This window comes from Mobula birostris, chromosome 10 (assembly GCF_030028105.1).
Source record: "Mobula birostris isolate sMobBir1 chromosome 10, sMobBir1.hap1, whole genome shotgun sequence".
Lineage (NCBI taxonomy): Eukaryota > Metazoa > Chordata > Chondrichthyes > Myliobatiformes > Myliobatidae > Mobula > Mobula birostris.
Window position 1 is genome coordinate 106,920,797 of NC_092379.1, and position 288,358 is coordinate 107,209,154.

Here is a 288,358-nt window from a genome sequence, read left to right on the forward strand (position 1 = left end):
CCTTGTTCTGTAATCTCTAATATATTGGGTATATCAAATATATGGTTGAAAATTCAAAACACCCTAAATACTGGCATTTCATGTTAATGAGGTGTTAATGTACTTTGGGCAAATTTCAGTAGGAGTTGATGCCAAACATTTATAAGGATTTCATTTTGGTGTGTGATTTCCATCTGCCCAAAATCTGTTCCAATGTTTTCTGTGGCCTAAGATGTCAAAAGAAATGTGACAGCTAAAGTTGTTTCTGGGAAGAGTTTTTAGCGTACCAAATGACAGGAAAACAGTTTTTTTTTATATACTGACAGGCTCAAACCACTTCTGAATGCCCTGAATTTCATTTTTGGACTGTATCCGATATCTTGTCTCCCCAAACTCTGTATCTAAAAATAGGCTGAATCTATTTTGTCTATATTTATAAATAAAACAAAACTCCCAAAGCTAGAAGTTTGAAATAAAAACAAAATGCTGGAGACATTCAGCAGGTGTGGTAGCATCTGTAGAAAGAGAGGCAATGTTACATGTGAGCTCAAAATTCCACCAGACAGCTGGAAAGTTAAAAAAAAATTAAGTGGTAGAGAGAGTCAGTGAGGATGGATAGAATAAAGGGAATGTCCCAAACAGGATTTTGTATTTGCACAGATTGTCTTCTTTTGCACATTGGTTGTTCCTGAGTCTTTCTTTGTAGTTTCTATTGATTCTATTGTATTTCTTTGTTCTACCATAAATGCCTGCAAGAAAATGAATCTCATAGTATATGGTGACATATATGTATTTTAATAACACATTTATTTTGAACTTTGAATCTTTTATAAAGTATATTCAATAATTTCAGATAACTTGCCTTTGCTACATCTTTCACAACTGATCAGGTTTCAGCAATGGGTTTGATCTGCACTTTATAGTTTTAAAATGCTCCTTGGTTCTCTCCCTTTCTCCCTCTCTCCCTCTTAGAATACCTTTTTCTCACAATAACCAAGCTTTAGAAAAATAATTGAATTAACTATATGGCTCATAGTGATAATGATGATATTGCAGAGGAGCATTTTGGTTTTTAAGTAATCTCTTCATCTACTTGCTCAGATTGCATTACGAGCTTTGCTTAACTTTTTTCACATAACCTGGAAGAAATGTTAAAACAAAACTGCAAAAGCTTCCTCAAAGAGAAAACAAGAAGACAAAAATGGATGCCGGTCTGCTAGAAGCAGGAACAAGGGAAAAGTCGTAAAATACAGAAATGGTTGAGGCTTTAAACGAATATTTTATATCTGTTTTTACTGTAAAAGACAGAATGAATATCCCAGTAAATAGATTCTAATGACATTGAAGGGAATTAATTAACACCAGAGCAAGGAGTAAAGAAATTTTGGGCAATGCACATAACCTTTCAGCACAGGGTTTTAGCATCTGGCCAGGTACACTATCAGGATCTGATGCCTTGCAAGGCTTCACCAACTTGAATGATGTAGAGGTATCGGCTCTGAGACAGAGGTCACAGGGTGGCCAGATGCTGTGGGGATTCACACAGGTGTATTATTATTCTTCCATTCAAAGTGTGCATTAAAGGCATTGAGCTCATCAAGCAGTGAAGTATCACAGCCATTTATTCTGTTAGATTTTCCCTTATAGGAAGTTAATGACATGCAAACTCTGCCGCAGCTGTCGTGTGTCTGATTCTGTCTTCAGCTTCACTCAGATTTGCTATTTCACACTCACCTTGGCCTTCCATAGGTCGTACCAGAGCTTCTGGTTTGGGAAGATTCAGTACGTCGTTGAAGGCACACACTATCCAGACAGGTCTTGATGAAGTCAATGATGGCCATGGTATATTCATTCAGTTTCAAAGATAAATCCATGAATATTTCCCAGTACACCTGTATTGGAAATGGTCCTCCACCTCCCTTGATCACACCTTTGTAATCCTCACCACTGGTGCTGTGATTCTCAGTAATTGCCTATATGCCAGGAGTGGAAGTACAGCCAGGTGATTGGACCTGCCAAAGTGCAAGTGTGGGATAGCACAATAACCTTTCTTGATGGTAGTGTAACAGTGATTGAGTGTGCTTGCACAGATGGTAATGCTTGTTGGTTGGAGTCTTCTTCATGCTAGCCTGGCTGAAGACCACCACGATGGTCAGGAAGGTATCTGAGTGTGTTGTCCCATGCTGTGGTCCTCCACTGCCAGCCCAGTACTTGCCAGGGATTGAATGTGTACTGCTACCAGAATGACAACAGAGTACTCCCTTTACAGACAGAATGGATGACGCTTGACTATTAGATGTTCCAGGTTAGGGAAACAGGATTGAGACAGAACTGCCATGTCTGTGCACCAAAAAGAAGTCATCATGAAGCAAACAGTGCCATCTCTGCCTTATCTGATGCCATTGTCTAGTCCATGCAGTGAATGGTGACACCTTCAGGTGGGAATGCAGTGTCCATGGACACTAGCCATGTGTCTTTGAAGTACAGTACACAGGCATACCTCAAGAATATGTGTTTATCCCACTGGTCTTCTCTCTCTACACTCATGATTGTATGGCTAAACACAGCTCAGATACTATAGATATATTGGCCAATGACACCACGGTTGTTAGTAGAATCTCAGATAGCAATGAAGAGGTTTAAGGAGTGAAATAGATCTACTGGTTAAATGGTAGAAACATAGAAACATAGAAAACCTACAGCACAGTACAGGCCCTTAGGCCCACAATGCTGTGTCGAATGGTGTCACAATAAAATCACACATTCAAAATCCGGAAGAGCGAAGGAAATACTGTTGACTTCAGGAAGGGCAAATGAGGAGAACACGGATCAGTCCACATTGAGAGATTAGCATTGCAATAGGTGTGCACCTTCAAGTTCCTGGGCATCAGATTGAATGAAAATGGTACCAGCAAACAATACCACTAAAGGCAATTTCCTTCAGATAGCTCACTGAACTACTACTTATTTTACTTCTTCTTTCAAATATAATCCTACTACTAACCTGCGTGCAATTGGAACCTGTGAGTTACATTATGATGGTGTATTTTTGGGCCAATTGAGCAATCTGGCACTTTGCTGTCTCCGAGGGCGTTTGATGAGGTTTGGCATGGAGTGTGAGGCCTGAAGACAGGGCACGATCTCACGATCAAATCCATTTCTCACCGATTAAAGCATTGAGCAAGATTGAAATCAACAAGGACCAGAGGGGAAGACGAGCAGGTGCTCAGCGGCATCTGCCTGTGTTTGACTGGCTCTTTCTCCTTCTCCTTCACTGCTGCCAGAGGGAAGTGCCAGAGGCTTGGATCTTGGGCAAGGTTTGATTGGCACGGTTTGTGGGTTGGACTCATTTTAGAGGACTCTGCAGTTCATGTTATATGTCTTTCTGGTTTCTGGTTTCTCCTTTTTTTATTGCTGTTTTGTGCAATTTTGACCAGAGAGGTCTGGCTTTGTGGCCTGCAGTAAACGAACATCTCAGCGTTAAATTGAACTGTGTTGAACTAAACTGAACATTCCTAGATTGTGTCAAGAACTCTGTGGTTTGATATTTAATATTCTGTGTGTTTCTCGCTCATTTCTTTGGCTGTTTGCGTGATTTGTTCTTTTTTTTTGCATGTTAGGTGTTTAATGATTTCTTTGAACAGGTTCCATGGTGTTTCTCTGTTTCATGGCTGTCCACGGGAAGATGAATCTCAGGGTTGTGTACTGCATAACTACTTTGATAATAAATGAAATTTGAATCTTTAAGTCTTTGAATCAACATCTGAGGATTTATTCTGGGCCCAACACATCAATGCAATCACAAAGAAGCACTCCAATACTTCCTTAGGAGTTTGCTGGTCAGAATTTTCTCCATGATACATCTATAAAAATTTCTAAGTGTATTTGATATGTCACCAAATTGTTATTTGCTACATCACAGCCAGAAACGATGTCTCAAATACACAGGATTTAAACTAATTTGCAAGGGGGATGGGACCCGGAGCGATAGAGCAGTGAAAGAAGTGCATGGAGTAAAGCCAGATCTAACATACAGAGAGGCTTTGAGAAGAGGGAAGCAGAATAAAGGGTGTAAAGGTAGTAAGGTAGAAGGGCTAAAGTGCGTGTACTTCAATGCAAGAAGCATCAGGAACAAAAGTGATGAACTGAGAGCTTGGATACATACACGGAATTATGATGTAGTGACCATTACAGAGACTTGGCTGGCACCAGTGCAGGAACGGATTCTCAATATTCCTGGATTTTGTCACAGTATGTTGACAGGCTGACTAGGGGGAATGCCATACTAGATCTAGTATTAGGTAATGAACCGGGTCAGGTCACAGATCTGTCAGTGGGTGAGCATCTGGGGGACAGTGACCACTGCTCCCTGGCCTTTAGCAATATCATGGAAAAGGATAGAATCAGAAAGGACAGAAAAATTTTTAATTGGAGAAGGGAAAATTATGAGGCTATAAAGCTAGAACTTGCGGGTGTGAATTGGGATGATATTTTTGCAGGGATAGGTACTATGGACATGTGGTCGATGTTTAGGGATCTCTTGCAGGAACTTGGGGATAAATTTGTCCCGGTGAGGAAGATAAAGAATGGTAGGGTGAAGGAACCATGGGTGACAAGTGAGGTGGAAAATCTAGTCAGGTGGAAGAAGGCAGCATACATGAGGTTTAGGAAGCAAGGATCAGATGGGTCTATTGAGGAATATAGGGAAGCAAGAAAGGAGCTTAAGAAGGGGCTGAGAAGAGCAAGAAGGGGGGCATGAGAAGGCCTTGACAAGTAGGGTAAAGGAAAACCCCAAGGCATTCTTCAATTATGTGAAGAACAAAAGGATGACAGGAGTGAAGGTAGGACCGATTAGAGATAAAGGTGGGAAGATGCGCCTGGAGGCTGTGGAAGTGAGCGAGGTCCTCAATGAATACTTTTCCTCGGTATTCACCAATGAGAGAGAACTTGATGACGGTGAGGACAATATGAGTGAGGTTAATGTTCTGGAGCATGTTGATATTAAGGGAGAGGTGTTGGAGTTGTTAAAAGACATTAGGACAGATAAGTCCCTGGGGCCTGATGGAATATTCCCCAGCCTACTCCACGAGGCGAGGGAAGAGATTGCTGAGCCTCTGGTTAGGATCTTTATGTCCTTGTTGTCCACGGGAATGGTACTGGAGGATTGGAGGGAGGCGAATGTTGTCCCTTTGTTCAAAAAAGGTAGTGGGGTAGTCTGGGTAATTATAGACCAGTGAGCCTTACGTCTGTGGTGGGAAAGCTGTTGGAAAAGATTCTTAGAGATAAGATCTATGGGCATTTAGAGAATCATGGTCTGATCAGGGACAGTCAGCATGGCTTTGTGAAGGGCAGATAGTGTCTAACAAGCCTGATAGAATTCTTTGAGGAGGTGACTAGGCATATAGATGAGGGTAATGCAGTGGATGTGATCTATATGGATTTTAGTAAGGCATTTGACAAGGTTCCACACACTAGGTTTATTCAGAAAGTCAGAAGGCATGGGAGCCAGGGAAGTTTGGCCAGGTGGATTCAGAATTGGCTTGCCTACAGAAAGCAGTGGGTCGTGGTGAGGGAGTACATTCAAATTGGAACGTTGTGACTAGTGGTGTCCCACAAGGATCGGTTCTGGGACCTCTACTTTTTGTGATTTTTATTAACGACCTGGATGTGGGGGTAGAAGGGTGGGTTCGCAAGTTTGCAGACAACACAAAGGTTGGTGGTGTTGTAGATAGTGTAGGGGATTGTTGAAGATTGCAGAGAGATATTGATAGTATGCAGAAGTGGGCTGAGAAGTGGCAAATGGAGTTCAACCCAGACAAGTGTGAAGTGGTACACTTTGGAAGGACAAACTCCAAGGCAGAGTACAAAATAAATGGTAGGGTACTTGGTAGTGTGGAGGAGCAGAGGGATCTCAGGGTACATGTCCACAGATCCCTGAAAGTTGCCTCACAGGTAGATAGGGTAGTTAAGTAAGCTTATGGGGTGTTAGCTTTCATAAGTTCATAAGTCGAGGGATAGAGTTTAAGAGTCGCGAGGTAATGATGCAGCTCTATAAAACTCTGGTTAGGCCACACTTGGAGTACTGTGTCCATTTCTGGTCGCCTCACTATAGGAAGGATATGAAAGCATTGGAAAGGGTACAGAGGAGATTTACCAGGATGCTGCCTGGTTTAGAGAGTATGGATTATGATCAGAGATTAAGGGAACTAAGGCTTTACTCTTTGGAGAGAAGGAGGATGAGAGGAGACATGATAGAGGTATACAAGATATTAAGAGGAATAGATAGAGTGGACAGCCAGCGCCTCTTCCCCAGGGCACCACTGCTCAATACAAGAGGACATAGCTTTAGGGTAAGGGGTGAGAAGTTCAAGGGGGATATTAGAGGAAGGTTTTTTACTCAGAGAGTGGTTGGTGCGTGGAATGAACTGCCTGAGTCAGCGGTGGACGCAGATACACTAGTGAAGTTTAAGAGACTACTAGACAGGTATATGAAGGAATTTAAGGTGGGGGGGGTTATATGGGAGGTAAGGTTCGGCAAAACATTGTGGGCCGAAGGGCCTGTACTGTTCTATACTATTCTATATTCTATGTTCTATGACAAAGGTTACAAAAGTCTATAAACTCAGCCAGATCCATCACAAGCACAACCTTCCCCACCATTAAGGACATGTTCATGAGGCAGTGGCTCAAGAAGGCTGCAAATATCATTAAAGAGTCTCACCATCCAGGACACGCTCTCTCCTTGTTACTACCATCAGGAAGGAAGTACAGGAATCATGATTCAAGATACTCGGTTGTTTAATGTCATTTCCTCTACATAAGTGAAAAGGAGAATGAAGTAATTGTTGTTCCAAATTTGATACAGCACAAAAAACACATAAAAGATAAAGAACACAGTAACAATAAAACACAATAAATATAAATGCATAAGATGGCTTATATAATGTAGATTGATTGTACTCTATGTCCATAAAGTGATGCTAACCACAGGAGTGTTTCTACATTAGGTGACAGTCAAGTAATTATAAGGTAGTGGTAGTTGGGGGTGAGATGGTGGAGGGGGTCTGTTAATGGGTGGAGGTGTTGATCAACCTTACTGCTTGGGTAAAGTAATCGTTTTTGAGTCTGCTGCTCTTGTCATGGATGTTACGTAACCTCCTCCTATATTGGAGTGGGACAAACAGTTCATGAGCAGGGTGAGTGGGATCTTTCATGATTTTACTTCCCTTTTTCTGGCACCTTTCTGATTATAAGTCCTTGATGGCAGGTAGGCTGGTACCAGTGATACACAGGGCAGGCTTGACTACCTGTTGTAGAGCCTTCCTGTCCACTGCGGGACAGTTCCTGTACCAGACAATGATGCAGCTTGTTAAAATGCTCTCTACTGCAAGTAGAATGACGCAAGTGTGGAGGTACTTAGTCCTGCTCTCTCAGCCTCCTCAGAAAATAGAGGCGTTGGTGAGATATCCTGTCTGTGTAGGATGTGTTCTGGGACCATGAGAGGTTGTGTGAGATGTGCACGCCCAGGAATTTGAATCTGCTTGCAGTTTTCACTGTTGTGCCTGACAACCCACACTCAATAAGTTCAGAACAGCTTCATCTCCTCCACCATCAGATTTCTGAATGTTCCATGAGCACATGATCACCAGCTTGTTATTCCAGATTTTGCACTATTTATTTGGCGTGCTGCACTGTTGAACCATTGCAATGTGTTGTGAGCTGAACCATAGAACCATAGAACCATAGTACATTACAGCACAGAAACAGGCCTTTTGGCCCTTCTTGGCTGTGCTGAACCATTTTTCTGCCTAGTCCCACTGATCTGCACCTGGACCATATCCCTCCATAGACCTCTCATCCATGTACCCGTCCAAGTTTTTCTTAAATGTTAAAAGTGAGCCCGCATTTATCACTTCATCTGGCAGCTCATTCCACACTCCCACCACTCTCAGTGTGAAGAAGCCCCCCCTAATGTTCCCTTTAAACTTTTCCCCCCTCACCCTTAACCCATGTCCTCTGGTTTTTTTCTCCCCTAGCCTCAGTGCAAAAAGCCTGCTTGCATTCACTCTATCTATACCCATCTTAATTTTATATACCCCTATCAAATCTCCCCTCATTCTTCTACGCTCCAGGGAATAAGGTCCTAACCTATTCAACCTTTCTCTGTAACTGAGTTTCTCAAGTCCCGGCAACATCCTTGTAAACCTTCTCTGCACTCTTTCAACCTTATTTATATCCTTCCTGTAATTTGGTGACCAAAACTGAACACAATACTCCAGAATTGGCCTCACCAATGCCTTATACAACCTCATCATAACATTCCAGCTCTTATACTCAATACTTTGATTAATAGAGGCCAATGTACCAAAAGCTCTCTTTACGACCCTATCTACCTGTGACGCCACTTTTAGGGAATTTTGAATCTGTATTCCCAGATCCCTCTGTTCTACTGCACTCCTCAGTGCCCTACCATTTACCTTGTATGTTCTACTTACAAAGCTGCTTACAAAACTTCTAAGTATACCTCTTTTAAATTTACCACACTCACTGCAATGTGCAGGTTGCACGTTCCCTTTAAACAATGTACTTTTGAACCATCTTAATGAATTAGCGATTTCACAATCTTCTATAGGACGCAGTGGACTTAAATCTCAAGTATGCAGGTACAGCACCTTTAAGAGGACAACGGTACATAGCCCTGGCCAGAAGAGAGGGAGGAGAGGAGAACTTCAAGCCAGACGGAAACACAGAGAAGGGAGACTCCCTCTACCCAGCATCTTGTTAGAAAATGTACAGTTGCTGGAGAACAAGATTGAGGACCTGAGGGCAAGATTTCTCTATCAGAGGAAAATGAAGAATTACTGTGTTTTGTGTTTCACAGAAACATTTTTCACTCCGGACATCCTGGATACATCAATAAGACCAGAAGGCTTCTCAATACACAGGATAGACCAGACTGCTAATTTAAGAGAAGTCACGAAGTGGGGGTCTGTCTTTCATAATAAACTCTGTAACGCTCAAACATCACAGTTTTGTCATACTCTTGTTACTCCACCCTGACACATCTAACGATTAGTGCCGACCATTCTACTTACAATAGGGTTCTCCTCCATAATCCTGACTACAGTTTACATACCATTGAAAGGTGGCATTATTCAGGCACTCAAGATAATGAATACTATCATCACCAAACACGGAACAGTCCACCATGACACATTTCAAGTCATAATCAGGGACTTCATTAAGGTTTGTTTGAAGAAATCTCTGCCCAATTATTATCAACAAATAAACAGAGGTCCCAACACACTAGAGCACTATTCACTATGATTGATAATGCTACCAATCTATGCCTAGATCGCACTTCAGGAAATCTGATCATCCAGTTGTCCTTTCCCTACCTGCTTACAGGCAGAGGCTATAAAGCAAGGCTTCAGAGATAAGGACAACAAAGAGGTTTTAACATGATGCAGAGGAGTGGCAACAGGATTGCCTCGAGTTGGTGGACTGGGCCCTGTACAAGGATTCATCAGACGATCTGAATAAATCCACCATTGTTGTCACAGACTTCATAAAAACAGCGGTAAACAAGTGTGCCCCCACAATATCAGCCTACCCCCACCAGAAGCCCTGTATGAACGATGGCATCCACAATCTGCTGAGGGCCAGACCATTGGTATTCAGGTCTCATGACCGAGTAAGATACAAGAGGTCCATGTACGGTTTCCGAAAGGCCATCTTACAGACAAAGTGGCAATTCTGGACCAAACCTGAATTACTGAAGGAAGCTCGGCGGCTGTGGCAGGGCCTGAATGCTATTATCTCTTACAAAATTAAACCAAGTGACATAGCTGACAACAAGGCTTCACTCCCAGGTGAGCTCAGTGTTTCCTATGCATGTTTTGACCATAAAAACCTGGAAAAGCTTTCATGAACTCCCACATATCTCGGTGATTATATGACGTCAGTCTCTGAGGCCGATGTGAGAGCATCCTTCAGGATGGTGAACCCACGGAAATCATCCAGTCCAGATGGGGTACCGGGCCGAGAACTAAAGACCTGTGCTGATTGACTAGCTGGAATGTTCACCAGTATTTTTAACCTCTTGCTTTGGCAGGCTGAGGTACCCACTTGCTTCAAGCAGGCTTCAAGTATAAGACCATAAGAGAGAGGAGCGGAATTAGGCCATCTGGCCTATTGATCGTGGCTGATCCTTTTTTCTTCTCCTCCTCAACCCCATTTCCCGGTCTTCTCCCTGTACCCTTTGATGCTGTGTCCAATCAAGAACCAATCAATCTCTGCCTCCATAGCTGCATGTGGCAACAAATTCCACAAATTCACCACCCTTTGGCTAAAGAAATTTCTCTGCATCTGTTTTGAAAAGGTGTCCCCTATCCTGAAGCTGTGCCCTCTTATCCTAGACTCTCTCACCATGGGAAACATCCTTTCCACATCTACTCTGTCTAGGCCTTACAACATGCGAAAAGTTTCAATGAGATCCCTCCTCATCCTTCTGAATTCCAGTGAGTACAAACCCAGAGCTATCAAACGTTCCTCGTATGATAACCCTTTCACTCCTGGAATCATCCTTGTGAACCTCCTCTGGACCCCCTCCAATGCCAGCATATCTTTCCTAAGATGAGGGGCCCAAATTTCACAATACTCAAGGTGAGGCCTTATAAAGCCTCAGCATTCCATTCTTGCTATTGTATTCTAGACCTCTTGAAATGAATGCTAAAATGGCATTTGCTTTCCTTACCACCAACTCAACCTGCAAGTTAACCTTTAGGGTGTTCTGCTCAAGGAATCCCAAGGCCCTTTGCATCTCAGATTTTTGGATTTTCTCCCTATTTAGAAAATAGTTTGCACATTTATTTCTACTACCAAAGTACATGACCATGCATTTTTCAACATTGTATTTCATTTGCCACTTCCTTGCTCATTCTCCTAATCTGGCTAAGTCCTTCTGCATCCTACCTGTTTCCTCAACACTGCCCCTCCACTAATCTTCATATGATCTGCAAACTTGGAAACAAAGCCATCTGTTCCAATATCTAAATCCTTTATATACAGCATAAAAAGAAGTGGTCCCAGCACCAACCCTGCCGAACACCACCAGTCACTGGCAGCCAACCAGAGAAGGATCCTTTTATTCCTACTCGCTGCCTCCTACCAATCAGCCAATGCTCTAACCATTATAGCAACTTTCCTGAAATACCATGGGCTCTTAACTTGGTAAGCAGCCTCATGTGTGGCACCTTGTCAAAGGCCTTTTGGAAGTCCAAATGGACAACATCCACTACATCCCCTTTATCTATCCTACTTGTAATCTCCTCAAAGAATTCCAACAGGTTCATCAGGCAGGATTTTCCCTGAAGGAAACTATGCTGACATTGTACTATATTGTCCTGTGTCAAATACTCCATCACCTTATCCTTAACAATTGACTCTAACATCTTCCCAACCACTGAGGTCAGGCTAACTAGTCTATAATTTCCTTTCTGCTGCTTTCTTCCTTTCTTAAAGAGTACAGTGACATTTGCAATTTTCCAGTCCTCTGGCACCATGCCAGAGTCCTATGATTTTTGAAAGATCATTTCTAATGCCACCACATCCTCTAACGCTAGTTCTTTCAGAACCCTAGGGTGCAGTTCATCTGGTCTGGGTGACTTATGTACCTTTAGGTCTTTCAGCTTTTTAAGCACCTTCTGTCTTGTAATAGTAACTGCACCCACTTCTCCTCCTTCATATACGACAACATAAGGCATACTGCTAGTGTCTTCCACAGTGAAGACTGATGCAAAATACTCATTTAGAACCAGGCAACTCCTTGTCCCCTGTTATTATTTCTCCTGCCTCATTTTCTAGTGGTCCTATATCCACTCTCAATTCTCTTTTATTTTTAACATACTTGAAAAAACTTTGACTATCCATTTTGTTATTATTTGCTAGCTTGCTTTCATATTTCATCTTTTCCCCTCTAATGATCTTTTTTGCTGCTCTCTGTAGGTTTTTAAAAACTTCCCAATCCTCTATCTACCCATTAATTTTTGCTTTGTTATATGCCCTTTCTTTGACTTTCACAATAGCTTTTGAATTCCCTTATTGTATACCTGTGCCTAATAACAGCATGGTAGCCTGCCTCAATGACTATCATCCAGTAGCACTTACATCCACAGTGATGAAGTGTTTTGATGATGAAACAGATCAACTCCTGCCTGAGAAGCAACTTGAATCTGCTCCAATTTGCCTTTTGGCACAATAGGTCCACAGCACATACCACTTCATTGGCTCTTTACTCAATCTTAGAATACCTAGACATCAAAGATGCATATATCAGGGCACTCTTTGTCAACTACAGCTCGGCATTTTACACTCATCCCCTCAAAACTAATGAATTAAGCTTCAAGACCTTGGGTTCAATACCTCCTTGTGCAATTTGTTCCTCGATTTCGTCACCTGCAGATCCCCGTCAGTTGGGATTTGCAACAGCATCTCATCCATAATCTCCATCAGCAGAAGTGCACCACAATACTGTATGCTTAGCCCCTGCTCTACTCATTTTCTATTTATGACTCTGATGCTAAGCACAGCTCCAATGCCACATTTAATTTTCTTGAACTGACCAAATCAAAGGTGGTGACTAATTTGTATATAGAATGGAGATTGAAAATCTGGCTGAGTGATGCCACAACAACAACTTCTCACTCAGTGTCAGCCATACCTGGGACAAGCACATAAGTGCAATTATGAATAAAGCACTGTGGTGTCCCTACCTCCTTAGAAGTTTGCGAATATTTGGCATATAAACTTTGACAAACTTCAATAGATATAGAATGGAATGCCTAGTATGGAAACACCAATGCCCTTGAACAGAAAAAGGTAGTGGATACAGCCCAGTCCATCATGGGTAAAGCCCTCCGCCTCATTGAGGGCGTCTACATGGAGCACAGTCGCAGGAAAGCTGCATCCATCATCAAGGATGCCACCAGCCAGGCCAGGCTCTTTTCTCACTGCTGCCATCAGGAAGAAGGTACAGGAGCCTCACAACCCCCACCACCAGGTTCAGGAACAATTACCCCTCAACCATCATTTGAACCATTCTTCACTCGCCCTATCGCTGAACTGTTCCCACAACCTATGGACTCACTTTCAAGGTCTCTTCAAGTCATGTCTCGATATTCATTGCTTATTTATTTATTTATTATTATTATTTCATGTTTTTTCTTTTGTATTTGTATAGTTTGTAATCTGTTGCACATTGATTTTTTTTGCCTGTCCTATTGGGTGCTGTCTTTCATTGACTCTGTTATGTTTTTTTGGATTTACTGAGTATGCCAGCAATAAAACATATTTAGGATTGTATATGGTGACATATATGTGCTTTGATAATAAATTTACGGTAAACTTAAAACTTTGAGCTTTGTTCTTAAAAAAATTCATGTCACAGGTTAGTGATAATACACTTGATTCAATTCTGAACCTGCATATCACGATTCTTGAAGATGTACCGTTTGTAGTTGCAATGATACTGGATGCATCAGTGATGATTTTCCACATATAGCTAGATTTTTAGTCAATTCTAGCAGAGAGTCATGGAAAAATACAACACAGAAACAGGCCCTTCGGCCCATCTAGTCAATGCCAAACCATTTAAGCTGCCTATTCCCATCAACCTGTATCCAAACAGTAGCCCTCCATACCCCTACCATCAATGTACCTATCCAAATGTCTCTTAAACTTTGAAATCAAGCTTGCATGCCCATTTGCGCTGGCAGCTCGTTCCACACGCTCACAACCCTCTGAGTAAAGAAGTTTCCCCTCATTTTTACCTTTCACCCTTAATCCATGATCTCAGTTGTAGTCCCACCCGAGCTCAGGTCCTGAGCTCCTTTAACATCTGCCGGATGATGCTGAGGATGTTCTACAAGTCTGTGGTGGTCAGTGCTATCATGTTTGCTGTTGTGTGCTGGGACAGCAGGCTGAGGGTAGCAGACACCAACAGAATCAACAAACTCATTCGTAAGGCCAGTGATGTTGTGGGGATGGAACTGGACTCTCTGACGGTGGTGGCTGAAAAGAGGGTGCTGTCCAAGTTGTATGCCATCTTGGTCAATGTCTCCCATCCACTACATAATGTACTGGGTGGGCACAGGAGTACATTCAGCCAGAGACTCATTCCACCAAGATGCAGGACAGAGTGTCATAGCAGGTCATTCCTGCCTGTGGCCATCAAACTTTACAACTCCTCCCTTGGAGGGTCAGACACCCTGAGCCAATAGGCTGGTCCTGGACTTATTTCATAATTTACTGGCATAATTTACATATTACTATTTAACTATTTACAGTTTTATTACTATTTATTATTTATGGAGCAACTGTAACGAAAACCAATTTTCCCCGGGATCAATAAAGTATGACTATGACTATGACTCAGTGGACCAAGCCTGCTAGAAGGAAAACCTGTTTGAAGGAAATAGACATAACAACAGTATTCAAGAGCAAAATGGAATGTAGAGACAAATGGATCAAGTTTCTGTCATCAGTTGTTGGAAAACACAAGAAACAAGAATAAAGAATGGGGAGACAGGACACACAGAATATCATAAATGAAATGGTAAAATATGGAAATGTTTGATTAGCAACCATCTAAGAGGAGATGGTAAGACAGACAGAATTACGATTTCAGATCAATGAATTTTCATTCCCTTCATTGAGCCTTGCTACATAGATTCCTGAGGTGGGAAGTTTGTCCTTTGGGAAAGTTGTCCTGTGAGGGAAACCTTAGTAAGAAAATCTACACAAACACGAGGAAATCTGCAGATGCTGGAAATTCAAGCAACACACATCAAAGTTGCTGGTGAACGCAGCAGGCCAGGTGGCGTCTCTAGGAAGCAGTACAGTCGACGTTTCAGGCTGAGATCCTTCGTCAGGACTCTACACTCACTCTAATTTCAAAGAATGAGAGATCATCTCAGTGTGGTTTCTGTAAAAGCTTAATAGGGTGGATATTAAGATGCTTTTTCCATAAGCTGTAGAGTATAGAACTAGGGGTCATATTCTCATGGCATACTTACTCAGAAGTTTGTAAATCTTTTATATTTTCCACCCATAGTCTAATCCTTTGATATTTTAAGGCAGAATTCATTGGAGCTTATTGACTAAAAATAATTGCGGCTTTAGGTTTGGGCAGGAATGAGTGAATAAGGTACAGGATCAGGGCTGGTCTTCCTGAATGTGGATGTACCTTAAGGAGCCAAGTGGCGGCTCCTCCTGCTGACTGTGATGGTTTTGCATTGGCATCCGTCAGGGTTTGAAGCCCACACATGCTTTCAGAAGCCCTATAAATTGATTCATAGTACTGTTTACCAATAAATACTCCAAATATGAATCTTTTTCTTTCCACAAATAAAGTACAGTATGAAATTTGAAGGAAACCAGTGGACTGAAGCAAGATATCCACCCTCCTGTACATCAATTTGAAAAAATCTCCACATGCTCCACTCAAAGATACAGCAATCACGATTCTGGAAATTCATCTGAGCAACACCAGAAATCAAAATATTGAACAGATGAAACCTGTGCTAATACTGTGTTGTCGCATTTATATGAATTTCAGAATCAGATTTAATATGTCATGAAATTTGTTGTTTTGTGGCAGCAATACATAATAATAAAGGAACTTCAAATTACAATAAGAAGTATATATTAAAAATATAAATGAAATCAGTAGCGCAAAAAGAGAGGAAAAAAGTAGTGAGGTAGTGTTCATGGATTCAATGTCCATTCAGGAATCTGATGGTGGAGGCTGTTCCTGAAACACTGGCTGTATATCTTCAGGCTCCTGTACCCACTACTTGATGGTAGCAATGTGAAAAGAGCATGTTCTGGGTGATGGGAGTCCTTACTGATGGACTCCGCCTTTTTGAGGCATCGTGTTTTAAGGTGTCCTCCATGCTAGGGAGGCTAGTGCTCATGATGCAGCTGGCTGAGTTTACAACCTTCTGCAACTTTTTTTGATTGTGTACAGTAGCCACTCCATACTAGATGAAGATGGAACTGGCTAGAATGGTCTCCACTGTACATCTATAGGGATTTGCAAGTTTCTTTGGTGACATACCAAGTCTCCTCAAGCTCCTAGTGAGATATAGCTGCTGTCGTGCCTTCTTTGTAATTGCATCAATATGTTGGGCCCAGGATAGATCTTCAGAGACGTTGACACTCATGAACTTGAAACTGCTCAGCCTTTCCACTACCGTTCCCTCAATGAGGACTGGTGTGTTTTTCTTTGACTTCCCCTTCTTGAAGTCCACAATCAATTCCTTGGTCTTCCTGATGTTGAGTGCAAGATTGTTGTTGTGATACTTCTCAACCAGCTGATATATCTTGCTCCTGCATGCTTCCTCATTAGCATCTGACATTCTGCCAACAGTAGTTGTGACATCTGCAAATTTATAGATGGCGTACATGCTGTGCCTAGCCACACAGTCATGTGTGTAGAAAAAGTAGAGCAGTGGGCTAAGCACACATCCTTGAGGTGTGCCAGTGGTGTTTCCCAGTGAAAAGGAGACGTTATTTCTGATCTGCACAGACTGTGGTCTCCCAGTGAGGAAGTCAAGGATCCATTTGCAGAGGGAGGTACAGAGGCCCAGATTTTGGAGTCTGTTGATTCGAACTGAGAGTATGATTATGTTGAATGCTGAGGTACAATCAATAAACAGTAGCCTACTATCACATATGTATGCTATAGACAACTTTGAGATTCATCTCCTTACAGATAGCCATGATTCTTAGAGTTGCATATTGCTATCTCTGAGAAGATTCCTGGAAGCAAGTTTGAACACCCTCAAGGTGAAGAAACTTTGAAAAGAAGCATGAGCCGATATTCAACTCCATTTTACCATTTAAAGCTTCCATTACTCATTGATCAAAGCATTGAGGAAGATTGAAACATCGCGGTGAATACAGCGGCGAATGAGGGTCCAGCGCTGACTGCCTGCTTCTTGATTGCCAATAGTGTCCCTCTGCTGCCAGAGAAGGAGATTGTGTGGCAGGCCTCTGCGTTCAAGTGGTGTCTCTCTCTTTCGATAATGTCAGAGGATGTTACCAAGGTTCTGTGTTTATGGGTTGGACTATGGACTATTAACTTTTTCAGTCTTATGGTTTTTATATTGTGTTTTTGCCCATTCTTTTTCATTTTTTTTCTGTGGGTGTGGGGAGCTTTGGAGATTGACGTTCTTGTTGCGTTTTGTGCTGGAGGAAGAGGTTTGTGCTTAATGATTGTGTTGCCATTCTTGTTTTGTGCAGGGGGTGCATTGCTGTTTCTTTTTGAATGACTTCCATGGTTTTCTGTTTTGTGGCTATCTGGAGAAGACGAATCTCAGAGTAGTATACTGCATGCATACTTTGATAATGAATTAACCTTGATCCTTTTAGTATACATAATTTGATATGCTGGGAGTAAAACTACAGCCAGGTGATCAGATTTGCCCAAATGTGGGAGAGGGATGGCACAGTAAGTGGTCTTGATGGTGATGTAACAGTGGTCAAGTGTGTTGGCTCCTCTGGTTCCACAGGTGACATGTTGGTGGTAGTGGTTCAAAGACTTCTTCAAGCTGGCCTGGTTGAAATTCCACACAATGATAAGGAAGGTATCAGAGTTGAATGAGTTATTCATAATGTATCTTTTTTTTAACCAAATTTTTGTTTACATTAGCACTGTTTAATAATGCTGTATGCCCAAAGATGGCACTAATCAACAATATTAGTGTAAAAATGGATGCTTAATTGTTGACATAGACATGAAAGACCAAATTGGCTATTTCTATGCTTTATCCCTCTATGACTCTACAAACATAATTTGGAGATCCAGACACATTTCTCCTACAGCTAAAGGTGAAGTGCTACAAAATCGCACTCAAGAGTGAAGATTGATTCAAACCAGGATCCCAATCACCATGTCTGCCGGTGACTTCAAGTGGATGCGCCTCAAATTAAATGGGAAAAGTGCTGGAAGAAGTCCGCAAAAGGAAAAGTGGTTCAAATGAAAAGAACACATGAAAGAAGATCTCCAAAATAGTCAACTTCACAGGGAGCAACTTCTAATCAACACTACCTTCAAAGCTAGGAGTACACAGACTATCTTTCAACACGGTATTCCTTTCTCACATCAATGATATCCTAAAATGCCACCACAATTTCACTGTCAAAACCAGCTTCATTCTCATTCTTAGAAGTCCTGTCTCAGGATAATACTGTTTTACTTGTTAGAGTCATAAAACACTGCAGCACAGAAACAGGCCCTTCAGTCCATCTAGTCTGTGCTGAGCTATTAGTCTGCTTAGTTCCATTGACCTACACCCAGACCATAGCTGTCCATGCCTTATACTTTCAAATCGAACCTGTATCCGCCTCTTCTGCTGGCAGATTGTTCCACACTTTCCCCACCCTCTGAGTGAAGAAGATGCTCCTCATGTTTCTCTTAAATATCTCACCATTAATCCTTAACCCATGACCTCTAATTCTCGTGTCTCTTAACCTCATGGAAAAAGCTAGCTTGCATTTACCCTATCTATACCCATCATAATGATGTGTATACCCTTATCAAAACTCACCTTGTTCTTTTATGCTCCAGTGAATAAAGTCCTAACCTATTTAACCTTTCCTGAGAACTCAGTCCTCAAGTTGTTGCAGCATCCTTGTAAATTTTCTCTGTACTCCTTCAATCTTATTGATAACCTCTCTAGGCAAGTGACTAAAACTGCACACACTACTCTAAACTGCATACAAATTAGTCCTCACTAATGCCTTATACAACTTTAACATAACATCCCAACTCCTGTACTCAATACTTTGATTTATGAAGCCAATTGTGCTAAAAGCTTTCCTTGCAACCCTGATTACCTGTGACACCACTTTCAAATAATTTTCAATTTGTATTCCCAGATCCTCTGCTCTACTACACTCCTCTGTGCCCTACCATTCACAGTGTAGGTCAAACCACTGTTTGTATTGTTAAAGTGCCACACCTCACACTTGCCTGCATTAAATTCCATCTGCCATTTTTCCAGCTGATGCAGGTTCCTATGCAAACCATGATAGACTTCCTTGCTGTCCACTACACCCCCAATATTGGCGTCATCTGCAAATTTGCTGATCCAGTTTACCTCATTATCATCCAGATTACTGATACAGATGACCACCAACAGCAGACCCAACACCAATCCCTGAGACACACCACTAGTCACAGGCCTGTAGTCATAAAGGGAGCCATCTACCACCACTATATAAAAGTTGCTGGTGAATGCAGCAGGCCAGGCAGCATCTATTAAGAGCTAGTAAGAGATTTGAAAGTGGGAGGGGGAGGGGGAGATCCAAAATGATAGGAGAAGACAGGAGGGGGAGGGATGGAGCCAAGAGCTGGACAGTTGATTGGCAAAAGGGATATGTGAGGATCATGGGACAGGAGGCCAAAGGAGAAAGACAAGGGGGTGGGGGGGAAGCCCAGAGGATGGGCAAGCCCTCTGTCTTCCCCTATGAAGCCAATGTCTAATCCAATTTACTACCTCATTTTGAATGCCAAACAACTTAACTTTCTTGACCAACGTCCCATGTGAGATTTTCCCAAAGGCCTTGCTAAGGTCTATGTAGAAAAGGTGTGTCAGAAGTGCAATGTCATGATACCCATTGAAGATTTTAACATGAAAGTAGATCGGGAAAACTAGGCCAATACTGAACATCAATAGACAGAATTAGAAGAATGTCTAAGGGATGGCTTTTTAGAACAGCGTGTTGTTGAACCCCCTAAGAGATCGGCTGTACTGGATTGGGTGTTGTGCAATGATCCGGAGGTGATAAGAGAGCTTAAGGTTAAGGAACCCTTAAAGAACAGTGATCACAATATAATCAAGGAAATTACAATGGCATGAGAGGGGAACTGGCCAAGGTTGACTGGAAAGAAACACAAGCAGGAAGGACAGCAGAGCAGCAATGGCTGGAGTTTCTGAGCAAAATGAGGGAAGTACAAGACAAATATATTCCAAATAAGAAGAAATGTTCGAATGAAAGAAGGACACTACCGTGTCTGACAAGTGAGGTCAGAGCCAAAGTAAAATCAAAAGAAAGGACATACAAGGAAACCAGAGCTAGTGGGAAGATAGAGGATTGGGATGCTTTTAAAAACTTGCAGAAGGAAACTAAGAAGGTCATTAGGAAGGAAAAGCTGAATTATGAAAAGAAGCTGGTGACTAATATCAAAGAAGATACTAAGAGTTTTTTAAGTATATAAAGGGTAAATGAGAGTCGAGGTTAGATATAGGACCAATAGAAAATGATGCTGGAGATATTGTAATGAGAGACACAGAGGTGGCAGAGGAAATGAATGGGTATTTTGCATCACTCTTCACAGTGAAAGAAGTCTGCAGTACACCGGACATTCAAGACTGTCAGGGAGGTGAAGTATGTGCAGCAAAAATTACGACTGAGAAGGTACTCAGGAAGCTTCATGTCTGAGGGTGGATAAATATCCTGGACCTGAAGTAATACACCCTGGGGTTCTGAAGGAAGTAGCTGGAGAGATTGTGGAGGCATTAACAATGATCTTTCAAGAATCAATAGATTCTGGCATTGTACCAGATGACTGGAAAATTGCAAATGTTACTTTGCTATTGAAGAAGGGTGGGAGGCAGCAGAAGGGAAACCATAGACCAGTTAGCCTGACATCAGTGGTTGGGAAGTTGTTGGAATCGATTATTAGGGATGAGATTATGGAGTACCTGGAGGCACATGACAAGAAAGGCCAAAGCCAGCATGGTTTCCTGGAAGGAAAATCCTGTCTGACTAACCTACTGCCATTTTTTGAGGAAATTACAAGCAGGGTAGACAAAGGAGGTGTAGTAGACGTGGTGTATTTGGATTTTTCAGAAATTACAAGCAGGGTAGACAAAGGAGTATCACACAGGCATGGGCATTGGGAGCAAGGGTGGAGCAGGAAATAGCGAACTGGACAAGGACTCAGGACTATGACTAGGCTGGGACCAATGGTCTGGGCTTGGACTCGGAATCAGCTCCCAGAACTAGAGGAGACATGAAGAGGCTAGGGTATGGACTCTGAGCCTGAGACTGGGCAAGGACCCAGTACCTGGGTCTTGCCTCGGGCTCGGACCCCAGAACCAGGCATGGACATGACATGGACTCGGGAGAGGAGGAACATGGGAACACTGAGCCTCGGTCTCGGGTGAGCAGGTACATGGAACCATGGACACATACACAGAACACAGGGTCGGGACCCCTCCTTGGGTACAGGACATAGGGCCAGGACTCACACACAGAACAGAGAGCCTGGACCCCTCCATGGGTACAGGACATCGGGCCGGGACTCATGACCCCCCGCGGGGCAATGGCAAGACGGCCAGACTTACCCCATGGAGGCGAGGACCAGACAAGACAAAACATGACCCCCCACGGAGCAACAGCAAGACGGCCTGACTTATCCCACAGAGTTGAGGACAAGACAAGACCAACATGAATGAACACCAGACAGTACCTATCTAGCTCCGGTGATGGAACTAGACCGAAGTGTAGGCGGGGGCTGCAGACGAGGGCTAGAGGCGAGAGGGGCAGAGAAGGGATTCAGACATGGGGGTAGGACAGGAATCACGGACCGCCAGGGCGAGGACTTGACTTGGTGCTAGAATGCCGCCAGAGCCAGGACTTGACTTGGAACCTCCGGGTAGTGGGAGCTCTTGATTCGGCCCGGGAACAGTAGACAGCGGTTCTTGATTCCCTCCGGCAGGTTAACTGACGGACCTACCTCGGTGAGGAAACTTTGCAGGCTTGTTTTGGCGAGGTAACTGCACAAGGTTGCTCCGGTGAGGAAAAGGCGAATTACCGACACTTGCTTCGGCAGAGACTAGGCTTGCTTCGGCCAGATGACATCGGCACATCGTACCTTAGCTGACTTTGCAGACGCTCCCGCGCCGAACGGCTGAAAGCCGGAGACTATAAACTACCAGTTCAACTGAGAGTAAATTGCCTCCAATCACCAAGACCGAGGGACAAGGGAAAACAGGGAATCAACGGTCCAGGTTGTAACATAAACAAAGTAAATTTAAAGGGACCCCGATCCGGACCATGACAAGGAGATGCAGTAGATGTGGTGTATTTGGATTTTTCAGAAGTCCTTTAACAAGGTGCTGCACATGAGGCTGCCTAGCAACATAAGATCCCATGGAATTACAGGGGAGTTACTAGCATGGGTTGAGCATTGGCTGATCATCAGAAAACAGAGATGGGAATAAGGGGAATCCTATTCTGGCTGGCTGTCGGTTACCAGTGGAGTTCCACAAGGATCGGTTTTGGGACCATTGCTTTTTACGATGTATGTCAATGATTTGGACTATGGCATATAAAGTTAGGTGGAGGAGCAGGTAGTGTAGAGGAAACAGAGCCTGCAGAGGGACTTAGGGGGATGGGCAAAGAAGTGGCCAATGAAATACAATGTTGGAAAATGTATGGTCATACACGTTGGTGGAAGAAATAAACAGGCAGACTATTATTTAGATGGGGAGAGAATTCAAAATGCAGAGATGCAAAGGGACTTGGGCATCCTTGTGCAGGATACCCTAAAGGTTAACCTCCAGGTTGAGTTGGTGGTGAAGAAGGCAAATGCACTGTTGGCATTCACTCCCAGAGGTATAGAATATAAGAGCAGGGATGTGATGTTGAGGCTCTATAAGGCACTCGTGAGACCACACTTAGAGTATTGTGTGCAGTTCTGGGCTCCTTAATTTAGAAAGGATATACTGACATTGAAGAGGGTTCAGAGAAGATTCACAAGAATAATTCCAGGAATGAAAGGGTTACTGTATGAAGAACGTCTGGCAGCTCTTGGACTGTATTCCCTGGAGTTCAGGAGAATGAGGGGGGATCTCATAGAAACATTCCGAATGTTAAAAGGCCTGAACAGATTAGATGTGGCAAAGTTGTTTCCCATGGTAGGGTAGTCCAGGACAAGAGGGCACGACTTCAGGATTTAAGGATGTCCATTTAGAACAGAGATGCAGAGAAATTACTTTAGTCAGAGGGTGGTAAATCTGTCGAATTTGTTGCCACGAGCAGCTGTGGAGGCCAAGTCATTGGGTGCATTTAAGATAGAGATAGATAGGTTCTTGATTAACCAGGGCATCAAAGGGTCTGGGGAGAAGGCAGCAGAGTGGAGATGACTGGAAGAATTGGATCAGCCCATGATTGAATGGTGGAGCAGACTCGATGGGTCGAATGGCCTACCTCTGCTCCTATATCTTATGGTCTTAACATCCACTGCCTTGCCTTCATCACTTTTCCTGGTTTTCTGTGACAAGCTATATAAAACTCTTGTTAGACATGACCTACCAAGCACAAAGCTAAGTTAACTATGCTTAATCAATCCCTATCTAATACTTATGTATCAGTGTCTTAGAATACCTTCTAATAACTTTCCCACTACTGATGTCAAGCTTACTGGCCTATAATTTCCTGCCGCATTCTGAGAGAGGAATACCTTGTCAGGCCCTAAGTATTTATCAAGCCTATTTTGACTCAAGACAGCAAATATCTCCTCCTGTCACCTGTATACGGTCTATGATCTCAATGACTCATTTGCCTAACTTCTATGGACTGTGTCCATCTCCTGAGTAAATACAGATGTAAGATCTCCCCCATTTTTTTCGGCTCCATGCAGAAAGGACCACTCCGATCTCTCGTTCTTATACTCAAGTACCTCATTTGCTCCTTCCTGACTATATCTGCTATGCAACTCCCTTCTTTTAACCAGGACCTCAATATCTCTTGAGAACTGAGGTTCCCTAAACCTGTTATCCTTGCCTTTTATTCTAGCAAGAACATATAAACTCTGTACTCACAAAATTTCACTTTTGAAGACCTCCCACTTACCAAGTACACCTTTGCCAGAAAACAACATGTATCAATACACACTTAACTAGATCTTTTCTGATATGATCAAATTTGGCCTTTCTCCTATTTAGAATGTCAACCCAAGGATCAGACCTATCCTTCACATAATTATCTTGAAACCAATAGCATTATGATTACTAGATGCAGAGTATTCCCCTACACAAACTTTTGTCTTCTGCCCTGTCTCATTCCCTAATAGAAGATCTACTATCACACTCCCTCTAGTTGAAACTTTCCTGAACACATTTGACAAACTCTATCCCATCCATCCCTTTTACACTATGGGAATTCCAGTCAATATGTAGAACATAAAATCACCTACTATCACAACATTATGTTTCTTGCAACAGTTTGTGATCTCTCTACAAATTTGTTCCTCTAACTCCTGTGGACTGTTGAGTGGTCCATAATATAATCCCTTTCTTGTTCCTCAGTTTCACCCATATATCCTCAATAGATGAGCTCACCAGTCTGTCCTGTGTGAGTGCTGCCATGACAGTTTCCCTGATTAGTAATACCTCCCTTCCATCTTTAATCCCTCCCGCTCTATCTCGTCTTATACAATGGAACCCTGGAAGACTGACCTACCAGTCCTGCCTCTCCGGTAACCAAGTCTCACTCATGGTTACAATGTGATAATGTAATGACAGAGCTATGGATGGTGATGAACCCAGGGGCAGAGTAAGGTGTAGAATTAATTTAGACTCAAAATAAACAAGATAACACAAATGAAATCCAATGATGAAATCACAAACAGTAGTACTAGAGATGGAACTCCTATGATTGAGCACTGAGTGCTCAGCACAAGGCCTTTAAGTACAGACTTCACATGAAGGAAGGTAGTAGTCAATAAGTACCAGTCTGAGTCCTAAAGGGACAGCGGCAGCTAACCATACTCTGGGAAATTGGAGTACTGAAACTTGGATGCGTGCCACTATTCAGTCAGGACCATGACAGAACACCCCCATGACCAGGTCCTGAAAGCCCAAGATGATCAGAATGGGGTTGGTGGAAGTCCTCTATCAAAGTAAGGTCAAGGTTCAAAGGTTCAAAAGTTCAAAGGTACATTTAATGTCAGAGAAATGTATACAATATACATCCGGAAATGCATTTTCTTCACAACCATTTACGAAAACAGAGGAGTGCCCCAAAGAATGAATAACAGTTAAATGTTAGAACCCCAGAGTCCCCCCCAACTCCCCTTCCTCCCGCGCGTAAGCGGCAGCGAGCAACAATCCCCCTCCCCCCAACGGCAAAATTAAAGCGCACCCACCGCCAGCACTCAAGCGTGAGCAAAGCAATAGCAAAGACAAGGAACCCAGCAAGGATGAAGGAACCTAGCTTTTTCCTTCTGGGCCACATTCCCTCCCAATCCACGAGGTACTGCCTCGAACAATGTGGGTTTCCAAAAGTTGCCAGATTCTGTAGATGGGTTATCCCTCAATAATTCTGGGAAGCAGACAAGATTTGGAAACTGGAGCTCGGGGAACCAAGGTACCATTACCTGTGACAGCCCCATGTTGCTCTTGGGCTTGGCGCACTATAGAGTCGATGTTCCAGCAGATGGATGCCACCACTCTAGAGCTGGAAATTATAATTGAAGGGTTCTCTTTCCTTTTAGCTGCTTTGAACTGTCAAGAGAGGGCCTCTGTTTTTTTGATCCTGCATGGTAAGTAATAAAGAAGTTGAATGCATTGAAGAATAGAGACCAACATCCCTGTCTGGAATTAAGCCTCTTCGAATCCTAGATGAGGGCTAGGTTTTTGTGGTTGGTCTATACCAACCGGTGCGTCCACTCCCCTAGGGCCAATTAACAGTTCCCAATTCCTGATGTTATAGTTTGCCTCCTCGGGAGAAAAACTTATTGAATAGAAGGCATAGAGATGCAGTTTGTGGTCTGAGGTAGGTCGTTGGGATAACATGACCCCTACTGTCTATGTGTCAACCTCCACCATGAAATGTAAGTCTGGGTCCAGTGGAACTAGGACAGGGGCAAATATGATCCTTTGTTTTATCTCCATGAAAGCCACCGCAGCCTATGGGGGCCAGCAGAGGTGCCAAGTAGTTTTCTTGGTAAGGTTGGTGAATGGCACCGCCACTGAACTGAAATATTGAATTTTGTAAAAGTTGGCAATACCTAGGAAACTGCAAGAGTTGTTTCACAGAGGTGGGTTGCAGCCAACTCCGTACAGCCTCAGTCTTATCGGGGTTCATTTGGAGATTGCCATTAGCTACAACAAACCCAAGGAAGGAGACTATGGACATGAGGGAGTTGCTCTTCTCGAGCTTGACAAATAGTTGATCCTCAAGAAGCCGTTGTAGAACCTGCCAGATGTGTTGAAAGGTTCATAGGTTCATTTTATTGTCAAAGTATGCATGTAGAATATAATACAACTCTGATATCTGTCTTCTCCAGATAGCCATGAAATACAGAAAAACCATGGGGGTCATGGTGTGAGCCACAGTGGCAGGGCCTCTGGCACTGGGTCTGACCCTGTGTTGCAGAAGGGTGGGACGGGGAAGAGGAGAGCTGTTGTCATTGGAGACTCTATAGTCAGGGGGAGCAGACAGGAGATTTTGTGGACGTGAGAAGGACACCCACATGGTTTGTTGCCTCCCAGGTGCCAGGGTCCGGGATGTCTCTGACAGGGTGCACGACATCCTGGTACGAGAGGGAAAGCAACCAGAAGTCGTGATACATGTTGGTACCAACGACATAGGCAGGAAGAGGGATGAGGTCCTGAAGTGTGAGTTTCGGGAACTAGGCAGAAGGCTGAAGAACAGGACCTCAAGGGTGACGTTCTCAGGATTGCTGCCAGTGGCTATGTGACGGTGATGGTAACAATTGGAAGAAATGGCAGTTGAATGTGTGGCTGAGGAGTTGGTGCAGGGAGCAGGGTTTTAGATTTTTGGATCATTGGGATCTCTTCTGGGGAAGGTGGGACCTGTACAGATTGGATAGGTTGCACTTGAACCCGACGGGGAGCAATATCCTTGCAGGTAGGTTTGCTAGCATGGTTCGGGAGGGTTTAAACTAATTTGCAAGGGGGATGGGACCTGGAGCGATAGAGCAGTGAAAGAAGTGCATGGAGTAAAGCCAGATCTAACATACAGAGAGGCTTTGAGGAAAGAGAAGCAGAATAAAGGGTGTAAAGGTAGTAAGGCAGAAGGGCAGAAGTGTGTGTACCTCAATGCAAGAAGCATCAGGAACAAAGGTGATGAACTGAGAGCTTGGATACTTACATGGAATTATGATGTAGTGGCCATTACAGAGACTTGGCTGGTACCACGGCAGGAATGGATTCTCAATATTCCTGGATTTCAGTGCTTTAAAAGGGTTAGAGAGGGGGGCAAAGGGGGAGGAGGGGTGGCATTACTGGTCAGGGATACTATTACAGCTACAGAAAGGATGGGTAATGTAGCAGGATCCTCTTTTGAGTCAGTATGGGTGGAAGTCAGAAACAGGAAGGGAGCAGTTACTCTATTGGGAGTATTCTATAGGCCCCCTGGTAGTGGCAGAGATAAAAAGGAGCAGATTGGGAAGCAGATTTTGGAAAGGTGCAAAAATAACAGGGTTGTTATCATGGGTGACTTTAACTTCCCTAGTATTGATTGGCACCTGATTAGTTCCAAGGTTAGATAGGGCAGAGTTTTTTAAGTGTGTCCAGGATGTATTCCTGTCACAGTATGTGGACAGGCCGACCAGGGGGAATGCCATACTAGATCTAGTACTAGGTAATGAACTGGGTCAGGTCACAGATCTATCAGTGGGTGAGCATCTGGGGGACAGTGACCACCACTCCCTGGCCTTTTGCATTATCATGGAAAAGGATAGAATCAGAGAGGACAGGAAAATTTTTAACTGGGGATGGGAAAATTATGAGGCTATAAGGCTAGAACTTGCGGGTGTGAATTGGGATGATGTTTTTGCAGGGAATCGTACTATGGACATGTGGTCGATGTTTAGAGATCTCTTGCAGGATGTTAGGGATAAGTTTGTCCCGGTGAGGAAGATAAAGAATGGTGGGGTGAAGGAACCATGGGTGACAAGTGAGGTGGAGAATTTAGTCAGGTGGAAGAAGGCAGCATACATGAGGTTTAGGAAGCAAGGATCAGATGGGTCTATTGAGGAATATAGGGAAGCAAGAAAGGAGCTTAAGAAGGGGCTGAGAAGAGCAAGAAGGGTGCATGAGAAGGCCTTGGCGAGTAGGGTAAAGGAAAACCCCAAGACATTCTTCAATTATGTGAAGAACAAAAGAATGACAGGAGTGAAGGTAGGACCGATTAGAGATTAAAGGTGGGAAGATGTGCCTGGAGGCTGTGGAAGTGAGCGAGGTCCTCAATGAATACTTCTCTTCAGTATTCACCAATGAGAGGGAACTTGATGATGGTGAGGACAATGGAGTTGTTAAAATACATTAAGACGGATAAGTCCCCGGGGCCTGAAGGAATATTCCCCAGGCTGCTCCATGAGTTGAGGGAAGAGATTGCTGAGCCCCTGGCTAGGATCTTTATGTCCCCGTTGTCCACGGGAATGGTACTGGAGGATTGGAGGGAGGCGAATGTTGTTCCCTTGTTCAAAAATGTAGTAGGGATAGTCCAAGTAATTATAGACCAGTGAGCCTTACGTCTGTGGTGGGAAAGCTGTTGGAAAAGATTCTTATAGATAGGATCTATGAGCATTTAGAGAATCATGGTCTGATCAGGGACAGTCAGCATGGCTTTGTGAAGGGCAGGTAGTGTCTAACAAGCCTGATAGAGTTCTTTGAGGAGGTGACCAGGCACATAGATGAGGGTAGTGCAGGGGATGTGATCTATATGGATTTTAGTAAGGCATTTGACAAGGTTCCACATGGTAGGCTTATTCAGAAAGTCAGAAGGCATGGGATCCAGGGAAGTTTGGCCAAGTGGATTCAGAATTGACTTGCCTGCAGAAGGCAGAGGGTGGTGGTGGAGGGAGTACATTCAGATTGGAGGATTGTGACTAGAGGTGTCCCACAAGGATGTGTTCTGGAACCTCTACTTTTCGTGATTTTTATTAACGACCTGGACATGGGGGTAGAAGGGTGGGTTGGCAAGTTTGGAGACAACACAAAGGTTGGTGGTGTTGTAGATAGTGTAGAGGATTGTCGAAGATTGCAGAGAGACATTGATAGTTTGCAGAAGTGGGCTGAGAAGTGGCAGATGGAGTTCAACCCGGAGAAGTGTGAGGTGGTACACTTTGGAAGGACAAACTCCAAGGCAGAGTACAAAGTAAATGGCAGGATACTTGGTAGTGTGGAGGAGCAGAGGGATCTGGGGGTACATGTCCACAGATCCCTGAAAGTTGTCTCACAGGTAGATAGGGTAGTTAAGAAAGCTCATGGGGTGTTAGCTTTCATAAGTCGAGGGATAGAGTTTAAAGGTCGCGATGTAATGATGCAGCTCTATAAAACTCTGGTTAGACCACACTTGGAGTACTGTGTCCAGTTCTGGTCACCTCACTATAGGAAGGATGTGGAAGCATTGGAAAGGGTACTGAAGAGATTTACCAGGATGTTGCCTGGTTTAGAGAGTATGGATTATGATCAGCGATTAAGGGACCTAGGGCTTTACTCTTTGGAGAGAAGGAGGATGAGAGGAGACACGATAAAGGTGTACAAGATATTAAGAGGAATAGATAGAGTGGACAGCCAGTGCCTCTTCCCCAGGGCACCACTGCTCAATACAAGAGGACATGGCTTTAAGGTAAGGGGTGGGAAGTTCAAGGGGGATATTAGAGGAAGATTTTTTACTCAGAGAGTGGTTGGTGCGTGGAATGCACTGCCTGAGTCAGTGGTGGAGGCAGATACACTAGCGAAGTTTAAGAGACTACTAGACAGGTATATGGTGGAATTTAAGGGGGGAGTCAGGGTTTGAGGGTCGGCACAACATTGTGGGCCGCAGGGCCTGTAGTGTGCTGTACTATTCTGTGTTCTATGTTCATTGAATGAAAGGACATTAGCCCCCGCCCCTCATGAAAAAGAAAAAACAATCAAAAACTCACTAACCCCAAACCCCCCAACCTCTCACTTGCACAAAAGCTAACGGATTGCGCACCTGGAAAATGGCAGGTAGAACATCAAAACCCCAAATCCACAACAGCAGCAATAACATCAGACCCCAAAGCTCTGCCCCGCAAAAAAAAGAACACCAGACCCCAAAGCCCTTCCCAGCAAAAAAAAACATCAGACCCTAAACCCCTCGACCACTAAAAAGAACTTAAGACCTCAAACCCTTCCCCGCAAGAAAAGAACATCAACTCCAACCCTTCTCATACGCACAAAAAACTAACAGATTGTCCACACTGAAAAAACACCGACAAGGACATCATACCCCAAATATGTGTTCTTGAGTGGTTTGGGAGAAATGGAGTGTATTGTCTAGGTAGACAAAGACGAAGTGGTGTAGTATCTCCCGGAGCATGCCATCGATAAAGGCTTGAAAGACTGCAGCTCCCTGCAGAACCTCAAGGGCCTTGTGCGTGAGAGGGAGAGGGTACCAGTTTTGAACAGAGATCTTATTTTATCCCCCTATAGTCAATGCAGGACCTTGATTCATTATCCTTATTGGTGATGAAGAAAAACCTGGCCCCAGTGGGAAATTAGACAGTTGAATAAAGCCAGATGCCAGAGCTTTTTGAATGTAGTCCTCTTGGCTTTACTCTCTGGACCAATATAGAATAGAGCCTTCCCCAGGAGGACAAATACCCGGTAGCAGATAGATGGTGCGGGCGTAGTTCTGGTGAGGTGGTAGAGTGGTGGTCTTTTCCTTCTTGTAGAACTCCAGCAGGTCTAAATATTCTGTAGACACTCTAGACAAATCAAATGCAGGAAGGTTGTCTTGGAGGCTGTCTCAGAAGGCATCTGGAAAGGTGTTGAAGGCTTTTTTGGAGGCATTTCTTTTTCTGCTGATCTGACTGGCCCAGAATGACGGCAGTAATCTAATTGACTCTCAGGTTGTGGGAAGACAGCCAGGGGTGATCCAGAATGAGTGGTATTTCTGCAGAGCAAATAAGATGGAGCTGAATGGATTCCAACCTTGAGCTTCAGCTGGTATGTTTGGTGGTTGATTTGTCCCGGCACCAAAGGTCTCCCAAACAGGGACATGGCAACAAGCTGCTGGTTAAGACATGAAAAGTAGATTTTCAATCTTCTGGCCAGACGAAGTTTGAAAAACTCCCCACTGAACCGGAGTTAAAGGTGTCGAGGGAATGTTCCTCATGAAAGTGACACAAGGAGTACCACTCCAAAGGGAGATGAACAGGGAACAAGGCTAGCAACTGTCACTAGATGGTCTCGAGAGTTTCCCGGCAGCTTGCGACAAGAGGCCCAGTGACATTTGGCCTCTCCACAGTGAATGCAGCACCTCTCTCTCCTTTGACTCGAAAGAGCCTGATCTGGCCTATTTGTTAGGCTCCACAGAGTCTGGGAACAGCGGTGGTCCAGGAGGAGTCCTAGAGTAGGGGACAGAAGAGGACAGAGAATAGTCAGGGGGAGTCTCTTCAGAATAATTTCCTTCATCTATCCCTTCTCCTTTCCATTATTCTGTTCTCAAGTTGATCGCCAGGTTCATAAGGCTCTCTAGATCATCCATCAGGTCCCAGGCCGCAAAGGCATCCTTTAGCTCATCACTCAATCCCTTATGGAATAGAGTGGTTTGTGCTTCTATATTCCAGCTGCTGCCTGCGACCAAGGTATAAAATTCTGTGGAATAATGAGCCACAGACCAATTCCCCGGTGCAAGTTGAGGAGCTTTATAACTCGTGTCCTCAGGCAGGCTGAGTGAACTAAGTCTCTGAAAAGAAGTCTACACTCGCACAGACATGTAAATCCTCTCTCAGTTCTCCCAGAGCGCAGTGGCCCAGGCAAGGGTTCTTCCAGTAAGGAACGAGATGACACAGGCTACCTTACTGCATTCCAATGGGACCTTGGGTGGCTGTAACACGAAGGCTGAGGAGCTTTGTACCAGGAACTTTCTGCATACTCCATCATACCCCTTGGGAGCTGGTAGTTGCAGTGATCCCTCACGAGTATTGACAGAGTCTCCAGCTTGAACATGCCCGGAGCTGGCAGCTGCTCCGACTGAACCAGATCCTGCTTACCGGAGTCGGAGAATTTCTGGAGCGTGATGATGATCTCCTGAAGCATAAACACAAGGAATTCTGCAGATGCTGGAAATTCAAGCAACACCCATCAAAGTTGCTGGTGAACGCAGCAGACCAGGCAGCATCTCTAGGAAGAGGTACAGTCGACATTTCGGGCCGAGACCCTTCATTAGGACTAACTGAAGGAAGAGCTAGTAAGAGATTTAAAAGTGGGAGGGGGAGGGGGAGATCCAAAATGATAGGAGAAGACAGGAGGGGGAGGGATGGAGCCAAGAGCTGGACAGGTGATTGACAAAAGGGATATGAGAGGATCATGGGACAGGAGGCCCGGGGAGAAAGACGGTGGGGGGGGGGGAGATCCCAGAGGATGGACAAGGGGTATAGTCAGAGGGACAGAGGGAGAAAAAGGAGAGAGAGAGAAAGAATGTGTGTATATAAATAAATAACGGATGGGGTACGAGGGGAAGGTGGGGCATTAGCGGAAGTTAGAGAAGTCAGTGTTCATGCCATCAGGTTGGAGGCTACCCAGACGTATGCCATCAGGTTGGAGGTTCAAGATGAAGCCACACTCAGGTTGGAAGAACAACACCTTATATTCCGTCTGGGTAGCATTATCAGACTTCCCAAAAATACTCAATTGTATTCAACAATACAGAACTCAACGTTATTCCCACTATGTTCAACCTTTTGATTCATGACTTTGTATGGAGGCTTAACATCTTCACCAGGTCCAGCAGCATCTATGGAAATGAATAAACAGTCGATGTTTTGGGCTAAAACTTCGCTTCAGGATTGGGAAAGGAGAAGCAAGATGCCAGAACAAAAAGGTGAGGGAGAGAGGAAGGAGGCCATGGACTAACATGCTGGAACGGGAATTTGAATCGGAATTAAATGGCTGGCCACCAGGAATTTCACCATGGATGTCCAGTCCCCATACACTTCTATCCCCCATCAAGAAGGCCTTAAAGCTCTCAGCTTCTTTCTCAATAAAAGAGCCAACCAGTTCCCTTCATCCACCACTGTCCTTTACCTGACAGAAACGGTCCTCACCCTCAACATGTTTCCTTCCCTCCCACTTTCTATGGACTCGAGGGGCAGCCATGGTCATCCATGTGGGCCCCAGCTATGCCTCCCATTTTGCTGGCAAAATTCAAAGTAAATATTTATTATCAGAGTAATATTTGTCAATGCATACAACCCTGAGATTCCTCTTCCTGTGGGTATGCTCAGTAAATCTATAGAATAGTAACTGTAAACAGGATCAATGAAAGATCAGGTAGAGCAGAGAAGAAATCAAACTGTACAAACACAAATATAAATAATGAGAGCATGAAATAACAAGAGAAAGAGACCTTAAAGTGAACTCATTAGTAGTGGGAACATCTCAATAGAGGAGTGTAGTTATCCCCTTTTGCTCAGGAGTCTGATAGTTGAGGGATAGTAACTGTTCTTGAACATGGTGCTGTGAGTCCTGAGGTTCTTGTACCTCTTGGTGGCAGTGGTGGGAAAAGAGCATGGTCTGGATGGTGAGGATCTTTGATGATGGATGCTGCTTTTGTACAACATTGCTGCATGTAGATGTGCTCAGTGGTTGGGAGGGCTTTACCTGTGATGTTCTGGGCTGAATCCATGACCTTTTTGAAGGATTTTCCATTCAAAGGCACTGGGGTTCCCAAACCAGCCCATGATGCAGCCAGTCAATGCACTCTCCTCTACACATCTATAGAAGTTTGACAAAGTTTTTGATGACATGCCGAATCTCTGCAGACTCCTGAGGAAGTAGAGGCACTGTCATGCTTTCTTTGCAATTATATTTATATGATGGGCCCAGGACAGATTCTCTGAGATAGTACCACCCAGGAATTTAAGGGTACTGACCCTCTCCACCTCTGATCCTGCGATGAGGACTGACTCATGGACCTCTGGTTTCCCTCTCCTGAAGTCTATAATCAATTCCTTGGTCTTGCTGACAATGAGTAAGAACAATGTCACTACTCAGCCAAATTTTCAATCTGCCTCCTATATGTTGATTCATCATCACCTTGATTCGACCCACAACAGTGGTGTCATCAGCAAACTTGAATATGGTGTTAGAGCTGTACTTAGTCACACGGTCATAGGAGTAAAGTGAGTAGAGGAGAAGACTAAGCACACAGCCTTGCTGTGCACCTGTGCTGATGGAGATCATGGAGGAGATGTTTTTGCCAATCTAAACTGACTGGGGTCTGCAAGTGAGGAAATATAGAAGGTATTGAGGCCTAAGTCTTAGAGTTTACTGATTAGTCTTGAGGGGACTAAGATTTGGAGGCAAACTTCATCAACTTTGCCTCCAACTTCCACCCTGCCATTAAGTTCATTTGGGCCATATCTGACACCTCCCTCCCCCTGTTCGATTTCTCTATCTCCATCTCTGAAGACAAATGTCAAATGACATCTTTTATAAACCTACTGACTCTCACAGTTACCTTGACTACATCTCTTCCCACCCAGTCTCCTGTAAAAACTGCTGTTCCCTTTTCTCATTTCCTTCATCTCCACCAAATCTGTTCGCAAGATGTGGCTTTCCATTCCAGGACATCAGAGATGTCCTCTTTTCTCAAAGAATGCAGTTTCACTTCCTCCACCATAGATGCTGCCCACACCCACATCTCCTCCATTTCCCATACACTTACATTCACCCATCTTCCCGCTGCCTTAAGTGTGATAGAATTCCTCTTGTCCTTCCCTACCACTCCATGAGCCTCTGCATCCAACACATAATTTTCGCAACTTCTGTCATCTCCAATGTGATCTTAACACCCAACATATTTTTAACTCCTCTCCCCTGCTTTCAGCAAAAATCGTCCCTCTCCACTAATCTCTCTCCCAGCACTTACTCCTAAAAGAGGCTTAAGTGCAACACCTGCCCAATCACCTCCTCCATCATCTCCATTCAAGACCCAAACTGTCCTTCTAGGTGTGGAAACACTTCATCTGCGAATCTGCTGGGGCCATCTATTGTGTCTGGTGCTTCCAATGTAGCCTCTTTTACATTGGTAAGACCTGTCGTAAATTGGGACACCACTTTGTTGAGCACCTCCACTCCATTTGCCAAAAGTGGAACATCCCAGTGGCCAAACATTTTAATTATGATTCACATTCCCATTTGGACATGTCAAGCCATTGTCTCCTCTTATGCCACAATGAGGTCACCCAGCCTGATGCTATGAATATCAATTTCTCCTTCTAATAAAAATTTTTTCCTCCCTCTCCCTTCTTCTATTCCCTACTTTGGCCTCTTACCTCTTCTCACCTGTCTATCACCTTCACCCAGGTGCCCCCTTCTCCTTCCTTTTCTCCAATGCTCCACTCTCCTCTCCTATCAGATTCCTTCCTCTCCAGCCCTTTAATCTTCCCATCCAACAGGCTTCACCAACAGCCTACTAGCTATCCTCCTTTCCCTTCCCCTACCTTTATATTTCTGCATCTCCCCCCTTCCTATCCAACACTGAAGAAGGGTTCCAGTCCGAAACATCGACTGCTTATTCATTTCCATACATGCTGCCTGACCTGTTGAGTTCCTCCAGTATTTTGAGTGTGTTGCTTTGGATTTCCAGCATCCGCAGAATTTCTTGTGTTTATGATTAACAATATCATTCTCCTCAAACTCTCTACTATCTACTCTGTCACTCTAGATCCCATCCCACCGCAACTCTTATTTAACATCCCCCACCCCATGCCTGTGCTGCGCTAGCACTTCAGAATGCTGTGGACTCAATCAGAGATGTCCTTGACCTTGGCACCTGTGAAGCAACATACTATCTTGGAATCTCATTCTTGTCCATAGACCCTCCTGTCTGTTCCACGAACTAATGAATCCCCCTACCACTACAGCTCACCTCTTCTCCCTCTGAGCCACAGAGCCTACGTCAGTGTGAGTTACATGACCACTGTGGCTTTCCTCTACTGGGTCATCCCCACAACAGTATCTGAAGTGGTATACCTGTTGTTGAGGGAAATGGCCACAGGGATACTTTACAATGGCTGCCTTTCCCCTTTCCCCATCCTGATGGTCATCCAGTTATTTTTGTCCTGCATCTTGTGTGTAACTACCTCCCTTATGTCCTGTTGATCAACCCCTCAACATCCTGACTAATCCAGATTTCATTCAATTCCAGTTTCATTTCCTTAGCATACTCTCAAAGGAGCTGCAGCTTGATACACTTCTTTCAGGCATAGTTAAGAGGGACACTGGAGTTCTCCCTGCTTTCTCACATCCCACAACAGGAGCATTCAATATTGACTGCTGTAATTGTGCCATAAAAAAAGAAAAAATAAACAAAAAATATCTACCTTTGCCTCTCCTCACCAAATCTTCTATGCGCCAAAGCCTGATCCCCACTTTATTACCGGCCCAGTCATACGATGGCCAATCTGCTTAAACCTAGCTTCTTTTTATTGGCCCTTCCCAAATGTCGAATTATGCACAATCCAATATCTCTCGGGAACTGTCGTTAGTTGTTGCAAAGTGGAAGTGAAAGAGATCTCAATTATAAGTGTAAGGACCCTTCAATGGGCTAAATGGACTAACTCGGCTCCTATGCCTTATTGTTTTATGGTCTAATAGTTGCTCAGCTTAAGCGTAAAGGGGCACTTGGCTGCATTGTGGTCACCTATTAGTACAGAAATTTACATAAGAGTTTCTCATGCCTTTACAGGCAGTTTCATTGCAATTTTCTGCAGTGAATGATCTGTGCAAAGAAGCTGTTTTCTCAGCATACTGCTGTTGTGATTTCTCTACCCTTTCCTGCCAGGAGATTTGCATTGGGAAATGTAAGACAAGTTTTAATTCCACATGGCCTATACACAAGAGAATCCACTGTCCAAGTTAGGTTGATAGACCAGATTGTCTCCCTTGGGAATAGGGAACACTCTAAAAGATGGAGCAGCAGGAGAAGAGCGGATCACAGTGAGGGCCTGTGGGTTCAGCATGGATTAGTCAATTCCATTCCCATTAGATTCAGGATGGGAAAGTCTCAAATCTGCTTATATTCTTATTTGAGATTTCGAAACTTTGAACAGTCTTCTTTTTGGGAATTAAATTTTTCCACACAAAGATACAAGAAATTACTAGCAGTAGCGAGTTCTTATTGTGTGATGACATAGAAGAAAAAAAAATCAGCTATCAGATCCAGGCCCTTTCGAATTATTCTTTCTTACATATGCCCAGTACCTTCTTTTTTACTCTTTTTACTATTAATCTACCACAAGGGATAATTTATACTAGCCAATAATCAACCAATGTATCTTTAGGAATTGGGAGGAAAGTCAAGTACCCAGAGGAAGCACAATTGTTCAGAGGGACAATGTGCAAATTATGCACAGATAGCACCGAAGACCAGAATTCAACACTGGTCAGCAGACCAGTGGGACATCAATACTAACGAATTCATCACTATGCCATCTAAATGTTCATGTTGATATTGTTATGGCATATTGTTGATATACCAGTCTTCAAGATCAGTCAGTCATGCAGAAGTAAATTACTTTACAGGTTGTCTTATCTGAAACGATTAGACAAGTTCACAAAATCTGTTTCTAACTATTTATAACAGATGATTAAGGCTGCGATTTGAAGTTTCAGACAGAAATTTGGAAATTCCACAGGCTATGTACAAAGCTTCTAAATATACCTTCTTCGAATTACTCTCACTGCAATATGCAACATGTAATTTCCCTTTAAGGTCCATACTTTTGAATTGATGTGATAAACCACAGATTTCAGGATCTTCTGCAGGACTCAGCGGAACCAAGGTGAAGGGGTGGGAACTGGAGTGAACAGGTGGAAACAGATGGTAAAAAAGCAAAGTTAGCATGAAGTCGGACTGTCAGGAAAGGCAGGAAAGGACAAAATTGCAGCCAGCAGGGTGAGTATCAGAGTATTAAGGATGCAGATTCAGAAAGGGTGGCAAATACAGTTTCTCAAAGTATTAGATCTCAATGCATGGAGTATAAGAAATAAATTGGATGATCTTGTTGCACTATTACAGATTACCAGCTATGAGGCTGTGACCATCACTGAATTGTGGCTGAAAGATGGTTGCAGTTCAGAGCCAAATGTCCAAGGTTACACATTGTATTGGGATAGGAAGGAAGGGAAAGTGGGTGATGTGGCTCGGCTGGAAAAGAATGGCATCAAATCAGCAGAAAGATGTGACATATGATCAGAAGAAGTTGAATCTTTGTGGGTTGAGTAAAGAAACTACAAGTGTAAAAGGACCCTGATGGCAGTTATATACAGGCCTCCCAACAGTAGCTGCAATGTGGACCATAGATTGCAATAAGAAATAGAAATGGTATGTAAAAAGGGCACGGTTATAAGAGTCATGGGATATTTCAATTTGCAGATCAATTGGGAAAATCGGGTTGGTAGTCCTTCTCAAGAGAGTGAGTTTGTTGAAAGCCAATGAGATGGATTTTCAGAGCAGTTTGTCATTGAGCCTACTAGGGGATCAGCTATATTGGATTGGCTGTTATGTTACGAACTGGAGGTAATTAGGGAGTTTAAGGTAAAGGAACCCTTAGGAGTCAGTGATCACAATATGATTGTATTCAACTTGAAATTCGATAACTTTAAAGTAAAGTCTGACATAGCAGATTTCAATGGAGTGAAGGAAATTACAGTGGTATGAGAGAGGAGTTGGCCAAAGCGAATTGGAAGAAGATGCTGGCAGGGATAAAAGTAGAGCAGCAATGGCATGAGTTTTGGGAAAAATGAGGAAGGTGCAAGATAGATGGATTCCAAAAATGGAGAAATACTCAAGTGGCAAAATAGTAGAAGTGTGACTGATGAGGGAAGTCAAAGCTAATGTAAAAGCAAAAGAGAGGGCATACAACAATGCAAAAATTAGCAGGAAGATATTCTGAATTCTGAATTTATTTAAATCTTTTAAATCCCACAAAACAAGGGAGTAAAATTCTTTACATTATGACTCCATCACTATGTCCAGATATGTGAATTTATACTCTAATGGCTTGTAGAAAGGCTTGTAAAGCCAGCCTGTTCGTCCTGGCTTTTATGCTGCCTTACTATTTGCCAAACAGACATAGCTGAAGCAGTATAGAAGAAATCTGCAGATGCTGGAAATTCAAGCAATACACATCAAAGTTGCTGGTGAACACAGCAGGCCAGGCAGCATCTATAGGAAGAGGTACAGTCAACGTTTCGGGCTGAGACCCTTCGTCAGGACTAACTGAAAGAAGAGCTAGTAAGAGATTTGAAAGTGGGAGGGGGAGGGGGAGATCGGAAATGATAGGAGAAGACAGGAGGGGGAGGGATGGAGCCAAGAGCTTGACAGTTGATTGGCAAAAGGGATATGAGAGGATCATGGGACAGGAGGCCCAGGGAGAAAGAAAAGGGGGAGGGGGGGATACCCAGAGGATGGGCAAGGGATATAGTCAGAGGGACAGAGGGAGAAAAAGGAGAGTGAGAGAAAGAATGTGTGTATATAAATAAATAAATAAATAACGGATGGGGTACGAGGGGGAAGTGGGGCATTAGCGGAAGTTTGAGAAGTCAATGTTCATGCCGTCAGGTTGGAGGCTACCCAGACGGAATATAAGGTGTTGTTCCTCCAACCTGAGTGTAGCTTCATCTCTACAGTAGAGGAGGCCGTGGATAGACATATCAGAATCGGAATGGGACGTGGAATTAAAATGTATGGTGTGGTAAACCATATGTTGTAACTAGGTTAACTGGACACGCCCCTCTGTTGACTGCTCCTGTGGCTCCTCCCACAGATCCCTGAATAAAGGCGTTTTCACCCTGCTCCTCCCCCTCAGACCAGGGGCAGACACTCAGCGTGGAGGTTACGTCTTACTGTGAATAAAAGCCTTTCTGTATTTACCCTACTTCAATCTTTTGGAATTATTGAAGGAGCTTCATGTGGCCACTGGGAGATCCTGCTTTCTCTAGCAGACAGAGCGTAGGTGTTCAGCGAAACGATTTCCCAGTCTGCGTCGAGTCTCGCCAATATATAGAAGGCCGCATCGGGAGCACCGGACGCAGTATATCACCCCATCCGACTCACAGTTGAAGTGTCGCCTCACCTGGAAGGACTGTTTGGGGCCCTGAATGGTGGTAAGGGAGGAAGTGTAAGTGCATGTGTAGCACTTGTTCCTCTTCCAAGGATAAGTGCCAGGAGGGAGATCGGTGGGGAGGGATGGGGGGGAACGAATGGACAAGGGAGTCGCGTAGGGAGCGATCTCTGCAGAAAGCAGAGAGGGGGGGAAGGGAAAGATGTGTTTAGTGGTGGGATCCCGTTGGAGGTGGCGGAAGTTATGGAGAATAATATGTTGGACCCGGAGGCTGGTGGGGTGGTAGGTGAAGACCAGGGGAACCCTATTCCTAGTGGCGTGGTGGGAGGATGGAGTGAGAGCAGATGTGCGTGAGATGGGGGAAGTAGGTTTGAGAGCAGAGTTGATGGTGGAGGAAGGGAAGCCCCTTTCTTTAAAAAAGGAGGACATCTCCCTCATCCTGGAATGAAAAGCCTCATCCTGAGAGCAGATGCGGCGGAGACGGAGGAATTGTGAGAAGGGGATGGCATTTTTGTAAGAGACAGGGCGAGAAGGGGAATAGTCCAGATAGCTGTGAGAGTCAGTAGGCTTATAGTAGACATCAGTAGATAAGCTGTCTCCAGAGATAGAGACAGAAAGATCTAGAAAGTGGAGGGAGCTGTCGGAAATGGACCAGGTAAACTTGAGGGCAGGGTGGAAGTTGGAGGCAAAGTTAATGAAGTCAACGAGCTCAGCATGCATGCAGGAAGCAGTTAATGATTGAGGTGACTAGTATTCCCGATGATCTGCCAGGCCTACTTTCTGCACCTGCTCTTTTAAATATCCTCATTGAAGGGAAGTTCACATCCACAGATGCTCTGGGCTGTCCATACCACTCTCTGCAGTGCCCAGCGATCAAGGTTAGTGCAGTTCCCATACCAGGCGGTGATACCACCAGTCAGGATGCTCTCAATGGCCCCTATAGAAAGTCTTGAGGATTTGGGGCTCAGGCCAAATTATTTTCAGTTACCTGAGGTGGAAGAGACACTGTTGTGCTTTTTTTTAACCACACTGCCAGTGTGTACAGTCCAGGTGAGATCTTTGGTGATGTTTATACCAAGTAACTTGAAGCTACTCACCTCAAATGCAGACCCTTTTAAGAACCTACAGAGAACAAATAAGAGAATCATTAGGAGGGAAAAGATGAAACATGAAAGCAAGCTAGCAAAGAATATCAAAGTGGATAGTAAAACCTTTGTTCATGTGTGTAAAAAATAAAAAAGAAGAGATTAGATAAACGCCCATTAGAAGCCGAAGCCGGAGAAATAATAATGGGGGACAAGGAGATAGCAGATGAACAAAATAAATATTTCACATCAGTCTTCATTGTGGAAAATGTTAGCAGTGTTCCAGATGTTGGAGTGAGGGAAGAAAAGAGAGTCCAGTTACTATTATAAGGGAAAAGGTCCTCAAAAGCTGAAAGACCTAAGGGTCCATATGTCACCTGGACCAGATGAACTGGACCCTAGGGTTCTGAAGATTTTCTAACATTTACAATTCTAATAATAGTTGTCAAAACCCAAGCAGAATCTCAAATTATACATAACAGCACAGTTGCCACTTCCTATTTGCAAATATCCAGTACTAATCTGTTTGTATTGATAGGCTGAACACATCCTGCATTTACACTATCTTATTTTGGCCTTATGATTATATTAACAAATGCACATGTAATGCAGTTAGGACTATTGCTCTAATAACACGTTAATCTAAGCTGATACAGTGAAATATTGAGAGAGTTTATGCTAAGAGCATTGCTATTATTTGGAAGAGATTAAGTTCACACTATATGATTTTGAAGAACAGACAAGTTATCCTGAGCAACAAACAGATTGCTGCAGAAACTCAGTGGGTCCTGCAACACGCATAGGAAGAAAGAAATAATCGTTCAAAATTAGGTCAAGTCCCTGCATCAGGACTGGAGTTATCTTTACTGTCCTGGCTAATATTTATTCCTTAATTGACCATCAGAAAAAAATTGTGTTGTTTTCCACTTGCTGTTTATGAGAGCATGGTATTCTTTCTATCAGGAATTTCTATTGGAAAACTGTATACGTATGTCCAAGATCCTTAACCTTGAAAATTATTGATTTTTAAACATCAGGTGGAAGTCACGAGTAATTAGAATTACTTATAGTGTGGACTTCCTTTCCATTATACGCAGAAAATGCTGAAGGGTCTCGATCCAAAAGGTCAACTGTTTACTTTTTTCCACAGATGCTGCCTGGCCTGTTGAGTTCCTCCAGCATTTTGTGTGTGTTGCTTGGATTTCCAGCATCTGCAGATTTTCTTGTGTTCCTTTCATTATTCCTTGTTTTCTTCTTTTTCTTACCCACACCCCCATTTCAGTTCTGGTTCCTTCATTCTCTTTCTCCCTTAGAAGCTACAACCTATGAACTTACTTTAACAGGGACTCTGCATCTCATGTTCTTGATAGTTATTGCTTATTTATTTATTTTTTTTTATTTGCACAGTGTGTTGTCTTTTTCACGCTGGTTGAACGCCCAAGTTGGTATGGTCTTTCATTGATTCTATTATCGATTTACTGAGTATGCACACAAGAAAATGAATCACAGAGTTGTATATGGTGACATATATGTGCTTTGATAATAAATTTACTTCGAACTTTGGGCTTGACTCACTCAAAGGTGAAAGTGAGAAGGCGTTACAATGATTGTATATTTGTTTAATATTCATTGGGATAATGAATGTTCTCTATTTAAGAAGAAGTTCCCCACAGCCGAATAAAATGATAGCAACTTTTGTATAGCACAGATATATATGTGATAGTGCTGGTGTGTGATTGCAATCTCAGAGGAAAATGTCCTTCTAAATGCAATGAGTTCTCAACTATACTTTCACTGGACTGAGTTGTCAGTATTCAGTTCATATCAAGATAACATTATGAACCTTGCAAAATCTGCCACTGACATTTATGTTACAAAGGAACAATGATCTACTAAATCATCAGCTTCTCAGGCACCTGCAGTGATTACTTTCTTCTCAAAGATGATCATATTTGGAAGTAAAATCGGCACAGTTTTGTTTACCTGATTCACACTGAGGAGGTTTGATTTTATGAAGTAAGCACTGAGAAAATGTAAAGGAGCTTCAAGGTGATACTGGCAGATTAAATGAATGGGCAGCCAGGTGGTACATGGAAAATAATGGTAGACACTCTCATTTTAATTACTTTGGTGAGAAGAATAGAAAATCAGAAAATCATTATGAGAAGCAATTAAATATTATTCGGAAGGATTTGTGTCTCCTTGAATGTAAAGGATGGAAAGTTAATTTGAATCAATTAAGAAGGCAAATACCTTACCATTGATTGAGATTTGGAATAAAATGAAGAGCTTAAAAAAACTAGAAAAATCCTGGTTTGGCTACATTTAGTGTATTGCATTAATTTCTGGCCCCATCATTACAGAAAGGTGGCTTTGGTGGTGATGCGGAGGAAGTTTCACAGAATGCTGCCTGGTTTGGAGGACATGTGCTGTGAGAAGATGTTGGAATAGATGGGGCTGTTTTCTCTAAAGCAGCAGAGGCTGAAGGGAGATTTCATAGAAGTTTATACAATTATATAGGGCATAAATAAAGAGCTAGTATCTTCTTCCCAGGTTTGAAATATCTAGTACTAGAGTGCATGTGTTTAAGGTGGGAGGAGAAAAGTATAAAGAAGATATGCAAGGCAATTTTTTTTTTGCACAAAGAATGGCGAGTCCAGAATGTAGAGTCAGGGAAATGGCAGAGGCAGATAGCATGGGGGCAGTTAATGGCTCTTAGATAGACATATGAATCTGCGGAGAAGAGAAGGATGTGGTCAATATGCAGGGAAGCAGGATTAGAGTAATTAGGAGTCATTGGTATATTAGTTTTGCAACAACATCATGGACTGAAGGGCTTGCCCTATGCTGCTCTATGTTCTCTAAGATTGTGCTGCAATCGTACTGGACTTTGGTGAGGCAGCACCCAAAGAATTATGTGAACTTTCCTTCATATCCTCAGTCCCTTCAGGTTGAGGATGGCATGCTTCCATTGCAGTTTGGGGTAGAGTGGTGTAAGGTAGTTGCTGAAGCCAGCGTATGCGCTGCACAGATTCTGCCACTGGTAGAGCAGAAGGTGTTTGGTAGGGCACTGGGACCTCTGGCAAACAAAAGGATGACCCTGAATTAACAACAACAACATAGGCTTCACATTGGTCACACTTCCATGAAGTCCACTGTGAGGAATGTTTTAATGAAGATAACTGGGAATCAGAAGCTAATTAACTGCCAGTGAAAAGGGATCCTGGACTGGAGTCATCACCACACTTCAATGAGGCAGGAACATTTCTACCAGCATCTGAAAACTAAAGCCCAACTAAAAACACATGACATGGAGAACAGATAGTTGGGAGAAAGAGCACAGGAGATTCTGCAACAGATTGATAACTACAACATAAGAGGATACTTCAGTGTTGTTAAAACCATCTACACCTCAAACACATAATAGACTAAAACTTCCTAACTGTACTGCTGATCCCTGTGATTTGGGCTTTGAACCTGCTTAAGCCATGGTCTCCATCAACTATCTAATTTACCTATGTATCAACCTCATGACTATTTCTCTCATTGGAAGTCCAAACCCTATGATCTCCTACACTCATTTAATTAATCAACCTGAATTCACCCCAGCCCTCCCAGGTGAACCAGACTCTCCCATATTTGCTATAACCTCCATCCACAGGGCATCTTCCTAATCCCTAACTTCTCTTGTTAACCTATCAAGTTGATAGATTCATCAATAACTTACCACCTCAGAAACTTTTGCTTCTCTCTAGTAAAGACTGTTTCAACCCTCCCACACTCCTCTGCAACTTAAAGCAAATTTGTTTTCTCTCTTTCCCATAACATTAACTTTTTCCACAGCTTCTGCCTGACTTACTGAATGTTTCAGCGATCCACACTTTTTTGATTCTTGTCCTCCAGCTGTTGGTCCTCCCTTGTCCTGAACCCTTGAACTCTAATGTGATGCCAGGTGACACATTTTCCATTGTAAATATTTGCAATGTGTGTTTAAGTGCAACAATAATTTGCAGTGGAGGCCCCAGCTGAAATTGCTTCTTCACCTACTTAGGTGCTTCAGAATTCCCAGGACTAAATTGTTTGACATCCTTCTTAGAATAAACGATCAGAACTTCATACATCCTGTTTCTTTCCTAAAACTTTCAGCTATTTGACAATTATGAACCTCATATATTTCGATATGTCTCCGGGGCTGACCAAGTGTAATCTAGGGCATTGTGGCAAGCAGATGAAGAAGTAGCAGAAAATATTTCAGTATCTTTGACCACAACAGGTGAAGTACCTGTCTGGCAGCTTATGTTGTTCCTTTACTTAAAGACTGTAAGGACAAGACAGAGAACTACAGGCTGGTGACCCTAACATTAGTGGTGGGAAATTACTGGGTGGGACTTCGAGAGATAGCTCCGTCTGTATCTGGAAAGGCAAGATTTGATTGCGGAAAGTCAGTATGGCTTTGTGAGTGGGAAATCATGTTTCACAAATTTAACTGAGTTTATTGAAGAGATGAAGGATTGATAAGGACAGGACAGTAGACATTATTTGCATGGACTTTAGCAAGGCCTTTGACAAGATCTTACCTGTTAGGCTAGACCTGAAGGCTGGGTCACATAGGATCCAGGGTATGTTTTAATAGATACAAAATTGGTTTGTTAGAAGGTGGTAGGGGACAGTTGCTTTTCAGATGGGAAGACTGTGACCAGTCATATCTGTATGTCTCAGGGCTCAATGTGGGGCCCTTTGTTATCTGTCGTAACTGTATAATTATAATTTGGATGAGACTATAAGTGGCATTATCAGGACAGCAAGTGGTAGAGCCAGTAACAGTACAATGTTTAAAAGATATCCAGGCAGGTATATGGATAGGCAAGTCTTAGAGGGAAATGGACTAAATGCAGGCAATGGGAACTAGCTCAGGTAAGCGCATTAATTATTATGGATGTGTTGGGATGCAGGGGCTCTTTTGGTGCGGTATAATTCTATGAGATTATGAAGAAGCAACATCAGTTCATCTGATTCCATCCAAGCATATTCAAGAAAATAAAAAATCTCTTCCGACACCCAGCAGAGTGAGAGGCCTTTAATTCTCAGATTGCTTTTTCAGGCATCTGGTATTCAATGGCAGTTCCGTTGTTAGTTCAAGGTTTATAAATGTCCCAGGAGGAACAATCGCAAAGCCAGTTATTGTAAAGGGTGGGAGTAGGGGAAGCTCTAGTCGGGGAAGACTGTTTCACTGGGCTGGTTCTTAATTATTAATCTAACAGTTACTCAGCTTGAAATTACTTGAAGGAAACATTAAAAGAAGAAGATCTGAAATCTGCATAACTTAACAGATAGCATTATATTCATAATGACAACAAATGATAATTTCATTTCTACATGATGTTCTCTCACTAAAGATCTCAGATTTTCTTTGTGTTGTGCAATAATTTTAAGACTTATTTTCATGTCGGTTAGAAGTTAACTTATAGCTGCCTACAGTTAAGCTGTAACAGCAGTTACAGACTCAAGTTTGTTTGTTTAGTTAACAATGATGTATGGTTCACATAATTTTGAGAAGTGTAGTGCAATACATCAAAAGATGAATTTGTTGAAAGAAAACATACTGTTATGTGGTCAACATAGTGTTTGACCTTCCATTACCTCAAGCTCTTTATCATAATACAAATGAAAATAATTAGCTCAATTTCAATGCACATCAGTTTTCCGTGAAACAATTCAAATAAATTATTAAACTCTGGAAAAATTGATGTTGAGTCTAACTAAAATGTACTGAAGGATATGTGTCCATTTAAACTAAATGGATAAAATATCTTCCGGTACTTTTCCTGAAGCAGTCAAAATAAAGTTCATGTAATTAAAATTGCCTATACATTTCTCATTTTCTGACCCGGAGCTATTGATGGAGACTTTTTATTGCTGCCTAATAGTCAAGTATATTTGCAGAGCAATGCCCATTATCAAGATAAATACATGATAAATACCAATAAATCAATAGCTTATTATATGTTATAACACATTAATTTACATGAAAATCTTTTGTAAAGAGCAAAACTGCTTACAGTGGAGACAATTTGGAATTTGGTCAATAGTGTAAACAAGTCAATATTTAAGTTCTGCAGCATTAAATTCCCTCTCTTGATTTTCAGTGACTACTAATAACTCTTAGAATTTCCCTGCTAAACTTTCCAAAAGCTTGTCGCACCAGTTTTCTGTCCACATAAATCTGATTATTTGGTGTGCCCATGATGCATTAAGTCCTGAGTCAGAGGAAAGAATGGAGCATTAGTCTGAAAGGGCAGCTAGTACAGCTGGTGCCTCACAACCCAAGTGCTGCAAGTTCAATCCTGCCTCCAGTTCTGTCAGTGTAGAAGTTTGCACGTTCACCCTGCAGGAGTTTCCTCCTACATCCTAAATCTGTGCATTCTGCAGATTTATTAGCTACTGTAAATTGGTGTTAGTGTGTAAACAAGTGCTGGAATCCAGCAGGAGTCAAGGGGAATGTTGGCAGAATAATGTGATGTTGGATTAGGGTCTACATCATTATTTTTCATGTAGTATAACTTTCTTTATGCTTGTCAGAATCGGAATCAATATCACCAGCATATACCATGAAATTTGTTATGTTTACAGCAGTAGTACAATGAAATGCATGATGAGTAAATATAGAGAAAAAACTGAGTTCAATCAAGTACATATATGTCCGAATCGATAGATGTTTCCGGGTGTTTTAGTTGACAAATCAAACCTCTTCAAACTCCTAATGAAATACAGCCGCAGTCTTGCCTTCTTTATAGCTGCATCAATATGTTGGGGCCAGGTTAGATCCTCAGAGACCTTGACACCCAGGAACTTAAAATTGCTCACTCTTCACTTCTGATCCCTCTATGGTGATTAGTCCATGTTCCCTTGTCTTACCCTTCCTAAAGCTATTAAATGGTTACGTTCAAATAAGTTGTGCAAAAAAACAGAGCTACGGTAAAAGAAGTGGTGAGGTGGTGTTCATGGTTTCAGTGTCCATTTGGAAATTGGATGGCAGAGGGGAAGAGGCTGTTCCTGAATCACTGAGTGTGTGCCTTCAGGCTTCTGTAACTCCTTCCCGATAGTAACAGTGTGAAGAGAGCATGTCCTAAGTGAGTGGGATCTTTAATGATGGACACCATCTTCCCAAAGCACCACTTCTTGAATATGTCTCGGATTCTAAGGAGGCTAATACTCATGATAGAGCTGACTAATTTTACAGGTTTCTGCAACTTATTTCGATCTTATGCAGGAGGCACCCTGCCCCCACATACCAGACAATAATGCAGCCAGTCAGAATGCTCTCCACAGTATCATAAGACCATAAGACTATAAGACACCGGAGCAGAATTAGGCCATTCAGCCACTGCTCTGCCATTCTATCATGGCCAATTCCAGGTCCCACTCAAACCTGCATTCTCACCATATCCCTTGATGCTCTGACCAATCAGGAAACTATCAATTTCCGCCTTAAATATATCCATGGACATGACTTCCACAGCAGTCTGTGGTAGAGCATTCCACAGATCCACTACACTCTGACTAAAAAAATTCCTCTTTACCTCTGTTCTAAAATTTTGAAACTGTGCCCTCTAGTTCTGGATACATCCTCTCCACATCCACCCAATCTAGTTCTTTCAAGATTCGGTAGGTTTCAAGGAGATCCCCACACATTCTTCTAAATTCCAGTGAGTACAGGTCCAATCCCGCCAAACATTCCTCAGATGTTAACCCCTTTATTCCCAGAATCATCCTCATGAATCTCCTCCTGACTCTCTCCAATGACAACACATCCTTTCTGAGATACGGGGCCCAAAACTGTTGACAACACTCTAAGTGCAGCCTGACTAGTGTCTTATAAAGACTCGGCACTATCATCTTGCTTTTATATTCTACTCCCCTTGAAATAAATGCCAACATGCATTTGCCTTCTTTACCACAGACTCAACCTGTAAATTAAGCTTCTGGGAGTCTTCCATGAGGACCCCTAAGTCCCTCTCAGCTGCTGATGTTTCAACCTTCTCTCCATTTAGATAATAGTCCACACTTACTTCTTTTACCAAAATGCATTATCATACATTTCTCAACGCTGTGTTCAATCTGCCACTCTTTTGCCCATTCTTCTAATTTGTCTAAGTCCTGCTGAAATTGCAATGCTTCTTCAGCAATATCTACCCTTCCATCTACCTTCAAACTTTCCCACAAAGCCATCAATTCCATTATCCAAATCATTGACAAGCAATGTAAAAAGTAGCGATCCCAATCTGACCCCCAAGGAACACCATTCGTCGCCGGAGCCCCTTTTATACCCACTCACTGCCGCCTGCCTGGCATCCATGCCACTATCAATGCCAATATCTTTCCTGTAAAGCCATAGGATTTTATCTTGTCAAGCAGACTCATGTGTGGCACATTATCAAATGCTTTCTGAAAGTCCAAGCAAATAACATCCACTGACTTCCTTTGTCCACCCTACTTGTTACTTCCTCGAAGAACTCCAACAGATTTGTCAGACAAACTTTCCCTTTACAGAAACCAAGCTGACTTTAAATTACTTCATCATTAATCTCCAGGTATGTTGAAACCTCATCATTAATAATCGACTCTAACACTTTCCCAACCACTGAGGTCAGGCTAACTGGCCTATAACTTCATTCTTAAAGAGTGAGATGAAATTTTCAATTTTCCAGTCCTCCGGGACCATGCCAGATTCAAGTAATTCTTGAAAGATCATGACAAATGCAGCCATTATCTCTTCAGTAACCTCTCTCAGGACTCTGGGATGTAATCCACCTTGTCCAGATGACTTATCCACCTTAAGACCTTTGAGTTTGCCAAGCACTTTTTCCTTTGTAATAGCAATGACACTCACTCCTGCTCCCTGACACACTGGTACACTTCTAGTGTCTTCCACAGTGAAGACAGATGCAAAGTACCCATTAAGTTCATCTGACATTACTTGGTCCCCCATTACTACCTCACCAGCATCATTTTCCAGTGGTCCAATATCAATTCTCACCTCCCTTTTACTCTTTAGATAACCGAAAAAACATTTTGTATTACTAGCTTTATATTATTGGCTAGTTTGCCCTCATATTTCATCCTGTCCCCTCTTATAGCTTTTTTAGCTGCCTTTTATTGGATTTTAAAAGCTTCCCAATCATCCAACTTCCCACTCACTTTTGCTACCTTATATGCCCTTTCCTTGGCTTTTATGCTTTTAACATCCCTTGTCAGCCATGATTGCCTATCTCTGCCATTTGAGAACAGCTTTTTCTGTGGGACATATCTATCCTGTGCCTTGAGAACTATTCCTGGAACCTACAGCCGTCTCTGCTCTGCCACCATCACCGCCAGTATCCTCCTTCAATCCACCTGGGCAAGCTCCTCTCTCATGCCTCTGTTATTCCCTTTATTCCATTGCAATACTGACAAATGTGACATATTTCTCCCTCTCAAATTGCAGTATCTATTCAATCATATTATGATCACTGTCTCCTAACAGCTCCTTTACATTAAGCTCCATAATAAGATCTGGGTTATTACACAACACCCAATCTAAGATAGCCTTTCCCCAAGTAGGCTCAAGCACAAGTTGCTATAAAATACCATTTCGTAGGCATTAAACAAATTCCCTCTCTTGCGGTCCGACACCAACCTGATTTTCTGAATCACCTTACACATTGAAGTCACCCACTATAATTGTGAAATTATCCTTATTTCATGCCTTTTCCAGCTCCTTTTGCAACTGATTGCAACCCGTCCCTTTTGCACAGGTCCCACCTGTCCCAGAAGAGGTATCAATTATCCAGAAATCTGAATTCCTGCCCCTTGCTCCAATTCTTCAGCCATATTTATCTGACACCTTATTCTATTCCTATCCTCAATGTCACGTGGCACAGGCATCTACCCTTGAGGTCCTGCTTCTCAACTTCCATCCTAACTCCCTGTATTCTTTTCTCAGAATCTCCTCCCTTTTTCTACCTAAGTCATTGGTACAAATACGTACTTCTGGCTGTTCACTCTCCCTTTTCAGGATATTGTGGATGCATTCAGAAACATTGCAGACTCTGGCACCCGGGAGCAAACTACCATCCATATTTCCTTTTCACAGTCCACAGAATCGCCTATATTTCCCCCTGACTATAGAGTCCCCTATTACTGCTGCCACCCTCTTCAGTTCCTTACCCTTCTGAGCCACAGGGCCAGACTCAATGCCAGAAGCATGGCACCTGGTGCTTCCCCCAAGTAGGTCTTCCTCACAACAGTAATCAAAATAGAGTACTTGCTGTTGAGGGGATGGCCACAGAGGTGCTCTACACTATCTGATGTTCTCCCTTCCCTATCCTGACAGTCACACTTTTATCTGTCTCTTGTAGCCTTGGGGTGACAACCTCCCTGTAGTTCTGTCTATCATGGCTTCACTCTCCCTAACAAGCCAAAGGTCATCTGGCTGCAGCTGCAGTTCCATAACTCAGTATCTAAGGAGCCGCATTTCGATACACCTGGCGCAGATATGGCCATCAGGGATGCTGGGGTCTCCTGGAAATCCCACATCTGACACCCAGAGCAGAACACTGGCTCTGTAGACATACCCCTATTCTCTCAAGATTTAAATAAGAAATAAGGAACGCACATACCTAGTTACTTTGCCTCCACCTGTTCTCGCAGAAGTCCTGCTGAGCCAAAACTCCGAAGACAACTGCTCCCACAATGACCAATCTGCTAGGTGTTACCTCTCTTTTATAGAAACTGAGTTTTTAAAACTCTTCACCTGACCTGCATAGGAACACTTCTGTTGTGTCTGCGCAGTATTACAAACAGCAACTCTTGATGAAAAACTTCGTACTTTTTAAAGCTCTTCGCTGGACCTGTGCAAGGACGCTTTTGTTGCATCTGTGCAGTACTCCAATCAACATTTGAAAAGTTTTCTCACATTTTTGTTGACAAATCAAATCTCTTCAAACTCCTAATGAAATATAGCTAGTGTCTGTCCTTCTTCATAGCTGCATCAATATGTTGCATACAGGTTAGATATTGTTTATATGTTTGTATAATCACCTGTTTGTAAATACTCAGTGGATTTTCAGTCATTTGTAATGTAGGTAGCTGAATTATACTTCCGTAACTTCTTTATCTGCAAACTTGAGATGACATGACAGTGTAACTCAAAACTTTCCTTGCTCAACACACACAAAATGCTGGAGGAACTGAGCAGGTCGGGCAGTATCTATGGAAATGGATAAACAGTCGATGATTTGAGCCAAGACCTTTCATCGGGATTGGAAAGGAAGGGGGAAAATGCCAGAATAAGAAGGTGGGGGGAAGGGAAGGCAGACAAGCTGGAAGGTGATAGGTGAAGCCAGATGGATGGGGGGGGGGGTGGAAATGAAGCTGGGAGGTGATAGGTGGAAAAGACAAAGGGCTGGGGAAGAAGGAATTTGATAGAAGAGAGTCTCACAGACTGTTCATATCAGAGAAGAGTCCCTTATCTGGCCAGTTTGAACTAGTTTTCAGTTTAAAGAAAGACAAGTTTGTTATTAGAGTGAGTTGTTTACAGTTAGATTTAGTCCACTGCTGTATTACTTGCTCGCAATTCTTTACTGCTACTTCTGTGTATGAAAATCTAATAAACTATTTGTATCCACAAGATTTACACCTTATTCTTGACTTCTAAAGAACCTCTGGACATTATCATCTCCAGATCCAACGGTGGGAACAGTGCAGAGTCTGTGTTACTGACGGATTTTGTCACAGACATTGGACTGAAGGGCCTGTACTAGCTAATTTATAATAGTGGGATGAAATGAGGAGCTGGAATGAAAGAATAAGGGATGGATTTTAAATTCAGTACATTAAAGGATTTCAAATGTATTTGTAAGTATATTGATACACAGGAGGAGAATGTAACTCTGAGGCTCGTCCAGCTCGTGTTCGTCTAGGGGAAACAGCCTTCAGCCTGCCAAACTGGGTAATCACGTTCATGTGGATGCTGTGTAATGTACCCCCAGTTATAAACCCACAATGCAAAGTATCAGACAGTACACCATATGCAATTAAGTGATTGAACTTTCTAAATCTTAATACGGATATAGGGTTATTAACGAAAATTAAAAAAGGGCCCAATTCAAGGAAAAGTCGTAAGTTCGTTGGAGCTCACTCAGTAGTCGTTCTTTCACCATTGATCTCCTCCGAGCTTTGCCGATCTTCAGACCCTCAGATCCCAGTCCACTCCGTCCGGTGGTCTACCAGCTCTCTCCACACGCGTCTTCCCTCTTCATCTCTCCTCGATAAAAGACCGCGAAAATCCCGGCTCCCAGATGCACAAGAAAGAACAACATTTCCTCATTGGCTAACCCCTGCATTCCAAAGCCCCGTTATCTCTAGCCATGACCCAAACATTGCTGCTACAGAGAAACCATTACCTCAGCAGTGAACATTACAGAGAAGCCACTACATTAGCCTTAGCAGTGAAACATTACAAATAAGCCATTACAAGAACATAGTATATATTGGCATCAAGATAGGTACAACATCATGGGCTAAGTGTCCTGTCCAGTGTTGTATTGTTCTACGTTCCAGGTGTAATATTGGATTAATGTTGGCCGGATTTAATCTCAGAATATCTTACAATGATCCTAGGTGCAACATGAAGATGGGTTCCCTTTTCACACCATCACCTATACAAGAAATAATGCTTAAATAGTGGAGAATATTGAATAAAATGACCCACTCTACTCATGAAGTCAGAGGACAGAGCTGAGGTAATAAATGAAGTATTTCCATCAAGGAAAATGCACTGGAGTCTGAGCAAAGGAAGACATGGACGAGACTCTGGATAGCCAAAGAATGAGATACAGATAAATTCCTCAGTGCAAATGGGATGCACCCTTACTTACTGTGGAATGTAAGTAAGGAAACCACTCGGGTGTCTGCATTATCTTCCAAACTTTCCAGATTCAGTTTGATAATATCACAAATGCTCCAGACTTGTGCAAAAAATATTAGGGACTAGAGCATACAAATATAAGAATTCGGAGCAGGATTAAGCCATATATACCTTCCAGTCTGCTCAATCACCATCAAGATCATGGCTGATCTTCATTTTCCTGCACTATCTATAAATACCTTGATTCTCTTAATGCTAGATATCTATTGATCATTTTTATGAAAGATAAACTCAATGATTGAGTATCTACAGCATTACAGAGAAGATCCCATCGTTTTGAATGAAGAAGTTTGGCCTCACCTTAGTTGTAAATGGTCTATTCCTTATTCTGAGATTATGACTTCTGGATCTGAACTCCTCTGCCAGGGTCCACTGAACCAAGCCATGTGTAGATTTCATTGTGATTTAACTCTCGTTCTGAATTCTAGAGAATACAGATTCACTATACTCAATATCGCCTCAAGCAGCATACCGCCCATCCACCATTCCGTTGAATCTTTGTCACAGTCTATTTTTGGTATCAAGATCAAAACTGTATAAAAATTCCATGTACCACCACTATGTTCTATATAATTTTAGTGAGAGACTCTATATAACTTCTTGGATCTTAACTACAGACCTGTCAATTTAATCTTAGTGGTGGAGAAAGTTCCAGAAACAATAATGTGGAACAGCATTATTTGCCACTTGGACACATGTAGGTTTTTGAGAAAAAAGCCAGTCTGGTTTTGTTGAAAGCACATGTGTCTAACTAATTTGATATTTTTTTGATGATAACAGGATGAGACAAATGCAGTTGATGTAATATGTATGGAATTCTAAAAAGGATTTGATCAGGTGACAATAGGCTTGTTGTCAAAACTGGCCACCTTGAAAGCACAAGAGTGCAGTAGCCTGGTGAGCATTTTGGCTCTGTTACAGGGAGCAGCAGAGGTGAAAGGCTATTAATTTGGACTATAGGAAAATTATTGTTGACTTCTCCAAGGATCACTGCCATACTACTGATCTGAATTTGTATGTACAGAGCAGAATTTCTAAATTTCTAGATGACACTAAAGCTGGAAGTACGATGACCTATGAGGAGGATAGTAGAGACGTTGAGGAGATAAAGACAGGTTGGAAGAATAGATGACAGAAGCAATTCAGCGCTGGGAAATGTCAAATGCTAAATTTTGGCAAAGCGAATGAGGAAAGACAATATAACTCAAGGACATAATTCTAAGTGGGCCTCAAGAACTGAGGGATTGGGGTACATCTGCATTGAAAATGGAAGAGCAAATTAAGATAGTGATTTTAAGAAAAAGTAATCTGTGCTTTATAACAAGAGACATTGGGTTCAAGAGTGAAAAAATCAGAAATCAAAGCATTGGCTGAGCTGTGTTGTGTTCATTTATGAGCTTCACAGTTTCAAAGTTCAAAGTACATTTATTATCACAGTATATATACAGAATACAATTCTGAGATTTGTCCTCCAGCTTAAAGCCATGAAACAAGGAAACATCATCGAACCCGTCCCTGGAAAAACATCGAACACCTAAAGCACAATCAAAAGTACAAATTACACAATCCGCAAAAAGCTAGCGAACACATAGAATACCAACGTCAAGTCAGGAGTCCAGGAGTATTCAGTTTAATTTGGTACAGTTCAGCGCCGCTAGCTGACTACAGGCCTCAGAGCAAGATTTCGCCTAAGTGCCCCAGTTAGCACTAGAGTCCCCCAATCAGATCACTCAAAAACAGAAAAAAAAAGCAACTAAAGTCCAGGAACACCTGCAACATGAACCTCAAAGTTCCCCAAAATGAATCCACAGCCACAAGCCTCGCCGATCAATCCTTACTACCTCGAACCCAAGACTTCTGCACTTACCTCTGACAGCAGCTAGCGAGAAAGAGAGAAACACTGGTCAAACGAAGACACACTCTTCCTCTGCTCTCACCTTCGTTAACTTCAACCTTGCTTGATGCCTCATTTGGAGAGAAGCAATTGAATCGATCATAGGCTCGCACCCCACATCTAATCTTCCAGGTGACCAGGATGCACACTCCGCTCCCAAACTCACCATACTCCCTCAGAGACAACAAAGTTCCAGATCACTCAATCAGCCCAAAAACACACCATCAAAGTGCAAATCACAGGTTCCAATCACACGCAGCTTCACATTTTAGGAAAGTTGCAAAAACTGTAGAGGATGTGGAAAAGATTACCTAAATGATTCATGACATGAAGGCTTTTAGCTATTTAGATGAAGCTCTTTAGACTGGAGAAGCCAAGTTTGCTGTCACTGGAGCAGAGGCGGATGCAAGAAGATCTGATAAATGTATTTAAAATTATGAGACATAAGAAATGAGTAAGTGTGAAGAAACGGTTCCCATTGGCAAAGGGGTTAAGCACTAGGGGATATAGGCATAACAAAAACGATCACTGTAGCTGGTTAACGATTGGAATGAAGAACGAGGGTAAGAAGTCAGGGCCAATTGAATTATAGCAGACAACAGGAAGTTGAATAAGTGTCTAAAAGAAAAGAATTTACAGGTCTGCGGTGTGAGGGTGGGTGAGTCAGGTCAGCTGAATTGCTCTCACATGGAGCCAATACAGAATCAGTGGATCAAGTGGGTTCCCTTTATCATATAACTTATCAGTTGTTCTGTGAACTGCAGGTGAGAAATTGCAGCAGAAGTACATTTGTGCAACAGTAAGAATCAGCTGGAGTGAAAGCTGAATCTATCAGGGTCTCACTTTCAGAGCACAGTGCCAATTTCAGCACACGGATACGACTGTTTTATAAAGAAACAGAAGGAACCCATCAGCTGGAACATGATTGGGCCCACATGGCTTTGATTTCATTCTGTGGCTTCCTTCAGTATTTGCTACTTCAACAAAAGATTTTTCTCCCCCTGGAGAAGTCATGCTCTCTGTGATTCAGTGTCGGCTCCTGAGAATGCTGGCTCCAATCTGTGACTGTAGTAAAACCGGATCACTGCTGTCAGTAATGCTGGGGTAGAGCACTGCGCTTTACAATACAAGTTCCCCCATCCCTCTCCCATTACCTGACCACCCACTGCTTAATGTTGGCTACTGATGCTGGAATAACTTCCCTCGAGAGCTGGGCTTGTGCCACACTTGATTAAATAATACATTTTACCATGGGTCTTAAAAAGCTGTCGTTCCAGTGGAAAATGAATCACTTACAGACAATATGCATTCGCTCAAACTGAAGAGCTGGAGACTCGGCTTCACAAGGTGTATCAGGGGTAAAGTGCACCTTGCATTGTACAGATACAATGAGAGCACAAGAATGTTCGAAGTAGAAGCAGAGTAAGTCCCACGAGCCAGCTAGCTCTACAAATCAGTAAGATTACGGCCCATCTTTCACCAAACTACTTCAAAGCCCACTTCCCAAGTCCTCCAAGAGGACAAAAATCCTCCAGCACATAGATTTTAATGACTAATTGTACACGTGCTTCTGTGGTAAAGAAACATCAAGGTTCCCAGCCATTTATGTGAAGAATTTCCTCCTCATTTTCTTTCTTAATTAACCTATCTCCAACCCCTCACCTGAGATTCTCACCCTTGTCCCGATATCCACCCTGGAGAAAATCATTTCGCAGCACATGTGGATCAAGCTCACTTAGAGACACATGGTACTGGATTCTGGAGTAAGCAGTTAGTGCCATCCATGCTCAGTCATGCCAGACTTTATTGCTAACTTTCAAATCCCAGCCTCAACATTCAATAAAATTCCTCATATGACTAAAACAAATACACCCACCCTTATCAATTTCCCCTCTCAGGGCATTCCATTCAATCCAAGAAATAAGCTGTGCAGTTTTATTATACTACTTCCTGGGCATGTACATCCATCCTTTGCTGGCAAGACAAAGTGGCCCACAGTTCTCCTGATGAAGACTCACCAACTTCCAGTAGAATTGCAGCAAGATTTCATAACGTTGAATTGTGTCTCTCAATCAACAGCAAATCATTTCTCTTCTTAATTGCTTCAAATTAGCTTGCCATCCTTCATATTCAAGGAAACATAAATCTTTCTGAATAATATTTAATCATTTCTCACCATTTTTTTCTGTTTTTTCTATTATTCTTGCCAAAGCAATTAAAAATACATTTGTGTTATTTTTCCATCACCAATTGGTTGCCCGTTCATTTAATCTGTCTATCACTTTGCAGCTGCTTTACATTTCCCCAATGCTTAAATCATAAAATCAGAGATCAACAGTATGAATCAAGTCAAAACTGTGCTTATTTCAGGGTGAACCAATTTAGTCCCAATTATGGTCACCTTTGAGAAGAGAGGGATTAGTGCAGATGACTGAGAAGCTAATGGACATAACAGCCCACTATATCAAAAGTATATTGCACATGCCTTGTAGTGGCTTATTTTGCAAGACCTATGTTGTTGTTGTCTTGGATGGAAGCTAGAATGACTAACTCAGTAAGTGAAGGCAGTGAAAATGCATTGTGTTCAGTGAGTCAAATACCGCTTTCATTGATGTCCAAATGAATTCCAGTTAGTAACACCACTAATGTCCCATTACCACCAATGCCAATTTTTATAGTGTTAATTAAGGAATAAGTGTTATCCAAGCCCATTGAAATAACTCCCTTGCTTTTCAAAATCATGCAAGGAACTTGCAAGTTAACCTGAGAGGATAAACAGGGCCAAGTTTTACTGTCTTTTCCAAACACCACCAATATGTGAAGGTATTACTAAACCTGGGACAGGTCAAACTGTGGTTAAAAAGAAAAATCTATATTTGACTTTAGGACCAAAATGCCAAAAGCTGAAACAAATTTTAAAACAGGGGGCAGCATAAGCTAAATACTTTTCAGACTTGTGAAGGAGAAAGAAAAGGAGGATGTATATCATGGCACATCACAGAAACCAGCCTCCCTTCTATGCACTCTGTCTATACCTCTTGATGCCACAGTGAAGCAACCAGCATAATCAGAGATCCCACTTACACTGGACGTTCTCTCCTAACTCCTCTCCCATTGGATAGAAGATGCAAAAGCCTGAAAGCATATACCACCATGCTCAAGGACAGATTCTATCCTACTGCTATCATACTCTTGAAAAGGCCACTTGTACAGTAAGTAGGATTCTTGGCCTCACAATCTACCTCATTGTAATCTTTCACTGTAACGTTCACATGCTCTTTTACACTTTATTCTGCATGGTTATTGTTTTACCTTACTCTACCTCAATACTTTGTGTAATGATTTGATTTGCATGCAAAACGAGCTTTTCCCTGTAGCTTAGTACATGTGACAATAATAAACCAAAACCAATACCAATGTATCATGATAACAGAACCCAGTGAGTATTCTGGCTCCCATCTGTCATGCCGATGAGGATGCTGACACTCAATTTATTTTGCAGTAACTTTATTAATATAATTTTACTAATTTAGTTGCAATTAAAGCCAGCTGAGTCATCAGTGAATTTTGAAACATGAATGTACAAATACACCTCTGAGCAGAAACTTCTCACTGAGCAAGTAGCATATCTGAAATAAACAACCTTGCACAATGTGGAAATGTAAAGTGTAGGGCTAAGAGCCAAAGCTTTGTTTTTTTTATTAATAGAGGGCCATTATTTCTGGATACACATGTTGAAGTATTTTGCTTTAAGGTACCTCTCCCATTTCCTCTTTATCCCAGCTCTTGTGTAGTACAGGAAGAAGTATGATATCAAACCATGTCCCTTAAAACTAAAATTAGCTTCCACAGAACTGTACTGGAAGGTAAGGGAATAGAGCAGAATTCGAGTTCTTGAATGCTGTCCAGAATTTTGCAATGTAGCTATGGATAATGCCCAACCCAGTACTCGTACTGTTGATCTACTTCACATTGCCAAGATTCTCACTGGAAGATCAACCGCTTCAAGAAAGTAGAAAGGAACTATGGGCAAGATGCAGTCTTATATAGGTGAGAAAAAAGAATTCTACAGAAATTATTGCTTGAAATAAGGCTTTCCATGGATTTTTAAGTCATCTATGTAACTTGCTATGGTAATAGCTAACTTCATCGGTATCTCTGGCTTGTTAGGTAACATTCCTATCCAGTTATGTCTTTGTGAAGACAACTCAGATATAGCTCAAGCAAAAGAATATCCGCAGATGCTGTAATTCCAAGCAACACACACAAAATGCAGGAGGAACTCAGAAGGCTTCACAGCATCTAATAAAAAGAGTATAGTTGATGTTTTGGGTCGAGACCCTTCTTCAAGGCTGGAGAAAAAAAGATGAGGAGTCCTCAATAGAAGTTGGGGAGAGGAGAGGAAGAAACACAAAGTAATAGGTGAAACCGGGAAGGAGAGCAGTGAAGCAAAGAGCTAGGAAGTTGATTCGTGAAAGAGATACAGGGCAGAAAAGGGGGAAACTGATAGGAGAGGACAAAAGCCCATGGAAGAAAGAAAAGGGAAAGGAGCACCAGAGGGAGGTGATGGACAGCTAAGGTGATAAGGTGGGAGAGGAAAAAGGGAACGGGGAATGGTGAAGGGAGAAGGAGCATTACCGGAAGTTCAAGAAATCAATGTTCATGCCATCAGATTGGAGGCTACCCAGATGGAATATAAGGTGTTGTTCTTTCAACCTGACTGTGACCTCATTGCAGCAGTAGAGGAGGCCGTGGACTGAGATGTCAGAATGGGAATGGGAAGCGGAATTAAAGTGGGTGGCCAATGGGAGATCCCACTTCTTCTGCTGTACAGAGCATAGGTGCTCAGCAAAGTGGTCTCCCAATCTACGTCGTGTCTCACCGATATACAGGAGGCCACACTGAGAGTAACGGATATGGTAGATGACCCCAACAGACTCATAGATGAAGTGTCACTTCACGTGGAAGGACTGTTTAGGACCCTGATTGGTAATGAGGGAGGAGGTGTAGGGACAGGTGTAGCACTTGTTCTGCTTGCAAGAATAAGTGCCAGGAGGGAGATCATTGGGGAGGGATGAATGGACAAGGGAATTGCGTAGGAAGCAATCCCTGTGGATAGCAGAAAGTGGAGGAGGAGGGAAGTATGTGCTTGGCAGTGGGATCCCGTTGGAGATGGTGGATGTTATAGAGAATTATAAGATATGGAGGCAGGTGGGGCGGTAGGTGAGGATGAGAGGAACCCTGTCCCTGGTAGGATAGTGGAAGGATGGCATGAGTGCAGGCATGCGCAAAATGGAAGGGATTTGGTTGAGGGCAATGTTGACGGTGGAGGAAGGGAAGCCCCTTTCTTTGCAGGAGGAGAACATCTCCTTCGTTTTGGAATGAAAACCCTCATCCTGAGAGCAGGAACAGCAGAGACAGAGGAATTGAGAGAAGGAGATGGCATTTTTACAAGTAACAAGGTGGGAAGAGGTTCAGTCCAGGCAGATGTGAGAGTCAGTGGGTTTATAATAGACATAAGTAGATAAGCTGTCTCCAGAGACAGAGAAAAAGAAATCGAGAAAGGGGAAGGAGGTGTCAGAAATGGACCAGGTAAATTGAAAAGCAGTATGGAAGTTGGAGGCAAATTTGATTAAGTCGACAAGCTTCGCATGGGTGCAGAAAGGAGCACTAATGCAGTCATCAATGTAGCATAGGAAAAGTCGGAGAGTGATACCAGTGTAGGCTTGGAACATAGACTGTTCCACATAGTCGACAAAAAGGCAGACATAGCTGGGATCCTTGTGCGTGGAGGATGTGGGAGGAGTCAAAGGAGAAATTATTTAGAATTTAGAATGATTATTTGTAAAATTATTTAGAATGAGGGTGTTCCACCAGATGGAGAAGAGTGGTGGTGGAGGGTGACCGGTTGGCTCTGGTGTCTAGAAAGAAGCAGAGAGCTTTGAGGGCACCCTGATGGAGGATGGAGGTTGGAGGTGTACAGGGACTGGACATCCTTGGTGAAAATAAGATGCTCGGGGCCAGGGAACTTGAAATCATTGAAAAGATCAAGAGCGTGTGAAGTGTCATGGATGTAGGTAGGAAGGGACTGACCAAGGGGGATAAATTGACTTGAGGTATGCAGTGAGAGTTCAGTGGGGCAGGAGCAAGCAGAAGCAATGGGTCTACCTGGACTGGTAGGTTTGTGGATCTTGGGTAGAAGGTAGAGATGGGAGGTACGGGGCAAGGGTACTGTGAGGTTGGTGGCAGTGGATGGGATATACCCAGAGTTAATAAGATCAGTAATGGTGTGGGAGACAATGGCCTGGTGCTCCATCATGGGGTCCTGTTCAAGGGGTAAGTAAGAGGAGCTGTGTGAGAGGTAGAGGTCAGTCCGCAAGACTACTGCAGCACCTCCCTTATCTGCAGATTTGATCCAGAGCGGACAGAACACCAGAATGGAGTGTCCACCAAGAGGAGGAGGGTTGAAGATGGGAGAAGGGGTCATTGGTGCGAGGTGGAGAGTCCTTGCTAAAGAAGTAGACACGGAGACGGAGGAGGAGGTAGAAGAGCTCAGTGTCATGGCGGGTGCAGACCCCATTGAGGTTTGGGCGCAGGGGGACAAAGGTGAGGCCCTTACCATAGGCAGAACAAACTACATCAGAGAGGAGAACGTCGGAGGGGATGGTGAAGACCCGGCATGGATGAGAGCTGGGATAAGAGGAGGAAAGGGGGTTGGCAGTGTCAGAGGAGAGGGGAGGGTTGGGGGGTTCAGGGAAGGTACGGTGAGAGGAATATGGAGTCTCTGAGGGTCCAAGAGCTGGCGGTGGGACCTGAGAGACAAGGGATTGCAGAGTGTTGGTGGGGAAAGGGGAGATGGGGGTTCCAGCGGCAGGGCGTAAAGACCCAATCTGAAGGTGCTGTCAGTCAAGGCTGACACAGATATCTGATGTTTTACCGTTTCTAATCTTCACATGGTCCACATCAGACTCATTCCATTTCAAGTGATAAGCAGTGTCCACTGCGTTTCTCAGCCACATGGACCACACATCCGCTCAACTTACTTGCAAGAACTCTTCCATTCTTTCAATCTCCACTGTATCTTTGCCGATAATGCCATCTGTCTCTACAGTACCTTCAACAAATCTTCCATTTTCCCTTTAATGGGGATTCCCTTATAACAGGGAAGGTGAAGAGAACCCTGTAATGGATGTGGGAGGAGAAAGGATAGGGACAGAGAAGTGGGAAATATATTGGACAGGATCACAGCCACTGTTATCTGCAATGAAAGGGAATAATCACTAAAGAAGTGGACCATCAAAAGCATTGGTACCTGAAGGCTAAGTGTGACAGTGATGACAGGCTGTGAGAATGGAACTGAGATGTTAAAGCAAACAGAATTTGAAGATCACACACAAAATGCCGGAGGAACTTCAGCAGGCCAGGCAGCATCATGGAAAAGAGTACAGTCGACATTTTGGGCCAAAGCCCTTCAGCAGGAATGGAGAAAAAAAGATGAGGAGTAGACTTAAAAGGTGGAGGGAAGGGGAGAGACACAAGGTGATAGGTGAAACCTGGAATTGTGGGGGAGAATGATGTAAAGAGCTGGGAAGTTGATTGGTGAAAGAGACATAAAGCAAGAAAAGAGGGGGAGGAGCACCAGTGGGAAGCGATCGGTGGGCAAGGAGATAAGGTGAGAAAGGGAAAATGGGATGGGAAATGGTGAATGCAGGGGTGGGGGGGCATTACTAGAAGTTTGAGAAATCGATATTCATGCCATCAGGTTAAAGGCTACCCAAACGGAATACAAGTTGTTGTTCCTGCAACCTAAGTATGGCCTCATCATGACAGTAGAGGAGGCCATGCATGAACATGTACAGGAGGCCACACCGGGAGCACCTAGCACGGTATATGACCCCAACAGACTCACAGGTGAAGTATCGCCTCACCTGGAAGGACCGTTTTGGAACCTAAATGGTACTGAGGGAGGAGGTGTAGGGGCAGGTGTAGCACTTGCTGCCCTCGCGAAGGTAAGGGCCAAGAGGGAGATCAGCAGGGAGGGACGAATGGATGAGGGAGTTGCGTAGGGAGCAATCCCTGTGGAGAGCAGAAAGTGTGGGGAAGGAAAAGATGTGGTGGGATCCTGTTGGAGGTGGCGGAAGTTTCAAAGAATTATGTGCTGGACGCGGAAACTGTTGGGGTGGTAGGTGAGGATAAGGGGAATCCTATCCCTGGTAGGGTGGCGAGAGGATGGGGTAAGAGCAGACATGCGTGAAGTGGAAGAGATGCACTTGAGGGCAGCGTTGATGGTGACGGAAGGAAAGCCCCTTTCTGTGAAAAAGGAAAACACCTCCTTTGTTCTAGGATGAAAAGCCTCATCCTAGGAGCAGTAGAGACGGAGGAATTGAGAGAAGCAGATGGCGCTTTTACAAGTAACAGGGTGGGACAAGGTATAGTCCAGGTAGCTGTGAGAGTCCATGGGTTTATAATAGACATCAGTGGATAAGCTGTCTCTGGAGATAGAGACAGCGAGATCGAGAACGGGGAGGGAGGTATCAGAAATGGACCAGATAAATTTGAGGGCAGGGTGGAAGTTGGAAGTTGGAAGGCTGATTTGTTAATGCATCTGTAGGAGACAATGAATTTATAGAAGATAGTAATGAGCAGATTTTCCTTAGTCATGGAGATAAAGGAATTTAACAATTCTCATCCAATCTCATTCTATTTAAGATTGGAGAAGTACACAAAAATGAACAAGTAAGGACTCCATGTGGAAGATGACAGTTCAGTAAAAGCCAAGTGCAGAGGGGCAGACACAGACATGGAGTGAACAGTTCACTGAGCTTTAATAGAAACTGCTCAGAGGCAAACAATAAACGCTAGGCTAATGGGGCCACTAAGTAAAAACTAACACTGACACTGCAGCTCAAAAGCAGTAACCTGCAACTAAATTAATTCCACTCCTTTAATAGTGTTTATCTAATTCACTAATCTTCTTTCCCGGAACATGGACTAAGGTAAGCAGGGAGCATTGTCATCACTGAACTTCGCTCAAGACTTGACATGCCCGAAACCAAAGGAAATACAATTACAAATAAACCCTAATGCTTGGTGAGTGGATTTATGAAAGTTGCGATGGAAATTACTGATGAAGCACCAATAAAAGTTTGCAAATATCATGAACCACCTCCCTGCTCTGCACCACTCTGTGACTGTCTGAAATTTACTGAACTGTCCCTTTGAACACTGGTAAAGACACAGCCCAAGAATGACACCTGCTCTCACACTTCTCTGGCTTGGCCGAAAGGCTGATCTTGAGGAGTTGTCTGAGAACCGTCTGGACATGCTGGACACGTTCCTGGTGAGAGCAGCATAGATAAGAATGCCATCCAAATACACAAAAACAAAATGATTCAACATCTCCCAGACAAGATCATTGAATATGGCCTTAAAAACAGCAGGGGCATTGGCCGGACCAAGTGGCATCATGAGGCATACATAGTGGCCAGTGGGGACACTGAATGCTGTCTCCTACTCTTCCTCTTCTAGGATGCAAACCAGGTTGTAAACGTCCACAGATTTATCTTAGAGAATATGCTTGCTCCCAGGAGATGTTCAAATGCAGGTACAAGCAAGAGAAGAAGGTAATGGTTTGTTAGTGTGTTTCTGAGGAGCTGATAATCAATGCAGGGATGGAGCTTACCATCTTTCGTGCTCACAAAAAGAAGCCTGCCCCTGCTGGAGAGGTGGAAGGATAGATAAATCCAAAAATCTTGATGTATTCTTCTATGACCACCGTTTCAGCTCCTAAATTAGGAGAGTTGTCCCGGAGACTAGTCTGGCAACAACCTGACAGAATTTTCCCTTAACAGGCAATATGCCAGTTTCCTCCATTATAATCTCTGGGTAAGTCCTGTCCCAGTGGCACGACTGGTATCACTGGGAGGGGTATCGCTGTGTGGCAGGGATTTCTCACTACTGATTGCTGAGCTTCAGAAATCTCATGGTACCAGATCAAACAGGAACAAGGCATCAGCCTCCTGAAATCATTCTCCTGAACAATCAGGGTTCTTTGCTGAGGAAAATGCTTGGAAGAGGCACTAAAAATAGCAGAAGCACATAATGTAGGAGACTTCAATGGCCAACACAAAGGGGCTGGATGACAACTGAGGACACAATCCACTGAGTTTTATGGCAGTACAATTATGTTAAGTTTGATTAACCAGAACAAATCTGGCAGCTCATAACTCAGTATTCACATAGATCTATTGGTGATCATTAGCAGCAACACAAAAATACATCTTTAGCCTCATGCCCAAGCATTTCCCTCACTCCACTATTATTATCCAGGTTGGGTGATTAATCCTGATTCAATGAACAGTGTGTATGTCATGGTCTGGTCCGTGAAGTCCGCATGCCGGTTCATGGTCCGGTCCTTGAACTCCGGACTCTGGGTCTTCTGGCTGTCCCTTGCTTCAGTTGGGCGTAATCATAGGCACCTGATTCTCATCTCGGGGCTGGGAATATAAGTGGCCCTGGTGTTGAGTGTGGGTGCTAGGGCGATGAGAGAGGACCAGTGGAGTGAGTTTGAGATGGAGGATGGTGGGAAAGAGGAATGGAGTGGAAAGAGTAAGAAAAGAATACAGAGGTATGAGATATTGAACTCTGAGGAGTCAGGGGATGATCAAAATAGGATGGCAAAACAATGGAAAGAAGATGAGATTAAAGCAATTATAAAACTGAGCGAAGATGGGGTGTCTTTCGGTGACTGGAACCCGATTCATTTGATAAAGACAATCAACAAACTTATGGGTGAGGTCAAAAGAGCAAAAATTTTATGAAATGGATCACTATTATTGATTTGCCGGGATAGTGCACAGCAAGGCAAAGGGATAAGATTAAATAAAATAGACAGCAAGAAAGTACAAAGCTCCATACCCAACAACCGAAAGTGGACTAGAGGAGTTATTCTGGGAATACCAACAAAGGTTACTATGGACAAGATTAAACATAACATAAAAGGAGCAAAAATTATTGAGGCCAAATGTTTGAAAGCTACAAGAAACGGAAAGAAGTGAGATAGTTTATCGGTTATGATTAACTTTGATGAATAGAGATTGCCGACTAAAGTTTATTTAGGATATATGTGTTATGAGGTCAGAATATATATACCACTGCCTTTAAGATGCCTTAAATGCCAAAAATTTGGCATGTTGCGGCAGTCTGCAGAGGGAAACAAAGATGTGGGAGATGCGCTGGAGAACATGAATATGGGAAATATGAAGCGGGAGCTAGACTGAAATGCTGTAATCGTGGTGAAGATCACAACGCAGCTTACCAAGGGTACATTAATAGTAAGAAAGAAGCTGAGATACAATATGTGAAAGTAACTCAATGAATCAGTTACACGGAGGTAGTGAAAGCATTTGCTGGAAAGGAGAAGGCTATCAAGCAAACAAATACGGGGAATAATAAACCAAAAAGTTCTATTCAACATCTAAACAAGCCTGATGCATCTTGGAAACAAATCCTGTGCACTGAAGAAATTAAAATAGAACTTTTTGGCTGCAATGAGCAAAAGTATGTTTGGAGAAAAAAGGGTGCAGAATTTCATGAAAAGAACTCCTCTCCAACTGTTAAGCACGGGGGTGGATCGATCATGCTTTGGGCTTGTGTTGCAGCCAGTGGCACAGGGAACATTTACTGGTAGAGGGACGAATGAATTCAATTAAATACCAGCAAACTCTGGAAGCAAACATCACACCTTCTGTAAAAAAGCCGAAGATGAAAAGAGGATGGCTTCTATAACAGGATAATGATCCTAAACACACCTCAAAATCCACAATGGACTACCTCAAGAGGCACAAGCTGAATGTTTTGCCATGGCCTTCACGGTCCCCTGACCTAAACGTCATCAAGAATCTGTCGATAGACCTCAAAGGAGCAGTGCATGCAAGACGGCCCAAAAATCTCACAGAACTAGAAGGCTTTTACAAGGAAGAATGGGAGAAAATCCCCCAAACAAGAATTGAAAGACTCTTAGCTGGCTACAAAAAGCGTTTACAAGCTGTGATACTTGCCAAAGGGGGTGTTACTAAGTACTGACCATGCAGGGTGCCCAAACTTTTGCTTTGGGCCCTTTTCCTTTTTTTGTTATTTTGAAACTATAAAAGCTGGAAATAAAGAAGTGTTCTTGCTTAAAATATTAAAGAAATGTGTCATCTTTAACTTTATGCCTTTTGGAAATCAGGCCATTTTTACTCGCTTAGATATTCACAGTAACAGAAATTTTGACTGGGGTGCCCAAACTTTTGCATGCCACTGTATATATTACAAGGGAATGCAAGGAGTCCTATTGCAAATGGTCAAGAATTTACAAAATATGTATTAGAACTTAAGGAAAAACTTCAGATTTTATATATACAAGAAACATGGTTGAAACCCAGGGTAAATGTGCAGAACACCAACAACAAATAGAAGTACTCAAAAAGAACAACTGAGAGTTGGAAAAGAGATTGGATGAAACAGTACTGCATTTAAAGGAGACGGTTTCTGGAAAGGATGCTTGCTGTCAAAAATTCAGTGACTTGGAAAACAGATTAAAAAATGGAGGAAATTATTCCAAAGTTATGAAAGGAAAAAGGAATTGTTGCAAAGTGAATTATTTAGATTCGGATTATTAAACGAAAACATGGAAACAAATTTAAAAGTTAAGCATGCGATAATTAATATTCTTAAATAAGAAGATTTTAGTCTTACAAATGATGCAGATGAAATCAATGTAATTGAGGTGAAGCAATTACTTGAAAACCATGTGATAAAAATTAGGGAGAACAGCAGTTTGCAGAACTGTTCTCTAATGAGCACATACAGCATTTGCGAGAGGTATTGCAATTACAGAGTGAAACAAATAGAGATATGCAGGTTGAACTAGGTTATCTAAAGTAGGTTGGAAAGAGATTGAAAATGGAGGAACTTATTACAAAATTACAAAAGGAAAAGGTATTGTGGTAAAGTGAATTATCTACCTTCAGGTTACAAAATGAAAACATGGAAGCAAATGAAGAAGAACTTCAAGATCTCAGTAAACAACGAGGGAGTATGATTCAAGAAAAGGAAAACTTGGAAATAGCAGATAGACTTGAAAAACAGCAATATTAAATGTTAAGCATGCAAAAATTAATATTCTTAAACAAGAAGCTTTTAGTTTTACAAATAATGCAGATGAAATTAATAATGCAATTACTTGAAAACCATGTGACAAAAATTAGGGAAGGAAAGCAGTCTGCGGCACTGCTATCTAATGAGCGTATACAGCACTCGCAAAAGGAATTGCAATTACAGAGTGATGTAAATAGAGATCTGCAGGCTTAACTAGATTGTTTAAAGCAGAGTACTCCAGGACGTATTTGGTTGAAGACGGAAGCCTAGCAGATGGCGATAATGCACCTTAAAGCTGGTTTGCCAGTCGCCATTAAACAAGAAGATGTATGGGTGCTGGTTTGTTTCGTCAATATCCCCTTGGAGCAACACACTGGTGGAAGGCTAGAGCAGCTATTTGTGAACTCTAGGCCTGGTTCGAGGACCACCGTTTCATGGAGCCTGATTGTCTCTAGTCAGAGCAGTCACCGTGGTATGGATTCGGCCATTTCCAGGGCCAGCTGAGTGGCCGTCTGCCACTCTGAGCTGGATATGGATTTGGCTGTTTCTGTAGCCAACCAAGGTTGCTGGCCACCCCGAATTGAGCTCCCTTCCTGTCCTTGCCTCCGTGGGGTAAGTCAGGCCATTCTTGCCATTACCCTGAGGTTGGATCTGTCCCTTCCCATCTTCACCTCCGTGGAGTAAGTCAGTCCGTCCTTGCCGTACCCTGCGGTTGGATCTATCCCTTCCCGTCCTCGCCTCCGTTGGGTAAGCCAAGCCGTCTTTGCCATTACCCTGAGGCTGGACTGTTCTCTTCCCCTCCCCATCTGAATCCCTGACAATTTCCTCGGCAGTTTACCTCGGCAGTCATCTCGGTCCCGCATCCTAGTAAGCATCCCAGCCCGGAGTCCAAGGAAGGGGCCCAGTCCTGCGAAAGCATCCTAGCCCTGCATCCTAGGAAGGATCCTGGCCCTGCGTTCCAAGAAGGAGTCCCTCGCCCTGCCCAGGAAAGCCTTGAAGAGCCCTAGCCTCGTTACGTCCTCGCCTAGTTCCAGGGTCCGAGCCCGAGTCAAGACCCAGGTTCTGGGTCTTTGTCCAGTCCCTGGCTCAGAGTCCAAGCCCAGGCTCCTAGTTCCCAGTTCCTTGTCCTGGTCCTGCTGTCCTAGCCAAAGTCTTAGCCCAAGTCTGTGTTCCTGTCCCAGCTCCTAGTCTCTGTCCAGTCCCGTCCCTAACTCTAGTCCAGTCCAGTTCCCAGTACTTCAGTGTCTATGTCTTGCATTTGGGTCTGTCTTCAGCACCCCCTTATGACAGTGTAAGGGCAAGCTGTGAGAAGTATTAAAAAATGAAATTGACACACAGCTTCACGTGAATACCGCCCTGTAAAAAAAAAACATGCAACAGACTAACCTTAGTGATCCGGATCAGATCAAAACACTTCAGCTAATAGGAGGAGGAAACTCCAAATGCAAACCTATCCTCAAAGGTGGAACCCAAACTGCAGATGCTTAATATAACACTAAAGCATTTGCAGCCAACTCATTTGGAAAGTGCCAAGTAGATGATCCACTTTGGCTCCCTGCTGAAATACTCATCTTCACAGAAGCTAGACTTCAGCCAATTTAATTCATTTTCCACAAAATCAAGTAACAGCTGAGAGCAGTGGATATTGCAATGTCTATGGAGCCATACTATATCCAATACTTAACATTGAAGACCTGCAACCCAGGACTACCCATCCCTCTACCAAAGCTGTTCTGTAGAGTTAAAATACTGAACACTAGCAAACCACGTGAAAAATAGCCCAAGTATATCTTGTTCAGGAAAGCAGAACTAATCCAGTCTGGGTAATTATTGCCCTATCAGGCTATTCTAAATCATCAGGGAAAGGTTGGAAGTGTTACCAACTGTGCAAACTAGTTGCACTTGATCACCAATGCCAGCCTTGGCTTTTGCCCAGACCACATGAATTTAGACCTTACTATAGCCATAAAAATCAAGCATATTTTTTAAAGGAAAGATTCCTTATAGAATATTATCCAACAGTTATTAACAGAAGGGAAGCTGTGAACTTGAAGCAAGCTGTCATCTGTTTTGATAACTAACTTTTCTAGTTAGGTACATATGCTCTGACATTTTTAGTGCAATATGAACATTTAATTTCTTGAATATGCAAGATGTCTTTCATATTTAATATTTGGGGACACAGATATGTTTTCAAGGAAATTCTTTCCAAGCCAATAGAACTAAAATTATTCAGAGAAAGTGCTAAGAAGATTGAATAGCAAATTTAGCTGTATTAATTGGAGAATATTAAGACAAAAAAATCACTTCATATTTCTCCAGTTCACGATTTTCTTCTCACTGTTGTATCTAATCTGTGGATTAAAAGAAAACTTTTTCTTTATTTTGTTTTCTTGGCAGAATCTGGGATACTTCCCTTCATACTGTTCTTCCTTCTCTACATACAAGCCTTCAGAATGCTCTGCTATTCATCTGTCTTAGGGTAGTTAGGTACAATTTTGTATCCATTTTGTGAATTGCTGAAAAGCAATCCCGCTTATTTTCAGAGTAAATTAGCAGTTCAGACACATAAGGCAATTATAATCTTAAGCAACTGATATGCCCAATAGTTCAGAACATTACTGGCTGTGGGTATATTTGCATTCGATGCTTTTTTTGCAATATGTCACCTTTTTCATATGCATTCTTTGTCTTAACTCGCTGCACAAAGAAATGATCTTTGTGTACAGGGTGGATAAATCAGCAAAAATCTACTGACACTATATGAAATGGCAGCACTTTGCTTGCTGCTAATGCATAGCAATCCAGCCTTTACCCATATGGGATTCATGAAGTGAAACTTACATTGCAGAGTATGCACAGTCTGCTCAGGTGAAGGAAAACTAACAGACAAAGAGCAATATTCCTCCTGCTACTGATTTTTAACCTATTTAGTCAAGAATGCCCTTCCTTCCAGACTCCTGCCAGTATATGTACATACACACACACACACACACATACACACACACACACACACACACACACACACACACACACAGACACACACACACACACACAGAGGAAGAAACTGTGCAAAAGCTTTTTTTATATTCAGTAGTGTAAACTTTTTTATTGAAAGAGAAGAAACAAACAATAAAAGTATGCCACACCTGTGATCCCCTTGGTAACACCCCTCTGTATCCACAGAGTCCAGTGGGATTCAAATTGCAAAGGGAGCTGAACAAGGCAGATAATAAGGGTAATGACACAATTGTAATGGGGGGACTTTAATATACAAGGGGATTGGGAAAATCAGGTTGGTGTCAGATCACAAGGGAGGGACTTTGTTGAATGCCTACGAGAAGGCTTTTTAGAACAGCTTATGCTTGAGCCTACTCAGGGAAAGACTACATTAGATTGGTGTTGTGTAGTAACCCAGATCTTATTAGGGAGTATAATGTAAAGGAACCATTAGGAGGCTGTGATCATAATGGATAATGGATTTTATGGCTTTGTGGCAAAGTTTGCGGATGATATGAAGGTAGGTGGAGGGGTATGTAGTGCTGAGGAAGCAATGAGATTGCAGCAGGACAGACAAATTGAAAAATAGGCAAAAAAGTGACAGATGGAGTACCATTTTGGGAAATGTACAATAATGCATTGTGGTAACAGAAACAACAGTGTGGACTATTATCTAAATGTGGAGAAGGTTCAAATATCTGAGGTGCAGCTCGATTTAGGAGTCCTCATGCAAAATTGCCAGAAGGTCAGTTTACAAATTGAGTCTGTGGTAAAGAAGGCAAATGTAATTTTGGCATTTATTTCAAGGGGAGCAGAATAAAAAGCAAGGAGATAGTGCTGAGCCTTTATGAGACACTAGTCAGGCTGCACTTGGAGTATTGTCAACAGTTTTAGGCCCTATATCTCAGAAAGGATGTGTTGTCATTGGAGAGAGTCCAGAGGAGGTTCACAAGGATGATCCAGTAATGAAGGGGTTAACGTATGAGGAGCATTTGGCAGCTTTGGGCCTGTACTCACTGGAATTTAGAAGAATGCTTGGAGATCTCACTGAAACCTACTAAATGTTGAAAGGACTAGATAAGGTGAACGTGGAGAGGATGTTTCCTATTGTGGAGGTATCCAGAACTAGAGGGCACAGGGTTAAAATTGAGAGGCGATCTTTTAGAACAGAGGTAAGGAGGAATTTTTTTAACCGGATGGTAGTGAATCTGTGGAATGCTCTGCCACAGATTGTGTTGGAGGCCAAGTCCATGGCTATATTTAAGGCGGAAGCTGATCGCTTCCTGATCGGCCAGGGCATCAAAGGATATGGCGAGAAGGCAGGCATATGGGGTTGAGTGGGATATGGGATCAGCCATGATGGAATGGCAGAGCAGACTCCATAGACTGAGTTCAGCTCCTATGTCATATGGTCCCGCAGTATGTGCAGGGTATTTCTGCACTGACCACTGCCCGATGGAATTATGATCAAAGGTGTTTACATGGAAGTACCTAACCACAAATGATAGGTAGCACAGCAATTTCCAGCTGACTGGGACATTGTGCAGTAACAGGGCCAGGCCCATTCTTCACAATAACATAGTGGCACATAATGACCACGTACTTTGGATCCACACACTGACTGATATAGGCCACACATGAAGCTGGCCATCAGGATTACAGAGGCACTGAGTACACTTTTGCCCCTAAACTCAGGGGACATGTGCATGGTGACTCATCAGACTCACTCCATCTTGGACATGCAGATAAACTGAAAGACATCCTGGGTAATTACCAAGGCAGAAGATTGGGATCAAGCCACACCTGTGCAAAGTACAGCAGCCCAGAGAGTTTATTGCACCTGATAACCAAGTTCTTTCCTATTTGATGGAGAATGCCATTTCCACAAACCTGCTTCTTGTTTTACTTTCCTCAGCCGCTGCAGTTAATTCTCATTATGTGCCTGACCTCCTCCAAACCAGATCCCAGCACCTTCTGGTAGTCAGACCTGATGGTGAAAGGGACATTGGATATTTGGGCCATTCAACAAACAACATGGTCTCACTCTTCCTTTGGTTGACTCCAGCTCCCAAAGCCAACTCAAGCTGGTCCCAGATGCTGATCAGTCTACAAACTGACCATGGATCCAAGCAGAAGACGGAAACATCATTCATGTATATGGAGGTTTTGACTTGTGTGTCTCAATTGCCTGGAAACATCACCCCTTTAATGTTGTCCTTCTTCCTGATGGATCCAGCAAAGGGTCTATGCAGCACACAAAGAAGACAAACCCTGCCTGACTTGATGGGGAAATGATCTGAATCCACGCATTAATTTTGACTCCACTACAGACAGCTGGCCTTGGAGGAACTAGCTGGAGCCATCCATTCCCTTGGCAGGAATAAAATTCCTGGAAGTGACAGTTTACTTAGCTCTGCGGGGCTGGATGAGCCCAGAACTTCTGGAAGTGTACAATACTGTGCTTCAGGCAGGCTGCACCACTGTGGAGCTGTTAGATCCATCTCCTGGTTCCCTCCTCAAAACAATTTCGGAGAGGATATCCATTATGTATGTTTGTGATAGCCAGTCAAAATCCTTCTCCTCATCCAAGCTGACCAGACACATTTGCACCCTTCTGTTCTGCAGTTAGGCAAGGCTTGCCTTTCAAACTGTAAATATTTTTCATGCTTGGTAAATCAGAGGCTTGGTCTGGATGAATCACCTGTTCCAAATCAGACTTGACCCAGTTTCAATTGGCCTCAGGTGGGATTTTATAGTCCACATTCAGCAGTGAAATGGATCTCTGATTACTCATGCATAAGGAAGTACACAGTGGTGCAGCCTGCCTGAAGCATAGCATCATACACTTCCAGAAGCTCCCGTCTCATCCAGCCCCACGGAGCTAAGCATAGCTCTGCCAGTAAACCTGCACTTCCAGGAATTTTATTCCTGCCAAGGGAATGGACGGATCCAGCAGCTCCTCCAAGGTCAGTGGCTGAAGAATGGGAGTCAAGCTGCACCTTTCCCTCATCCATTGCTTAGAGATGTAGACATCAAATAGTAGTTTTGCTGCACTTCTCTCCCCCACCTTATCATCATCTGGCATCAGGAATTGCTTGTATAAAAATGTAAAGTTTATGGCAATTAATTATTACTATTGAGAGAAATTACACTGTGTATTTCCTTATGCAAGCAACAAACCTTAACATCTAACCTTTTTGGAAAATTTTAACTCTTTGAGTTATATTCTGTTCTCTTTGGCATGATCACAAAAGGTTGAGGGTTTGTCGGAGCAGTTCTGAAGCAAACAACAAATAGCGGGGAAGCCTCAAACTAAAGTCCACATTTAAATCTGCAGGGCCAGAGAGACCAAGATTCTGACTATAAGGTCACCACTGGCAGCAAACAGCCCGGTGTCTTTAAATTGACCAGTTGTGGGACCACTACAAAACTCTAATGTTTTAGCCTACAGTGTTTCCAAAGGAATTTCCCTAAGGGACAAAGACCTGCTCTCAATTTAAGCCACCTAGGAGAAAAGGACATTTGACTAGTCTCTTATTAATAAAATTTACACCTTACCCACAGAAGAAAAGAAGATTTATTTTGTATCATTTTTTAGTAAGGAATCCTGTAAATAACTTCAGCACCCTCTTTATTCAATCCTCGTTCTAAGCTCCCTTTGCCTGGAACTTATAGCGCTTGGTGCCATATTTTCATGTGCTTTGTCATTTAATTCTAAAAAAATAGTAATGAGAAAGGAGCCCAGACAAGCATAATAGCAATTTATGCCTTGAAGCCACTTCCTTAAATTTTTTATATCCATGTGGTCCTCATCATCCAAGGGCCACTGAGACTGAAACAGGTGTCCACAAAGTTCATGAAACCAACTTTATTTTTACTGAAAGTGAACCTGATTGCGAGCAGGACCCACTCTAGGTTGGGCAACTCCTTCAGGCAAGTCAGCTTTAATTAGCTCATGTTCTTGAACTCTGCCTTGGAATCCCTCATCCCCTCTTCCCCCACCCCCGCCATCCTCCTCTTACTTTAAACCCTTACAGGTAGCAACATACACTCAACAAACCCTATAACCTTTGCCTAAACCCATCTATCAGACTAACACTTCACCCTTCAAATTGTCAACCTGATCGAACACTCATTATGATCCCTGACCGATCCACCACAAAACCAGCCTCTATTCCTTGTGATCCTCCCATACCTTACCCCAATTCCATATTTCATCGTGGAAGGCCCATTATCAGTAAAAAAAAACAATTCTGAAATTCCTAGTGGCAGGCTTTCTGACAAAACAGCACTGGCTGCTTCACAATTAGTTTCAAAACACCTCTTTACTTTCCAGTCTTTGGGTATAGAGTAGCAATTCTGTAACTAAGCTTTTGCAACATAATATTTAACTAATCTATGCAAAGCTATCTTTTATTATTTCAATGCAGAATGCTGCTACATACTTTGTATGCAATGTCCCCTTGAGTGATTCTGACATAACCAAGGAAGACCTCATGGCTCCTCAGCAGTATTGTACCAATTTTGGTGTAATTTTGAACCCATGATTAAGCACAGAAACTTTGCTGACTTTTCCTTTGATCCAGAGATGCTTGTAGGTGTTACAGTGAGATGGTTGATGAATTCAGACCACATGTTTTAAAATAATGCAGTCCTTCCTAGCTTGTTACTAACCAAAATGAATAACAAATGCTACAAGGGCAAAGGAGATGTGTTCAATAAATAGACTCATTGGGGGTATTTTTCCAAATACATGCTGGCACAAGGAAACCTTGTGTTAGCAATTTTCTAATATGCCAATGCATAAAAGGAAAATTTAGACTACAGTTCACTGTTATTGAGCCTGATAGTGTGCGACAACTGGATAAACATCAGTAAAATTACAGCCAGTTACAATAGGGGCTGCCGCTTGTTGCAAGAGGAAGGCTTTGTACAATAAGCACCTTTCCACATAGTATTTATTAAGCTAAATAAAGTGAGAATTGCCTCTATAAGATCCTATTAAAAATTAGCTGCCCCCAGAAGATACTTGTGCTATTCAAGGAGTTCTTGGGGAAAAGAAGGCAATCACCCAAAATAATGAAATATGATCTGGGTGTAGCACTGATACTAGTCAGAAGCACGACTGGGATTTAGCATGTACAACCTTTGTAAAATTAGTTATAAATTAAATATTGTAAAATTAGTCAGCTCCACCTTGGGTACTAGACTCTGTAGTATCCAAGACATCTTCAAGGAGCAGTACCTCAGAAAGGCAACATCCATTATTAAGGATGGCCATCACCCAGGGCATGCCCTCTTCTCATCATTACCATCAGAAAAGAAGAACAGAAGCCTGAAGGCACACATTCAGCAAACCAGGAACAGCTTCTTCCCCTTTGCCATATGGTTCCCAAATGGGCATTGAACCCATGAACACTACCTCACTTTTTTAATATATATTATTTCTTTTTTTTACACTATTTTAACCTATTTAATACACATATATATACTTTAGGCATCCGTTAGTCTCGTGAGACCATGGATTTGCAGCTTGGAAGGTTTCCAGGGCGCAGGCCTGGGGAAGGTTGTATGGAAGACCGGCAGTTGTCCATGCTGCAAGTCTCCCCTCTCCATGTCACCGACATTGTCCAAGGGAAGGGCATTAGGACCCATACAGCTTAAACCAGTGTTGCAGGGCAATGTGTGGTTAAGTGCCTTGCTCAAGGACACAACACGTTGCCTCAGCCAAGGCTCGAATTAGCGACCTTCAGATCACTAGACGAACACCTTAACCACTTGGCCACCAGTACTTACTGTAATTGATTTTTTTTTAATTCTTTCTTTCTGTATTACCATGTATTGCATTGAACTGCTGCTGCTAAGTTAACAAATTTCACAACATTTGCCAGTGTTAATAAACCAGATTCTGATTCAGATTCTCTGGCACTTTCCTTGCTCTTCAATCCAACCACCCATTGAACCGAAGATTGATAGAAGCTTGTTCAAAACCAAATAATTTCACAACACAACATCCATCTCACCATTTTGCACCTGCTCTTCACAGATGTTGCTGTATTTGTCTCTGGGTTATCCAATGATTTGCCAATCATAATGGAAGCGTTTTCTGACTAAATTAACATATGTGACATTTGGACGTAAGAAAACAGTTGTCAGGTCTTGGGTAACCAATGTCAGTAATGAAGCTCTGGATCACTTCTACAATCTTGGTGCCATTTTTACCAGCTCAGTTAACCTTGAATGTTGTAAAATGCCTCTTAACACTTTGATAAACTTGCTACACATTTTTGGGTATACCTGATATGCTGATCTCACAAACAAAGAGTGCATGTCCTCAAAAGCATTGAAACCTTGGCCATACACTTAAGATAGGGAGGTTGAGTATTGTCCAATTTCACTATGTCAGAAAAATCTTTTATTTACTAACAATGTGATAACTGACAGCTTATGGAAAGCACACTGAACACATAGAATGCATTCTCCCTTAGAAAATCTTTTCAGGCAACTCAGGAACCACCCTTGACACACAGAGAAAGCCCAAAGCTCCAATACAGCAAAAAGTTTACAAAATGTGGTGAATACAGCCCAATCCATCAGTGGCAAAGCCCTCCCCACCATTGAGCACATTTACAAAGAGCGATGCCACAAGAAAACAGCACCCATCATCTAGAACCCCTGCCATCAAGACAATGCCCTCTTCTCACTGCTGCCGCACAGCCTCAGGTCCTGCACCCTTGCACCACCAGGCACAAGAACAGTTATCACCCTGTAATCATCAGGGTCTTGAGGCAGAGTGGATAACTTCACTCACCACAACTCTGAGCTCAGTCCACACCTATGGACTCACTTTCAAAGACTCTACAACTCTTGCTCTCAGTATTGTTTACTGTATTTACTATTTGTTTATTTTTTTCTCAGCTCAAGCTGGTAAAACCTAAGATATGTGCATAACCAAGCATACACATTTCTCAATTGCTAGGAGCTTTCAGGCTATTCTAGTGGTGTTTAATTTTGGGGAGATTTATATATATAGCTGTTTAGGCCTAGTCATTTAATGCTATTGTGCAATGACTTTGGGATGATAGCTGGTGTAGACATTACCACTGGGACAATATATTCCTTGTTCATGTTCTATAGTCTTTCAATTCCCTCTATGGTATAGTGTTTCCATAATGGACACCACAGACTGGCATGGATACACCAATGCCCTTGAACAGGAAATCCTACAAAAATTAGTGGATGCGGCCTAGTCCATCGCAAGTAAAGCTTTCGCCACCATTGAGCACATCTACAGGAAATGCTGTCACAGCGTCCATCATCAGGGACTCCCACCACCCAGGATATGGTCTCTCTTTGCTGCTGCCTCAGGATTCACACCACCAGGTTCAGGAACAGTTACTACACCTTAGCCATGAGGCTCTTGAACCAAAGGGGATAACCTTACTCAAATTCACTTGCCTCATCAGTGAAATGTTCCCACAATCAATGGACTCACTTTCAAGGACTTTTCACCTCATGTTCACAATGTTTGCTTATTTATTTATTATTTTCATTTCTTTCTTTTTGTACTTGCTCAGTTTGTTGTCTTCTGCACTCTGGTTGAACACCCAAGTTGGGTAGTCTTTCATTGATTCTGTTATGGTTATTATTCAAAAGATTTATTGGGTATGACCACAAAAAATGAACCTTAGTGTTGTATATGGTCACATATATGTACAGTACTTTGATAATAAATTTACTTTGAATTTTGAACTTAGAACTTAATTCAGCGTATTTCTGGTGTTTTCCACTTATTTATTTATGTCTGTTATATGTGTTGGAATGGCTATATCTATTAAGTAAGTTGTTCTTTTTGTTTATCCTATATTATTATATCTAAATGGTTATTATGGATTTCCTATCTGTAATAACGTATTGGTCATAATATCATTTCTGGGATCCTAACTTTAAAACTGGATCATACCTTTATAGTAAGATATGGTTTCTTTCATGAGTTTGCAATTTAAAGTAAGATATTGGTGAATGATATTTGCCACTTCTTTTTGCCTGTGCAAGTAATTAGATTGAGCTAAACTGCTGCAGGATCCTGTAATTTGTTGTATTGTTTCTGGTTTCTCGTGGCATTTTTCTCATTCATCGCCTTGAATTTGTTGGTCATTTTTTATGTATTTTTGATCATTTTTGTGTTAACCACCTGGTCCTGTATTGCCACAAGGAACCTCTCTGTTACAGGGAGAGGTCTCCAATTTTAAGCCAGGTGTCTAACGCTCCTTGTCAACATCAGGTCTTCTCAAATCATTGGGATGTCTTTCATGGAGGGTCACGCTCTTCCATGGGTTAACTTTTTCTTCTGTAGTGATAATTTCTTCATTTTTCTGAGTTGTGCTTCTATTTAAGTTTTGTGGAGTGTACTACTTATCAGAATTGGATATGTTCACATGGAGTGCTGAAACCTGTTTTTGTTGATGAAATATATCCTTGGAAGTTTTATCTGACCATTGTGTAATTTTTTTTATGTCTGTTATTCCTCTTTCTCCTTCTGTCCTCGGTAGTGTTAATCTAAGTACGTTCAAGTGTACCTAGTCTTTTCTAAAATTTCTCACTTTGGTTCTTATTTTTCTTTGTTTCAGACTAAGATATTATACCAAAAGAATACGTTAATGTGGGTATAGCAAAAGTGTGTATTGCCTTTATTATAATTTTACTATTGAGCTCTGTTTGGTAGATTTTCTTAAGCCTTGAAGTAAATCCTGTTAAAAGTTTATGGCACTACAGCCTATTTTCTTTGCTTGTTGATATCCCACATACTTGTATGTTTCATATTCATCCATCTGTTGTATTGAATCCTGCTGCTCTGTTTTATATTCTACTAACTGTATTGTCCCTTTCTTTATGCTTAATATTCTCCACTTATCTAATCCAAGATTCATGTTTATGTCTTTAGGAAATAGTGCTACTATTCGAATTAATTGCTTTAGCTTTACTGATGACAGAGAATATAATTTCAACTCATCCATGTATAGAAGGCATGTCATGGTATCATTTGTTTGGTTGTCTGTGAATTTGAGACCCTATTTTCATTCGATTCAGTAAATTAGGGAGTGGGATTAAAGTTAGACAAAACTACAGGACGCTTAAAGAGTCACCCTGGAAAATGCTTCAGGTTATTTTGATAATGGTGATTATTCTTTTTGGTTGTTAATAGATAGCGTGATTATAGTACGCCAATGCTTTATCTGATGTTCTAGGAATTTCACAAGTATTCGGTGTAATTTATATATATTAAGAGCTATTATTAACCATATGTGTTGGACAAAATCAAATGCTTTTTGGTAGTCAATATAACAACATGAAAGATGTCTGCTTTCCCTCTGGGTTTGATTTAGAATTACAAAATCTATTGACATTTCTTCTTCATGTCCTTTCAAACCCTTACGGCATCCTTTCTGCTCTTCTGAGAGTATATTGTGGTTATCGAAGTGAGTGGTGATTACGTGATGTTACAATATTATATATAGTTTGTAAACAAGTAATAGGACAATATTTTGATGAATCATTTGTGATTTGTCCTTTAGGTTACAGACATGATTTAAATTCTGTCAAAAATTCAGACACTTTCTTCAGGACTTATAAGTAAATTGTTGGTATGTATTAACAGGTACAGCTGAAGGCAAGTAAATGTATTATTATTGTTATTATTATTAGTAGTATTATTATTGTTGTATTTGCACAATTTGTCTTCTTTTGCACACAGTGAATGATTGTCAGTAGTAGTGAGGTTGGAGATGGTATTAAACAGGAAATTAGAAATGTGTGCAATAAAGGAACAGAAGTTATAATGGGAGACTTCAATCTACATATAGATTGGGTGAACCAAATTGGTAAGGGTGCTGAGGGAGAGGATTTCTTGGAAGGTATGCAGGATGGTTTTCTGAACCAACATGTCGAGGAACCAACTAGAGAGCAGGCCATTCTAGACTGGGTATTGAGCAATAAGGAAGGGTTAGTTAGCAATCTTGTCGTGCGAGGCCCCTTGGGTATGAGTGACCATAATATGGTGGAATTCTTCATTAAGATGGAGAGTGACATAGTTAATTCAGAAACAAAGGTTCTGAACTTAAAGAAGGGTAACTTTGAAGGTATGAGACGTGAATTAGCTAAGATAGACTGGCAAATAATACTTAAAGGGTTGACGGTGGATTTGCAATAGCAAGCATTTAGAGATCGCATGGATGAACTACAACAATTGCTCATCCCAGTTTGGCAAAAGAATAAACCAGGGAAGGTAGTGCACCCGTGGCTGACAAGGGAAATTAGGGATAGTATCAATTCCAAAGAAGAAACATACCAATTAGCCAGAAAAAGCAGCATACCTGAGGACTGGGAGAAATTCAGAGTCCAGCAGAGGAGGACCAAAGGCTTAATTAGGAAAGGGAAAAAAGATTACGAGAGGAAACTGGCAGGGAACATAAAAACTGACTGTAAAAGCCTTTATAGATATGTGAAAAGAAAAAGATTGGTTAAGACAAATGTAGGTCCCTTACAGTCAGAAACAGGTGAATTGATCATGGGGAACAAGGTCGTGGCAGACCAATTGAATAACTACTTTGGTTCTGTCTTCACTAAGGAGGACATAAGTAACCTTCCAGAAATAATAGGGGACCGAGGGTCTAGTGAGATGGAGGAACTGAGGGAAATACATGTTAGTAGGGAAGTGGTGTTAGGTAAATTGAAGGGATTAAAGGCTGATAAATCCCCAGGGTCAGATGGTCTGCATCCAAGAGTGCTTAAGGAAGTAGCCCAAGAAATAGTGGATGCATTAGTGATAATTTTTCAAAACGCTCTAGATTCTGGATTAGTTCCTGAGGATTGGAGGGTGGCTAATGTAACCCCACTTTTTAAAAAAGGAGTGAGAGAGAAACTGGGGAATTATAAACGGTTACCCTGACATCGGTGGTGGGGAAAATGCTAGAGTCAGTTATCAAAGATGTGATAACAGCACATTTGGAAAGCAGTGAAATCATCAGACAAAGTCAGCATGGATTTGTGAAAGGAAAATCATGCCTGACAAATCTCATAGAATTTTTTGAGGATGTAACTAGTAGAGTGGATAGGGGAGAACCAGTGGATGTGGTATATTTGGATATTCAAAAGGCTTTTGACAAGGTCCCACACAGGAGATTAGTGTGCAAACTTAAAGCACATGGTATTGGGGGTAAGGTATTGATGTGGATAGAGAATTGGTTGGCAGACAGGAAGCAAAGAGTGGGAATAAATGGGACCTTTTCAGAATGGCAGGCAGTGAATAGTGGGGTACCGCAAGGCCCAGTGCTGGGACCCCAGTTGTTTACAATATATATTAATGACTTAGATGAATGAATTAAATGCAGCATCTCCAAGTTTGCGGATGACACGAAGCTGGGTGGCAGTGTTAACTGTGAGGAGGATGCTAAGAGGGTGCAGGGTGACTTGGATAGGTTAGGTGAGTGGGCAAATTCATGGCAGATGCAATTTAATGTGGATAAATGTGAGGTTTGGTGGCAAGAACAGGAAAACAGATTATTATCTGAATGGTGGCCAATCTATGGAATTGAGAGAATCAAGTAGTGAGACCATGGAAACCGTACAGATTGAAAAGGAGGAGGTGCTTGCTGTCTTGAGGAAAATTAAAGTGGATAGATTCCCGGGATCTGACAGAGTGTTCCCTCGGACCTTGAAGGAGACTAGTGTTGAAATTGCGGGGGCCCTGGCAGAAATATTTAAAATGTCGCTGTGTACGGGTGAAGTGCCGGAGGATTGGAGAGTGGCTCATGTTGTTCCGTTGTTTAAAAAAGGATCGAAAAGTAATCCGGGAAGTTATAGGCCAGTGAGTTTAACGTCAGTAGTAGGTAAGTTATTGGAGGGAGTACTAAGAGACAGAATCTACAAGCATTTGGATAGACAGGGGCTTATTAGGGAGAGTCAACATGGCTTGGTGCGTGGTAGGTCATGTTTGACCAATCTGTTGGAGTTTTTCGAGGAGGTTACCAGAAAAGTGGATGAAGGGAAGGCAGTGGATATTGTCTACATGGACTTCAGTAAGGCCTTTGACAAGGGCCCGCATGGGAGGTTAGTTAGGAAAATTCAGTGGCTAGGTATACATGGAGAGGTGGTAAATTGGATTAGACATTGGCTCGATGGAAGAAGCCAGAGAGTGGTGGTAGAGAATTGCTTCTCTGAGTGGAGGCCTGTGACTAGTGGTGTGCCACAGGGATCAGTGCTGGGCCCATTGTTATTTGTCATCTATATCAATGATCTGGATGATAATGTGGTAAATTGGATCAGCAAATTTGCTGATGATGCAAAGATTGGAGGTGTAGTAGACAGTGAGGAAGGTTTTCAGAGCCTGCAGAGGGACTTGGACCAGCTGGAAAAATGGACTGAAAAATGGCAGATGGAGTTTAATACTGACAAGTGTGAGGTATTGCACGTTGGAAGGACAAACCAACGTAGAACATATAGGGTTAATAGTAAGGCACTGAGGAGTGCAGTGGAACAGAGGGATCTGGGAATACAGATACAAAATTCCCTAAAAGTGTCGTCACAGGTAGATAGGGTCGTAAAGAGAGCTTTTGGTACATTGGCCTTTATTAATCTAAGTATTGAGTATAAGAGCTGGAATGTTATGATGAGGTTGTATAAGGCATTGGTGAGGCGGAATCTGGAGTATTGTGTTCAGTTTTGGTCACCAAATTACAGGAAGGATATAAATAAGGTTGAAAGAGTGCAGAGAAGGTTTACAAGGATGTTGCCGGGACTTGAGAAACTCAGTTACAGAGAAAGGTTGAATAGGTTAGGACTTTATTCCCTGGAGCGTAGAAGAATGAGGGGAGATTTGATAGAGGTATATAAAATTATGATGGGTATAGATAGAGTGAATGCAAGCAGGCTTTTTCCACTGAGGCAAGGGGAGAAAAAAACCAAAGGACATGGGTTAAGGGTGAGGGGGGAAAAGTTTAAAGGGAACATTAGGAGGGGCTTCTTCACACAGAGAGTGGTGGGGGTATGGAATGAGCTGCCAGACGAGGTGGTAAATGCGGGATCTTTTTTAACATTTAAGAATAAATTGGATAGATACATGGATGGGAGGTGTATGGAGGGATGTGGTCCGTGTGCAGGTCAGTGGGACTAGGCAGAAAATGGTTCGGCACAGCCAAGAAGGGCCAAAAGGCCTGTTTCTGTGCTGTAGTTTCTATGGTTCTAATTAGGAAAAGAGGAGATGTAACGAGACCTGGGTGTCATTGTACAACAGTCATTGAAAGTGGGCATGCAGGTACAGCAGGCGGTGAAAAAGGCGAATGGTATGCTGGCATTCATAGCAAGAGGATTCGAGTATAGGAGCAGGGAGGTACTACTGCAGCAGTACAATGTCTTGGTGAGACCACACCTGGAGTATTGTATGCAGTTTTGGTCCCCTAATCTGAGGAAAGACATTCTTGCCATAGAGGGAGTACAAAGAAGGTTCACCAGATTGATTCTTGGAATGGCAGGACTTTCATATGATGAAAGGCTTGATCGACTAGGCTTATACTCGTTGGAATTTAGAAGATTGAGGGGGGATCTTATTGAAACGTATAAAATTCTAAAGGAATTGAACAGGCTAGATGCAGGAAGATTGTTCCCGATGTTGGGGAAGTCCAGAATGGCGGGTCACAGTTTAAGGATAAACGGGAAGCCTTTTTGGACCGAGATGAGGAAAAACTTCTTCACACAGAGAGTGGTGAATCTGTGGAATTCTCTGCCACAGGAAACAGTTGAGGCCAGTTCATTGGCTATAATTAAGAGGGAGTTAGATATGGCCCTTGTGGCTAAAGGGATCAGGGGCTATGGAGGGAAGGCAGGTACAGGGTTCTGAGTTGGATGATCAGCCATAATCATACTGAATGGCGGTGCAGGCTCGAAGGGCCGAATGGCCTACTCCTGCAGCTATTTTCTATGTTTCTATGTCAGACTTTCTGTGTAGTTTTCTATTGTTTCTATTATATTTCATTGTTGTAGTGTGAATATCTACAACAAAATGAATCTCAAGTTAGAATATGGTTATATATTCATACTTCGATAATAAATTTACTTTGAACTTTAAAGGTGGGTTTCTTATTTAATGATACGATGAGGATGTTGCTGGCAAGGCCAGAGCTGATTGTCCATGCCTGACTGCCTTTGGGAAGTTCGTGGAAATTGCCTTCTTGAACAATTATAGACTGCATAACAAGAATGTTCCCACATTTCTAACAAATCAAGTTCAAGGTCACCTGACTGACTGCAGAGTCTTAGGCACATACACTTAGCTAGGGTGCGTAAGGCTTTTGCACAGTGCTGTATTTGTCAACATGGAGTGGAGCGTGAGTTTGTAAATCTGTCAGAAGCATTGGCAAGGATGGAGCACCGTGGGAGAGGCATGGGACAGGACCGCCAGGGGTAGAGGGTGACGCAGTGCAGACACATCAAGCCCTGAAACACCAGGCAAGGTCACTTGTGTCCAAACAACTAGTTTATCAATCATTACCAAATGTCTCTCTGGTGCTTCCTGCTCCCTCCCCTCACCCTTCCCCTTTCCGCCTCTGTCTACAATAGGGACCCAATTCAGAATCAGGTTTAAAAATCATTCACATATGTCATTTTTTTTTTGCAGTAGCGCAATACATAAAATAACCATGCAAAAAGAGGCGAGGAGAAGATGGCGGCACGACGCAGTGCACGCGGCTGCTCTGAATTGATATCGTATTTGTTAAATAGGGGCCGTGCACAATCCTGACTTGATGGAGACGGTCGTGAGAAGCACAGAGGAACATCTGGAGAAACTTCTGAAATGCCTGCTTTGCTGCCGTTGCTACTGTGTGATCCGAAATCTCCGGAGGGGAAGGCCCCAGATCCTCGGCTTTGCCTATTGCCTGTAGCCGGGTCCAGGGTCAAAGCGCTCGGCAGAGATGGTGCTCGGTGCTCGGTGTCGAAGGGCTAGACGGAGGCTCAAAGTTTTCGGACAGATTCAGAGTTGGACTGTGGTCGGGTGCTTCCAGGACGCTGCATTGGGAAGTTTGCGGTGCTGGAAGCTCATGGAAGGGAGTTTCTCCCTTCAACCATCTGCGTGAGATGATGGGACTTTCGAGAGACTTTGAGACTATTTTTTTACCGTGCCCATGGTCTGTTCTTCATCAAATTACAGTATTGCTTTGCACTGTTGTAACTATATGTTATAAATATGTGTTTTTTGTCAGTTTTTTTTTAGTCTTGGTTTGTCTTGTGTTTCTCTGATATCATTCTGGAGGAACAAATTGTATCATTTCTTAATGCATGCATTACTAAATGACAATGAAAGAGGACTGCATGTCCTCATAATCTAATCTAATCTAATCTAAAGTTTTAGGCTCCTGAGCTGTATATGTGTGCCTAAGACTTTTGCACTGTACTGTATATATAACCAAACAAAACAATATTCCTCCAGACCACGGTGCACCCACACAACATATATCATACACAGCACATAAACCAAAATATTATACTATAAATGAGTTAATAAAATATAATTGCAAATACATGTAGTAAAATGCAGCACAAAAAAACAGTAAACAGCTTGTTATCCTAGTGACAAGACCTCGGTGGTGGCAGGGTATACATTAGTCTCACAGCCTGAGAGAAGAAGCTGTAAACTAGTCTGGCAGTCCTCGTCCAGATGCTTCTGTAACTCCTTCCTGATTGTCGTGGGTGAAAGAGATTGTGGGATGAGCTGTAGGAATCCTCAACAATGCTTCAGGGCTTTCATCTGGAACACTCCAGGCAAATGTCACAGATAAGGAGGAGGGAGACCCCAGTGATCATCTCGGAGGTTTTTTACTGTCCTCGGTTGAGTTTTGCGGTCCAGTGCCTTGCAGCTTCCGTATCACACAATGATGCAGTCAAATAAGAGAGATGGTGTTCCTGTAGAAAGTTGCTAGAGTGGGTACAGGGAGCATTCCACGCCTGAATCTCCTGAGAAAGTATGGAGGCTGCTGTGCCTTCTTGACTAGTGTGGAGTTGTTGTGGGTCCAGGTTAGATCGCCTGTTATGTGCACACCAAGGAACTTTGTGCTCTTCACTCTCTCCATGCCAGAACCATTGATGTGCAATGGAGAGTGGTTAATCTGTGCCTTCCTGAAGCCCAAAATCATCTCTTTTGCCTTGTCCAAGCTGAGCCTTAGGTTAATGTTCTTGACCATTTGACAAGCTTCTCTGTCCCTCTTTGTATGCCAACACATCATTGTTGCTGTGAACTACAGCAAACTTCATGCTGTGGTTTGACCTGAATCTGGCAGAGCAGTCATGAGTTTGCAGCATCCGAGGGTTGTGAGCTCAGCACTGGTGCTCAGGGTGATGGAGCTTGAGGTGCTGCTGCCAAGCCAGACTGACTGGAGCCTTTCCCTCAAGGAGTCCAAGATCCTAACACAGAGAGGGGTATTGAGATCCCAACAGGGACAGTTTACCCGCTGGCCTCTGAGGGATGATTGTGTTAAATGCCAAACTGAAGTCGATGAACGATCATCCCGGCATACGAGGCATCATTTTCTGGGTGGGATAGGACGGAGTGAAGGGCTGAGGCTATGGCATTATCAGTGGTAAAGGAAAGGGTTCAATTTAGCTGGATGGAGGAATTTTATGCAATCCCTTACCAGAACTTCCTGATTGTTGAAGCCAGTGACACTGGGTGGGTGGTGATCATAGATCAGTTACCATTGTTCTCCTGGTTATTGGAATGAAGCCTGCCCAGACAGTGGACTGTTTCATAGAGAAATTAAAGATGTCTGTTAGGGCCTCTGTTAGCTGGACTTCACAGTCCCTCAGCACCTGACCAGGAATGTTGTCTGGTCCTGTAGCTTTGCAAGGGTTTACCCTTGCTAGGGTCCTCCTCACTTCAGCTGAAGTCAGACAGGGTGCCTCTTCCTCAGGAAGAGGGGGAGCTTTCCTCGATGTCACACTATGGAATTGGTCAATTCATGCACACAAAGCACTCAGCCTATCAAGAAAGGAGACATCACTGTCATTGTCACAGTGGGTGGATTTGTAATGATTATGGTTTGTATATCTTGCCACATGCACTGCATGTTCCTGGTGTCACAAAGGTGTCAGTGCATACTCGTGCTTTGCCTTCCTGATGCCATGGGAAACCTTAGAATTATTCACTCCCCATATCTGAAGGCAGCATTCCAATCCTTAAACAGTGCACGAACCTCTGTAACACACACAAAACACTGGAGAAACTCAGCAGATCAGGCTGAGAAGGAGGGGAGAAGATGCCAGAATGAAAAGGTGGGGGGAGGGGGGAAAGGCTAGCTGGAAGGTAATAGGTAGAGCCAGGTGAGGGCTTGAGAAGAAATTATCTAGGAGGAGAGGAGAGTGGACCACAGGAGAAAGGGAAGGAGGAGGGACCCAGGGCGAAGTAATAGGCAGGGGAGAAGAAATAAAAGGTCAGAGTGGGGAATAGAAGAGGGGGTTGGGGTAGAATTTGTTTAATTGAAGGAGAAACCAATATTCATACCATCAGGTTGGAGGTTACCCAAATGGAATATAATGTGTTGCTCCTCCACCCTGAAGGTAGCCTCATTTTATCACAAGGGGAGGCCATGGATCAACAGGTTGGAATGGGAATGGGAATGGGAATCAAAATTAAAACGTTTGGTCACCGGGAAGTCCCATTTGTGGCAGATGGTGTGGAGATGTTCGATGAAGGAGCCCCCCTATTTACAACAGGTCTCACCAATTTGGAGGAGGCCGCATTGGGAGCACCAGACATAATAGACCACCCCAGCAGGTTGACAGGTGAAGTGCTGCCTCATCTGGAAGGATTGTTTGGGGCCCTGAATGAAGGTGAGGGAGGAGGTGGATGGGCAGGTGTAGAACTTAGGCCACTTGAAAGGATAAGTGCCTGGAGGAAAGTTACTGGAGAGGGATGAATGGATAAGGGAATCTCGGAGAGAGTGGTCCCTGCAGAAAGCTGGGGGGCTGCGTGGGGAGGCGAAGTAAAGATGTGTTTGCTGGTAGGATCACTTTGGATATGGTGGAAGTTGCGGAGCATAACGTGTTTGATGCAGAGGCTCATGGAGTGGTAGGTAAGGACAAGTGGAACTCTATCATTATTCAGGCGGCAGGAAGGTGACAACAGTGCAGATGTTTGGGAAAAGCAGGAGATACAGATGAGGGCAGCATCAATAGTGAAGGGAGGGAAACCCCGTTCTTTAAAGAGAAGGAATGGAAAGCCACATCCTGGGAACAGATGCAGTGGAGGTGAAGGAACTGAGAAAAGGGAATAGCATTTTTACAGGAGATAGGGTGGGAAGAGGTATAGTCGAGATAACCATCGGAATCTCTAAGTTTGCAAAAGATGTCAGTTGACAGTTTTTCTCCAGAGATGGAGACAGAGAAATTGAGAAAGGGGAGGGAGGTGTCAGAGACCTCTGTAGTCAGTCAAAATGCTGAGTTCCTCCAGCATTCTGTGGGTGTTGCTTTGATTTGCAGCATCTGCAGATTTTCTCTTGTTCATGGTTTCTGGTTTGCCCTGCAGTGTAGTGTATAATCATGATGACGTCCTCAATACACTTTACTATGTAGCCGGTCGCTGATTCCACATATTCATCAATGTGGATATAATAACCATATGGTCACCTCCCTGAATATGCTCCAGTCCATGCTTTTGAATCAGTCCTGCAGCACTGGGGTGGCACCTTCTGGCCAGTTCCTGACCTCCCTGTAAATTGGTTTGATGTGTTTAAGACAGGGGTGCGTATGCACTGATTAGCAAATCGGTACGCGTGGTCTGAACATCCAAGATGAAAACGGGGATAGCCTTCCTCACCTTGGATACTCAAACCACAAACCAATTTGCGCCAGAAACATTGGTATAAACTAGGTCCAATATATTCTTCCCTCGGTTGCAAAGTTGACATGCTGATGGAACTTTGGCAGGAGTATTTTTAAGTTGGCATGATTGAAGTCGCCAGCAACAATGAAGACCTTTGGAGGTGAGTGGCTACAAGGTTGCAGATTGCACGGTAGAGCTGCTGAACAGTTCCCAGCACCAGCACGGAGGTTGGGGGATGTAAACAGCAATAATCACAACGGGAGTGAACTCCCTCAATAAGTAAGAAGGCCTGCATTTCACCATTAAAAACTCGAACTGCAGTGAGCAGCGGGAATTCCTTCCTCAATACCTCAATGCACTTCCACAACAGAGATGGTGATCAAGTAATACTAAGAGAACAGTAATATATTCCCAGTCAGATTAGCGTGTGAGTTGGGAAGGCGATCAATCTTGGTGAGTTACCCATTGTCCTAACGCTGTTGTCTTTCTGGCAGAGTGGCACAGCTCCCGCACAGTTCCAACACGTGGGTTCAGTACTGACTTTGGATCCTATTTGTGTGGAGTTTGCTCAATCTCCTTGTGATTGTGTAGTTGATTCGATGCCAATAGTATTGGATTAGCCTGGTTACAGGCACTGCTAATACTGGACCAAAATACTTAGCAATGGAGCTTAGATGTGTTCTGTGTGTGTTGTCTGCTTCCGTTTTTGCTGTTTGCACATTAGGTGTCTGATGTTTTCTCGAACTGCTCCATGGTGCCTTTTCTCGTTTTGTGGCTGCATGCACAACGACAAATCTCAGAGTTGTATTCTGTATACATACTTTGATCATAAATGTACTTTGAATTTTTGATTCCTTGAATGTAGTCAAGGTGAATGTTTCAGCTATTTCTTGATATCACAGGGAATAAACTGAGTAAGCTAAGTCAGTCTTTTGGGACAGAGACAACAAGAACTTTATTTGCCAGAAGAATTATAAATCTTTGAAATCCTTGAGCTTGAAGTACTGTGGATGTTCAGCCATTGATTCAACTGAAGGCAAAGTTTGATTATCTTTTGGATACTAGAAAATGTAGTGATTATGCAAGAATGTAATCTAGACATACTGCATCAGCTGTGGTCCTACTGAATGTCAGAGTAAGCTCAAAGGCCCAAGTAGCCTGATCCTGTTATTTCTTAGGAGAGCATACAATTGCCATCTCCAGTCAGCGCTTAGGTAAAAATTGAGTCATCAGCCTAGTTTTGTTCTTATAGTTTCTTGTACCCGTTTTGATATAACTAAACCACTTGTTTATCTATTTCAAAGAATAGTTTTTAGGGCGTGTGAGAAGAATTTCATGCAGGCCAGACTGAGAAAAGAGAGGCAGACTTCCTTCCCAAAGGGCATTGCTGAGCCAGATGGGCTTTTATAACAATCTGCTGTTTCATGGTCAGCATTACTGTTACTAGCTTTTTAATTCCAGATTTATTTAATTAGTGAACTGAATTTAAATTCCACAGCTGTCATGGTGGGAGTTGAACTCATGTCTCCAGATTATTTGCCCAGGCCTTTAGATTACTAATGCAGTGACATAACCACTAACCATAACCCTGAGTCAGCCACAGCACTGATAGGCACATCTGTTTCTTTGTAAAAATAGCAATTCCAGTAGGATCTGTAATTCACCATCCTTGCAGTCTACTCCAAATGAGAGGCCACTGTCTGTGACTGGAATGATTAAGGTACAATTTCCACAAGAGTTCTCTTGATCATCCACATTTATCTAGTTGTTCTGTTGAAATCATTGTGAGAGATTGTGAAATCCCCTCATCACCATGTCAAAATGTTCAAAAAGACTATTAGAGAATCTTTCAATTATTTCCCCATTCTCTTCTAGAGGTGCTGACACATATGAAGTGGCATTTCTCTGGTTTGTACATAATCATTTCAATATATATTAATAAAAAACAAGCAGGAACATTCAAAATGGAATAGATGAGGCTAGTCCAAATACTATCGATTTCCACAAAACCATCATTAAAATTAAATATTTGGAGACTATTATTTCCTCATCTCAACCAAAAAAGTTCATTCAATATAGGATTTGATTCAATGAGGATCAACAATGCCGTTCTTTGCAGCTGAGTGAGTGTTGGTGACTATTCCACAACAGAGGTATCACAAGTTGTCTCAGTCTTGTTCTTGACCAATGTTTACACATTCCAGAAGAGATCATTGATCAGAATGATACTGAATGGTTTAGATCAAGGGTTCCCAGCCTGGGGTCCACAGACCCCTTGGTTAATGGTAGGGCCCATGGCATAAAAAAACTTGGGAACCCCTGATTTAGGGGGATTTCTCCTCTCCGAAGCATGCAGTTGAGACAGATAGCCACACTTAGCCTGGCTTCTCCAAACTGTCTCAGTGAAAGTCACTTCCTTCTTAAAGCACCAAACTGATGCTCCTGATGAAAGCAACACATTCAATATTCGCTGGAAAATATAGTATTATCGAATTGTTATGATTTGTCCCCACCGTGTTTCTCTAGATTTTGGTGGAGCAAACAGTTAATTTCCATTCTCCACTCTTTGCCCATAACTCTGCAAATTATTTAACTTCAGTGCCTATTCTATTTCCTTTTGACACCCTTGATTAACTCTGATTCCACCACTCTTAAAGGCAGCGAGTTACAAATCCTCACCATTGTGTGTAATCAGGTTTATCCATATAATCTCTTGTATCCTTTAACTAACATGTTAAATCTGTGTTCCTTAGCCCTTGAAGCACCTGTTAATAGGCACGGTTTCCCGTTATTTACTCTATCTAACCTGGTCATGATCTTTTACACCTCTGTCAAATCTCTCTCAACTCCACGGAGAAATACAAATTCTCCGGTCTAACCGTGCAGTTGAAATCTCTGAAATCTGGAACAAATCAATTAAAACTTTTCTACACCTTCTCTGGGATCCTCACATCCTCCCTGAAGAGATGTGACCAAGAATGAATGCAATATCTCAGATGTGGTCTAACCAGTGCTGTATAAAACTTCAACATAATTTCCCTTTTATACTCTTTAGCTGTTTTTCTCCTTCAGTCCTTCCACCTATCATCTCACTGCCTCACACTTCATCCCCAGTCCCCCCACTCACTCTCCTTCCATCTCACTTAGCTTCACTTATCAGCTACCCCTTCCACTCCCCCACATCCTCTTATTCTGCCTCTTCTCCCTTCCTTTCCAGTCCTGACAAAGGATCTCAGCTTAAAGTATCATAAGGATACTACTTGACTTGCTGAGTTCCTTCAGCACTTTTTGTGTGTCGCTGAAGATTTCCATTATTTTCAGAAACTCTTGTGTTTATGATTGCCTGTGCTTATTAATCCCTGAATTCAATGCAGCTTACTAATCATCGTGCCCTGTCGCTTTCACTGATTTATGTACATATCCCTCTGTTGCTCCTAACCATTTACAATGGTGCCATTTTGTCTATATCATCTCTTGCTCTTTCTGCCAAACTTTATCAAACTAGCAATTAAGTCTGGAACTTCCCGGAGTGTATCACTTGGCAGCTTAAGGAATGATGTATTTCCCAGCTAAAACACTGAGGCATTCTCCTAATCCGCTCCCAAATGAGCTCATCACACACTGCATTGAGGAAGCTGCAGAGCATATTATTAAATGGAAAGAGGGATTGCATACACATCCCAGAGTGAAGAACAAAGCCAATATCCTTCCAGTGTGCATAAAGAAAATTCCATCTCTGCATTTGAAATAGCAGGGAGGAGCTTATAAGAAACTTGGCACCACATTTTGAGAGGGAAATTAAGTTATTTCCAATCCTAAGAGTTTTAATTATTGTTCCATAAAGTATACAAATTAACCTACATGTTTTATTTATGTTCATATTTTATTTATTAAAATTCAATTCCAATCCAGTTACAGTTGTGCAGAGATGAAAGAGGCATCATGGTATTTATTCAACAACTAAAACCAGCTGCTGAGGAGTGACTCGACTCAATGCAAGTGGGGGAGGGAGGGTTGAGGAGATTTATGTCCTTTAATCTTTGGAGTTCTGCTTACTTCTTCCAAGAATAGAAAATGGCATAAAGACTGAGTGTTAGGGAAAGCCTGGTCACAGAGAGATTAGAAAGAAGAATTATGATGCTTGCAAATCCAAAGGAAAACAAGATGTTGAAAATAATGCAGCTGTAATGAAGGGTCATTTTGTACCTGCTTTTAGTTCTCCTGCAAAATGAAGGAGATGATGAGATGGAATTTTGTCCCATTTATGTTCTGAAGATGAAAGCAGATGGATCATAAAAGAGCAGCAAATTGAATTAAGATCAGTTGAACTTTATTTCCACCAACTGTGCACACTATTGAATTTTCCAATAGGTCTGGGTGAGCAATGGAAGCTCTTGTCCCAACCATGTGGTGCTTTCATTCATATATGATAATACAAGATGAATTGCATCATTTTGGTTGATTAAATTCTGCATTGCTTCCACTCAGCAGTTCACATTTTCCTGTATCATGTGGAATTTGTCTGCTTTTTTGAGTGGAGTTGCTATTACTGATACTAGGAAATTGGGCAACCCAGCATTTTGTTACTGAAAATGTTTTATAAATGAAGCTGGGGAATTGTTGAAAGGGCTTTTTGATGCAGCTACCTGTACTGTCTCCTATAGGCCCACAAAAAGATGAAAGATGCTATTCAAGTACATGAATTTAAAAGATGTCCGACCCTTAACCTCCCCGTCAAGCACGCTGGTCAAGACGAGTTATTGCATATTTAATCGAAGGTGGTCAATATGCTGCAGTAGTCGAGGGAGCCACAGGAATTACTTAACTAAACTACTCACTAGCAGTCTAGACAACTGACTTAAAACTATGAGCTTGAATTCCATCATAGAAACCTGCAAAGTTAAATTCTGCTTTAGGATTTAAATATGAAAATGTAAAGCAGGTGTCAGTAATGGTGATTCTGTCAGAGTGTGGTAAAAATCTTTCTGCTACACCAAAGTCATACCAGGAAGGTTAGCCGGAAAAAAACAGAAAATGTTGGAAGCACTCAGCAGGTCAATCAATATTTTGGTTTAAGATGGCGCCAGTAAACCTCAGAGACTTCTGGCTGGTGGCTAATGAGACAAGTAAAACAACTAAATACTTTGTTAATCACGCTCTTTTTGGCAAACAATAATCACAAGTAATAGTCTGTAACATCCCTTTAGATGTGAAGGCAATTTGACGTGGCAGAATCAAGGCAAGGCAAGGAGGCGAGGAAGACCCAAGGCTTGGATGTCGATTTAGGCACCGGGCCAGATTGAAAAGGTGAGGTTGTCAGGGCGGGAGGCAGGGGATGGGCTGGTTCAGGTCACTGCTCCATGATTCGGCTCTCTGTTGAACTATGCTAAACTATGCTGGCACCTCCTGACTGCAAGGGGGATAGATGGGGCTGAATTTGTCAGGTGTGTTCAAGGATTCCTGACACAATATGTGGACTGGCCGATGAGAGGAGAGGCCATACTGGATCTAGTTCTGGGTAATGAACCTGGTCAGGTGGCAAACCTCTTGGTGGGGGAGCATTTTGGTGAGAGTGACCGCAGCTCCCTTAGCTTCAGCATAGCTATGGAAAAGGATAAAAATAGACAAAATGGGAAAGTGCTTAACTGGGGAAGGGCTAACTATGAAGGGATGAGGCAGGAACTAGTGAGAGTAAATTGGAAGCAGATGTTCAAGGGTGAAAGCACAGAAGTAATGTGGAGGAAGTGTAGGGACTACTTGTGCTGGGTTCAGGACAGGTTTGTCCCACTTAGGCAAGGAAAAAATGATAAGAAAAGGGAACCGTGGCTGACGAAACACGTGAGGCAACTCGTCAAGAGAAAGAAGGAAGCATATATTAGATATAAGAAGCAGCAAGCAGGAGGGGCTCATGAGAAATATAGGGTAGCCAGGAAGGAGCTTAAGAAAGGACTTAGGAGAGCTTGAAGGGGGCATGAGAAGGCCTAGGCATGTAGGATTAAGGGGATCCCCAAGGCGTTTTATGCGTATGTGAAGAACAGGAGGATGACAAGTGTGAATGTAGGGCCGCTAAAGGATAAAGAAGGCAACATGTGCCTGGAGGCGAGGAGGTTGGGGAGGTCCTAAATGAATACTTTGCTTCAGTGTTCACAAGTGAAAAGGACCTTGATCAGGATGAGGTCGAAATAGAACAGGCCTGTGTGCTGGATAATGTGGAGATTAAGGAAGAAGAAGAGTTGGATCCTCTTAAAAACATCAAGATTGATAAGTCCCCAGGGCCGGACATGATATAACCCAAGTTGCAGTGGAAAGTGAGAGAAGAGATTGCTGGAGCAGTAGCTATGATCTTTGAATCCTCTTTGGCTGCAGGGGAGATGCCGGAGGATTGGAGAATGGCAAATATAGTTCCCTTGTTTAAAAAAGGTAATAGGGAGAATCTTGGGACTATAGACTGGTGAGTCTTACTTTGGTGGTCTGCAAACTATTGGAAAGGATTCTTAAGGATAGGATCTATGAGCATTTGGAGAAGTACAGTCTACTCAAGGATAGCCAGCATGGCTTTGTGAAGGGAAGGTCATGCCCCATGAGCCTAACTGAGTTTTTTGAAGAGGTAACAAAAGAAATTGATGAGGGTAGGGTGGTAGATGTGGTCTATATGGATTTTAGCAAGGCATTTGACAAGGTCCCCCATGAGAGGCTCATCCAGAAAGTCATGAGGCATGGGATCAGTGGAACCTTGGCTGTTTGGCTAAAAAATTGGATTACAGGAAGAAAGCAGAGGGTAGTAGTGGAAGGAAAGTATTCTGCCTGGAGGTAGGTGACTAGTGGAGTGCCGTAAGGATCTGTCCTGGGACCCCTGCTCTTTGTGATTTTTATAGATGACCTGGATGAAGAGGCGGAAGGATGAGTGAGTAAGTTTGCGGATGATACGAAGATTGGAGGAGCTGCGGATGGAGCTGTAGGTTGCCGAAGGTTACAAGAGGGTATCGACAGGATGCAGAGTTGGGCAGAAAAGTGGCAGATGGAGTTCAATCCGGATAAGTGTGAGGTGATGCATTTTGGAAGGACAAACCAGAAGGCTGAGTACAGGGTTAATGGTCGATTACTTAAGAGTGTGGATGAACAGAGGGACCTTGGGGTTCAAATCCATACATCCCTCAAGATCGCTGCACAGGTTGATAGGATAGTTAAGAAGACCTATGGGATGCTAAGCTTCATTAATAGGGGGATTGAATTCAAGAGTAGAAAGGTCATGTAAATGGGACCTTTTCAGAATGGCAGGCAGTGAATAGTGGGGTACCGCAAGGCTCAGTGCTGGAACCCCAGTTGTTTACAATATATATTAATGACTTGGATGAGGGAATTAAATGCAGCATCTCCAAGTTTGCGGATGACACGAAGCTGGGCGGCAGTGTTAGCGGTGAGGAGGATGCTAAGGGGATGCAGGGTGACTTGGATAGGTTGGGTGAGTGGGCAAATTCATGGCAGATGCAATTTAATGTGGATAAATGTGAAGTTATCCACTTTGGTGGCAAAAATAGGAAAACAGATTATCTGAATGGTGGCCAATTAGGAAAAGGGGAGGTGCAATGAGACCTGGGTGTCATTATACACCAGTCATTGAAAGTGGGCATGCAGGTACAGCAGGTGGTGAAAAAGGCGAATGGTATGCTGGCATTCATAGCGAGAGGATTCGAGTACAGGAGCAGGGAGGTACTACTGCAGTTGTACAAGGCATTGGTGAGACCACACCTGGAGTATTGTGTGCAGTTTTTGTCCCCTAATCTGAGGAAAGACATCCTTGCCATAGAGGGAGTACAAAGAATGTTCACCAGGTTGATTCCTGGGATGGCAGGACTTTCATATGAAGAAAGACTGGATGAACTAGGCTTGTACTCGTTGGAATTTAGAAGATTGAGGGGGGATCTGATTGAAACATATAAAATCCTAAAGGGATTGGACAGGCTAAATGCAGGGGGATTGTTCCCGATGTTGGGGAAGTCCAGAACAAGGGGTCACAGGTTGAGGATAAGGGGGAAACCTTTTAGGACTGAGATTAGGAAAAACTTCTTCACACAGAGAGTGGTGAATCTGTGGAATTCTCTGCCACAGGAAACAGTTGAGGCCAGTTCATTGGCTATATTTAAGAGGGAGTTAGATATGGCCCTTGTGGCTACGGGGATCAGGGGGTATGGAGAGAAGGCTGGTGCAGGGTTCTGAGTTGGATGATCAGCCATGATCATAATAAATGGCGGTGCAGGCTCAAAGGGCTGAATGGCCTATTCCTGCACCTATTTTCTATGTTTCTATGTTGCAACTCTACAAATCTTTGGTGAGAGCACACTTGGAGTGTTGTGTTCATTTCTGGTCATCTCATTATAGGAAGGATATGGAAGCTATGGAGAGGATGCAGAGGAGATTTACCAGGATGTTGCCTGGATTGGAAAACAAGTCTTTTGAGGCAAGGTTAGCAGAGCTGGGACTTTCCTCTTTGGAGCATAGGAGGATGAGAGGGGACTTGATAGAGGTCTACATGATTATGAGAGGCAAAGATAGGGTGGATAGCCAGTACCTGTTTCCCAGGGCACGAATAGCAAACACCAGAGGACATACGTACAGAGTTAAGGGAGGGAAGTTTAGAAGAAACATCAGGGGTAAGTTTGTTTGTTGTTTTTTTGTTTTTTACACAGAGGGTTGTGGTGGCCTGGAATGACTTGCCAGGGGTGGTGGTGGAGGGGTAAAACATTAGGGGTATTTAAGAGCCTCTTGGACAGGCACATGCATGAAAGAAAAATAAAGCATTACAGGGTAGTGTGGGTTTAGTACTTTTTTTCTAAGGAATATATGGGTCAGCACAACATTGAGGGCCAAAGGGCTTATATCGTGCTGTAGTATTCTAGTGTCTAGTGTCTAGTATGGGACTCTCTTTGCGGACTTCAGTTAAGAATGCTATTTGCTTGTGGTTATTGTCCACATGATGTGTTTGTTTTTTCTCCCTGCACATTCGGTGTTCGATGGTCTTTTTTTCAATGTGTTCTTTTATCTTTTTTATTGTTTTTTGTGGGATTGATAATTTTTTTCCCTCTTTGCGCATTGGGTGTTCAACTGTCTTTTTTTATATAGAGGTCCTTCTGGGTTTCTTTTGTTTTGTGGCTCCCTGTTAGAAGATGAACCTCAAGGTTCATCTGCATACTGTACATACTTTAAAAATGTACTTTTAAATTTGAACTTTGAACTCTGATCATTTGTGGCAAGAAAAGGAGACTAATGTTTTAAGCTGAGGTTTCTCTTTCCACTGTTGCACAGAGAACGGGTGAACCCAAACGCAGGACACTGACACGGAGGTAGCGTAATCAGAAGAGTGTTTATTAATAGTTGCAGGGAAGGTCGGGGAGCAAGGATTAGGCAGAGGAAAGCCGAGGAGTGAGCGAGGCTGAACCGGGGATTGAATCCGGGTCACTACAATGAGAACATGGTGTTTAACCACTGAGCCAGCGGAGAGTGTAGACGGACGGCAGGACAAGGCGGAGCAGAGATGTGGACAAGGGAATGAGCGTGGCTGGGGGAGAACAACAGGCGGTATGCCATGCTCCTGTTAACACGGAGAGACAGAGTTAACACAGGCAAACAACAGCGCGGAAACAAAACTTAGAATACACAATTCTAAGCGGCCAAGAGTCAGGGCTAACACATGCAAACAGTGCAGAAACAGAACTTAGAATACATAATTCTAAGCAGCCAAGAGACAGGGTTAACACAGGCAAACAGCGTGGATGAACAGAAGAGCAGGAGGCAGGCAAAACTTTTCTTGACACAGGGTGTTGCTGCAGCTGAACGGCAAACAGGAGACAGGCGGCAGGCAACAAAGGATTGTAAGGGATAAAATTGGTCCTCTTGAAGATCAGAGTGGTCGCCTATGTGCGGAACCAAAGGAAATGGGGGAGATCTTAAATAGGTTTTTTGCGTCTGTATTTACTAAGGAAACTGGCATGAAGTTTATGGAATTAGGGGAAACAAGTAGTGAGATCATGAAAACTGTACAGATCAAAAAGGAGGAGGTCCTTGTTGTCTTGAGGAAAATTAAAGTGGATAAATCCCCGGGACCTGACAGGGTGTTCCCTCGGACCTTGAAGGAGACTGGTGTTGAAATTGCAGGGGCCCTGACAGAAATATTTAAAATGTCGCTGTCTACACGTGAGGTGCCGGAGGATTGGAGAGTGGCTCATGTTGTTCCGTTGTTTAAAAAGGGATCGAAAGGTAATCCGGGAAATTATAGGCTGGTAAGTTTAACGTCGGTAGTAGGTAAGTTATTGGAGGGAGTACTAAGAGACAGAATCTACAAGCATTTGGATAGACAGGGACTTATTAGGGAGAGTCAACATGGCTTTGTGCATGGTAGGTCATGTTTGACCAATCTATTGGAGTTTTTCAAGGAGGTTACCAGGAAAGTGGATGAAGGGAAGGCAGTGGATATTGTCCACATGGACTTTAGTAAGGCCTTTGACAAGGTCCCGCATGGGAGATTAGTTAGGAAAATTCTGTCGCTAGGTCTATATGGAGAGGTGGTAAATTGGATCAGACCTTGGCTCAATGGAAGAAGCCAAACAGTGGTAGTAGAGAATTGTTTCTCCGAGTGGAGGCCTGTGACTAGTGGTGTGCCACAGGGATCAGTGCTGGGCCCATTGTTATTTGTCATCTATATCAATGATCTGGATGATAATGTGGTAAATTGGATCAGCAAATTTGCTGATGATACAAAGATTGGAGATGTAGTAGACAGCGAGGAAGGTTTTCAGAGCCTGCAGAGGGACTTGGACCAGCTAGAAAAATGGGCTGAAAAATGGCAGATGGAGTTTAATACTGACAAGTGTGAGGTATTGCACGTTGGAAGGACAAACCAAGGTAGAACATACAGGGTTAATGGTAAGGCACTGAGGAGCACAGTGGAACAGAGGGATCTGGGAATACAGATACAAAATTCCCTAAAAGTGGCGTCACAGGTAGATAGGGTCGTAAAGAGAGCTTTTGGTACATTGGCCTTTATTAATCGAAGTATTGAGTATAAGAGCTGGAATGTTATGATGAGGTTGTATACGGCATTGATGAGGCCGAATCTGGAGTATTGTGTTCAGTTTTGGTCACCAAATTACAGGAAGGATATAAATAAGGTTGAAAGAGTGCAGAGAAGGTTTACAAGGTTGTTGCCGGGACTTGAGAAATTCAGTTACAGAGAAAGGTTGAATAGGTTAGGACTTTATTCCCTGGAGCGTAGAAGAATGAGGGGAGATTTGATAGAGGTATATAAAATTATGATGGGTATAGATAGAGTGAATGCAAGCAGGCTTTTTCCACTGAGGCAAGGGGAGAAAAAAACCAGAGGACATGGGTTAAGGGTGAGGGGGGAAAAGTTTAAAGGGAACATTAGGAGGGGCTTCTTCACACAGAGAGTGGCGGGAGTATGGAATGAGCTGCCAGACAAGGTGGTAAATGCGGGATCTTTTTTAACATTTAAGAATAAATTGGACAGATACATGGATGGGAGGTGTATGGAGGGATATGGTCCGTGTGCAGGTCAGTGGGACTAGGCAGAAAATGGTTCGGCACAGCCAAGAAGGGCCAAAAGGCCTGTTCCTGTGCTGTAGTTTCTATGATTCTATGGTAACACAGAGCGTTAATGGAAAGGCAAACGGCAGGCAATCCTTATCTTGACACAGAGAGACAGAGTTACACAGGTAAACCCCGGTACTGAAGTAAAACTTAGGATACACCATTCTAAGTGACCGGGAACGTGAATTACCACACTGACTGAAGCAACGATCTGGCAATGAGTGGATGCAAAGCTTGGGTTTTTATGCTGCAGGTTTAGATGAGAATTAGGTGTGCCACAATCAAAGGGAATTAGGAGGATATAGGGAATTAACAGTGGGGACTGTGATCATACCACCCCCCTCCTTTAACAGGAGCCTCCAGACAATCACCAGGCTTGTCCGGATTGTTGATGACCCGGACAGGTGGAGGGGGTTTGGCTGGAGGGCACAGCGGGCTGACAGACACAGGTTTCAATTGGGAGATGTGGAACGTGGGATGAATGCGCCTGAATCTGGGTAGCTTGAGTTAAATGTTTTCCTCTCTTGTGTTCTGGACTTGCTTCTCTTTTACGCTTTTTTTTTTAATTCACAGGAGATGGTTGATTTCTTGATCGTGTAACTGATACTGATGCTGGAGCTTTTCCCAGCTTCAAATCAGTTGTTGGTTTCTCTTTCGTGGAAGTCAGTGAACGCTTCTCTTGCTCAGTTACAGACAAGTGCTCGGGACTGCTTACTTTCTTAGCTGCACGAGTGGTTGGTTTGTTCTGGTTACTTACATCACTGGTCAGGTTTCTTGCTTTATCTTCAACTTCGTAGTCTTTTGTCGTGTTTGTGTTCGACTTCCCTCCTCTTGTGCTTGAACTGGTATGGCTTCAATATGCTTAAATACCACCATCACTTGATTAAGTGTCTTCAAGCTCAGCTTCTTCAGGATTCTTGGAGCCTTTTCTTCAGTACAGAGTCACAGTATCGTGCTAACAATTCTGAAGATTTGCTTGATGACTGAGCCATATTTTTGTGACTGCATTATTATTTAAGAAACAACCACAAGCCTTAACTAAAGCAGACACAAAACCAGCATCATTGTTGAAAGCTGACAACACTAATGCATTACACTTCTTATGACATCCAGAATTGTCTGTACATACATCTTGGGATCATTCAGAGCAGCTTCTCCACACTCCTCAATGGCAGCCAAGCCCTGGTTATGGATATGTGTTTCTAGAAGTTTCTTCAGCTCCCCAAGGCCATCTTGGATTCGAGACACCAAGTTACACTTTTATCCAAGTCCTCATTTCTATCAGCATCTAATAAGTCCTGGAGTTCTGTATGAAAAATTCCTAGATGTTTCTCAATAAGTACTTGTTCACATTTATGAGCCAGCTCATCCTGGGTACTTACATCACATTCACGGCGGACCCAATGTCGATTGAGGTAGGCACAGATTCCATTCAACACTTCTACTAGAAAACCTGTAATCTTCCCACAGCTGGGTATAAAATTTCAAAACATTTTCATCCGTCAAATCTTCACCATCCTTAAGAAGGTTTGTCAATTCTCTGGTTTCAATAGCACGTTTTACCAATCATTGTACAACAGGGAATATGTGTATGAAGTCCAGACCCTGAATTTGATGTGGTTCCAAATGGTGCAGGCTCTTCATGTTTGGCAACACAGACAATTTTCTCAGTCATGGCTATTTTCTGACCAATTGTAGAATTTTCTTGAAAAAGCAAATTAACATCAATATCAAAGTTGCATGTTGTAATACACCATGTCATACCACCCGCTACCTTGTCAAATCGCAACAGTCCCTTAATCCTTGCTCTGAAGTATGATTCAGTTCATGACAAGACATTGGCTTTTTCTAATTGTCTTTGTAATTGTACAATTTTCTCATTTGATACCTGGAAGCTCTGAGTCACTTTCTTCAAGTTGCTCTCAGGGCGGGATTTCAGTAGGGAACTCTGGCTGGCAAGGGCTTGTAGGATAGTGTTTGTGCCCACTGGGTCCAATTTGGCCAGATCGTTCTGTCACGGAGAGAACGGATGAACCCAAATGCAGGACACTGACATGGAGGTAGCATAATCAGAAGAGTGTTTATTAATGGTTGCAGGGAAGGTCGGAGAGCGAGGATTAGGCAGGGGAAAGCCGAGGAGTGAGCAAGAATGAACCGGGGATCGAATCCGGGTCACTACGGTGAGAATGTGGCATTTAACCACTGAGCCAGCGGAGAGAGTAGGCGGACGGCAGGACGAGGCAGAACAGGGATGCGGACAAGGGGATGAGCGTGGCTGGGGGAAAACGACGGGCAGCATGCCATGCTCCTGTTAACACAGAGAGACAGAGTTAACACAGGCAAACAACAGCACAGAAACAAAACTTAGAATACACAATTCTAAGCGGCTGAGAGACAGGGTTAACAGGCAAACAGCGGGGAAACAGAACTTAGAATACACAATTCTAAGCAGTTGAGGGACAGAGTTAACACAGACAAACAGCGCGGATGAACGGAAGAGCAGGAGGCAGGCAAAACCTTTCTTGACATGGAGCGTTTCATGGAAAGGCAAACGGCAGACAATACTTGTCTTGACACAGGGCGCTGCTGGAGCTGAACGGCAAACAGGAGACAGGTGGCAGGCCACACTTAACACGGAACGTTAAATAGAAAGGCAAATGGCAGGCAATCCTTATTTTGACACGCAGCGTTAAATGGAAAGGCAAACGGCAGGCAGTACTTATCTTGACATGGAGCGGCAAATGGAAAGACCAACGACAGGCAACACTTATCCTGACACGGAGAGACAGAGTTACACAGGTAAACCCCGGTACTGAAGTAAAACTTAGAATACACCGTTCTAAGTGACCGGGAACGTGAATTACCACACTGGGTGAAGCAACAGTCTGGCAACAAGTGGATGCAAAGCCGGGGTTTTTATGCTGCAGGTTTAAATGGGAATCAGTTGTGCCGCAATCAAAGGGAATTAGGACAATATGGGGAATTAACGGTTGGGACCGTGACATCCACAGATGATGTCTGAACTGTTGAGTACTTCCAGTATTTTCTGCTTTTATTTTAGATTTCAAACATCTCTAGTTTTTTTTTAATTTTTATTGACTAGGGAATCTGCCATCCTTACTTATTCTAGCCCCACCAAGCCACTCAATTCGAAAGAAAGTTTGAATAAGAAATCAATTTAGGTTCTTCTAATTCACATTCACATCTTATGTATTAATCAGAAAAAAATACATTGGGCAATGATGGAAGAGTACACATTATTGAATCCAATGAGCATTAAATTCCATCACTGGAATTTGGTATGGAAACTGCACTGTGACAAACAGGATGGCTCTACAAGAGGTAGTCAAAACTGTCCAACGTATCACCGGCAGCAGTCTACCCACCATCAAGGAGATAAGTACAGTATATACAGAAAAGTGCCAGAAAAGGGCACATCATGAAGGATCCCACTCACAGACTTTGTCCTACTCCCATGAAGGAGGAGGCAAAGTAGCACCCATGCCAGGACCACCACACTCTAAAACATTTATTTTCCCCAAGTAGTAAGGCTGATCAACACATCCACCCACTAACACTGCCACTAATTTATTTCCCATCAGTCACCTTATGTAGAGCCTAGAATAACTTTATAAACATCCAATCAATCTATGTATACAGTATAAGCTATCATGTACTTATAGATATTGTGTTTTTTCATTATTGTGTTCTTTGTCTTTTGTGTTTTTTCTGTGTTGCATCAGATCCGGAATAACAATTATTTCATTCTCCTTTACATTTGCATACAGGAAATGACATCAAACAATCCTGAATCTTGAACAATGGATGCTGCTCTGAAGTCCTCTTTGTAAATGTGCTCAATGGTGGGGGATGGGGGGCTTTGCCTGTGATGGACTGGACTGGTAAACACCACTTTTTCTTGACAGGATTTTCTACGATGCTAGGACATAGAATATAGAGCAGAAGCTAGCACTTCAGCCCACAATGTTGTACCAAGTCAATTAAATTAGTAATGAAGTGGCTAACTAAACTAATCTCTTCTGCATACACAATGTCCATATCCTTCAAAAACCATCACATGAATGTGCCTGTCTAAATGTCTCTAATTTTTCTGCCCCTACCACCACACCAGGCTGTACATCCCAAGCACCCATCACTCTCTATGTAAAAAAACCTGCCCCTTACATCTCTTTTGAAATGATGCCCTCTCATCTTAAATGCATGCCCTCTTGAATTAGACATTTCAACCCAAAGAAGAAGATATAGTCTGTCTGCTCTATCTATACCTCTCATAATCTTACCATCCTCTATCAGGTTTCTGCTCAGCCTCCATCACTCCAGAGAAAACAACCCAAGTTTGACAAACTTCTCATTATAGCTCATGCCCTCTGATCCAGTGAACACCCTGGTCAACCTCTTCTGCACTCTCTCCAAAGCCTCAACATCCTTCCTATAATGAGATAACTAGAACTGTCTGCAATACTCCACATTCAGCCAAATCTAGAGTATTATAAAGCTGCAGTATAACCACCTCCTGACTTTTGAACTCAATGTCTCAACTAATAAAGACAAGCATGGCATATTCCTTCTTAAGCACCATATCAACCTATGTAGCGACTTTCAGAAAGCTGTATGAACTTGCTCACCAAAATCCTTCTGCCCTTAACAGTGTACTGTCTCTTCATATTTTTGTTCCTTTCCATGCCTTGTTTCAATAGGTAATTTTAATGCCAGAGAAATGTAAACTATATACATCCTGAAATTCTTTTTCTTTGCAAACATCCACAAAAACAGAGGAGTGCCCCAAAGCAAGCCCACTACTTCTGATCTTCCTTGTTCTCCCACGACGTGTCAGTCGGCAGCACCAGACTTGAATCAGCCCGCCTCCAGAGCCACGAAAATCCAGCACCCTGAAGGCACACTAGTCTTCCAGGCCGTGTCTTGGCTTATCGAAAAGTGGCCGGTCGTGAGGCCCTGAGAGAGGGTCCCATTCCCGCAAAGTACCAAAGTCAGAGTGTAACTCCAGGTCAGGGTCCTCAAAAGAACCTTGAAAGGGAAACCTTGTGGCACATCGGGCAGCAACCTTGCCATCTCTATATCATGTTTGTCTGTTTTTTTTTACGAGGCTGAGATGGTAGCTCAACACCCAACCCAGCACAGATGGAAAGGGTGCATGCAGCCAGCCGGATTAGAACCCGGAACAACTTATCTCTAAGTCCAGTGAAGATGCCACTACACTACTGGCCAGCCAATTTCTTTACATTGGACCAAGCAAGATGTAACACTTCACATATTTGGGTGGGTTAAACTCCACCTGCCATTTCTCTGCCCATATCTGCAAATGACTCTTTGCCAGTCTGCTATGCTACCTACAACACCACCAATCTTCATATCATCTGCAGACTTACTAATCCACCCATCTATGTTTTCATCCACCTCATTTACTATATATACATCACAGCAGCAGAGATTACTGTAGAGATCCCTGCAGAACAAACTCTAATTACAGGTGTCCAGCTTCAAAAAGTCCTTTCAACCACTACCTGCTGTCTTCTATGGGCAAGCCAATTATGAATCCAAACTGCCAATTCACCATGGATCACAGGCATCTTTATCTTCTGGATGAGCATCCTCTGAGGAACCTGTCAAACGCCTTACTAAAGTCAATGTAGACAATATCGACAGCTCACCTTCATTAATCATCCTCGTCACTGTCAAAAAACTCAGTCAAGTTAGTTAGACATGACTTGCCCCACTCAAAGCCATGCTGGCGCTCCCTAAGTAGGCCATGGTTTTCCAAATACTGCTAAATTCTATCCCAAAGAATTCTCTCCATTAACTTCCCTACTATTGATGTGAGGCTCACCAGTCTATAGTTTCCAGGATTACCCTGGTTCCCTTCTTGAATAATAGAACAACATTAGCTGGTTGCCGGTCCTATGAGACCTTGCTTGTGGCTTGAGAGAACATAAAGGTATTGGTCAAGGCCCCAGAAATCTCTTCTCTTCCCTCTTTCAATAACTGGGGATATATCTCATCAGGCCCTGTGGACTTATCCACTTCAATGGTCTTTGAGAGACCCAACCCTAAAAGCTCCATTACCTTGAAATGCCCTAGCATATCAATACTCTAGGCACTGATCTCCCTCTCCTCCATGTTCTTCTCTTTGGTAAAGTACTCATTAAGGACATCACCCACATCCAGGCAAATGTCCCTACCTTTATCCCTGAGTGGTGATAGCCTCTCCCTAGTTATCCTCTTCCTCTTGATGTATGTATAGACTCCTACTTGTCAAGGACTTTTCATAGCCCCTCCTGGCTTTCCTAATTCCCTTATTTAGTTCTTTTCTGGCTTCTTTATACTCCTCATGTGCTTCATTTGATCCTAAATTTTGACATTTTACTTATTTTCCTTTTTCTTCTTGACTAAATTCATTACCTCCCTCAACATCCAGGGTTATCTTACCTTGCCATCCTTGTCCTTCCTTCTGACTGGACCACACCCATCCTGTACCCTGTGCAGTTGGTCTTTAAACACCCTCCACATGTCAGATGTGGATTTGCCCAAAAACATCTGTTCCCAATTAACTCTCCCTAGTTCTTGCCTAATGCTCTTGTAATTTGCCTTGCTCCAGTTTAATACTTTCCTGCAAAGTCCATACTTATCCTTGTCTATAGCTATCTTAAAATTTAAGGAGCTGTGATCACTGTTCACCCACCAAAAGTTGGTCATCTGCCCAGGCTCATTACCAGACACCAGGTCCAGTTCAGCCGCTTTTCTTGTTACACTATCTACAAATTGTTTTAAGAAACCGTCCGGGATACACCTAACACATTCTGTCCCATGTATACCTCTTGTACTCAGAAGGTCCCAGTTTATATTAGGGAAGTTGAAGTCCCCTTGTTGTGTTTACACTTTTCCTTAATCTGCCTGCATTCCCGATGCTGTTTCCAGAAAATCCAGTATGCTGTTAGTTGCTATTTCCTTCTGCTCCAACGTCTATAATAAAACATTTTATATAAATCTCAGAATCCCCATACAATCAATATGCAACTAATCTATGACATGGAGCACAGCAGCTGCTGTGAGGAGTTTAAATGGAGAGATTAAGTTGAGGCCCCAATTTGATATGCAGGGTGTCTAGTTAATCGGTAGCATTAAGTTCTGAACAGCAGGAAGGAAATGAGTGGCAGGAACACATAAAGGGTTGGCAGCAGCACCATTGAGGGTGTCAACAGCTGCAGGTTGTATCAGCAAATGAGTTCATGGGACATGATGATGATTGAAAGAAGTTAATGCTGGGAATGAGCAACCGGAAGAGAGGATGGACAGCCTTGGGGAACATTGAATTGTTAGAAAAGAATCACAGATGGAGCAGTTCACTGTGTAACAAAAACAACTTGAGAATACTCAAGTAAATAGTTTTAATGGAAAGCCATATACCTTGCACACCTAATTCTGACAGGCCAAGTCTTTTTTCTGATAGCAGCAGAGCATGCCTAACCTTAATTAAATCGTAATGAATTGACACAGTCTGAGCAAACTGTTTGTTCTCTTTACTAACTATACAGAATAGTCTTTACACGATCATAGAAAATTGACAGCAGAGAAAACCTTTCAGCTCATCGTACCTGTACCTATTAAAAACAAGATACCCACGTATGAACAATGACTTTTCCAATTTAAGGTAACGCACATCCCCTGTGTTGATTTCTTTCTCCTTTTGATTCACCGAGTTTCTCTCACTTGTCCTCCCTCCCCACACACACACCCCTTCTCTCCAACTCCCGAGGATCCCCATTACCCAATTTCTTTTCCTTCCCTCACATGGTACCTCCTACCCTGCAAACTTAACCCGAAGTGCCCCCAGTCCCCTGCCTGACTGGTTCCATCAGCCTATCACCCCTTCCTTATCTGGTTCCACCTACCACCTTGCCTACTTATCGCATTCCAGAACATCAGCCTTTTGCTTTCTTTACTTATCAGAAACTGAATTAGAATTGGGGCACAGAATCACTGGCATACATTGTTTTGTGGCAGCAGTACAAAGCAAACATAAAAAACTATAAATTACATTCAGAAATATGATGAAGGAAGGGAAGGTGCTGTTCCTAAGATATTGAATGTGTATTTTCAGGCTCCTGTACCTCCTTTCCGATGGTAGCAACGAGAGTCTTGGGTTGATGGGGTTCCTTAATGATGGATTAGCCTCTGTCACTACCTCCACTATCCCTTCCCCCCACTGTGCTTTATCGGTACATCATTCCCCTCCATAACAGGTTCTTCCCTCTATACCGTCAGTCTTGATGCAGGGTCTCAATCCAAAAATGTCACCTATCCCTCTGCCTCTATAGATGCTGCTTGACCTGCTGAGTTTTTTCAGCTGTTAGTTATTTTGCTGCTGATAACCAGAACTGTAGTCACTTGTGTCCCTGTAACTGAACGTATCTAAATTCTGCAGCACCAGACCCAAAACCCAACAGGACACTGATCTTCAATCACCTTCATGCTTCATGCAAACTCTTTTTTATTTCATCCCAACCTACCTTGTTTGTAATTTGACAGGAACAAAGATAAACCCCCACAGGCGTTTACAAACCATTCTTTAGAGGAGCATACACAAAATATTGAAGAAACTCAGCACAACAGGCAATATCTAATTAACATTTCAGGCTGAGATCCTTCATCAGGACTCAATTAAGTGTTGACGCTTATTCCCCTCCATAGCTGCTGCCTGAGTTTCTCTGGCAATTTGTGTGTGTTGCTTAAGATTTCCAGCATTTGCTGAAACTTTTGTGTTTATTCTGTAGAGGCAAAACTCTCTGAAAATGATTATCTGGGAATCAACAGAACATCTCCCAGAAATGAACTCTTTCATTCTATTGTTCTACTAATTGTCCTAAAGTCCTGCCCTGTGCATCTCCCATCCACTACTCTCATCCTTATAATTTAGGGTAATGCTATGCATCTTGACCTGGAATTTCTCCCATATAACCTCAGTGCAAAAAAATATATTATCAGATTCTTGGCCATAAACACAATGAAGTGCTTGGTATGCCAGTAACCGTTTTCAGGAATGTTGACCTGGATCCTTCGTGCATTAGCGCTCATGGGCACAAAGGTCAGCAGTCATACAGGGCAATGTCAAACTCATTCAATAGACATTTTGATGACAATGAGGTCTATCAATGCCACAGGCATTGTATACCCGACTGACTTAATTATAGGATCCAGTCTAACCTGAGCCGATGTAAGGGAATTTGAGGTATTTATCCCTTTCCGGACTGGTTCTTCTTTAAGCGATTTTCTTAGCAATGGCTCCCACCTCCTTCCATCTTCTGCACTGAACACTACCAATATCCATTTTCTAACCAAATCCACTCCTCTAGATAATCTCTTTTTAATCCCAATGTTCTCCTTCTCTTCTGCAATCCTATCCTTCTGCTATCCTTTCTCCATGTCACTTCTCCGCAAGCTTCTTCCCCAAACTGCTGCCTGAGTAATTTCTTCTACGGGTTTCAGTCTTTACAGTGGAGAAAGCAAAATCAGAGACCAAAGACCTTTGGTGTGGAAGGTTCAGCTTTTAAAGTGCTTCTTCTCTCTTAATCTCAATTTGAGCCTCTTATGGGATATAATATTGCTAACAGAAGGCAGAATATGTATAACAGCAGCTAATGTATTTTTTCGAAAGCTTTACAATTTCTGGGCCATTTATTTCTAAGTGATTTTAGTGAATGGCTGGACACTAATTTTCAAATGCAAAATTATTGCTATCAGTATGTTATGAAATTGATCTATAATTTCACAGGTTACTAAGCATAGTGTAGGGTAATATTCTGAAACTACAACATACAAACCAGCAGTGGAATACAGGTCACAGCCACAATTTTACCCAAGTTGAAATTTTCAATCAAACCATACAGTTAACACAGAACAATGAATATATAAAAGTAAGGGAAGGAAAAAAAACATTTAACCTATATTGCAACCTTATAGATGCCCAGAAGCAGGTTTAATTCTCCAAACTACAAAGTCCCAAAATGAAAGGAAATTTTCAAAATCAGAAATAAAAATAGAGATACTGCAAAACTCAACACTTCAGATGGAGCTAACATTTCAATAGAAACTAACATCAAATCCCTCACAGAGGCACTTGCAATTGCTATTGGAAAGCATTTAGACTAGTTGGCAATGGGATGGATATCTGATGGGAGAATCCAGAGGGAGAAAAACAAAACTAGAATTGAAAAACAAACTAAATAGTTAGGGTGTACATAGTCAGGCAACAAACAGAGTCAGAGTACGGAAACATTTTGAACGACCAAGTGTGTAGGATGAATTAAGGGCACAGTTGGTCAAAGTTTGGTATGATGGAATTGCCAAACAGAAATGTAGCTGTAAATTGACAGAAAAGAAACTGAATATTCCACAGACACTCAGGAAAGGCAGGCAAAAAGAGAAAAGGTTGAGAGGTTCTGTAACACATTTAATTAACAGTAACAGTATAGCAGTCGGGAAAGATCTAGGCTCAGCAGATTTTAATACAGAAATAGAATAGTCTTGCAGAGCAAAGGAACAAAAAGGGAAAGAAAACATTGATAAGAATAGTTTATATATCTTCATTTAGTACTGAATTGGGACATAGTATAAATGAGGAAATTAGAGGTCCAGGTAAGAAGGATAACATAATAATCATCAAGGAACTTAATCTACATCCAGACTTGGCAAATTAAATTAGTATTTGCAATGTAGAAGATGAATTTCCGGAGTCAATACATAGTGAAATGCCAGATCAATAGCTTAACAATTTGTATTAGAAGACAGGCCATCTTAGATCTTGTCCATCCAATTTGATAGGGTAAACATATCCCAGAAACCAGTGGCCATATATGATAGAATTTTCTATTAACTTCAAAACTAATGTAGTTTATCCTGAATCCAGGATTTAAATCTTAAAAAAGAAAACAGTGAAAACAAATACTGCAGAGACTGTAGATGCTGGAATCTTGAGCCAAACAAAAACGCTGGAAGAACTGTGTGTCAGTCTGCAACTATGCAAGGCAAGGGGATGGGTGACATTTTGTGTCAAGGCCCTGAAAAAGGATTCAGAGAACTATGAATCCTTTATGAGGATGAGGAAGGGTTGGCTAAGAAATACATTAAAAGATATGACAGTGGGAATAGCCAATGGCTAGCATTAACATGATGTGCAACAGATATTTATTTCTCCAAACTACAAAGACCCAAAATGAAAAGAGGCCCAATTTTGAATTCCAGGTGAAATTAAAAATGCTATTAAATCTAGTAAAAATGTTATAAAGTTTCCAGAAAAAGCTGTTATGGAATTCAACAAAGAATGACCAAGAAATTGATAAAGACAAGAAAAATAGACTATGAAAGTAAACTAGCAAGAAACATAAAAACAGATGGTAAGTGCTTCAATAGGTATGTAAAATGAAAATAATGGCAAGGGGAAATATGGTTCCATTACAGTTGGAGCAGAAAAAATTTGAAATGACGAAAAGGGAAATGGCAGAACAATTAAATAAATACTTTGCATCTGCTTTCATGGAAGAAGACATAAACAGCGTTCCAGAAACACTAGAGAACCAGGGGTTCGGTAGAATTGAGGAAGCAAAATTAGTATTGGTAAAATAATACTGGAGAAGATAGGAACTTGAAGGCTAACAAATCCCTAGGACCAGATGGTCCACATCCCAGAGTTTTTAATGTGATGGTTATAGATGCTCTGTTTATCATCTTCCTAAATTCCATAGATTCTGGAATGGTTTCTGTAGATTAAAAGGATATTGAGATGTTGTTGGATTTTCAGAAGGCTTTCAATAAGGTCCCACACAGAAGGTTGTTGAACGTGGTAATGAGAGCAATAATCTAACATGAGTTAACGGTTGGTTGATTGATTGGAAAGAAAAAGTAGGAATACTGTAAATGCACCCCTTCAGGGTTGGCAGGCTGTGACGAGTAGGGTACCATATGTGTCACTGCTTCCACAAATCTTATTAATGATCTAGTTGAGGAACCAAGTGTAACATTTCCAGTTTTACTGATAGCTTAAAAGTATTTAATAATGTAAATAACAATAGGGATGCAAACTGACCTCAAAAGAATATAAACAAGCTGAGTGAATAGACAAGAACATGTCATATGGAGAACAGTGTAAAAAGATGTCAGACTATCCACTTCAGTGGAGAAAAAAAACAAAAACACTAAGCGATAAATAATGGCTTCATTGGAAATTGCAAGGGGATTTAATATGGTAGATATAAGAATATTTTTTTCCTTGGTTGAAGAATCAAGAAGTAGGGATTAAAGTCTCAAAATAAGGGATAATCCCCCTTGGAATGAATTTTCTTCACCTAAACTTTGGAATTCTCTGTCCTGAAAAGCTGTGGAGGCTCAGTCATTGATTCCTTTCAAAATATTAAACAAAAGTATTAGTTTCTAAACCAACATAAATGAGTTCAGCTTCATGGCACATTTACTTCAATCATCTTCCACAACTTCCACTATCTTCAATGGGTACATCAATCTCCTCAACCTTCGCCATATTCAGTGGGATCCTACCAACAAACACATCTTTTCCTTCCCCTACGCTGCATCTCTGCAGTTCTGCAGGGATCATTCCCTTTGGGATGTCCTTGTCCATTCATTCTTCCCCACTAATCTCCCACCTGCCGCATAGTCCAGCAAGTGACAACCTCACCTCCATTCTATGCCCTCCCATTCACCACCTCCCTCACGTCCTCCCTCTCCTCCATTCACGGCCTCAAATAGTCCTTCCAGGTGAGGAAATACTTCACCTGCAAATCTGCTGAGGTCATCTATTGCATACAGTGCTCCTGATGTGGCTCCTCTACATTGGCGAGATCTGACATAGATTAGGGGCTATCTCCGCTCCCCAGAGTTTCCCGGTGGCCTACCATTTTAATTCCTATCCCCAATCCTGTTCTGACATGCTGATCCATGGCCTCCTTATTTGCCATGATGAAGCCACGCTCAGGGTGGAGGAGCAACACCTCATATTCTGTCTAGGAAACCTCTAAACTGATGACATGAACATCGATTTCTCTTTCAGGCAATTTTTTTTCCCTTCTCCTTCCCTCTTCATTTGTTCACCAATCTGGCCTCGTACCTATTCTCCTCATTTGCCTTTCACCTCCCATTGCTGCCTCTCCTTCTTCCCTTTCTCCCATGGTCCACTCTCCTCTCCTATCAGATTCATTTTTCCCTGGCCTTTCCCCATCCACCCACCTGTCTTCACCTATCACCTTAGCTAGTCCTTCTTCCCCTTCTTCTACCTTCTAATTCTGGTGTCTTCCCCCTTCCTTTCCACTCCTGAAGAAAGGTCTTGGCCCAAAACATCACCTATTTATTCATTTCCATAGATGCTGCCTGGTGTGCCATGTTCCTCCAGCACTTTGTGTATGTTACTATAAATCACAAAATGAATAAATGGTGCAAACAAAAAGGAATAATGAAATAGTGTTGAAGGGTCGTAGACAATACGGAAATTTGATGGTGGAGGGGAAGAAGTTGTTCCTAAATCTCTGAGTATGGGTCATTAGGCTTCTGTGGCCCAACACCAATGGTAGTAATAACAGGAGGGCATGTCCCATATGGTGAGGGTCTTTAGTGATGGATATTACCTTCTAGAGCCACCATCCCTTGACATCTTTGATGAGGGGAGGGTTTTGCCTGAGATGGAACTGGCTGAGTCGACAACTTTCTGCAGCCTCTTTTGATTTTGTGCTTTGGAGCCTCAATACCATAGTGTGATGCAACCATTCAAACATCAACATTTTGTTTACAAAAAAATTGATGAAGGTAGAGAGGTGAATGTGGTGTATATGGATTTTAGTAAGGCATTTGACAAGGTTCACTATGGAAGACTCATTCAGAAAGTCATGTGTCATGGATCCATGGAAACCTGACAATGGATTCAGAACTGGCTAGTTCCCAGAGCACCAAGGGTGGTGGTAGAAGGGGCATATTCTGCCCGCAGGTCCATGACTTGTGAAATCTGTTCTGGAACCACTGCTTTTTATGATTTTTATATGAATTAGGTGAGGAATTAGAAGGATGGGTAAGCAAATTTGCAACTGACATACAGGTTGGTGGAGTTGGGATAGGCCAGCAGTTTGTCAAAGGTGGCAATGGGATATAGACAGAATGCAGAGCTGGGCTGAGAAGTGGCAGGTGGAATTCAATCTGAAAAGAGTGAAGTCATACACTTTGGAAGGTCAAACTTGAAGGCAGAATACAAGGTTAATGGCAGGATTCTTAGCAGTGTAGAGGAATATAGGGATTTGGGATCCACGTCCATAGATTCCTCAAAGTTTCCATGCAAGCTTATAGTACAATTAAGAGTGCACATGATGTGTTGGCTTTCATTAGGCTGGAAATTAGAGATATTAAGGAGAGTTTAAACTAATTTCACAGGGGATTGGGTATCGGAGTGATATGGCTGAGGATGGGGCAGTTGTTATACAAATTGATGTAGTGTGTAGTGGGATTGTGAGGAAGGACAGGGATGATAGGGCAATATTGCAGTTAATTGGATGAGTTGAGATGTAAAATGGGTGCAATATCAAAAAGGGTGATGAATATAGGACTGAAGGAATTATATTCGAATGCACGCAGTATACAGAATAAGGTAGATGAATTTATAGTGCAATTAGAGATTGGCAGGTAGGACATTGCAGGCAGCACTGAGTTGTGGCTGAAAGAAGATCATATCGGAGCTTAACATCTAAGGATACACATTGTATTGAAAGGACAGACAGGCAGGCAGAAGGTGTGGGGTCGTTTTATTGGTAAAATTTAAAAGAAATCCTTAGAAATAGGTGACATCAGATCAGAAGATGTAGAATAATTGTAGGTAGAGTTAAGAAACTGCAAGGGTAAGAAGACTCTAATGGGAGCTATGTACAGGTACCCAAACAGTACTCAGGATGTGAGATATAATTTTCAACAGGAAATAGAAAAGGCATTAAATAAGGGCAATGTTACGATAGTCATGGAGAATTTCAAATGCAAGTAGAAATCAGGTTGGAGCTGGATCCAAGAGACGAAATTTGTAGAATGCCCATGAGGTGGCTTTTTAGAGCAACTTGTGGTTGAGCTTACTAGTGGAAAGGCAGTTCTGGAATGGGTGTTGTATAATGAACCACATTTGATTAGGGACCTTAAGGTAAAGGAAACCTTAAGAGGCAGTGATCATAATATTATAGAGTTTATCCTGTGGTTTGAGAGGGAGAACCTAAAGTCAGATGTATCAATATTACAGTGGGGTAAAGAAATTACAAAGCCATGAGAGAAGAGATGGCCAAAGTTGATTAGAAGGGATGACGGCAGCACAGCAATGGTTAGAGTTTCTGGGGGCAACTTAGAAGGTGCAGAATAGATACATCCCAAAGATGAAAAAATATTCTAAAAGGAGGATGAGTTAACCATAGCTGACAAGGGAAGTCAAAGACAGCATAAAAGCAAAAGAGAGGTTATATAATAGAGCAAAAATTAGTTGACTGGGAAGCTCTTAAAAGCCAACGGAAAGCAACTGAAATAACCGTTAGGAGAGAAAAGATTAAATGTGAAGGGAAGCTAGCCAATGATATCAAAAGGGATACCAGAAGTTTTCTTTTCAGATATACAGAGTAAAAGAAAGATGAGAGTGGTTATTAGACTACTGGAAAATGACACTGGAGAGGTAGTAATGGGGGACAAAGAAATGACAGATTAATTAATAAATATTTTGCATCAGTCCTCACTGTGGAAGACACTAACAGTATGCTAGAACTTCAAGAGTGTCGGGGGCAGAGTGAGTGCAGTTGCTATTACTAAGGAGAAGGTGCTTGGGAAGCTGAAAGGTCTGAAGGTAGATAAGTCAACTGGGCCATATGGACTACACCCCAGGGTTTTAAAAAATGTAGTTAAAGGAGGCATTAGTAATGGTCTTTCATGAATCACAAGATTCTAGAATGTTTCCAGAGGAATGGAAAATTGTCAATGTCACTCCACTGTTTAAGATGGGAGGGAGGCAAGAAAAAAGGAAATTATAAGCCAGTTAGACTGATTTGTTGGTTGGAAATATGCTGAAATCCATTATTAAGGGTGAGGTTTTGGGATACTTGGAGGTGCACAATAAAGTAGGGCAAAGTTAGCATCGTTTTCTTAAGGGGAAATCTTGCCTGACAAATCTGTTAGAATTCTTTGAGAAAGTAAGAAGCAAGATAGGCAAAGGAAAGTCATTGAATGCTGTTTATTTGGATTTTCAGAAGGTCTTTAGGCGGCACCGCCATTGAGGCTGCTTAACAAGATGGTATTACATAAAAGATACTAGCATGGACAAAAGTTTGGCTGACTGGCAGGAGGAAAAGAGTGGGAATAAAGGGGGCCTATTCTAGTTGCTTACTGGAGACTAGTGGGATTAGTGGTATTCTGCAAGGGTGGGTATTGCGACCATTTCTTTTCATGTTATATGTCAACAACTTTGATCATTCAATAGATGGCTTTGTGGTCAGGTTTTCAGATGATATGAAGATAGGTGAAGGGGCAGGTAGTGTTGAGGAAGCAGGCAGTCTTCAGAAGGACTTGGACAGATTGGGAAAAAAGGACAAAGAAATTGCAGATGGGATGTAGTGTAGGGAAGTGCATGGTCATGTACTTTGGTAGAAGGAATAAAGGCAAAGACTATTTTCTGTACATTAAGGAAATTCAAAAATCAGAGATTCAAGGGGACTTGGGAGGACTTGTATAGAATTCCATAGACGTTAACTCTCAATATTAGCATTCATTTCGAGAGGACAAGAATCCAAAAGCAAGAATGTAATGCTGAGTCTTTACAAGGCAATGGACAGTCTACTGTAACACTCGCTTCGCCAAGCAGCTTAATATAGGGGGTGATAACCCCCTGCCCAGCCAAACGTAAGAAATCTCGTTTGGGTGGACGCTGAGCGATGTGTCCCCTGTTACAAATCAGTACCTCGAAATAACAAACAGTACACAATACATGATTAAACGATTCTTTATAACTCTTACTTTGATTATATGGTTAGTACAGAAACAAAATATAAAAGAAAAAGGGCCCAAATCATAAGATTTAATAATAAACAGCCTGTGCACAAAGTTGGAGCTCACGCAGTTCAGCAGTCCTTCTTCCATCATCCGTCTCCTCCGAGCATCGCTGACCTTTGGACCCCCATCTCCAAGTCCACCCCGTCCGGCAGTCGACCAAATCTGTCCATTTGCATCTTCTCTCGTAATCTCTCTCTCTCTCTCTCCCCCTCTGGCAAAAGCCTCCAAAATCAACTGCTTCCAGAATCACAAGACACAGCAACAATCTCTTATTGGCTAACATGCATCCTGTTATCTCTAGCCATAGCCCAAATATTGCTGCTACAGAGGAACAATTACCTCAGCAGTGAACATTACAAAGAAGCCATTACATTAGCAGTGAAACCGTACAGTGCGTTACACTCCCCTCTCACCAAACTTAGTCATGTCCTCATGATGTTGAGATAATTCGCCAGCTCTTCCTGCAAAACACAAAGCCCAATCCAGCTGCAAAAGGCAGTGACGTAGCTGCCCAAAACAGTAGAGATCACGCCCTGCTCCCCAGGCGCTACATAGGCCAACCTATCCGGTGGTCTCCTAATTCTCTGAGACCTCCGTACCTCCTCACCTAACTCTTTAAGCTCAGACGCTACTGGGGATACTTCAGGTCTACTTGGCAAGTCCTCCCTTGATCTATCACTCGAGCCCTCCTGCAACTTGAGGCCCTCAGTCCCGTGTCCAGGCCCCGCTTCCTCTCCTTCAGGGTCCTGCTGTAACCCAGGCTGCCCACAGATAGCCCCCTCCACCTCACCTGACTCAGTGGGAGAAGGGCCAGGAGTCTCTTTCTCAAGCAAGGGGGAGTTAACGAAAGGCAGCATGTACCACACATTCAGATCATCATCCTCCGAATCAGCAGCCCTCTCATGGGTGGGGCCTGGCCCAGCCTCTCCCGCTGTGGGCCCTGCAGTCGCCCCACGTTTCCGCAGAGTCCTTTTACTAGGTGTAGGCTCCAAGTTGGGCTCCGGGTCTACCTGCACCTCTTGTCCCAGGGGCAACAGGTGGTTCCAATGGAGAATCTTGACAGGCCCATTCCCCTCCTCTGGTTTCACCCAGGAAACTGGTAGGTTTGGCATCTGACTTTCCACCACATAGGGTGTGGCCGCCCAGCACTCAGCCAACTTGTGCTTTCCAGGTAGCCCCAAATTCCTTATGAGGAGTTGGGAGAACCTCACTTTCTGATCATACCTCCTCTTACTTCCTCAATTCTTCTTGGCGGCCGCGACCCCAGCCAATTCATAAACCTTTTTCAGCTCTATTCTCATATCAGACACATACTTCAGAGAAGGCTTCGGTGGTAAGTCACCCTCTTCAGTCCCAAAACATAGGTCAATGGCCAAATACCGGATAATATGGCGAGTACCCAGTAACTTCATTTCATGTACAGTTGTAACAGTGAACCAGATGCCCAACATGTTGACTCCAGCTGCTCCTCTTGCTGATCTCCAGGGTCCAGAGCATGTCTAGCAAGGTCCGATTAAACCTCTCAGGCCGGGGATCACCCTGCGGGTGATAGGGCGTGGTCCTCAACTTCTCAACTCCAAGCATGCCCGGTAACTCACAGATGAGTCTGCTCTCAAAGTCCCATCCCTGGTCACCATGTATCCACCTGGGAAGGCCATAATAAACAAAATACTTCTCCCATAACACTTCTGCCACAGTAGACGCCCTCTGGTCCTTGGTAGGAAAAGCCTGAGCATATCTGGCGTAGTGGTCCGTGATGGCTAAGACATTCGCTGTGTCGCTGGCATCGGGTTCTATGGACAGGAAATCCATACACACCAGGTCCAGTGGCCCTGCACTCTGCAAGTGGGACAAAGGAGCTGCCCACGTAGGCAGTGTCTCCCACTGTATGCAGCGAATGCTTGACTTGCAGTATTCTTCAACCTCCGACTTCATTTGGGGCCAGTAAAACTGGTCTCTGAGCAATCCACGGGTCTTTTCCACCCCCAAATGTCCAGAATCATCATGAAGTGACTTCAATGCAATCCTCCGATACTTCTCGGGCAGAACCAGCTGGTAACGCCGAGGTCGGTCCGGCATGACATGACCCGGTATAAGGTCTGGTTCTTCAACTCCAACCAAGGCCATTCTTTCAGTAATGGAAGCACCGAAGCGAGTTTCGTCTTCTCCGCCTGAGCCATGACTCCCTTTTCAACCACGAACCAAATAGTGCTAATGCCCGGATCACCTCGCTGAACAGCTGCCACTTCCCCAGAACTCAATTCCGGCAGCTGATTTGTCTTCAGAGCAGTCAGGTTACAGTAAACTTGTAGTATGGCGTCATCAGAAGTCCCCAATTGATCTACTGCTCAATCTTGCTTCTCCTTTTCCTCTGCCTTCACAGTGATGGCAAACTGACACATGGCCTTGACCACAGGCAGGAACACTCTCCCACTCCTCGTCCCTGTCCAGTACCTCATGCACCCATCGGAACAAAGCATCAGCATCAATGTTCTGGCTCCCTGGCCGGTACTTCAGGCTGAAATCATAGGCAGACAACGCTGCCAACCACCAGTGGCCTGTGGTATCTAGTTTCGCTGAGGTCAGGATATAAGTTAGGGGGTTGTTGTCTGTCTTCACCTCAAAATTGGCCATTTAGAGATAGTCACTCAGCTTATCCACCACTGCCCATTTTAACGCCAGGAATTCCAACTTGTGCATGGGATAGTTTCTCTCGGAGGGCGACAAACTCCAGCTGACAAATGCCACAGGCCTCAACCCGGTGCCCTGATCCTGATACAGGACGCCCACTAAGCCCTCTTGGCTGGCATCTGTGTGCAGTATATACAGCAATCAGGGGTCCGCAAAAGCCAGCAGCTCCTTCAGCGACTGAAAAGCCTCCTCACATTTTACATCCCACCTCTGTCCAAAGGGCTCCAATGGGTTTAGATATTCTCCACCCTCCTGTCCTTTTCCCCCTCCCTTTCTTCCCCAAGGGAGGGTAACCACACAGAAGCTGATTCAAGGGGTGACTCACTTTGGCGTAGCCCTTCACGAATCTCCGATAATAACCACAGAACTCAAGGAATGAGCGCAGAGCACTCACAGTCTGGGGCCTTGTCCAAATGGTCACCATTTCTATCTTAGCCGGGTCACCACTTCTATCTACTCCATTTCAAGATATTATGTGTCCGACATAGCTAACAGATGTTTTGCAGAACTGGCACTTGTCCAAGGAAAGTTTTTACCCTCATCTTTCAGGAGGCTGAGCACTTTCAGCAGCCTCGCTTCATGTTCTTCCAAGGTGGATCCAAATTCTATGAGGTCATCCAAATACACCAACACCTCAAACAAGTTCATTTCCCCCACTGTCTTCTCCATGACCCGCTGGAAGGTCTCAGGGGCTCCCGATATGCCCCGGGGGCATCCTTTCGAACTGGAAGAATCCCGAGGGGCATATAAATGCCATCTTCTCTTTGTTGGCCTCATTCATCTGGATCTGGTAATATCCACTCCTCAAATCCAGCATACTAAACCACTTCGCTGACAGTACCCAGTATGGGCTCCTATTCAGGGTTATGAATCCCACTGCCTTGTAGGTATCTTCGGGAGAAGAGAAGGCTGAGGAGTAAACCCTACACAAATCCGGAGTGGAGCCCCTAAGGCGGTTGGGTGACATATCACATCACCTCCCGGCAGCTCCTGTAGCCAAGCTGATGCCAAATGTACCGCTTCACATTCCTTTGGACCACATCTGCCAGGCTGAGAGGGGGATCTTGATGTCTGGGCAGCCCAGGATCTCCGTTTTCATCACCCAGGTCTGCGCCCCAGACGGGTGCATCCATTGTCTACTTAGACAGACAGAGCCATTACATTACATAAACCACTTCGCACCACTCAGACAGGCCAGCACATCTTCAACCCTCGGGACTGTATACTGGTCAGGGCCTGTTCAGAGTCCTATAGTCCACACACATCTGTACCTTCCAGTTCTTCTTCTGGGCCACTACTATTGGGGATGCATAGGGGCTTCAGGAATCAGTGATGATCCCAGCTTCCTTCAACTTGCACAAATGCTGCCACACGTCTTCCACGTCTGCAGGGGCCAGTCGCCGCGACCTCTCTCTAAATGGGGTGTCCTCGGTCACCCAGATAGTGTGACGAGTGCTCTTGGAACAACCCACATCAAACTTGCCAATGGAAAAGACACCTTCCAGCTTCAACATCTTCTCTACCAGCCTCCTTTTCCAACCCAGCGGCACTGGGGAGTCTCCGAAGTTGAATGACTCAGCGATCAACTTTCCCCGTTTCTAATAGTTTCTCCCTGGCGTGCCTCACAGGGGCACTAGCCATTACCATCACCGGGAATAAATGCACCAGTGCATCCCCCGCTTGAAGGTGACCTCCCTCTTCGTAGTGTTCCTGACGGTCACTGCCATCCTCCTCACCTGTACAACCGAGGGCTTCTGCAATTTGGGCCTCACCAGTAGCCCAGCAGGAAATCCTGACTCCTCCTCGTGGTCCTCCAGAGCGTCCACTAAGAGGGTTTCGCCCTCAGGCACTCCGGGAAATTTGGGGGTCCCCATCACTCTCGCTACTTCCCCGGGCCATACCACCATTGACTTCGACTGGGTGAACCACACAGTCCCTTGTCTAAGTTCGGTATCCAGCCCAATGCTGCAATGCACTTCCTTAAAAGCAGCTCGAAGCACTGGGTGCACGGACAATGTCACCAAAAAGCTCTCCCCCACCTTCTCCTTGCAGGCCCCCATGAGCCTCCTCACAAGAGGGGTGTTGGTCCCCATCAGAATTGAGACACTGCCCATTTCAACAGGGTCCGGACAAACCAGCACCACTGTATCAAGAACCTCAGACACTCCCACATCAGCCTCCGAGAACTCCAGTTTTACTGACAAATAACCATCGTATGGATAATCACCAGCAATGAGATCCCAAATTTCCAGTGCATTGAATGGTGTCAAGGGTAAATGCTTCAGATTGTAATGGTTGTAAAACAAACGGTACAGTAAAGTGACCTGCAACCTGCTTTAGGGTATGCCTTTAGTAAATACCCTCTATCCGTAGCAATACGCTGGAGCATGGTCCCACTAAGCCTTCAGCAATAGTGTCTTTTGCTTTTGGGAGTTCCATGGTACATTGCTGGGACCGTGTTCCCCCAAAGACACCAGGCCGTTCCCTCACTGGGTCTCCTCTAAGTTTTCCCAACGACTCTCCCTGCTGAGGTACCCGGAGGCACACTCTCCTTCTGGCGTGACACCTGCTGTCAGCAGCCCTCCGCATTGTTTGTCCCCTTGGGGAATCCGCCACCCCCCCAACAGCTCCATCATATGGGGGGGGGCCCACTTGCTGGTAACAGCCAACGCGTCTCCGTTCTCAACTCTGCCACAATCTCCTCTGCTGCTCCCCAGGGTAGGCTATCTGTGGTCACTTCACCGCAGGGGACCACTACCAAGGACTGTACCCTGCAGATGGAGGCCTCCCGTGCCTCCGGTACGTTCTCCTCTTCCCGCTCCTCGCTGATCAGTTCAACAAAAGATGGAGGGGAGTGTGTCTTACAAGACTGTCAGAGACCCCAAGAAATCAGGTCATGGGACTGGGTGCCCCTGGTTATCTGGTCCATTCTTAACTGATCCACTTCAGACGCATGAATGACCCCTCTGCGCTGCAAGAAATTAAGCTGCCTCTCTAGCCAAAAAATAAAAGCGGAAAGCTTCTCCCCCTCTCCTGACACATGTTCTGAAACCCCACCAGGAGCTCTGTTGGGTTTCCAGTCGTACCAAAGGCATTGTCCAGTGCTTCTAGATAATTGACGGCTGTCGCTACAGGATAATTTAACCTGACAATTCTGACGTCAGAGGCCCGCCCATTCAAACTTTCAACCAATCCCTGTCACCTTTCATCATCCGAGCACTGCCAGTCATCTAACAACTGAGAGGTCGGCTCCGCCCACCTCTCATACTTCTTCTCCCCTTTAGGGGAGGGCGTTATTCCAGAGAATAGGCGGAGCCTGCCATAGCTGGGACTTTGAATCTGATTTTTCCATTTATTCGCCAGAGAAGTAAGGGCGGATGCTAACTCAGAATTCTTACTCTTCACCGGGGGATGTGGACTAATTCAACATTCCAAATCCAACCATTCTTTCCCCTCACTCCTCAGAAACAGAGAACCCGGTCTTTGAAATCTATGCCCCCGGCTACCTCAGCGCTGGTCTGCATTAAAACAAGAGCTGCGCCCGCCATTTTATCAAACCTCCGCTCACAATCGCAACTTTAACAACACTTAACAGTGGAATTAACAATTCATCCGGAGTACAAATATCTACACCACTGGTTCATTGCTCAGGGTAATCACACAGCATCCAATGGAATCAATCCCGAATGTAGCCCCCACAATTGTAACACTCGCTTCGCCTTGCGGCTTAATATAGGGTGTGATAGCCCCTTGCCCGACCAAACTTAAGAAATCTCATTTGGGTGGATGCTGCGCGATGTGTCCCTTGTTACAAATCAGTACCCTGAAATAACAAACAGTACACAATATGTGATCAAATTATTAAGCTTTATAACTCTTACTTTGACTATATGGTTAGTACAGAAACAAAATATAAAAGAAAAAGGGCCCAAATCATAAGATTTAATAATAAACAGTCTGTGCACAAAGTTGGAGCTCCCTCAGTTGTCCTTCCTCCACCGTTGGTATCCTCCAAGTATCGCCGACCTTCGGACCCCCATGTCCAAGTTCACCCCGTCCAGCGGTCTACCAAATCTCTCCATTCGCATCTTCTCTCTTCATCTCCCTCTCTCCCTCTGGCAGAAGCCCGCAAGATCAACTGCTTCCAGAATCACAAGATACAGCAACAATGTCTTATTGGCTAACATGCATCCTGTTATCTCTAGCCATAACCCAAACATTGCTGCTACAGAGGAACCGTTGCTTCAGCAGTGAACATTACAAAGAAGCCATTACATTAGCAGTGAAACCATACAGCGCATTACATACATTTGGAGTATTGTAGCAGTTCTGGGCCCCTTATCTATGAAACAATGTGCTGGCATTGGAGAGGGTTCAGAAAAAGTTCATAAGAATGATTCCAGGAATAAAAGGGATGGCGTATGAGGAGCATTTGATGACTTTGGACCTCTAATCGTGGGAGTTTAGAAGAATGATGAGAGGATCTCATTAAAACCTATTGAATATTGAAAGGCCTAGATGAAGTGGATGTTTCCTGTAATGGGGGAGTCTAGGACTAGAGGGCACAGCCTCAGAATAGAGGAACATCCACTTGGAACATAGATGAGAAAGAATTTCTTTAGCCAGATGGTGGTGTATCTGTGTAATTCTTTGCTACAAACTTCTGTGGAGGCCAAATCATTAGGTATATTTAAAGCAAAGGTTGATAGATTCTTGGTTAGTCAGAGTATCAAAGATTACGGAGAGAAGGCAGGAGAATGGGCTTGAAAGAGATAATAAATCTGCCATAATGGAAAGGCAGACCAGACCCAATGGGGCCAAGTTCAATGAGTTTGTAGTGGCCAGTGTGTTCATGTTTGCTGTTGTGTGCTGGGGCAGCAGGCTGAGGGTAGCAGACACCAACAGAATCAACAAACTCACTCATAAGGCCAGTGATGTTGTGGGGATGGAACTGGACTCTCTCACAGTGGTGTCTGAAAAGAGGATGCTGTCCAAGTTGCATGCCATCTTGGACAATGTCTCCCATCCACTACATAATGGACTGGGTGGGCACAGGAGTACATTCAGCCAGAGACTCATTCCACCGAGATGCAAGACAGAGCATCATAGGAAGTCATTCCTGCCTGTGGCCATCAAACTTTACAACTCCTCCCTTGGAGGGTCAGACACCCTGAGCCAATAGGCTGTTCCTAGACTTATTTCCTGGTATAATTTACATATTACTATTTAACTGTTTATGGTTTATTACTATTTAATTATTTATGGTGCAACTGTAACGAAAACCAATTTCCCATGGGATCAATAAAGTATGACTACGACTATGACTTTGGCCTAATTCTGCTCTTATATCTTGTGGTCTTTTGGTCTTATGGATTAAGTTCAAGAGCCACAAGGTAATGTTGTAGCTCCATAAAATTTTGCTTAGTCTACACTTGTAGTATTGTGTTCAGTTCTGGTCGCCTCACTATAAGAAGGATGTGGAAGCTTTAGAACAAGTGCAGAGGTGATTTACCTGGATGCTGCCTGGATTAGAGAACATGTCTTTTGAGGATAAGATGAGCAAGCTGATGTTTTTCTCTTTAAAGCAAAGGAAGATGATAAGTAGATTGATAGAGCTGTATAAGATAAGGGACATAGATAATGTGGATAGCTAGCACCATTTTCCCAGGGCTGCAATGACCACTACTACTACTACTACTACTACTACTACTACTACTATGTCAACCCAGGCCTAGGGGACCGGTGTCAGGTACGATGACAGACTCTCCACTTCTCCCTCTCCCTCATCAGTGTGTTCAGTTCATCTACATTAGCCGCACCGCTGTCTTCTAGGAGCGTGTTGACCATAGTCTTGGGAGGGCGCCCAGGGTTCATCCTCCTGTGCTTGGGCTCCCATATGATGACTAGGCTGGCAGGGAGCTCAGGGTGGCGTAGACAGTGCCCCGCTAGTTGCAGTCTTCTCACCTCGGTTTTAGTGGTGAGCATTGGTAGGTTGTTATTGTTAGACCAATACCAGAGGACGTCATTTTAAGGTAATTGGAGGAACATATAGGGGAGATGTCTGAGGTAGGTTTTTTCACATAGAGATAAGTGCCTAGAATACACCACAAGGGGTGGTGGTAGTCACTGATCATTAGGATCACTTAAGAGACCCTTAGACAGTCGTATCAACGAAAGGTAACTGGAGGGTCTAGTCTATGTAAGAGGGAAAGATTAGATTGATTGTGGAGTAGGTGGAAAGGTTGGCACAAAATTATGGGCTGAAGAGCCTGCACTGAGTAGTACTGTTCTATGCTCTCTGCTCTATGTTCAGTCAGAAGGCTCTCCATCGTACATCAATAGAAAATTGCAAAGATCTTTGGTGATGACCCACATCTTCTCATACTTCTAATGAAGTAGGCCTACTGGCATGCCTTCTTCATGATTGCATCAATGTGTTAGATCCAGGATAAATCCTCTGATGAGCTGCTCACACTTTCCACCATACTAACCCCTCAATGAGAACTGATGCGTGTTCTCCCAACTTCCACTTCCTGAAGCCCACAATCAATTCCTTGGTCTTTCTGACATTGCTGTTGTTGTTGTGTTTCCACTCAACCAGCCGATCTATCTCACTCCTGTACGCTGCTTTGTGGCCATTAGCACTTTAGTTTACTCTTCAAAACTTACCTCACATGTCAAGCAATGTAAAGTTACAGAATACAGTGGAACCTAGAACAATGAACTGTGAGTTGTTGCACAGGAAGCACTTTGAGGAGGCCAATTGGACTTAATCTACCATCACTTCCTCACTGTAAGATGATTTTCCTCTGGAGGGAATACATTTTGGCTGCACTACAGCTCGAACCAAGGTCCCATCTTTTCATTGCTGGACTCAGACAGAAATGGTTTTGTATCTTTAGGTTCTGGAAAGGAAGCCTTTATCATGAAGGATATAGAGAGGGAGTCGATGGTATTATGACTTTTTCAACTTTTGTCAAAAGCTGTGACACTCAAAACATGAGTCCAGGATGCAAGTTATCTGTCCATTGGACTCACAAATGCCCTTGAAGGAAAAATCCTACAAAAACTAGTGGATATGGCCCAGCCTATCATGTCTAGAGCCCTCCCCACCATTGAGCTACATAGAGAGCAGTCGCAGGAAAGCAGCATCCATCATCCAGGACACATACCACCCAGGCTATACTCTGTTCTCACTGTTTCCATCAGGAAGGACGTACAGGAGCATTAGAACTCACACCAACAGGTTCAGGAACAGTTATTACCCCTCAACCATCAGGCTCTTGAACCAAAGGGGATAACTTCACTCAACTTCATTCACCTCATCACTGAACTGTTCCCACAATCTATGAACTCACTTTCAAGGACTCTTCACCTCATGTTCTTGATATTTATTTGTTGTTTTTTCTTTTGTATTTGCAGTTTGTTGTCTTGTGCACATTGGTTCTTTGTCCACCTTGCTGAGCGCAGTCTTTCATTGACTCTGTTATGTTTCTTGGACTTACTGAGTTGCCCCCAGGGAAACAATTCTCAGGGCTGTACATGGTGACATACAGTATACATACTTCGATAATAAATTTACTTGGAACTTTTTTCCTGTCAGACCAGTCACTCACAAATCTCGTACAGCACAACAACCTTACTGCAATAAATTTATCACAGGATGCTCTGGAAGATCATGATCAGTCAAAATTTGACACTGAGCCACATAAACAAATGTTAGGAAATGAGCAGGTTTGTTGAAGGGGAAAGGTTTCATTATGTTACTTCATCGCACAGCTTCATATCAACTTCAGTAAATCAGATGCAGAATAAATCTCTTTCAACACTGTCCAGGCAAGGACCTAATTCTATGGAGTTTCCATTGCCCACATCTGTCACCTGGAATCATTTCCGATTTGGTTGTAACTTCTTGTTTAAATAAATTAAAATTGGAATTGCTCTATCTCATTGTTAAACATAGGTCCAGTACAGTAAACAGAATGAAGAGATTTACATAAAAAGAGAAAATGGTGGAAACACTCAGCAAGTTTGGGTAGCATCAAGTTTCAATGGCAGGATCCTTCGTCAGGACTGAGAAGGACAAATGTGTTAAGCTGCAGAGCTGGTAGCAGATGGAATAGATTACACTAAGGGAATACCTGTAATATGGTGAGACCTGCCCAAACGGGTAAGTATCGCAGTTAGGGAGTGATAGTGCTTGTTTGTCTGTCTTTGGTGTTGATATCATTCATCTCAGTTTTTCTCCCTTCATTAGCACAGCCTGACATGCCTCGCTGCTCAGGCTGTGCTGAGGGAGACAGGAAAACTGAGCCAAGATCACTGAAGACTTACAACAGATATGGCATGTTTTTGATACAAACAGAAAGAGTGAGTTACCTAAGTTGGAGGATTCAGTATCGAGTCTAGAAAACTGCAATGTATCCAGACAAAAAAAAAATGTTATTTTTTTCCTCAGCTTTGTACTGGGCCACATTGTAGTGGTGCAGAAGCTCACAGACAGATGGGTTAGAGTGAAAGTGAGATGGAGCATTAGAGCAGCAGGCAACCAAAAGCTCAGACTGAATGCAGGGGGCACACAAAGTTATCGCTTCTGCTTTTGATTTTCCCAATGTAGAGAAGACCACATTGTGAACACTGAATACATTTTGCTAGACTGGAAGAAGTGCAAGTAAATTATTCTTCACTTGGATAGACTGTTTGGGCTCCTGAATAGCAGGAAGTGAAGAGGTTAAAGGAGAGGTAGAGCATCTCCTGTAGTTGCATGGGAAAGCACTGTCAGGTGGCAAGTACTGAAAGGGAGGGAAGGGAAATATGCTTCAGTGGTGGAATCTTGTTGAAGCTGGATGTTGGAAATCTATAAGAATTTAAGTAGGTCTTGCCTTCATAAACATGTTGAATATCAATTAAAATAATTCCTCTTATCTGCATCACTGAATTGCTGCATCAAACCAGTAAAGATGAAGCTAAAAAATAGGCCAGGTTTTTCTTGTGTTGAAGGAATAAAAAAACAAACACATTCCTGAAGTGGTTTAATACTCTGGCTAGTGATCAGCTTTAGAGCAGTAATTACAGCCCCTGGAAGTGAGTAGTTACCTATCTGTGATAGTCATAGAAGTGAAGATAAAAGGAAAGATAAGTACTGCATTTATTAGCTCATGTGCATTCAGGAGTGTTGTTGATATAATTGGCTTTGCTCTCCTTAGTGTATATCCAATTCTAAAATCTTCCTCATAGCTAAAGCTGCCTCCAAAATTGATTTCATTTCGTGCCAAACATTGCTTTTCCTTTTAAAATTGTTAATTTTCCAGAAAGCCCATCTGTTCAAGACATGAATGTTTCTCAGGGAAGAATAACCAACACTTCTCCCACTTTCCTGTACAGGATACAAGAAAAAGCTTGCACTGAAAAAGTGATTACTTTCACCTCTAATTCCTACCATATTTCTCTTCATTATTCTCTGTTATACTGATATAACTTCCAGAACTTACTTACATTTTCTCCTTAACTCCCAAGATTGAATGCAGCCTACACTTCTCATTCTTAGTATCCTCAGTTTTTGAACTAAAGGTTATAACCTTTGCCTCCTTTGTCATTCTCAATGCTGCAAGATTCCACTTTGCAATAAGCCTTTGCTTTCATCCTCAATCTAATGGCATCTATAGATAAAGTTTTGTATCAGTCCTCCTGCTGCTTTCCAACTTTCAAAGGTTCACAATGAGGCTTTAAAATATGGAGCACATCTAATGTCTTGTGAGATACCTCACAGTGAAAGCAGACAGTTATAAAATTCACCACTACCTTCAATATGCTAGCATAGATTTTAGTCAACTACAAGAAAGGATAATTGAAGAATCAGAATCAGCAGTAAATCTTTTTACCCAATGTATCTCTGAGACCTGGACTACTGCAGCAGACACTTCTGGGCATTAGAGAGTAATTTCAATGTTGTCTATTCAAGTTGTTCCATATTCACATAAAGGATGTAAAACAATGTTAGGTCCTCTTCCAGGAAAGTTTCTCCAGCACTGAAGAAATAACTACCCTGAGTCGGCTCCATTGTGCAGGCTATGTTATATCTATGGCCAACACCAGACTCCCAATGTGGGCATTCTTGTTTTCATGCTCATTCATGCAAAGAGATCACCAGAGACAGACCAAGGAAAATAATTAAAAATATACTGAAAGCCTCCTTGAAAAAATTGCCAGGTATTAAGAAGCGAAGTCCATGTTTCAGAAGTGCTGTGTAAACGACAGAGAGTGCACATTATCTCACATGCTACCCACCTGCCTGTCCTATCAGGAACCTTTTGTTCCAACCACAGCAGTTCCCACATTGGCTTACCTTATCAGACACCTCAGAATCCACAAAACTGATCCATCTGATGATGATCATCTAATGTTCAACCGATCATTAGCTAAAATATTGCCTATGATCTATAGTAGCATAGCTTTGTGAGGGGCAGGTCATGCCTCACAACCCTGATTGAATGCTTTGAGGAAGGGACAAAACAAATTGAAGAAGGCAGACCAGTGGATGTGGTGTATATGGATTTTAGTAAGATTTTTGACAAGTTGCCCCAAAGTAAGCTCATTCAGAAAGTCAGGGTGCTTGGGATTCAGGGACACATAGGACTCAGAACTGGCTTGCCCACAGAAGCCAAAGTAGTAGATAAAGTGTATTTTCCCTGGAGGTTGGTTACCAATTTTGTTCCAAAAGGGTCTGTTCTGTGACCCCAGCTCTTTGTGATCTTTATAAGTGACATGGACAAGGAAGTGGCAGGGCAGGTTAATAACTTTGTAGATGACATAAAGGTTGCATAGAGTAGAAGGTTGTCATAAGTTACAAGGGGACATTGATAGGATGCAGAACTGGGCTGAGAAGTGGAAGATACGTAATCCGGAAAAGTGTGAAATGATATAATTTAGAAGAATGAACTTGAAGGCAGGATACAAAGGTCATGGCAGGATTCTTAGCAGTATGGAGGAACAGAATGATCCTGCAATCTGCCACCATAGTGGATGGTCAAGTTCAGAGAGTGGTTAATGTTGCTGCTCAAACTCAGAGAGTGGTTAAGAATGCATACAGTGTGTTAGCCTTTAGCAGTTGGAGGATTAAATTGAAGAACAGTGAGATAATATTGAAGCACTATAAAACTGGTTAGATTACACCTGTAATATTGTGTTCAGTTCTGATCGCCTTACTATAGGAAGACTGTGGAAGTTTTAGAGAGGGTGCAGAGGAGATTTACCAGGATGCTACCTGGATTAGAGAGCATGTTTTATGAGGATAGGTTTAGCGAAATAGAATTTTTCTCTTTGGAGCAAAAGAGGAGAAGGGACTTGATAGAGATCTACAAGATGATAAGAAGTGTAGTCAGAGTGGACAGCCAGAGACTTTGTCCAAAGATACCATGGCTAGTACATGGAGGCGTAATTTTAAGGTGATTGGAGAGCAGTATAGAGGGGATGTCGAAGATGGGTCTTACACAGAGAGTGATAGGAACGTGGAACATGCTGTCTTGAGTAGAGGTAGAGGCAAATACATTCAGGACATTTAAAAGAGTCAGCGAGGCACATGGCTGAAAGAAAAATGGAGGGTTATGTGGGAGTGAAGGGTTAGATTGAACTTGGAGTAGGTTAAAAGGTCAGTACAACATCATGGGCCGAAGGGTGTGTACTGTTCTGTGTTCTATGTTAAAATCTTGCTCTTAGTTCACTGTTTTGTGTGAGTTGATTTGTTTGATCCCATGCTATCTAAGTCAATAATCTGAAAATCAGTTGTTTGAACAACAAATCCAGTAAGACAGGACATGTCAAAATTGATTCCAAATTTCTGAATTTGAAAGAAGAATTGAGAGGGGCATCAACTCGTGAGATAAAATATGTCATGAGAAATAATAAGTACTTTCATATGGCAATTTTTCAGTCATAAATTGATCCAATGAGTTAGTAATACAAACGTGAAGCCAGATGTCACGCAGCGAGATACCAGAAAAGGCACCTCAGCTTTGCCAGCTCTAAAACAATATCATCCAACAGATTACCCATCAGACTATTGAAGCCTGCTAAAGAGCCCAGTCTTATCTAGGCTGCTGCCAGCAGTCCATAAGACATCGCAGGAGAATTAGGCCATTCAGTCCATCGAGGCTGTGCCGCCATTCCATCATGGCTGATTTATTATCCCTCCATTACGTCATAGGATTCTAGGGAAGTTATCTTGGTTTCTTAAAATTTCCAATGTTACCATCATCCCTCCCCACTTCAACCAGCTGAGCATCCTCCAATTGCCAATAAATCACTTAACCCTTTTTTTAGTCCAGTGCTCTGCTTTACTCTATGCTCATGACTGTGTGGCTAAGCACAGTTCAATTGCCATTAGGCAATGACAGCACAGTTGCTGGCAGAATCTCGGATGGTGATGTGGAGGCGTACTGAAGGGAAATAGATTGGCTGGTCATGTGGTATCGCAACAGCAACCTTGATAGCACCTCACACCTGATGACAAGGTTTTTCCAGTTATTGAGAGGGAACATCTTCCCCAGAGTCCCAATTTCTGCTTTATTTTCCCAATACACTCCAGCATCCCAGGTCACCAACTGCATAATCTCACTGTGAAGATTCTCTCAACTCACATTTCAGTCATTATCTCCACTCTGTATGTTCCAAGAATTCATGGAGGAAGGGCCTATCTTAATGTTTCGGCCATCGCAGCATTACAAAATCTGGAATACCACAATTTTCCTTTCAGGAATTCTCCCCATCTACTCTTGGTGTGTGCCAGTCCTGGCTGGGGCATGATCGTTCATTCTCTAGGTACATCAGCGAAATGAGACAGTTACATAAAGTTCAGGTTTCATGTTGCTTCATCTTCACTAATAGAAACAGTGTTACTAACTATTTTACTTTCTGTGTGTGTGTGTATATATATATTTGTGTAAGGAGGGTGGGTCTGTGTATGTGAATGTGTATGTATCTTCATGCCTCTCTGTGTGATCATGTGTGCATTTGCATGTGTGTCTGTGTTCAGAGCTGTGGTCTCATAGCATCAGACATCCATGTTCAGTTCTAACTAAAAAGTGCTGTCTTTATACTGTCTGTATATTTTTCCTTTGACCATATGGTTTCATCCCACATCCTAAAGCTGTGTAGCTTTACAGGTTAATTAGCCACAGTGAATTATCCCCACTGATCAGCTGAGGGGTAGATTTGAGAGCATGTGGGAGAATAAAGGAATGGGATTAATGTATGATTAGTGTCAATGAATGGTTGATGCTCATCACAGACTCAGTAGGGTGAATGACCCATTTCCATGATGTATGTGTCTATGACTCACTGTATGTCTGTGTGCCTGCTTACATTTCCAGAACGTGCGTGTGTGTGTGTCTGATTTTATTCTCTCCTAGTTTTTGCTTCTGTTTCAAGCTTTTATTTTGCCTTCCTTTTCGAGTGTGCTGGACATTATTCTTGATCTGTTAACCTATCCATTTTCAGCATTGATATTGATGGCCTGCCAAGCAATTTCTTGTTCCATTTGAAATTTAAGACCCACTATTAAGATTGTCATGTCTATTAGAAAACTATCTCACTTTTTTCTGCCATGAATGGATTACTAATGGTGACTTCTAGATGAAATGTTAAGAAATACAGTCTACATTATACATTATCACAAAGGGGATACAACAGAGCTAAAATCATCAATTCATAAGACACTGAGCAATGCTGGAGGAATAAACTATTTGTAAAAACACACTTCCAAAAGATTCAGAGGCATAAGTTACATAAAATCTGGAACAAAAATGCTTGAATAGACAGTACATCAAGTACCAAAACAACTATAAAACTGCAAACACTGAAATGTTTTTAACAAGCTAAATGCAATAACCACACATTAACAAACCAACTAACCGGATCTGCAAGCAACTCTAATGTAGAAATTTGAAGAAGAATAGGTAGCATGACATGATTATAGCTTCATTTTACGTGAAGAATGCATAAAAGATATTTCTAGTTGATCTGTACCAGCAGAAATGTGACAATGCACTTCTGACAGTATCTTGCACTTATGGAAGCAATATGTTTCCACCACTAGATGCGCTTCCAATGACATTCTGAAATGCACCTGTTGTTCATCAGTCAAAGACCAAGCATTCATTCATAACCCAGTTTGTTCTGCAGCTGTGCCATATAAAGGGACATTCACACTCTCACTTACAACCTCTGTGCTTCATTCCACAGCACTCTGAAAAATGATTGCTCATATAAAGCCCGCTCCAGATCAGCAGAGCTGATTCTACAGGTCTCCAATATCATTTGCACATCAAGAAATGGATCTCCTGGAAGATTTCGACAGGCTTCAAGGGGCCACAGGTATGCTTGGGACCCCGGTGGGAATAGTTAGGGAAGTGCACACAACAGAAAAATACCTCCCAGAGTCTTACAGAGGCTGGCACTGAATAAATTCAATAGAAGGTTTGCATCATTTAGAGGACTGGACTGTAATAAAAAGTCATCAGGGAACAAGCATAAAATAACCCATCCGTCCACACTCCATAAAGCAACCCAGACTGCCAGCTACTGCAAGAATAGAGAGTTCATCCATAAGGCCATAAGACATAGGAGCAAAATTAGGCCATTCAGCCCATCGAATTTCTCTGGCATTCCATCACGGCTTATTTATTATCCCTTTCAACCGAATTCTCCTACCTTCTCCCCATAATCTTTGATGCCCCGACTAATCAATATCTATCAAACTCTGCTTTAAATAAACCCAATGACTTCCACCTCCACAGCCATCTGTGGCAATGAATTCTCCAGGCTAAAGAAATGTCTCCTCAACTCTGTTCTAAAGTGATGTCCTTGTATTCTGAGGCAGTACCATCTGGTCAGTGTATGGAAATTACTGGAGAGAATTCTTAGGATACGATTTATAAGCATTTGGAAAACCATGAGCTAATTAGGGAGAGCCGGCATGACTTTGTGAGGGGCAAGTCATATCTCACTAACTTGATTGAGTTTTCTGATGAGGTGACCAGGGTGGTTGATTAAAGTAGAACTGTGGATGTTATTTACCTGTATTTTAGTAATGTGCTTGACAAGGTGTCTCATGGGAGGCTCATTCAGAAGACTGGAATCCACTGTGAACTATTTGTTTTGATTCAGAGCTGGCTTGACCATAGAAGACAGTGGGTAGTGGTTGAAGGGACTTATTGTAGCTGGAGGTCATTGATTAGTGGTTTTCCACAGGGATCTGCACTGGGACCTCTGCGGTTTGTGATGTATATTAATGACCTGGATGAAAATGTAGTTTGGTGGGTTTATAAGTATGCAGATGATATGAAGCGTGGTGAGTTTGTGGATAGCATAAGAAGATGGGCAAAGAGTACACAGGGATATAGATCAGTTGCAGAATTGATGGCGATGGAGATAGGGGCAGATGAAGTTTAACCAGACCAATGTAAAGTGTTGCACGTTGGTAGATCAATTAGTAAGGAGACAGTACATTGTTAAGAGCAAGACCCTTAACACTGTTGATGAGCAGAGGGATCTTGGGGGCCAAGTTCATACCTTCCTGAAAGTGACTAAAGATTGATAGGGTGGTTAAGAAAGCATATAGCATGCTTGCTTTTATTAATTGAGCCAATGAGTTCAAGAGCCAGGAAGTTATGTTGCAATTTCATAAAACTCTAGTTAGGGTGCCTCTGAAGTATTATAGACAGTTCTGTTTGCCCATTATAGGAAGGATGGTGAGGCTTTAGTGAGAGTATAGGAGAGGTTTATCAGGATGCTGTCTAGATTAGATGCCATGTACTATAACCAGACATTGGACAAACATGTGTTGTTTTCTCTAGAGCCGCTGAGGTTGAAGGTGTTGTGTATAATGACATTATAAGTGCGTGCCTCACTAAAGTAGGAATGAAACTTAAAAGAGTTATTCCCCATACCCCAGTGTTTTTCTTTTGATTAATTTTGGAGTTACACAACGTAACAGTGGCAACGAGCTAGTTTTAAAATGAACCTGAGACAGCTATCTACTCGTTGAAGTGCAGCGAGTTGTTCAAGCTTTGAAAAAGTGCAGCTCTCTTTCCTTGCAAGGGGACAGCAACAGTCGAGTTTAAAAAAGGCAGAAAACGGACAGTTCACAGTTTCATAAACAAGGAGTACCAGGTGTATTGCCCTCAGTGAGGTGTTGTGGCATCAAGTAGACCGTCCGCCAAACTCTAATCAAAAATGATATGACAGTCAGGATGTAGTGTCCTAGCCCCTTGGGTTTAATGCAGACTTAATGGCATGACATAGTGAATAAGGAGTGAAAATGAAAAACAACCAAATACAGTGTAATCACCACGTTGTTCCATTCACTAGCAAATATACACAGGTAAGAAAGAACTTTGTTAGGTTTCCTGCAGGTAAATGTTATAAGATACCAACAAGTAAATACTACATGTAAATAGTATGTGTAAACCATTAGCACATTAGTTAGTGTCTCATAAACTTTAAAAAATCACATTCAATTTCAGCAAAATTTTATTTATACCTTTAGATTCACTTCTAAACAACATCAACTTACAAGCAATGCTTCTGCTGGGGAAACAAAAGGATGGCTTTCAATAGAAACTTTTTTTTACTCCTGACATAAACCTCTACCCTTCTCACAGCCAATGTGCTTTCCTACTTACTATTTCCTGACTGAACAGGAAGTGGCCTAATACAGATCTGCAACAGCTCATTTCAAAATAAAAGCTGAATGTGCTTATTCACATAGTAAAAACATAAATCAGTTGCCCAGAGTGCAGAACACTCCCCGCATATCCTTTGTGAGGCCACTACTAAATACCTTGCCATGATGTTTAACATCTGTCTTCTTTGGGAAATGGAAACAATAAGGTTCAGCACAAAAAGTGGCTTCCTAAAGAAAGTGATTGAGTTGCTGAGGGAGAGTCTTGAAAGATGATACAGTCACAGATTAATGACCTTCAGTGAAAACAAACAAGGCTGCCTAGGTTCAAAATGTAACATGGTACACAATTCTTTTCCTGCTATATTTGTAAACACACATGGTTAAGAAAGATTATCAGCCTCGTTTTACTGAATGGGAATGTGCTTAATCACATAGTAAAAAGATAAATTAATTATCTGGAGGGCAGAACACCTGATGATAATAATAAATTTTTAAAAACAGAAATGGCTAGCTACATTGGAAAGATAAACGCATTCAATTGCACAACAGGTAACTGACTGATGTATACTGAGTGAACTGAGCAGTACTTCAGAGCAAATGAAATAGCCAAGGAGAAACGAGTGCCAGTTTTGCTGAGTGCATTGGGTTCATAAAGTTTGCTTAGAGGTTTAACTGCTCCAACCAAACCAGCTGTAATGAGCTTTGCTGATATTGTAAAAGTAATTTAGGAACCTTTAGACCAATACATATTTATATCCCTCACACAAAGGTAATTCTATAAAATCCATCTGTAAGTGCACGAATGGTCCATCAGAGGGTGGTGTATGAGATCCTTCCACCTTCACTAGTTTCCCTGAATTTTGTAAAATACATATCATACATTGTTCATAATCTTGATTTACAGCTTGCGATAAACCAGGGGTGTATCATGTTTGATTTATATGATCTATCAATTCCCTCTTCGACCTCCAGGGAAAGAGGGTACTGTGCCCTGCGGGACAGTGGAGTGTTTGGGTTGATGATCACCTTATGTGGTTCAGCTGTGAGCTTCTTACCCATTTCATTTGGCTGAAGGACCCAAGGTTACAGTGGAACTTTGGCGAGTCAAGGCTCCATGCCAGCACTGAACAACAACCTTCCTACAACTTCCTGCTCAAAGGTTGCCTCTACTCCTAATGTACTAAAAAGCAATAAAAGAAAACCCTTAACTCCTTCTAATCACCACAAACTCCATCCAGTCATTTTCAGGATCGCAGACCATTGACCATTGGTCCAAAGCCCTTTGTTGCCTTACCTTTGAAAACTGCTAGAGTTAAGTGGGGCTCCCGGTACTCCTGATCTTGAATTATCCACTGAACTTTATGGAGGAGTCATGCAGCCACGACGATACCAGAAGTGTGTAGAACAATTTCCTTACCGATAAAGAGGTCCAATTTCTGATGCTTTAAGTGGTTCTTTCCAGCTGAGTCATAATAAGCTGTACAGTGAAAGTAAGTGCTACTTAGAGCTGTAGGTCGAAACAGGATCTAGAGAAATCTCCGGAGGCTTTCAAGGCACTCTCGTAAAAATGTTCCAAATCTCTTGATAAGTGGTAGTGAGTACCTGCCACTTATACAAAATAGGTTGACTACTACTGAAATAGTCTAGTTCACAATGGTTCTCTGAAATAGGCACAGTAAGTCCCTCAGGAGTGCAGGTAATAGTAGCTTGCATTTTACCAAATAAGTCCACATAAGTTTACAGGCACAGGATGCTGGTCTGATTTCAGGACACTAGTAAGTTGTCCTCTGTTTGGGAAGGCCAGAATACAATTTGGGCCAAAGACCATTTGCAGTAATACTAATTGTGTGTCCCATGGCCCGTTCATTCCTCAATCTTCTGTATATACTGGTATATCGGTACTATCTTCTGTATATATTGCTGTACAGACTCACCTCTCTACCTTGTTGTGTCTCCGTAATCTTAGACCAATTTGCCTTTTTAGGCATATGTAATGCATCATATATATTTTTATAAAAGTCTTCATTTGGAATGGTGGCAGGTGTTCTTGAAAACCCTAAAAATGCAACCTCAAAATTCAAATCTGGAGCCTAATAATGCCCTCATTAAGGTTTCCAAATCCATACTACTAGGTTTGTGATACAAAACAATAGTTTTTAAGTTTCTGAATAGCTTTTTTCAAACCTGTCTCTGGGTCAGGCAGTTCTTCTATCATGGTCCATAATTTTCCTGCTGTCTAAGGTCAATGTACTCCCCTTGGTGCCTCATCCATAATTCATCCACAAATTCCTTCCTATAATTATTAAACTTAAACCATACTGATGTCCCTTTGCTTGTGACAGGGAAGGACCCCCCTTGTCCCATTATTACCAATTTCTAGTCTCTCTTCCTCACACTGCTTACTGTACCTTCTCTTTCTTTTGTTCACTAGAGCATCATATAGGGATTAAACTTATGAGCTCAATTTCCACAAATCATACCCTTACTTACTCTTTTTACCGGTGTGTCCCTGATGCCAGAGGTGTCCCTGACACTCTTACCGTATGGATTCGGTGCATCTCTGATGCCACGGGCGTCCCTGACACTCATACCAGTCAAATCTAATCATTGATACTGATATGTTTCCGGTCGCCATGTTGAAAGTGTCAGAATCATCGAGCGAGAAACTGATCCACTCAATAGGCAGTTGCTCAGATCACAACGTATAGAACAGGAGCAGGGCAGAGCCCTGTATTTGCTAGTCACCTGGAAAGGCCCTACAGAGCAAAACGCAAACTTACTTTTTGATCACTTTTCCGCCGGAGTTTCCTCAGTAACAAGCAGTCACCAGAATCCCCCTTCGTCCGCTCCCACGCCTAAACATGCGATCTCAGTGGGACCATCAAGTTCTGTTAGCATCTTTTCTCTATGTCTTGTAACGGAGCAACAATTAACTCGGAGTGGATCAATCATATGTGCATTTATTTTACTTGCATCAAAGAAAGACTAACACTGCACAAGAGTGGGTGATAGCTTAAAAAAAAGCATAGTCACTCCTTTATACACAAGTGTTAGCTACTGCATGTCAGTGCAAGAACATGGTGCATTCTGGCATCTGTTTAATCAGTTTACTTGGCATTCTTCCAGTCACGCATCTGCTTGTCTTTCTGCAGTTTGTCATAAGTTCAAGGTCCATCGGCATAATCTTGCACAACCTGTTCTAGCAAAGCAATCTGGTACAATACAGGTTCCATTTTGTTGAAGACAAATTGCCATTTTGATACTACAGGTAAAGTACATTTCCACACTGGGAAAAGCCTGCATTACCTGGCAGAGGATTCATGTGGATTTTGCCAGATCATTTTATGGGCACAAATTTCTTGGCAGTGGTGGATGCTGCTATAAAGTGGCCAGAAGAGTTCCCAATAGCCTCCACTACAGCCTTACACATTGTTGATGTGTTGAGAAGCCTCTTCTCAAAGACTGGAGTTCCAGAAAACTTCGTCAGTGATATTGAACCACATTTTGTTGTGGAGCAATTTCAGTCATTCCTGAAAACGAATGACAGCAATTCTACTTCCTTAGGAGTCTGCAGAGATTCTGTATGACATCTAAACTTTTGACAAACTTCTATAGATGTGTAGTGGTGTAGTGGTGACTGTGTTGACTGGCTGCATCACAGCCTGATACGGAAACACCAATGCCTTTGAATGGAAAACCCTATGAAAGTTAGTGGATTCGGCCCAGTACATCATGGATAAAGCTCTCCCAACTATTGAGCACATCTGCATGAAACACTCATAGGAATTCAGCACCCATCATCAGAGATCCCCACCACCTAGGCCATACTCACTGTTGCCATCAGGTAGAAGGTACAAGAGCTCAGTGCTCACACCACCAGGTTCAAGTATAGTTAGTACCCCACAATCATCAGGCTCTTGAACAAAATGGGACAACTACATTCACTTGCCCATTCATTGAGATGTTTCCAAAACCAGTTATCTCACTTTAAGGACTCTTTATCTTGTTATTTCAAGTTCTTGGTATTTATTGCTATTTATCTGTATTTGTATTTGTACAGTTTGTTGTCTTCTGCATTCTGGTTGATCTTTTATTGATCTTGTTATAGTTACTATGGATTTGCTGAGAATGCCAACAGGAAAATGAATCTCAGGGCATATACTACTTTGATAATAAAATTTACTTTGAACTTTTGAACTTTGATTAAGCATTCTTTGATTTTACATAATTCTTTAGAGGTTATATGTAAAAGTACATGAACGGCATATGTTATTACGCCACCATATCTTAAGTGCGCACCTCACTAAAATAAAAACTAAATGAATTACACATTACCTCCAACTGTTGTGCCATGTTTTCCTTTTGATTAATATCTGAAACATAACAGAAGTTTATAAGGTTATGAGAGCCATAGGCAGAGTAGATGGACAGTGCTCTATTATTCCCAGGGTTGAAATGTCTAATATCAGAAGGCATGCATTTCAGGTGTGAGGGAGTAAGTTCTAAGATGATGAGAGGGGAAAGTGTTTTTACACAGAGAGGATGTATGCCTGGAATGGATTGCCTGTGGTGGTGGTGGTGGTAGAGGCAGATACATTAGGGACTTTTAGGAGACATTTAGATAGGCAAATGAGTGCAAGGAAAATGGAAGATATGGACTTTGTGTAAGCAGAAGATGTTAGTTAAGTTGGCATTTGATTATTAATTTAATTGAGTTGGCACAACATTGTTGACCTAAGGGCTTGATGCTGTGCTATGTTCTATGGTCCTAGACCATATAGGAAAAAATCCACTATCGGAAAAATTCCTCTCCACATCCACTCTATCTAAGTCTTTTGATAGGTCTTAATGAAGCCTGCCCTCATTCTTCTAAGCTCCAGCAAATACAGCCCCAGAGCCATCAAACAGTCCTCATACATTAACCCTTTCATTTCAGGGATCATTCTCGATAACCTCCTCTGGACCCTCTCCAATACCAGCACATCTTTTCTTGGATAAGTGTCTCAAAACTGCTCACAATACTCTAAATGCAGTCTGACCAATGTCTTATAAAGCCTTAGCGTCACATCCTTGGTTTTTTATCCTAGTCCTCTCAACCTAGCTGAGCTCCGGTCTAGATGGTTTGTCCACATGGGCTCCATTATCAGGAGCTTGGAAAGGAGGGGCAGAGGACCCCAACAAATCTGAGCAATATTCTTGCTTTCTCAGCCCCATGAAAATAAATGAAATCTCGTTCTCCATGCTCCTCTATTGATATGATCATGGGATGGGTGAGTAGAGAAGAAAGTCAGTGGATTGAGGTTAATAGAGTATCTCAGAAAAAGCTCAGATTCAATTTGCATTGTGCTTTGGCCTGGCAACCCCACTTCAGCAACAATTTTTGAAGTCACAAAGCATAAATTCAAAAGTTCACCCTGTCATACACAGCTACAAAAAAAAATCATTTAATACTGGACAAAGAAGAAAAGGAAGGCATTTATCTCTGCACAAGATTTGGATGGCCCTTCAACTCTCACAGAGGGTTAAGGAGAAGCAAGAAAGGTACAGGCACAAAAGACAAAGGGAATCCTTTGACCTGTTCAGGCTTGATTGCATGGAGGTTCCAGAGAAGAGAGCACTGCTATAGACCAGCAACAATCACTTTCTCAGTCACTTCTCCACATTAAACAAAGTCCATTAGCTAAGATTGAGGTTGGTTAATGAAAAGCTGTCAAATCTTTCAATATAATGAACCTTGACTTTAATGCTGACATACAATGATAGCGCTTTGCAACATTTATAACACTGCTTTCAATCCCCATTTTCTAATCTGAGCAATGTGCGAATGATATCATACCAAATATTCGGTTGTAAAGCTGAGGTCATTAAAATTTGGGCTGGAAGACAGAAGGTAAATTGAAAGAAGCACAGGGATGGAACTTGTTGCCAGCAGCAGCTGCCCATGCTCTCACCTGGCTGATGTGATAAGTACTTACCTACCTGATGTGAGTCTGTCAGTACCTGGCGGTGAATATAATCCAAATTATAAATTGTGAAGCCTTACATGCTGAAATGTCATCATGGGACACAGATGGTGTGGGGAGTCATTTGCAGAGGCAGTAGAAAGCCTACCCAGCAAACAGCTTATGAAAGCAATTTGCAGCTGGTTAAACCTCACACCTTGGATAAGCATACTGTCATAGGTGACACTTAACCAAGGTTATTAAGACAATGAGACAATTAAAAAGTTAAATACATAGCTGTTTTGAACATGTACAAATTGCAACATATAAGCAATTAAAACACTTAACTAAATTCAATAGATTTAAAAATTGCAAATGGATTGTACTCTCTTGTGTCCTGGCATCCATTTCATTTGATTAAACTGAATGTATTTGTTGTTCCTGTGCCAATATCAAACGGACAAAGGTTTAAGAAGGATATCTTCTGTTGGAAAAATGTATCATCTGGATGTTCCATTGCTAGGTTCTGTAGAAAGTCAGAATTCAGTCAGAAAATCGCAATGGAAGAGCTGCCTGCGCAAATTTGGGACTTCTACATTATGCAGGAATCCTGAGTTCAGTGTCTAGCAGTATGCTGATAGTTCCTGGCACTTCCCAGCAAGTTCTGGCCCAAAGGTGAAATATAGCTAAAGAGAGAAAAATAAAATAAAGGATTATAAAGCATAAGCAGACTAAAATGAAAGAGGCAAGCAGCAGACATATAAGAGAGAAGGCCAGAAAACAAGCATGATAGAAAGAGTAAAAGAAAGAATAAGAGCAGGAATTACTTAAAGAAGAGAGAAACCATAGAAACCATAGAAAAACTACAGCACAAAAACAGGCCTTTTGGCCCTTCTTGGCTGTGCCAAACCATTTTCTGCCTCGTCCCACTGACCTGCACACGGACCATATCCCTCCATACACCTCCCATCCACGTATCTGTCCAATTTATTCTTAAATGTTAAAAAACAATCCGCATTTACCACCTCGTCTGGCAGCTCATTCCATACTCCCACCACTCTCTGTGTGAAGAAGCCTCCGCTAATGTTCCCTTTAAACATTTCCCCCCTCACACTTAACCCATGTCCTCTGGTTTTTTTCTCCCCTTGCCTCAGTGGAAAAAGCCTGCTTGCATTCACTCTATCTACACCCATCATAATTTTATATACCTCTATCAAATCTCCCCTCATTCTTCTACGCTCCAGGGAATAAAGTCCTAACCTATTCAACCTTTCTCTGTAACTGAGTTTCTCAAGTCCCGGCAACATCCTTGTAAACCTTCTCTGCACTCTTTCAACCTTATTTATATCCTTCCTGTAATTTGGTGACCAAAAATGAACACAATATTCCAGATTCGGCCTCACCAATGCCTTATACAACCTCATCATAACATTCCAGCTCTTATACTCAATACTTAGATTAATAAAGGCCAGTGTACCAAAAGCTCTCTTTACGACCCTATCTACTTGCGACGCCACTTTTAGGGAATTTTGTATCTGTATTCCCAGATCCCTCTGTTCTACTGCACTCCTCAGTGCCTTACCATTAACCCTGTATGTTCTACCTTGGTTTGTCCTTCCAACATGCAATACCTCACACTTGTCTGTATTAAACTCCATCTGCCATTTTTCAGCCCATTTTTCTAGCTGGTCCAAGTCCCTCTGCAGGCTCTGAAAACCTTCCTCACTGTCTACTACACCTCCAATCTTTGTATCATCAGCAAATTTGCTGATCCAATTTATCACATTATCATCCAGATCATTGATATAGATGACAAATAACAATGGACCCAGCACTGATCCCTGTGGCACACGACTAGTCACAGGCCTCCACTCGGAGAAGCAATTCTCTACTACCACACTTTGGCTTCTTCCATTGAGCGAATGTCTGATCGAATTTACCACCTCTCCATGTATACCTAGTGACTGAATTTTCCTAACTAACCTCCCATGCGGGACCTTGTCAAAGGCCTTACTGAAGTCCATGTAGACAATATCCACTGCCTTCCCTTCATCCACTTTCCTGGTAACCTCCTCGAAAAACTCCAACAGATTGGTCAAACATGACCTACCACGCACAAAGCCATGTTGACTCTCCCTAATAAGTCTCTGTCTATCCAAATGCTTGTAGATTCTGTCTCTTAGTACTCCCTCCAATAACTTACCTACTACTGACGTTAAACTTACCGGCCTATAATTTCCCGGATTACTTTTCGATCCTTTTTTAAACAACGGAACAACATGAGCCACTCTCCAATCCTCTGGCACCTCATCTGTAGACAGCGACATTTTAAATATTTCTGCCAGGGCCCCTGCAATTTCAACACTAGTCTTCTTCGAGGTGCAAGGGAACACCCTGTCAGGTCCCGGGGATTTATACACTTTAATTTTCCTCAAGACAGCAAGCACCTCCTCCTTTTCAATCTGCACAGTTTCCATGATCTCACTACTTGTTTCCCTTAATTCCATAGACTTCATGCCAGTTTCCTTAGTAAATACAGACGCAAAAAACCTATTTAAGATCTCCTCCATTTCCTTTGGTTCCGCACATAGTCGACCACTCTGATCGTCAAGAGGACCAATTTTATCCCTTACAATCCTTTTGCTCTTAATATACCTGTAAAAGCTCTTTGGATTATCCTTCACTTTGACTGCCAAGGCAACCTCATGTCTTCTTTTAGCCCTCCTGGTTTCTTTCTTAAGTATTTTCTTGCACTTCTTATACTCTTCAAGCATCTTATTTACTCCCTGTTTCCTATACGTGTCATACAACTCCCTCTTGTTTTTTATCAGAGTTGCAATATCCCTTGAGAACCAAGGTTCCTTGTTCCTATTCACTTTGCCTTTAATCCTGACAGAAACATACAAATTCTGCACTTTCAAAATTTCTCCTTTGAAGGCTTCCCACCTACTGATCACATCTTTGCCAGAGAACAACCTGTCCCAATCCACGCTTTTTAGATCCTTTCTCATTTCTTCAAATTTGGCCTTCTTCCAGTTCAGAACCTCAACCCTAGGTATGAGGCCAGGTATGTGCAGGAGATGAATTCCCACATAAATTATGTTTCATGAACATAAATCCTTAAGACTAGGTCTCCAATTTACTTTTAGTTTCAGTTTCAGATTTATTTATTGCACATTCATGGAAAGAAACAATGAAATGTATCATTTGTGTTAATAACCAACACACCAAGGAATGGGCTGGGGGCAGCCTGCATGGGTAACTTTGCTCAGCAGAACAACAGCGTTTACGTCAGCCATGAAAAGAGCTTGTAATATGGATGATATAATTTTAAAAATACCAATAATTTCTGCACACTTCAATGAATACTTATTATTCCTGAATCAAGACTTGCACTCCATTTTATCAATAAGAGAATGAAGAAGATCTTTTTTAAGTAAAAAACAAGAAATTTTGGAGAACCAAGTGTTTAAGTGATGAAACAGAATGAAAATGTCTTAAAGTTTTGATCCCATCAGTTGCATTGCCAACGTTGCTTATATCAGCGGTCCCCAACCACCGGGCCGCGGACCGGTACCAGGCCACAAAGCATCTGCTACCGGGCCGTGAGGAAACGTTATGAGTCAGCTGCACCTTTCTTCATTCCCTGTCACGCACTGTCGAACTTGAACATAGGGTTGCCAACTGTCCCGTATTTGCCGGGACATCCTGTGTATTGGGCTAAATTGGTTTGACTCGTATTTCCCCCGCTAAGTGCGTTCCATGAAACCCTTGGTGCCGAAATGGCGTGAAGCGAAGAAGCAATTACTGTACCATTAATTTATATGGGAAAAATTTTTGAGCGTTCCAAGACCCAAAAAATAACCTAATAAATCACACCAAATAACCGAAAATAAATAACACTAACATATAGTAAAAGCAGGAATGATATGATATACACAGCCTATATAAAATAATATATGTACAGTGTAGTCGGGAAGATGAAGGCAATATCGATTTGTGGGGGGAGAAATCAGCACGTACACGCATGTGCACATCACATGCGCACACAGGTGCCCGCGCGAGGCTTCATGGTCATGGTAGTCTTTCCTGGGGTAAAGTGCCATGGGATTTGACTGCTACTTTTGTCCCTTATTTGGCAGTGAGAAAGTTGGCAACCCTAACTGTAAAAGGCATGTTGAGCTGAGTTTAACCCTACTTGGACACACACCCCGTCCCGGTCAGCCGGTCCGCAAGAATATTGTCAATATTAAACCGGTCTGCAGTGCAAAAAAGGTTGGGGGCCTCTGGCTTATATAACCCATTGCTACTGAACCTATCGGCCATATAATAACACCCCAAAACTACCTTACTTTCACCTCTGGGCAAGTAAGTGAAATCAGATGTGGCACCTTTTGATGTCTGCTGTGAGCACAGACAATAAAACTATATACCTTCAAATGGTAGCTCATCATCCATTAAACTTAACAGATGAAATACTGTAGATTGAGCATGTTGAACTGTATGATCCTATCAAGTAGATTTGATTGTTTGTTTGATCAGGGTTGTAAACCGAGTTAGCACAACTTACATAGATTCAGCATGTCATCTAAAACCTTGACAAACTTCTATAGATGCATAATGGAGAGTATCCTGTCTTGTTGTGTTACATGCCCAAGAATGGAAAATCTACAAAAGTACTAGATACAGCCCAGTCCACCACAGCAAAAGCCTTCCTTTCCACTGAGCACATCTATAAGGAGCACTGTCACAGGAAAGCAGCATCCATCATCAGGAACCTCCGTCATCCCGGCCATGCTCTCTTCTTGCCGCTACCATCAGGAAGGAGGTACAGGAGCTTTAGGTCCCACACCACCAGGTTTAGAAACAGCTATTGCACTTCAATCATCAGGCTCCTGAACCAAAGTGGGTAACTTCCTCTCTCATCAACACAGAACTGAATCCACAACCTATGGACTTATGTTCTCAATATTGACAGAGGATGAGAGGTGACCTGATAGCGATGTATAAGATGATGAGAGGCATTGATCATGTGGATAGTCAGAGGCTTTTTCCCAGGGCTGAAATGGTTTGCACGAGAGGGCATAGTTTTAAGGTGCTTGGAAGTAGGTACAGAGGAGATATCAGGGGTAAGTTCTTTACGCAGAGAGTGGTGAGTGCGTGGAATGGGCTACCGGCGACGGTGGTGGAGGTGGATACGATAGGGTCTTTAAAGAGACTCCTGGATAAGTACATGGAGCTCAGAAAAATAGAGGGCTATGGGTAACCCTAGGCAATTTCTAAGGTAAGGACATGTTCGGCACAGCTTTGTGGGTCGAAGGGCCTGTATTGTGCTGTAGGTTTTCTCTGTTTCTATTTATTAATTTATTTGTTGATACTTTTGTATGTGCACAGTTTGTGTTTGTGTGAAGTTTTTCATTGATTCTGTTGCATTCCTTTATTTTAATATGCATGCCTGCAAGCAAGTGAATCTCAGGGTAGGATGTGATAACATAAACGTACTTCGATAATAAATTTACTTTGAACTTTGAATAAATATGACTGCATCAGATTATCATTCTCACAATTGTTCCACAAATTCCAGTTGTCTATGCTTCAGATAATAAAGTTTCAATCCAGATTCTGAAAGCTTAACTAAAGAAAGGCACATAACACATTCACAAATCTCACTTTTTACACGACTCAGAATGAGCCACTTTATAGTATTGCACCCAATGGAAATACTGTATCCCATGTGTTCTCTATCTTCGTGTTGCTAATTCATATACAATTCAAACATGCCTTTCTGTGACCTGTAAGTAATATATTCTTAAAGTTGTGTGTGGTTTCTTCAGTGTTGATCAGTTGCTCGACTTTCTGATTTCCATTTGTGTATTTTTATAGCAACATAAAACAAAATGCTGAAGGAACTCAGCAGGTCAGGCAGGGAGGGAAATGAAGATTCGGAATTTTGGGCCAAGACCCTTCGTCAGGAATATGAGATGTTTCCCCTCCAATCTGCATCTGGCCTCAATATGGCTGTGGAGGAGGCTGTCAACAGACATGTCAGTGTGGGAATGGGAAGTGTAATTAAAATGGTTGGCCACCGGGAGATCCTGGCTGTTATGGCAGATGGAGCAAAGGTGTTCGATGAAGTGAATCCCCAGTCTGTGTTGGGTCTTACCGATGCAGAGGAGGCCAAACTGGGAGCACCCAGTGGAAGAAATATGCCTGATGGATTCACATGTGAAATGTTGCCTCACCTGGAAGGATTGTATTCAGGCCAGCATGAGCACCATTGTTAGGCAGGGAAGATAGGTACTGCCTACTGGGAAAAAATTTCATTTGGGATCAGTTGGTGTTCAACCTCTCCCTTTGCCCATGCACAGCATCCGTGAGCTGACTGCAGATGGAAAATTGAGAGCTACATGTGTCAGTTTCCTGGTACATACAGACAGAGAAGATTCATATTTACAGAAGAGCGTAGAAAGATGCTCGATGACATTTCATCATGTCAGAGAAAAATATGCCCACTCCATAAAGAAGGATTTGGGTAGGAATACTGAAACAGTGAAAGAGATAAATTTTAAGGAGAGTGTTAAAGATGAAAGGGAGGTGACGAGGTGACTGGGGTCAGGGAAATATTTCCAGTCTGTACCTTCAAGGCAGCTATAGAAGTGTCATCAATGAGATGACAAAGGATAACTGCAAAATATAGCCACCAGAGTCAATGTAATATTGCTCTGTGGAACTGCAGGACTTTAATGATTAATCCTGTCTCAGTTTATAGCCAAATAAGATGTAATGCAACCAGGCTGGACCAACTTGAAGTAACTGCCAGGATGCTAATTAAAAAGCAAGGTTATAGAGTTTGTGATTCCGGTTGACAATGAAGATTTGAACCTTCCTAAAGTTCAGCTAATGAAAATTATGACTCAACCAGGTTTATGAGACAGAGAAAGCAGTAAGGTCACACATAAAGTGATAAAAAGGAGAAGTCATGCATAGATCCAGCTGAATGGTAGGAAGAGGAACCAAAAATACAGATACTCTGCTTGTAACAATAATGAAAAGTGCATCACACCTCGGTCAAATATGACATTCGTGGGAATTAGCAAGGTTAATGCAAGATTTTTATTTTCCAGGCACCTGAAAACACTATTACACACCTAGTAAAATGTAAATAATGTGATCCAGAAGCAGTAACTATTTCATACTTTGTTATTGCTTTATAGAGCAGGGAATGTATTTGTCACATCGTAGAATTGCTTGACCATTTTGCAACAGGAGGGGCTTGGGGAAATTTAACTTAAGTGCTTTAAAGCAGGATTTTTCCTTCATAGTTTAGGAAACAGCCCTGTGATGATGGATGATTAAAATTCTGGTAAACCACCTGAGAAAACTGTTTCCCAAAGCCATAAACCAGCAGGATTTATTAGCATCTCTGGAGGACTCAATGTCTGGGCATTTTGCAGGTGACATTTGGGATGTACCCTAGCCTTAGGCTGTGAATTCCAAGAGATAAAAGATAGACTAGATAAGATATTCTAAGTCAAGAATTAAATAGAACCATTTATAACTGTTACTTGGTGCCTTTTACTGCTGTGATATATAGCGATTTAATAATTATCCTACAAAATGCACTTTACCTCAAAAAACTGTAGAGTCACTGGGTGGATACAAAGATCTGATTCAAATCATGAGGAACACTGTTTAGTCATATATCATGTAATTGCATATAAGGCAATGAAAATTAATGCAACTCAGCCAGAGGTTTTACTTCGACCAGTGGATGCCATTCAGTTAATTAAATCACTTCTTCCATTCTTTTTAAAGTTTTTGAAAATGAAGCAAACAAATTATGAATTTCAGATTTTCCAATCTTAACGTTAAGATTTGAATTTCAAAACAGTGCATCTCCTAGCTCAGCATTTTATTTCTGGTACCTAAAAATTTCTGAGTTGGATTAATACATGAGAGTATCATCCAGAATGTTTCTGATTTGCTCAATCCAGCAAGATCGAAGTACCTAATCTACCAACACACTTGTGGAAAGGCTTAAGGGATTGCCTTAGATTGACTTGGTCAATTTGTGACCTGTTCTGATTTAATTGATTTAAGCTGGAGTGCTGATACTTATTCTGTAATTCATTTTAAAGATATGAACTGAGGAAGTCAGTTCTGAGCTTCAAGTCATTACCCAACTGGAAAGCACATGCCAAAGTTGTCTGCAATGACCATGGCTAGCACTAGTGCCTTTCTTCAAGCCAATGCCCTGCATCTCAATCTGGACATCTGGGGAATATCTCATAGAGGTAGGAGAGTGGTTAGAAGACACTGTGAATAACTATTGTACAATGTTAATCTGGAATTATGCATCTTTGCATCAGTAATGTTGCTTCTGGAGATACTTGATTTGTTCTAGTGACCCTGCCAGAGTGCATGACACTCACTCTATCATAACATTGCACCTGGGATAACACCTGTGTTCCAATTTTTGACAGGAGACCAAAGTTCAAAGTAAATTTATTATCAAAGTTCATAAATGTCACTATATTGAGATTCATTTTCTTGCAGGCATTTACAGGAAAATAAAGAAATACAATAGAATTTGTGAAAAACTATACATAAACAAAGACTGACAAACAACCAATGTACAAAAGAAAGCAAAGAATAATAAAATAAGTAAATAAATCATACTAAGAACATGGTGTAGAGTCCTTGAAAGTAAGTTTATACGCTGTGGAGTCAGTTCAGAGTTAAGTTGAATGAAGTTATCCACACTGGTTCAGGAGCCAGATGGTTACAGGGCTAATAACTGTTCCTGAAAAATATTCTTTCGAAGGCCTGTGCGTGCACACATCTTTAGCTACTAGCACACAAAGGAATTTAAGCTGTGCACAAAAGGTTGTCACCCTCTACCTCTTTAGCATGTTAAGTATATTTCGTGATCGTACACAATCCCATTTCTTTTTCCGGTTTCTGTTGTGGACAGTACTGACAATGTGGAGTTTGCGATGATTTCTCTGCAGATTTTAGATCTAGCTTATTTATACTGTTTATACTGAAGAAATTATTGATTCACTATGTCGAATTCCAAAGATGCAAAGAGTATGAAGTGCAAAAGAACTGTTAGTTCATAACTCCATACATTCAGTTCAACACATTAATGCACATATGGAAAAGTATGTTCAAACCCTGGATGGCTGGAGAAGCAAAAATCATGCTTGAACTTCTTGATGTTATCATCAGTTTTCTTCATAAAGACATGTTTGAAGAAATAGCATCAGCAGATTTTCACACTTTAACAGTGGATGAATCCGCTGATATATCTGTCCTTAGAATAGCTTCAGGTTTACTTCCAGTTAAAAATTCAGGGCACACATGTTGTTGTTGTCACTGGGCAAAAAAAATTGCACAGCCAAATATTTCTGCGCATGCTGGTCATACAAATTAGAAGGATCAGTGTTCCTGAACCTGGTGGCATGTGACCTAACTTCCTGCTCAGTAGTGGCGGCAAGAGACAATGTGAGCCCTTGTTGATGGATGTTGCCTTCTTGTGACAGCGCTCCTTGTAATTCTGCATATATAGAAGATTGTAAAGGTTTTTGGTATCATGATGAATTTATGCAAATTTCTAAGAACGTAGAGGCATTATCATGCTGGTCCCTGGACAGATCCTCTGAAACGGTAACGCCAAGGAATTTAAAGTTACTGACCCGCCTCCACCTCCAATTCCCGAATGAGGACTGGCTGAAGGACCTCGGGTTTCTTTTTCCTGTGTTCACTGATTGGGCAGGAGAACATTAGCTTTGAGTACCCAAGCTTAAAAATATCTTCCCGGACATTTGGTATCAAAGATAGAAGTGAGCTGATAACTGATAGATCAGGAAATATAGCACAGACTGGCATGATGAAATGGTATGTTATTAACTGCCAGTTGGATGTTCAGTAAATAAAATCCCTCCCTGTTCAAGTCGGGTGGTAGTTCTACACATAAAGCTACAGCATGCGTACACAGACAGTGAGGCCCTGCATTCGCTGAGGTCTGTGATCCTGCCCAAGTCCCAAGACTTGTGGCCCATGGGAAATCACGGACTTTAGTGCAGTGTATCTGTTAGCTGACAAGTAAAAGCCTGCACAACTGATTGGTTGCTGGGGTTGGTTGTTGCATGCCATAATTACCTTGAGGCATTCAAGTTCAGGGCTCAGGGCAATTTTGCCTGCTACAAGCAAGAATGTATGTGACATCTTGACCTCCAGCAGATGGTGTAGAGCCTAAGAACATGTGACAGTGTTTCTGTTCATGCCACACACACACACACACACACACACACGCACGCACACACACACGCACACACACACACACACACACACACACACAGTTAGTAAGAGGCTCTGGAGCCGCATGTTCCTCTGGCGTTTTCCAGCTGAAGCCCCCTGTTCTCCAGCACGTCTTCCATGGGGCTCAATGGCCTGGTGAAAAAGAAGGAGGTTGCCTGGATGTCCTGCGTATTTCTGCTGACTTGCCATATTACCTTCAGAAATAACTCACATTCAGCAGCCAAGCCTCAAGACAGTTAAAGTCAACACCTTAGCACTTCAAGTAAACCAACTCGTTAAGTTGAGAACATCCAAGGTCTTTTTTAAATAATGATGGTAAAGTCAATTTTCCCACAAAAGCCACCTTATTCATACTTTGTGAAATTTACTTAGAATTAATGAACAGAGCACCCAAACAATTGTAAGGGACTTATAGGTCCTAAAGCAAGCACTGGACTCTAATTACTGTGCATAAATATGTAGTTCACCTTTCAGAGAAGAATGTTGAATGCCTAAGTAAAGGTCTAAATCGAAACATTGACAGACACATTCTGTGCTTGAACTGGGCATCCAAAATTTCAGTGCTTTAATTCTTATTTTTTTAATGTAGAAACGCCTTCGCTTTATTTAAATAGAGAGTGTAGTAGAAGAAAACATCCTAGTTACTACACGGTCACAATTTGAAGCTAGCAGAAATTAGGTTATTGTCCCATGTAAGGTTAATCCTCTGCACCACTCGGCACTTGTAAAATTTAACTTGGCAGGAAGCTTGATTAATACTCGTGTGACACCAGTGACGGAAGAGTGTGGCGCAGGTAGGAGTATGCAGCACTGTGGAGAATCCGACATTCAATCATACTGTTTAAAAGCATGTGACACTATTTGCACTTTTATATTCTTTGCCAAGGGCAGAATTGTCAGGACCAGCATTTATTGCCCAAAGCAAAGGCCTTGAGAAGATGATGATAGTCAAATGTCTTCTTGACCCCTGTTTCCATCCAGGGGGTCAGTGTGGACATGGTGGAGGATTACAAATACCTGGGGATACGAATTGACAATAAACTGGACTGGTCAAAGAACACTGAGGCTGTCTACAAGAAAGGTCAGAGCCGTCTCTATTTCCTGAGGGGACTGAGATCCTTTAACATCTGCCGGATGGTGCTGAGGATGTTCTACGGGTCTGTGGTGGCCAGTGCTATCATGTTTGCTGTTGTGTGCTGGGGCAGCAGGCTGAGGGTAGCAGACACCAATAGAATCAACAAACTCATTCGTAAGGCCAGTGATGTTGTGGGGATGGAACTGGACTCTCTCACAGTGGTGTCTGAAAAGAGGATGCTGTCCAAGTTGCATGCCATCTTGGTCAATGTCTCCCATCCACTACATAATGTACTGGGTGGGCACAGGAGTACATTCAGCCAGAGACTCATTCCACCGAGATGCAGCACAGAGCGTCATAGGAAGTCATTCCTGCCTGTGTCCATCAAACTTTACAACTCCTCCCTTGGAGGGTCAGAGACCCTGAGCCAATAGGCTAGTCCTGGACTTATTTCCTGGCATAATTTACATATTGCTATTTAACTATTTATGGTTTTATTACTATTTATTATTTATGGTGCTACTGTAACGAAAACCAATTTCCCCTGGGATCAATAAAGTATGACTATGACTATGACTATAACTGCTGGAGGCTGCCTGTAAATACACAGACTTAGCACCAAGGAGGGAACGGTGATATATTTCCAAATCAGCTTTGTGTGTGACAGAAGGAAACTTACTCTTGACGGTTTGACGTGCTCGTCGCTCTGAGCACATCCCTCCCCCCCCCACCACCCCCAATGAAGGCAGAGGCACGTATTTAGCAGGTGCTGTCAGAATTGTCATGGAGAGCCGCTGCACTTTTCTTTTGTAGTTGTTAAGCAGTTTTGCGATGGTACTCGGAGGAGTGTTTAAGATAGCTGAACTGTACCAATCAAATTGACCTGTTTGTTATGGATGATGTTCAGCTTCTTAAATGAAGCTGCACTCATTCAAGGATGTGCACAGTACTCCATCACACCATAAGATTTCCTGTAGATCATCAGAAGGCTACGACGGTCAGGCCGGGAACCACTGCAACAGATACATTTACGGTTAATACCGATTCTCCCAGCTCCCCATCACCAGATGATACTGGTGGAAGACTCAGCAATAGTTATGCACCTGAGTTTCAAAGGTAGCTGCGCAGACTCTCTTTTTGTGCTTGTTCTGTTCTTGCTACTTAACAGACCCCGTTGCTGAATATTGTCCAAGTCTTGTTGCATGTCGGTTCAGGCATGACCATGGGCTGTTTCATTTGCTGAGGAGTTTCAAATCAAATTGAACACTGCTCAACTGGATATTATCTTAGTTGCCAGTCAATTCTATACAGATTTTGCACCATTTTTAACTGATTTTTAGTGCAGATGTCAGTTTTAGGAATAACATCAGCACAGTGGGAAAAAAAGGGCTTGTTCTCCTCAATTTAAAAATCCTTATGCAACTTAATGGAAATGAGCAAACTCAAGAAGGCAGAAAATATCCCTACTTTTGAAGTTACGATGGAAGGATCGTCGATGAAGCAGATGAAAATTATTTGTTCTACGATATTGCCCTGAGCAACTCTGCAATGGAGAAATACTGAATTGGAGATTACACACAATCATTTTCCTTTGTGAAACTTTGACTCCAGCCAGGACGGCCTCTGCCATCCACTCCCGCTACACAGTTTTATCAGGGCTCCTTGAAATCAGATGTCCAAACTCTGCCTTGACGTCAAGGTCAATGGCTTTCACCTCAGCTCTTTTGTCCATGTTAGATGATGTCTGGAGTCAAATAATCCTGGTGAAATCCAAACTGAACGTGAGCGAGAACCTTTAAATTGAAAGCATCACCAAGCACTTCACAGCAGCCTTATCAAAAAAACATTTACAAATTGATTTTAAAATTGCTGCTGTAATTTCCTTCTTCTGACAGCATTAAAATCTGCTCAAATATATGTGTCAGTTTCACATCTTAGAGAACCAATCTTCCTGTGTAAGTCCAGACTCCAGGCATAAACAAGAATACATAACTTTGAAGTGTGACAGAGCTGATCCTGATTCAAACCTCACAGGATGTCCAGGGCCACACATCTCCCAGCAGGGCTCATCGATATCAGTCATAAATAAAAACACAGATTGATTTCTTTTCCCCTGTAGTATCAGCAAATATGAGTCAAATGGAGTGCCTCAACTACCACTCTAAGATAAAAGATAGAACTCATAGCCCCAGCAGGGGTGCATTTACTTCCTGGTTCAAACATGATGTACAGATTTATTCTTTGAAATAAAAAATAGTTTAATATTCTAGTTGTCTGAGAATTGTCTTGCAAGTCAACTATGATTAACTGGTGCAGAATGATGTCTAGAATCTCTTGCTTGTCAGTTTGTATGTAGCCATGATTGTGATACACCATTGTAATATTATTCAAAGAAAATTTATTATCAAAGTACATATATGTCACCGTATACTACCGTGAGATTCATTTCTTACAGTATTCACAGTAGATACTAAGAAATACAACAAAATGAATAATAAATTACACACCAAGACAATCAATGTGCTGAAGAAGATAAACTGTGCTAATACAAAAATTAATAATAATGAATAAAGAAGTAATAAATAATACAGGGAACATGAGCTGCAGAATACTTGAAAGCGAGTCCATAGACTCTGGAATCAGTTCAGTGTTGAGGAGAGTGAAGTTATCCACGCTGGTTCAGGAGCCTGACGGTCGAAGGGTATTAACTGAACCTGACGGTGTGGGACCTAGGGCTCCTGTCCCTCCTTTCTGATGGCAGCAGCGAGAAGAGAGCATGACCAGGCTGGTGGGGGTCCTTGATGATGGTTGCTGCTTTCTTGTGGCAGTGCTCCTTGCAGATTTTACCACTTGCAGTCACTGAGAAGTGTGGTGAAAATAAAATAAACTTTAATCCAATGTTGTTAACTCCTCCAGATTTTCCTAGAATCCCTAGAAATTCAAGATTACTTTTCCAAGCACCAATATGAACAATGCTAGAAATTATTTTCACTTTCTTTAAAGTATTTGGTATTCAAAACATGTTGAGGATGTAATATAATGGCTGTTCAATTAGAGTGCAGCAATTGGAGGAAAGACCTCATCAGATGAAATCTGCCAGAAACTATTCATTGGCAAGTCTTTTATACATCAAGGTTTAGTTAAGAATTATCTTTGCGACACGTTGTTGTCTGTTGAACTATCTCTCTGGGGACTTGACCATATGTACCTGTATCTTCATTGATACTTTGGAGGTGCCCTGAGCAAGCGCCACACTGTTCGGTGTGTTACTCCTTGCATTAAACGTTAAGGCCACACCTGTCCAACTGTGCACTTGTCAACAAATCACTATTTTGAAGAAGACCCCTGGGAATTATCTGGGTGTCTGGCCCAATATGTCTAAATAAATGCTGTTTGAGGGATATTATTGCAAGATAATTAGTTTTTGTGTTTTAACCGCAGTTCAGAAGTGCTAAACTGGCTGGAAAACCTGAAGATCTGAAAAGTTCTGAATGAATGCAAATCCTCCTTTACAAAGTGGAAATGAACTGAGATTAAACAATATTCAGTTTCCTTTATAGATTCAAATGAAACTTGTCTCACATAAAAGAGGGAATGCATTTCAACGGTCTTCCCAAGAGCCACTCTGTCGAGGTCAACAATGTTAATCTTTGTTCGACTCTGGCTGCCAACTTGTGCTTGAGCATTCTTCATGACTAGACCTGTACACAAACATTAGCAACCCATTCAACCACAAGGAATACCATAGATAACCCAGAACTGGCCTTCGCCAAAAGTTTATTGTTGCATATTTTCCAACAAAGTGCACTGGAGGAGCCACAGGATCCCTCAGAGAATTTTCTTTTCGTCACTCAAGGGTAATAAGACTAAATACAACATTCTCGAACTGATTTTTTGCTGAGATCAGTAAGTCATCACAGAATTGGGAATGAACCAGGCATCTTCCAGCCTGTACAGCTCCTCATAACAGATGCATCTTTACCCACTGAGCCACAGGGAGAGTATTTCATTGAATGGTTTTAAAGAAATGAGCTCTTTCGTCAATATTAAAATTATATTAAGAGTTTGCCATGCTCTGTGTGAGTTCACTGAGAAGATGAAAGGTATCAATTTATTGGTGCATCTATTACATATGTAAATCAAGTGATGTTTCAGCTGGTTGTGCTTATCTTCAATTTGAGTTATTTGCTAAAATTGCATTAATGACTAGCTGCAAAATAAACGGAATGTCAGAATCCCAGCTGAACCATTCAGAGGAGGACATTTTAAATTACTGTGGGAAATCTTCTGTTAAGAGGAATTATAATTTGCAAAAGCGGTACATTACCAAGCACCATAATACCCTCCGTACCAGAGGAACCGGTTCAAAGAAGGCAAATATACAGTGAAAGAGTCTGAGAGAATTACGGGAATTCTTGCGTACATTCACAGAGAAGCACAAAACATTGAACGAATAAATGAGAGTGAACCATAACATAAGACAGAATGGAAGGAAGAACATATAGAGACATCAGAATTAGGATCAGGCTTAATATCACCAGCATGTGGAGTGGCAAGACAAAAACGATGGCACACGCGGTCTGGGGGAATGGGAAACAGAGCAGAGCAAGAATGAACGAAAGCTGTGAAAGACATCTACTGGGACCATATAGGATAAGTTCCAACAACAAATGTGACCTAAAGAGCAAAAAGTGGTTGTAAAAAGCACAAGATATTCAGCTACTCACTGATAACACTCAGTGCTGTCAAGATCATTTATGGTCTGAGCACCAAAGGTTTTACCTGGCTGAGGCCCGCAGAGGAGAGATTATTAAGGAGGAAAAGGTGATCAAAATTGCTGAAAGGAGCACTTCAATGATTTCTGCAACTGAGAGTCTGCCTTTGTCCATTCACATTGCACAACCTGCAACTATCTTCAACCTCCATTTGCCCAATCAGCCATTGTAGTGGCCATCTGAAAGCTGACAAACAAGGTCTCGAGAATGAATGGAATCTCTCCTGGTACAAGAAAGAAAATCTGTCATGAGTTTGTAACCACATTTGGGAAAGTACATACACCTTTTTACAACTTCAGAAAAATTTCAGCTCCATCAACTGTGAGGTATTGTAGAGGATTCAGAGAAAATTTGTTTCTCCTCTAGTTAATTACCTATTTGCATCTGCAGCAAAAATGTATAAAGGCCATGATTCAAATAATGCATCCATGACAAACCCAGACCCTGCACAGACACAATAAAATAAGGGTGTATTATCACTTCGACATTCTTATATTAATCTGCCTTGCTGCAAAACTACATCTCAGTTCCTACATTCTTCCATCTACATGAAGTTAATGTATAATCAAGTGGAACACTGTTCAGAATTCATCAACTCCCTGCAGAATCAAGATGACCACTCTCAGTCCCGGTTTTACTGTACTGAAATGATGGCTCTATGTGCCTATATCCAGAGGCCAGGATCCATGTTATCATTGATTCCTTCCAAAAAAAATGACATGAGATTAGGACTTACTCAAAACTCAGGAACGAGAGACCCTTTATCATTCTCTTCATGCCACATAACAGCATCCCCAACAATCAAAATGGATGATAACCCCCGGAAATACAGATCACTTTTTGTATCTTGAGGCCAGCTCTCAGTGAAGTTGGACAACCACCTCAAGAAATATATGGTCAAGAGACAAACTCAGCACAATGGGCATTGTTTAGCAAATACTAGCAACTTACATATTTTCCTGTCGTGAGCAATCTAGAGCAGGCATCTGCAGCACATAATAAGTACAGCCAATGAAGTTTTTGCAAAGTCTTTTAAATAAATTATCAGAATAGGGTAAACTGAGTTGGACATAAATATAGAGAATCGCTCACATACAGAGAGATGTGCGGACCATCAATAGGACATAGAATGGGAGGCAGGAAAAATACATGGATATGCACAGAGAAACTTCAAGTTTGAGACAACAAAAGTAATGAGAGGAAAGCATTCTGAGATGGAAATAGACAAGTAAAAACAAAAGGTGATAAAAATTTAAAGTTTAAGAGATCCATAAGAAGTGAGAGAGGTGTACAAAAGGAATGAGAAATAATGAGAAACAGGTTGAGAAAGACAGAAGTGGAAAGACAGCGTAAACAGGCACTCAAAAACAAAGATAAGAGACAAATAAAAATTGAGTGTTGAACAAAACTGCAGAGATGTATATGGAAAGAATCAGGAAGATAAATACACAGAAATATTATAAACATACAGAAAGACAAAATCTACAATAGAGAGGCACAGAAACATGTTAAAGTGGCTTAGCCAAGAGAAATTACAAAAGGCACCCATAGATGTTTTTTACTGTGATTAGCATATTTTGTAAAGCAGGAAAAGATCCATTCCCCATTTCCAGATGAAACTGGTCATCATCCCTCCCACATTCGGCCAATATTACAATAGAACCCCAGAGATAATGTCAAACTGTGCAATTGTACCACAAGCTTTCATTATTTTCATAACGCAATCTGCAGCTTGTAGGCATTACAATTATTAAACACTGATTGTCATGGAACTCATTTTATAAAAGAGCTTTTGTTGTTAAGAATCACAAGCAAGAAATCTTATTTTTGAAAAATGTAACTAAAATTAAAAAAAAGTTGAATCTTACATAGTGAGCATGATTAGATCAAGCAGGCCCTCAGAACTACTCTGCCATTCAAAAATATTGTGCTGAATTTGCATATCCACTCTGATTTTCTAACTTACCCATCTAGTTTCCAAAATTTAAGCCTTCTGGAACAGAGATGTCAAAAAGATAACAGCTCTCTGCCTTGTAATTATTTAACTTCAGGCTATCCTTAATTCTGGACCGTTCTTTAAAAACAATTTATTTGCCTATTCCTATTTTACCTTGGTATTAAAATTGGATTTTCATGGAGCAATATCTGATTCAGGGAGCTGATCCAACTTTTTTCTGGCAGTGGAGATGGATATGCTTGCAATGCTGATTTTCTTTCAAGTTTCCAGTACTTGCAAATATATTTTCATTATTTTCCACTTTTTCCTGGCTGTTATTTGTCCCCATTTTATGTTGCCAGCATTAACTTTGAATCTGGAACATTGTATCATCCAGTATGTAGACCACATAAACAGCTTCCAGCTTTTCAATTTTAGAGTATTTTATTGAGGGTTGGCAGCTACATTTTTACCCCAAGTTGGATTTGCAAAGGTTGCTATCTACACCAACCTAGCTGACCAGCTCCTCTAATTTCCCTCTAAGAATTAAAATTGTCATCCCTAGCTAAAACTGACAACTATCAATCAACTTGACACCTGATAATTTTCTCACAAAATTCAGCAGAAGGTTCAGGATCACCATCTCATTTGTTCTGAACACTCGTGTTAGAAAATTCAGGCCATACCCATCAGTCTACTTTGTGAGTAAGAGCTGGAGTCAAACAGAAGCTCTGCTTGTTTCTCAGGAGACAGGCTGATGCGGAGCTGTTGATGGGGGTGTGATTGCAATTTTAGAGTGGGTCTCCTTTTCTCCAGTGTGCCAATGGATCTGTAATGTATTTCTGTGTTTATTTCATCTTCCTGCACTTAAAATTCTCTTTTTAATACATTGCTCACATTTGTGCCGGCTGTGTTTGGCTCCATTGTGAAAAGGGAGGGCTGCCTTTAAGTGCCATAAGGCCCCCCAGATTTCCTGCCCTCGCACATGGTGAACCATCTATTACCAGTGCTGTTAGCAGTGGCAGCTCAATTATTCTATTTAAATTAGGCCTGACCACTAAAATTGATTAGGCCTCCTGCCAAAGTCATCAGGAGGACAAAATTGCTATAAAGTTGGGAAATGACTTGTGCCTGTTGCCTAAATATTTGCCTCATCACTTTAATCATTATTAACTCACTACTAAGCCTTTTAATTCTGACAAGAAAAGCCAATCTCCTCCCCCCCAACCACCACTGTAGATTTAGTAGGGGTTGAACAGTCAGGCGCCGGATGCTTGGAGAGATTCGGCAGAGGGCGGGTGCCCGGCGCTCGGCCGGGGGCCGTGGTTGGGTGGTTGGCGACTTGGGCCGGCTCCCCCACCGGACTTAGTCTGGTGAGGAGGACGTGAGGACACCCAGCAGGACTGAAAAACAAGACCCGACAAAGGGTGGATGAGTGCCTTGTGAGCCAACGGCCATTTTCCGTGGAAGAGATTAAAGCCTCACCACGTATCTACGAATCGTACGCTATGCACCTAGTTAGAAGAGACATGATGAACATGGGCGCTGCACCGTGTGCCTGGACCTGCTCAAGGCCTCCGCCTAAGGAAGAGCCGAGCTCGAAGAAGGGGCCACGGCTGGAGGCCGACACAGGCGGTGCCAAGGCGAGAACAAACTGGAGGAGAGGCTGTACTCGGTGCTGTCGCAAGATTGAAGAAGATGGAGGTGCATAGCCACCAACCCTGGATTAGGGACGGCACCCACTGACTGACAACAGAAACTATGCATACACACACAACTGGATACTCTTGGCAAAATTACCTCAGCAAATCCCAAGGTAGATGAATGCCATGGCCACAGATGATTTTACTGTAATCTTCCAAAATGTTTATACTTTCTTGATTAGTAGGAGCCTTTAGATAGAATATTTAGCTCCATTAAACTTTGATTCATGTTTATCTGCAGCTGACCCAGAATAAACCCATGAAATTCAACAAAGGTAACCTCAAGAGACAATCAATATTAAGCTTGTGTCTTAGAGATGGATACTGGCATGAAGATAAAAATTGTTTTAAGCATCCATCTGAATCAGCATCTAACTTTAACAATTCAACTGTAAGAAATCGCCCACAATCATCACTTGCTCTGCTTGTGAGGCAGCTTCCAGGCACAGTGGTGGAGAAACTGGAGCTGCTACCTCACAACTCCAATGTTCTGGGTTCCATCCTGACCTCTAGTGCTCTCTGTGTGGAGTTGGTATGTTCTCCCTTCCCCATGGGTGCTCTGGTATCCACCCACATCCAAAACCCATGCAGGTTCGTGGGCTAATTGGACACTATAAATTGCCCTGAGTTTCTAGGTGAGATGTTGGGATAGTGGCGATAATAAAACAAGATTCATGTGAATGGGTGTATGATGATTGGCTTGAACTCGATTAGCCAAAGGGCCTGTTACTGTGTTGTATGACTCTTAAACAATGTCTAAAATCACATATGGCTTTGAGCCCAGAGCTTTCTGCTCTAAAGTTCTAAATGCAACTGACTGAAGTGACCCTGTCCAATTAATGCAGGTTTATGCAATAGTAATACTTTCCGAAGTGAGGAGGGAATAGGAACAGAAAGGTAAGTAATTATTTACACCCCCCGTCGCATCCCATTATAAAAAAAACAGGTATTAGTGCTTAACCAACTCTACAATCATTCACCTTCTGCTTCCCAAATTGCCTCATTTATCGACCATCGTAAAAATACCCCATAAACACCAGCAGGAGTTTGTCTTGCAGCTTCCAATTTCTTTCCCAATTAGCCAGGCCCAAAACACGGCCAACTGTTACACCCACAGTGGGGTTTTCCCTGCACTTACACAAACAGAAGCTCAATGCTTTTGGTAGTTCAGCATTGCCTTACCTCTTTTATCCCTCTGCACAAATCCCCTGGAGGCTAATTCCACACCTGGAATATCAGAACATCAGTATGTAACAACAGATACTGCATTAGGTTGAAAAAAATAAAAGCAACTGGCACGCTTCACTGAGCTCTCTAAAAAGGGCCTTTCACTTGCCTGACTCTGTGTACTTCCGCTCTCCTCTTCTGTGTGTGATTTGTGTAAATAGTAATAGTGCCAGTTTACATTCCTCACAAGCCTTGCTCATTTAGTGCAGTGTGTGTGAAAGAGAGTAGGGGAACAGAGAGAGAGAGAAAGAAAGAGAGAGATTTTAACCCATTAAGCTTTGATCCTTGCTGTTGTTCACATTACGTCTTCTCTTGCTCCAGTCTTGCTTCCAACTCCTCACTTCTTCGAAGCAATTGGCTTACATTGAGATATATGTCCTAACTAAGTGGTTATGACCTCACTGCACATACTGGCAGGCTATTTGACTGCTGAGGGCATTATTAATGCCATCAATTACAATGGAATTGTTCACATTATATTGGAACAGGAATTTATTTCCCTTCATAGCCCACAGTCAAATGAGACTAATGTAAGTTCAGGTCAAAAAATGAACCCATCATTTTCATGGCTTAATACCATGAGAGACATGTAAATGGTTGAGCCTTCCCGCATTAACATAGATAGTATGCTGCTTGATAAAGATATGTGAAGAAGCATGAGAGATTTCATGAAGTACTAGAGATGGAAGGAGAAACATGTCAATGACTTTTTTTTAAATGATCAGAATTTGCACGAATCTTATTCTTCTTCCCCGTTTCTTTGGCAACCAGTTTTCTGCTTGCCAAAGACTGGACATGAACTTTTCACCACCAATTTTATGGTTTCCATCTCTACTAACAGCTCCTCCAGTAAGGAAGCAACATAGATCAGAACTCTAATATACAGGCCTGGCTGAGGAATGGCTGGTGATGGTCATAAGTTCCACACTGTGACCAACTTGAACAAGAGACAGTTTAACCAAGTTACCATAGACTTTTGATGGCAGAGCTTTGCTGAGTTTTCTCACATTAACATTTTGGGAGGTACCAGCTGATTAACTGTACCACCAATGCCAACACCATTCAGAAAGAGACCGCAATGACGGGTCATCACTTGTCCCTTCAAAGTCAATTCAATACCTACTACAGTTGAGTCAGGGATATGATGCATTACTCATCACACTAATGAGTACCTACAATGCCATTCTCCAGATTAATTCCTTATAGTGTTCTTGAAACTCCAATCCAAACACTCATATATATGTAGCCATCTGCACTTAAAAAGACATTCACTTTGGCTGCCTGGATGTTATTCAGGGATAATGGTGGAAACTCGTGCTTTCTCCACTCCTGTTGTCAGAGTCTTGTGTGAACCCCTGCATTTCCCACTGCTGTTCTAGGAACCTGGTGTGAGCCTCTGTCCTCCTCACTGCTGTTCCGGGCTCTTGGCTTTCCACTGGCATTCTCCCAGAGGCTGCCTGTAAGGACTTAAGTTAGACAGACTGGGTGAGCATTGCAGCTCACAATGATAAGAGATTTGCTCAGAGATGCACCCTAGTTTACAAAGTCTAGACTCTTGCTGGAACAGGACCAGCTCCTGTCGATGGACCTTCCTGATCTTATAACTGAGACAAAAGAGACTCTATGTGTTGTAACCTGGAGCAAAAAAAAAAGTCAATCTGCTTGAGGATCTTAGTGGATCAGGCAGCAAGCATGTGAGAAGGTAGAGGAATAGACATAGCTTCAGAGTCCTAAAACGTTGAGTAGACCTCTGAGTCCACAAATGCTGTTTGACCTGTTGAGTTCCTCCAGCATTGTTTTGTAGCAATTGTGATCTCTCTCTTGCTTTCCTGTTAGAAAGTGCTGTCCCTTACCACACTCCTTCCACTTTGCCTGCCTGCTCAACCCTGCTCTCCCCAAAATTAGCAAATCGGCAAGCAGCCCCTCCACATGAGAGGCAGGACAGAGTGATTCCTGGCTTGAATTAGACGAGGCACGCCACACTTGGTTCTCAGCACAGCAGTGCAGAACTTGTTCCTATGACAGCAACAATCAAAAATGCATCACTCTATATATAATGTTCTAAAAATAATTTATAGCACTGATTTCACTTACATTACTGTTCCAGGGAGGCATCCTGCTTATACACTTATCCGGATGCAGCCAAGTTCAGTTACGCCTTTTCCATCTAAACAAACATAGACAACACACACACAAACAAACAAACACTGGACCTTCAAATTAATATCCCAAGGCATTGTACTATGCTGCACTCTCCATTTAAACATTGTGAGTATGGGTGTTTATGAAAATCTGAAGGCAGTGTATTTACTTTGTGTTTGGTTGCTATTGGGAAAATCACTAAGAAGTTCTTAATGGGTTTGTGGTGTGTTCGGAAATTGCTGATAAAGTGCGACTGTGGGTTCTAAGATTACTAATGTGTTATGAGCAGAAGCAGATTCAGATTCAGATTTATTTATCACATGGACGTCAAAACATGCAGTGAAATGTGTGATTTGCGTTAATAACCTGCACGCCCAAGAATAGGCTGGGAGATGTCTGCAAGTGTTCCCAGCCATTCCAGTGCCAACACAGTAGGCCCACAATGCTCCACCGAAAAACACAAGCAGCAGCAGTAAAAGCAAAGCAAGCCCTTTTATCCTCCCCTCCCACCCACCCAGACAGGCCTCCAAATCAAGGACAGACGGAGTATTTAATTTGAATCAGATAAGTAAATGCTCTCTTGATTGTAACCTGTGTTTGCCTGGACGTTGATCATAGGGTCTGAGTGGTGTCCCGACACATGGAGCAGGTACTGTCAATCTCCAGCCATCACGCCTTAACATTGAGGAGGTGTGTAAGATTCAACAACAGCCCTGGAAATCCCATTCCATCCAGGAGGCAAACAAGCTGAAAATTAAAAACAAAAACGGAAAAGAACTGGAAACACTGTGCAGGTCAAAACATTTTGGAAGTATTATTACTGTCACAATTTCTTTCTCATGATAGTTTGGGAATTTCAGGCATCTTTTATCATTAAATGTGAAAGCCAAAAAAGATGGAAGCAAAACTGAAACGAAGTGAGGGTCAAGGGTCACTCCACAATCGCCTTCACTGGCAACAAGATCCATTCAATGCAAAATGGGAACTTTAGCAATACTTGTCCAAAACTTGTGTATAAAACAAGCAAATACGTTCTGCTACAGAAAGATCACTTCAGAATGTTCCTGAAAAAGCATCATGAATCAGAATACTGAGTAAATACAAAGGATTTTCAATTATCCAATTTCAATCTATTCAGGAAGGCACTGCAGTGTTACAGTGAAACTGAAATTAAGAGAAATGTGGTTGAGGTGAAGGATAAAGAAGTGACAATGGACCCCGCAGGACTGTAGCTCATGGTAATCTTTCTACTGACTCAGCTGGTGAAAATATGTTCAGTGAGAAGTTCCGGCTGAGTCACAGGTGGCGCTGAGTCAGCATACAGATATAGAACACCTGATTGAGTGGTGTCATAACAGCCCCTCACTGTTAAAAAAAACAGGAAATAATCATTGGCCTCAAAAATGGGAAGTCAGGAAACCATTGATTGGTGGGTAAGCGGTAGACAGTGATAGCAGTTTCAAGTTCCCGGACGTTAATATCTCAGCTGACCTGCCCTGTGCCCAGCACAGCAGATATAATCATGAAGAAGGCACACAGTGCTTCAACTTGCTTGGAACCTTAAACAGGTTCAACATGTCATTGAATATTCCAACAAGCTTCTACAGATGCACTGCAGAAAGTATCCTGTCTGGTTGCATCATGGACTGCTACAACAGTTCCAATGCAGAAGAATACAAGAAGCTGCAGAGAGCACTGGACACCACCTAGTCCATCATTGGCACAGCCCTCTGCAATATCATAAGCATTCACACAAGACACTGCCTCATAAAGTCGACATCCATAAGTCCATAAGACATAGGAGCAGAATTAGGCCATTCAGCCCATCGAGTCCACTCTGCCATTCCATCATGGCCGATCCCGGATCCCACTCAACCCCATACACCCACCTTTTTGCCATATCCTGTGATGCCCTGACTGATCAGGAAACTATCAACTTCTGCCCCAAATATACTCATGGACTTGGCCTCCAACGCAGTCTGTGGCAGAACATTCCACAGGTTCAACACTCCTGGCTAAAAAAAAAATCCTCCTTACCTCCGCTCTAAAATTGCCCCTCAGTTTTGAGACTGTGCCTCCTAGTTCTGGATACCCCCACCAGAGGAAACATCCTTTCAACTTCTACCCTATCTAGTCCTTTCAACATTCGGTAGGCTTCAACGAGATGCTACCGCATTCTTCTATATTCCAGTGAGTATAGGTCCAAAGCTGCCAAATGCTCTTCATCTGTTAACCCCTTCATTCCCGGAATCATCCTCTTGAATATGCTCTGGACTCTTTCCAATGACAACACATCCTTTCAGAGATAAGGGGCCCAAAACTGCTGACAATGCCCAGTGCAGCCTGACTAGTGACTTATAAGGGCTCAGCATTATCTCCTTGCTTTTATATTCTATTCCCCTTGAAATAAATGCCAACACTGCATTTGCTTTTTTTTACCACAGGCTCAACTTGTAAATTAACATTCTGGGAGTCTTGCACGAGGACTCCTAAGTCCCTCTGCACCTCTGATCTTCGAACCTTCTCCCCATTTAGATAATAGTCCGCACTATTGTTCCTTTTATCAAAATGCATTATCATACATTTCCCAAGACTCTATTCCATATGCCACTTTCTTGTCCATTCTTTCAATTTGTCTAAGTCCTGCTGTAATCGCATTGCTTCCTCAGCCTTACCTCCCTGAGCCAGATGGCCTAATCCTCACCCTATTTCTTATGTAACCCTCCACCTATCTTCATATCATCTGCAAACTTTGCCCCAAAGCCATCAATTCCATTATCCAAATCATTGCCAAACATTGTGAAAAGTAGCAGTCCCAATACTGCGCCCCTGAGCAACACCACTAGTCACTTGGAGCCAAATAGAAAGGGCCCTCTATTATTCCCACTCGCTGCCTCCTGCCTGTCAGCCATTCCTCTATCCTGGCCAGTATCTTTCCCTGTAACCCCATAGGATTTTATCTTATGAAGTAGCTGCATATGTGGCACCTTGTCAAATGCCTGCTGAAAATCTAAGTAAATGATACCCACTGCCTCTCCTGTGTCTACCCTGCTTGTTACTTCCTCAAAGAGCTCTATCAGATTTGTCAGATTTCCCTTCACAGAAACCATGCTGACTGACTTATTTTATCATTAATCTCCAAGTACCCCGAAACCTCATCATTCATAATAGAATTCAACACTTTCCCAACACTGCAGTTAAGCTAACTGGCCTATGATTTCCCTTCTTTTGTCTTCTTCCTTCTTAAAGAGTGGACTGACATTCGCAATCTTCCAGTCCTCCAGGACCGTGCTAGATTCAAGTGATTCTTGAAAGATCATGACTAATGCATTTGTTATCTCTTCAGCAACCTCTCTCAGGACTCTGGGATGTAGTCCATCTGGTCCAGGTGACTTATCCACCTTTGAGTTTGCCTAGCACGTCTTCCTTTGTAATAGCAATGGCACTTACTCCTACTCCCTGACACTCATGGACCTCTGGCATACAGTTAGTGTCTTCCACAGTGAATAAGACCGATGCAAAGTACTTATTAACTTCATCTGACATTACTTTGTCCCCCATTACTAGCTCACCAGCATCATTTTTCAGTGATCCAATATCAACTCTCACCTCCCTTTTACTCTCTATATTACTGGAAAAACTTTTAGCATACTGCTTTATATTATTGGCTAGTTTGCCGTCATATTTCATCTTTTCCCTTCTTACAGCTTTCTTAGTTGCCTTTTGTTGAATTTTAAAAGCATCCCAATCATCCAACTTCCCACTCACTTTTGCTACCTTGTATGCCCTTTCCTTGGCTTTTAGGCAGTCCTTAACTTCCTTTGTCAGTCACCATTGCCTATCCCTGCCATTTGAGAACTACTTCTTCTTCCGTGGGACATATCTATCTTGCATCTTGTGAACTAGTCCCAGAAACTTCAGCCATCTCTGCTCTGCTGTCATCCCTGCCAGTATCTTCCTCTAACCCACCTGAGCAAGCTCCTCTCTCATGCCTCTGTAATTCCATTTATTCCATTGTGATACTGATACCTGTGACCTATGCTTCTTCTGAAATTGCAGTATGAATTTAATCATATTATGATTACTGCCTTCTGAGAGTTCCTTTACATTAAGCTCCCTAATAAGATCTGGGTTATTACACAACACCCAATCTAAGATAGCCTTTCCCCGAGCAGGCTCAAGCACAAGCTGCTCTAAAAAGCCATCTCGTAGGCATTCAACAAATGCCCTCTCCTATGATCCAACACCAATCTGATTTCCCCAATCCCCTTGCATATTGAAGTCCTCAATTACAATTGTGACATTACCCTTATTACATGTCTTTTCCAGCTTCCTTTGTAATCTCAACCCCCCCATCTTGGATACTATTTGGAGGCTCTTTATATGATCACATGATATCTGTGTGTGACTGAATTGCATATATGAATGTGTGGTAGATGAATTGGTTTAGGGAGCATGACATCAGGCTCTTGGATCTTTGGAACCTTTTCTGGAGATGAGTGACCTATGCCAGAGAAATAGGTTGTACCTTAACCGAAGGGGAACCAATATTCTGGCTGGGAGGTTTACTAGTGCTATTCCATTTAAACTAGTTTGGCAGGAGGTTGGGAACCAGAGAACCAGGTTAGAACATGGAGGGACTCAGATAAGAGTAGATGTCAGAACCATGAAGAACAGGCAGGAGCAAGGTAATAGGTACAATGGGAAGGACAAATTGAAGTGTGTATTTTAATAAAAGGAATATTATGGGTAAGGATGATCAACTAAGAGCATGGATTTATGATGTGGAGATAACAAAGACATTGTTAAGAGAGGGACAAGAATGGATGCCTGATGTTCCAGGGTTTTGGGGGAGTTGTGCTACTAATCAGAGTAATATCACATTTGCTGTCAGAGGGGACATACTAGAGGGTTCATCTAGTAAGCAGTCTGCTCACTCAGCATCAGGAAAACCAGAGACAGGAGAAAGAAGACAGAGGTCATTAAGGGATCAAGGTGGAGAGATTGAGTAGCTTTAAATTGCTTGGTGTTAACATATCAGAGGTATGACAATGCCTCTACTTTCTTAGAAGTTTGCATAAATTCAGCATGCTACCAAAATGCTTGACAAACCTCTATAGATGCACACTTGAGAAATTCGTCACTGGCTGCATCATAGTCTGGCATGGAAACACCAATGCCCAGGAAAGGAAAAGACTATAGAAAGTGATGAACATAGCACAGTCCATCGCAGGTAAAGCCCTCTCCACCACTGAACATACTTACATGGATTGCTGCCACAAGAAAGCGGTATTCATCATCAAAGACCCCCACTATCTATGCTCAGCTCTCTTCCTGCTCCTACTATGAGGTAGGAGATGCAGAAGTCTTATATCCCACGCCACCAGATTCAGGAACAGTCATTACCCTATAATCATCAGACTCCTGAACCAGTGTGGATAACTTCAATTACCACTACTCCGAACTGATTCTACGATCTACAGATTCACTTTCAATGACTCTTTATAACTCATCTTTTCAGTATTTTTTATTTTCGCCCTTTGTCTTCTTTTGCAAGTTGGTTATTCATCAGACTTTGTCTCTTTATTATAGTGTTACTTTGTAAATTCTATTGTATTCTATAAGAAGGGAAGTAAAGATGATCCTGGAAATTATAACCCAGTGAGTCGTGCATCAGTGATAGAAAGGGAATTTACAGAAAAGGATGTTTTGTGATGGGAGATGTGAGCACTTGGAAAACCTTGGCCTAATTAGGGACAAACAGCATGAATTTCTGCAGGGCAAGTCATGACTTACTAACTTGATTGAGTTTTTCAAAGATGTGACAAAGCTGATTGATGGAGCTAGTGATCCGGATGTTGCCTTTATGGATTTTGGCAAGACGTTTGAAAGATCTCCTATGAGACTCTCATCCAGAACACTAAGATGAATAAAGGTGATTGCGCCATTACTCCTCCTCCTCAGTCCAGGGCAGATACTCAGCATGATGTAGGTCACATTTTACTGCTAATAAAAGCCTTTCAGTATTTACTCTACTTCCAGTCTTTTGGAGTTATTGATGGTGCATCATGCATGGAATCCATAGTAAATTGCCAATTTGGCTTCAAAATTCTGTACAGCCTGTACAGCGGTCCCCAACCACCGGGCCGTGGACTGGTATCGGGCCACAAAGCATGTGCTACTGGGCCGTGGGGAAACGATATGAGTCAGCTGCACCTTTCCACATTCCCTCTCATGCACTGTTGAACTTGAACAGAGGGTTGCCAACCGTCCCGTATTTGCCGGGACATCCCGTATACAGTATTGGGCTAAATTGGTTTGTCCTGTATTTCCCCCGCTAAGGTAGAGTGTTCCTATTAAACCTTTCATGCCGAAATGGCGTGAAGCGAAGAAACAATTACCATTAATTTATATGGGAAGAATTTTTGAGCGTGCCCAGACCCAAAAAATAACCTAACAAATCATACCAAATAACACATAAAACCGAAAATAAATAACACTAACATATAGTAAAAGCAAGAATGATATGATAAATACACAGCATATATAAAGTAGAAATAATGTATGTACAGTATAGTCAGGAAGATGAAGGCAAAACTGATTTGTGGGGAAAAAGTCGACACCTACGCGCCTGCGTACATCACATGCTGACGTCACGCATGCGCACACAGGTGCCCATGCAAGGCTTCATGGTCATGGTAGTCTTTCCTGAGGTAAAGTGTCCCGGGATTTGACTGCTACTTTTGTCCCTTATTTGGGAGTGAGAAAGTTGGCAACCCTAACTGTAAAAGACATGTTGAGGTGAGTTTAACCCTACTTGGACACCCCCACCCCCCACACCAACCAGTCGGCTGGTCCGCAAGAATATTGTCAATATTAAACCGGTCCACAGTGCAAAAAAGGTTGGGGACCCCTGCTGTAGAAGAGATAAGGTAGTAATTGATGGGAATTATTCTGGCTCGAGGACAGAATAATTGCTCCACAGGGATCCGTGTTGGGACCTCTGTTGTTTGTGATATATATAAATGACTTGGAAGAAAATGTTGATAGTTGGGTTAACAAGTTTGCAGATGATATAAAGATTGGTGGTCCAATGGATTGTATAGAAGACTGGCAAGGGATACAGCATGATGTAGATCAATTGCAAATATGGGTGGAGAAATGGCCGGTAGCATTTAATCTGGCTAAGTGTCAAGTGTTGCACTTTGGCAGATCAAATATAAAGGGCTAAAACATAATAATTGCAAGACCATTAACCGTCTTGATGTGAAGAAGGATTTTGTGGTCGAACTCCATAGCTCCCAGAAAATAATGACACAGGTTAATGGGGTAGTAAAGATGACAAATGGCACACTTGTTTTTATTAGTCATAAAACCAAGTTCAAGATTCAGGAAGTTATGTTGCAGCTTTACAAAACTCAAGTTAGGCCACATCTGGAGTATGACATTCAGTTTTGGTTGCCCTATTATAGAAAGGAAGTTGTGCTTTCGCAGAGGGTGCAGAAAAGGCTTACCAAAATGGTCCCACACCATCACTGATCTTACTAGCTCTGAGGATCTTCCATCCACCGCCACCAACCTCATAGTTCCTGCACCCCGCATCCCCCGTTTCTACCTCCTACCCAAGATCCACAAACCCACTTGTCCAGGTAGACCCATTGTTTCAGCTTGTTCCTGCCCCACTGAACTCATGTCTGCATACCTTGACTCTGCTTTATCCCCCCTAGTTCAGTCCCTTCCTACCTACATCTGTGATGCTTCACACGCTCTGGATCCAAGTTCCCTGGCCCCCCTCATCTTATTTTCACTATGGATGTCCAGTCCTTATCACCTCCATCACCCACCCGGAAAGCCTCAAAGTTTCTTTCAGGACATCAGACCCAACCAGTTCCCCTCCACTACCACTCTGCTCCATCTAGAAGAACTTGCCCTCCCTCTCAATAATTTCTCCTTTGGCTCTTCCCACTTCCTTCAAACAAAAGTTGTAGCCATAGGTACTCACAGGGATCTCAGCTATGCCTGCCTTTTTGTCAGTCAACAGTCTATGTTCCAAACCTACACTGATAACATTCCCCCACTTTTCCTTCACTACATTGGCAACTGTATTGGTGCTGCTTCCTGCTCATCGACTTCATCCACTTTGCCTCCAACTTCCACCCAGCCCTCAAATTTACCTGGTCCATTTCTAACAACTACCTCCCCTTTCTCAATCTCTCTGTCTCTATCCCTAGAGACAACTTATCTGCTGATGTCTATTATAAACCCATGGACACTCACAGCTACCTGGAATATACTTCTTCCCATCCTGTTACTTGTAAAAATGCCACCCCCCTCTCTCAAATCCTCCATCTCCACTGCATCTGCTCTCAGGACGAGGCTTTTCATTCCAGAACAAAGGAGGTGCCCTCCTTCTTCAAAGAAAGGACTTCCCTTCCTCCAACATCAACGCTGCCCTCAACTACATTTCTTCCATTTCACATATGTTTGCTCTCACCCCATCCTCCCACCACCCTACCAGGGATAGGGTACCTCTTGTCCTTACCTACCACCCAAACAGCCTTCGCGTCCAGCACATAATGCTCCACAACTTCCTTCATCTCCAACGGGATCTTTCCTTACCTCCCCCCCCCACCCCCTACCACTTTCTGCTTTCCAAGGGATTGCTCCCTATGGGACTTCCTTATCTATTCGTCCCTCTGCTCTAATCTCTGTCCTGGCATTTATCCTTGCAAGCAGAACAAGTGCTACACCTGCTCCATACCTCCTCCCTTACGGCCATTCAGGGCCCCAAACGGTCCTTCCAGGTGAGGTGACACTTCACTTGTGAGTCTGTTGGGGTCATATTCTCTGTCCAGTATTCCAGGTGTGGCCTCCTATATATCGGTGAGATCCAACATAGTCTGGGAGACCACTTTGCCGAGCAACTATGCTCTGTCCGCCAGAAAAGGTGGGATCTATCAGTAGCCACCCATTTTAACTCTACTTCTATTCCCATTCTGAAATGTCTGTTCATTGCCTCTTCTATTGTTGCGATGAGGCCACATTCAGGTTGGAGGAACAACACCTTATATTCTGTCTGGGGAGCCTCTAACCTGATGGCATCAACATCGATTTCTTGAACTTCCAGTAATGCCACGCCCCCTTCACATCTCCATCCCCTTTTCCCTCTCTCACCTTATCTTCTTCCCTGCCCACCATCTCCTTCTGGTGTTCCTCCCCCTTTTTCTTTCTTCCATAGCCTTCTATCCTCTCCTTTTAGAGTCCCCCATCTCCATCCCTGTATCTCTTTCACTAATCAACTTCTCCACTCTTTACTTCACCCCTCCCCCTCCCAGTGTCACCTATCAGCTTGTGTTTCTCCCTCCCCTCCCCCCATCTTTTTAACTCTACTCCTCATGTTCTGTCTCCAGTCCTCTTGAAGGTCTCAGCCCGAAACATCGACTGTACTTTTTTTCCATTGAGGCTGCCTTGCCCGCTGAATCCCTCCAGCATTTTGTGTGTGTTACTAGGATGCTGCCTGGAATAGAGGGCATGTGTTATAATGAGGGGTTGGACAAAATTAGGTTATTTTCTCTGGAGAGGCAGTGTTGAGTGGAGATTTGATAGAAGTTCATAAAATTTTGAGAGGCCTAGAATGAGTAGACATATCTAGGGTTGAAGTGTCTAATAACAAACAGCATGAATTTAAGGTGAGGGGGATAAGTTCGAAGGAGGTTTGTAGAGCAAATATTTTACTCAGAGCATAGCGCATGGCTAGAATGTGCTCCCTGAGGTGGTGGTGGAGATGAATACGAAACTGCTATTCAAGAGGCTCTTAGGTAGGCACATGAATGTCCAGGAATGGAATAATAGCCAGAAGGGATTAATTTAGTTGGGGGGTTGATGACTAATTTAAATAGTTTGGCACAACATTTGGCCAAAGGGCCTGTTCCTGTATTGAACTTTTCTATGTTCTATCATTGATGATCCCCACCATCCAGACCATGCTCTTTTCTTGCTACTACCATCTGGAAGGAGGTTAAGTCTGAAGATCCACACCACCTGATTCACAAACAGCCACTTGTCTTCAACCAGCACATTCTTGAGCCCTAATCTTACAACAATGGAACTCTATAGACCACCAAATGCACCTCATTTTGTACCATTATTTTTATTATGTTTTTGAACTATTGCTTTGCTTTGCACAGTCTTTACCTTCACTGCCTTGTACACTTATAAAATTTACTGTATGTTCTGTGTATTATCTGAATCGACCTGTGATTTCATTATACCGGTATCTCGTTATACTTGTGCATACGATAATAAACTTTCTTTGACAGACAGGGATTTTAGAAACTCTTAAATTTTGGCAAAATAAGGATGGAAAATGTAGAATCCCTTTAATATCATCTACATTCAACTGCACTTAACAAAATGGTAGCAGAGAATTCAAGGGGGAAAAGGCCTACAGCATTGGGAAGGGACACATGGGAGGCTGCACAGTGCCAGCTGACCTCCAATGCTATCCATGTGTAGTAGGCATATTCTGCCTGTAACCAGGAGTTCTCCCAGCTCCACGCTCTATTACCTCCCATGTCCCAAACTACACCCAGTGTGGATGGGAGGGGCCAGGTCAGAGGGCAATTGATATGGTTGTGAGAGGGAATTGGTTGTGGAGGTAAATAGGGGGATGAGTGTGATGGTAATTCTTTGAATGCTGAGAGATTCTTTGGCCCATGTGCGTTCGTCTTTGTTTTATGAAAATATGCATCTATAGCTTTGATCATAAAATTCAGGCTAAACTGGAATAAAGGCCATAATTTCAAAGAGGAAAATGGAAAGCAAGATCTTTATAATGGATTACAACAAAAGTGGTAACTAGGAGCTCAAGATGAATTCTAATGAAGAAGTGGCCAGTTGGCATCAAAAGGAAACATATCTGAGACTTTGGTCTTACCAACACTGAGGGCACTAAAGAGGGCAACGAAAATGAGGGCTGATTAAATTGTTCATGTATCAAATATTCCCATACCTTGTTTTCAAAAAGGAAACAGTATATTGGCTGTTAAATAGTTTGAAATTTGTTACTTGTTTAAGTGTAAAGTCATATGATCAAATGGAGACATAAGAAGCTGTAGGTCATACAAATTTTCTGTGGAGGCTTGCTGAATCAGCTTGGAGAAGACGTTTGAATAAATGCTCCACAGACTTTAGTCCTTACGTTGGTGAAGTAAACCTGATGGAGAAATGTACTGGATTTAATGAATGATACACAATCAGTGGCCACTTTATTAGGCATAGGTGTAGACGTCTGCTGCTGTAGCCCATCCACTTCAAGGTTTGATGGGTTGTGCATTCAGAGATGCTCTTCTGAACACCACTGTTGTAACGCATGGTTATTGGAATTTCTGTCACCTTCCTATCAGCTTGAACCAGTCTGGCCATTCTCCGCTGAGGATATAATGGTGTTGAATGCTGAGCTGTAATCAAAACTCATCAGCCCAATGTAGGTATTGCTATTGCCCAGGTATTATATGTTCGTGATGTTCCGCTGACGTAATCCATCCATTTCATGGTTTGAAGTGTTATGCATTCAGAGATGCTCTCCTGCACAACACTGCTGTAATATGTGGTTATTTGAGTTATTGTCACCTTCCTGTCAGTTTAAGCCAATGTGATCATTCTCCTCTGACCTCTCTCATCAACAAGCCATTTTCACCCACAGAACTGCCACTTACTAGATTTTTTTTTGTATTTCTCACCATTCTCTGTAAACTCTAGAGACTGTTGTGCATGTAAATCCCGGAGATTAGCATATTCTGAGATACTTCAACCACCCATATGACACCAACAATTATTCCAAGATCAAAGTCACTTAGATCACATTTCTTCTCCATTCTGATATTCAGTCTGAACAACCATGTCTGCATGCATTTATGCATTGAGTTGCTGCTACATGATTGGCTGATTAGTTATTGTATTAATGACTAGGTGTACATGTGTACCTAATGAAATGGCCACTGGGTGTGTATTGGAACTACGGGAAAGGGGAAAGATCAATGTTAAATCTAATGTGAGGGACACCAATCAAGGAAACGGGTGATTAGTCTCAGATAGTAATGAACTGCAGTAAACCTTTGATTAACCAGCAAATGATTAATCAGCTTGTTAATTTACCGTACAATGTTTCAAAGACCAGTGTTTCAAACGCTTGTACGTCCAAATTTTAAAATCTGCCTCCAGAGAACCTCTAAACATTACAATAGGAGTATAACCGGAGTATATTAAATATAATAGTTTATTAACCACAGTTAGTGGAGAATAAGTGTGCACTAAATCTGTTTAAACATTTCAAGCTTATTGAAGGTTATTTATCTGGCAGGCTGTATCCTTGAGAGTTATGTTGTCAGATATGTCTGTAAATGGAAACATGTGGTTTGGCCAGTGAGGAAGATACTGGAATACTTCAGTAGCTGGAAAAAAGATACCACTGTAAAGATCGTCTCAAACAAACAAATTTTCTTAAACAATAAAGAATGCACCATTCAATTTGCTTCATGCCTTTTAATAAATTTTACATGATCTTTTGCAGATTTGCACTTCGATAGATAGACTCCCTTTTAATATCCAGGATTATTGAGATTTTGGATAAACTATCAGTCAGAAAGAGGGAGTATCAACCAGTCTTATTGCTCCCAACCACAGCAGAATAACTCCTGCAGAGAAGTGTGCATGTACTTGTGACAACTGTATACATTTCTGAGTTCAGTTATGACCACACACACACACACATGACAAGAGCAACTGAAATTAGTCTGTTCCATTTTTCTACACTGGTTTAGTCACAATTCAGGTAGTGTGTTCTGCTCCTGCTACAGAATGCCACACTTTAAAAAATATTTAACAACTTTAAAAAAACGAAGGGGGTGGGAACCGAAGAGAAGAGGCAGAGGATAGGGAGGTTGGAGCACAAGTCGAGGCAACTTGTAGGGAGTTTGTGAGGAAGGTTAGGCAGATGTTAGAGCAAAGATGCACTCAGCCTGATGTTTTGAGATGTGTCTATTTTAATGCAAGGATGAGCTTAGAGCGTGGATCAATACGTGGAACTATGTCATTGTGGCCATTACAGAGACTTGGATGTCTCAGGAGCTGGAATAGCTGCTGAGTGTGCCAGACTTTAGATTTTTCAAAAAGAACAGAGGGAGTCAAAAGAGGTGGGGGTGTGGCATTGCTAATTAGCGATAGTGTCACGGCTGCAGAAGAGGAGGAAGCCATGGGGGGGATGGTCTACTGAGTCAGTGTGGGTGGAAGTCAGAAACAGGAAAAGGGCAATAACTCTAGTGGGTGTTTTTATAGACCCCCCCCCCAATAGTAACAGTGATATCAAGGAACAGATAGGGAGGCAGATTCTTGAACAGTGCAATAATAATAGGGTTTTTGCGATGGGAGATTTTAACTTTCCTAATATTGATTTGCATATCCCTAGCGCAAGGGGTTTAGATGGGTGGAGTTTGTTAGGTGTGTTCAGGAAAGTATCATGACACAATTATGTAAATAAGCCAACTAGAGGAGAGGCTGTACATGATCTGGTATTGGGAAATGAACCTTGTCAGGTGTCAGATGTCTCAGTGGGAGAGCATTTAGGAGGTAGTGACCACAACTCTATCTCTTTCACCATAGCACGGGAGAGGGATAAGAGTAGACAACTTGGGAAATCACTTTAATTGGGGTAATGGGAAATATGAAGCTATTAGGCAGGAACTTGAGAGCATAAACTGGGAGAAGATATTCTCAGGGAAATGCACGGCAGAAATGTGGCACATGTTCAGGGAACATTTGCATGGAGTTCTGCATAGGTATGTTCCATTGAGGCAGGGAAAAGATGCTAGGCTTAAAGAGCCACAATGTACAAAGGATATAGAAAATCTAGTTAAGAAGAAACAAAAGCTTGCAAAAGGTTCAAGAAACTAGGTACTGACAGAGTTCTGGAAAATCACAAGGTTGCTAGGAAGGAGCTTAAAGATGGAATTAGGAGAGACAGAAGGAGCCGTGAGAATGCCTTGGCAAGCAGGATTAAGGAAAATCCCAAGGCATTCTACAAGTATGTGAAGAGCAAGAGGATGAGCCATGTGAGAATAGGACCAACCAGGTGCGGTATTGAAAACATGTGCATGGAGTCGGAGGAGATAGCGGAGGTACTTAATGAATACTTTGCTTCAGTATTCACCAGGGAAAAAGACCTTGGCAATTGTGAGGAATGACTTACAGTGGACTGAAATGCTTGCGCATATAGACATTAAGAAAGAGGATGTACTGGAGCTTTTGAAAAGCATTAAGTTATATAAGTCACTGGGACCGGATGAGATATACTCCAGGCTACTGTGGGCAGCAAGGGAGAAGATTGCTGAGCCTCTGACGATGATCTTTGCATCATCAATAGGGACAGGAGAAGTACCAGAAGATTGGAGGGTTGCAAATTTTGTTCCCTTGTTCAAGAAAAGGAGTAGAGAAAACCCAGGAAATTATAGACTAGTGAATCTGACTTCAGTGGTGGGCAAGTTATTGAAGAAGTTCCTGAGAGGCAGAATTTATGAGCATTTGGAGAGATATGATCGGATTAGGGATAGTCAGCATGGCTTTGTCAAGGGCAGGGCATGTCTTACGAGCCTGATTGAATTCTTTAAGGAAGCAACAAAACACATTGATGAAGGTAGAGCAGTGGATGTAGTGTATATGGATTTCAGTAAGGCATTTGATAAGGTTCCCCATGCAAGGCTCCTTCAGAAGGTAAAGAGGCATGGGATCCAAGGAGACCTTGCTTTGTGGATCCAGAATTGGCTTGACCACAGAAGGCAAAGGGTGGTTGTAGATTATTCGTATTCTGCATGGAGGTCGGTGACCAGTGGTGTTCCACAGGGATCTGCTCTGGGACCCCTCCTGTTTGTGATTTTTATAAGTGACCTGGATGAAGAAGTAGAAGGGTCGGTCAGTAAATTTGCTGAAAGGTTGGGGGTGTTGTGTTGTGGATAGTCTGGAGGGTTGTCAGAGGTTACAGCGGGACATCGGTAGGATGCAGGACTGGGCTGAAAAGTGGTAGATGGACGTCTACCCAGATAAGTGTGAAGTGGTTCATTTTGGTAGATCAGATCTGAGAATGGAATATAATATTAATGGTAAGACTCTTCACAGTGTGTAAGGATCTGAGAGACCTTGAGGTCCGTGTCCACAGGACACTCAAAGCTTCTGTGCAGATTGACAGTGTTGTTAAGAAGGCATATGGTGTGTTGGCATTCATCAACTGTGGGATTGAGTTCAAGAGCCGTGCGGTAATGTTACAGCTATGTAAGACCTTCATCAGACCCCACTGTGTTCCGTTCTGGTCACTTCACTACAGGAAGGATGTGGAAGCCACAGAAAAGGTGCAGAGGAGATTTACAAGGATGTTGCCTGGATTGGAGGGCGTGCCTTATGAGAATAGATTGAGTGAACTTGACCTTTTCTCCTTGGAGTGACGGAGGATAACAGGTGACCTGATAGAGGTGTATAAGATGATGAGGGGCATCGATCGTCTGGATAGCCAGAGGCTTTTTTCAAGGGCTAAAATGGCTAACAAGAGGGGGCATAGTTTTAAGGTGCTTGGAAATAGGTACCAAGGGGATGTCTGGGGGTAAGTTTTTCACACAGAATGGTGGGTGCTTGGAATGCACTGCCAGCGGCAGTAGTGGAAGCGGATACAATAGGGTCTTTTAAGAGCCTCTTAGGTAGGTATATTGAGCTTAGAAAAATAAAGGGCTATGCGCTAAAGAAATTCTAGGCAGTTTCTAGAATAGGTTACATAGTCGGCACAACTTTGTGGGGCAAACGGTTGTAATGTGCTGTAGATTTCTATGTTCTATGTTCTAAAAAACTTACAGAGGACTTGAAAAGCTGATCAATGAAAGAGCTATTGACCTGAAACATTAGTTTTATCTTTCATGCCACATATGCTGCCTATCCCGCTGAGTATTTTTCCTACTTTTATTTCAGGGAAGCTGAGATTGTTTTCCTTGCAGCAGAGGAGCCAGCAAAAGGATCAGATAAAGGTCACTAACATCATGAAGGGTATGATAAAAATTAGAGAGTGAGCCTTTGCTCTCATAGTGGTCATGAACCAAAGTTCAAAGTAAATTTGTTATCAAAGTACATAGATGTCAGCATATTCAAACCTGAGATATATTTTCTTGTGGGCATTCACAGTCAATACACAAACACAACAGAATCAATGAAAGACCACACCAACAAGGAGGACAAACAACCAATGTGCAAAAGGCAACAGACAGTGCAAATACAAAAATAAATAATAATAATAATAAATAAGCAATAATTATCGAGAACATGAGATGAAGAGTCCTTGCAAGTGAGTTCATAGGTTGTGGGTATGTGGTTCGGTGATGGGATGAGTGAAGTTATCCCCTCTGGTTCAAGAGACTGACAGCTGAGGGATAATAACTGTTTCTGAACCTGGTGGTATAGCTCTTGAGGCCCCCGTACCTTTTCCCGTGGGGGTGTATAAGGTGTCAGGGAGGGGTAGCACCACTGGTGGGGGAACATGTCACGTCCTTTTCAAGGCAGTTAGTCCACCTTTGGTCCCCACCTGGCACTCAGCTCTCACCTGTGGCTCCCCGTAGCTGTTTGCATGCGACAGCGGCCACACCCCAGGCAAATGCTTCGACAAGCCGGCTAAACCAGGTAAGGGTAGCCGACAGGTCTCAAACCCTCGCTGAGATAGGGAGTTGTCTATCCCAGCATGTGAAGACACACTCCGGCAGGTTGAGCGGACGAGACCAATGGAAGGTCCAACGGTCAAGAAGGCGGTCTCTGCAAGCGTTGTGGAACGTGTAGAGCTGGACAAGACACAGAAGACGTCCGGTCATCCATTGCGCTTAGTCCCATCTCCAGCCGTCTCGACTCTTGTCTTGCCACTGGATCCAGATGGGAATTGGGAAGAGAGAGTGAGGCTGACACTGTGCAACTCTCCCTCACTTAAATCCAAATCACACACTAGTCTCGACACCATCATAATGGTGTCAAGGTCCTCACCGACGTTGACAATGGATGAACAGACTTTTCCTGATGGCAGCAGTGAGAAGAGATCATGGCCTGGATAGTGGGAGTCCTGGATGATGGATGCTGCTTTCCTGTGAAAGCACTCCAAGTAGATGTGTTCAATGGTGGGGAGGGCTATACCCAAGAGGAACTGGACTGTTTCCACTACTTTTTGCCATCTTTTTCATGCAAGCATATTACTGTTTCCATATCAAGCTATGATGCAACCAGTCAATTCTCCACCACACATCTATAGAAGTTTGTCTAAGTTTTTGATGGCATGCCAAATCTTTGCAAGACCACTGTGTCCAAGCACCAGAAAGTGTTTATCGTGAAACACAGAACCTCATCTTTTGCCTTCTCCGAATCAGTAGCCCAGTCCATTTGGAGAATTGAGAAGCCCTCGGGTCCTAGGGCCAAGATAATTGGCAATGGAATGAAAAGTGACATGAGAGGAAAAGGATTTTATGCAGTGAGAGGCTAGGGAGTAGTGAAGACAGATTCAATTGTAGCATTCAGAAGGAAGTTGAATAAATACCTGAAAGGAAATATTTTTTTCAGGACTGTGGGGATGTGGACTTCTTTTATGTAGATTCATTTCTAAGATACGTGACAAATGGTTATTCACATGCATATACGAGAAGATTTTTCCCGCCCCAAAAATCAATAAATCTGACAGAAGGAAAGAAAGGAGAAAAGTTTATTTGAAATCCAAAATGCCTTTCTCAGCATCTGACTTAAATATCACCTTCCTACTCCCAATCTGCTCTGATCACAGAATACTTGTTCACCCAATCTCACCACAGAAGTTGTTATGATTTCCCTTTCATCTCTGAGCCACGGAACTAATTCCAACCCAGACTGCTGAGAGGAAAACAAAATGTCATTGCAAACTACATAAAAACATAAAAATCTTGAGACCAGCGTAAATGGGAAAGTGGAAGGATCTTATTAGTGGAGCAGACAGATCCAAAGCACACAGTGCTGAAGCTTGTGAGACAAGGCTAGCTAGTCAATATTGGATGGTGGGCCTTTGCAGCTCGGGTCTGGGAAGCTGATAGTGAGGAGCTAGAGAAGTGATGAGGAGAGTCATCATTAGAAGACAGAGATATGAGAATTGAAATGGTCAATTGTTATGACTCCCAAGCCTTTTAGCTCACTCCTTAAGTCAAGATAAAGTCTTTCAACATGAAACCTATCACTTCACATAGACTTTTTAACGGCTTTAAAGAAAGCCTTTGTTGAATCATAACACCATCTGGTGGACAACAATCAGCAACTAATCTCCAGGTAATGGATGTTTTGAAAGGTTGTGTGTGTGTGTTCAGCTCCAAAATGGTAACATTTAGGCCAAATCAGCATCATACTCCAATTGACATTGTGATCACCTACTGTGCATGCCCCACAATTCCCTTTCTAATATGATGACTGGATTGTTTTCCTTCCTAAATCTACATGAGATATATTCAAGCATATTCAAGCATGTAAAGAATCTGGCAATTGGCAGTTGATATCTTCAACTGTGAAAATTTCATGGAGAAAAGAGGAATAAAAAAGAAAAATTTTATCTATGAATTAGATGACAAAAATGGCCTCTTACAACTGCATCATACAAGAGACGGAGAATTTAGACAGATCTCCTAAAAGGACATACTGTTCGGTAAAATTTAAGGATCATTCTTTGACTCCTTTTACGCATCCTTGAAACCAGGTCATAGTGAATCATTCAATCAACTTTTTAACTGTAGATCAAGGGGAGATGGAACATTAATGTGAGCTGAATCAATATGGCAACAACAATAATTTTCATTTATAAGGTGTTATTAAATGGCAGTTGCTTTATAAAGAGGACAATGAAGCAAAGCCATCAGAAAGTGAGAGAAGAATTAGAAATGACTAATTTTAGGATTAATCGATTAGACAGCGAGGTAGCTTCTGATGGTAATTAGAAACGTAACAAGTTTTGGAGGGGAATTCCAAAGTGCAAAGTCATATTGTTAAAGCTTCGAGTGCAGAGGTGAAGCAGGAGAAAGACAAGACAAGGACAGAAAGAACAGGAGATTTTCTTGTAATGGTTGACAATTAGGCTGAATGTTCCCTTTGAGACCAGGGTTCTAATGATCTCCTCTCCTTCCTGCCTCTGCCACTCCAGTGGTCCTGTCAGGGGACTGTTAATAGCCTCAGCACGATACCACAAGCAACCATTGTGTATTTGTATGCTTGCCATCTAAAGCTCCTAATTACAATGTGTAAAGAATTCAGCGTTGCTCTCAACAGATCCTTGTGCTAATAGTGTTTGTTCAATATGCTTTAAATAAACAGTAACAATTACACAGCCTCAAAGGAAGGCTGATGTAACCTCAGGAAATCACCAGAGTGAGAGAAGATTTAGTGGCATGTGTGTCACTAAATCTCTCTTCACAGGGGCCAGTGATGCCTTCTCCATTCTGGAGAGTCTATTAATCAGGACAGGATTAATTTATCAGCCTTGACACCAACCTTTTAGGAAGAAGATATTAGCTACATTTAGTTTTTCTAGATTTTCTGCCCTGTATTTCTCATGGGATGATGTCTCACTGGTAATAGTTCTAATGTTGTCTACGTCTTCCTTGCACAATGTGCAGATAGATGTCATTCACATGAGAACTCGAATGATCATTGTCAGCGGAGTGTTATCATGATGGACCCCACTGACAATCTCAAATCAGCTCTCAGGTAATGTCTTTGAATAGCAATGGGAATAATTTCTGCCACTTAATTTCTGCAACTTCACTCAGCATGGAACAAACAATTTCCACCTAACCTCTCAGATTAAGTTGTCTCAGAGTCAAACCTGTAATTTTACTGAAATTAATGACTCAGCAGGAGATGTTTTTACCTAGTGAGACATCAATAAGGACTAACTAATAAAAATGTTTCAAATGTTTTTATTATGAAGCAACCACAACCAATAATGTCCTAAAGTACAATGCTTCTTTTTTTTCTTTTCTTTCTTATAACAACATAATGAAAATCAAATGAATTTATGTATAGTAAACAAGCAAAAAGCAAAGGAACCCTATCAACTGATAAAAATGGACTTAAAGTGCAGATCTCAAAAAGTAATCTGATCCATATTGCATTATGATCTGTTACATTGTGTGACTGAGATCGATACTGTTCTTGAATCAATCAGCTTCTGCTTACTTTCTGAGTCCAGATAATTTGCAAACCTTGAGCATACTCAGACAAAAATGTTATCCTCTAATTCACTGCACACCCATTGGAGAGGAATTCACTTTGCAAGCTGCAGGCTTATTGGCTTTTAGAGTATCACATTCATCCTGACTTCATGCAATAAAATCTATGCCTTTTTTTGGATATACAACAGAAGCAACCAGCAAATACTTAAAATCAATGCACTACTGCTAATGTGTTTTTGTTACATTGGATATTTATCAACTCTTCACATTCAAATGAGAATTGAACAAAATTAATTTGTCAATGGAGCTCCAAGTATTTTGTGCTGTTCAGAAAACAAGACTGGAAAACCTAAAGTGAATCATTGTTGGCATATTTTGATGCCAATTCTATACAGTCTTACACTGAACTTCTCACAAAGCAAATCAAATCCTCATGCCAGATCTTATTAGGGACTAACCCCAAATTTTGAGCAAAGATCTGGATTCATTCGCTTTAGGGAATACTTTGACAAATTTCTGTAGGTGTGTGGGGGAGAGTATATTGACTGGCTGCATTACAGCCTTGTATGGAAACACCAATACCTTTGAACAGAAGATCCCACAAAAAGTACTGGATATGGCCCAGACCATCAGGGGTAAAGCCCTCACACTCCTGAGCACATCCACACAGAGTGTTGTCTCAGGAAAACAGCATCCATCATCAGGGACCCCCACAACCCAGATCATGCTCTCTTCTGACAGATACCCTCAGGAAGAAGGTACAGAAGCCCCAGAACTCACACCATCAGGTTCATGAACTGTTACTACCCCTCAACCATCAGGCTCCTGAACTAAAGGGGATAACTTCACTCAATTTCACTTGCTCTATCACTGAACTATTACCACAACCTATGGCCTCACTTTCAAGGACTCTTCATCTCATGTTCTCGCTATGTATTACTTATTTATTACTATTATTTCTTTCTATTTCTTTCTTTTTGTATTTGCAGAGTTTGTAGTCTTCTGCACACTGATTGTCCACTCTGTTGGTGCAGTCTTTCATTGATCCTATTGTGATTATTGGATTTATTGTGCTTACCTGCAAGAAAATGAATCTCAGGTTTGTATATTATGACATATATGTACTTTTATAACAGATTTACTTTGAACTTTGAACATTGTATGACATTATCTGCAGCTGCAAAAGTTTTCTCTAACTAGGATGATCTTAATTTTACATTGGTCAGATAAAGTTCAGTCCAGGAAATGTTAATGGCAAAGTCACAAGAGTAGATCACATCTAATGTCATTACTCAGAATATCCAGTGTTTAGTTTTATCTTGAACATGGTACCTACACCAGTACTGCGCTGAGTTGCCAGTTTTGTACAATAAATCAAAAACAGCAGAGATGACAGTGACCACTCTCGCTGTCAAAGCATTAAGGAACTTTGTTAAAACTGAAGTCAAGGAGCTTGAGAGGAATAATATTATAATTCTTGGAATGATACTTTGTACATTGCATAGTGGTTGTGATTGTTAAACGTCAATCATCTCAGCCCCCAGATACCACTGCAAGAGTTCTTCAAAGTAGTAAATCAGAAACAATATTTACGTCATAAAAATGCCAATACATTAATGAGAGACTTAATGGCGCTACTATCGCAAAGTACTCCACCACTAACTTCCTGAAGGTCATTATTGATCAAAAATTCATCTAAGATAACCACAAAAATACAATGACCAGTGTAGGAAATTGAAAACTAGCAAATAGCTCATCTTAAACACAAAAGATTCTGCAGATGCTGGAAATCTAGAGAAACACATGCAAAATGAAGGAGTAACTCAGCAAGTCAGGCAGCATCAGTGGATATGAATAAACAGTCAACACCTTGGGCCGACAGTCTTCTTCAGGACTGGAAGACGCCAGAATAAAAAGGTGGAGGAAGGGAAGGAGGACCAGCTAGAAGGTGACATGTGAAGCCAGGGGGGTGGGAAAGGTAAAGGGGCTGAGAAGAAGGATTCTGATAGGAGAAGAGAGTGGACCATGGAAAAGGAGGAGGGACACCAGAGAGAAATGATAGGCCGGCGAGGGTAAGAGGTAAAAAGTCAGAGTGGGGAATAGAAGGAGAAGGAAGAGGAAGGGAAAAATTTACCAGCAGGAGAAATCTATGTTCATGCCATCAGGTTGCTGACTCTCAAAGCCCTTCTACTATCAAAAAGCCACAACGCAGCAAGGAGGTGTAATATTCTCCATTTGTTTGAAAGAGTGCAGCACCAACAAGACTTAAGAAGCTTCCACATAATCCTCTCGATTGCTATTACTTGTGGCTGAAATTCCTTAAACACCAGCATTTTAGGAGTATTCTGAAAATGTGAACAAATTAATTAGGAGCAGTAGGCCATTCAGCCCCTCAGCCCACTCTATCATTTGATTAGATGATGACTGATTCCATTATTACCTCATTGCTGCATTCCTTCCTACACCAATTACCTGCACCCCTTGCTTATCCAATATCTATCCACATCTGCCTTAAAGAAATTCAAAGACACAGTTTCCATTGCCGTTTGAGGATTACCTCTTTTCCCAAGAGAAAAAATAAGATTTTACATCTCCTCTTTCTGTAATTGGCAACTTCTGATTTTTAGGCGTTGATGTCCCATAAGAGGAAAAATCCTCTCCACATATATCCTGTCAGGATCCCTGAGGAGTCACCATCAAATCACCAAAATCTTATCTAAACTACTTCCAATATATTAGCATCTTTCTTTAAGTAAGGAAACCAATATTGTAGACAGTACTGTACAAAGAAGCATAATCTTCCTACATTTGCATTAAATTACTCTAGAAATAAACAATAACATTTCACTACCTGTGATTGATAATTGGTTGTTAATTGTAACATATACAGAGATACAGTCAAAAGTACTGTTTTGCAAGCCATCCAAATAGATCACACTAAACATAAATTCATCAAGGACAAAAGAAAAAGCAATATCACAATGCGGTTGGAAATTAAGGTGTGACCAGCATGACAAGGTAGATTGAGAGATCAAGAGTTCATCTTTATTGTATAAGAGGTCCATTCAGCCATTTTAAAACTATGGGCTTCAAGTATACATTTTGTATCTTCTGCCTGATGGAAGGGAGGAGAAGGGAGCTTGACTGAGAGACTATTCTAACCACTTTACCAAAGCAGCGAGAAGTATACACAGAGTCTATGGAAGAGAGGTTGGTTTCCATGATATTCTGAGCTGTGTCCACAACACTCCACAGCTTTTGGAAGACCAGTTGCTATACTAAGCTGTGATATATCCAAATAAGATGTTTTACAATAGTGCATCTATAAAAATTGGTGAGGGTTATTGGTGCCATGCCAGATGTTCTTGGCCTTCTAGGAAGTAGAGATGCAGTGTGTTTTCCTGGCCATGGTATCTACATGGTTTGACAAGAACATTCTACTGGTGAGACTTACATTTAGAAACTTGAAGCTCTCAAACATCTTTACATCAATACAGGCAGGGACATGCACTCCTCCGAGGTCAACTGCCAGTTCCTTTGTTTTCTTTTACTTTGCAGACATAGCAAGCAAGATTATTACCTTGACACCATAATACTAGATTCTCTGTCTCCTTCCAGTGCTTTATCTCATTGTTGTTTAACATCTGGCCCATTATGGTGGTGTCAGAATCTGGCCATGAGTATATGGGGACTAAAATAGGGGACCAAGGACGCAGCCGTGTGGTGCACTGGTGTTGCGAATAATCATATTGTGAGTGTTCAGTCATATCATTCATACTCTCTCCATAATGGCCATTGTAGATCATGCACTTGTACACACAAACCCTTTTACATTTCAGAGCATTTATTGAATATGATACATTTTAATCTTTCCTGTCTAAATAGACTACTTCATATATTTCCACATTGTATTCAATTTGAAAGATATGTGCCCACGTGGTTAATTTCCTTTGTGGCCTCCGTATATCTTTGCCACGACTTATTTTTTTTGCTATTCTTTGTGCTCTCAGCAAATTTAATAAAGTTACATTTAGAGCCTTTATCCAGCTCATTTATATAAACTGTATATATTGTCATTCCTTCTTCAATAGAAGGACAGCGGCTTTGTAAGATGGTGACTCACACCATCTTGTCAGTGACGTTGAGAAATAAAGGCTCAGCGTGCCATAAAGCCAAAGTCCTTTAACGTAACTAAAAATAAAAGTGTAATAAAGTGTAAGAAACTGACATTAAATAAAAGGCTGTTTTATCCACTTATTTACATGCAATAATTTATGGGTATTATTTGTTGCCACTATCCTGTCTTCCAGTAAAACATAAGACAGAACTCAAACCGTATGTCTCTTCCAGCAATACATGTTCTTGACCTGCAGAAATGATAACATTTCCAGTTCTAAGGAAAATCACTTTGGCTCAGTAACTGTCCTCAAAATAGTGCACAGTGGATATGATTTTACTCAAAAATCCAGAATTTCTAGAAGATTTTCATTACATTTCTAGAATTCCAGCAATGGAATGTGTACAGTTCAGTTTCCCAGAATAATTGGGCTGATCTATCAATATTTTTCTACTCTGAAGAGCTGGAGTTTGCAGCAGTGCATTCAGGCACATTTGTCCATATCTAATTCTTAATAAACTTCTATGTTTTAATGTATTGGTCAGGAATGTGTTTATACTTAACCTTGGATTGCAACTTAAAACAGTACCTTCTTCCTTTGCCATTTCAGCTCTGCAGGAAACATCCTGTTTATAATTTCAGCACTGACCACCCTTGAATTAAAACTTTACAAACACTATCAAAGAGAGGATCCTCCAAAAGCCAAATACTCCAGCTGTTCATGCTTCAAGTATCATGGGCGAGAAGGGATGATTAGTACAAGGGAGCAGGTGAAGGTGAAAGGGGCTACTGAAGGAGGAAGACCCCCACTCTCTTGAGAGATACATGCACACCAAGGAGCTTTTGTTTTCTCAGCTTAATAACATTCATCAAATGAAACCTCAAGCTTAACAGAAAAGCCACTTAGATTTGCTGCGGTCAAGCTTAATTGTGAAAATTATATCTTAATCGATCCTACTCAAGAAGATATCATGGCAGCAAGTTTCTTCATTTATTAGCTAGTTTTTAGCCACATACCTTCCTAAAGATAATTCCACTTCTTGTTCACATTACAGCATAATTAGCCAGCTGACTCCTTGCTTAGGATATTTTGCATGAGTTGACAGGCATTTCCTTGCAAGGTGAATTCACACAGAGATGAGTCGGCTGAGGAGCAGCACGGCTTCAGAATGTGATCATTTACAAAAACAACAGTATTACTGATTCAGTTTTTCAGGTAATTTGCATGGATCTGTGCCCAGCATGTGCAACTAATATCCATGTAATTCCTTGGCAATGATTGACTCTTATCCCAAATTATGCTGAATTATTTTTCTGCCCAATTTTCTCCTCTCGACTGACAGCAATGTGATTTTGCAATTGTCTGCTAACCTTCATCTGGAATCCATTCTGCACCTGCAGCCTGGTGGCCAAGTGCCAGTGAGGCCAATCCCCAAAATGGATCATGGGTCCCACTGAGACCACCTCTACCTGTTTTATCCATGCACATTACTGGCTGGTTAACCAAGGGGAACATCCAGTCCACACTTTTCTTCACCACACTCCTCTTCAAAAAGTTCATCAAGGCAGCCATCAATCCCAGGGGATCATGGGTTTGTGCCTCTGGTGGACTGTGTCCTCTCCAGGGCGTAAGCCTGAGCAGGAAGATTTGAAGAACCGTCTGTTGCCCAGGCAGCGGGATCACCCTCTCCACATCACTGATATAGTCCAGGGGAAGAGCAAGCGCCGATACAGCCTGGCACCAGTGTCGTCTCAGAGGTTGCCAGAGTGAAGTTGTAAACAAGATCAAATTGCCTTAGGGACCCTGGCTCTGGATTTCTTCCTCAGGGTTTACTCCCGAAGCCTTTCCTATGGCTGGGTATAGCCACAAGGCAGCAGAGGTTTAAAATCAGAGCTTTTCTTCTCCTAGACAGGCTGCCATCCAAGGCTGATGAGCCCCACCTGCCTGAAGCAACTGGTTAACTGGTTTTGAGGTACCAGTGGTCTGCCTTTACTCCTTCTCCTGTCAGTAGAAACAGTTCCGCTAGGCCTAGTAGCTAAACGACACGTGAAGGCCAAGAGTTGGACTTGGTTGTCAGAGGCTGTTAGAGTTGCACGTCATTTAGAACACTTTATAGGTAGTGGGAGCTTATCCCCACTATCACCCTCAGCTATGACAACCTTAGGAACCTTAAAATGATCTACACTTCCCATCTGTTTACAGGCCTTCCCTATACTAGATCCAATGTGAATCTGAATTTTACACTCAGTTTCATAGCTGAGCTCAGCAAGGTTTTGGGCCGTGGGAAGGGAAGTGGAGATCAGTGGAGTATCCACTGGACCATCTGCAGAAATGAATTAAGGAACACACATATACAGCTGTTCTTCCAGAACTACAGAACAAGAAGGACGTTGCTGCCAGGATGGGCCTTACTGCAGATAGTGATAAAAGTAGAACAGTGAGAAGGAACATAATTGATCACATTCTCACAAATTCAGCTGAAGTTGATTTGAAGTCATTGGCATGACAGATTCTGGCACAGTTAAGGTGCAGACAAAGTCCTGCCTTCATAAGTACTCACCATCAGGGCAGATCCAGCAGCGCTAGCATGATCAACGTGGGGCACCGTCATCCAGATCTGTATTAAGATTGTACTATAACACAACTGGTAAAGTCGTCAATTTATCAATAGACTCAAGTCAGAAGCTCAAGCAGCTTCAAGAAGGAGTATAGAAGGATGTGTGCAGAGAACCGCCAGGATTGAATGGTTTGTCATATGAATCTCAAAATCTAAGAAAATGTATCTCAGGGTTGTATATGGTGGCATAAATGTACCTTGATAATAAATTTACATTAAAGTTTGAACTTTTTTGAAGTAGAGGAGGAAATTCCATCCCAGTCCTCAAAAATAAGGAACTCATTACAGTGTGGCAAAATATTTAAAATTATTTTAACCAAAATTACCGACTAAATGATCCTCCTGGTCCACTCCTGAGAAAAACAATCTGTAGATAACTTGACATGAAGAAATAATTCAATAAACTGGATAGATGATTCAGGGATACTACTAGATACTTGAACTTCTAGTCGCCCTGTCAATAACAGTTAAAAAAAAACACAAAGAACTAACCACCATTTCAACCAACAACTAACCAAACAAGAACTAGACACTCCTCCAACCAATAGTTAACCAAACATGAACAGCTACTTATGCAATGAATAGTTAACCAAACCAAGAACTACCCATCTCTCCAGCAAACAGTTAAACAATTCAAAAACTAGCCAACCTTCCAAACAATAGTTAACCAGGCTAAGATCTAATCATGGATCCAACTAAACTCTTCCATTGCAAGTATAACAAATCCAATATTAGTATGTTCTTCTCTCACTGTCACTAGAAAACAATTTAAAACTCAGTACCTGACAGCACCATAGAAAAAATATCAGCACAAAGATTTCAGTCATCAGAAAGACAACCCACTTCAACCCTCATGGTGGTAATCAGGTGTGGATAAATTTAATGGCTTTCCCAATGACATTCATATTGCATGAAACAGTACCCGCCATCCTAGTTGCTTATCAGTGAGATGCACAGAGATTATTATTCTGACAAATCTTAATGTTATAAACACTTATTTTTGAATATTTTATCATTTACATTTCTTCTGTCACCTGGCTAGTCTATAAACTTGTATTTTACATTCATATTAGAAATGTGTGGGTGGTCAACATCTGCATTAAAGCTGCTCTGACCTATAATTGCCTGCAGTGTGTAAAATAGAGATCACATTTTTATTTGATACTGTACAAGTCATTTGTGACTCACTGTCAGTAAATGTACACATGGAATATTCCTTGAGTGAGAATGATTGTTTCAATTCTATCAATTAGTCTTTAACTTGTGTCTTCTGTTACTCATGGTTCTATACATATACAGAAAAGGCTTCAAGAGAGAATTATTTACTCCTTCAAAATTTCTCAAGTTCAAGTTTATTTTCACTCAACAGCATGTAGGTATATCACTAAACGAAACAATGTTCCTCCAAGGTGCACAACACAGTACATATAACTCACACACACACAATACATAAAGTAATATTACCACAAATAAATTAACAAATAATAAGGTGAATTTACAACACAAGATAAAAAATGAATGGTGTAACAACTACTGGTACTTCATATGTGGCGGCAGAGAGTTCTGTAGTCTCATGGCCTGGGGGGGAAGAGTAGAAGCTGTTTCCCATCCTAACAGTCCTTGTCCTAATGCTACGGTACCTCCTGCCTGATGGTTGGGGATCAAAGAGATGGTTGGATGGATGGGAGGGGTTGTTGACAGTGTTAATGGCCCTGAGTACGCAGCACTCCAGACAAATGTTGCTGATGGATGGAAAAGAGACCCCAATGATTATCTCAGCAGAATATGCAATCATTTCTACGGCCCTCCAGTCAGATTCCATGCAATCCCCACATCAAACAGTGATGCAGCTGGTTAGGGCACTCTCAATGGTGACCCTAGAAAAATTGGTTAGATTGGGAGGTGTGGGGGAGCCTCACTTGCCTCAGGAACTGGATACACAGCTGTGCTTTCTTGACTACAGAGGTGGTGTTGAGGGACCAGGTGAGATTATCTGTTATGCGCACTCCCAGAAACCTAATGCTCCTAATTTTCTCCACGGAGGAGCCATTTATGTGCAATGAGGGGTAGTCAGCCTGCACCTTCCTAAAGTCCACAATCTTCTCTTTAGTCTTGTTCACATTGAGACTCAAGTTGTTGTGCTTGCACCGTTCAAACAGCCATTCTCTGTCCTCTCTGCACACCATCTTGCAGTCATTCTTGATGAGGCCAACGGTTGTTGTATCATCAGCGAGTTTGATGATTCGGTTTGGACTGGACCTAGCAGTACAGTCCTGCATCAGCAACACAAACAGCAGTGCGATGAGCACAGAGTCCTGGGAGGTACTGATGCTCAGCATGATAGAGCTAGACCAACTGACTGTCGTCTTACTGCCAAGAAGTCCAAGAACCAGTTACTGAGAAAGGTGCTGAGACCCAAGAGGACAATTTATCAACTGGCTTCTGAGGGATAATTCATCAAAAATTTCTTGAAAATTACAAGTGAAGCCATGTTGCTAGTTGCACGAATGCCTTAGTACTGGAGATATCAATTCTCAGCCTTGCTTCTATATTCCTTTATTCCTTTATAATCTTAAGTAACAACTGGAAGCTTTATTTCCTTTTCAAATGATGTTACACTCTCTGATTCTGCCTCAGTCAGTGTGAAAATGCTATGTGTCTGTTCATGTGGTTTCAATTCAACGATTAATGGAAACAATTTGGGTTGAGCTTTAGCAAGATTTTTCTATCTTCTATAGTGATTTCTGCAGGAGATCTTAATACACCAGGTAAAAGTGGCTACTAAGTCACTTCGGACACTTCACCTGCAATTATCTTGATTTCTAGTTGTGTAACCTCCACAGTGATTCAAAGTAAACTTTGGACTAATTATCTTCATAAAAATTTCAAAACATCTTAAATATTTTTTTAATATTCCCTAGTCAAATAAAAGAATCCATTCACTCAGACAATTCTTCAAAGCTATAGTGACTAATTCCAAGAATTTTTGTTGCATTCCTTCCACAGCTCTAACATCTTCCTTGTACATTCAGCAGCACATGGGATAAGTAGGGTAATCTTAGACCTGTTCAACGAGTTTACTCACCCATCAGCGAATGACCCAGTGCAAGACTGCTGCAGCATACCCCCATGGCCACTTTATTAGGTACCTCTGTACACATGCCCGTTAATGCAAATATCTAACCAGCCAATCATGTGGCAGCAGCTCAGTGCATAAAAGCATGCAGACATGGCCAAGAGGTTCAGTTGTTGATTAGACAATAGATCAGAATGGGGAGGAAATGTGATCTAAGTGACTTTGACCATGGAAAGATTGTTGGTGCCAGATGGGGTGGTTTGAACATCTCAGAAACTGCTGATCCCCTGGGATTTTCATGCACAACAGTCTCTAGAGTTTACAGAAAAGGTACAAAAAACAAAGAAGCATCCAGTTAGCAATGGTTCTGTGGAAGAAAACACATTGTTAATGAGAGAAGTCAGGGGAGAAGGCCAGACTGATTCAAGCTGGCAGGAAGGTGACAGTAACACAAATAACCACAAGCTACAATAGTGCTATGCAGAAGAACCTCCCTGAATGCATAACACTTCGAACCATAAAGTGGATGGGTTCCAGCAGCAGAACACCACAAACATACAATACCTGGACAATAACAATACCTACGACAGACTAATGTTTATTGATTACAGCTCATCATTCAACACCATCGTACCCTCAGTACAAACAAACAAGCTTCAAAACCTGGGCCTTTGTATCTCCCTCTGTAACTGGATCCTTGATCTCCTCATCGGGAGACCATGGTCAGTACAGGTCAGAAATAACACCTCCTCATTCCTGACAAGAAACACGCGCACACCTCAAAGGGGTGTGCTTAGCCCACTGCTCTACTCTCCCCACACACATGACTATGTGGCTTGGTTAGGCATGGATCAAGTGGTATCTATAAATTTGCCAATGACACAATCATTATTGGCAGGATTTCAGATGGTGATGAGGAGGCAAAATAGATCAACTGGTTAAGAGGTGTTGCAACAACAATCTTGCTCTCAATATCACTAAGATCAAGGAGTTGACTGTGGACTTCAGGAAGGGGAAGTTGCGGGAACACACACCAGTCCTCATCAAGGAATCTTTAGTGGAAAAGATGAGCAGTTTCAAGTTCCTGGGCGTCAACATAAAGGTATGAGACAACGAGACATAGGAGCAGAATTAGGCCATTCGCCCATTGCTTCTGCTCTACCATTCCATCATGGCTGATTTATCATCCTTCTCTACACCATTTTCCTGCCTTCTCACCATAACCTTGGATGCCCTGATTATTCAAGAATTTATCAACTTCAACCTTAAATAGACCCAATAAATTGGCCTGCACAGCCATCTTTGACAAATAATTCGACAGATTCTCCACCCTCTGGCTAAGGAAATGTTCCTCATCTCTGTTCTACATGGACATCCCTCACTTCTGCAGTTGTGCCCTCTGGTCCTAGACTCCCCTACTTCAGAAAACATCCTCTCCACGTTCACTCTATGCAGACCTTTCAATATTCAATATGCTTCAGTGAGATTCCCCCTCATTCTTCTATACTCCAGTGAGAACAGGCCCAGAGCCATCAAACACCCCTTATACGTTAACCCTTTCATTCCTGAGATCATTCTTGTGAACGTCCTCTGAACTCTCTCCAGTACCAGCACATCCTTTCTTAGATAAGGGGCCGAAAAATGCTCACAATACTCCAAGTGCTGTCTCACCAGTGCCTTGCTTTTGTACTCTGGTCCTCTCAAAATGAATGCTAACATTGCATTTGCCTTACCACCAACTCAACCTGCAAGTTAACCTTCATGGAATCCTGCATGAAGACTCCCAAGTCCCTTTGAAACTCTGACTTTTAAATTTTCTCCCTATTTACAAAATAGTTCACGCCTTTATTCTTTCTGCCAAAGTGCATGACCATGCTTTTCTCTATATCAATTTCCATCTGTCACCTCTTTGCCCATTCCCCCATCCTCCCTAAATCTTTCTGCAGATTCCCTGCTTCCTCAACACTACCTGCCTTTCCATCTATCTTCCTATTTTCTGCAAACTTGGCCACAAATCCATCAACTCCTTCATCCTTGACATACAAAGAGAAAAGGAATGGTTCCAACATTGACCCCAGCAGCACACCACTTCACTAGCAGCCAACCAGACAATGCCCCCTTTATTCCCACCCTTTGACTCCTGCCAGTCAAACAATCTTTTATCCATTCTAGTACCTTTCCCATAATACCATGGGCTCTTATTTGTTAAGCAGACTCATGTGTGGCACCTTGTCAAAGGCTTCTGAAAATCCAGATAGACTCTCCTTTGTCTATCCTGCCTGTTATTTCCTCAAAAAATTCCAACAGATTTGTCAGACAAGATTTCCCCTTCAGAAAACCATGCTGACTACAGTCTTTTTTATCATCTGCCTCCAAGTGCCACAAAACCTCATCCTTAATAATAGACTCCACATCTTTCCAAACACTGAAGTCAGGCTAACTGACCTATAATTTCCTTTCTTCTGCTTCCCTCCCTTGTCCTTTGGTACCCTGTGACAAAATTACCAATGTTACAGTGCTACAGCGTTCATTACCAATCCTTCCACAATCTCTTCAGCTACCTCCATCAAAGCCCTGGGCTGTAGTCCATCTGGTCCAGGTGACTTATCCACCTTTAGACCTTTCAGCTTCCCAAGCACCTTCTCCTTAGTAATAGCAATGACTCTCACTTCTGACCTTGACACTCCTGCATTTCTGCCATTCTGCTCTTGTCTTCCACAGTGAAGACTAATGCAAAATCTTTATTACTTTTCTCCACTATTTCTTCCTTCCGCCATTACCGCCTCTGCAGCATTATTTTCCACTGGTCCAATATCCACTCTTGTCTCTCTTTTGCTACTTAAATATTTGGAAAAACTTTTGGTATCTTCTTTTATATTATTGGCTAGCATTCCTTCATATTTCATCTTTTCTCTCTTTATGACTTTTTAGTTGACATCTGTTGATTTTTTAAGAGCTTCCCAATCCTCTACCTGCATTACTTTTTGCTATATTAAATGTTCTCTCTTTTTGCTTTTATGCTGTCTTTGACTTTCCTTGTCAGCCACCATTGCCTCATCCTCCTTTTAGAATAGTTCTTCAGCTTTGGAATGTTTGTTTCCTGCGCCTCTGTACTTCCTCCAGAAACACTAGCCATTGCTGTCCTCTATCATCCCTGCTAGTATCCCCTTCCAATCAACTTTGGCCAGCTCCTCTCTCATGACTCTGTAATTCTCTTTATTCTTCTGTAATACTGATATAGCAGTTTTAGCTTTCCTTCTCAAACTGCAGGGTGAATTCTATTATATTATGGTCACTGCCTTCTAGGTGCTCCTTTACCTTAATCTTCCCAATCAAATCTGAGTCATTACATTAATCTAGAATTGCCTTTCCCCTTGTGGGCTCAACCACAAGCTGCTCTAAAATGCCTTCTCGTAGGCATTGTACAAAATTCCCTCTCTTGGGGTCCAGCACCAAATGGATTTTCACAATCTCGCTGTATATTAAAATCTCCCATGATTATCGCAACATTGCCCTTCTTCTATTTCCCATTGTAATTTGTAGCCCACACCCTGGCTACTGTCAGAGGCCTGTATGTAACTCCCATCAGGGTCTTTTAACCCTTGCTATTTATTAGCTCTATCCACAAGGATTCTACATCTTCCAATCCTTTAGTCACTTCTTTCCAAGGGTTTGATTTCATTTTTTTTTTTACCAACAGAACCATCCTATTCCCTCTGCCTACCTGCCTGTTCTTATGATGCTATGTGTATCCTTGGATGCTAAGCTCCCAACTAGGATCTTCTTTCAGCTATGACTCAGTGATGCCCTCATCATTCTTGCCAATACCTAAACATGCTACAAGATTATCTACCTTATTCCATGTACTGCATGCTTTCAAATATAACACCTTTAGCCCTTTGTTCATCTTCCTTTTTGATTTTTGGCCCCTGTTACACTTTCACTCATCCCACTGACTGCCTGTCCTTCGCAGTCTCACTACACACTGCACCGACTTGTATACCAACTACCCCATCCTCAGCTCTATCACTTCTGTTCCCATCCCCTTGCCAAATTAGTTCAAACTCTCCCCCAAAAGCTCCTGAAAACCTGTCTAAAAGGATATTCATCTGCTCCTTTTTCAGGTGTAACCCATCCTTTTTGTAAATGTCATACCTTTCCTAGAAGAGATCCCAATGATCCAGAAATCTGAAGCCCTGCCCCCTGCACCAATTCTTCAGCCACAAATTCATCTGCCAAATCATCCCATTCTTATCCTCACTGGCTCATGGCATGGGCAACAATCCAGAGTTTACTACCCTGGAAGTCCTGCTTTTCAGCTTTCTGCCAAGCTCCATATATTCTCTCTTCAGGACCCTCCTCCCTTCACCTAACTATGTCGTTGGTACCAAAATGAACCATGACTCCTGGCTGTTCACACTCCCCCTGTCGAATGCCGTGCACTCGATCTGAGACATCCCTGACCATGTCACCTGGGAGGCAACATACCATCTGGGTGTCTCTTTCACGTCCACAGAATCTGCATTGTACTCCCCTAAATATGGAATCCCCTATCACTCCTGCACTCCTCTTCTCCCCATTTCCCATCTAATCCACAGAGACAGACACAGTGCTAGAGATCTTGTTGTTGCACCTTCCCACTGGTAAGTCATCACACTATCAATATCCAAAGCAGTATAGTTATTATTGAGAGGAATGGCACCGGGGTACTCTGCACTGGCTGCCTATTCCCTTTCTCTCTCCTGACAGTCACCCTGGAACCTGCCTCCTGCAACTTAAGGGTGACCACCTCACTGTCACTCCTATTTATCACCTCCTCATTCTCCATATAGTGGCGGTAATGCAATGTTAAGCCGGGTGCCAACCGCCGTAAAACAAGACAAAGAAGAAGCGCAAACACGAGGAAATCTGCAGATGCTGGAAATTCAAGCAACACACATCAAAGTTGCTGGTGAATGCAGCAGGCCAGGCAGCATCTCTAGGAAGAGGTACGGTTGACGTTTCAGGCCGAGCCCCTTCGTCAGGACTAACTGAAAGAAAAGCTGGTAAGAGATTTGAAAGTAGGAGGGGGAGGGGGAGGGGGAGATCTGAAATTATAGGAGAAGACGGGGGGGGGTGAGGGATGGAGCCAAGAGCTGGACAGTTGATTGGCAAAAGGCATATGAGAAGATCATGGGACGGGAGGCCTAGGGAGAAAGAAAGGGGGAGGGAGGAAGCCCAGAGGATGGGCAAGGGGTATAGTGAGAAGGACAGAGGGAGAAAAAGGAGAAAGAGAAAAAGAATGTGTGTATAAATAATGGATGGGGTATGAGGGGGAGGTGGGGGCATTAGCGGAAGTTTGAGAAGTCAATGTTCATGCCATCAGGTTGGAGGATACCCAGACGGAATATAAGGTGCTGTTCCTCCAACCCGAGTGTGGCTTCATCTTTACAGTAGAGGAGGCCGTGGATAGACATATCAGAATGGGAATGGAACGTGGAATTAAAATGTGTGGCCACTGGGAGATCCTGCTTTCTCTGGTGGACAGAGCGTAGGTGTTCAGTGAAACGATCTCCCGGTCTGCGTCGGGTCTCGCCAATGTACAGAAGGCCGCATCGGGAGCACCAGACGCAGTATATCACCCCATCCGACTCACAGGTGAAGTGTCGCCTCAACTGGAAGGACTGTCTGGGGCCCTGAATGGTGGTGAGGGATGAAGTGTAAGGGCATGTGTAGCACTTGTTCCACTTACAAGGATAAGTGCCAGAAGGGAGATCGGTTGGGAGGGATGGGGGGGACTAATGGACATGGGAGTCGCGTAGGGAGCGATCCCTGCGGAAAGCAGAGGAGGCGGAGGGAAAGATGTGCTTAGTGATGGGATCTTGTTGGAGATGGCGGAAGTTATGGAGGATAATATGTTGGACCCGGAGGCTGGTGGGGTGGTAGGTGAAGACAAGGGGAACCCTATTCCTAGTGGGGTGGCGGGAGGATGGAGTGAGAGCAGATGTGCGTGAAATGAGGGAGATGCGTTTGAGAGCAGAGTTGATGGTGGAGGAAGGGAAGCTCATTTCTGTAAAAAAGGAGGACATCTCCTTTGCCCTGGAATGAAAAGCCTCATCCTGAGAGCAGATGCGGCTGAGACAGAGGAATTGCGAGAAGGGGATGGCATTTTTGCAAGAGACAGGATGAGAAGAGGAATAGTTGAGATAGCTGTGACAGTCCGTAGGCTTATAGTAGACATCAGTAGATAAGGTGTTTCCAGAGATAGAGATAGAAAGATCTAGAAAGGGGAGGGAGGTGTCAGAAATGGACCAGGTAAACTTGAGGGCAGGGTGAAAGTTGGAGGCAAAGTTAATGAAGTCAATGAGCTCAGCATGCATGCAGAAAACAGCACCAATGCAGTCGTTGATGTAGTGAAGGAAAAGTGGAGGACAGATACCAGAATAGGTTTGGAACATAGATTGTTCCACAAAGCCAACAAAAAGGCAGGCATAGCTGGGACCCATATGGGTGCCCTTGGCTACACCTTTAGTTTGGTGGAAGTGGGAGGAGCCAAAGGAGAAATTATTAAGAGTAAGGACTAATTCCGCTAGACGGAGCAGAGTGGTGGGAACTGGTTAGGTCTGGAATCCAGAAAGAAGCAGAGAGCTTTGAGACCTTCCTGGTGGGGGATGGAAGCATATAGGGACTGGACATCTATGATGAAAATAATGCGGTGGGGGCCAGGGAACTTAAAATCATCAAAAAGTTTCAGAGCGTGAGAAGTGTCACGAACATAGGTAGGAAGGGATTGAATAAGGAGGGATAAAACAGTGTCGAGGTATGCAGAAATGAGTTTGGTAGGGCAGGAGCAAGCTGAGACAATGGGTCTATCTGGACAGGCAGGTTTGTAGATCTTGGGTAGGTGGTAAAAACGGGATGTGCGGGGTGTGGGAACTATAAGGTTGGTAGCAGTGGATGGGAGATCCCCTGAGCTGATAAAGTCGGTGATGGTGTGGGAAACAATGGCCTGGTGCTCCTTAGTGGGGTCATGAACGAGGGGTAAATAAGAGGAGGTATCCGTCAGTTGTCGCTGTGCCTCGGCAAGGTAGATGTGTCAGTATGCCAGACTACAACAGCACCCCCCTTATCGGCGGGTTTTATAGTAAGGTTAGGATTAGTGCGGAGGGAGTGGAGAGCAGAACGTTCGGAAGGAGTAAGGTTGGAATGGGAACAAGGTGCGGTGAAGTTGAGATGGTTGATGTCCCTTCGGCAGTTAGCAATAAAGAGATCCAGGGCAGGCAGAAGACCAGAGCGGGGTGTCCAGGAAGAGGAGGAGGGTTGAAGTTGGGAGAAGGGGTCATCGGTGGGGGTGGGAGAGTCCTTGCCGAAGAAATAGGCTCGAAGATGGAACCAGCGGAAGAAGAGTTCCGTGTCATGGCGAACATGGAACTCGCTGAGGTATGGGCGAAGGGGGACAAAGGTGAGGCCCTTACTGAGGACAGAGCGTTCTTCCGGGTCTTTATGTGTACTCCAGCCTTGAACTCCAGGCCGGGTCTTTATGTGCTGCTATTGTGACTCCCGCCTGCCCTTCCCCCACCACCACTCTGCAACCCTGTCTCCCTCACATCCCTTCATCTACTCCTGGGCCCTCGGAGGCTCCTTCTTCCTCTCACCCCAACCCTCCCCTCTCCACTGACACTACCAGCCTCCTTCCCCCTCCCCCTTCTGATCCCACTTCTCATCCTTGCTGGATCTTTACCATCCCCTCTGACCTTCAACTGTCTGAGGCAGAACGCTTTGTCCTCAGTAAGGGCCTCACCTTTGTCCCCCTTCTCCCACACCTCAGCGAGTTCCGCGTTCGCCATGACACTGAACTCTTCTTCCGCTGGCTCCATCTTCGAGCCTACTTCTCCCACCCCCACCGATGACCCCTTCTCCCGTCTTCAACCCTCCTCCTCTTCATGGACACCCCGCTCTGGTCTTCTGCCTGCTCTGGATCTCTTTATCGCTAACTGCCGACGGGACATCAACCGTCTTGACTTCACCGCACCTTGTCCCCATTCCAACCTCACTCATTCCGAACGCACTGCTCTCCACTCCCTCCGCACTAATCCTAACCTTACTATAAAACCCGCCAATAAGGGGAGAGCTGTTGTAGTCTGCCGTACTGACCTCTACCTTGCCGAGGCAGAGCGACAACTCATGGATACCTCCTCTTATTTACCCATCGATCATGACGCCACTAAGGAGCACCAGGCCATTGTCTCCCACAGCATCACCAACTTTATCAGCTCAGGGGATCTCCCATCCACTACTACCAACCTTATAGTTCCCACACCCCGCACTTCCCGTTTCTACCTCCTACCCAAGATCCACAAATCTGCCTGCCTAGGTAGACCCATTGTGTCAGCTTACTCCTGCCCTACCAAACTCATTTCTGCACACCTCAACACTGTTTTATCCCCACTTGTTCAATCCCTTCCTACCTATGTCCGTGACACTTCTCACGCTCTGAACTTTTCGATGATTTTAAGTTCCCTGTCCCCCACTGCTTTATTTTCACCATGGATGTCCAGTCCCTATATACTTCCATCCCCCATCAGGAAGGTCTCAAAGCTCTCTGCTTCTTTCTGGATTCCAGACCTAACCAGTTCCCCTCTACCACCACTCTGCTCCGTCGAGCGGTATTAATCCTTACTCTCAATAATTTCTCCTTTAGCTCCTCCCACTTCCTCCAAACTAAAGGTGTAGCTATGGGCACCTGTATGGGTCCTAGCCATGTCTGCCTTTTTGTTGGCTTTGTGGAACAATCTATGTTCCAAACCTATTCTGATATCTGTCCCCCACTTTTCCTTCGCTACATCGATGACTGCATTGGCACTGCTTCCTGCACGCATGCTGAGTTCATTGACTTCATTAACTTTGCCTCCAACTTTCACCCTGCCCTCAAGTTTACCTGGTCCATTTCCAACACCTCTCTCCACTTTCTAGATCTTTCTGTCTCTATCTCTGGAAACAGCGTATCTACTGATGTCTACTATAAGCCTACGGACTCTCACAGCTATCTCAACTATTCCTCTTCTCACCCTGTCTCTTGCAAAAATGCCATCCCCTTCTCGCAATTCGTCCATCTCTGCCGCATCTGCTCTCAGGATGAGGCTTTTCATTTCAGGATGAAGGAGATGTCCTCCTTTTTTAAAGTAATGAGCTTCCCTTCCTCCACCATCAACTCTGCTCTCAAATGCATCTCTCCTATTTCACGCACATCTGCTCTCACTCCATCCTCCCGCCACCCCACTAGGAATAGGGTTCCCCTTGTCCTCACCTACCACCCCACCAGCCTCCGGGTCCAACATATTATTCTCCGTAACTTCCGCCACCTCCAACGGGATCCCACCACTAAGCACATCTTTTCCTCCCCCCCACCTCTGCTTTCCGCAGAGATCGCTCCCTACGCAACTCCCTTGTCCATTTGTCCCCCCCATCCCTCCTCACTGATCTCCCTCCTGGCACTAATCCTTGTAAGCAGAACAAGTGCTACACATGCCCTTACACTTCCTCCCTCACCACCATTCAGGGCCCCAGACAGTCCTTCCAGGTGAGGCGACACTTCACCTGTGAGTCGGCTGGGGTGATATATTGCGTCCGGTGCTCCCGATGCAGCCTTCTATATATTGGCGAGACCCGATGCAGACTGGGAGATCGTTTCGCTGAACACCTATGCTCTGTCCACCAGAGAAAGCAGGATCTCCCAATGGCCACACATTTTAATTCCACGTCCCATTCCCATTCTGATATGTCTATCTACGGCCTCCTCTGCTGTAAAGATGAAGCCACACTCAGGTTGGAGGAACAACACCTTATATTCCATCTGGGTAGCATCCAACCTGATGGCATGAACATTGACTTCTCAAACTTCTGCTAATGCCCCGCCTCCCCCTCGTACCCCATCCGTTATTTATTTATTTATGTATATACACACATTCTTTTTCTCTCTCTCCTTTTTCTCACTCTGTCCCTCTCACTATACCCCTTGCCCATCCTCTGGGTCCCCCCTCCCTCTTTCTTCCTTCCCGGACTTCCTGTCCCATCATCCTCTCGTATCCCTTTTGCCAATCACCTGTCCAGCTCTTGGCTCCACCCCTCCCCCTCCTGTCTTCTCCTATCATTTTGGATCTCCCCCTCCTCCTCCCACTTTCAAATCTCTTACTAGCTCTTCCTTCAGTTAGTCCTGACGAAGGGTCTCGGCCCGAAACATCGACTGTACCTCTTCCTAGAGATGCTGCCTGGCCTGCTGTGTTCACCAGCAACTTTGATGTGTGTTGACGGAGAAGAAGAGTTATTTTCCATATTAGCCAAAGGTCCAGTTTCTTAACATGATCTCTAAAGAGCTGCAGCTTGATGCAATTTGTGCAAATGTAGTTATCACAGAGACTGGAGGTCTCCCAAATTCCACACAACTCACTCAAAAAACATACTACCATCTCTGGATCCATTTTCAGTGCACTAGCTATGTACTAACAGAAAAAAAAACTTACAAGAAATGTTCTTACTTATTTACTTAGAACCTGTGCTTGTCCAGCCCTTATTGTTGCCGAAGCCTGTTGAGCAAAAGTAAGACCGTTCTGAAGGTCTAATCAGGGCACAACATATTGATGCACTTATAAAGAAGGCACAACAGCAGCTATAGTTCATTAGGGGTTTCAGGGCATTTGATATGTCAACAAAAGCATTCACAAATTTCTACAGATTTACTATGCAGAGCATTCTAACTGGTTGCATCACCATCCGACTTGCAGGATCCACTGCACAGGATTAGAAGAAACTACAGGAAGTTGCAAACTCATCCTGCTTCATCGAGGCTACTCACCTCCCTAGCATCGAGAACATTTTCAAAAGGTAATGCCAGAAAACCGACATCCATCTTTAAGGACACCATTCACCCAGGACATGCTCTCTTCTCTTTGCTACCATTTAGGTGTCTGAGTGCCTGAATACACACACTCACTATTTTAGGAACAGCTTCTTCCCCTCGGCCATCAGATTGCTGAATGAGCAATTAATTCTTGTACACTAGCTCACTGTTTTTTCTTTCTTTTTGTGCTACTTATTTAATTTAACTTTTATATATATTTCTTATTGTAATTTATAATTTTTATTAGGTATTGCACTGTGCTGCTGCTGCAAAACAACATATTTCAAAACATATGCCGGTGATATTAAACCTGATCCTGACAGACACCCAATGGCCACTTTATTAGGTACAGGAGGTATGTAATAAAGCGTCCACTAAGAGGACAGTGAGATACTATTACCACACATGGTGTCATCAGTAAAAATTCCAGTGATCATCTACCGTCCAAACCACAGAGGCTGGAGAAATACCACAGACAGCCAAATAAGCACAAATATTATCAATAAATTTGTTTTTTTTTTAATTCAGTTTGATATTTACAATGAAATTTGGGCCAAATGTCTGAGTCTGCAGCGCAGTAAAACGATTTGATGCTGCTTGGTGAGATAGCCGAACGCAGATCAAGAGGGATTGGGACTATCAGGCATTCTTCAGTCATCTGGACTCTGCAGGATTAATAATTGTCATCAAATTCTTACCTTTTGTCTCCTACCACTCATCCCCTTGTACATGATGCTATCAAAAATAATAACCTTATTTCCCTCATGATTCCAAAACTATAGAACAGGCAAAGAGAAGTCTGAATATCTACTTAGCATTGTAAAAAGAGGTTCTTCAAAAGCTGCAGCTAGTTTTGGTATGACATGAGCATGCTAATTGTTGTCTTGGTAATGTTACCAAGCCTGGCTCTCATCTTTGCTTTGATTTGTCACACAAGAGCCAGCTAATGTGGAAACTTGGGTGAAATATAGGAGTTAAAGTGGACTGGTACCGGGAGAAAAACATCATCACCTGTTACAGGGTCCCAAATAATAATTTAAGATTTTTTTTTATCTCAAGCTAGTCCATCCACAGTTCCTTGTTTTCTCTCTTTCTTTTTCTTGGATAGGAGTTCTTCACATGCTACTTGGTACTTGGTAAACAAAGCCTCTGTTCTGAAATCTAGGCAACGTTGAAAATCGCTGATGTTGAAATGTGATTGCAAACCATATCTTTCAGCTCCAAATTTCAGTTCTACAATTTTTTTCCCTTGAAAGTAGCATTACTGAGGATATTTCTGTGAACATTCTTTGGGATACTTTTAAAGCTTATATTTGTGGTCAGATTATCTCGTATTCTGCTGCTTTGAGGAAGAAGCTGAAGCAGGAGGAGTTGGTAATTGTGGACAAGATTAAGGAAATTGATAAGAAATATGTTATAACTCCTTCTGAGGAGTTATATAAACAAAGAACTGAACTTCAAATGGAACACAGTTTATTACTTTCGTCCTCGATTGTAAACCAATTAAAGAAAACAAGAAGTGAATTTTATGTACACAGTGATAAAATTGGCAAACTGTTGGCTAATCAACTGAAGTCTAATTATGCTAAATCTCAAATTAATCAGATTTATAACCAAAACGATCGACTGATACTTGATCATGTGGGGATTAATCAAACTTCCTGTGATTTTTATTCTTCCTTATATCAATCAGAGTCTCCTCAAGATTCTAAATATATGAATGATTTTTTAGATAATCTAGACTTCCCTGAGATTTCACAGGATATGTCTTCTATGTTAGATACTCCCATTACCACGGATGAGATTAAGAATGTTATTTTCTCTATGAATTTGTGGAAAGCTCCTGGCCCTGATGGGTTTACCGTAGAATTTTATAAATGTTTCGCACCTTCATTAATCCCTTGGCTCTGTAGGGTTTTTGAGGCTTCATTAAAACTTGGTAAACTTCCTGAATCTTTCAATAGAGAGTCAATCTCTCTAATATTAAAGAAGGATAAAGATCCTGCTCAATGTGCATCTTATAGACCAATATCTTTATTAAATGTTGATTCTAAAGTTTTTTCTAAGTTATTAGCAAATAGATTAGAAAAAGTGCTTCCTTTTATTATTTTGGAAGACCAAACGGGTTTTATTAAAGGTCGTTATTCTTTTTATAACATTCGCACACTGTTAAATATTGTTTATACTCCCTCACAAAATGTTCCTGGGTGTGTTATCTCTTTAGATGCTGAGAAAGCTTTTGATAGAGTAGAATGGCCTTATTTATTTAAGGTGCTTGAAATGTTTAATTTTAGCTCGAAATTTATATTCTGGATTAAATTGTTATATCATTCTCCTGTGGCCTCGGTCCGTACTAACTCTCCAAGCTCACCTTTTTTCCCTCTTTTTCGAGGTACTCGACAAGGTTGTCCTCTTAGTCCTTTATTATTTGATATTGCATTAGAACCTCTTGCAATTGCCATTCGAGAATCTCCAAATATTACTGGGATAACTCGGGGCTTAAAGTCCCATAAAATATCACTCTATGCTGATGACTTACTTTTATATATTTCTAATCCCCAAAAATCCATCCCTGCTGTTTTAGAGCTATTAGCACAATTTGGTCTTTTTTCTGGTTATAAATTAAATCTTAGTAAGAGTGAACTTTTCCCAATTAATAAACAACTTCCCTTATATCATAACTTTCCATTTAAATTGATTAATAATTATTTTTCATATCTTGGGATTAAAATTACTTGTAAATACAAAGATTTATTTAAGATTAACTTTTTACCCTTAATTGACCATATTATTCAACTTTCATCTAAATGGTTTCCTTTATATTTAACTTTGATTGGTCGTATTAATGCAGTTAAGATTTTTTTTTGCCAAAATTTTTATATATATTTCAGGCATTACCAATTTTTGTTCCAAAATCTTTTTTTGATAAAGTTGACTCCAAAACTTCTTCATTTATTTGGCAAAATAAAAACTCGAGACTAGGTAAAATACATTTACAGAAAGCTAAAAGAGATGGAGGCTTAGCATTACCTAACTTTAGATTTTATTATTGGGCAATTAATATTCGACATATGAAATTTTGGTTACTTGACCAGGATATACTATCCATTCCTAAATGGGTAGCATTGGAATTACAATCTGTTCAGGGCTATACACTTGGCTCTATTTTAGGTTCCTCTCTTCCTTTTGATTTGAAACACCTTAAACAGGTGTCTAACCCAATAGTTAAATATACCTTACGTATTTGGTTTCAATTCAGAAAATTTTTTGATCTTAACCAATTTGGGTTAGCGATTCCTATTTTAGGTAACATATTTTTTTCTCCCTCTTTTACGGATCGTGCTTTTCAAATTTGGAAGACTAAGGGTATTTCACGGTTTTTGGATTTATTTTTAGATGGTTCCCTTATGTCTTTTGAACAATTATCTAATTAATATAATTTATCAAGAATACATTTTTTTAGATATCTACAAGTTAGAAATTTCCTAAGTACTATACTTTCTTCCTTTCCAATGCTTCCTCCTACATACATTTTTGATACTATAATTAACCTTAATCCATGTCAGAAAGGTGCATCGGCTATTATTTATAATATTATTATGAAACTTAGGAAAGCTCCATTTGATAAGATTAGGTCAGATTGGGAACAAGAATTGGGTTCTATTATTTCCGTGGATGACTGGGGGCAGATTTTACAATTAGTCAATACTTCCTCTATCTGTGCTAAACATTCCCTAATTCAATTTAAAGTTGTTCATAGAGCACATATGTCCAAAGATAAATTAGCTCGCTTTTATTCTCATATTAATCCTTTTTGTGATAGATGTCCGGGGCAGATAGCCTCTTTAACTCATATCTTATGGTCTTGTCCTACTCTGGAAACTTTTTGGAGAGATATTTTTAATATTATCTCCAAGGTATTGAATATAGATATCTCTCCTCACCCGATTACTGCTATCTTTGGACTACCTAAAATTTCCAGTAATCTTTCTCCTTCAGAATGATTGCATTTCTTACTTTAATGGCAAAAAGATGTATCTTACAACATTGGAAAGAGCTTAACGCTCCAACCACCTTTTTTTGGTTTTCTCAGACGATATTATGCTTGAATTTGGAGAAAATTAGAAGCAATCTTTATGACTCCTCATTTAAATTTGAACAGACCTGGAGATCTTTTATTCAATATTTTCATTTAATGTAATATATATCCTTCTTGTTTTTTTTTACTGTTTTTAATGGAGGTTGGGATTGAGGATGTGATTTTAAGTTTTTTAACTCTGTTTGGTTTCAAGTTAGCCCATTGCTTTGCTTTGCTTTTAGTTTAGTTGCACGGTGGGTTTTTTTGGGGGTTTTTTTTTTCCTTTTCTCTATTGATATATATAGAAAAATTAGTATACTATTATGTTACCTTGGTACGTTATGTTTAATTACATTGTTTGTATCATTTTTTTTGTACTAATATCTCCTGTAATTTTATTATATTCTAATAGTGTATTAGTGCCTATATAGCTTACCTTTTTGTATACTTATTCAATAAAAAGATTTAAAAAGAAAAAGTAGCATTACAGATTGACTGGCTGGCATGCTGGCCTTCATCATTCAGGACACTGAATATAGAAGTTGAGATATTATGTCGCAATTGTAGAAGTCAATGAATGAGGCCACATTTGGTATATTGTGTGTAGTTTTCATCACACTGCTCTTGGAAAGATGCATTTAAGTAGGAAAGAGTGCAGAGCAGATTGATGAGTATGTTGCTGAGACTTGAAGGACTGAGTTATGGAGGGAGGCGGAGTAGTTTGGGACTTCGAACATTGGAGCATTGGAGAATGAGGGGTGATCAAATAGAGGTGTGTAAAATAATGATTGGTTGAATGTGCACAGTCTTTCATCCAGGTTTGGGGAACCAAGAGCTAAAGGACAGAGGAATAAGATCAGGAGGGACAGGAGCGACTTTTTCACCCTGGGGATGAGCTGTATATCGAATGTGCTGCAAGACAAAATAGTTGAGGCAGCTGATAGAGGTGTACAAGATGATGAGATGCATTGATCGTGTCGATAGGCAGAGGATTTTTCCCAGGGCTGAAATGGCTAACACGAGAGGGCACAGTTTTAAGATGCTTAGAAGTAGGTACGTGTCAGGGGTAAGCTTTTTACACCACAGAGAGTGGTGAGTGCATGGAATGGGCTGCTGGCAACGGTGGTGGAGGCAGGTACAATAGGGTCTTTTAAGAGACTCCTGGATAGGTACATGGAGCTTAGAATAATAGAGGGCTACGGGTAACCTTAGGTAATTTCGAAAGTAAGTGAATGTTCAGCACAGCATTGTGGACTGAAGGGCATGTATTGTGCTGTAAGTTTTCTATGTTTCTATGCATTAACAATATTTAAAAGGTACTTGGACAGATACATGGACAGGGAAAAGTTTACATAAAACATAAAAGTTTACAGCACATTACAGGCCCTTCAGCCCACAATGTTGTGCCGACTATGTAACCTCCTCTAGAGACTGCCTAGAATTTCTCTAGTGCATAGCCCTCTATTTTTCTAAGCCTCATGTACCTATCTAAGAGGCTCTTAAAAGACCCTATTTTATCTGCTTCCACCACAGCTACCGGCGGTGCATTCCACGCACCCACCACTCACTGTGTGAAAAACTTACCCCTGGCATCCCCTCGGTACCTATTTCCAGGCACCTTAAAATTATGTCCCCTCATGTTAGCCATTTCAGCCCTGGGAAAAAGCCTCTGGCTACCCACACAATCGATGCCTCTCATCATCTTATACACCTCTAAAAGCTCACCTCTCATCCTCCATCGCTCCAAGGAGAAAAGGCCAAGTTTAGTAGGTTATGGGCCAAACACAGGCAAATGGAACTAGCTTAAATGAGATTCTTGGTCAGCATGGCCTGTTTTGGCCAAAGAATCTGTTTCAATGCTGTATAACTTTTGGTCTCATTATTTTCACTTTATTAGCATAATGTCTCTTACCATTATTAGGTCATTGCTTTCCTGCATTTCTTTACTACAAAGAAAGTTCAAAATAATTTTTATTATCAAAGTAAGTATATGTCACCAAGCACTATCCTGAGATTCATTTTCTTGCAGGCATTCACAGTAGAACATAGAAGGAGAATAGATTCAATTAAAAACCCCAAACATAAACTGACAAATTGTGCACATACAAAAAGAAACAAGTCATAATAATAATTATTATTATTATAGAACTATTTTTTCACGAGATATAGACATGAACTTTGGACTGGATAAATGCAGAACATTAAACATTAACAAATCATGCAATAGAGCTAATTGACTACAAAACAGAGCAGCAGGGTACAATACAACTGATGGATGAATATAAAACCTATGAGTATCTGGGATATCAACAAGCAAAGAAAATAGATCGTAGCATGATAAAAGAAAAACTTTTGACAGAATTTACTTCAAGGCTTCAGAAAATCTGCCAAACAGAGCTCAATAATAAAGATATAACTAAGGCAATAAACACTTTTGCTACAGCTACATTGATGTATTCTTTTAGCCTAATATCTTGATCTGAAGCTGATCTGGAAAATTTACAAAGAAAACTAAGAACTGAAATGACAAATTTCAGAAAACATTATGTAAACACAAACGGACTTAGATTTACGCTACCGAGGACAGAAGGGGGAAGAAGAATAACAGACATTAAAAATATACACAACAGTCAAATAAAATTTCTAAGGATATATCTTCACCAACGAAAACTGGAATCAGCACTCCCCACAAACATATGCAATTCTGATTAGACGTATACACCACTGAAGCTAAATGAGAGCACAACCCAGAAAAATAAGAAATTATCACTATTGAAGAAAAAGATAACCATGGAAGACATCCCCATGATCTGAGCAGTCTAGTTTTGACAAGGAAACATAAAACGCCGGGCTCAGAGTTGGAGACCACTTCCCAGAAACAGAAGGGTTCCTTGTGGCAATACAGGACCAGGTGGCTCACACAAAAAACTTATCAAAAATACATAATAAAAGACCAACAAATTCAAGATGATAAATGTAGAAAATGCCAAGAGAAACCAGAAATAATACAACACATTAGAGGATCCTGTAGCAGTTTAACACAATCTGATTACTTATACAGGCACAATCAAGTGACAAACACCATTCACCAAATCTTGCTTTAAAATACAAATCATAAAAGAAATCATACCTTACTATAAATACAAGCCACATAATAACCATCCAGACAAAATATTACAGGATAAACAAACAGGATCAACTTACTTAATAGATATAGCCATTCCAAACACACACAGCATACAGAAATCAATAAGTGAAAAACACCAGAAATAAGCTGAATTAAAAGAGGAATATGAAAGACTTTGGAAAATGAACAGGGTATACATTGTCCCAATAGTAATATCTACAACTGATATCACCCCAAACACACTACACAACAGCATTAAGCAATTAGGGCTACACAGCAATATCTATGTAAATCTTCAGAGAGCCACAATACTGAACACCACAAGAATAGTCTGCAAGTTCCTAGCGATTGAGAAATGAATGTGTTTGGCTATGTCTGTACCTCAGGGTTTACCAGCTCGAGCTGGGAAAAAATAAATTTCTATAATAAAAATAATAAGGCAAGATGGCACCAGGAAAAAATGCAAGCAATGGTGACATCCTGTAGACAGCTCACAAAACTACTTTTTTTTTTACTTCCTTTTCTTTCAACTATGAACCTTCTATCAAATGGAACCTGTAACTTGCATTGTGATGGTGTGCTTTTGGATTGATTGAGCAATCTCACACTTTGCTGTCTCCGAGGAAGTTCAGTGAGGTTGGGCGCGGGATGTGTGGCCTGGAGGCCTGGAGACAGGGGGTGAGCATGATCAACTCCAATGCTTCTATCCAACAGAGGTGTTGAGCAAGATTGAAGTCAATGAGGACAGGTGGGTGTTCGGCGCCATGGTGTCTCTTTCCTGGATGAATCTTAGAGGTGTATTCTGTATACATTCTGTACTTTGATAATAAATATACTTTGAATCTTTGGATTAAATAATACCATGAGCATGAGTTGTAGAGTCTTTGAAAGTGAGTCCACAGGTTGTGTTCAATGATTGTGGAGAGTGAAGATGTACATGGTAGTTAGGAGACTGAGGGTTGAAGGGTAATACCTGTTTCTGAACCCGGGGTATTGGACTCTAATACCTCCTTCCTGTTGGTAGCTGCAAGAAGGGAGCATGGCCTAGGCGGGGGTACTTGATGCTGGATGCTGCTTGCTTGTGGCAGTACTCTATGCAAATGTGCTCACTGGTGGGAGGGGACTTTTCTCTCTTGAACTGGGCATATCCACCAATTTTTGTTGTCTTTTCTGTTCTTCGACTTTGGTGCGTCCAGACCGGACGGTAATGCAACCAATCAGGATACTCTCCACTGGGCATCTATAGAAGTTTGTCAGAGTTTTAGATGATATGCCAAAATCTGCACAATCTCCTAAGAAAGTAGAGGTTTAGCCATGCTTTATTTGAAATGGCATTTACATGCTGGTCCCAGGGCAGATCATCTGATATGCTAACACCCAGGAATTTAAAGTTTAAAGTACAGAAGTATTGTTGAAGATGGCAGAAATGCTCAGTTAGAGGGGGCAGGCATTCCAATATAGCTTGACCATATAACAACTGTGTGGTAAACCATATATATATGTTGTAACTGGGTTACCTGTCTGGACACGCCCCTCTGCTGACTGCTCCTGTGGTTCCTCCCACAGACCCCTGAATAAAGGTGATTGCGCCATTGCTCCTCCTCTCAGTCCAGGGCAGATACTCAGCATGATGGAGGTCACATTTTACTGCTAATAAATGCCTTTCAGTATTTACTCTACTTCCTGTCTTTTGGAGTTATTGATAGTGCATCAAATTCACCCCTCCATTTTTTTTTAAAAAGAGTCCCGCGGGGTGAAGTGACTGACAATATTTAAAACAAGTATATTTACAGGTCAAGTCTATCAGGCGGTCGAGTCCGTCGCTGTGACCTACGTAGCACCGGTGGTAACTGCACTGGCGACGGTGGTTGTGCTGGCTCCGGCCTGACTTGAGGTGTCAGCACGTTACACGTCGGTAATCCCTCGTGCGTGTGTGTCGCGCCCGGTATAGGAGTGTCGTGTGGTGTCTGTGTAGGGCTTGGAGTGCGCGGTGTCTGGTGGGTATATATATCGGTGAATATGGGGTTAATAGTCACCATGGAGAGTTCAGGGTAGGGGCCTGGTTCTCCTGCGGGTGCCAGGTCGCAGATGGAGACCATGTCCTCCCGCCCATCAGGTAAAACCACATAGGCATACTGGGGGTTCGCATGAAGTAAGTGAACCCTCTCGACCATCGGGGAGTATTTATTGCTCCTCGCATGTTTCTGGAGCAGCACTGGCCCCGTGGACGTCAGCCAAGTTGGTAGGGTGGTTCCAGTGGTCGACTTTCTGGGAAAAGAAAAGAGCCGCTCATGAGGGGTGGCATTGGTGGCTGTGCATAACGGAGCGGATGGAGTGGAGTGCCTCGGCAAGGACCTTCTGCCAACGGGAGACCGGCAGTCCCTTTGATCTGAGGGCTAAGAGTGTGGCCTTCCTCACCATGGCATTCTCCTTCTCCACCTGTCCATTCCCCCGGGGACTATAACTTGTGGTCCTACTAGTTGCAATTCCCCTAGCCAGTAGATATTGGTGCAGCTCGTCACTCATAAACGAGGACCCTCTGTCACTGTGGATATAGCATGGGTATCCGAACAGAGCGAAGAGCTTGCGCAGGGCTTTTATAACTGTTGTGGTAGTGGTATCAGGGCAGGGGATGGGGAATGGGAACCGCGAGTACTCGTCGATAACATTAAGAAAGTACACATTGCGGTCGGTGGAGGGAAGTGGGCCCTTAAAGTCAACACTCAGTCGCTCAAAGGGGCGGGTAGCCTTGATTAGTTGTGCCTTTTCGGGTCGGTAGAAGTGCGGTTTGCACTCTGCGCAGATTTGGCAGTCCTTGGTCATCGTCCTGATCTCCTCAAGGGAGTAAGGCAGGTTCCGGGCTTTCACAAAGTGGAAAAGCCGTGTGACTCCCGGGTGGCAAAGACCTACATGTAGGGCGTGTAGCCAGTCGATCTACGCGCTGGCGCACGTTCCCCAGGATAGGGCATCGGAGGGCTCGTTGGGCTTCCCAGGCCTGTACATGATGTCATAGTTGAAGGTGGAGAGTTCGATTCTCCACCTCAGAATTTTATCGTTTTTGATTTTGCCCTGCTGTTGGTTACTAAACATGAATGCAACTGAGCGCTGGTCAGTCAGCAGGGTGATCTTTTTGCCGGCGAGATAGTGCCTTCAGTGCCTAATAGCTTCTACTATGGCCTGGGCCTCTACCTCCACTGTGGAATGCCGAATTTCAGGGCCTTGAAGGGTACAGGAGAAGAACGCCACCGGTCTTCCCGCCTGGTTGAGGGTAGCAGCCAGCGCGAAGTCGGAGGCGTCACTCTCTACTTGGAAGGGAACGTCCTCGTCCACCGCATGCATTGCTGCTTTGGCAATGTCCCCTTTAATGCAGCTGAAGGCTGTGCGGGCCTCGGCTGAGAGGGGAAATGTGGTGGACTTGACAGCGGGGCGGGCCCTGTCTGCGTAGTTAGAGACCCATTGGGCGTAATATGAAAAGAAGCCCAGGCACCTTTTGAGGGCTCTGAGGGTGTTGGGAAGAGGGAGTTCCAACAGGGGGCACATACGGTCAGGGTCAGTGCCAATGATTCCGTTCTCCACGACACACTCAAGGATAGCAAGTCGGGTGGTTCCAAGCACACACTTGTCCTTGTTATAGGTGAGATTGAAAGCTTTGGCTGCTTGGAGAAATTTTCGGAGGTTGTTGTCGTGATCCTGCCGGTCGTGACCGCAGATGGTGATGTTATCCAGATATGGGAATATGGCCTTCAGTTGGCACTGGTCCACCATCTGGTCCATTTCCCTCTGGAAGACAGACACACCATTCATGACAACGAAGGGGACGCGCAGGAAGTGATAAAGCCTGTCGTCTGCCTTAAAAGCGGTGTAAGGGCGATCCTCCCGACGTATGGGGAGCTGATGGTAAGCGGATTTTAAGTCTATGGTCAAGTACACCTTGTACTGTGCTATGATTGACCATATCCACGATGCGGGATAGAGGGTACGCGTCGAGCTGCGTGAACCTATTGATGGTCTGGCTATAGTCCATGACCCTCATTCTTGTCCCCATTCTGAACAACGACCACTTGTACCTTCCAAGGACTTGTGCTTGCCTCAATGACCCCCTCCCCCAGCAGCTGCTGCACCTCCAACTTAATGAAGGCGAAGGTCCCCCACGCTGTACCTCCTGCTTTTAGTTGCCACTGGTTTACAGTCAGGGGTCAGGTTGGTGAACAGCAGTGGGGGAGGGATCTTGAGGGTGGAGAGGCCGCAAGTGGTGTCGGTAGTGCGGCTGTTGGCATGGTGTTGGGTGGGATGTGCGGGTCGGTGTGTGGGGGTGGTCAGTAGCAGGGTATGTGACGTATTCCTACAAAACTGGGGATTTACGACAGTAATTGGTGGGAGGGGCCCATCATACTCCATCGTCAACGCTTTTCAGGTGGCTCTGGAAGTCGAGCCCCAATAGCACAGGGGCACACAGTTGAGGCATGACCAGTAATGTACAGTCTCAATATTCTGTGCCCTTCACCACTAGCGTCGCTACACAACCCCGCCCTCCCCCCCCCCTGGATATCTGTTGTATGCGACCCGGAAGCCACGGCGACCATCTGACTTACCGGTCGTATCGTGAGTCCGCAATGCTGCACCGTGTCCGGGTGGATAAAATTCTCCATGCTGCCCGTGTCAAACAGGCAGCTTGTCCTGCGCCCCTCCACCAGGATGCCCATCATTAACCTTGCAAGCTGGTGGGGAGCGCTTTGGTCAAGGGTCACGGAGGCCAGAGTTGAGTCGCTGTCTTGTTCTGGCGCAGTGGGGTGCCCTGTGTACCCGTGGGTCATAGGCGGCGCCAACCAAGATGGCCGCCCCCATGTCTCGCACATGGTGGCAGCATGCAGGCAAGATGGCGGCAGACAAGATGGCGACCCCCATGCTTCGCACGCAGCACTGCTCAATCCACTTGCGGTTTGGACTTACAGGCCTTGGCGAAGTGGCCCTTCTTTCCGCAGCTGGAGCAGGTAGCTTCTCGGGCTGGACAGTGTTTCTGGGGGTGCTTCTCGAGTCCGCATAAGTAGTATTTCGCAGACTCGCGAGTGGCAGCAACCGTGGTCAATTCGCCGGCAGTTTGCGGGGTCTGCAGTGTCCACGGGGCCATCGGGGGATCGCGTGCCTGGAGAGCCTCAGAATTGTGCAGAGCAGCCTCCAGCGTGTCAGCCAGCTCAATTGCTGAACGTAAGGTAAGATCAGCTTGTTCCAGCAGCCGCTGGTGCACAGACACCGACCTGGTCCCCGTGACGAAGGCGTCTCTCACTAGGAGCTCCGCATGCTGTTCAGCCATCAGTTCACGGCAGTTGCAGGTCCGTACGAGTGTCTGTAGTGCCCGGACAAACTCAGCGCTCGACTCCCCGGGCCACTGCTGCCGTGTCACTAAGCGACGTCTCGCATAGACGGTGTTTATCGGCCACAGGTATTGTCTTTTGAGGGCGCTCATTGCACCTTCGTAGCTCGGCTGGTCTCTAATCATTGAGTAGACCCATGGACTGACCCTGGAGAGGAGAACTCTGCGCTTCGCTGTGGACTCGGTCACTTCAATCTCCTCTAGGTATGAATCGAAGCAGGCCAGCCAGAGTTTGAAAGCGTTTCCAGCTTCAGGTGTTTGCGGGTCGAGGTCTAACTTGTTGGGTCTCAGGACGTGTTCCATGCTTTAAAGTTACTGTTAATAAAATTGATGCACTATTAATAACTCCAAAAGACTGGAAGTAGAGTAAATACTGAAAGGCTTTTATTAGCAGTAAAATGTGACCTCCACCATGCTGAGTATCTGCCCTGGACTGAGAGGAGGAGCAATGGCGCAATCGTCTTTATTCAGGGGTCTGTGGGAGGAGCCACAGGAGCAGTCAGCAGAGGGGCGTGTCCAGACAGGTAACCCAGTTACAACATATATATATGGTTTACCACAAACTGGTACCCAGAAGAAATTGTCATGCAAGGAAAAAAATTACTTTCTCCATAGGGAAGTTGTTGTTTAGAATTCTTCAGCAGCTCAGTAATAATCTCCCCATGAAATATCCTGGCATGAAATTAGCCTCTGCTTTAAATGTTTAGGGCCACAGTGTCTTATTGGACATGGGCAGTTTTGCCAATGCATTGCATTTGGATTGGGTCTGTGACTGCGGCAGGCGAGATAGCTCAGAGAGAGCATCCTTGATTAAACAAAGATGCCGAATATATTGTTCCTCAGTGGATTAAGGAATATGAAGAGTTCTTTGAACACCTGCTGAGGATATGCCTCTTGTTCTGTGACCTCTTCAATCTTTGCTCTTTTGGAAGTTTCCACTACTCTATGGTGCCTTTCTGACTTTACCCCCACCTGCCACAACATCCGATTATCAGAGCAGCAACTACATGAGACCACCCACATCTGCAGCCAAGGAATAACTCAGCAAGAACAGAAAAACCTTTCTCTGTGCAGGCAAACTGAATCTTCTAGAGAGAGATTCAGTATAACAAAAAAAGCACCCAGACAAGCAGCAATTTGAAATGATAATCTTCATATATTAGTTGCTGGTTTATGAAATCCCTTTAACTAGACCCTCCGCAGGCCTTCTTTCAGATGGCCACATATTCCTTTGCAAATGGTGGGTGAAAAGCTGAACCATCAATCAGACGTTTGTTCTAAAAGAAGCATGAAATGCTAATTTGTATAAATATTTGTGGGCTTTAAACATTACCCAAGTATATGCCTGTAACCAGCACATCAATCTTGACCAATACAGCAGGCATAGGGAATTGTAGACTGGAAATGTGCATGAGTTCTTCAGCCATCAAGATAAATTTTGCAAAAGCATAATCTGAATTTCTAGACCTTTCCACCAAAGTAAGAAATTTTTCCCACAATATAACCTTTCATATGATCACCCACAAGCAAAAAGCCTCTGTTGAGGTTGCATTGTTGATTTCGTTGTTTTTTAGGTTGTAGGGATGCTTTATGGACAGAGGAGAGTTGGGGGTCTGGTTAGGGTTTAGGGACAGGGATGTGGGGGAATTGGTGCTTAGATGTAGAACTGGCAGACCCCCTCCCCCACCACCCAGGGTCAGTGGGTTCTAGAGTTAGAGTTCCATGTAGGCAGAACAAATGAAGTCCCATGACTCTCTAGATTCACAAATCAGATAGACCAGAGCCTTGGACCTAGTATTCAGGGTCTTGTCATCAGTGAGTCCGAAGCTCAAGCTGGACGCTAGTGTTGATGCCAAGGATCAAGGCCAGAGGGTCGAATTGAAAGTCTGAAAGTCAAGGCCCCTTGGCTGGGGCCCTAAGCCTGTGAATCTCTACAAGTCTACTGGGAAGTTGAAGCCCAAAACCTGAAAGCCTGAGTCCAAGTCCACCGGAGGCTGGAGGCTGGAGGCTGAAGAAGATGCCCTGCCTTGGGTTAAAGGACTGTGGGTTGGTGGAAGGGATGGGGCTTATTTTGCTGCTTTAGTGTTATGCTTTGTCGTGTTCAGCTCTGTTCTGATGTATGTTGTGGCCATGCTACATTGGCACCAGATTGTGTGGCAACACTTGCAGGCTGCCCCTAGCACACCCTCTGGTGTGTTGGTTGTTAACACAAATGACGCACTCCATTGTAAACATGATAAATAAACTTAAATCTCAGATCTTAAATCTGCACCCTTTGAGCAAAGTCAACATTTCACTTCATCATTCTCTCATCGGCTCCTGATTAAAACTGCTACAATTGTGCTAGGATTTTCTCTGGTGAGATCAACATCACAGGATGTGGAAACTCACACAAAGGTCCATGTTGTGTTGCAAGCTCAACTGCGCTGACACCCGGGGAAGAACATCATAGGGTAAATTACAGATGAGCCAGATGTTGAAGTTTGGAAGCTGGAACAACTCTGCAAGGCATCAGAAGATTTCAAGCTGAGAAGCATTCCGAATAGGATCCTGACAAGCAGCAAGTCAAGTGTTCTCAAAACAGTCCTTAATGTCGAAGAAAGCATGAATCCCTTTACAAACTGCTGACTACTAAGTAAACATCAACTCACATAACATCTTCAAAAGAGGAAAAGGGCCCAAGGGTGTTCATAGAAATGCAATCAGCCTAAAATAGGTACAGAACAAAAGGTCTTCGGAGAGAAACCTTGATCAGACGTGAGCATTGTGGTAGTGCTTAAAAGTGAAGGAACATGGATAGATAAGGAAAGAATTCCTGAATGTGAGGCCCTGACAGTGAAACAGTTAATTGCAATAATGACAAAACTTCCAGTATTCATGGTATTGTTTGTAAAACTAACAATAACTTCATGCGAAGTAGACATCCATCATCGAATGAAGAAATACTCTGCTCCCTTAGGATATATCAGTTTAGACCTCACTAAGCCAATCAAAATAGTTTCTGTGACTTGATGCAAAATTCAGTTTTATATGTAATATTCTGGCTTCAAATGTACATTGAAAATGTATGATAAAGCAAAGTGTAAGCATTTGTAATGTTGTGCTAGTCAATTGAAAATGCTAAGATTTATACCTATCATAGAACTGAACTTTTAATAGGATACTACGTCATATTTACTGTGGAAATATCGCTCAGCATCACTTTCTATGTGTGGAGGTTTATTTGGTATAACTACTTTAAAATTCCTTGGAGTAGAAATTAATCATCATTTTGAACAACACGAATATAATAGTTGCCCCATTTGTACTTTACATCTGTATTTTGATTCCACAATATACAGTGTCTGTAAAAAGTATTCACCATTCACCCCCCTTGGACGTTTTCATGTTTTATTGTTTTACAACATTGAATCACAGTGGATTTACTTCGGCTTTTTTGACTCTGATCAACAGAAAAAGACTCTTTAATACCAAAATGAAAACAAATCTTTACAAAGTGATCTAAATTAATTACAGATATAAAACTCAAAGTAATTGATTGCATAAGATTTCACCCACCCCTATAATGTGACACATCAATTCATCAATGGTACAGCCAATTGGTTGCAGAAATCACATAATTATTTAAATGGAGATCTGTTTTTGGAGACCTGTATGCAGTCAAGGTGTTTCAATTAATTGTAGTAAAAATACACCTGTATCTGGAAGGTCCAACTATGGTGAGTTAGTATCTTGGCAAAAACTACACCATGAAGACAAAAGAACCCTCCAAGCAACTCTGCAAAAAGGTTATTGAAAAGCACAAGACAGTTGATAGATACAAGTAAATTTCTAAGTCACTAAATATTCCTTGGAGTACAGTTGGGTCAATCATCAAGAAATGGAAGGAATAAGGCACAGCTGTAAATCTGCCAATACCAGACCATCCTCAAAAACTGTATGGCCATGTAAGAAGGGGACGAGTGATGGAGGCCACTAAGAGACCTATGACAACTCCGGAGGAGTTACAAGCTTCCGTGGCTGAGATAGGAGACTGCGCATATAACACTGTTGCCCGGGTGCTTTACCAATCGCAGCCTTATGGGAGAGTGGCAAAGAGAAAGCCACTGTTAGAAAAAAACTCACATAAAATCTCAGCTAGAGTTTGCCAGAAGGCATATGGGAGGATCTGAAGTCAGCTAAAAGAAGGTTCTATGGTTTGATGAAATTAAAATTGAGCTTTTTGGCCACCAGACTGAATGTTATGTTTGGTGTAAGCCAAACACCGCACATTATCAAAAACACACCATCCCTACAGTGAAGCATGGTGGTGGCAGCTTCATGCTGTGGGGATGCTTCACTGCAGCTGGCCCTGGAAGGATTGTGATGGTAGAGGGCAAAATGAATGCAGAGAAATCCTGGAGGAAAGCCTGATGCAGTCTGCAAGAGAACTGCTACTTGGGAGATTTGTTTTCCAGCAAAACAATGGTCCCAAACATAAGTTCAAAGCTACACAGGAATGGCTTAAAAACAACAAAGTTAATGTACTGGAGTGGCCAAAGTCAGAGTCCAGACCTCAATCCAATTGAGAATTTGTGGCTGGACTTGAAAAGCGCTGTTCACTTACAATTCCCATACAATCTGACAGAGCTTGAGCAGTTTTGTAAAGAAGAATGGAGAAAATTGCAGTGTTCAGATGCGTAAAGCTGATAGAGATCTATCCACACAGACTCAAGGCTGTAGTTGCTGCCAAATGTGCATCCACTAAATACTGACTTGAAGAATATGAATACTTAACGCCATCAATTATTTTGTGTCTTATATTTGTAATTAGATCACTTTGTAGAGATCAGCTTTCACTTTGACACTAAAGCCTTTTTTCTGCTGATCAGTATCAAAAAAAAGCCAAATTAAGTCTACTTTGATTCAATGTAATAAAACAACAAAACATGAACACTTCCGGGGGGCAGGGGGGTGAGGGTGAACACTTTTTATAGGTGCTGTATGTTCCTACTATGTGTCACTTAATAATATGCGACTAATGATTACTATCTACTTAGTGGATCAGTTTAATTAATTTTTTTTTGTTTTTATGAAGTAGTTTGTAATATATTAGCTTCTCAATAATAATCTCTATTTGTCTATCTGCAAAATCATGAAGACATTTGAGGTTCTTGCTTCCTGGTTTGCTATCTCTCAGAATCAGTCAAATTGCATGGATGCTCAGCCAACTTGAGCTCACAGGGTTATTTAAAAAGCGAGGTTCTCAAATGTTGATAGGGGACATCAACCCACATCAGAACAATGAGAAATCCACAGTACAGAACATGGTGGTGTTTATTGTTTTTTTTAAAATTTTAAGTCAGTAGTGAACTTAATCACTTTGCTGTTACTTGGAATATCAAGGCTTTAGATATAAATAATTGGTGAAGGAAGTGTAGGATCACAGGGACAAAAATGAAGAATCTAGGGAGGACAGGAAGGGTGCTGAATAGGAGGCTGCATGACTGGAAGAGGTACAGAAATAAGAAGGAGCATGATCTCAAAAGGAAGGAACTTTAAACAACAGGGACAGAACCAGTAACCAGTGTACATCAATAAGAAGTGAAGTGATGCCTGCTCAGCACAAGGTGCAAATTATGCTAAACATAAGTGAGACATTTGGATGCCACTAGCATAAATGTGAGCACAATCAGGAATTTAAATGCTGAATGAATAAATGCTTTGCTGTCAGTTTGATTGAATTATAGCATTAGATATTGTCTGGGGATTGTTATTATAATGTATCTACATAACTTTGGCAATATTTAGCCACTGTCCATACCTGATCCAGACTATGTGTTCATGATGAGCAAAAAGACCTTTATCATTCAGTGCATCAAAGCTACGATTTACTTAGAAGTGTGCAATGCTAACATAAAGCATTCAGAATGGAGTGCCCCAAGCTTTAGCACTAAAATCTTTCACCTCAGAGAATGCAAATTCCAACGAAATAATTTTAAAAGAACTCATGCAGGGTTTAGAAGAATACTGAAAATTTTGATTTATTAATTTTGAAAGATAATCCCTTGAGCTGAGAATTCCATAGTTGAAAGAAGGATTAAAATTAATTTTCTCTCTTTTGAAAAGGGAGATATTTTTGATTTTTCATTCCACAACTGTGAGCCATTTGGTTTCAAATGAATTGAGACTGTTATGATGAATACAGCATGGAACAATGGACACTACATGCATAGCATTTTATTAGCAGATCTTTTGTATGGGTATGAAAGAACTTCAAATTAATATGTGCACTGTACATTTAATATTCCAGTAATTAAGTACAAGATTATTGCTTGATCAGAGCTGCAGAATCATGCTATGATGTTCATACTCTTATGTAAAATCCTAAATTAGTATGAAGTGAGCCCATGGTTTACATCTCATTCTCATAAACGATATTTTTAAAATATGATTTCATGCTTCAAATTATAAGCTTGCAGCTCCATAAACAGCAACAGAGACAGGTCATTATGTTTGAGGGTTTAATTTCCCAATTCTCAAACTCCCCTACTCTGCCACAATAAAATAGCCCATATTTATTTGGCAAGATTTTGTCCAACTCTTCTAAACCGCAAAGTCCCTTTATCTGTAACCTTGACTCCATGGGTGAGTCTAGACAGAGTAAATTGCCAGCTTAATCAGCCATGCAAGGGATCATCATCATGATATACACATATAGAAGTTTCTAACAAAGGCAACTGGATACTTATCAACAGCCGAAGCAGTGGATTCGGGAATGTTGAGTCCACCTCAGCACTCTGACCAAGATCAATTAACATTGGTGTAACTGGTAATTAAACATAGCACCTCCCTATTTTACATGACTCAGTTACCATTCTGGGAATGCACTGAGCAAGCAGCAATTATCACTATTTATACCTTATTAAGAATTAAGCTCTACATTCTTCATTTCTCGAGTTCACTGTACCATAAGGAACCCTTTACCGGGAGAATGTATTTACAACTGTCGCTGCACAGTGGTTATGTTCAGACAGGGTCATTGATTCACAATTGGTACTGAAGCTCCTTTGTTTAAGCCCGTTACTTGCACTAATTCAGGCCTCTGAGAGATACGCTAGACTGTATTTTTCACCAGCTACTGCCAACTGCTCAGCAGGCCCCGAGGCTCTAAAGGGAAGATGCCAAGGTGGGATGGGAACCACAGGTACCACATTCCCATCTAGTGAAGAGACGCAAATAAAGCAAAAGGACAACCTTAATGTTAACATTGAAAGAGTTCACCACGCATTCAGAGATCTTTTCAGCTACCTTCCTCCATTGGAACTGACACCAGTATGATGTCAGCTCTGTGACGCTGGGGATATCCTATAAACATCCAGACTGCTTTTCAATGGGAAGATAAAACCTCAAGAGACATCATACACAAGATATTCGCACAATTTGTAGCAATAGTTAGGATGTTTCTCGTGACTCTGAAAGGAGAAATCCAATAAAAGTAACATCTTAAATATGAGTTTTCTGTAATCTTCCAAAAACCCAAACAGCCACTTTTCTCAATGGACTTGCTGCTACATACACAGCCCACCCAGACCCAAATCTGACAGACCAGGAGGGTCCCAGGTCTGACTCCCGATCTGATCTACAGAAAATTACCTGATCTCAGCAGGCCTGGTCTAAGCACCACAACAATTGTCGTCAATTTTCTCAAATGCTAATGTGAGCAATGAACCCGTATAACCAACACAGTAAAGTACAAATTTGTCACCAAAGCATCATTCTTTCAAAGACCTACCAATCATATTTGCTGGCTGAAAACTATCTAATGCGAGAAATGTTAAAATTGAGGAGAAGGAAACAGATATCCTGCTGGACATGAAGAGTACATTATGGTGTGTGTTTATTCCAGGAGAGCACTTGATTGGACTCCAGTCAATAACACTGTGCAGGAAATCAGCAGCAGATCTCCTGTGCATGGGAACCAGCAGTTGAGTGGGAGGCTGTTATATACCACACATGTGGTCTGGGAATCGCGCAGTATGCTTTCATCTAAGCAATGTCCATAAAATAAATCTATTAAATATTTATGTATATATTTTGGCATATGATATAAACAGAACACATTGCATGTCGTAGCGATTTAAGGTAAATATTTCTTCAGAGGAGATTGACTGTAAACCGTTATCTTTGTGAATTAAGTTTGCAGCTTTTTTCTATAAACAGACAACGAGTTGGGTATGTGCATCATGATGAAATGTCTAATGCTACAGAGCTCCAAGAGTGCATGGGGCATGGGCTCACTGCACAAAGTGATCTCTAATCTGATGTAGCTTGGAAATCTCGGTTTAGAGACTAGATAGCATGGCACAGAGGGACGTGAATAACCATCAGTCCGTCAACTGACAGCTCTCTTCTAAAGCAGGATCTATCATCAAATGATCGCATGGAAAAGCACTCAGCAACTATGGAGGACACTACGACTCACACAAATCCTTTAAGCAAAGACATTGGTCAGAAAATATGGTCCCTTCATGTTACAAGCAAGTTGTGGGAAAGATGATGTTCAAAAAGTAAATAATGGAATCTGCTCCGGCTATGAACTGGTTCACTTTAGAACAAAAGTATGACTATTAATGATTCCTTACTTGGTATTATGGGACAGTACCTACTTACGTTGTTCCTGTTGCACATTTTAAAAATACACCAAAAAATGCCAATTAATAATGGGATCATCAGTGTTAAATTTCTCAGACATTGATTCCTTTATAACTTTGTGGGCTCAAACATTTAGATGAATTTATTAATCACACATACATTGAAACATACAGTGAAATGCAACAGTTTCGTTAATAGACTAACAGACATTGGACCTCTGACCCTGATAAATTAGATAATCATTTAACATCATGTTTAGGGACAGAACACATCATCGCCTATCTGTATGATGCCATACAAAACAAGTGTCATACAACAATGGATAATATTAAAAAGGTGTTGGGTACAGAGATAGAGGAGGTTATATGGAATGAAGCTTTGGAGTATGTTAACTTCTGTTCCATCAATGTCAGGCATTGTTTAATACAATTTAAAATCCTACATGGACTACATTACTCAAAAGTAAGGATTCATAAAATATTCCCAGAGATGTCCCCAATGTGTGAGAAATGCAAGTCCTCAAAGGCAAATTTGTTACTTAGTTATGCTTTATGTCCCAGGATACAAGAGTACTGGAAGCAAATATTTGAGGTCCTATTGAAGGTACTAAAGTTTCAGATAATACCAGTCCCCATTTAATAATTTTTGGAACTTCTGCAAGGCCAAATAAATTCCAGGCTACCCAGCAACAACTCTTGACCTATGGCATACTTAATGGAAAGAAACTCATACTGATGTTCTGGGAAAAGGAGGAAACTCCATCACTCAGACAATGGCTGGTTGCATTAATGGATACTCTGCATCTAGAGGGGATAAGATACATTATCAAGGACAGACTCAAGGAATTTGAAAAAACCTGGCAACTATTACTGTTGTATTTAGAAGAGACCGACAGCTGAACTAAGTGTGGGGGGCGGTAGCACCTAAACAGCACATACGGGAGGGGGGGGGAGGGCTGGGAAGGGGAATGGAGATGGAGTGGTAGGGTTTCCTTTGCTTTTTGCTTGTTTACTATACATACATTCATTTGACTTTCATTATGTTATTATAAGAAAGAAAAGAAAAAAGAAGCATTGCACTTTAGGACATTGTTGGTTGTGGTTAAGCTGATGTTGCTTCACAACAAAAACATCTGAAAACAAGATATTGGGCCTCTGACCACCAGACTCGTCGACCTCACAACTTTGACCTCTGGTCTTCAGGTATCCATCAGCTTGATTTACTTTTATTGGAAAAAGAAATGCCCTAAATATATATTAGACTATTTAGATTATGAAGACAGGAAGTCCCCTTTTATTGTCATTTAGTAATGCATGCATTAAGAAATGATACAATATTTCCTCTGGTGTGATATCACAAAATACAGGACAAACCAAGACTGAAAAAACTGACAAAACCACATAATGATACATATAGTTACAACAGTGCACAATACCATAACTTGATGAAGAAAGTCAGTGAGCACAGTAAAGTACAAAGTTTCTCAAATGTTCCACATCTCACGCAGACGGGAGAAGGAAGAAAAACTCGCCCTGCCATGCCAACCACAGTCCGACTCTGAGTCATCCAAAAACTTTGAGCTCTGATCAGCTCTCTGACACCAAGTACCGAGCAGCATCTCTGCCGAAAGATTCGACCCCCTTTTCGGTCACCAAAAGCAGGCAAGGCCAGGGATTTTGAGGCCTACCCTCCGAAAGATTCCCGACCACACAGTAACAACAGCAGCGAACGGGCGTTTCAGAAAGTTCTCCAGGTGTTCCTCTGTGCTTTCACATCCATTCTCCAACAAATCAGAATTGTCCACGGCCCCTAATTAACAGATACAACATCATTTTTCACCGGAGAGCTGCGCACGCAAGGTGCACTGCCATCTTCTCCTCCCGCTGAGTTCTTATTTAATATAACTATCCAAATTAGAGGTGTAATACTTATAGTAGTGACCTGTTAATCTAAGTTTGAATGGTGACAAGATCTTGTTGAATTTAGGACTGGGATGCCATCCTGTGCCTGTAGCAGGTGAAAGAAGATTCTCAAGACAAACACAGGGTTATGATAAGCTCAAGAGATTCTGCAGATGTTGAAAATCTTGAGTAAAACACACAAAATGTTGGACAAAGTCAGCAGGTCAGAAAATATCTATGGTGGGCAATAAACTGAAGCATGAGGTCACAGTGTCAAAAGTAGTGTCGCGTTGGACGGAGGAAACGGATGAGGTCCTCCGTGACTGCTTTGAATCGGTGGACTGGTTAGTATTCAAGGACTCGGCAGCTAACCTCGATGAGTATGCCTCAGCTGTCACGGACTTTATTTGGAAATGCACGGAGGACTGTGTGTCTCACAAGACGATCCGGGTATTCCCTAACCGGAAACCTTGGATGAATTATGAGGTCAAGACCCTTTTAAAGGCTAGAGCTGTGGCTTTTAGGTCCGGGGATACCAGTTGCTACACGGAATCCAGGCGTGAACACCGGAAAGCCATTATGGACACCAAGAGGCAATATCAAGCCAAGTTGGAAGCCCAGGCTAACCAAAGGGATGCCAGTACACTATGGCAAGGTCTAACTGAGATCACTGGATGCAAAGAAAAGGCTTGGAATATCAATAACCATGGCGCTTCTCTTCCTGACGAACTTAACGTATTCTACGCAAGATTCGAACAGAAGAGGAGCGTCCCACTCCCTCTGGATGAACCGGACCTGGTGGCATCGAGATTCATCGTCACCGAGGAGGACGTTAGAAGGGCCTTCCTGAAGATAAATCCAAGGAAGGCGACGGGCCCAGATGGCATCCCAGGACGGGTTCTCCTGCTCTGTGCAAGGGAGCTAGCTGGAGTGTTTGCTGACATCTTCAACTGCTCCTTGCTTCAGTCTAAGATCCACTCGTGTTTTAAGAAGGCAACGATAATCCCAGTGCCGAAGAAGAGCAAGGTGGCATGCCTGAATGACTATCAACCTGTGGCTCTGACATCAATTGCTATGAATTGCTTTGAGAGATTGGTTATGGCACACATCAACCACAGCCTACCGGTCAACCTCGACACTTTGCAGTTCGCCTACCGGAGCAACAGGTCAACGGCAGATGCCCTCTCTCTGGCCCTACATTCCTCCTTAGAACACCTGGAGAGTAAAGGCGTATACGTAAGGCTCCTTTTCATTGACTACAGCTCTGCCTTTAATACCATCGTTCCAAATAAACTGATTCCTAAGTTCCGGAACCTGGGCCTTAGCACTCAGATCTGCAGCTGGATCTTCAACTTCCTCACAGACAGGACCCAGGCTGTAAAAATAGGGGACAAGCTCTCTGCTACAATCACTCTGAGCACTGGTGCCCCACAAGGCTGTGTACTCAGCCCCCTGCTGTACTCACCGTACACCCATGATTGTGTAGCCAAGTTTCCATCAAACTCAATATATAAGTTTGCTGATGACACCACAATTGTAGGTCATATCTCGGGTAATGATGAGATTGAGTACAGAGAGGAAATTAAGAACCTGGTGGCATGGTGCGAAGACAATAACCTATCCCTCAACGTCAGCAGACGAAGGAATTGGTTGTTAACCTCAGAAGGAGTAGCAGACTGCACGACCCAATTTACAACGGTGGTGCGCAAGTGGAACAGGTCAAAAGCTTTAAGTTCCTCAGGGTCAATATCACAAATGACCTGACTTGGTCCAGCCAAGCAGAGTTCACTGCCAAGAAGGCCCACCAGCGCCTTTACTTCCTGAGAAAACTAAAGAAATTTGGCCTATCCCCTAAAACCCTCACTAATTTTTATAGATGCACTGTAGAAAGCATTCTTCTAGGGTGCATCACAACCTGATATGGAAGTTGTCCTGTCCAAGACCAAAAGAAGCTGCAGAAGATCGTGAACACGGCGCAGCACATCACACAAACCAATCTTCCGTCCTTGGACTCACTTACACCGCACGCTGTCGGAGCAGTGCTGCCAGGATAATCAAGGACATGACCCACCCAGCCAACACACTTTTCATCCCTCTTCCCTCCGGAAGAAGGCTCAGGAGCTTGAAGACTCATACGGCCAGATTTGGGAACAGCTTCTTTCCAACTATGATAAGACTGCTGAACGGATCCTGACCCGGATCTGGGCCGTACCCTCCAAATATCCGGACCTGCCTCTCGGCTTTTTTTGCACTACCTTACTTTCCATTTTTCTATTTTCTATTTATGATTTATAATTTAAATTTTTATTATTTACTAATCTTTACTATTTTTAATATTTAATATTTGTAATCCAGGGAATGGGAAGCGCAGAATCAAATATCGTTGTGATGATTGTACGTTCTAGTACCAATTGTTTGGTGACAAAAAAGTATAAAGTATAACAGTTAACCTTTCAGGTCAAAGCCCATTATCAGGAATGGAAGTGAGGTTAAGGGGGCAGAAGACAAAATAAAGATGTGGGAGGAGGAGAAGGAAGGTCTCACCTAATACCTGTGAGTTTGTGCTCCCTCCGCTCCCCCCACCTCCTCATTTGGGCTTCTGCCCACTTCCTTTCCTTTCACAATAGTGTAACAGTTAGCGTGATTGGAGTTCAGGGTTCAATCCCAGTGTCCTCCTTCCTGCGCACTGCATTGGTTTTCTCCAGGTTCTCAGGTTTCCTTCTGTGGCCTAGATGTACCGGTATGGGGTTTTCTTCTTTCATGTTACTTGCTAAGGCTAATGAAATGGCTTCTCCGTAGTGTATAATGAAATGTTAATGTTAACTGTAATGTTAACTGATGAGGTAATGTTCTCTATAGCAGCATGTTTGGGTTATAATTAGTGACAATGGGACTTATATTCATTTGCTAACCAATTGGGATAGATGTTATTCTTTCCGTCTGTGTGAAAGCTGTTAGTTTGCGCAGGCTTGGGGGAGAAGGCGCGAGGAGGATGAAGAGAGAAGACGTGGCTTGAGGAGACGGTTGCGGATCAGCAAAAGGGAATCCATGAGCCCTTACGTTTGCACACTGGATATGTTTATGAGATTATTGGCGCCTCTTATCCGTTTTCCTTTTCTTTTGTTTCTCGATTAACACCATACTTAAATATAAAATCTCAATCGTTTAACCGCACATTGTGGACTGAATGTTATTTCGGGGTTCTGATGTTACACAGGGAACACAACACGCAGCATCCACCCAAACAAAAGTGCTAAAGTTTGGCCGGGTAGGCGGTGCCACCCCTGAGATCATGTCACTAGGCAAAGCGAGTCTTACAGTACGTTAATTGGTCATTGTAAATTGTCCCGTGATTAGGTTAAGGTTAAATTGGGTGTTGTTGTGGTTGCTGGGCAGCACGACTTGAAGGGCCAGAAGGGCCTCTTCTGCACTGTATCTCCAAATAAATAAAAGATAAAATCAAATTCCTGATGAAGACGACTGTTTATGCTCCTTCATAGATGCTGCCTGACTTGCTGAGTTCCTCCAGCATTGTGTGTGTGTGTGTGTGTGTTGCACAGGGCTTATGAGCTGTATGCAGAAGTGTGGACCCAACAGGATCTCTTATAACAATCTACTACCTTCAGCTTTCTCCCTGTCTTTTTTTGAAGATACTGCACATCACTGGCAAGGGCAAGGTTCACTGCCAATCTTTTGGTTGCAAGGAACTTCCTTGAACCACTATACTCTATCTTGTAAAGTTCCCCCAAAATACTTCTGGATGTTCCTGCAAGGACAAAGGAACAACATTATATTTTCTAGTCAGCACATGTAACTTGGAGATGAGAGCTTGCAAAGAAGGTGTGAGGTGTATGGGATGTCTGGGGGCGGGGGGGGAGGTAGCACCTTTGACAGGCAGGCTAAACCAGGTGAAGGTAGCTGGTTTGTCTCAAGCACTGGTGAGATAAGGATGTGCCACTGGTGATAGCATACAAAGCATACAAAGTATGTTTTTTTTTTGTATTCCTAGCATACAAAGTCAGTTCCAGTGGACTGGGCAGATGAGATCACCAGTGGGATCCAACGGCCAGGAAGGTGGTTCTGCAGCACTCCATGGAGAGGGAATTAGACTCGATGGGCCAAATGGCCTAATTCTGCTCCTACATCTTATGTCGTATGGAAGGACATGGTGAGGCACAGACGATATTGTGGCCAGCCACTACAGCCAAGGAGGTCTCCAGTTGCGGCGATCACTCGTACCACTGGAATAGGGTTTCTGAGGTCAAGAGAGTGGAACTGCCCCAGTGCAATGCCTTTCCCACTTTAAAAGCTTTCCCACACGGGTTCCTTTCTGCAGCTCATCATTGTTCAAACCTACCAAGCCCTGCAGTGATGGGGGGAGGGGGCGAAGCGACAGGCGGAGGTAACCACTGGCAGTCGGATTTCGAAACCTGCACATAGGCCGCCTGCAGAATCAGATCATTCAGCTCCGACCCCGAGACAGCAGAGGACTTCGACTCATCAGCACTGCTAACCCTCGGACAAGGGAGAGGATTAGAAAAGGTGTCCTAAACACTACTCTTCCCAAAATAACTGGTCTGCCTGCTGCGGTGGGCCATTTTACCTTTACAGCTATCGAAAATTCATGAAAACAAAAATGATTTTTGGAGCTTGGAACATACGAAATCTGTTCAACAATGATAACAGTGATAGGCCTGAGTGAAGAGCGGCCCTCATAGCATGAGAGTTGGCATGTTACAACATCAACATCACCACATTGAGCAAGATCAGACTTGCAAACAAAGATTCTACTTATGAGCCAAAGGGCAATTACACCTTCTCCTGGAAAAGCAAACCAGAAAACGAAGATCAAATTCCAGTAGGATTAGCTATCAAGACTTTGCTCATGGCCCAGCAACCAACACTGCCAAATTGCATCAATGAACGACTAATCACATTTCGGTTTCCACTCAACTACTCTCAATGCATCACGGTTATTAGGGCTTACTATGACATACTTATTGAATGTTGAAAGGCCTTGATAGAGTGGATGTGGCAAAGATGTTTCGTATGGTGGGAAAAAAAATATGACATAAAAATCTTCGTGATTTTTATAAATTACCTGGATGAGGAATTTGAGGGGATGGGTTAGTAAATTTGCTGATGACACAAAGGTTGGGGGTGTTGTGGATAGTGTGGAGGCCTGTCAGAGGTTACAGTGGGACATTGATAGGATGCAAAACTGGGCTGAGAAGCGGCAGATTGAGTTCAACCCAGATAAGTGTGAGGTGGTTCATTTTGGTAGGTCAAGTATGATGGCAGAGTATAGCATCAATGGCAAGACTCTTGGCAGTGTGGAGGATCAGAGGGATCTTGGGGTCTGAGTCCATAGGACACTCAAAGCTGCTACGCAGGTTGACTCAGTGGTTAAGAAGGCATACAGAGCATTGGCCTTCATCAACCATGGGATTGAGTTTAAGAGCTGAGAGGTAATGTTGCAGCTATATAGGACCCTGGTCAGACCCCACTTGGAGTACTGTGCTCAGTTCTGGTCGCCTCACTACAGGAAAGACATGGAAACCATAGAAAGGATGCAGAGGAGACTTACAAGGATGTTGCCTGGATTGGGGAGCATGCCTTGTGAGAATACGTTGAGTGAACTCAGCCTTATCTCCTTGGAGCGACGAGGATGAGAGGTGGCCTGATAGAGGTGTACAAGATAATTAGAGGCATTGATCGTGTGGATAGTCAGAGGCTTTTTCCCAGGGCTGAAATGGCTAACATGAGAGGGCATAGTTTTAAGGTGCTTGGAAGTAGGTATGGAGGAGATGTCAAGGGTAAGTGTTTTTTACACAGAGAGTGGTGAGTGCGTGGAATGGGCCGCCAGTGGTGGTGGTGGTGGAGGCGGAAACAATAGGGTCGTTTAAGAGACTCCTGAATAGGTACATGGAGCTTAGAAAAATAGAGGGCTATGGGTAAGCCTAGGTAGTTCTAGGACATGTTCACCACAGTTTTGTGGGCCAAAGGGCCTGTATTGTGCTGTAGGTTTTCTATGTTTTTCTATGTTTCTACAGCCCCAGAATAGAGGGAACTCCTTTTCGATTGGAGATGAGGAGGAATTTCTTGAGCCAGAGAGGTGAATCTGTGGAATTCGTTGCCACAGGCGGCTGAGGAGGCCAAGTCATTGTGTATATTTAAGGCAGATTAGGGATATTTAAGGTTGATAGATTCTTGATTAGTCAGGGCATGAAGGGATAGAGGGAGAAAGCAGGAGATTGGGGCTGAGAGGGAAATGGATCGACCATGATGAGATGGTGGAGCAGACTTGATAGGCCAAATGGCCTAATTCTGTTCTTATTTCTTACGGCCTTATGTAGTGATGAAATTAAAGAGAGCTTTTATATTGATCTTGGTTGATTTATGAACACAATATGTTGGATTAACTCTTCCTGATGTGCAATGACCCCAACAACTGGAAAGGGGCACGAGGATATCGCAGTGAACTCAACACCAATAGCTTACTGCTGCTCATCTTCTGCGCCAAGAATGACTTGGCTATCACCAGCACCCTCTTTAGACAGGCCGATAAATACAAAACAACGTGGATGCACCCCAGGTTCAAGCAATGGCACTTGATTGATTGCATCATCTGTTATGGACGGGACACTCATGGTTTCAAGATCACTAGAGCAATACGCGGAGTGGAGTGCTAGTCTGATCATTTCCTGTTTAGATCAATGAACATCATCCAACTGCACCGAAAGAAACCAAAAGTGATCCAACAACCTCTTGATATTGGCAAGGTGCAGTACCATAAACATCAAGAGCAAAATGCAGTTTGATGGCGCATTGGTGTCCTATAGGTCCCTGAAGAGAAGCGTAGCACAGAAGTGTGAGCATCGAAAGAGGAAATCAGAAAAGACAGCCCTCAGACCGAAAAAGAGAGTGCATCAGGATTGGTTTGCTGAAAATGATGAAAATATCACCAGGATACTGGAAGAGATGCAGAAGACATTTCTCACATGGCAGAACCACAATTCTTCCATGCCGAAATGGCATCACTTCATACATCTTCAGGGGCCAGCCCAGACTGTGCTACGCAGAATGTGAACTGAACAGCGGGAGAGAAAGGTGGAGGAAATGCAGTGCTATGCTGACATCAAAAACTTTAAGATGTCCTTCAGCGCCATCAAAGCAATCTATGGATCACACAAGGCATGCTCCACACCCCTTCTGACAGCAGATGGCACGGTCCTGCTCAGAGAGAAAAGGAGCATTAACAACAGGTAGACAGAGCAACTCAGCAACTTTTTTCAACAGACCTTCTACCAGAGACCAGCCTGCACTTAATCAGATCCCCCAAATACCCACTGTCAATAGCCTTACCCTCCCTCCTACAATGGTTGAGGTCAAACAAGCTATCACTTGCTTAAATTCCGGAAAAGCCTCTGGGAAGGACAGAATCCCTGCTGAGATCTTCAAGTCAATGAGTCCATTTGCACTAAGGGCCTTCCATGACATTCTGACGAGCATCTGGGATGACGATGACATGTCCAGGGAATTCCGAGACTCCTTGATCATACTGCTTTTCAAGAACAAAGGCAGCAAAGTTGACTGTGGCAACTACCACAGCATCTTGCTGCTGTCGATCACCGGGAAGATCCCAGCCACCATCATTTTCAACCACCTACACTACCATATCAGAGACGAACTTGCCCAAGACACAGTGTGGGTTCCGCCTGGGAAGAAGCACCATTTATATGATGCTTGCTGTCCATCAGGTGCAAGAAAAATATCTCGAGTTGAACCTGGATCTCGATATTGCCTTCATAGATTTAACTAAGGCATTACCCAAAGTGTTCTGGACACTCTTGTCAAAGTTGGGATGCCCACGTAAATTTGTCCATCTTACTCACCGCCTCCACGGTGATATAACTGGCCTTGTCCTCTCAAATGAGGAAGCCTCAGAGCCGTTCGAAAATCACATGCAGTAAGGGCGTGTGCTGTTCAATCTCTTTTTCATATGCATACTCAACCACACGGTCAGAAACCTTGAACATAGGGTGTACTTACAATACAAACTTGATGGATAATTGTTTGATCTTTATTGCCTAAAATCTAAATCTAAGCTAGTTAAGAGAACCATCCTTGAAGCACTCTATGAAAATGACTGCATTCTAATGGCCCACGCTGAATCTGATCTGCAACTGGTTATTGAGAGGTTCGCAGCTACCTCACGTCTGTTTGTCTTCACCATCAGTTTGGACAAAATAAAGGCCTTATTTCAGCCTGCTCCTGAATCCACTGCTCTGCGACATTCCATCACCATCAAAGGCACAACACTGAAAGTAGTAAAGGAATTTAAATACCTCAATAGTGCCATCTCCAATGATGGGTCCTTGGATAAAGAAATCAACAGCAGGATTTCATGGCTAGTCAGAGCCTGGACCATGTGTTAAGCCAGCAGAATACCCGGATGTCCACTAAGATCAACTTGTACAAGGCTGTTGTCTTCACGAGCTTCCTGTATGGTTGTGAAACATGGACCGTATACAAAAGGCAATTCAATTGAGGGAGCTCTTCCACATGCACAGCTTGAAATCCATTATAGTGTCCACTAACAGGACCATATCACAAGCCAGTAAGTCCTCAATAGGGCAAAGACTACCAGTATTGAAGCCATGATCCTGAAAGCACAACTTCATTGGACCAGACATGTTATAAACATACTCCCTAAGTAATAGCACTATGGCTAGTTATCACAGGAAAGCAGAAACTGTGGTAGACCTCATAAGACTCTGTGAAAGCCATCATTGCTTATAGTGGGCTTGCTCCCCGGTGTTTGGAACACAGGGCACGAGACAGAACTGGTTGGCATGCCTTGATTAAACTTGTTCACACCAACTTAGAAGATAGGCATCGTGTGGACCTGGAGATTGCCCAGCAGAAGAGGAAAGCAGCAGCAACAGCTGTGCCTACAAAATTAGGACAACTCCCTTGTCTCCTCTGTGAACACCTATGCCGTTGAAGGATTGGCCTCTAAAGTCACCTCCAAACACACATCAGATAAATTGCACAAACACAATCGTCACCGTTGAAATCGATAGACAACCAACATGTATGGCATGTTTGCTCTTATGAGTTAAGCCATTCAGCTTAAGAGTCAGAAAGTTATGTTGCAGCTTTATAAAACTCTAGTTGGGCCACATCTGGAGTGTGGCATTCAATTATAGTTGCTCCGTCATAGGAAGAATGTTGAGATTTTAGAGAGGGTGCAGAAAAGACTTATCAAGATTCTATCTGGATTAGAGGGCAGGTACTATAAGGAAAGGATAGAAAAAATAGGGTTATTTTCCCTGAAAAAGCAGAAGACAAGGGGAGACTTGGCATATGAATATACAGAGAATAGAGATATATGGACTATTTGCAGGGAGAAGTGATTGGTTCCATTAGATGTCACTACCTTAATTCGTTCAGTACAACACCACGGGCAAAACGGTCTATTCCTGCACTGTGCTGTTTTGTATGTTCTGCGTTCTAAAATGTAGTTGGTGTAACCTGAGCAAGTAAATGTAGTCATGTTATAGATAACCCTCACAGCTGCCACGGTGCACTAATAATGGAAGGAATGAATGTTGTGGATAGTGGATAAGGTTTGTTCTGTATGGTGTTGAGCATTAACAAGTCTGTACTCATCTGATATCCTTGAGGTGTTAGAAGGTATGTTACCCAGCTCCTGGCCTGTAATTATACAATGGCTAAAACGTTGAAGTGAACAGTGAGCTTCAGCTCGATAAGCCAGGAGTATGTACATGTGCTTTGAACTCTGCCCAACAGAAGCTCTCTGCCATCTGTGTTGGAAAACTTCTGCCTCCAGATGCATTGCTCATTGTACATTTGGAGACAGGAGAAACACTCCCAGGAACCAAAGGGCAATCGCCCTCCCTGCAGACCCTTTCTCCCATTTATTCTTCAGGCTCCTCTGGGGGAGGGGCTCTCTCCTATCGCTTTTGATTTCCAGCCGGGAGCTCAGCCACAATAAACAACAATAAAAGTTACCATGACCTCAGCACAAGCTCAGAGTTGCAGTACATTTCAACCTACATTCTTCAGCTGAGTAAAATATAACACGGTCCCCAGCAAAACTGCAAGTAATTGATGATGCCTTTCAATGGTGCAGATGCAAGGCTTGATTCTGTTGTTCAAAGCTGGTTTCCTTGTGCGGTTCACACAGGGTGGCAATTGCATATTGGTCAATCAATTTAATGGGAAAGCCACTAATTGACCTTTGCACTTGGATTGGCATCATCCGTGCGTGCTCCATGTATTTTGCGCATGGGCACGCACTCACACTCACCTGTGCAATCTTGTAATGCAATTTGTCCGCTTTAAGATCACAATATTCCATTATTGATTTTACATTAGAAATTATTTGCCTACTGCATAAAGAACATACACTTTATTACTGAATTTCTCAGCCAGTATATATTCATTCAAAGCTAAATCTCCATTGGCATACCGTTGAGCTAATTAAAAGTGTAAGACTTCAGTATGCGAATATGTATTTAATATAACGTGAAGTGCAATCATAGCACCACAGACTGATGAATAAGCTGCTCTGAAAAAAGGTGCAATGTTCACACTAGATTTTAACTTCACACTCTGAAGCTCCCAGCCAAATCAGCAAGTCTAAACAGCTGTTTACACTCAGTAATTTACACTTGAATCAGGTCCAAATGCTCTTGGAAACAAAGAAGTACTGTAGGTAACTTTTGTTCAGTGAGAAGCACCTCCCTTGTGCCGTAGCATGAATCCACAGGGCGTGCTGTGCCTGAATCAAATTACTGAAGGAAGAGTTTTATTCTCGTGTAAAAAGCCTCCATCATACCTTGTAAAGGGTAGGCCCCATTCCCTTCCTCCCTAATCCTCCGCAAAGTAGATACGACCAAAATTGAAATAGCTGAATGATTGTACTCCAAGATTCAATGGTGAATTGGTCTGAATCCAGTCAAATTAATAACTCCAAAATAGTTTGCTGTGGGTATTCTGACCTCGGATTGAAGTAATTCACATTTGCTAACTCCTACAGTTCATTCAAGAGACACTTGTCATCATTTTGGGTCCTTGATGGATGGGAGAGAACAGCTGAGGCAACTCATTTGGTACTGTCTTGTTAATATTCAGCATATTATCATTGTACAAAACCAAAGGGAACTTGGTTCTAGTCTCAGAATTGCATTCGAAGGGTGTGGGAAGATCACAGTCTTGTGATGAAAATGAAATTAATTTCCTGATCTCAACACTATGACAGGCGAATATGAATACAAAGCAATTGTTCCAGTTCCACTGCCTACTTTCACAAAATTAAGAGCAGACATTTCCAGAGGGAGGAAAACAATAACCTATTGTGAATACTGCTCATAATGAAAGATAGCATCAACTCCAAAGATCATACTTGAAATCAACATGTTGATCATTGCAGTTAGTTTCTGCAGTTCCCAAACTTGAAGTTGGAGCTCTCTCTCTTCACTTGTAATCAAATCTTCTTGCATTAGTTTAATCCCATTGGTATGGCTAAGAATTTGACAGGAAAATTTCAGTTTTGCACTGATCATTTTTTTTATTTTGTTTAAATAAAACTGGCTGTAGCATTTGTTGTTCTGAAAAATAGACTTCCCAAATGGGTTGCTTAAACCTTCAGATAGAAATTTGATAGTTCTTGGGTGAGATACTAGACAAAACAAGCACCTGAGGTCTATCACCTTTGTAGAAATTATATGACCCTTGCCCAGTATTAAAAAGGATTATAATGGTTTTTTTTTGTATACAGCACATCTGTCCTCACTTACAAATTATTCCATGACCTGCCTCCACTCTGCCTCTGCCCCTGCCTGACTCAAACTCTCTGCTCTTGCTCTGGGCTATTCTGAAATTCCCCACTCCAAAGTTAGATGTAGTTGTTTATCCTTCAAATTATCACAGGCTTAAATTGTCTTTAAACTATATATTGCTGCATCTCCCCATTACTTCAAAAACACCTTGTCATCTTTACATTCCTGCATTATCATTTCCCCCTGTTCTGATAATTCCTATTTCAGTTGAAGTCCACCTCAAAATGCTAAGGTAGGCCTTTCAACCCCTCAAAATTATACTGCTATGTAGCAATAAAATATTTGATCTTTGCCTCAGCAGCACTTTCCTGCCTTACATCCATATACTGTACTTAGATTCCTTTCTTTAATATCCAAAAGTATGTAATCTATTTCTTGAATATAGTTAGCAACTAAGCCTCCATAATTGTCATGAGCATAGAATTCCAGAAACTCATCACCCTCTTAGTGAAAAAAAATTTCTTATCTCAACTGATCCCTAATTTTGACCAATAGGTCTAGTCACTATAGCCAGGGGAATCATTAATTAAACATCCACACTGCCAAGCCTCATGTGTCACTCTTCAAAACTCAAGGAAGCTCGTGCCCAGGGTGCTTAATCTTTGTGTCATCCCTTCAGCACAAGTATCTCCTTCTTCAGTGGGGGCAATAAACCAGTACACAGAATTTCAGGCACAAGATCATCAGGCACTTACAAAATTGCAGTAAGAGTCTTTACACTTGTAATCAAGTTGTCTTAAAATTAAGGCCAGTATACTATTTACCTTCCAAATTACTAGCTGCACTTGTACATCAGCTTTTGATGATTCATTTAAAGGAGCAACCAAATGCCTCTGAGCATAAACACTATTCAGTCTCTCTCTAATTAAAAAATATTTTTCTCCATCAAAGTGGATAGCTTTATATTACATTCTATCCAATTTGTCCTCATCCATTCATTTAGCCTTTTTCGCATCTCCCTGAAACCTCCCTGCTCTGTCCTCAGAAACTTAATCAACCTTGTATCTTTAGCAAATTTGCATATACAGTGGCACGCAAAGGTTTGGACACCCCACTCAAAATTTCTGTTACCGTGAATAGCTAAGCGAGTAAATGATGAACTGATTTCCAAAAGGCATAAAGTTAAAGATGACACTTTTCTTTAATATTTTAAGCAAGAACACTTTTTTATTTCCATCTTTTACAGTTTCAAAATAACAAAAAGGAAAAGGGCCCGAAGCAAAAGTTTGGGCACCCTGCATGGCAGTACTTAGTAACACCCCCTTTTGGCAAGTATCACAGCTTGTAAATGCTTTTTGTAGCCAGCTAAGAGTCTTTGAATTCTTGTTTGAAGGATTTTCCCCCATTCTTCCTTGCAAAAGCCTTCTAGTTCTGTGAGATTCTTGGGCCGTCTTGCATGCACTGCTCTTTTGAGGTCTGGCCACAGATTCTCAATGATATTTAGGTCAGGGCACTGTGAGGGCCATGGCAAAACCTTCAGCTTGCGCCTCTTGAGGTAGTCCATTGTGGATTTTGAGGTGTGTTTAGGTTCATTATCCTGTTGTAGAAGCCGTTTTCTTTTCATCTTTGGCTTTTTTACAGACTGTGTGATGTTTGCTTCCAGAGTTTGCTGGTAGTTAATTGAATTCATTCTTCCCTCTACCAGCAAATGTTCCTCGTGCCACTGTCTGCAACACAAACCCAAAGCATGATTGTTCCATCCCCATGCTTAACTGTTGGAGAGGGGTTCTTTTCATGAAATTCTGCACCCTTTTTTCTCCAAACATACCTTTGCTCATTGCGGCCAAAAAGTTCTACCTTAACTTCATCAGTCCACAGGACTTGTTTCCAAAATGCATCAGGCTTGTTTAGATGTTCCTTTGAAACTTTTGAATAGAACTTTTTGACAATGAGCAAAGGTATGTTTGGAGAAAAAAGGGTGCAGAATTTCATGAAAAGAACTCCTCTCTAACTGTTAAGCACGGGGGTGGATCAATCATGCTTTGGGCTTGTATTGCAGCCACCGGCACGGGTAACATTTACTGGTAGAAGGAAGAATTAATTCAATTAAATACCAGCAAACTCTGGAAACAAACATCACACCATCTGTAAAAAAGCCAAAGGTGAAAAGAGAATGGCTTCTACAACAGGATAATGAACCTAAGCCCACCTCAGAATCCACAATGGACTACCTCAAGAGGTGCAAGCTGAAGGTTTTGCCATGGTCCTCACAATCCCCTGACCTAAACATCATCGAAAATCTGTGGATAGACCTCAAAAGAGCAGTGCATGCAAGATGGCCCCAGAATCTCACAGAACTAGAAGGCTTTTGCAAGGAAAAATGGGCAAAAATCCCCCAAACAAGAATTGAAAGACTCTTAGCTGCTACAAAAAGCGTTTACAAGCTGTGATCCTTGCCAAAGGGGGTGTTACTAAGTACTGACCATGCAGGGTGCCCAAACTTTTGCTTCGGGCCCTTTTCCTTTTTTGTTATATTGAAACTGTAAAAGATGGAAATAAAAAAGTGTTCTTGTTAAAATATTAAAGAAATGTGTTATCTTTAACTTTATGCTTTTTGGAAATCAATTCATTTTTTACTCATTTAGCTATTCACAGCAACACAAATTTTGACCAGGGTGCCCAAACTTTTGCATGCCACTGTACTGATGTCAGTCCCCTCAACCACATCATATAGATTGATATAGATTGTGAGCAGGTGGGACCCATGCTGATCCCTTACAGCGCTTGACACAAAAAAAAATGGGCTGTTTCTACCTATTCTATGCTTTAGTATATCCAGTAACCTCAGTCCATGTCAGTATATCATCCCTCATTGTATGTACTCTAATTTTGGTTAATGAGCTTCTGTATTGAAGGCCTTCTGAAAATCCATAAGCATCACAATCACTGATTCTTCCTTTCCAACTTTGCTATTTACAGACTTGAAAATCCCTAACAGATTTGTCAAACATGATTTCCCTTTCATACATCTATGTTAACATGACTCAAAAAGTATTTACTAAGTGCACCAATACGAGTTCCTTCGTAATAGATTCCAGCATTTTTCCTGACATTTCAAACTGCTTTAGTGCATTCAGAAATCACAAGTTAATAATGGTCTTCAATCCAAAATCAGTGTTGTGATACTAATCCTGCCATTGTGTTGATTTGACTGTGTTGTGGTCTCAAAGCATAATTGTCTTCAAGAAGCAATATTTGCTGGACATTTTGGTTTGATGACAGCATAAACACAACAATCTGTGCATTGCGTCCAAATGTATTAATGCTATACAAGTACATGACATGCCAATGATAGATTATTGTTGTGAAACCACAGCTGTGAGAACCCCTGCAGCACCCAATGACCCTGTGATCTCTGATTCCAAGGCCGACGTTGGGCTGGCTTTCAAGAAGGTGAATGCACACAAGGTGACTGTGGCCAGTTGGAGTATCCCATAAGGCTCTGCAAACCCTGTGCTAACCAGCTGGCGGGGGTATTCAAAGACATCTTCAACCTCTCATTGCTTATGGGCGGAAATTCCCAATTATACCATTGCCCAAGAGGAGCAGTGCGAGCTGCCTTAATGACTACCATCCAGTAGCATTCACGTCTACGGTGATGAAAGGCTTTGAGAGGTTGGTCATGGCTAGAATCAGCAGATTCTCAGAAAGGTCCTGGAGCCTCTGCAATCTGCATATTGCCACAAAAGGTTTACTGCAGTCATGATCGCAATGGCTCGCCACTCAGGGGTCTTGGATCTCTTAGACAATACAAATACCTATGTCAGGAAGCTGTTTATTGACTATAGCTCAGCATTTAATACCATTATTTCTACAGTCCTGATCTGAAAGCTACAGAACCTAGTCCTCTGTACCTCCCTCTTCAACTGAATCCTCGACTTCTTAACTGGAAGACTACAGTCTGTGTGCATTGGAAATAGCATCTCCACCTAGCTGGCAATCAAAACTGGTACACCGCAGAGGAGTGTGCTCTACTCTCTCTATACCCACGACTGTGCAGCTAAGCACAGCTCAAACGCCATTTATAAACTTGCTGATGATACAACCATTGTTGGCAGAATTTCAGGTGGTGTTGAAAGGGTGTACAGGACTGAAACATACCAGTTAGTTGAGTGATGTCACAGCAACAATGTCAGCAAGACCAAGGAGCTAATTGTGGACTTCAGAAAGAGTAAGACAAGGGATCACAAACCAATCCTCATAGAGGGATCAGAATTGGAGGCAGTGAGCAATTTCAAGTTCCTGGGTGTCAATATCTCTGTGGACCTAACCTGATGCACAGTATTGATGCAGCTATAAAAAAGGCAAGACAGCGGCTATATTACGTTCAGAGTTTGAAGAGATCTGGTTTTCAACTAAAGCATTCAAAAACTTCTACACATGTATCATGGAGGGCATTCTGACTGGCTGCATCACTGTCTGGTATGAGGGGCAGCAAGTGCACAAGATCGAAGCAAGCTGCAGAAGCTTGTAAAATTAGTCAGCTATTTCATGGGTACTAGCCTCCACAGTATCCAAGACATCTACAAGGAGTGGAGCCTTAGGAAGGCAGCATCCATGATTAAGGACCCCCAACTCCCAGGACATGCCCTCTTTTCATTGGTACCGCCGGGAAGGAAATACTGAAGCCTGAAGGGCCAAACTCAGTGATTCAGGAACAGCTTTTTCCCCACTGCCACCTAATTTCTAAATGAACCCATGAACACTACCTCCCTACTGATATTATTTTTTTCCCGCTACTTAATTTTTTTTTACTTAACTATTTAATAGATATAAGACCATAAGACATAGGAGCAGAATTAGGCCATTCATTCCATCGAGTATGCTCTGCCATTCCATCATGGCTGATCCCGGATCCCACTCAACCTGCCTTCTCACCATATCCTTTGATGCCCTGACCGATAAGGAAACGATCAACTTCTGCCTTAAATGTACCCTTAGACTTAACCTCCACCACAGTCTGTGGCAGAGCATTCCAAAAATACACTACTCTCTGGCTAAAAAAATTACTCTTTACCTCTGTTCTAAAAGCTCGCCCTTCAATTCTGAGGCTGTGCCCTCTAGTTCCGGATAACCCCACCCGAGGACACATCCTCTCCATATCTAATCGTTTCAACATTCAGTAGGTTTCAATGAGATCTCCACGCATTCTTCCAAATTCCAGTGAGTACAAGTCTAAAGCTGCCAAACACTCCTCATTCCGGAATCATCCTTGTGAACCTCCTCTGAACTCTCTTCAATGACAGACAACACATCCTTTCTGAGATATGGGACCCAAAACTGTTGACAATACTCCAAGTGCAGCCTGACTAGTGTCTTATAAAGCCTTAGCATTATCTCCTTCTTTTTATATTCTATCCCCCTTCAAATAAATGCCAACATTGCATTTGCTTTCTTTACCACAGACTCAACCTGTAAATTAACCTTCTGAGAGTCTTGCACGAGGAATCCCAAGTCCCTCAGCACTTATGATGTTTGAACTTACTTTCTATTTAAATAATAGTCTGCACTATTGTTCCTTTTACCAAAATGTATTATCATACATTTTCCAACACTGTATTCCATCTGCCACTTTTTTTGCCTATTCTTCCAATTGTCTAAGTCCTGCTAAAATCACACAGTTTCGTCATTATCACCTACCCCTCCACCTTATCTTTGTATCATCTGCAAAATTTGCCATAAAGCCATCAATTCATTTTCCAAATCATTGACAAACAATGTGAAAAGTAGCAGTCCCAATACTTGTAATATTGATGTGAATCGGATATCGCTGTAGATTGAACAACCACGTTTAGTCACCAGACTTCCATTTTGACTTCTCTGCGTCCTGACGTCATACACACTCTGATGCTACGAATACTCACACAATAGATTACATCCCCTTTCTCAAGATTTATTTTTCTTTTTACAACACTGTGAATTACCAAAACAATGCCTCTAGGTATGCCCTTCTTACAGTGCAACAACCATGACATAAACTAAAAAGATCTTACCTTCTTGTACTGTATTCTGCATTGTATCTTACAATATTAACAGCAGAGTATTTCTTTTACTAACATAGACTAATAAACCTTTTATTTCACACCTTGGAACTTATGACATGTGTGACTTTGCCTCAAACTGTATGTCTAGTCTCTGTATCTAGCTGGAAGTTTGACCTGTCTCCCAGACCGGTGTGATACAACTGTGACTGTGCTTGACCTTCATCAGTGTCAGTCTCTCGAGTGACCTCTGTGTGTTTGCGGTCTGCATCACTCTTGGTATCGTTTGTTTCCATGTCTGTATACGTGGAAATGTCCTGTGCATCTGTACGTGGAAACTCCCTCTCGCCTGTCTTCAGCAGATGCTTCCTGTTCCTCCTGTAGACTCTTCCATCCGGCGTGCAAACTATGAAGGATCTTGGTTGCTGATGTCTGTTCACAACCACAGCTGGTTGCCAAGTGTCTCCTCTCTGTATTCTGACATTTTCACCTGTATGTAGATCTGGCAACTGTCTTGTATGTCTGTCATAGTAGCTCTTTTGCTTTATTTGCTTGTACTTTTGCTTGTCATATACTTAAGCATTACCTTCAGGAGTCAGTAGAGTTGCGGATGTTGGCAGTTTGGACTTCAGACGACGTCCCATCAACAGCTGCGCAGGAGAGAACCCCACACCCTCGATCGGTGTGTTGTGGTATTCAAGCAGAGCAACGAAAGGGTCATCGTTGCTGCTATGTGCCTTCTTGAACATGTTCTTGACAGTTTGTACAGTTCTCTCAGCTTGTCCATTAGACTGAGCGTGCCCTGGACTGGAAGTAACATGTTGAAGTTCCCAGCTTTCTGAGAACCCTCTGAACTCACCACTGGCATATTGTGGACCATTGTCACTAACGACAATATCTGGAATACCATGTCTTGCAAATGTCAACTTCATCGTGGTTATGACACCTCGACTGGACTTGTCACTTAACTTGGTGATCTCCGGATATTTTGAATAGTAGTCCACGCAAAGCAGATATTCTGCACCATTGTAGTGAAAGGGATCTGTGCCAATCTTCTCCCATAGTCTTCCTGGTAGTGGGTGGGGAAGCAGAGGCTCTCTTGGATTGCTGTTTTTGTTTTCATTACAGACAGCACACTGAGACACAATGTCCTCTATCTGAGTTGACATGCCTGGCCAATAGAGAATGTCCCTTGCTCTTTCTTTACATTTCACTATCCCCAGGTGTGACTCATGAATTCTGTTGAGCATTTCCTGTCTCATTCGGTTTGGTACGATGAGTTTTGCTGTTTTGAACGTTAGTCCTGATGCACAGCTGATTTCCTCTTTAAATGTCCAGTATTTCTGCCTTTCCTTTGGAACATCTTTTCTTTCTGTTGGCCATCCATTCATTGTAATGTCCATTAGCATTTGCATTTCAGGATCATCTGCAGTCGCTTTCCTGAACATGTTCAACTTCTCCTCAGAGATGGGTAGCTGAGGTGTAACCCAGTTGACCTCCAGCTCTCTTCCTAGCAACTCTTGCTTTTGCTCTTTGAGGTAAGCACGGCTCAAAGCATCAGCGATGTACTGTTCTTTTCCTGGCTTATGGGTGACTGAGAGAGCGTACCTCTGTAGCCTGAGACGCATCCTTTGCAGCCTCATAGGAGCTTGGTGGAGTGGCTTTTTGAAGATGCTCTCCAGTGGTTTGTGATCACTCTCAACCTGGATTTCTTTGCCATATACATATTGGTGGAACTTCTCGCACCCATACTATGGCGAGTAATTCCTTCTCGATTTGAGCATGTCGGCATTGACAGTCCATAAGTGCTTGTGATCCATATGCCACAGGCCTCCCATCCTGCAGTATAACAGCTCCTATTCCCTCCGAACTGGCATCCACAGACATCGTCACTGGTTTATTGACATCATAGAACTTGAGTACTAGTGCATTGGTAACCAGCTGCTTCAATGTGTCAAAACTTCTCTTTTGTTTGTCTTCCCAATGCCATTCAGTATTTCTCTCTAGTAGCTATCGGAGTGGAGCGCTGACCTCTGATAAGTTGGGAATGAATTTGGCAAGATACTCTATCATGCCCATGAACCTCAATAGTTCTTGCCTGTCTTTGGGTGGTGGTAGCTGTACCACAGCTCTGAACTTTTCAAAATCATCTGGTTTTAGCCCATCAGCGCTGAGTACATGACCTATGTATTTGATCTCTGTAGTTCTGATCTTATATTTTTGTTCAGTTTTAGGTTGTACTCACGTGCTCTCTCCAGGGGCTTCCTCAGTCTCTGATCACTTTCCTCAATTGTGTCACCCCATATCAGCAAATCATCAATGATGTTGCCCACCCTGCCCAGGCCTTCAATCATTTGTGCCACGGATCTCTGGAATACCTCTGATGCAGAAGAAATCCCAAAGGGTAGACGCAGGAAACGATATCTCCCTATGGGTGTGTTGAAAGTGCATAATTTGGAACTTTCTTCATCCGGCTTGATCTGCCAAAAGCCTTGATTTGCATCTAATACTGAAAAGTATTTTGCATTAGGTATGCAGGGGACAACCTCTTCAACCGTGAGCAGCGGATAGTGCTCCCTTTTGATGGCTTGGTTGAGATCTTGTGGATCCATGAAAATCCTTGTCTTTTTTTCTGTGACCACGGTCACCATACTATTCACCCAGTCGGTCGGTTCTATTTGTCTTGTTATGACTCCCATCTGTTCCATTCGGTGTAGCTCCTCCACTACTCGATCCCTGAGAGCTACTGGAATCTTTCTCGGGACATGTACGACTGGTGCAATAGTTGGATCAATCTGGATATGGTGTTTCCCTGGTAAACATCCTAATCCAGAAAACAAGTCATCAAAGTCTTTGAGAATGTCATTCTCTTTTTCAACACCATAGATTCGCTTCACCAGGCCTAGCTTTGTGCATGTTGCTTTGCCCAGTATTGCTGGAACATGTTGCTGCACTATTTCAAACTCGATCTTGTATTTTTGACCTTTGTATACACAGGTGAGTGCTTTTTTTACCCAGTGGCGCCATCTTGTGGCCCAAATATGCAACAAGCTTGCAGGTGGATTTTTCCAGTCTTCCTCTGATGTCCAGTGAGTTGAATGTTTCTGCCAACATTACATTGCACTTTGCCCCAGTGTCAAGCTTAAATGTCACTTTCCTCCTGTTTATTATCAGATCTTGGGTCCAATCATCTTCATCCTCCATCTCTGCATTGTCAATATTCTTGATGCATACCTCCTGTTCCACTTCAACTGTGCCAATGAACATGTCACTGTTGCCCTCACTCTGTTCCACAGCATGCATTTTCCTTGCGTGCTCCTTCAATTTGCACATCTTTGCAAAGTGATTTCTTTTCTGGCATAACTTGCATGTCTGACCAAAGACTGGACATTTTCTGTATCCATGTTTATAACCACACCTGTTGCAATTAACTTCCTTTTGATCATCCTGTGGAGCTGGCTTTGTCCTACTCTTGTTAGTTTTCACAGTTTTTATTTTGTGCACTTCAATCTCTTCATTGAGCACTTTAACCTGACTTGACGTGATCTCGCTGGCACGGCAAACTTCAATCACCTTTTCTAATGTAAGATTCGCCTCTCTCAGTAGCCTGCCTCTCACTCGATCATCTCGTATGCCACATACAATCCTGTCACGTATTAAAGAATCATGCAGTTGTCCAAACTCACAGTCTTTTGCCTTGCTCTTTAAATCTGTTACGTAGGCGTCTATGGTCTCCGTTGGTCCTTGAGCCCTCGTGAAAAACCGGTGTCGGATGCACGGTAAGTTTTTTCTTGGTTCGCAGTAATCTTGAAACTTTTTTTTCAACACTTCAATTTTTTCTTGCTCATCGTCTTAGATGACAAACGTGTTGCAAACCTTTATTGCCTCTTCTCCCGCTACGTGCAGAAACGTAGCACATTGCACTTTCTCCGTCTTTTCAGCTAGGCCACCAGTGGTGCAAAACAGCTCTAACTTCTGGATCCATATTTTCCATTTCTCAGCAAGATTACCTTGTAGGCTTAAACTTGACAGTGGCTGTAACTGTGATATCTTTTACGTGTCTTCTCTTCCTTTTTATTCACAATTTCTTCTGACATCATGTAATATTGATGTGACTCAGACACCGCTGCAGATTGAACAGCACGTTTATTCACCAGACTTCCATTTTTACTTCTCTATGTCCTGACATCATACGCACCCTGACACTACGAATACTCACACAATACATTACAATACTGATCCCTGAGGAACACCACTAGTCATTGGCAGCCAACCAGAAAAAAAAACACTTTATTCCCACTTGTTGCCTCCTGCCTGTCAGCCATTCCTCTATCCATGGTAACATCTTTTCTGTAATGCCATAGGATTTTATCTTGTTAATCAGCCTCTTGTGTGCCACCTTATCAAGTGCCTTCTGAAAATCCAAGTAAATGACATCCACTACCGCTCCTTTGTTCACCCTGCTGGTTACTTCCTTGAAGAACTTCGATTTGTCAGGCAAGATTTCCCTTTACGGAAACCATGCTGATTTTGACATATTTTATCATTATTCTCTAAGTACCCCAAATCACATCCTTAATAATAGACTCCAAAACTTTCCCAGCCACTGAAATCAGCTAACTAGCCTATAATTTCCATTCTTATGTCTTCCTCCCTCCTTAAAGAGTAAAGTGACATTTGCAATCTTCCAGTCTTCTGGGACCAAGCCAGAATCAGGTGATTCTGGAAAGGTCATGAGCAATGCATCCACTATCTCTTCAGCAACCTCTCTCAGGACTCTGGGATGCAGTCAATCTGATCCAGGTGAGTTATCCACCTTAAGATCTTTGAGTTTACCTAGCACTTTTTCCTTTGTAATAGCAATGGCACTCACTTCTGCTCCCTGACACTCACGGACCTCTGGCATACTGCTAATGTCTTTCACAGCGAAGACAGATGCAAAGTACCCATTAAGTTCATCTGACATTTCTTTGTCCCCCAATACTACCTCACCAGCATAATTTTCCACTGGTCCAACATCAGCTCTCACCTCCCTTTTACTGTTTATATAACTTTTGGTATCCTGCCTTATATTATTGGCTAGTTAGCCCTCATATTTCATCTTTTCCCTCCTTATAGCTTTTGTAATTGCCATTTGTTGGATTTTAAAAGCTTCCCAATCATGCAACTTCCCACTCATTTTTGCTACCTTATATGACCTTTCCTTGAGTCTTATGCAGTCCTTAACTTCCCTTGTCAGACATAGTTGCCTACCCCTGCCATTTGAGAACTACTTCTTCTGTGGGACATATCTATCCTGCACCTTGTGAATTATTCCCAGAAACTTCAGCCATCTCTCCTCTACCGTCACCCTGCCAGTATCCTTCTCCAATCCACCTGGGCAATCTCTTCTCTCATGCCTCTATAATTCCTTTTATTCCATTGCAATACTGATACATGTGACTTATGCTTCTCCCTCTCAAATTGCAATATGAATTCAACCATATTACGATCACTGCTTCCTAATAGTTACTTTATGTTAAGCTCCCTAATAAGTTCTTGGTTATTACACAACACCCAATCTAAGATAGCCATTCTCCAAAAAGGCTCATGCACAGGCTGCTCTAAAAGCCATCTTGTAGGCATTCAACAAATTCCCTCACTTGTGATCTGACATCAATCTGATTTTCCCAATCCCCTTGCATATTGAAGTCCTCCATTACAATTGTGACATTACCCAGATCCCTTTGCAATCTCAACCCCACATCTTGGCTACTATTTGGAGGCCCATATATTATTCCCATAATGTTTTAATTTCACCCTTGAGCTTCTTAACTCCACCCACAAAAATTCAAGATTCTGTAATATATAATTATATAATGAATATTGTAATTTATTTATCATGTATTTCATTGTACTGCTGCCATAAAGTTAACAAATTTCATGGCATATGCCAGTGATATTAAACCTGATTCTGAATCTTCCTGCCCTCGTCCAATAACAAATATAATTCCAAAAATATGTGTATAGAGTCAATCTTGCACTAAATTTTGTAGAGTTCCCAGAAAATGTAAGACTGTAAATTGGATTTCAAGGACTCTGCACAATCAAAAGTCTTCACTACAAAAATACTACTTAATCAGCAATGAATTTGGCACCTTGACCACCTTCAGTTCATTTTTCAAACATTCTTTTACCTGATCACTGAATTGTCTGTGGTTCTGGCTGCACTTCATCCACGAAGAAGCTCTTGAAAAGATGAGGAAGACGAGAGGAAAACAGAAACAAAATGAGAGCACCCTGAAATGGAAACACTTGCAGTATTGCTAGAATTATAAAGCTCTTCACATCTTGGTAAGTTAAAACAGAGCTACAATACACACACTAATATCTTTGCTATCATTTGACTTTTAGCTGGAGGAAACAAGTGTTTAAGAAGAATTAAAACCCTTTATTCAGAGGTACTGACTAAGGAGATGTCATGGTGCTGACATCTAGTTATTATGTGGAAAAGAAACAAAGAAAATAGAGAGAAGGCTATTCAACCCTTCAAATGGCTCCACCTTTCTGTAGTTATATCTCTATTTCTGTACTATATTCCCTTTCTTTTAAACACTTATGAATACTGGTCTTACTCTCTGCGTATATAGTCCTGTTATTCCAGGTATCAGACTAGCCAACATTTGCTGCATTCGCTCTACTTCAAGTAGATTCATCCTTATGTGAGGAGACCAACCATACTCCAGGTGCAGTCTCATGACACTTAGTCTAATTAGCAGCAGTTCTGTGGGTGAAAACACCTTGCTAATGAGAGAGGGCAGAGGAGAAAGGCCAGACTGGTTCAAGCTGACTGGAAGGTGACAGTAACTCAAATACCACCTGTTACAACAGTGGTGAGTGGAAGAGCATCTCTGATTGCACAACACATCAAGTCCTGCAGTGGATGGGCTACAGCAGCAGGAGACCACGAGCATACTGTACATTCAGTGGCCACTTTATTATGTACGGAAGGTACCTAATAAGGTGGCCACTGAGCATATGATTGTGAATGGTAGGGCCACCAGTACTGCACCTCAGGTTCCACGTGGCAACACCCATTTATTTGCACTTGTTATTTCCTGTCAATCAGTAAATTTCAGTGCATACATTACACTACCTACAAACCCAACCCAAGTGCTGTAATTTTGTACTCAACCTTTTAAGTGAGCCTTCTAAAAGTTTATAATGCCATTCAGTTAGCCAGAAAGATCAGGAGTGAAAATAAAAAAAACATGTATAGTGAAAAATCGAAGAAAAAAAGCTGCAGAATCTGGAAATCTTAAATTAGAATACAAGTTGCTGGAAATACTCAGCAGGTCAGGCAACATATGTGGGAAGAAAACCAGAATCAACATTTCATGTCAGAAACCCTCATTAGAACTAAAACAGAAGACAAAGGAAGCTTATATAGCTGTAAGGAGAGTGGAGGAAGCAGATGTCTCGGATAGAGGAAAAATGGAGTGACCATTGGGATAAGCGGTAAACAATATTATCTGGTCAATGGGTAAATGGAAACAGTCGGAGAATGGGAACTTAGATTTTTAAAAAATTGTTTCTTATGAAATATGGAGCAGGAGGACATGCAAGCAGGTCAGACTGTCAGAGTATGAGAGGCCATGGACTGATAAGTTAGAGTGGTTTGTGATGAAGATTTATAGTCACATGCAGCAGGAAGCGCAGGGTTATGCCTGCGGTCTATGTGAAGTGGTTCCACAAAACGATGACTCAAAATGCATATTGTTGTACTATCTTCTTGGCAACAGGAAAGTCCAGGATCAATGTAGATTGTTTGAAAAACTGATTTCCTCTGAGAGCTGCTTCAGCTGCAAATTTGCAAAATAATAAAGATTTCCATCACTGTAACATAGTTAAACCCTGCCTATGTAACAGTGCTTTTATTATTTCTTGCCTTAACTTTTCTAAAGCAGTCCTGACCAAAATCTTATCTTTTATTCAATGTAAAGTTAACCTCACACAAGATTATTTTGTTCATACCTCAGCGATTCAGGAACAGCTTCTTCCCCTCTGCCATCCGATTCCTAAATGGACATTGAATCCTTGGACACTACTTCATTTTTTTTAATATACAGTATTTCTGTTCTTTTGTACTTTTTTTAATCTATTCAATATACATAGAAACATTGAAAACCTACAGCACAATACAGGCCCTTCGGCCCACAAAGCTGTGCCGAACACGTCCCTACCTTAGAACTACCTAGGTTTTACCCATAGCCCTCTATTTTTCTAAGCTCCATGTATCCATCCAGGAGTCTCTTAAAAGACCCTATCGTTTCTGCCTCCATCACCGCCACCGGCAGCCCATTCCACGCTCTCACCACTCTCTGTGTAAAAAAACTTACCCCTGACATCTCCTCTGTACCTACTTCCAAGCACCTTAAAACTATGCGCTCTTGTGCTAGCCATTTCAGCCCTGGGGGAACCCCCCCTGACTATCCACACAATCAATGCCTCTCATTATCTTGTACACCTCTGTCAGGTCACCTCTCATCTTCCGTCGCTCCAAGGAGAAAAGGCCAAGTTTACTCAACCTATTTTCATAAGCTATTCTCCCCAATCCAGGCAACATCCTTGTAAATCTCCTCTGCACCCTTTCTATGGTTTCCACGTCCTTCCTGTAGTGGGGCGACCAGAATTGAGCACAGTACTCCAAATGGGGTCTGATCATGGCCCTATATAGCTGCATATGTATGTATATACATAGACATACATACATAAACACGAGGAAATCTGCAGATGCTGGAATTTCAAGCAACACACATAAAAGTTGCTTTTATGTTGACTCTTGGCCCGAATCGTCGACTGTACCTCTTCCTAGAGATGCTGCCTGGCCTGCTGCATTCACCAGCAACTTTGATGTGTGTTGTAGGACATACATATGTATACTTCTCATCTAGATTATGTATTGCATTGAACTGTGGCTGCTAAATTAACAAATGTCACATCACATGCCAGTGATAATAAACCTGATTCTGATTCTGATCCTGCATGAAGTCCACTTTGTCCATCAACAAAGCTTACTAACTTAATTGGGTCCAAGATAAACAATGCCTCCATTAAAATTCTCATCCTCATTTGCAAATTCTTTGATTCTTTGCCTTCCGCTAATCTGGAACTTTCTTCAACCTCACAACCCTCAACAATTTTTGCAATCCTTCATTTCAGATCCCTTGCCTTTGCCAACTTTATTCCATGATCAACAGCTATGCCTTCAGCATCTAAATTCTGAAATTTCTTCTCTAAACATGTCCATGTCTCTAACACAATGAAGGTGCACTTTAAGAGTTAGCTCTTTGAGCAACACATGCAAAACGCTGGAGAAACTCAGCAGGTCAGGCACTATCTATGGAAAAGAGTAAACAGTTGATGTTTTGGACTAAGATCCTTCATTAGGACTGGAAAGAAAGACGAGAAGTCAGAGCAAGAAGGTAGGGGAAGGGGAGGAAGAAGCACAAGGTAGGAGGCAATAAGAAGATGGGGAGCAGTGAAGTAAAGAGCTGGGCAGTTGACTGGTGAAAGAAATAAAGGGCTGGAGAAGGGGGAAGCAGATAGGAGAGGACAGAAGACACTGGAAGAAAGGGAAGGGGAAGGAGCACCAGAGGGAGGCGATAGACATGTAAGAAGATAAGGTGAGAGAGAGAAACGGGAATGAGGAGATGATTAAGAGGAGCAATTAATGGTTTAAGCATACTACTTATCTGTAGTAATTGTTTGTTGGAATCCGACCATACTTACTTGTAGGAAACTTAACTATAAGTTCTTACTTGCCTGTGTATATTTACTAGGGTGAATGGAACAATGTGGTGACTGCACTGCATTTGGTTATTTTTCAGTTTCACTCCTTATTCACTACGTCATGCCATTAAACCCAAGGAGTTAGGACACCACATCCTAACTCTCATATCATTTTTGACTGGAGTTTGGTTGACTGTCCATTTGATGTTACAGCTGGTGTTTCAACAACTGTGACTACAGGTAAAATCTCCTTACTTCTAAAAACTATATCATGGAACAAAAATAAGGCAATAATGCTTCCATATCCAGGAGCATTACGCCATGTCAGAAATCATTGAGAAGTCTCTATTTAAGAAGTTAGCTAATTTTCCTAGAATCTCAGCCACTGACGATGTCAAGTTAATGGAACTGGGAGATCTTCTCATGGAACTTCAGTGTTTTGAGGATGAGGGGTACTTGCCCGAATCTGACCTACCTGGACACTGCCTGTGGTATCAGACTCACAGTGGAAAAACTCCCCCATGGACTCCAGAAAAATTGATATACATCTCCTCCATTCAATTCCTTTGCCAGGTTCATCTGACATGAGACACACAAAAGAAAAGACCCCAGCTTCACTGTTCCAAGTAGCAGCAGTGCATCTGGAAAATCAGACAGTCCTTTAAAAAAAAAGGACCGAGTGCTTTCCCAGTGTATATGATTAATAAACTTTTCTCAGGCTTCCAGCCGGGTACAAATACTGATTTTAACTGATGTTTCAATGACAAACTCTGTCATCTTCATCAGGATTGATGCCTGGGCATGTCTGGTCTGGTGATATTTATACCCCCATCATTTGTTCTTCCTGATTGGCTGAGAACTAACCAATCAGGTTCCACTGTCCCACCTTGTTTACAATCAGATTTCTGTTCTTACCTACAGCAAGAGCAGGTTAAAATACTAAGGCAAAGGTCTCACTCAAGTAAGAACTGGAATTTGATTGTACATAAGGTGAGACAGTGGAAACCTGATTGGATGAGGACTAACTAATCAAGAGGGACAGACGATGGGATATAAATACACCGGACTAGACATGTCCAGGCATCATTCTTGATGAAGATGGCAGAGTTTGTCAATAAAATGTCTGTTAAAATCGATACCTGTACCCAGCTGAAGCCTGAGAAGTGTTTATTTGTCAGACAGATCTACTTTCAAGGATTGCAGCACAAAGAGGTCCATATCTGTCCACAAGATGGAGATCTCTTCAGCTGGGGATGTGCATGTAGATGCTGTAAAAGAGCGACAGGCCAGGGAAGAGCTGTCCCATGCATAACAAGCCACACCCACTCAGGAAATGCAGGGCTTTAGAGCAAAGACTCTCATTTCTTTCACTGAAAGGCCTTTCTCAAAGAGAATGGAATGTGCTTTAAGTGCTGCGCATCAGTGACTCACTTGGCAAAGGACTGCAAAGCTACTATGAAGTGAGCCGAGTGTGATAGCACTCACCATAACACAGACCTGGCACCTCAAGCCCTCAAGACTTCTATGTCCTCATCAGACAATGGTGGGGAGGAGGAAGAAAAACCTCCAACTAAGGCTGCTGCTAACTCCAGCACAGGTCATTAGGTCTTTGCTCAAAGATCTGCCTCGTTAGAGCATACCCTTAAGGCCAGCATGAAAGAGCTGTCCCCATGACGACCATAGTAACCGCCCGTGAGCCAGATCACACTACTTTGAGCTGTTTGATGTTAAAACAGCAGGAGGAGAAGATAGCAGCGCAACGCAGTGCGCGCAGCTCTCCAGTGAAATGATATCGTATCTGTTAAATAGGGACTGTGGACAATTCTGATTTGATGAAGACAGACGTGATATGCAAAGGAACATCTGGAGAAATTTCTGAAATGCCTAGTTTGCTGCTGTTGTGCGATCGAGAGTCTCTGGAGGGAAGGCCCCAAAATCCCCGGCTTTGCCTGCTGCTGGTGACCGAGGCTGAGGTCGAAGCATTCAGATAGAGATGGTGCTCAGTACTTGGTGTCGAAGGGCCGATCAGAGCTCAAAGTTTTCGGACAACTCAGAGTCGGACTGTGGTCGGGCATGGCAGGGAGAGTTTTCTTCCTTCTCCCGTCGGTGTGAGATGTGGGACTTTCGAGAAAGTTTGAACTTTTTTACTGTGCCATGGACTGTTCTTCATCAAGTTATGGTATTGTTGCACTGTTGTAACTATATGTTATAATTATGTGGTTTTGTTAGCTTTTTCAGTCTTGGTCTGTCCTGTGTTTCTGTGATATCACACCAGAAGAATATTGTATCATTTCTTAATGCATGCATTACTAAATGACAATAAAAGAGGAATGTGTGTCCTCATAATTTAAAAAAAATCTAAAAGCCACTCATCTGCATGCTCACTCAGAACCTGCGCTGGTACGATCAAGACATCCAGGAGGAAGGCAGAAGGCTTCCCCATTTGAATCACTTGATGGTAAGGGCAGTTTTTCTCTCTCACCACTAATTGAGTGCAACAAGATACTCAATAATTACTCTGAAATACCAACGCCAGATGCAGCTTTTCCCCATCCACATCTGAAAAGTGTGGCAGCATACATCCCAGCATGTGACAGTCCATCCAATCTTAGCAGGATAACGGAGGAGACACTTGGTCAAACCACGTTCAACCGGACAAATTCTGACAACAAACCTGCCCCATCCACTGAGAACACAATCTTCCTGAAAACAATGGAGAAGGAAGCCTACAGGATGAGACAAACAATGTTGTTACTCCTCTCCCTTTTAGAGCCCCCTGGAAACACTTACCCGAAAATTGCAAACAGGCCCTTACCAATCTCACCTCCCTACAGAGAACTCTTACAAGAAAGCCAGAGATTGGGAGAGCATTATGAGCAAGATTTTTGGGAATGACTATGCTGAGGTGGCACTATTGCTGTAAGAAAATGAGGAATGTTGGTACTACCAACTTTGGGATTCTATCACCTTCAAAACCCTGTTCAGATCAGAGGGGTATTTGACTCCAGCACTCAGCATCCCAGCATATTTCTCAACGACAGGCTCCTCACAGGCCCAGGCCTCAGTAACTCCCTTCTGGGGGTTTGATCTGCTTTTGGAAGGAACAGGTTGCTATCTTTGTGGACAGACAGCAAATGTTCCAGTGTTTTCTTGGCCAAGGTGAACACAGGAATTAAATAGATATTTTATTGATCCCAATGAAATTACAGTGTCACAGTAGCATTACAAGTGCATAGATATAAATATTAGAAGAGAAGTAGAAAGAATTAAAAAAAGTTACCACAAACAGTCTAACAGGAGGAGGTCATCACTTCCCTGGCTATAGGTTGACTCATTATAGAGCCTAATGGCCGAGGGTAAGAATGACCTCATTTAGCGCTCCTTGGAGCAGCGCAGTTGTCTCAATCTGTTACTAAGAGTGCTCCTCTGTTCGGCCAAGGTGGCTTACAGATCGTGAGAAATATTGTATAGAATTGCCACGGTTTTTTGTTTTACCACAGCCTCCAGTGTGTCCAGTTTGACTCCTATAACAGAGCCCACCTTTCTATTCAGTTAATTGAGCCTGTTGGCATCACTCATGTTGATGCCATTGCCCAAGCACACCACCACGTAGAAGATTGTAATGGCGACACAGACTGGTAGACCATGTGAAGGAGAAACCTAAATACTCCAAAGGACCTCAGGTTTCTGTGAAACAGGGACAATGATGTGACCAAGAATGTCATCAACTATGGAATTAAAGTCCATATTTTTAGCCACAGCCCCTCTCCAGCCATCGCCGGTGAAGAGCCACCCGAGAGGGAGCTGGTGAACATGGAGCCAGCACCTTTGACTTCGTGGAGCATCACTTCTATGTTGACGTCGGGCTTGCGTCAGTACCTGCAGATGCTGAAGCTATCAAAGTCCTGCAGAGGACCCAAGCATCTCTCAGTGAGTCACATCTGTGGCTGCATAAGTTTGCTTCAAACAGTGAAAGGGTTCTGAAGGTGTCTCCATTGAGGACCGTGTAGCAGTTGTTAGGGACCTGGACCTCAGTGGAGTAGCTGCGCCTATGCAGCACAGTTTGGGACTCTTGTGAGAGAGAGTCCCTTCACCTTTGGAGTGTTGTCCACAGTGAACAATGTGTTTAACCCCTTGGGTTTGGTGGCTCCTGTCTATCCAGAGCAGAGCTCTCCTTAGGAAACTTGCTGTGGAGATATGTGACCGGGATACACCCTTCCCCCCAGGGGAGAAATTCCATAAGTGGGAAGCCAGGAGGGACTCACTGTAAATTTCAGCAGCTGCACATTCTTCTAACCTACACAACAACCTCTCCCTCTCCAAGGCAGTACAACTAGTACTTGTTGCTTTGTCATTGTAGTAACTTTGAAAATAGATGAAGCATTTGTATTAAATCAGATTTCCGTAAGTCGGGTCTTTTGTAACCTCAGGAGCTCTTATATGTGTAAAATTCAGTTGGATGGGAAGTTACCCTTTTTGGTCTTGGCCACCTGGCTCCCACTGGCAACCCTGCGCTACTCTGAAATGAGGGAGAAAAGTAGCACTTTTGAACATGCACCCAAGCCATTCTCATATTTGGTACATTTTTACCTCTAGCTCAAAATGTTGCAAAATGCTCAGGAAAAGAGGAGCTGATGACCTTGCTTAGCCATACTTGTTTAAAAATATAGCAGGAAAGGCACTGTGTGCCATGTTACATTTTGTGCCTGGGCAGCCTTGTTTGCTTTCACTGAATGTCTTTCATCCGTGACTGTATCATCGTTCTGAGACTCCCCCTCAGCAACTCAGTCACCTTATCTAGGAAGTCACTTTCTGTGCTGAACCTCATTACTTTCCATTTCCCAGAGATGACTGATATTAAACAGCATATCAAGGGATTTAGTCATGACCTCACAAAGGTCAGGCAGAGACTGTTCTGCTCTTCAGGCAATTGATTTATGTTTCTACTATGTGATTAAGCATACTCAGCTTTTATCTTGAAACCAGAGGTGTCAATCTGTATTAGGTCACTTCCTGTGCCGCCAGGAAATAGTAAGTGGGAAAGCACATTGGCTGGCAGAAGGCCAGGGGTTTATGTTGGGAGCTAAAGAAGTTCCTATCTAAAATCACCCTGTTGTTTCCCCAGTAGAAGCATTGCTTGTAAGCTGATGTTACTTTGTTTAGAAGTTAATCAAAAACTATCATTAAGATTTTGCTGAAATAAAATGTTATTTTTTTAAAAATTAGACACTAACCTAGATGCTAATGGTTTACACATACTATTTGCCTGTAGTTATTTATTTGTCAGAATCCAGTAATATTTACCTGCAGGAAACTTAACTAAGTTCTTACTTCCCTATGTGTATTTACTAGTGAATGGAACAATGTGGCGATGGCACTGTATTTGGCTGTTTTTCAATTTCACTCCTTATTCATTATGTAATGCCATTGAGTCTGCAATAAATCCAAGTAGCTAGGACACTATATCCTGACTTTCGTGTCATTTTTGAATCAAGTTGGGTTGACTGTCCATGTGATGTTACAACACCTCAGCAAAGACTGTACACTTGTCGTAAATTGAAGACCACATTTTGCCAAACTTGGCGATCAACCAAACTTCCAAATGAAGACCATATTTTTACTACTGTTTGGAGGTATGTATACAGTTGAGGTCAGAAGTTTACATACACCTTAGCCAAAACATTTAAACTCAGTTTTTCACAATTCCTGACATTTAATCCTAGAAAATATTCCCTTTCTTAGGTCAGTTAGGATCACTACTTTATTTTAAGAATGTGAAATGTCGGAATAATAGTAGAGAGAATGATTTATTTCAGCTTTTATTTCTTCATCTTTCCCAGTGGGTCAGAAGTTTACATACACTTTATTAGTATTTGGTAGCATTGCCTTTAAATTGTTTAACTTGGGTCAAACATTTTGGGTAGCCTTCCACAAGCCTCTCACAGTAAGTTGCTGGAATTTTGTTCCATTCCTCCTGACAGAACTGGTGTAACTGAGTCAGGTTTGTAGGCCTCCTTGCTCGCACATACTTTTTCAGTTCTGCCCACAAATTTTCTATCGGATTGAGGTCAGGGCTGTGTAATGGCCACGCCAATACCTTGACTTTGTTGTCCTTAAGCAATTTTGCCACAACTTTGGAGGTATGCTTGGGGTCATTGTCCATTTGGAAGACCCACTTGCGACCGAGTTTTAACTTCCTGGCTGATGTCTTGAGATGTTGCTTCAATATATCCACATAATTTTCCTTCCTCATGATGCCATGTATTTTGTGAAGTGCACCAGTCCCTCCGGCAGCAAAGCACCCCCACAACATGATGCTGCCACCCCCATGCTTCACAGTTGGGCTTGTGTTCTTCGGCTTGCAAGCCTCACCCTTTTTCCTCCAAACATAACGATGGTCACTATGGCCAAACAGTTCAATTTTTGTTTCATCAGACCAGAGGGCATTTCTCCAAAATTAAAGATCTTTGTCCCCATCTGCATTTGCAAACAGTAGTCTGGCTTTTTAATGGCGGTTTTGGAGCGATGGCTTCTTCCTTGCTGAGCAGCCTTTCAGGTTATGTCAATATAGGACTCATTTTACTGTGGATATAGATACTTGTCTACCTGTTTCCTCCAGCATCTTCACAAGGTCCTTTGCTGTGGTTCTGGGATTGATTTGCACTTTTCACACAAAAGTACATTCATCTCAAGGAGACAGAATGCGTCTCCTTCCTGAGTGGTATGACGGCTGCGTGGCCCCATGGTGCTTGTACTTGCGTACTATTGTTTGTACAGATGAACGCGGTACCTTTGGGTGTTTGGAAATTGCTCGCAAGGATGAACCAGACTTGACATCATTTTTGGACCTCAATCCGATAGAAAATTTGTGGGCAGAACTGAAAAAGCATGTGTGAGCAAGAAGGCCTACAAACCTGACTCAGTTATACCAGTTCTGTCTGGAGGAATGGAACAAAATTCCAGCAGCTTATTGTGAGAAATACTGAGGTCAGACTAACTGGATTTTAGTTTCCTTTCTTCTGCCTCTCTCCCTTCTTGAAGAGTGGAGTGACATTTACAATTTTCCAATCTTCTGGAACCATTCTAGAATTTACTGATTCTTGAAAGAACTGGGCAGAAATGAAAAAGCGTGTGCGAGCAAGGAGGCCTACAAACCTGACTCAGTTACACCAGTTCTGTCTGGAGGAATGGAACAAAATTCCAGCAACTTACTGTGAGAGGCTTGTGGAAGGCTACCCAAAATGTTTGACCCAAGTTAAACAATTTAAAGGCAATGCTACCAAATACTAACAAAGTGTATGTAAACTTCTGACCCACTGGGAAAGTGATGAAAGAAATAAAAGCTGAAATAAATCATTCTCCCTACTATTATTCGGACATTTCACATTCTTAAAATAAAGTAGTCGTCCTAACTGACCTAATACAGGGAATGTTTTCTAGGATTAAGTGTCAGGAATTATGAAAAACTGAGTTTAAATGTATTTGGCTAAGGCAGTGGTCCCCAACCACCGGGCCGCAAAGCATGTGCTGCCAGGCCGCGAGGAAACAATATGATTTGGTGATAGGAATCAGCTGCACCTTTCCTCATTCCCTGTCACACCCGCTGTGGAGCTTGAACGCACGCGAGGTCATTACGCGTGCATCATCCATGTCAGCGCGGGAAGGAGATCAACTCCTCGAGCAAATGACAGTGGGCTGAAAAGTATGTTTGACATAACATCTCCGCCAGCACTCTGGATCAAAGTCAAGGCTGAATATTCTGAGATAGCCACGAAAGCACTGAAAACATCGCTTCCATTTCTAACATATCTCTGCGATGAACATAATGAAAACTAAATTGCGGAATAGACTGGACATAAGGAACCCCCTTCCAGTATCACTGGCTCCCATCACCCCTTGATGTCGTTGCAGGGAAACAAGTATTTAGCCCAGGGCTCCCACTGATTCAGCGATATTGGTGCGTTGCAGTGATTTTACATGTTCATATGGGGAAGTATGCACTGTGTGTTTAATATCCAAACGTTACTTAACATGTGATGATGCTATTGACTTATTTGACTTATATAACCATATATAACAATTATAGCACGGAAACAGACCATCTCTGCCCTTCTAGTCTGTGCCGAACGCTACTCTCACCTAGTCCCACCGACCTGCACCCTGCATTACTTTCCTGTCCATATACCTACCCAGTTTTTCTTTAAATGATAATATTGAACCTGCTTCTGCCACTTCTACTGGAAGTTCGTTCAACACTTACTTCAAGCTCCCCTGTCCTTCCCTAATAATTGACTTATCACTATATTCATGCAAGGAAAATACGCGCTGTGTGTTTAACATTAAATTCATAAGAGAAAGCCTTTTAGAAACGAAATTGAGTGTATTAGCCACTTGTCACCTATATTCCAGTCGTGATTAACACCTCCCCCAAACAGAATCGCCAAAAACGATTTGCAGCAAAAAAAATGGCACGTACACGCATGCGCACTGGTGCCCGCGTAAGGCCTCATGGTCATTGTAGTCTTTCTCGGAATAAACACAACGTATTTGACTGCTACTCTTGTCCGTTGGCAACCCTACCCACCCTACCCACCCCACCCACCGCCAGTCGGCCGGTCCGCAAGAATATTGTCAATATTAAACTGGTCCGCAGTGCAAAAAAGGTTGGGGACCCTGGGCTAAGGTGTATGTAAACTTCTGACTTCAGCTGTATCTCCCATCAGGATTTTTTTTTACCTTTGTAGCTTCTTACCTCTCCCATCTATGATTCTACACCTTCCAATCCTATGTCAGCTCTTTCTATTGATTCGATTTCATTTTATTACTAAGAGTCACCCAAACCCCTCTGCCTACCTGACTTTCCTTTCAATACAATGTGTATCCTTGGACGTTAAGTTCCCAGTTTTAATCTTCATTCAGTCACGATTCAGTGATGCCTACAATGTCATATATGCCTATGTATAACCGTGCTACAATTTCATCTACCTTATTCTGTATACTGCATGTATTCAAATATTACACCTTCAGTACTATATTCATCACCCTTTTTGATTTTGTCCCCATTTTACACTGCAACTCATACCATTGACTGCAGTTTTGCCCTGTCATCAGCTTTTCCTTGCTAGCAGTCTCACTACACACTGCCTCTGTTTGTAAACCAACTACTCCATCCTCAACCCTATCATTCTGGGTCCCATCCCCTTGCCAAGTTAGTTTAAACCCTCCCAAACAGCCTCTAGCGAACCTGCCAGCAAGGATATATTGGTCCCCCTCTGGTTCACGTGTAAGCCATCTGTTTTCTACAGGTCATACCTTCCTCAGAAGAGATCCAAAATGATCTATCCACGCATTTATCTGCCATGTACTCCTACTATTACACTCACTGGCACATGGCGCAGGTGGCAATTCAGAGATTACTACGGCAAGGCACCTGAATGAATGAATGATGACTGCTTTTCAGCTTTCTACGTAACTCCTTAAAATCTCTCTTCAGGATCTCCTCACCTTCCCTACCTATGTCATTGGTGCCAGTATGTATGAAGATTTCACCCTCTCCGTTTAGAATATCGTGGACCCGATCTAAGACATCCCTGATCCTAGCATCTGGGAGGCAGCATACACCTCTATCACGTCCACAGCATCTCATCTCTATTCCTACAACTATTGAACCTCCAATCACTACTGAAGTCCTCTTCACCTCTCTTCTCTTCTGAACTTGAACTACAGAACCAGACTCAGTGCAAAGACCCATTCCCTGTGGCTCCCCCTTTAGGTCATCCCTCTAATAAGGTATACTTATTATTGAGGGGAATGGCCACTGGACGGCTCTGTACAGGCTGCCGATTTCCCTTTCTTCTCCTGACAGTCACGCAGTTACCTCCCTCTTGTAACTTTGGGTTGATGATCTCCCTGTAGCCCCTATATAACACTTCCTTTGTCTCCTGTATAAGCCGAAGGTCATCGAGCTGTAGCTCCAGTTCTTTAACACATTCTAGTGATGTGATCTAGTGATCATAATGCCATTAGTTTTAAGGTAATTATAGAAAAGGGTAGGTCTAGTCCTTAGGTTCAGATTCTAAATTGGAGAAAAGCCAGTTTCGTGAGTATCAGAAAGGATCTGGCAAGTGTGGACTGGGACAGGTTGTCTTCTGGCAAAGATGTACTTGGTAAGTGGGAGACCTTCAAAAGTGAAATTTTGAGAGTACAAAATTTGTACGTGCCTGTCAGAATAACAGGATAGTAATTTTGTACTTTTGTAAAATGGATCAGAAAACTTGCAGATGACACCAAAATTGGGGGAGCAGTGGACAGCGAAGAAGACTATCAAATCTTGGAGCAGGATCTGGACCAGCTGGAAAAATGGGACGAAAAATTACAGATATCATTTAATGCAGAAAAATGTGAGTTTTTGCACTTTGGGAGGACCAAGTGGGGTAGGTCTTAAACAGTGAGCAGTAGGGCACTGAGGAGTGCAGTAGAACAGACGGATCTGGGAATACAGATCCCAAATTCTTTGAAAGTGGCATCACAGGTTGATAGAGTTTTAAAGAAAGTTTTAGGCATATTGGCCTTCATAAATTGGTGTATTAAGTACAGATGTTATATTGAAGTTGTAAAAGATGTCGTGAGGCCAAATTCAGAGTATTGTGTGCTGTTTTGATCATCTGTCTACAGGAAAGATGTAAATAAAATTGAAAGAGAGCAGAGAAAATTTGCAATGATGTTGCTGGGACTTGAGGACCTGAGTTATAGGGAAAGATTGAACAGGTTAGGACTTTATTCCCTAGAATTTAGAAGATTAAAGGGAGATTTGATAGAAGTCTACAAAATTATGAGGGGTATGAATAGGGTGGGTAGGCCGATGGTGTAGTGCAGTGGTCCCCAACCACCGGACCGCAAAACATGTGCTACCAGGCCGCGAGGAAATGATATGATTTGGCGTTATGAAATGTTATGAGTCAGCTGCACCTTTCCTCATTCCCTGTCATGCACTGTTGGACTTGAACACCCTCCCACCCCCGTCGGCTGGTCCGCAAGAATATTGTCAATATTAAACTGGTCCACGGTGCAAAAAAGGTTGGGGACCCCTGCTGTAGTGGCATCAGCACTGGACTTTGGGGCAGATGGTCCTATGTTCAAATCCAGCCCAGTCCCAACGTGGACAGCAGCAGTATCTGTGCAGAAGAAAGGCCTGGCAATCTACTTCTGTATCTTGCCACAAAAACCCTCTGGACGACTACACTATCCACAGGGTCACCATGATTCGACGATGACTCGACAGCACTCAACAACAAAATAGTTAGGAAAATACAAGCAGGCTTTTTCTACTGAGGGTGGGTGAGACTACAACTAGAGGTCATGGGTTAAGAGAACATAACGAGTAACCTCTTCACTCAGAGGATGGTGAAAGAGTGGAACGAGCTGCTGGCACAAGCGGTGGGTGTGGGTTCTCTTTCAACATTTAAGAGAAGCTTGGTTAGGTACATGGATAGGGGTATGGAGGGCTGTGGCCCGGGTGGAGGATAAGGGGACTAGGAAGATTAACGGCTCAGCACAGACTAGTTGGGCTGATAGGCCTTTTTCTGTGCTGTACTGTTCTATGACTCTAATAGACTTCTCTGTTGTAATTCACTATTTTGCTGTTACTCTTTCCCTTTTCTATCCTTAAATCTTACTAAGTAAGGAAAAAGTCATTTTATCCTGTAGTTCACTAAAGTTCATGTTTTCATATCATCTTTACTCTACTGTTATCAGCTTGCACTATTATGAATTTACATCGCAATATGTATATATGAACTAAGCTACTTTTACAAACATGGGTTACTGGCTGCTTCACCTGGCTGGTAAGAGCACGTACTGGGGGATTAAAACACGTGTACCATCCCTATAAACCATTCAATTCAAAATGATTCAACAGAGAATCATAAGAAGTGAACCCATTATTTTCCAGCACGTGCTCCCAATTGACATGATTCTATGCCTTAACCCACACTTCTGCAAAAATCAAACTATGTGTAATATCATATGCGCACTCTATGAAGATTTGACCTCATATTTTATTTATATTTATTGCCATAATTTTTTGGATTGCTTTCTGGAGATCCTGCTGTTTTTTCCATGAAAACCAGACATCAGTGATTATTATTAACAGTTACAAAAGCCTCAAGTAGAAGTCAAGATAAAGAAAATGAGAAGTTAGGAACAAAGAGAAAAAAAAACATTTAGGCAGGAGTGCCTTACAAACTAGTGAGTTACTTTATTGTGCACATTCTCCAAAGCTGGAAAGTAATTCAGCCCCCTGCTGAGTTGGCGAGTGCAGTCTTCTTTCCTGAGTGGCAGAGATCAGTCTCCTACCTTGATCAACTCAAGCAGTACTTCAAATCAGCCTGAATTGAAATTATTCGCAGTGCAGCCCTTCACTCCTTTGAGACGTGCAAGTAAATAGTTCCAACCATAGTACAGAATCTAGTCTTGATGCACTTAAGAGGATTGAGCCTCGGAGGAATTCTTCTGCCATTCTGTGCAAATAATTTAGTTCTTCTCACTCTGCAGATTGTTCTTGCAGATGACCACTTTATGAAAAGGAAATGAATTGTTTCATGGGTTCGTCCCTGAAACCATTCTCCCTTTTCCTCCACCTCCACTCCTCCCTCATGGACAAATCTCTTGCTGGGAAGAATTCTTGAAATAACCAGATGGAGGCACCATGAGTTGTGCAACAGCCTCCGAGTAGCTGTGTGGTTCCTCTCTGACAGAGAAGGGGACAAATAAAGCACGCTTTTGGAGAATCATTCAGAAACCAGTAGCATTTGATGCCTCCATAAATAGTGCCTTACCAAACAGTAGTTTTAATTTAAAAAAGACTAGCACAACCTGCTAAATAAAAGTATTGTCATATGTACAGAGTGAAATGATTTAAATACACTGCTTAGGATTTTGCAGGGTGCAAGATTCTGAAGCTGGTTTGGTATTAGAAAGTATACGATCTGTAGTTATCCAATATCTGAAAGAAGATTACTGACCGTTATTGCATCCTTAGGCGTTGCAGCCAGTCACAAGGAGTTGTAGTTGAAGTGTGTGCACCTCTAAAGTCAAATTGTTTAGCCAGGTCTTCAATTCTAAAGGCTACTTTTACAAACATGGGTTACTGTCTGTTTAACCTGGCTGGCAAGAGCACGTATTGGGGAAAAGAAAACGTGAGTATCACCCCTATAAACCATTCAATTCAAAATAATCCAACAGAGAATCATAAGAATTTCCCAATATATGCTCCCAATAGACAAGATTCTGTGCCTTAATCCATATTTCTGCAAAAATCAAACTTCTACTGTTATTTCTATCTATTTCTGCTTCACAAAGCGATGGGCCACTACATTTCAAAGTTCAATAAATGCACATCTTTCTGAAAAGTCCTTGCACTCGCTCTAGCTAATGTTGAGGCAGACAAACAGCAATTCACCTGAAAAAATTTGAATCTGCATATTTTTCTTGGATCAAGTTCTTAGCATTGGCACCTTACTCCCTGTGCATGGCCAGAAGCCCTGCACCCTGAAGTAGAAATACCATAAACTTTGAAACTCATTTCAACGTAAACCAACAGAAACACATAACCAAAGTATACATTTGACACAAAATTCATTGCAAAACATTTTGCTATGTCTGGGTGAACTCTAGCATTGCACTGAATAATTATAATTCATCGACTAAGCAACAAATATGCATAATTAAGAAGCAGGAATTCTTTACAATCAACATGTGTAAGAAGTGGTTTGTGACCATTGGAATTTTATACTTTGCCAGAGAACAGGAAGAGATCTGGTCCATTGAACCTGCTGCTTGCACTGTCAAAATAATCAAATAACCAATCTCTCTTTTGTTACCTAATGTGTAAGAAATGTGTTCATTTTTTAAAAATTTAACATTTCCCTAATAAAATCAATGTACTACCTTGAGCACAGATGCAGGCATGTTAATCAATGATCTGGTTGCATAATGGTAAGTTGTTCTGTCAAAGCTGTGGTTGCATTTCACTGCTGACAAACTCAGTTCCATGACTGGACATGTTTTGAACTCAGATGAAATAATTTGAAGAACTGAAGTTACAAATCTTTTTCTTTCCAATATATGAAATTGACTTTAAACATAATTACACCAATAATTAAGTAATCTTAGGGTATGATAGAAGCAAAATTGAATAAATTTTAATCACAATACTTATTCTGCAATCCAAGAACACAAGATCTGTGAATACAATTCTGGCAGGATTTTTCTTTTCATAATTTTTGGGAGCATAGTGTCAAGAAACCAGTTTGAGACTTACTCAGTGATGGTTCTTCAGCATCAGCCATGAAGAATATGTGTGATAACAGTTCCTATGGAGCCAGAAAAATGCAGCAGTGTTTGCCAAATTCCACAGGTGTCACACTTGCAACCTTCACTCTCCCTCTATGTAACATAGCAGGCTACATTAGAAAGGTGGTTACATTACTGGGCTAGCATCCAGAGACAGCCACTAAGGCAACAATAAAATATAAATCCAATTGGTTAAGTAAATCTGGAATAGAGAGCATGTATGAATCATTGTAACCATAAATTATTTTTCCTTTATTGTAAAACACAACCTGGCTCATCTTTGTCCTTTGTAGAAGAAATACTATCATTCTAACCTAGACTAACTCCTTGTAACTCATGGTAAGTTGGATGTTCACTGAATTGCCTGAGCAAGCCACTCTGTTCAGGTGCTAGTGAGATCTGGACAATAAACACTGGCCCTGCTATTAAAGTCTACATCTCATGAATGAATAAATGAAAATATAACCTTCCCAAACTCTTGTTTAAGGGTTCATACCAGCAAGCAATCAGTCTGCAAACACTGCTTACAGACATGTTACAGAGAGCATTCCTCAGTCAGAACTAAGACCCATCGTTTAATTTCTAGGCATGAAAAGACATAGAAAAGTTTTCAGCCTTATGAAGTTAGTCAGTAGATAAATATTGGCCATGAAAGTAGATACACTTAGTGGCTGGCTAAAAAGCTATAGGGTCCCCTTACTTTCACCTGGAAATGTGGTACCATGAATTAACATTTCAAACACCAGCAGAGCTATGATACTACATTAATTTATCTATTTGAATTATCTGCTTAGTTCTCTGGAGTTAGACTTTAACCTCAATACTCATTTTGCACACTGGGAACATAGAGTTCCAACAGTTGTGGTAGATTATTTTCCAAAATCTTTAAATAAGAGCTTAGCTTGGAAAAATGCAAGCTATGACTCATGGGTAGAAGTACTTCCATTAGACAAGACTGACATTAGAAAGCAACTAAAGTGAATGTTTTTTTTTAAAGAGAAGTGTAAAGTACTAATCAGAAATGCAAATTTGAATTTCCACTCACCCACAATATATCGTAATGGCTGAACATAGAAACTCAAGTGGGTTAAGCATTCCTTTTACTTGAGCTGGTGCTGGCCTCTTTGAATCTATCTCCTGATGTAAATAGTGCACAATTTGATTTGCAATTCTTGCTCCCAAATCCAAATGATAATCAGAACTGACAGTTTCCAAGATACAACTTGGAAATTTTTCACTGATCCCCTGAAGACAAATTGATCGACAGCTTTTGGATATCTAATATTCCAATCAGAACCGTTCAGTCCTGATGGCTGGTATTCCACTGATGCCCTTACTACAATTCCAATATGACAGGAAACATAATACTCTTTTGAGTAGACCTTCATCTGTGCTTATCCTTATAAGCTTCAAGTCTGTCATCAAGATCATTTTTACGAATGGATTTAATTGTTTTTGATGGGAATCATTTCCATTAGCCCTATATTGTCTAGTGTAGGAAGATTTCCTTCAAAGCTCTAACCTTGCCAGTTTCAGCTGTGTGTTCTCCAGTTCACCCTACCTTTTCATTTTCTGCAGCAAAATGCATTCTATTTACATAGGGTGATAGATTTATCATATCTTTTTGGATGACATGGTCAGCAAGGTGGTTCTTTAAAGTATTGTTTGGAAATCAATTCAGTATGTCATTTTGAGGAACATTACGGGGGTAAGGACAATTGTCAACATCAACAGCTGCTGCTTGAAATCAGTGAGATCATTGCTCATCATATAAATATAATCACAAAGAAAGCACAACACCGCTTTCTCAGGAGTCTGCAGACATTTGGTATATCATCAAAAACCTTGGCAAACTTCTATAGAAGTACAGTGGAAAGTGAGATGACTGGCTGCATTACAGCCTTGGATGGGAACACCAATGCCTTTGAGCAGAAAATCCTACAAAAAAAATAATGGAGTTGGCCCAGTACATCACGGTTTGAGCACATCTACATGAAAGGTTGCTGTAGAAAAGCAGCATTCAACATCAAAGATCCTCACCACCCAGGCCATGCTCTTTTCTCACTGCTGTGATCAGGTAGAAGGTACAAGAGCCTCAGGACTCAGACCACCAGGTTCAAGAACAGTTACTACCTCTTAACCATCAGGCTCTTGAAGAAAATGTGATAACTACACTCATTCTATTTCTGGTATTCCCACAATCGATGGTCCCACTTTAAGGACTCTTAACTTGGTGTTTCATGCTCTTTCATTTCATGTTATTTCAAACTCTTTAGTTATTGCTATTTATTTATATTTGCATTTGCACAGTTTGCTGTTCATTGATCCTGTTTCGAGTTACTGTTCTATAGATTTGCTAAGTATGCCCTCAGGATAAAGTATCTCAGGGTGACATGTGTACACTCTGATAATAAATTTTATTTTGAACTTTCTGTTATACGCTCTGACAGTATTCCTTTCCATTGTCTGAACCTCAGCTTTTGGTCTGTATTGCAGTGTTATAAAGCAGGCCACTGTAAATATGCCAAAAGCATTGACTGCCAACTTCCAGAATTCTACTTTTTCTGAAAATCCATAAATATCACACCGCTCTTCAAGGAAAAAGGGCGGGATAGATAGATATACCAGTTGGTCTAACATCAGTTGCTGGAAAATTACTGGAATTTATTATAAATGAATGAATAACAAAGAAAAAATATTACGTGCTTATGTAGAGTTGGTTTCTTAAAAGGGAAATTGTTTTCGACAAATTCCTTGGAGTTATTTGATGTTGTATATATCCCTGCAGCAAGTGGAAGAAATGAATTTGCATTCCTTAACATAACACATAGAAGGTTATTGCACAAGATAAAGTCTCATAGGTTGACCATAGAGAGAAGAATGATTATGAGACATAAAGCACAGTCAGGGTTATTCTTACTGAACAAAAGGATTAAAAGGAGATTCAGAAAAGAAGAACAAGATAATGAGAGGTTTAAATTGGGGTAAAAAGAGAGACTGTTGTCAAAGCTGATGATTCAAGGATCAGAGACATAGATGTATAATTTTGGGCAACAGATACAGGTGAGATGACAGGAAAATCTTTTTTCACTTGTAGGCTAGAATCAAAGGGCATAGAGCAGAGGAACAGGACATTTGGCTCCGTATGTCCACGTCAATCACTCTCATTACACTAATCCCATTTATTTCTATGCCTTTGGCAATTCAAGTACTTAAATGGATATTCTTCAAATGCCATAAGACTCTTTGTTTCTACCACCCCTTAAACAGCATGTCCAGATTCCAACCAACCTCTGGGTCAAAAAGATCTTCCTCAGATCTTCTTTAAACTCCTCCCCCTTCTTTTAAATCATTGTCCTCTGATGTTAGAGTCCTACGGGGAAAGGTTTCCTACTACCTGCCTTATTTATGTCTCTCAATATTTAGACTTCATTCTGTTTCCCACTCAGCTTCCAACCCTCAAAGCAAACCAGAACTGCACACAGTCCTCCAACTGCGACACAACCAGTTTTAGAAAGATACATTTTATAATCTCTCCACTCCCATATTCTATTCCTAGATAATGCAAATATGTATCCTTCTTCACTAATTCTTCACTAATCTATCTATCTGTGTTGCCAGTTTCATGGAGACTTGGACATGTACAACAAGAATCCTCTGTTCCTCAATATTCCCTAGGGCCCTACCATTCATTGTGCATGTTCTACACTTAAATGTTGGTTCGTTATGTGCCATATCATATGACATGACTGATCACGGTCTTTCTATCACCATGATTCTTTTTGGCAAATTTTTCTTCAGAAGTAGTTTGCCATTGCCTTCTTCTGGGCAGTGCCTTTACAAGATGGGCTACTCCAGCCATTATCAATACTCCTCAAGATTGTCTGCCTTGTGTCAGTGGTTGCAAAACCAGGACATGATAGGGACTAGTTGCTCAGATGACCATCCACCATCTGTTCCCATGGCTTCACATGATCTTGATCGGGTGGGATAAGCTGGTGCTACACCTTGTCCAAGGGTGACCTACAGGCTAGTGGCAGGAAGGAGTGCTTTATACCTCCTTTGGTAGAAACATACTCACCACCCTGCCACCCATCCTGCCCCTAATAGTCCTTTTAATATACAGTAACCGTTAAAGATGGCGCCGGTAACTGGTGACTCTGCGCGTGCTCTCCCGAGCAAACTGCCCTCTCCACTATCCTATACCCGAGAAACCCTTCTAAACCTCCAATTTAGCAAGATCAAGATCAACAACACCCTGGCGAAGCTCTGACCGAGCTGAAGACCACCACGCCAGAACTGCTTTTTAAACTCCGGACCGCTTCTGGACCCGACCAGCGAGGCCTGGTCCGAGGCCCACCACATTCCCAGAGACCCGCAGTCTGCTACCGTGCCAGAGCGCTTGGAGACACAGCCCATTCCGACCAGTTCCTCTCCGGTGCAGACGACCACACAGAAGTGACGGCAGAGACCTCAAGGTGCCCCAGACGCTTCCCCAGAGCAACCACCATAAAGCTCCGTTGGTGGCCACCCACAGCTGCCAGAAGTGAGGCCTCTGCCACCAACCTCGGAAATCGAGCCCAAGGCTCGACTGGAGCGGAGGCCTCTGCAACCGTGACTCGGCTTAAGGACTTGTTTCAGCAAGGAGCCTGGCTCTCCAGGATTAAGTGTCGGCTTCGGGGCCTGACCCAATCGACAGCCCAGGCCCCTGGCACCTGGGAGTGGCAGCGGAGCCTCCCCCGTCACTTGGCCCGACCCAGAGCGCATGACAATGCAACCTGCCGATCGATTCCCGCGGGACGCGTCCACCTACCTCAAACAGCTGACAACAACACACTGCATCAATGGAAATCTAGAAAGATGCACTATTTACCGAGGAAGCGTGGGAAAAGAGCTGGGCTGCTGGTCAGATTGAAGCTGAGGGGCTTCAGGGTCCATATGCCCACCATCCTACTAGCTAATGTGCAAGCCATAGAGAACAAGATGGGTGATCTTAAAGGGAGGCTCACCTACTGCAGGGAGATGCAGAACTGCTGTGTATTCTGTTTCACCAAGACCTGGCTCTCCCCTGCCACCCCCGACTGTGCCATCTGACTAAAGGGATTTTCGATCCATCGGATGGACTGCACGGCATCTTCGGGCAAGACGAGGGGAGGTGGCGTCTGCCTACTAATCAACACTGGGTGGTGCTCGGACACACTGGCACTGACAAGCTCCTGCAGCCCGGACCTGGAACACCTGTCGGTGAAGTGTCGTCCTTATTATCTGCCACAGGAATTCACCTTGGTCATGCTGACAGTGGTCTACATTCCCCCCCAGGTGGACGTGGAGTGTGCTCTGAACATACTGTATGCCAACATCAGTGAACTTGAGACCAGGTATCTGGCAGCTTTGCTCATTACAGCCGGGGACTTTAACCAGGCCAACCTCAGAAAGGCGCTGCCAAAGTTATACCAACATGTCTCCTGCCCCACTAGAGGCCCAAATATACTTGACCACTGCTACACAGCAGTCAAGGATGCCTACCATTCCGTTCCACAACCTCACTTCGGAAAATCGGACCATCAGGCCGTACCCCTCCTCCCAGCTTACAAACAGAAACTGAAGCGGGAGGTCACGGTGTCAAAAGTAGTGTCACGTTGGATGGAGGAAATGGATGAGGTCCTCCGTGACTGCTTTGAATCGGTGGACTGGTTAGTATTCAAGGACTCGGCAGCTAACCTCGATGAGTATGCCTCAGCTGTCATGGACTTTATTTGGAAATGCACGGAGGACTGTGTGTCTCGCAAGACGATCCGGGTATTCCCCAACCGGAAACCTTGGATGAATTATGAGTTCAAGTCCTTTTAAAGACTAGAGCTGCAGCTTTTAGGTCTGGGGATACCAGTCGCTACACAGAATCCGGGTGTGAACTCCAGAGAGCCATGAAGGGTGCCAAGAGGCAATATTGAGCCAAGTTGGAAGCCCAGGCTAACCAAAGAGATGCCAGTACACTATGGCAGGGTCTAAATGAGATAACTGGACGCAAAGAAAAGGCTGGGAATATCAATAACTGTGGTGCTTCTCTTCCTGAGGAACTTAACGTATTCTACCCAAGATTCGAACAGAAGAGGAGCGTCCCGCTCCCTCTGGATGAACCGGACCTGGTGGCATCGAGATTCATTGTCACCGAGGAGGACAATAGAAGGGCCTTCCTGAAGATAAATCCAAGGAAGGCGACGGGCCCAGATGTCATCCCAGGACGGGTTCTCCGGGCCTGTGCAAGCGAGCTAGCTGGAGTGTTTGCTGACATCTTCAACTGCTCCTTGCTTCAGTCTAAGATCCACTCGTGTTTTAAGAAGGCAACGATAATCCCAGTGCCGAAGAAGAGCAAGGTGGCATGCCTGAATGACTATCGACCTGTGGCTCTGACATCAATTGCTATGAAGTGCTTCGATAGATTGGTTATGGCACACATCAACCACAGCCTACTGGTCAACCTCGACACTTTGCAATTCGCCTACCAAAGCAACAGGTCAACGTCAGATGCCATCTCTCTGGCCCTACATTCCTCCTTAGAACACCTGGAGAATAAAGACGCATACGTAAGGCTCCTTTTCATTGACTACAGCTCTGCCTTTAATACCATCATTCCAAATAAACTGATTCCTAAGCTCTGGAACCTGGGCCTTAGCACTCAGATCTGCAGCTGGATCTTCAACTTCCTCACAGACAGGACCCAGGTGGTAAAAATAGGGGACAAGTTCTCCTCTACAATCACTCTGAGCACCAGTGCCCCACAAGGCTGTGTACTCAGCCCCCTGCTGTACTCACTGTACACCCATGATTGTGTAGCCAAGTTTCCATCAAACTCAATATATAAGTTTGCTGATGACACAACAATTGTAGGCCGTATCTCGGGTAATGATGAGTTTGAGTACAGAGAGGAAATTAAGAACCTGGTGGCATGGTGCGAAGACAATAACCTATCTCTCAATGCCAGCAAGACAAAGGAATTGGCTGTTGACTTCAGAAGGAGTAGCGGACCGCATGACCCAATTTACATCGGTGCTGCGCAAGTGGAACAGGTCAAAAGTTTTAAGTTCCTCGAGGTCAATATCACAAATGACCTGACTTGGTCCAACCAAGCAGAGTTCACTGCCAAGAAGGCCCACCAGCGCCTTTACTTCCTGAGAAAACTAAAGAAATTTGGCCTGTCCCCTAAAACCCTCACTAATTTTTATAAATGCACCATAGAAAGCATTCTTCTAGGGTGCATCACAACCTGGTATGGAAGTTGTCCTGTCCAAGACCGAAAGAAGCTGCAGAAGATCGTGAACATGGTGCAGCACACCACACAAACCAATCTTCCATCCATGGACTCACTTTACACCGCGCACTGTCAGAGCAGTGCTGCCAGAATAATCAAGGACACGACCCACCCAGCCAACACACTTTTCGTCCCTCTTCCCTCTGGGAGAAGGCTCAGGAGCTTGAAGACTCGTACAGCCAGATTTGGGAACAGCTTCTTTCCAACTGTGATAAGACTGCTGAACGGATCCTGACCCGGATCTGGTCCGTACCTTCCAAATATCCGGACCTGCCTCTCGGTTTTTTTGCACTACCTTACTTCCCATTTTTCTATTTTCTATTTATAATTTAAGTTTTTAATATTTACTAATTTTAACTATTTTTAATATTTAATATGTGTAATCCAGGGAGTGGGAAGCGCAGAATAAAATATCGCTGTGATGATTGTACGTTCTAGTACCAATTGTTTGGCAACAATAAAGTATAAAGTCAGTATAAAGTATAAGTACTGTGCAAGAGTCTTAGGCACATGCATATTCTGTATATAAAACTTGCAAGAGCAAAGGATGTTGGAAGATGTTGGGAATGGTGATGGTAGAGCACTGTGGGGGGGGTGTGGATCAGGTAAGAGAGGAATGCCAGGTTGGGGTACGGCTACAGACACACCCAGCATTGAGACACCAAGCAAATCTATTTGATCAATATACAATTGGTTTATTGATCATTACAGAATACCTCACTGGTGCTTCCCACTCATTCCCCCTCCCCCATTCCCCTTTTCCCAACCATGATTCCCCTCTAGGTGATACACATGAAATGCCAGAAGAAGTCAGCAGGTCAGGCAGCATCAATGGAAAAGAGTACAGCTGATGTTTCAGCCCAAGATCCTTCATTAAAATTTCCCTCTCCCTGCCCCCTTCCCAATCTCAGTCCACAATAGAGACTCATATCAGAATCAAGTTTATTATCATTCACATATTTCATGAAATTTGTTTTTTTTTGCAGCAGTACGGTACAATACATAAAATTACTACAGTACTGAACAGAAGTCCTAGCTATATGTGCCTAAGACTTTTGCACAGAACTGTATATCACTTCACACTTCTCAAGAATAAATCTATCTGTCATTCCTCTCCCAATTTTACAAACTCATGAAATATGTCCTGCCGCTTATGACTTCCTGCTTCACACTCAAAAAAATCAGTAATTTTTGTGTCATCTGCAAATTGATTAACCATACCTCCTAAATTCACATTGACATTAGGACATTTAGGGTCCTTGAAATGAATCTGTTGTACGCCATTGGTCACAGGCTTCAAATCACGAAGCAAATTTCACAATCATTTCTGTTTCCAATTACCAAGCCAATTTTGGATTCAATTAGACAACTTGCCCTGGTTCCAATGAGTTCAGGAACCCATATAGGACTTTGTCAGAAGCCTTGTTGAAGATCACATAGACCAAGTCAACTATATAGAACTTTGCTAGCTCTTTGAAAGAAAAACAATCAAATTGGTCAGACAGGATCTCTCTCCCCAAAAAAATGATATTTTACTAATTCTTATCTTTAAGAGCAAAAGTTAATTCTGAATTTACAAGTGTAGGATTTTCCAAAATTTTTCTTACCACTATTTCAGGCTCAGTTGCATATAATTTATTTGCATATCCCTGCTGCCTTTCTTGAAGATCCTAGGTTTGATCTTCACCTTGTGGCCAGCAGAATCACATCATCAAACATCATCACACACCGTTTGTTTCCACAGATACTGGTTGGCCCACTGAGTTCTTCCAGCATTTTTTAAATTTAAAAATCTCTGCCTTTCCTTGTAACCTAGGGTTCATATGATTGGGACCTGGGATTTATTTTCCTTTGAGCCCACAGAAGCAGATAATGTCTCTTTCTTTTTAATGGTAGCCTGTTCTATAATTTCATTATCTCCTTTCCTGAATTCTCCAACTGAAGTATCTTCTTCTTAGTGAATGTAGTTGAGTATTCTTTTAGGATCACACCCACATCCTCTGGCTCTAGGCACAGATTTCCCCTGTAGTCCCGTCTTTCATAGGTGACCCATTAACTTCAAAAAAAGCACTGAAATTCTCCTGCTTCCGACCTAACAGTAATATTAGCAATGCACATCATGACCACATCTTTGTCAACCTCACTGAACATCTGACAGAGTTAAGCATCCCTCCCATCAGTGAATGCCATATCTCACTCATTTATCTCACCCATGTGTAAAAACACCCCCATACACTAATTACATCAGTGTTAAAGGCATGCCCCTTAAAAATCAGGCTGTTCAGTTTCACAGGCAATGTCTGTCACTAGAATTTCATTCATGAGATTTAAAAATTCCCAAAAGGCAATTGGGGATAAAAATATAGCAGGGATAAATAAGGCTAGACTTTATTTTAATTGAGTGGAGTTTTGGAAACTGAACAATATGGTAAAGTAGATTCAGGAATTTGAGTCTTGGTCCAATTAGCACAGGTTGCCGCTTTCAAAATTATAGAATGAGTCAAGTATATATTTATGTGTACACCATTATTAAACCTGCAGCTTTTAAATCTCTGCAGGGCACTGCTGCATGATTATTTCCACTAACAAGAACATGGCAACTTGGAAGCAACAGGAGATGAAAGCCATTAAGATATTTGCATCTGATATTTTCAGCATTGGAATTTGGTGATAAAGTGCGTTTTGGGGGATACCACTAATTTGTTTAAGAAGTGAATGATGTGCGGAGTCTGGGGAGGGGCTGGGAAAGCCCAGGAAGAGGTTGGTACCTACCACGGAATCACTTCATTCAAAGTGATTGGTTTGCATTCAAACTAAACATGAATCTCTGAAACCCCTTTTTAGTTGAATAAATAAACAAATAGTTTTTTTAGTTTCAAAAATTTTCCAAGCTGAACACGTCGTGCCCTATTCACCCCGATTTGTTCCATACTCATTCCTTCACTCAGCCGAAAGATCCCAACTCAAACTCTTCATCATCTGGCTGATCATTGCCCCCAGAAATCTCATCAATCCCCACATTCTTCCCATTAATTCTCATCTTCCCTCTCTGACCAGTCTGTCACTTCACAATCCTCCCTACAAATCCCCTACCCACCTTCCCTCTCTGCCTCTTGATAAATAAAATGATTCTCAATTCTGTGCTGCTATTGCTACAGTACAGATGATCCCCACAGTACAGATATTCAAGCTATGAGAATGCACCCTAAAGCCCTATATATACTTCTGCGTCAAATGTACGCCGTAGGTACCACGTACCCTATGTCGTAGGGTGACCGTACACCTTCCCAAAGATGTAACTCACGCGTCGCAGCAACACAGACCACAACAACTGTGATTGGTCCACTTGGTAGCATTGCATTTCCTCCTACGCATTTCCGGTTGCTTTTCTCCACCACGTCTGTACACTAATGCGAAATAAATGGTTGGAGACGATGAACCATATCATCAAATCTACCTGCCGACATCCGAAAATATTTGAAATGCATTTCCTTGCCCATGTCTCTCATGAAGAAACTTAACACAGTAGCATAGAAACCCCACCGCCAACTAGCGTTTTGGCGGTGAATTGCAGAGTGACGCAGACACAACTACGCATACTCGCTACGGCGTAGAGCTACGCAGAAGTATGAATCAGGCCTACGGCGTAGCCCATGCGCACAAGTATAAATCAGCCTTTACAGAATTTACGGATCACTACACAAGAACTTGAGAAAACAGAATAAAATTTGCTTGCAGATAATTTGTGAGAGAATAACGAATCAAGATAATTTCTCTTCAAATGGAATTTTTTGATCCATGCATTGACAACCCAGTTTTGAAATATGGAAAATCATGATGTGAACTCTTTACTACCAACACATCCCTAAATTTGTCTGTAACGCAGGGGTCACCTGTATTCATTTTATCTGGAGACCAACAATACGTTTCATTATTCCTGTACTTGTCACGTCAGATGTATTTAATCATCCTATCCGATTTTAATTTCATTTAAAGAGGCAAATATTGAGTAAATTATCATCATGGCACAGATGCTCCCTGCCTGACATTCCTCTCTTCGCTGCACCTGCTGTAATAGGCAGCTCATTACAAAGTGAAGTTGTGTTTGAAGTAGCCGATCCATTACATGGACCAGAGAAGAAATCTGATTTTCTGCTGCCCATCTTCTCACTTTGAAGAGGTGCTATAATTAGATGCAGACAAATATCCTTTGGACACTAATTGCTTTTGATTAAGGAAATTTAATCTCCAGTTTAGAGCCAGCATGAAAGTAATCTACTGTTTGCCTTGGGAAGTAATTGGGTTATGAAACTCTGAAGAAAGCAGCAGGAAGCACCTGGTTTTCTTTTCTAACATTTATTGTTCTAGATATGACATTTATTGTTAAGTTTCCTATCATGTAATTTAACATTCCAACCTTGTGCTATTTCCTTTGGCCCACGCCTACCCTGAGCCGGAAACCCCGTTCCTTGCTGAGGTCTCATTCATCCAGAGGCCTAGTGTAAGTCAGCAGCTAAAGGGTGCTGAAAAATTACGGCAATGTCTGAATGACCATTCATGAAGGAAGATCCTAGCTCCCGGTCATGGACAACGGACTGACTCCACCAGGACGAAGGAAATCAGAAAGATCATGGCTCGACTCCATTCTGACTGGCGAGGTAGACAACAACTGACACTTGTGTTTACATCGTGCCTCGGCACTGCCTCTGCATTGCATTGTTTTGTATAACATCCAGGCTTGGGTTAGCTGTTTCTTCTTCTAAGTTAACGGTAACCTTGCTATTAACTCTCTCCCACTAAGTCAGCCGTCTATAAGTAGACCATTCAGAATCTCTGTATCCAATTCAATTCTGAACTTAGTGTCTGTTTATACGTCTCTTTCATGACAAATATCAGTATATCCTATCACCACCACGATTTCTTCTTCTTCAGAAGATCTGTTTAACTCTTCACCCATGACGTTAGAAGGCTGGAAGTTATCATGTCCTAGATGGTCAGATATAAAACATGATTAGGCAGCACAGTAGCATAGCGGCCAATGTTACTGCCACTGTCTGTAAGGATTATGTACATTCCCCTTGTGACCACATAGGTTTCTTCTGGATGCTTCAGTTTCCTTCCACATTCCAAAGACTCATGGGTCAGTCACATGGGTGTAATTGGACAACATGAGCTCATTGGGCTGGAGAGGACTGTTACTGCGCCCTGTCTCCAAGTAACTAAATAAAACATCCTCAGTCACAAACAACAAACAACAGGAATTCTGCAGACGCTGGAAGTTCAAGCAACACACGTCAAAGTTGCTGGTGAACACAGCAGGCCAGGCAGCATCTCTAGGAAGAGGTGCAGTCGAAGTTTCAGGCCGAGACCCTTCGTCAGGACAGATGGGTGTAATTGGACAACATGAGCTCATTGGGCTGGAGAGGACACTTTAGCTCTTCCAGTGGGCTATTAGCCAAGATCCATCATGTATCAATCATGGCTCACCCTCCACTGTCTTTTGCAAGTTAAGTTTCCAAATTTAAATTCTGAATTTGTTTTTAGGAGCACAGTCATTAAGCCATTAAGAGTTTGCTAAACGTCAAGCATGTTGCTGTCTTACATCTCATTAATCTCCTTTCAGTGTCATGATCACCTCAAAATGCTGCTTTTTATCCTAAAACCAAGTCCGTGATAGATATTTGTTCCTGAAATTGATTGTTAGGTAATCTGCTCTGCATATGTATCAATGCATCTCACCTCATTTACACTGACTGCTTGATACCCATTGATCAGTTTCTAACTCATTTGCTAGTTTTACTTTACATCACTAGAAATTGACTTCCTACAGAATCTGCAAATGCTTCCTACAGGACAAAAGTGCATTGGCCGAAATTTTCCTGTCAACTGATTCACCAACATTATAGTCTGAGGGAATTAGTGAGTCACCAGTGAACATGGAAAATTCACTAAGTTCAGCCTAATTTAAATAACTTCATTAACTGTTCCCACCTGTGCTTGAATGCTTGCTGCTGAGGGTCTGCTGCAGACTCTCCAAGCTTGTATTTGCTTAAAGGCAGACAAAGCCATTCTTGGTGCAAAGTTGGAAAATTTGCTGATGCAGGTTTACAATTCCTTTCCATTGTGTCACAGATGCTCAGCTTCCCTTTCTGCATGAGGTTATTTAACCTACTTGCTTGGCTGGGCAGCTGTTGTATTCATCTGTTAGTGTTTAGAGACTCTAAATGTATGCTGAGAATGTATTACTACCAACAGCAAAATTATGTGCTGCCTAGCAAAAGTAATTCAGGCCTTACCTTCAGGCTTCTTCTCAGCTAATACTAGACGGAGCAGTTGCAGTGCACAGTTGCTCAGTTTGGCCTTAAGTTGTCATTGGAATCATGATAACACGACAGGGACCTTATTTAAATTACCAAATCATTAAATGTATGTTGTTCCCTCTGAGTGTTACATTTTCCTCCCACATCCCAGATATCTGAGAATTGCTGGATTACTCAGTCATCTGTAAATTGTCCCTCGTATGTTGGAGAATGCTGGAATTCGTCCTTGCAATTGGTTTATTGTTGTTACATGTAATGAGATGCGGTGAATAGCTTGTGTTGCATACTGCTCATATAGATCAAATCATTACACAGTACATTAAGGTAGAACAAGGTAAAACAACAAAAGAATGCAGCATAAAGTGCACCAACTACAGATAAAGAGCAGTGTAGTTAAGAATGAAGTCCAACGTCTTAGCAAGATAAATTGCGAAT